This window comes from Hemitrygon akajei, chromosome 6 (genome assembly GCF_048418815.1).
Source record: "Hemitrygon akajei chromosome 6, sHemAka1.3, whole genome shotgun sequence".
In the NCBI taxonomy this organism is placed as follows: Eukaryota; Metazoa; Chordata; class Chondrichthyes; order Myliobatiformes; family Dasyatidae; genus Hemitrygon; species Hemitrygon akajei.
Window position 1 is genome coordinate 97,737,434 of NC_133129.1, and position 243,793 is coordinate 97,981,226.

At 47.7% G+C, this 243,793-nt stretch overlaps 4 protein-coding genes and 1 long non-coding RNA gene across 7 annotated transcripts; 4 read left to right on the forward strand and 1 right to left on the reverse strand.

The window, feature by feature from the left end:
• Nucleotides 1-19,577: 19,577 nt before the first annotated feature.
• On the forward strand, nucleotides 19,578-68,511 carry wrap53 (WD repeat containing, antisense to TP53). Its single transcript, XM_073048973.1, has 12 exons — nucleotides 19,578-19,641; nucleotides 21,689-21,883; nucleotides 24,380-24,978; nucleotides 41,750-41,848; nucleotides 47,517-47,625; nucleotides 49,926-50,014; nucleotides 51,863-51,953; nucleotides 55,680-55,812; nucleotides 57,167-57,375; nucleotides 59,287-59,390; nucleotides 62,617-62,751; nucleotides 67,186-68,511. Exons 3-12 carry the CDS (start codon nucleotides 24,560-24,562, stop codon nucleotides 67,391-67,393), a joined length of 1,596 nt encoding a protein of 531 aa, XP_072905074.1. The 5' UTR covers nucleotides 19,578-19,641; nucleotides 21,689-21,883; nucleotides 24,380-24,559; the 3' UTR covers nucleotides 67,394-68,511.
• Nucleotides 68,512-95,783: 27,272 nt separating this feature from the next.
• Nucleotides 95,784-126,078, forward strand: LOC140729331 (schwannomin-interacting protein 1-like). Of its 3 annotated transcripts, none has more exons than XR_012099305.1 (8): nucleotides 95,784-95,927; nucleotides 96,944-97,303; nucleotides 97,903-98,009; nucleotides 103,158-103,263; nucleotides 113,594-113,731; nucleotides 117,252-117,348; nucleotides 121,151-121,709; nucleotides 125,106-126,078. XR_012099305.1 is itself a non-coding variant. In XM_073048974.1 (8 exons), exons 2-7 carry the CDS (start codon nucleotides 96,959-96,961, stop codon nucleotides 121,695-121,697), a joined length of 891 nt encoding a protein of 296 aa, XP_072905075.1. In that variant the 5' UTR covers nucleotides 95,784-95,927; nucleotides 96,944-96,958; the 3' UTR covers nucleotides 121,698-121,709; nucleotides 125,106-126,078. The 3 variants fall into 3 exon arrangements, 1 of the variants encoding a protein (XP_072905075.1); XM_073048974.1 differs by having other exon boundaries at nucleotides 121,600-121,709; XR_012099306.1 differs by lacking the exon at nucleotides 95,784-95,927 and adding an exon at nucleotides 96,199-96,373.
• A 4,392-nt stretch (nucleotides 126,079-130,470) lies between these two features.
• Nucleotides 130,471-160,478, forward strand: LOC140729334 (P2Y purinoceptor 3-like). Its single transcript, XM_073048976.1, has 2 exons — nucleotides 130,471-130,577; nucleotides 159,244-160,478. The coding sequence occupies exon 2, from the start codon at nucleotides 159,307-159,309 to the stop codon at nucleotides 160,354-160,356; it is 1,050 nt and encodes a 349-aa protein (XP_072905077.1). The 5' UTR covers nucleotides 130,471-130,577; nucleotides 159,244-159,306; the 3' UTR covers nucleotides 160,357-160,478.
• A 4,713-nt stretch (nucleotides 160,479-165,191) lies between these two features.
• LOC140729335 (uncharacterized) lies at nucleotides 165,192-180,149 on the reverse strand. The gene is made up of 3 exons (XR_012099307.1): nucleotides 179,954-180,149; nucleotides 168,423-168,475; nucleotides 165,192-167,391 (listed from the first exon to the last, which is right to left on the reverse strand). It is a non-coding gene; the product is annotated as an uncharacterized lncRNA (long non-coding RNA).
• LOC140729332 (uncharacterized) lies at nucleotides 180,058-239,898 on the forward strand. Its single transcript, XM_073048975.1, has 10 exons — nucleotides 180,058-180,609; nucleotides 198,485-198,566; nucleotides 206,879-206,935; nucleotides 216,873-216,916; nucleotides 222,117-222,171; nucleotides 225,653-225,751; nucleotides 229,074-229,162; nucleotides 232,421-232,485; nucleotides 235,086-235,188; nucleotides 237,559-239,898. The coding sequence occupies exons 1-10, from the start codon at nucleotides 180,065-180,067 to the stop codon at nucleotides 237,689-237,691; spliced, it is 1,272 nt and encodes a 423-aa protein (XP_072905076.1). The 5' UTR covers nucleotides 180,058-180,064; the 3' UTR covers nucleotides 237,692-239,898.
• The last annotated feature ends 3,895 nt before the right edge of the window (nucleotides 239,899-243,793 follow it).

The following is a 243,793-nucleotide window of genomic DNA, read 5'->3' on the forward strand; positions in this document are numbered from 1 at the left end:
TTCCCAATGGTCCCAATTCCTCCTCTCCCAATTCCAACACTCTCACAATGAACCTCAAACACTCCCAATCATCCCCAATCACTCCACTCCCCATTATCCCCAATTCCTCCCACTGACCCCAATCCCTCCACTCCCAATCATCCCCAATCGCTGAGCTCCCAATAATCCTCAAACCTCCACTCCTAATGATCCACAATCCCTCCACTCCGAATTTTCTTCAATCCTCCATTCCCAGTGACCCAAATCCTTCCAGTCCCAATGATCCCCAATCACTCCACTCCCAGTCACTCATCACCCAATGATCCCCGATTCCTCCATTTCCAATGATTACCAATGCCCATCCCCAAAGATCCCCAATCCCTCCACTGCCAATAATCCCCATTCTCTCCACTCCCAATGATACCCCTCCACTCCCAAATATCCCCAACACTCCCACAGATTCTAAATCCCTCTACTCACAATGATCCCCAATTCCTTCACTCACAATGATCCCCAATCCCTCCTCACTCAATGATTCTCAACCCTGCCACTCCCAAAGATCCCCACCCCTCCCATGATTCCTCCACTCTCAATGATCCCCAACCCATCCCAATGGTCCCTAATCCCTCCACTACCAATGATCTTGTTCCACTCCACTCCCTGTGATCTCCAGTCCCTCAGCTCCCAATGATCACCAATCCACCCCAAAGATCCCCAATCCTTCCACTCCCAATAATCCACAATCCCTCCCAATGAACCTCTAACCCTTGACTCCCAATGATCCCCAATCACTCCTAATCAACCCCAATTCCTCAGCTCCCAATGTTCGCCAAACCCCTCCACTCCCAAAGATCACCAGTCCTTGACTTTCAATGATTCCCAATCCATCCACTATCAATGCTCCCTATTCTCTCCCAATCGCTCCCCTTCCAATGACCCCCAATCACTCCACGCCAAAGGATCCGCATTCTGTCCACTCCTAATGATCCCCAAACCCTCCCAATAAGCCCCAATCCCTCCACTCTCAGTCATTTTAAGTCAGTCTCTCAATGATCCCCTCTTTCTCCACTCCCAATAATTCCCCTACCATCCTAATGATATCCTCACCCCTGGGTTCTCAATGTTCTCTCCTCTGTCTCTCCTCCCACGCTAGGTTCCTCCTCCTCCTCGCCTCTGATATTCCCTCCGCTCCCCTCCGTGTTTTCTATCCCTCAATGTCATCCTCACTCTGTCCCCTACCCTTTTGCCTCGAACCCCACTTCCTCCATTTTCCTCAAAACTGCCTTTTCCTCTTCCGTCCCGGCATTCCCACCGTCCATCTTACCGGACAAGGCGCCGTCTGTCTCGCCGGCCCCCAGCTCTGTGATTTCACGCGTGTCTGCTGGCCGGGTCGCTATGGAGACCCGGACCCGTTCAGTTTCAATCTGCCGCTGGGCGCGGGAGCTTAGCGGATTCCAACTGTCATTCACCGTTCGCGGGGAAACTTTGTGAACTTCCCCCTGTTCTCGGACACACAACATTGAACGTATTATTCCAAACACCTCCTTTGCGTTTCAATTTTTTTTCCCTAATACGCAAAGTTTGCATTTAGAACTGGCCGAGAGTCTGTTCGACACTTTTTTTTTCATAAAACTCCTGGGATTTCTCTGCCTGCAGATTTTTGGGTAATTTAATTCCTGGACCATCTGTGCTTCAAAAGTGTTTACAAAATGTTTGAAGGACAAAAAACATGAAGTCTTTCTTTTATATCGTCTTTCTCTTGCTTTCTAGAGTAGCCAATCGAGTAGTTTTATACACTTCAAATACGAAAAATGTTTAAATTAATGAGAGGCATAGATAGGACGGAGATTCCTTAAGGCTGTCTTAGCCAGGGTTGGTCGTGAGCATAAGCTCCCACTATTTATCAAATACTCCCAATGACGTTCATCTCAAAGGGCCTCTGACAACCAGGTCCAGCTCCTGGCCTTCACCTGTGGCCTAGGTAGTAAGCCCAGTGGAACTGTTTCTACCAAAACACACAAAATACTGGTGGAACACAGCAGGCCAGGCAGCATCTATGGGAAGAAGCGCTGTCGACGTTTCGGGCCGAGACCCTTCGTCAGGACTAAATGAAAGAAGAGATAGTAGATTTGAAAGTTGAAGGGGGAGGGGGAGATCCAAACTGATAGGAGAAGACCGGAGGGGGAGGGATGAAGCTAAGAGCTGGGAAGTTGTTTGGCAAAAGGGATACAGAGCTGGAGAAGGGAAAGGATCATGGGACGGGAGGCCTAGGGAGAAAGAAAGGGGGAGGGGAGCACCAGAGGGAGATGGAGAATAGGCAAGGAGTGATTGTGAGAGGGGCAGAGAGAGAGAAAAGAGGAATAAATAATTAGATAAATAAGGGATGTGATGAAAAGGGGCATTAATGGAAGTTAGAGAAATCAATGTTCATGCCATCAGGTTGGAGGCTCCCTAGATGGAATATAAGGTGTTGTTCTTCCAACCTGAGTGTGGCTTCATCTTGACAGTAATAAATCGAAGCAAGAGGTTGAGAGTGGAAGACTGAAGGCATCGCGGAAAGAAGGTCATTTTTCTTTAACAGCTCGGGGAAAAGAGGCTAGACTGCCCAGGCGCGTGACGTAGCATGCCAAGGTTTAAAAGAAAGACCGCCATATATAGCGGCCATCGTTGGAGTGGACTGAGTCGGAGTGGGACGGCTTTGGCTCAATCAGGCTTCAGCGAGAAACAGGCAGAGGCGAGGGTAGGTTCCGGTAAGTTTCTGTTTTTCTTCTTTTTTTTTCATTCAGACTAGAGAATATGCCAGGCAGGATGTTGGAATGCTCCTCTTGCAGGATGTGGGAAGTCAGGGAGACCAGAGGTCTCCCTGACAACGATACCTACAAGAAGTGCAGACCATGTTAGGGAACTGGAGCAGGAACTGGATGACCTCTGGATCATTTGGGAGACTGAGCAGTTTATAGATAGTAGCTCCCAGGAGATAGTTACACCTAAAAAACAGGGCACAGGTAATTGGGTTACCGTCAGGCAAGGGAAGGGGAAAGGGCAGGTAGTGCAGGGTTCCCCTGTGGCCATTCCCCACCAAAACAGGTATACCGATTTGGATACTGTTGGGGGGGAATGGCTTACCTGGGACAAACTGTGACAGCCGGATCTCTGGCACTGAGTCTGGTTCTGCAGTGCTGAAGGGAGGGGGGAAGAAGAGGAGAGCGGTAATGATAGGAGACTCCATAGTCAGGAGTACAGACAGGAGATTCTGTGGTCGTGACAGAGACTCCCGGATGGTTTGTTGCCTCCTGGGTGCCAGGGTCAGGGATGTCTCTGATCACGTGCACAGCATTCTGAGGTGGGAGGGTGATCAGCCAGATGTCATGGTACACATCAGTACCAATGACATAGGTAGAAAGAGTCAGGAGGTCCTGAAGAGTGAGTACAGAGAGCTTGGTAGGAAGTTGAAAAACAGGACCGTGAGGGTAATAATCTCTGGATTGCTGCCTGTGCCACATGCCAGTGAGGGTAAAAGTAGGATGCTCTGGCAGATGAACACATGGCTGAGAAACTGGTGTTAGGGGGCAGGGTTTCAGATTTCTAGATCATTGGGACCTCTTCTGGGGCAGGTGGGACCTGTACAAGATAGACAGGTTACACCTGAACTACAAGGCGACCAATATACTTGCAGGGAGGTTTGCTAGTGTTATTGGGGAGGGTTTAAACTAGGTTTGCAGGGGGATGGGAACTAGAGTAGATAATGGAACGGGGTAAAAATAAATGATGTTAGTAGTTCATGCAAAGTCACAAATAGTAAGGTTCTGTGTGGTGGTAATAATCTTCTGAGGTGTGTATATTTCAATGCGAGGAGTATTGTAGGAAAGGCAGAAGAGCTGAGGGCCTGGATTGACACGTGGAATTATGACATATTAGCAATTACTGAAACTTGGCTACAGGAGGGGCAGGACTGGCAGCTCAATGTTCCAGGGTTCTGATGTTTCAGACGTGATAGAGGCAGAGGGATGAAGGGTGGGGGGGTGGCTTTGTTAGTCAGGGAAAATATTACAGCAGTGCTCCGGCAGGACAGATTAGAGGGCTTGTCTACTGAGGCCATATGGGTGGAGCTGAGAAACAGGAAAGGTATGACCACATTAATGGGGTTGTATTATAGACCACCCAATAGTCAGTGACAATTGGAGGAGCAAATCTGCAGAGAGATAACAGACAACGGCAGGAGACAGAAAGTTGTGATTGTAGGGGATTTTCATTTTCCACATATTGATTGGGACTCCCATACTGTTAAAGGTCTAGATGGGTTAGAGTTTGTAAAATGTGTTCAGGAAAGTTTTCTAAATCAACATATAGATGTACCAACTAGAGAGGATGCAATATTAGATCTCCTATTAGGAAATGAGTTAGGGCAGGTGACAGAAATGTGTGTAGGGGAACACTTTGGTTCCAGTGGTCATAACACCATTAGTTTCAACTTGATCATGGACAAAGATAGATCTGGTCCTTGGGTTGAAGTTCTAAACTGGTAAAAGGCCAAATTTGAAGAAATGAGAAAGGATCTAAAAAGCTTAGATTGGGACAGGTTGTTCTCTGGCAAGGATGTGATTGGTAAGTGGGAGGCCTTCAAAGAATAAATTTTGACAGTGCAGAGTTTGTATGTTCTTGTCAGGGTTAAAGGCAAAATGAAAAAGAATAAGGAACCTTGGTTCTTGAGGGATATTGGAACTCTGATGTTACGCCTGTGCCCCAACTCTGAGGGGCTGAAGGGTACAAAGTAGCCCCCTCCTTTGTGAGAATCGCAAGATCGCTATTAATTCAGGTCAGGAGACCCAGGAAATGAGAGAAAGACACGCAGAATCCACAAGGGGTTTGGAATGTCCTGGCCCCTCAGCGATACAAATCCACGGGAATTGTGGAATCTTGGAGACGGAATTGTGTATTGAGCACTGTGCTATTCATCAACGTCCTCAAGGAATGAGCAACGTGGGTTGGTTGGGGGATGGCATCCTCCCAACCTGATTGACATCTGAGACCCCCTGAGTAAGGCTAAAAGAGGGTCTGGGGAACAACCCCTTTAGACGCACCAGGAGAAACGCTAGAAATCCCGTGACAGCGTTTAATAGCGACAGCCGGTGGAAGGCCCATGTGTGTCCTTTCCCATTGCCTGGGATTGAGGCCTTACCACGGAAGACGGCTTAGCTAAAGAAGAGATCACCACCGACGACATTTCGAAGGATCGACATCATAAAAAGGAAAACAGGCAAGTTCTAAAGAAAATCCGTCTCTCTCTCCAACCAAAAGCTGCAGCCTTAATGAACTAGAGTGACTTTTATATTTCCATCAGACAATACATTATCCCCTAGACAACGATAGAGCTATTTCTTGTTGATTATTATTATACCCGCGCTTGTAGATTTAGTATTGACGACGTATATTATCTGTATGTTTGCATTGATATTATTTTTGTGTATTTTTATCAATAAATGCTGTTAAAAATAGTACCATCAGACTTCAATGGACCTCTCTATCTTTGCTGGTAAGTGACCCAGTTACGGGGTACGTAACACTGATAAAGAAGAAGAGAGAGATGTATAACATGTATAGGCAACAGGGGGGAAATAAGATGCTTGAGGAGTATAAAAAGAGTAAGAAAATACTTAAGAAAGAAATCAGGAGGGCTAAAAGAAGACATGAGGTTGCTTTGGCAGTCAGGGTGAAGGATAATCCCAAGAGCTTCTACAGGTATGTTAAGAGCAAAAGGATAGTAAGGGTTAAAATTGGACCTCTTGAAGATCAGAGAGGTCAACTATGTATGGAACCAAAGGAAATGGGAGAAATATTAAATGGGTTTTTTGCATCTGTATTTACTAAGGAAACTGGAATGGAGTCGATGGAAACAAGGTAAGCAAGTAGGGAGTTCATGGAACTTATACAGATTAAAGTGGAGGAGGTGCTTGCTGTCTTGAGGCAAATCAGAGTAGATAAATCCCCAGGACCTGACAGGGTATTCCCTCGGACCTTGAGGGAGACTAGTGTTGAAATTGCAGGAGCCCTGGCAGAAATATTTAAAATGTCAATATCCATGGGTCAGGTGCCGGAGGATTGGAGGATAGCTCATGTAGTTCCGTTGTTTAAAAAAGGCTCAAAAAGTAAGCCGGGAAATTATAGGCCGGTAAGTTTGACATCGATAGTAGGTAAATTATTGGAAGGAATACTAAGAGATAGAATCTACAAGTATTTGGATAGACAGGGACTTATTAGAAAAAGTCAGCATGGCTTTGTGCATGGTAGGTCATGTTTAACTAATCTATTAGTTTTTCAAGGAAGTTACCAGGAAAGTGGATGAAGGAAAGGCAGTGGATGTTGTATACATGGACTTCAGTAAGGCCTTTGACAAGGTCCCATATGGGAGGTTAGTTAGGAAGATTCAGTCGCTAGGTATACATGGAGAGGTAGTAAATTGGATTAGACATTGGCTCAATGGAAGAAGCCAGAGAGTGGTAGTGGAGGATTGCTACTCTGAGTGGAGGCCTATGACTAGTGGTGTGCCACAGGGGTCAGTGCTGGGTCCATTGTTATTTGTCATCTATATCAATGATCTGGATGATAATGTGGTCAATTGGATCAGCAAATTTGCTGATGATACTGTTATGTATCCCGTAACTGGATCACTTACCAGCAAAGATAGAGAGGTCCACTGAAGTCTGATGGTACCATTTTTAAACATTTTTATTTATAAAGGGGCACAAACGGAAGGTTAATACAAACATTTTTGATAACATACATCGTCAATACTCAATCTAAAGTGCAGGTAAAGTAATAATCAACCAGAAATAAGCTCTATCGTTGTCTAGGGGATAATATATTGTCCATTTGGAAATATAACAGGCATTCAAAAGTCGGCAGGCTTCAGCCTTTTGGGAACTGCTGGGTTTCCCGTGTTGGAGAGAGAGAGAGAGATTGGTGAGAAAATGAACACTTGCCCGGGTCCTTACGAAGCAAAGCCGTGGAATCAGGGGAGCAGGCTTCCCTGTTGTTAGTTAAAAGCGTTTTTCCGTGATTCCAGCCACAGACTCCCGATTCGGAATCTAATGCACGTGGCTTCCTTCCAAAATGGCTTCCAGCTACGACGGGATTGCTATCGTGTCTCCTTGGTGCGTCCAAAGGGGTCATCCCCCCCCCAGACCCTCCTTTATACTTCCTCACAGGATCGCAGGTGTCAATCTCTCTCTCAACCAGCCCACTTTGCCCGAGGGCTTTACACATGGTCTTCATGAGACAATAGTCAAGGTCGCCTTATTCTGCATCCCGGTGGAACGCGGTATTCAGCACGTCTCTCTCTTCTCTTGGGTCATTGACCCCCCCCCCTTCACTAGGGCTCTTGCGATTCTCACAAAGGAGGGGGCTGGTATCATAACACCTCCCCTCTTAAACGTTTTTTACCAGCGGTTAAAAACAGTGGTATAGAGTCTTACAGGATTTTTGAATCTACCACAATACACAAGCTTCTCTTTTCACAGAGTACTACTGTTATACATTCAAGTCAGTATCTAAACCGTTAATGATTACAGTGTCCCTTTCTTTAATATCTTAACATCGCGTACCGTACTAAAAATCTTGTAGCATCAGACTTCAATTCAATAACCACCTATTTATTTATTTTTTTTTCTTCAGCAACAAAACTAAGGAGGTGTGATCTTAGCTTAGGTGCATCTACAAAAGTTTATGTGAATACTAATCATTTCGGTTGTTTCACTTCACCGGCAGGTCTCCAAAGGGGCTGTCTTTATTATTCACAGGCTTTGGCGCAACTCCGTACAACCTGCTTTGCTGTTTAAAAATGGCATCCCCATTAACCGTCGCCTCTTTTTCGGTGAGTCCCCCCGTGGGGAACTTGAGTAATTTGGCGTGGTGAACTCCCACCCGTCTCATTCATCGGGGTCATCTTATCAACACCACTTAGACCATTTCCACCCAATTCTGTAATTTTACCCAGGTGACTAGCCCTTTTGTCAGGACCATGCAGGCTGATGGGTTTCAGTTCGAACCTTTCCCTCAGGCCGCATTTAAATTTCGGCTTTTTCACAGCGCGCTCTTGAATAACAACAGCGTGTGGGGCACCTTTATATTCCAAATCAACCTGTAACCGATGCGCAGGCACCGCGTTACCAAGCCCTCGTTTCTGTAGCTTGGTTGCTTCTTCTGACACCAATCTAAACTTTAAATTTTCTTCATTCGATTTGGGAACTACAAACTTCCCGTTCCCTTCAATAATAATGTTTATTCCCCCATGGTCGAGTTCCACTTTAAGGTTCACCACCCCTTCGAGTACCAACACCTGGGAACCCTCCCTTCCCCCAATTACCAGGGTTAACCCTGTCTTCACTGAACCCAGTCCATCTGACTCACAGGGACTGCATTCCTTTTCAACTGAATCAAATACCTCAGACTTTTTCTGAGCTCCATTACTAGGTTCAGTACCACGTGCATCCACATCTTGGACACACTCAAACAGGACATCTGCCTCTTCCAGGCTTTCAATACCCGTACCCTTTTCAAATTCTAAATTCCCCTGATCCTCCCAGTTCCTCTCTGGGCAACTCCCTTCCGGAGTAAACTCAACCCCGCGGGCTGAAACAACCTCGTATGCCAACCCAGCAGACCTCTCCAAGGTAATGGCATCCTTTTCATCTAGGACTGCCTTCATCTCATTGTTGGGAACACCTTGATAACTCTCAACTTCTTCAAACAAGGCTGCCACCCCCGACAGATCATCCATGTCCAACTCTGGACCTTTTAACAGCTTTTTCTGTTTCTCCTCTTTATTTCCTACCTCTAGGACCTTTCTCTTCGCAAAGGGAAGATCTCGCTCCTCTCCCTTAACCCCTTTCACTTTACTACTCTTCGGTTTACCACCCTCAGAACCCTCGTGGTACAGGGTCGGTAGGACCGTCTCGGCCAAATCAATACTGGCCAGATTTAAACTGCTCGCTTTCCCAGCTGCCTTTCTCGACATGCTGCGAATGCTCGCGCCTGTGGTACAGACTGGAGATGCGAGGGGCGGGGCTGCAATCCTCACAGGCTGTTTGAGCCGTGTCCAAACCTGCCCCCCGGCTAAATCATTTCCGAGGAGGATGTCCGCGTCAGTTCTCGGGAATTCTGCTGGCACACCTATTTCGACTGGTCCAGATACCAGCTCACAATCCATAATTGCCTGATGTAGGGGCACCATTTCTATTCTTGTACCTATCCCCTTCACGGCGACCATTCCCCTTCTCCGACCGAAATCTAGTATCTCACGGCGGATCAACGACAGCTCCGCCCCGGTGTCTCGCCAGATTCGGACGGGAATGGGTGGGTCTCCCCCCTTCACGGACACGGTTCCGGGTGACAGCCAAGTCTCTGACCCTTCTCGTACTCTGTCTACCCGGGGCTCTCTCGTCGATTTACTGATTACCACGGCACACCCGATACGGACCGCTGCTCTCCCTTTTTCTGGCTCCTTTCTCGGAGCAAAGCACCTAGAGGCAATATGTCCTCCCTTCCCACAATTAAAACAGGTCAAGCCCGGAAATCTCGGGCCGCCTGGCCTTTCCCCCTCAACCTTACCACTAGCTCCCGGCGGGACCTCTGCCTCAGCCGGCGGACTTTCCCTACCGTTCCGACGGTCTCTCGGGTAACCTTTTGGTGAGGAAAACTTTATCCTGTGGGTTAGGGCATATTCATCTGCGAACCTAGCAACTTCTGAGGACTTATTCACCTTCTCATTCAAATACATCCGGATCTCCTCCGGAACACACCCTTTTAATTCCTCAATCAGAAATAACTCCGATACGACCATAATCCCCGTCCACCTGTTCTGCGGTGCACCAACGGTCCAAGAGCACACCCTTTTCATAGGCTAGCTCGGTATACGTTTGATTCCACCCTTTCTGTAAATTTCTGAACCTTTGTTTATAAGCTTCAGGTACTAGCTCGTAACTCCAGAGAATGGCCTCCTTTACTTTGGCATAATTCTCCGCGTCCCCTTCCTCGACGGCCAAGGCCGCATATGCTCGTTGTGCCTTCCCCTTTAACACACTTTGTAACAACGCCACCCACTGCTCTTTGGGCCACTTTTGATTTACTGCCACCTTTTCAAAAAGCAAGAAATAACTATCAACATCCGACTCTTCGAATGGAGGTACTACCCTCAACTCCCGACTAACATTAAACCTCTCGTCTCGATCTAACCCTAGATCTCTTCGCTCTTTCTTTAACTTCTCCATCTCCAAGTCATGTTCCCTCTGTTCTCGTCTCTCCTCATACTCCCTTTGCTTTTCGGCTCGTTCTCTCTCGTTCTTGGCTCGTTCCCTCTCGTTCTCGGCTACTTCTAGCTCTTTTAGCTAAATTTCATGCTGTCTTTGCTTTTCAGCTTGGTCCTGCTCTTTTCCCACCTCTAACCCCTTTAGTTGGAGCTCCTGCTCCCGTTCTTTCTCTCTCTCAGCCCGTTCTTTCTCTCTCTCAGCCGCTTCCAGCTGCTTCATTTTAAATTCATGTTCCAACCTTAATTTCTCCAACTCTAGCTGATCCATCCCACTCGCTGGTACTTTTTCAGGGATATTTTCCAAGACCTCAGCTTCCAACACTTTCTTCCCAATGTAATACCGAGTTATGGCCCCTCGCACCTCCCGCTTTTTCATGGACGACCTCACTTCTGCGAGGTCCAATCCCTTCACCAAATTTAACAAGTCTGATTTGGTGGCCGCCTCTAGCGCCTCCACAGTCGGGTTTTTCATAAATTCATCCACGTCCATCTTTGCTGGTTTCCCGTCTGGCTACCCGCGTACCAGATCCAAATTTTATTTATTTTTTTTTACTTACAAACCCAATTCACTGCTCTCCCAATTTGGTTTCAAATCCCGGATGAGCCCCCACGTTGTTACGTATCCCGTAACTGGATCACTTACCAGCAAAGATAGAGAGGTCCACTGAAGTCTGATGGTACCATTTTTAAACGTTTTTATTTATAAAGGGGCACAAACGGAAGGTTAATACAAACATTTTTGATAACATACGTCATCAATACTCAATCTAAAGCGCAGGTATAGTAATAATCAACCAGAAATAAGCTCTATCGTTGTCTAGGGGATAATATATTGTCCATTTGGAAATATAACAGTCATTCAAAAGTCGGCAGGCTTCAGCCTTTTGGGAACTGCTGGGTTTCCTGTGTTGGAGAGAGAGAGAGAGAGAGAGATTGGTGAGAAAAGGAACACTTGCCCGGGTCCTTACGAAGCAAAGCCGTGGAATCAGGGGAGCAGGCTTCCCTGTTGTTAGTTAAAAGCGTTTTTCCGTGATTCCAGCCACAGACCCCCGATTCGGAATCTAACGCACGTGGCTTCCTTCCAAAATGGCTTCCCGCTACGACGGGATCGCTATCGTGTCTCCTTGGTGCGTCCAAAAGGGTCGTCCCCCCCAGACCCTCCTTTATACTTCCTCACAGGATCGCAGGTGTCAATCTCTCTCTCAACCAGCCCACTTTGCCCGAGGGCTTTACACGTGGTCTTCATGAGACAATAGTCAAGGTCACCTTATTCTGCATCCCGGTGGAACGCGGTATTCAGCACGTCTCTCTCTTCTCTTGGGTCATTGACCCCCCCCCCCCCCCTTCACTAGGGCTCTTGCGATTCTCACAAAGGAGGGGGCTGGTATCATAACAATACAAAGATTGGAAGTGTAGTGGACAGTGAGGAAGGTTTTCAAAGCTTGCAAAGGGATTTGGACCAGTTGGAGGACTGGGCTGAAAAATGGCAGATGGAGTTTAATGCGGACAAGTGTGAGGTATTGCACTTCGGAAGGTCAAACCAAGGTGGAACATACAAGGTAAATGGTAGGACACAGAGGAGTGCAGTAGAACAGAGGGATCTGGGAGTACAGATACATAATTCCCTAAAAGTGGTGTCACAAGTAGACAGGGTCATAAAGGGAGCTTTTGGTACATTGGCCTTTATAAATCAAAGTATCGAGTATAAGAGTTGGAATGTTATGGTGAGGTGTATAAGACATTGGTGAGGCTGAATTTGGAGTACTGTGTGCAGTTTTGGTCACCTAATTACAGGAAGGATATTAATAAGGTTGAAAGAGTGCAGAGAAGGTTTACAAGAATGTTGCTGGGACTTGAGAAACTGAGTTACAGAGAAAGGTTGAATAGGTTAGGACTTTATTCCCTGGAGCGTAGAAGAATGAGGGAAGACTTGATAGAGGTATATAAAGTTCTGATGGGTATAGAGAGAGTGAATGCAAGCAGGCTTTTTCCACTGAGGCTAGGGGAGAAAAAAAACAGAGGTCATGGGTTAAGGGCGAAGGGGAAAAGTTTAAAGGGAACATTAGCGGGGGTTTCTTCACACACAGAGTGGTGGGAGTGTGGAATGAGCTGCCAGATGAAGTGGTGAATGCGGGCTCACTTCTGACATTTAAGAAAATCTTGGACAGGTATGTGGATGAGAGGGGCTTGGAGGGATATGGCCCAGGTGCAGGTCAGTGGGACTAGGCAGAAAAATGATTCGGCACAGCCAAGAAGGGCCAAAAGGCCTGTTTCTGTGCTGTAATGTTCTTTGGTTCTAGAGGAGACTATGGATAGACATATCAGAATGGGAATGGGATGTGGAATTAAAACGTGTGGCCACTGGGAGATCCTGCTTTCTCTGGCGGACAGAGCATAGGTGTTCAGAGAAATGGTCAGGAAAAGGAACAAAGGCGGCTAACTGGCGTCTTAAAGCCGGTCACTTCGGGCAGATGGGGCTCATCAGCCGTGGTTGCAGGTCACCAAAAAGTTCTATTTTAACTTCATCAGCCCACAGGACCTGTTTCCAAAATGCATCAGCCTTGTTAAGATTTTAACTGATTAAGTTAAAATAGAACTTTTTGGCCTCAATGAGCAACGGTATGTTTGGAGAAAAAAGGGTGCAGAATTTCATGAAAAGAACACCCTCCAACTGTTAAGCATGGAGGTGGATCAATCATGCTTTGGGCTTGTGTTGCAGCCAGTGGCATGGGGAACATTTCACTGGTAGAGGGAAGAATGAATTCAATTAAATACAAGCAAATTCTGGAAGCAAACATCACACTGTCTGGAAAAAAGAAAGCTGAAGATGAAAAGAGGATGGCTTCTACAAAAGGATAATGATCCTAAACACACCTCAACATCCACAATGGACTACCTCAAGAGGCGCAAGCTGAAGGTTTTGCCATGGCCTTCACAGTCCCCCAACTTAAACATCATCGAAAATCTGGGGAAACACCTCAAAAGAGCAGTGCGTGCAAGACGGCCCAAGAATCTCACAGAACTAGAAGCCTCTTGCAAGGAAGAATGGGCGAAAATCCCCAAACAAGAATTGAAAGACTCTTAGCTGTCTACAAAAAGTGTTTACAAGCTGTGATTCTTGCCAAAGGGGGTGTTACTAAGTACTGACCATGCAGAGTGCCCAAACTTTTGCTTCGGGCCCTTTTCCTTTTTTGTTATTTTGAAACTGTAAAAAATGGAAATAAAAAAAGTTTTCTTGCTTAAAATATTAAAGAAATGTGTCATCTTTAACCTTATGCCTTTTGGAAACCAGGTCATCTTTTACTCATTTAGCTATTCACAGTAACAGAAATTTTGACCGGGGTGCCCAAACTTTTGCATGCCACTGTAGATAGATTCTTTGTGTCATTTCTGCTGTGGTGGAAATGTCAATAGTAGTGAGATTAATTTTAAGGAGGGGCAGGAAAAACTTCAAAGAGAGTTATGAACAAAGGTTTTTTTGTGTGTAATGGGTGGCAGGGAAGGTGGAAATAGATTCGATGTCAATATTTAGATACAACATGAACAGACAGGAAATGAAGTGATACAGACCATGTGCAGGCACATGGGATTAATTTCAGTTGGCAACATGGCCAGCACAGACATTGGGGGCCGAAGGGCTTGTTCCCATGCTCTGTTGTTCTACATTCCATGGACGGTGAGAGCAAAGCATCACAGTTACATCGGTTGCAGTGACAACGATGGGAGCATCCTTGGTTTTGCAATAATAACCGTGTGATCACCTGAAACAGAGTTACAATCAGATCCCTTATCGCTAACTTACACGTCATGAAACCTGTCACAAAAACTACTATCATTTACAATCATAAGTAAGTAGTGCAAAAGAGGATTAACGAGGTGGTGTTCATGGATTGTTCAGCAATCCGGCGGTGGAGGGGAAGGAGCTGTTCCTGAATCACTGCGTGTGTGCCTTCGGGCTCCTGTACTCCCTGGCTGATTAGAGGAATGAGAAGGGGGCACGACCCAGATGGGCGCTGATTTCAGCTTTCTTAAGGCAGCTCCTTTTTAAGGTGTCCTCAGTGAGTTTTGCTCATGATGGGGCTGGCTGAGTTTACAACCCTCTGCAGCTTCTTGTGACCTTGTGTACAGGAGGCTCCAAATCAGGCTGTGATGCACCCAGTCAGAAGGCTCCCCAACATACAAGTTTGTAAAAATTTGCAACACCCGTTGGCGACATAACAATTTTCCTCAAATTCCTAATGCAACATAGCCACAGGCAGGTGAAACCTACCCAGCAATGGAGACCACACTAAAATAAGGAAAGAGAATGCAGAGGAGAATTACCAGGACATTAAACACAAAGTACATTACAGATGCTGTGGTGAAATCAACACATACAAAAGCTGGATGAACTCAGCAGGTCGAGCAGCATCCGTTGAAATGAGCAGTCAACGTTTCGGGTCGAGACCCTTCATCAGGACTGAAGAAGGAGGGGCAGGGGCCCTATACAGAAGGTGGGGGGAGGGTGGAAGGTGCAGGTGAAAAACCAATCAGAGGAAAGATCAAGGGGTGGGGGAGGGGAAGCTGGGAGGGGATAGACAGGAGAGGTGAAGAAGGAATGTAAGGGGAAAGCACTATCTGTAGTAGAAGAAAGCAGAAACATGAGTGAGGTGATAGGCAGCTAGAAGAGGAGGCAGAGTGAAAGTGGCATGGGGGAAGGGAGATGGAGGGTTCCTCCAGCTTGTTTGTACATGTTGATTTGACCACAGCATCTGCAGTGTACTTTGTGTTTATGAGGTGGCCTCCTCTACTGCCATGATGAGGCCAAACTCAGGTTGGAAGAGCAACACCTCATATACTGTCTGGGTAGACTCCAGCCTCTTGGTATTAACATCGAATTCTCCAACTTCTGGTAATTCCCTCCCACTCCCTTCCCCCATCCCACCTTCACTCTGCCTCCTCCTCCAGCTGCCTATCACCTCTGTCATGGTTCTGCCTTCTTCTACTACACATAGTGCTTCCCCCTTACATTCCTTCTTCACCTCTCCGGTCTATCCTCTCCCTGCTTCCCCTCCCCCACCCCTTGATCTTTCCTCCGATTGGTTTTTCACCTGCACCTTCCACCCCACACCTTCTGTATAGGGCCCCAGCCCTCTCCTTCTTCAGTCCTGACAAAGGGTCTCGGCCTGAAATGTTGACTTACCAGGACATTACCTGTGATAGAGGAGAGCTTGGATACGCTGAGTTTGTTTCCTATGTGGAATGGTGGGTGCCTGACGGACTTTTAAATATCACAAGGGACACAGATAGGAGAGGTAGAATTGTTTCCCCTCAGCAGAAGTGCTCATAACTCAAGATCAGGGACAGAAGCTTTAGAGGGGACTCGAGGAAGAGCTTTCTTCATCTAGAGTGTGGTTGGACTGTGGAATTCACTATGTGAACGGATGGTGGAGGTGGAATTGCCAACATTTAAGGAATATTTGGAGGAGGCCTCAGAACACTAAGACATCAGAACTGACAAACTAAGAATGTCTAATGGGATTAATATAGATGGCTAGCAGGAACACATTAGGCTGAATGGCCTGCTTTCCTGTCGTACACCTCTTATAAGCATGCCTTGTTGATCTTTCCCCCTCTCTAACATTTTATGTGCATTATACAAGATTTCACCTGCAGCGCTTCATTGCCAGCTGGACTACATCTTCCCTGCTCCATGGCCAGGTAGATCACACCCATCCCTCTCCATCATTGGGAAGATCACACCCATCCCTCTCCATCGCTGGGTAGATCACACCCATCCCTCTCCATCGTTGGGAAGATCACACCTATCCCTCTCCATCGCTGGGTAGATCACACCCATCCCTCTCCATCGTTGGGAAGATCACACCCATCCCTCTCCGTCGCTAGGTAGATCACACCCATCCCTCTCTGTCGCTGGGTAGATCACACCCATCCCTCTCCATCGTTGTAGATCACACCCATCCCTCCCCGTCGACACCCATCCCTCCCCATCATTTGTTAGATCACACCCATCCCTCCCCGTCGCCGGGTAGATCACACCCATCCCTCCCCATCGCTGGGTAGATCACACCCATCCCTCCCCGTCGACACCCATCCCTCCCCATCATTTGTTAGATCACACCCATCCCTCCCCGTCGCCGGGTAGATCACACCCATCCCTCCCCGTCGCTGGGTAGATCACACCCATCCCTCTCCCTCGTTGTAGATCACACCCATCCCTCCCCGTCGCCGGATAGATCAGACCCATCCCTCCCCGTCGCCGGATAGATCAGACCCATCCCTCTCCGTCGCCGGGTAGATCAGACCCATCCCTTTCCGTCGCCGTGTAGATCAGACCCATCCCTCTCCGTCGCCGGGTAGATCACACCCATCCCTCTCCGTCGCCGGGTAGATCAGACCCATCCCTCTCCGTTGCCGTGTAGATCAGACCCATCCCTCTCCGTCGCCGGGTAGATCACAGCCATCCCTCTCCGTCGCCGGGTAGATCACACCCATCCCTCTCCGTCGCCGGGTAGATCACACCCATCCCTCTCCTCGTTGGGTAGATCACACCCATCCCTCTCCTCGTTGGGAAGATCACACCCATCCCTCTCCAACATTGGGTAGATCACACCCATCCCTCTCCTCGTTGGGAAGATCACACCCATCCCTCTCCATCGCTGTGTAGATCACACCCCTCCCTCTCCATCATTGGGTAGATCACACCCATCCCTCTCCATTGCTGTGTAGATCACACCCATCCCTCTCCATCGTTGGGTAGGTTACACCAATCCCACTCTGTTGCTGGGTAGATTACATCGGTCCCACTCCATTGCCAGGTAGATTACACCTGTCCCTCACCATTGCTGGGATAATTACACCTGTCCTGCTCTGTTTCTGGGTAGATTACACCTGTCCCTCTCCATTGCCAGATAGATTAAACCAATTCTGCTCTGTTGCCGAGTAGATTCTTGGGAAACTGAGTGGTCTGAAAGTAGGTGAGTCACCTGAACCAGGTGGTGTACACCTTACGGTTCTGAAAGAGGTGGTTGAAGAGATCGTGGAGGCATTAGTAATGATCTTCCAAGAATCACTAGATTCTGAAATTGTTCCAGAAGACTGGAAAATTGCAAATGTGACTGAGAGAGGCAGAAGAAAGGAAACTATAGGCCAGTTAGTCTGACCTCAGTGGTTGGGAAGATGTTGGAGTCGATTATGAAGAACGATGTCTCAGGATAGTTGGAGGAACATGATAAAACAGGCTATAGTCAGTGTAGCTTCCTCAAGGGAAAATCTTGCCTGACTAATCTGCTGGAATTCTTTGAAGAAATAACAAGCAGGATAGACAAAGGAGAATCGGTGGATGTTGTGTACTTGGATTTTCAGAAGGCCTTTTACAAGGTGCCACACATGAGGCTGCTTAATAAGCTACAAGCCCACGGTGGTACAGGAAAGATTTGAGCATGGATAAAGCAGTGGCTGATTGGCAGGAGGCAAAGAGTGGTAATAGAGAGAACCTTTTCTGGTTGGCTGCTGGTGACTGGACGTGTTCCACAGGGGTCTGTGTTGGGACCGATTATTTTTACGTTACATGTCAATGATTTGGATGATGCAATTGATGGCATTGTTGCAAAGTCTGCAGACTTCGAAGGTAGGTGGAAGGGCAGTTAGTTCTGAGAAAGAGGCCTCAGAAGAACTTAGACAGATTAGGAGAATCGGCAAAGAAATGGCAGATGGAATACAGTGTCAGAAAGTGTATGGTCATGCACTTTGAAAGGGTTGACTGTTTTCTAAAGAACATAAGAAACAGGAGCAGGAACAGTCAAACCTGCTCCGCCATTCAATAAGATCATGGCTGATCTGGCCATCACTCATCTCCACCTACCCGCCTTCTCCCCAAAACCTTTAATTCCCCTATTAAGTGAAAATTTATCCAACCTTGTCTTAAATATATTTACTGAGGTACTACTAAGGTAGCCTCCACTGCTTCATTGGGCAGAGAATTCCACAGATTCACCACTCTTTGGGAAAAGCAGTTCATCCTCTTCTCCATCCTAAGTTTGCTCAGCACTACCTATTTAGTGATAGCTATTGTATCAAGGTCCTCACCTCCATAACTTCTCTCTGTGGCATGTTAGACGTGTCCTCCACCGTGAAAACTGACACAAAATAGTCGTTCTAAGCTTTGGCCATTTCCTCATCACCCAGTAGCAACTCCCCCTTCTCTAAATGGAGAGAAAATACAAAAAAACTATAGTACAAAGGGACTTTGGAGTCCTTGTGCAGGATTCCCTAAAGGTTAATTTGCAGGTTGAGTCTGTGGTGAGGAAGGCAAATGCAATGTTAGCACTTATTTCAAGATACGCTTGCAGGAAACATGTTCCCAATATGGGGGAGTTCAGAACCAGAGGTCACAGTTTAAGAATAAGAGGTAGGTCATTTAGAATGGAGTTCAGGAAAAGCTTTTTCACCCAGAGAGTTGTGGATCTATGGAATGCTCTGCCTCAGAAGGCAGTGGAGGCCAGTTCTTTGGATGCTTTCAAGAAAGAGTTATAAGTCTTATAGCGGAGTCAAGAGATATGGGGAGAAGGCAGGAACGGGGTACTGATTGTGGATGATCAGCCATCGAATGGCATTGCTGGCTCAAAGGGCCGAATGGCCTACTCCTACACCTATTGTCTATTGTCTGGCCTGCTGAGTTCCTCCAGCATGTGGAGTGTCTTGTTTGAGTTCCAGCATCCGCAGATTTTCTCGTTTGTGAGCACACCTGTCCCTCTCCGTTGCCGGGTAGATTACACCTGTCCCGCTCAGTTGCCGGGTAGATTACACCTGTCCCGCTCCGTTGCCGGGTAGATTTCACCTGTCCCGCTCCGTTGCCGGGTAGATTACACCTGTCCCGCTCAGTTGCCAGGTAGATTACACCTGTCCCGCTCCGTTGCCGGGTAGATTTCACCTGTCCCTCTCCGTTGCCGGGTAGATTTCACCTGTCCCTCTCCGTTGCCGGGTAGATTACACCTGTCCCTCTCCGTTGCCGGGTAGATTACACCTGTCCCGCTCCGTTGCCGGGTAGATTTCACCTGTCCCTCTCCGTTGCCGGGTAGATTTCACCTGTCCCTCTCCGTTGCCGGGTAGATTTCACCTGTCCCGCTCCGTTGCCGGGTAGATTTCACCTGTCCCTCTCCGTTGCCGGGTAGATTTCACCTGTCCCTCTCCGTTGCCGGGTAGATTACACCTGACCCGGTGACGTGAGCGGGACGGAGATACGAGTTGGTGATTGGTGGAAGACCGGAGCCCTAGCGAGACATTCTCGCGAGAGCGCCGAGATCTCGTTGGCCTGGCGCTGCGGTATGGCGGCGGTCGTGTGAAGCGGGACAGAGAAAGTAAGCCTGCTCCGTCCCCGGTACCAGTAGAGAGAGGGAGGCAGCGAGGCGTGAGGAACTGCACTGGGAGATAACTTGTGAATTATAGCGGGTGCGCGGCCTGTGGGGCTGAGGCAGAGGGAGCCCGTCCCCGTATCCCAGGCATTGTAGAGGGAAAGGGAAGCGGCCTCTCCCTGTAACCTGGGATCAGAGGGAGATCCCTCCCTTTCCCAGCCTGGAGTACAACCCTTCACATTAACCTGGTGATTAAAGAGGGAGACTTGCCACTTTCAGTCTCTATCGGGGTTCAGAGGGAGGCATTATCACCTCTCCCCCTCGCCCATTCGGCGTCAATGGGAGGGAGAGCTTGCCCTCCTCCTGTGGAGGGATCTGAAGGGGAGGGAGCTTTCCTTCTGTAGAGGGGTGGGGGCTGGGGTCCTCCCCTAATCTGGGAATGGGAGGCAGTACTGGACTAGCTTTGATCTGAGAGAGAGACACCTACTCTCAGTCTGCCGGACCATATCTAAGCTCATTCACATTAGAAAGTTTACAGACTTCGTCCCTCACTGTTCTTCATTGATAGGAAGGAAAACGGCTGAGAAGTGGGAGATGGAGTTCAACCCAGATAAGTGTGAAGTGGTTCATTTTGGTAGTTCAAATATGATGGCAGAATTAATGGTAAGACTCTTGGCAGTGTGGAGGATCAGAGACATCTTGGGGTCTGAGTCTGTAGGACCCTCAAAGCAGCTGCACAGGTTGACTCTGTGGTTAAGAAGGCATATGGTGTATTAGCCTTCATCAATCGTGGAACTGAATTTAGGAGCCGAGAGGTATTGTTGCAGCTATATAGAACTCTGGTCAGACCCCACTTGTACTGTGCTCAGTTCTGGTCTTATCACTATAGGAAGGATGTGGAAACTATAGAAAGGGTGCAGAGGAGATTTACAAGGATGTTGCCTGGATTGGGGAGCATGCCATATGAGAATAGGTTGAATGAATTCGGCCTTTTCTCCTTGGAGCGACGGAGGATGAGAGGTGACCTGATAGAGGCGTACAAGATGATGAGAGGCATTGATTGCGTGTATAGTGAAAGGCTTTTTCCCAGGGCTGAAATGGCTGGCACGAGAGGGCACAGGTTTAGGGTGCTGGGAGTAGGTACAGAGGAGATGTCAGGGGTAAGTTTTTTACTCGGAGAGTGGTGAGTGCATGGAATGGGTTGCTGGCAAAGGTGGTGGAGGTGGATACGATAGGGTCTTTTAAGAGGCTTTGAGATAGGTACATGGAGCTTAGTAAAATAGAGGGCTATGGGTAAGCCTAGTAATTTCTAAGGTAGAGACATGTTCGGCACAACTTTGTGGGCCAAAGGGCCTGTATTGTGCTGTAGGTTTTCTGTGTTTCACAACAACTTGCTATTTTCTGGATTCTGCAATATTGTCCCACAGTTAATTACTTGACTTTTCTTGCCCTGATTCTGTGGTGGGATTCAAACTTGTGTCAGGCTCAATATTTAACCGGCATTCTGCCAGTGGAGAATTCAGAAGCTGAGCAGCCTTCTTTGATTGAAGAAGTTTCTTGGTCCTAAGTCCTCAAAGCTTCACTTCCTAGTTCTTCTCTCTACTAGCAAAGAAAAATTGCTGGAGGAACTCAGCAGGTTAGGCAACATCAGTTAACATTTTGGGTCAGGATCCTTCATCAGGACTGGAAAGGAAGGGAGAAGTCATCAGAATAAAAAGGTGTGGAGGTGGAGTACAAGCTGGCAGGTGATAGGTGGGGGAAGGGGATAATTTGAAAAGCTGAGAGGTGATGGGTGGAAGAGGTAACAGGATGAATCAGGCAATTGATTGAAGAAGAGGGTTGACCATGGAAGAAAGAGAAAGAGAGGACCAACGAGGGAGGGGATAGGCAAAGAGAAGGAGTGAGAGGGGAGCCAGAAGGCAGTAGCTGACACCATCTGTCCTTTGAAGGGTTGGACACATTGCCTCTCATTCTAAACCTTGTTTACATTCCTGTCCCAACTGTGGCTGCCATTGACAAAAAAAGTCTTAAGTTGAATCTCTTTCTTTTAAAGAGCAAAGATAAGAGGATATGAATGCGCTACTTTCTGGAGGATCCTGCCAACGTAAATGGCTGGTGGCAGCTGATCACTAGTATTAGATCATCGTTTCTCACTCTCTGTACATTTGCCTCGTTGTCTGACGAAAACAGAGGCTCCTTAGACTGAATCTCCTTGTTGCTGACATCGCACTTGTGCTCAGCACAGAGGGTAAGTACTTGTCTTGGCCTATGTTGTCGATATCAAGGTGAATTTATTTTCCAAGTATGTGAATGCCACTATATACATATCATCTTGAGATTTATTTGCAAGGATCAATTTTATTCTCTATACACATTCACATGTATTAAAATTTTCTGCCCGTGTTCAGCTTAAAGCCCTCCAAGCCCCTTCCCTCCACGTACCTATCCAAATGCCTCCTCAATATTGCAATTGTACCCACCTTGACCACTTTCTCCGGCAATACGCCATGCCCTCTGGAAAGAAGCCACCTCCCAGGTCTCTTTTAAATCTTTCCCACCTTGTATCTGTGCCCTCTAGAATTGGACTCAGCAACCGTAGAGTCATAGGACACTGCAGCACAGAATCATGCCCTTCAGCCCATCTTTAATCTGCTTAGCCCCATCGACCTGCACCCAGACCATAGCCCTCCCACCCGTGTACCTACCCAAATTTCTCTTAAATGTTGAAATCAAACATGCATCCACCACTTGTGCTGGCAGCTCGTCACACTCTCTCACCACCCTGAGTGAAGAAGTTTCCCCTTATACATTTCATCTTTCGTCCTTAACCTGTGATCTCTAGTTGTTGTCTCACCCAACCTAAGTGGAACAAGCCTACTTGCATCTACTCTATACTACTCAGTATTTTGTACACCTCTATCAAATCTCTCCTCAAATGTCTATGTTCTAGGGAATAAAGGGTCCTGACCTATTCAACCTTTAGCTACAGCTCTTGTCCTCAAGTCCTGGCAACATTCTTGTAAACTTTCTCCATACTCTCAGTCTTATTTACATCTTTCCTGTAGGTAGGTGACCAAAATTATACATAATACTCCAAATTAGGCCTCACCAACATCTTACACAATTTTACCATAACGTCCCACTCCTGTAGTCAATACATTGATTTATGAAGGCCAGTGTGACCCTGTCTACCTGTGACTTGACTTTCAAGGAACTATGGATCTGTACCTTCAGACCCCTCTGTTCTACAGCACTCCTCAGTGTCCTCCTGCTCACTGGAAGACCCACCCTGGTTGGTCCTACCGAAGTGCAGCACCTCACACTTGTCTGTATTAAATTCCATCTGCCATTTTTCCAGCTGGTCCAGATCCCTCTGCAAGCTTTGATAGTCTTCCTCACTGTCTCCTACAGCCCCAGTCTTGGTGTCATCCACAAATTTGTTCATCCAGTTAACCACAATGGTCAATAGATCATTGACATAGATGCTAAACAACAACGGACCCAGCACCAATCCCTGCGGCACACCACTCGTCACGGGCCTGCAGTCAGAGAGGCAAACAACTACAACAACTCTGGCTTCTTCCACAAAGCCAAGGCCTAGTCCAACTTACAACCTCTGGCTGCTCACCCTCACACTTAAGAATGCTACGGACTTCATCAAGATGTTCCTGACTTTGGCACCTGGGAGGCAACAAGCCATCCGGGAATCTCATTCTCATCCACAGAACCTCCTGTCTGTTATCCTAACCAATGACTCCCCTATCACTACAGTTCATCTCTTTGCTCCCCTTCCCCACTGGGCTCAGTGCCACAGACCTGACCACTGTGGCTTTCCTGTCCTAGGTTGTTTCCTTCAACAGTGTGGCCAGTTTGAGGTGTGCCACACTGTGGAACACATCTCTCAATGCACTAAAAGTAGGCTCTGGATCTCCAATTCTACCTAGTGGTGGCCCTTGCACTTTATTGACTACCTGCACTGTGCTTTCTACGCCTGATAAGAAGCTAGGTTGTTGGTTATTTACTCAACTTTTAAAATCTATTTCTTATTGTAAATAAAGCAATTTCAAATGTTTAATGTCTTCCACTGTACTGCCGTAAAGCAGGAAATTTTAAGGCATACATTCAGTGGCCACTTCATTAGGTACACCCGTGTATCTCGTTCATGCAAATATCTAATCAGCCAATCATGTTGCAACAACCCAGTGCATAAAAGCATGCAGACATGGTCAAGAGGTTCGGTTCAAACATCAGAATGTGGAAGAAGTATGATCTAAGTGACTTTGACTGTGGAATGATTGTTGGTGCCAAATTAGGGTGGTTTGAGTGTCTCTGAAACTACTGATCTCCTAGGATGTACACGCACAGCAGTCTCTGGAGTTTACAGAGAAGGGTGCAAAAAACAAAGAAAAAGCATGCAGCGAGCAGCAACTCTGAGGGCAAAAATGTCTTGTTAATGAGAGGGGTCAGAGGAGAATGGCCAGACTGCGTCAAGCTGACAGGAAGCCAACAGTAACTCAAATAACCGCATGTTACAGTAGTGGTGTGCAGAGTAGGATCTCTGTATGCACAACACGTTGCATCTTAAAGTGGATGCACTACAATAGCAGAAGACTGCATCAAGTTCTACTCCTACTCCTAATTAAGTGGCTACTGAGTGTACGTCATTGGTAATAAACCTGATTCTAATTGTATTTGAAAATTGTGGGTCTCGGGGGTACTCTGACTGAATGTGTATTGTCCCCAGCTGCCTGCTGCTTCAGTCCAGTGCCGAGACGGTTCAACCCCCATCGTCCGTTGTGATGAATACGGTGCCTCGGCACAAGGTCTCCACAGTCTATCAGCACACGGCCTCCAGAAAGCGATCCAAGAACTTTAAAAAGCGTTACCCTTGTAGCACTGAAGGGATCTGACCGCGGCGAGAACCATGAACGCGGATGGCACAGGGGAGCCCGAGGATGGGCATGACTCCAACCCGCTGGATGCGCCCAAAAGCCAGACCTGCGAGGAGGAGCCCCTGGCAAAGTCTGCGAAGCTGGAGAGCGGTGATGGATCCCCGCTTCTCGCTGAGGGTGGTGAACTCACTCTGACCTCTGACCCTGGGGAGTGGCCAGAAGTAGACAGCACCTTAGTGCCCTTGGACCTCCCAGCAGCCCCCAGCCCTGAAGTAACCTCTGAGCCGGGCCAACCCTTGGCAGGCGAAGACGTACAGCTGTTGGTGACAGAGGGTGGGGTGAACGAAGTCCAGGATCAGCCCCAGTGGTTGGACGGAAATGGCAAGGCTGAGGCCGAGACGATGTCAGCGGGTGACACAGAGCAGTGTGTGGAAGGGAACAGCGTTTACTAGTAAGTAACTCGTGGTGAAGAATCGCACCATCCTCCCCTTGACTACATGGGTCTTCCCCAGGTGATCCGGTCCCTCACACATCCCAACAACGTGTGGGGATTATGGGTTGTAAACTACCCCTCCGGTGTGTGGGTGAGGGGTAGATGACAGGAAGGTGGGGACAATAGAATGGGATGGGTAGGTAATGGTTGGCATGGAATCAATGGAAAGAGTCTATTACTGTGCTCCTGACTCTAATCTTGAGGTCGATGTCAGAGAGGGTGGATGTTCACACTCAACTTGTCTCTTTCCTTCAGTTCTCTGGGAATTTGCGTGTTCTCCAGGTCCCTGACCTGCTACGGTGGGGGTGAGGGTTGGAGTCTGGGGGGAGATGACAGGAAGGTAGAGAGAATGATATGCAGCAGGTGGTTTATGGTGCGCACAGACTCAATGGCGAAAGGGTCTGTTTGACTCTAATCCTGATGTTGACGGCAGAGAAGGTGAATGTTCACACGCAGTTTGTCCCTTCTGTTCAGTTCACTGGAATGTGCATGTTTTCCAGGATCCAGTATTTAGTGTGAGTGTGTATTAAAAAAATGTGCACATTCCCTTTGAGACCCATATCCCAGCAACATGAGTTGACTATTAGGTACACCTTTACATTAATACAAATACCTAATCAGCCAATAACGTAGCAGCAACTCAGTTGCATAAAAGCATGCAGACATGGTCAAGAGGTTCAGTTGTTATTCAGACCAACCGTCAAAACGATGAAGAAATGTGATCTAGGTGACTTTGAACAGAGAAGGATTGCTAGTGCCAGAAGGGGTGGTTTGAGTATCTCAGAAGCTACTGATCTCCTGGGCTTTTCATGCATAACAGTTGCTAGAGCAGGGGTGCTCAACCTGGGGTCCACCGGCCCTGTGGTTGCTGGTAGGGGTCCATGGCATAAAAAAGGTAGGGAACGCCTGCTCTAGAGTTCATAGAGAATGGTACGGAAATCAATAAACATCCAGTGGCGGCAGTTCTCTGGGTGAAAACACCTCGTTAACAGAAGAGGTCAGAGGAGAATGACCAGACTGGTTCAAACTGACAGGAAAGGGTCCGTAACTCAAATGACCGCCCATACCAACAGTGGTGTGCAGAAGAGCATCTCTGAATGCACAACATGTCAAAATTTGAAGTGGATGGGCTAAAGCAGCAGAAGACCATGAACGTATACTCAGTGGCCACTTCATTAAGTACAGGAGGCACCTTACAAAGTGGCCACTGGAGTGAGTGTGTGTGTATTATATGTACATGCAATGTATGTTCCAGAAATATTCTGGGTGTAATATAGGTGAAGATTGATAAATTCTTGATTAGTTAAGGGTTGCTGGAGAATTCTGGGGAAGAAATTGTCCAGTGGTGGAGCAGACTCAGTGGGCCGAATGGCTAACTTGTACTCCTGCATCTTACAATCTACATTCAGCTGTAGTGTTTCTGAGAAAACGCATTACACAGACCAATCACCATTTTCTTTATGGTTGGCATTGCTACCCCAGATTAAAGATCAGCTTTATGTGCCCTGTACATCCAGACAGTGAAATGCATCAATTGCGTGAACAACCAACACAGTCTGATGATTGTGCTGGGGGAGCCCACAAGTGTCTCCATGCTTCCAGTACCAACATAACATGGCCACATCTCACTACCCCTACCCTATGCTTCTTCGGAATGTGGGAGGAAACCAGAGCCCTTGGCAGAACATGGATGAATCTTCATGAATTCCCAGAGCTTCTGATGACCCTGTGATTTCAGACTCAGGCCAACATGAGGGCATCCTTTAGGAGGGTGAACCCATGGAAAACATCCAGCCCAGATGGGGTACCTGGTCAAGTACTGAAGACCAGTGCTGATCATCTGGTTGGAGTGTTCATTGATGTCTTTAATCTTTCACTTCAGCAGTCTGAGGTATCCACCTGCTTCAAGCAGGCTTCAGTTATACAGGTGCCTCAGAAGGCCATGGTAAGCTACCTCGATGACTTTCACCCAGTACACTTACATTCACAGTGATGAAGCGTAACAGCTTCTACCTGAGAAGTGACTTGGAGCCACTCCAATTTGCCTGCCGGCACAACGGATGCCATTTCGTTGGCTCATCACTCAACCCTGGAAAATATGGACAGCAAAGCTGCATACATCAGGATGCTTTTTATCAACTACAGCTTGGCGTTCAGTACTATCGTCCCTTCAGAACTAATCAATAGGCTCCATGACATTGGCCTCAATACCTCCTTATACAATTGGATCCTCGATTTCTTCGCTTGCAGACCCCAGTTGGCAACAACATCTCCACGATCTCCATCATCACAGGGGAACCACGAGGCTGTGTGCTCAGCCCCCTGCTCCACTCACTTTACACTTCTGACTGAGTGGCTAAGTCAGAATGCTCCAATGCCATATTTAAGTTTGCTGAAATCACCACTGTCGTTGGCAAAATCATACGAGATGATTCAGCATTTGAGAGGGAAATTGAAAATCTGACTGAGTGGTGACACAACCACCTCTACACTACGTCAGCAAAACCAAGCAGCTGATTATTGACCAGGAGGAGAAAGCTGGAGGTCCGTGAGCCAGTCCTCACTGGTGGAGAGGGTCAGTAACTTCAAATTCCTCGTAAATAAATTCTGTTATTTCCTAAATAATAATACAGATCTATTAATAATAAATTCTGTTATTTCAGAAGGTATATCCTCAGCCCAGTACACAAGTGTCATTGCGAAGAAAGCATGGCAGTGCCTCTGCTTAGAAGTTTGAAAAGATTTGGCATGACATAACTTTGGCGAACCTCTGTAGTGGAGAGTACATTGACTGCATCATGGCCTGGTATGGAAACACCAACACCCTGGAACAGAAATTGCTGCAAAAAGTAGTGGAACACAAGCACAAGAAAATCTGCAGATACTGGAAGTTCAACCAACACACACAAAATGCTGGAGGAACTCAGCAGGCCAGGCAGAATGATGGAAAAGAATAAACAGTTGACATTTTGGGCCGAGACACTTCTTCAGGACTGGATAAAAAGATTGAAGGTGGGGGTAAGGGAGGAAGTAGTGGATACGGCCCGTTCCTTCACAGGTAGAGGCCTCCCCATCATTGAGCACACCTGCACAGAGCATCACATGAATATAGAATGCATCATGAAGGACCCCAGCACCTAGGACATGCTCTCATCTCGTTGCTGTCATCAGGAAGAAGGTACAGGAGTCTGATGACTCACACCATCAAGCTCAGGAACAGTTATTAGCCCTCAACCATCAGGCTCTTAAGCCAGAGGGGATAACTTCACTCGCCCCATCACTGAACTTTTCCCACAACCAGTGGACTCACTTTCAAGGACTCTTCATCTCATATTTTTGATATTTATTGCTTATTTGTATATTATTGTTGTTGGCGCGTGGCCTAGTGGATAAGGCATCAGTCTAGTGATCTGAAGGTCAGTGGTTCGAGCCTCAGCTGAGGCAGCGTGTTGTGTCCTTGAGCAAGGCACTTAGCAACACATTGCTCTGCGACGTCACCGGTGCCAAGCTGTTTGGGTCCTAGTGCCCTTCCCTTGGACAACATCGGTGGCGTGGAGAGGGGAAGGCTTGCAGCTTGGGCAACTGTCAGTCTCCTATACAGGCCTGCGCCCTGGAAACCTTCCAAGGCGCAAATCCATGGTCTCAGGAGACTAACGGATGCCTATATTATTATTTCTTTCTTTTAAATTTGCACAGTTTGTTGTCTTTTCCACGTTGGTTGTTTGTCCATCCTGGTGGTGCGGTCTTTCACTGATTCTAACGTGTTTCTTGGATTTATTGAGTATGCCTGCAAGAAAATGAATCTCAGGGTTGTATACGGTGATGTGTATGTACTTAGATAATAATTCTACTTTGAACTATGAAACCCACACGGTGCCGGGAAGAATGTAAAAGGTCCTGACAGGTGGCAACCAAAAATTAAATCCTGATCGTAATAGCATTATGATCACCGCTATTCTACCATGCCTTGCAGCTTTCGATCCTGGTGTCTGTTGCTCTCTGCCTGGGGTTTCAAGTTCAAGTTTATTGTTATCTGACTACATATACTGTGTACTACCAAATGAAACAACGTCCCTCTGGACCACGTTGCACCTGCACAACATGTGTCATGCACAGCACATACGTCAAAATATTATACTATGAATATGTAAATAAAATATCATTAAAATTGCATGTATTAAAGCGCAGCACAGGTAAACCATAAACAGCTCGCTGTCTTAGTGATAAAATCTGGTGGTGACAGGGTATTCGTTGTCTCACAGCCTGAGGGAGGAAGCTGACAACTGTAGTCCTGATGCTTCTGTACCTCCTTCCTGGCGGCAGTGAGTCAAAGAGATTGTGGGATGGGTGGTAGAGATCCTCAACAATGCTTTGGGCCCTTCATCCCAGTAAATGTCACAAGTAGAGGGGTGGGATCCTCTCAGGGTAGGGTCTTGTGGTCCGAAGCCTTGCAGCTTCCGTACCACACAATGATGCAGCCAGACAGGACACTTTCGATGGTGCTCCTGTAGAAAGTTGTTAGAATGGGGCAGGGAGCCTTGCATACCTCAGTCTCCTCAGAAAGTGTAGACACTGCTGTGCCTTCTTGAGTAGTGAGGGGGTGTTGTGTCGTAGATTGTTTGTTAGGTGCACACCAAGGAACTTTGTGCCCTTCTCTTTCTCCATGTTGGAGCCATTGATGTGCAACGGAGAGTAGTCGACCTGCACCTTCCCAAAGTCCACAATTAACTCTTTTGTCTACGTTGAAACTTAAATTGTCGTTCTTGCACCATTTGACAAGTCTGTCTACCACCTCTCTGTATGTTCTCTCATCATTGTCGTATCATCATGGAACTTGATGAATCTGAGTCAGCAGTGTGAAAAGCAGCAGAGACTAAGCACACAACCCTCAGTGTGACAGAGCCTGAGATGTTGCTGCTAACTCAGACTGGCTGGGGTCTCTCCGTCAAGAAGTCCAAGTTACAGAGAGGGGTGTTAGGTCCCAAAGAAGGGTGATCATGTTAAACATCAAGCGGAAGTCGGTGCACAACATCCTGGCGTGTGAGGCACTGTTCTCTCGGTGGGTCAGGATGGAGAGGAGGGCCAAGGCTATGGCATCATCAGAGAATAGGTTTGAGTGGTCATCCTCACCTCAGCTGCAGCCAGACAGGGTGCCGGTTCCTCAGGAAGAGAGGAGGTTTTCCTCGATGTCCCATCATTCGATTAATCAAATCATGCATAGAAAGCATTCAGCCTATCAGAAAGATGTGTGACGCTGTAGTTGACATGCAGGGTGGACTTGTAATGGGTTATAGTTTGTACACCTTGCCACATGTGCCGAGTGTCCCCAGTGTCACAAAGGTGTCTGAATTTTCTGTGCGTACTTGTGCTTTGCCTTCCTGATAACACAGGAGAGTGCGGCTCTTGCTGACCTTGGAATCATCCTGAACCCCCCCCCCCCCCCACCAATTTAAAGGCAACGTGCAGAAACCTCTTCAGTCAGCCATGCTCTCTGGTTTTCCCTGGCACTGTAGTGTTTAATCACTTCAACGTCCTCAGTATACTTTCCTATGTAGCCAGTTACCAATTCCGTCTATTCATTAATGTTGATGAGTCAATGGTAGGTAATCACCTCCCTGAATATGCTCCAGTCTCTGCTTTCAAAGCAGTCCTGCAGCACCTTCCGGCCAGGTCCTGTTCTCCCTGTGAACTGATTTGACTCATTTAGCCAGTGCTCTGTACGCAGGGATTAGCAAAATGGGTATGTGGTCTGGGAATCCAGGGTGAGGGTGGGGGATAGTCTTGTAGGCTCCAAGAGCATTGGTATGTACTATATTCTGTCCTCTGTTTGTGAAGTTGACATGCTAGTAGAGCTGTGGCAGGACTGTTTTTAAGTTGGCATGGTTGAAGTCACCAGTAACAATGAAGGCAGGATCAGGGTGAGTGGTTTTGAGGTTGCAGATTGTGCTGCAGAGCTCCTGCAACGTTTCCCTGGCACTAGGACCGGGTGGGGGAGCTGGATGTGGATGTAAACAGCAAAAATGGCAATGACAGTGAACTCCCTCGATAAGTAGAATGGCCTACACTTCACCATTCAAAATTCTATCTGCGGTGAGCAGTGGGCCATTAATATCGCAGCGTTCACCCACCAGTTCTTATTGATCTCCTCGACGTGGTTTGCCGAAGGTTACGGCATTTCTGTCTGCTCAAAAGGGGATTAGGCCTTCTGGCTAGATGGCCGAGTCTGGAATGGTGTCTTGAAGCCAAGTGTGCAACAGTCCCTCATCTGGTTCAGATGCAGACCAATAATCCAGTTTATTTTCCAGAGATGAGAAGTTAGCAAGTAGAATTGACGGGAGCGCAGGCCTACAGAGATCGGCTTTGAGTCTCAATTTAATACTGGCATGCCATGCTTCTGCTTTCAAGCTCACTGCTTCTGATGACACTTCCCTGTGTAGCTGTAATACGCTGCGGTACCACTCCATGTGGTAATACGTAACTTGGCAGCACCTTCATTATTCCTTCATTATTTCACTTGCTAGCAAGGTAGACTTGCAGATTTTAGTGTTCTCAATGTTCAGTCGTGTTTTTCAGTCATAGAAAAGATGAACAGGACAAGTAATTTCACCACTGGTTGGAGCCAGAGTGGTAATTGTAACTGTGCACACCATCTTTTGACGTAATTTGTACATTCAACAATGACCCTATGGTTCTTCCTATACATGCTCCTCTTTCCTCCCAAGTTAGAGGTGGTAGGGTAATGGATGGTGTAAATCGTCCCTGGTATGTAGGAGACTGTTAGATCAGGGGGTGGGGGAGGGAGTGGATGGGAGAAGGTTTATATGGATATTTGACGATCAACATGGATTAGATGGGTTGAAGGGCCCAAGTTTCTGTGCTGCCTGGTTATAACGTAATAGGTTATCAGTCGTCCAGATGGAGCGTGGAGCCTGATCTCTGGAAAGTTCACTCAGTTTCCCAGCCAACCATCTCTGAGAGGGCCCTCCTGTAAGGCCTGCAAAGAGAGCACATTCTGTTCACCCCCTGGCCAGCGCCCAGGGTCACTCCACTGATGACGTGCAGGCTTCGTATGTGTGACAAGTTGATACTGCTCAACACTAGATCGTTGTTCCACTAAGCACTCGTAGCCCTGGCATTGGCAGATGGCTGCAGTAAACGCAAACAAGATGCAAGGCACAGGAAGAGGCAGTTTGGCCCATCACTCGAGTCTCTCTTTTCTTATGTGAAGGGCAAGAGGATAAGACGTGACAGAATAGGACCAATCAAGTGTGACAGTGGAAAAGTGTGTATGGAACCGGAGGAGATAGCAGAGGTACTTAATGAATACTTAGCTTCAGTATTCACTATGGAAAATGATCTTGGCAATTATAGGGATGACTTACAGCAGACTGAAAAGCTTGAGCATGTAGATATTAAAGATGAGGATGTGCTAGAGCTTTTGGAAAGCATCAAGTTGGATAAGTCACTGGGACCAGTCAGGATGTAACCCAGGCTACTGTGGGAAGTGAGGGAGGAGATTGCTGAGCCTCTGGCAATGATCTTTGCATCATCAATGAGGAAGGAGAGGTTCCAGAGGATTGGAAGATTGTGGATGTTGTTCCCCTATTCAAGAAAGGAGTAGGGATAGCCCAGGAAATTATCGACCAGTGAGTCTTACTCCAATGGTTGGTAAGTTGATGGAGAAGATCCTGAGAGGCAGGATTTATGAACATTTGGAGAGGCATGATATGATTAGGAATAGTCAGCATGACTTTGTCAAAGGCAGGCCGTGCCTTACGAGCCTGAGTGAATTTTTTGAGGATGTGACTAAACACACTGATGAAGGAAGAGCAGTAGATGTAGTGTATATGGATTTCAGTAAGGCATTTGATAAAGAACCCCATGCAAGGCTTATTGAGAAAGTAAGGAGGCACGGGATCCAAGGGGACATTGCTTTGTGGATCCAGAACTGCTTGCCCTCAGAAGGCAAAGAGTGTTTGTAAGTGGGTCATATTCTGCATGGAGGCTGGTGAGCAGTGGTGTGCCTCAGGGATCTGTTCTGGGACCCCTACTCTTTGTGATTTTTATAAATGACCTGGATGAGGAAGTGGAGGAATGTGTTAGTAAATTTGCTAATGACACAAAGGTTGGGGGTGTTGTGGACAGTGTGGAGGGCTGTCAGAGGTTAAAATGGGACATTGATAGGATGCAAAACTGGGCTGAGAGGTGGCAGATAGAGTTCAACCCAGATAAGTGTGAGGTGGTTAATTTTGGTCGGTCAAATATGATGGCAGAATATAGTATTAATGGTAAGACTCTTGGCAGCGTGGATGATCAGAGGGATCTTGGGGTCCGAGTCCATCAGACACTTAAAGCTGCTACGCAGGTTGACTCTGGTTAAGAAGGCATACGGTGCATTTGCCTTCATCAATCGTGGGATTGAGTTTAAGAGCCGAGAGGTAATGTTGCAGCTACATAGGACCCTGCTCAGACCCCACTTGGAGTACTGTGCTCAATTCTGGTTGCCTCACTACAGGAAGGATGTGGAAACCGTAGAAAGGGTGCAAGGGAGATTTACAGGAATGTTGCCTGGATCAGGGAGCATGCCTTATGAGAATAGCTTGAGTGAACTTGGCCTTTTTTCCATGGAGCAAGAGGATGAGAGGTGACCTGATAGAGGTGTGCAAGATAATGAGAGGCATTGATCACGTGGATAGTCAAAGGCTTTTTCCCAAGGCTGAAATGGCCAACACAAGAGGGCACAGTTTTAAGCTGCTTGGAAGAAGGTACAGAGGAGATGTCAGGGATAAGTTTTTTTACGCAGAGAGTGGTGAGTGCGTGGAAAGGGCTGCCGGTTACAGTGGTGGGGGTGGAAACGATAGGGTCTTTTAAGAGACTCCTTGGATGGCTACATGAAGCTTAGAAAAACAGAGGGCTATGGGTAAGTGTAGGTAGTTCTAAAATAAGGACATGTTCAGCACAGCTTTGTGGGCCAAAGGGCCTGTATTGTGCTGTAGGGTTTTAGTTTCTATGTCTGCTCACTCCTCATAATATAATCTTCTCACCCTTGGCTCCATCTTGAAGTACTCAGACAGTTCTCTACTCGAGACCCAGTGAATAATTGTTTGTAGAATGCTGCCGGTTGTCTCCTTCCCTTCCATTTAATGGCTCTATGTCTATACTTGCTGGAGTATGAGAGAGGATCTCATTGAAACCTACCGAATATTGAAAGGCTTCCTTAGGTAGATGGTTTAAGATGGTACTAGTGAAACACAGTGACGACTTGCTGGCAGAGAACACAACTATTACTTCATTAAGCACACTTTTTCCTCAAAAAAACAATCACTGCAAGCAATGGCCTGTAACTTACCTTTCGAGTTGAGTTTTAAATCGCCTGTATGACATGACATTTTTGCAGTGTGAATTGGAATCTGGAAGTGCAGAACATTTTCGTCGTGGTGTAGATGGGCCGAATCGAGGCAGCAGGGCCCAGGCTATTGCTAGAGCAGACCTGGAGACTTTGAAGTGGCAGAACTGAGGCAAGCCAGTTAGGCGGAAGGGCCCGGGATGGAGAGCGAGGAAGAACCCGCTGTTTGGTTGAATTAAGCGCCAGGTCAGATTGGAAAGGTCGAGAATGGGCTGGATCGAGCCAGCAGGACCCAGGTCCGAGAGCAAGGAATGATCAGAGGATTGGCCGATTTAAGTAGCAGACCAGATTTGAAAAGGTTAGGGTGTCGGGGCTGGAGGCGAAGGCCGGGCCGGTGTTCAGCTCACTGCTCCGGGAGGTGTACTCATCTCTGCACAGAACTAAGGCTGTGGCCTGCAACTAACGGATTGACTGTGACTGGCTTTGTGGCTGTGGACTCACTTCCGTGAACTTCAGTTCTGAATGTCACTTGCTTATTTATTGTTTGCACAATTTGGTTTTTTTCTGCAAATTGGGTGTTTGACAGTCTATTTTTCTTTGGTTTCTTTGTTTTGTGTTTGCCTGAAAGGAGACAAATCTCAGGGTTGTATATAGTATACCTACTTTGATAATAGATGTACTTTGAACTTTCAGTGGACATTCGGAGGATGTTTCCTTCTGTGAGGTGTCTCGGACCAGAGGGCACAGCCTCAGAATAGACGGACAGATGAGGAATTTCTGTAGACAGAGGGTGGTGAATCTATGGAATTCATTGCCTCAGGTGGCTGTGGAGGCCAAGTCAGTGGGTGTATTTAAAGCAGAGGTTGATAGGTTTGTAGCGATGTACTACAAACAGCTAGAGATGACACGCAGTCGGTAAGTCGTTTCGAGACTACTTTATTCAAACTTCGTGGCGCTGGCATTTAATCCCTAGCGCCCGCCCTCTCCAGGCGGAAATGACGTCAGAGGTACATTACCAAAGCCTCTCCCCGCGCGCTGGCTATTTGTGAGCTGGTTCGCCTGCGCAGAAAGTGGGTCGTCACATAACACCCCCCCCCCCCCCCCCCCCAGAACCGGCGATACACCCCCCAATGTCCACAGTCTGGATCAGCCTGTGTTTGGGAGGTCTGCCTCTGCGCCGCGGTGCCTGAACCTCGACCGGCTGCGCCAAGTCCACATGGGCTGGTTTGAGTCGGTCCACCGTGAAAACCTTCTCTCTCCCCCCCCCCCAATGTCCAGAACGTACGTGGACCCATTGTTCCTGATCACCTTGAATGGCCCCTCGTACGGCCACTGTAGCGGTGCCCGGTGTCTGCCCCTTCGTACAAACACAAACTTACAGTCCTGCAGGTCTTTGGGTACATGGGTCGGGGTCCGAACGTGCTGTGAAGTCGGCATGGGGGCCAGGTTGCTGAGCCTTTCGCGTAGTCTGTCCAGGACTGCTGCGGGTTCTTCCTCTTGCCCCCTTGGGGCTGGTATGAACTCTCCTGGGACGGCCAGGGGTGCGCTGTACACCTACTCGGCCGACGAGGCGTGCAGATCCTCTTTGGGCGCTGTGCGAATTCCAAACAGGACCCAAGGAAGCTCGTCCACCCAGTTAGGTCCTCTCAGGCGGGCCATGAGAGCCGACTTCAAGTGATGGTGGAAGCGTTCCACTAGAATGTTTGACTGTGGGTGGTAGGCAGTAGTGTGGTGTAGCTGCGTTCCCAACAGGCTGGCCACAGCCGACCACAGGCTGGAGGTGAACTGGGCACCTCTGTCGGAGGTAATGTGGGCCAGTACCCCGAAATGTGTTACCCAGGTTGCAGTCAGTGCTCGGGCGCAGGAATCGGCAGATGTATCGGTGAGCAGGACTGCCTCTGGCCACCTCGTGATCCGGTCTACCATAGTTAGGAGGTACCGCGCTCCTCGGGACACTGGTAGGGGGCCCACAATATCCACATGAATGTGGTCGAACCTCCGGTGGGTGGGTTCGAACTGCTGTGGCGGGGCTTTAGTGTGCCGCTGCACCTTGGCTGTTTGGCACTGCGCGCACGTTCTGGCCCATTCACTGACCTGCTTGTGAAGTCTGTGCCACGCGAACTTGCTGGAGACCAGCCGGACGGTTGTCTTAATAGATGGGTGCGCCAAACCATGTATTGAGTCGAAAACTCGCCGCCTCCAGGCTGCTGGGACGATGGGGCGAGATTGGCCCGTAGCCACGTCGCACAGGAGGGTCCTCTCACCTGGACCTACAAGAAAGTCCTGCAGATGCAAACCCGAGACTGTGGTCCTGTAGCTGGGCATCTCGTCGTCTGCCTGCTGCGCCTCCGCCAGTGCTGCATAGTCCACCCCCAGGGACAGGGCCTGGACAGCTGGTCTGGAGAGTGCGTCCACCACGATGTTGTCCTTTCCCGAGACATGCTAGATGTCTGTCGTGTACTCGGAGATGTAGGACAGATGTCGCTGCTGGCGAGCCAACCAGGAATCGGACACCTTCATGAACGCGAAGGTCAACGGTTTGTGGTTCGTGAATGCGGTGAATGGCCTGCCTTCTTCTAAGAATTATCTGAAATGCCGGATTGCCAGATACAGTGCCAACAGCTCCCGGTCAAAAGCACTGTACTTGAGTTTGGGTGGTCGTAGGTGCTTGCTGAAGAACGCCAGGGGTTGCCAGCGCCCCTCGATGAGCTGCTCCAGCACCCCACCGACTGCTGTGTCGGATGTGTCCACTGTGAGTGCAGTCGGAACGTCCGTTCTGGGGTGCACCAGCATCGCGACATCTGCCAAGGCTTCCTTGGCTTTAACGAAAGCGGCCGCAGCCTCCTCGTCCCAAGTAATGTCCTTGCCTTTACCCGACATCAGGGTGTACAAAGGGCGCATGATACGGGCTGCTGAGGGGAGGAAACGGTGGTAGAAGTTCACTATACCAACGAACTCCTGCAGGCCTTTGATCGTGTTGGGCCGGGCAAAGTGGTGGATCACGTCTACCTTGGCGGGCAGAGGTGTTGCCCCTTCTTTGGTAATCCTGTGGCCCAGGAAGTCGATGGTATCGAGACCGAACTGGCATTTGGCCGGGTTGATCGTGAGGCTGAAATCACTCAGGCGGGAGTAGAGCTGGCGGAGGTGGGACAGATGCTCCTGACGACTACTGCTGGCTATAAGGATGTCGTCCAAATAGATGAACGCAAAGTCCAGGTCGCGTCCCACCGCATCCATTAGCCGCTGGAACGTCTGTGCGGTATTCTTCAGGCGGAACAGCATTCGGAGGAACTCAAACAGGCCGAACGGGGTGATGAGTGCTGTTTTGGGGATGTCTTCAGGGTGCATCGGGATTTGATGGTATCCCCGGACGAGGTCGACTTTGGAAAATATTCTTGCCCCGTGCAGGTTTGCTGCAAAGTCCTGTAAAGTCACGAAGTAGCGGTCTGGAGTTGTAGCCTCGTTCAGTCTGCGGTAGTCGCCGCATGGTCTCCAACCCCCGGCTGCTTTGGGCACCATGTGCAGGGGGGAGGCCCATGGACTGTCGAACTTCAGTACGATCCCCAATTCCTCCATTCTCTTGAACTCCTCCTTCGCCAGGCGGAGCTTGTCTGGGGGGAGCCTTCGTGCGCGGGCGTGGAGGGGTGGTCCCTGGGTCGGAATGTGGTGCTGTACCCCATGTCTGGGCATGGCTGCCGTGAACTGCGGTGCCAGAATCGATGGAAAATCCACCAGGATTCTGGTGAATTCGTTGTCTGACAGCGTGAGTCCAGGTGTGGGGCTGGCAACTTGGCTTCACCCAGGGAGAATGTCTGGAAAGTCTCGGCATGTACCAGTCTTTTCCCTTGCAAGTCGACCAGCAGGCTGTGAGCTCACAAGTAGTCCGCCCCCAGGAGTAGTTGGGCCACCGCGGCCAGTGGGAAGTCCCACGTGAACCGGCTGACGCCGAACTGCAGCTGCACTGTGCGGGTGCCGTAGGTCCGTATCGTGCTGCCATTTGCGGCCCTCAGGGTGGGTCCTGGCTTCCTGTTGCGGGTGTCGTACCCCGTCGGGGGCAAGATGCTGATTTCCGCTCCGGTGTCGACCAAGAAGCGGCGTCCCGACTGTTTGTCCCAGACGTACAAGAGGCTGACCTGGTGGCCAGCCGCCATAGTCATCAGCGGCTGCTGGCCCTTGCAGGGCGGGCAACAACGGCGGGCTTCTGTGCCCCACCGCTGGTGGTAGAAACACCACTGTTCACTGGCCTCCTCACTCCTGCCTCTGTGTTGTGTGTGCTCCCCTGTCGGGCCTGGTCTGGTCCGCTGTTGGGCGTGTGGCCTGGTAATCTGACTGACGGATGCCACGCTCTCCCTCTTGGCTTTCCACAGCACGTCTGCCCGGGCCGCCACCTTCCGGGGGTCGCTGAAATCTGCGTCAGCCAGCAGCAGATGTATGTCCTCGGGCAGTTGCTCTAGGAACGCCTGCTCAAACATGAGGCAGGGCTTGTGTCCGTCAGCCAGGGCCAGCATCTCGTTCATCAATGCTGACGGCAGTCTGTCTCCCAAACCGTCCAGGTGAAGCAGGCGGGCACCCCGCTCACGCTGTGAGAGGCCAAAGGTCCCAATGAGCAGCACTTTGAATGCTTCATATTTGCCTTCTTCCGGGGGCGACTGTATGAAATCCGCAACCTGGGCGGCCATCTCCTGGTCAAGGACGCTCACCACGTGGTAGTAATGCGTGGAATCAGAGGATATCTGCTGAATCTGGAACTGGGCTTCTGCTTGGCTAAACCACACGCGTGGTCGCAGCGTCCAGAAAATCGGCAGTTTTAACGAAACTGCGTGAACAGATGAAGAGTCGGTCATCTTTGGTCCAAATCCCGTTTGGACCGTCGGGGTCACCAATGTAGCGATGTGCTACACATAGCGCTGAAATAACGACACGCAGTCGGTAAGTCGTTTCAAGACTAGTTTATTCAAACTTCGCGGCGCTGGCATTTAATCCCTAGTGCCCGCCCTCTCCGGGCGGAAATGACGTCAGAGGTACATTACCAAAGTCTCTCCCCGCGCGCTAGCTATTTGTGAGCCGGTTCGCCTACACAGAAAGTGGGTCGTCACAGGTTCTTGATTGATCATGGTGTCGAAGGTTACGGAGGGAAGGCAGGAGAATGGGGTTGAGAAGGATAATATATCAGCCATGATCAAATGACTGACTCGATGGGTCGAATGGCCTAATTCTGTTCCTACATGTGAGTGCTCTGGCAAAATTGGAAATGGTTAAGCTGGCAATTTTTATTTTTAGTTTAGCTAGCACCGTGAGCCTAAGAGAAAGTTTAGGAATGTAAATTGTTTTTGGTTACTTGCGTGGGGGGGGGGGGGGGAGAGGGAAACATTTGTTGAGGTAAACTCGGCACTTTATACTACCCTTTATTAACTTCAGAGTCCCAAAATGTTTTACAGTGAATTTTGATGCACACTTATCGAAATATTAGAGATTTGTGACCCTAAAATGTAGTCTTTGGGGCTTTGCATGTGTCTGCACATGGCAAACTCCCACAGGCACCACTTTAAGGATCAGGTCATGGGCTTCAGTTAACGAAGGGGTGAGATATTAGGGCGTCAGACAAGTACAGCATGTATACAGGCTGTTCGGTCCAACTTGTCCACACTGATCACAGTGTGATCCCAATTTCCTTTGTTCAGCCCATTTCCCTCCGAGATCACCCCCTACATGTACCCACCCAAGTGCTACTTAAGTGATAGTGTTGTACCTGCCAAAGCCACTTCCTTTGGGAGCTCACTCTGTGTACTCACCACCATGGTAGGGTAGAGGTTAGCACAGTGTCTTACAGTACCAGTGACCCGAGTTCAGTTCCTGCCGCTACCTGCAAGGAGTTTGTATGTTCTCCCTGTGACCACATGGGCTTCCTCCAGGTATTCCAGTTTCCTTCCGTAGTCCATGGTAGATCGTAAATTGTCCTGTAATCAGGCTTGGATTAAACCGGGGGTTGCTGGGTGGCATGGGTTGAAGAGGTGGAGCGGCCTATTCCGACTGTATCTCAAAAAAGAAAAATACATAAATAAATCTTGAGAAAACAGAACATAGAAACAATATAGATCTTTTGACCCACAGTGTTGTACCATCCTTTTAACCTACTCTAAGATCAATCTAACCCTTTCTTACTTCATAGCCCTCCATTTTTCTATGATCCATGTGCCTGTCTAAGAGTGTCTTAAATGTCCGCAATATATCTAGCCAATATTGACTGTCAGATTCCTTCCCCCACCACCCCCCCACACCAAATCTATGCCACCTTGTTTTGTTCACCCCTGCTCCGGGGGAGGGGCCGTTGTCCCTGGTTGGAGAGCTCCCCCGGCCTATCTTGGGGTCACATCAGCTGACAAATTCCCCTCCAAAAGAAGTGCCTCTGGAGGTACAGCATTCCACCAGGGGTATCGGCCTGGATTAATTCCAAAGCATAAACACTTCACGTGTGGGAGGTTCCCCCCGCTATCCAAAGGAAGAGTGTTCCTATGAAACCGTTTGTAAGTTGAAATGATGTAAAGCGAAGAAGCAATTGCCATTAATTTATATGGGAAAAATTTTTGAACATTTCCAGACCCAAAAAATAACCTACCAAATCATACCAAATAGCACATAAAACCTAAAATAACACCAACATATAGTAAAAGCAGGAATGATATGATAAATACACAGCCTATAGAAAGTAGAAATATTGTATATACTTAGTTTCACTTAACAGAATCGGGAAGATTGAGCCAAAACCGATTTGTAGAAAAAAATTGGCACGTACACACATCTGCACACACCTGCCCGCGCAATGTTTCACGGTCATGGTCGTCTTTCTCGGAGTAAACACAAGTTTAAAGCGGGCGTCTTTTTTCATAAAAGCGGAAGTCCTCTTTCGGTTAGCAAAAACAGGTACTAAGGTAAGTCTTTCATAAAAGCGAAGTTGCATAAAGTGAGCGTTCAGAAAGCGGGGGGCACCTGTATAAAATAATGCTCAGCACCTCAGGCAGTGTCTGTGGAGAGGAAACCAGAGGTCATCAGCTTGACACACTAACTGTGTTTCTCTCTCCATAGATGCTGCCTGACTTGGTGAGCATTTTCAGTACTCATGCCTTCCAGGCGCTGGGGTAGGCCTCGAACCCACAACCGTCTACCTTGGGTGAGTCTGCTGCCCACCAGTAATTCCCATAATGTTCTCCTCAGACACCGTCAGTTGGCAAAGCAACGTCATAGTTCTGGGTGATTTAATTGACTGTACTTCATACAGACAGCTCCATGGATAGCAGGGGCAGGTTGGGGAGTGGGGGTGTAGTTTACCGGAAGTATTCTCACCGAGTGGAGTGTGACTGAGTCCATTGTTTCTGCTGCATTCAGCCAGGTTGAATACGATTTTAGCGGTGAGCCCCGGTTCCTGGTGGGCGCCTGGGAAGAGTACACTGGCGTGGCGGAAAACTTCCTGAAAGGATGCAAGTGGTAAGCGGCTGAGAGGAAGCTCCACCCTATACGGTCATTCCCCCCCCCCCCCCCCCCCCCCCCAATCCAGTCCACCTCTCCAAACTACACTCTGTGGCCACTTCATTGGGTATACCTGCACAGCTGTCCGTTAATGCAGATATCTGATCAGCCAATCAATTCAGTGCATAAAAGCATGCGGACATGGTCAAGAGTTTCAGATGTTCAGACCGGACATCAGAATGGGGGAAGATGTGATCTAAGTGACTTCGACCAGAGATGCCAGACAGGGTGGTTTGGGTATCTCAGAAAGTGCTGATCTCCTGGGATTTTCACACACACCAGTGTCTAGAGTTTACAGAGAGTGGCACAAGAAACAAGAAATCATCCAGTGCGCAGCAGTTCTATGAGCAAAAGTCCCTTGTTAATGAAGGAGGTCAGAGGAGAATAGTCACGACTGCTTCAAGCTGACAGGAAGGCGACAGTAACTCAGACAACCACATGTAACAACACAACACGTTGACCCCTGAAGTGGATGGGCTACAGCGACAGAAGACCACACCAGGTTACACTCCTGTACAGTGGCATGCAACAGTTTGGGCACCCTTGGTCAAAATTTCTGTTACTGTGAATAGTTAAGTGAGTAGAAGATGAACTGATCTCCAAAAGTCATAAAGTTAAAGGTGAAGCATTCTTTTCAACATTTTACACGAGATTAGTGTATTTTTTTTTGTTTTGTACAATTTTAAAGTGGAAAAAAAGGAAAGGAGCACCATGCAAAAGTTTGAGCACCCCAAGAGATTTGAGCTCTCAGATAACTTTTACCAAGGTCTCAGACCTTAATTAGCTTACTAGGGTTATGGCTTGTTCAGTCATCGTTAGAAAAGGCCAGGTAATGCAAATTTCAAAGCTTTATAAATACCCTGACTCCTCAAACCTTGTCCCAACAATCAGCAGCCATGGGCTCCTCTAAGCAGCTGCCTAGCACTCTGAAAATTAAAATAAAATGATGCCCACAAAGCAGGAGAAGGCTGTAAGAAGATAGCAAAGTGTTTTCAGGTAGCCGTTTCCTCAGTTCATAATGTAATTAAGAAATGGCAGTAAACAGGAATGGTCTTTCTTGAAGACCAAGAAAACTTTCGGAGAGAACTGCTTGTAAGATTGCTAGAAAGGCAAATCAGAACCCCCGGTTGACTGCAAAAGACCTTCAGAAAGATTTAGCAGACTCTGGAGTGGTGGTAACTGTTCTACTGGGCAGCGACACCTGCACAAATATGACCTTCATGGAAGAGTCATCAGGAGAAAACCTTTCCTGCATCCTCACCACAAAATTCAGCATCAGAAGTTTGCAAAGGAACATCTAAACAAGCCTAATGCATTTTGGAAACAAGTCCTGTGGACTGATGAAGTTAAAATAGAACTTGTTGGTCGTAATGAGCAAGGTATGTTTGGAGAAAAAAGTGTGCAGAATTTCATGAAAAGAACACCTCTCCAACTGCTAAGCACAGCATCGATCATGCTTTGGGCTTGTGTTGCAGCCAGTGGCACAGGGAACATTTCACCAGTAGAGGGAAGAATGAATTCAATTAAATACCAGCAAATTCTGGAAGCAAACATCGCAACGTCTGTTAAAAAAAAAAGCGCTGAAGATGAAAAGAGGATGGCTTCTACAACAGGATAATGATCCTAAACACATCTCAAAATGTACAATGGACTACCTCAAGAGGCACAAGCTGAAGGTTTTACCATGGCCCTCACAGTCTCCCAACCTAAACATCATTGAAAATCTGTGGATAGCCTCAAAAGAGCAGTGCATGCAAGACGGCCCAAGAATCTCACAGAACTAGAAGCCTTTTGCAAAGAAGAATGGCCGAAAATCCCCCAAACAAGCTGTGATACTTGCCAAAGGGAGTGTTACTGACCATGCAGAGTGCCCAAACTTTTGCTTCGGGCCCTTTTCCCTTTTTTGGTATTTTGAAACTGTAAAAGATGGAAAGTAATCTTGCTTAAAATATTAAATGTGTCGTATTTAACTTTGTGTCTTTTGGAAATCAGGTCATCTTTTACTCGCTTAGCTATTCACAATATCAGAAATTTTGACCAGGGGTGCCCAAACCTTTGCATGCCACTGTACCTAATAAAGTGGTCACTGAGGTATGTACCCATATCTGAGTCCCCTCCTTACAATGGCCTCTGTGAAAGCTTGCTATGCACAGTAAGCTCCCACAGACTCCTTTTACCTCTTCCACGTATCCCCTTGCACCCACCTACCTTACCCCCCCCCCCCCCATTTTCCATTCTTCAATTCTTCATTCTGGTTCCCTTCTCACCCCTTATCTCCTCGTCTGTCCGTGTCCTCCTCTGGATGTCCTCCTCCTTCCCTTGCTTCCATGGTCAACTTTCTTCTCCTATCAGATTCCTCCTCCTTCAGCCCTTTACTCCTCCACTTATCACCTCCCAGCTTCTTGCTTCATCACCCCTCACCCACCCCATACCTGGTCTCACCTATCACCTGCCAACTTGTACTCCTTCCACCCTCCCAACACCCCCCCCCCCCCCACCCCACCATATTATTCTGGCTTCTTCCCCCTTCCTTTCCAGACCTTAGCACAAAACATCAACTGTTTATTCCTCTGCATACATGCTGCCTGACCTGCTGAGTTCCTGCAGCTCTTTGAGTGTGTTCATCAAGATTTCCAGCATCTGTAGATTCTGCTCTGTGTGTGTGTGTGTATGTGTTCCAGTGTTTCAGTAGTTGAGCATCGAAATTTGCTGTGAAACAGTTTGGAACTCCATAGTTTATCAAGAATGGTTAAAAGTGGCCAGTTTACCTCAGCAAATGTTTATCCAGTTAACCAGTAACGAATCCTATCTCTTGCCAGCTTGTACTCCTTCCCCCTCCACCCCCTGCCACATTATCGTGGCTTCTTCCCCCTTCCTTTCCAGTCCTGATGGAGGTTCTCAGCACGAAGCAAAGACTCTTCATTCCTCTGCATAGATGCTGTTTGACCTGCTGAGTTCCGACAGCAGATTTTAACAAATCTTAACAAATTTTAGTTCTAGGCTTTCCTTCAGGTCCACTTCACTGGTTAAACTAAAAATAATACTGAATTGGGGGAAGCATATTGGATGGAGTTCACAGGTAAGATGCCCAATCTGACCATCATTTGATCAGAATCAGGTTTATGATCACTGTTGCAGCAGTACAATATTTATTTACTTGGGTCCTTAGCTCCCAGTGGAGCATAGGCCATCGATGACCTCCATCTTCGTTGTCCTCTGAAGTCAATGGTCTGGTTGGAGTTCACCAATAGAGATGAGGAATTTTGTTATCCAGAGAGTGGTGCTGCCTGATCTGAACATCTCCATGTTTTCTGTTTCCTGTTCTAAGTGGTCATTGTTGGTAAAGCAGATTTCTCTCACAAGCAAGGATCTGTGGATGCTGGAGATCCAAGCAACACATACAAAATGCTGGAGGAACTCAGCAGGCAGGCGGTATCCATGGAAAAAAGTACAGTCAACATTTCAGGCCAAGACTCTTCGGCAGGACTGGAGAGAAAAAAGATGAGGAATAGATTTAAAAGAGAGGGAGGGACTGAAGTAAATAGCTGGGAAGGTTGCTTGGTTGAAAGAGATACAGGACTGGTGTAGTAGGTAGGGGTCTGATAGGTGGGGATAGAAGACCATGGAAGAAAGAAAACGGGGGAGGAGCACCAGAGGGAGGCGATGGGCAGGCAAGGAGATAAGGTGAGAGAGGGAAAGGGCGAACAGGGACTGGTGAATGAGAGGGTGGGGGGCCATTTCCGGAAGTTTGAGAAATCGATGTTCATGCCATCAGGCTGGAGGCTGCCCAGACAGAATATAAACTGTTGTTCCTCCAACCTGAGTGTAGCCTCAACCAAGGATTGACATATTGGAGTGGGAAGTGAAATTAAAATAGGTGGTCACTGGGAGTGCTCGGTGAAACGGTCTCACAGTCTACATCAGGTCTCACTGGAGTATGATACAATAAATAACCCCAACTGGCTCACAGGTGAAGTGTCACCTCACCTGGAAGGACTGTTTGGGACCCTGAATAGTAGTGAGAGAGGAGGTGTAGGGGCAGCTGTAGCACTTGTTCCGCTTGTAAGGAGAAGTGCCAGGAGGGAGATCAGTGAGGAGCGATGAATGGACAAGGGAGTCGCATAGGGAGTGATCCCTGTGGAAAGAAGATGGGAGGTGGGTGGAAGATGTGCTTGGTGGTGGGATCCCTTTGAGGTGGCGGAAGTTTCGGAGAATTATGTGCTGGTCTCGGAGGCTGGTAGTGTAGTAGGTGAGGACAAGAGGAAGCCCATCCCTGGTAGGGTGACGGGAGGATGGGGTAAGAGCAGATGTGCGTGAAATAGAAGTGATGCAGTTGAGGACAGTGTTGTTGGTGGAGGAAGGGAAGCTCTTTTCTTTGAAAAAGGAGGACATCTCTTTCATTCTGGAATGAAAAGCCTCATCCTGAGGGTGATGCAGCAGAAATGGAGGAATTGAGAGAAGGGTATGGAGTTTTTTACAAGTTACAGGGCGGGAGGAGGTATAGTGGAGGTAGCTGGGAGAGTCTGTGGGTTTATAATGGACATCAATAGATAGAGACAGATCGAGAAAGGGGAGGGAGATGTAGGAAATGGACCAGGTAAATTTGAGGGCAGGGTGGAATTTGGAGGCAAATTTGATGAGCTCAACGTGGGTTCAGGAAGCAGCACCAATGTAGTCGTCAATGTAGTGTAGGAAAAGTGAGGGACAGTCGCCAGTGTAGGCTTAGAACATGAACTGTTCCACGTAGCCAAGAAAAAGGCAGGCATGGCTGAGGCCAATGCAAGTGCCTGTGGCTACACCTTTAGTTTGAAGGAAGTGGAGGAGTCAAAGGAGAAATTATTTAGAGTGAGGACAAATTAAGCTGATGGAGGAGGGTGGTGGTAGAGGGGAGCTGGTTGGGTCTTGTGTCCAGAAAGGAACTGAGAGCTTTGAGGCCTTCCTGATGGGGGATGGAGGTGTATAGGGACTGGACATCCATAGTGAAAGTAAGATGATGGGAGCCAGGGAACTTGAAATCTTTGAAAAGATCCAGAGTGTGTGAAGTGTCACGGATGTAGGTAGTAAGGGACTGAACTATGGGGGATAAGACGGAGTTGAGGTACGCAGATATAAGTTCAGTGGGGCAGGAACAAGCTGAAATAATGGGTTTACCTGGATAAGCGGGTTTGGATCTTGGGTAGGTGGTAGAAATGGGAGGTGTGGGATGCGGGAACTATGAGTTTGGTGGCGGTGGATGGGATCCCCCCAGCTAATAGGTCAGTGATGGTGTGGGAAACAATGGCCTGGTGCCCTTTAGTGGGTTTCTGTTTGAGGGGTAAGTAAGAGGAGGTGTCTGAGTTGTCACTGGGCCTCAGCAAGGTAGAGGGCAGTCTGCCAGACTACTGTAGCACCCCCCCCCCCCCTTATCTGCGGTTTGATGGTGAGGTTAGGATTGGTGTAGAGGGAGTAGAGAGCAGAGCATTCGGAGGGGGTGAGGTTGGAATTGGAGAGAGGCGTGTTGATTTCTCTCAGCCCAGTTTTACCCCGAGTGGACCACACTTGAATTCCTGCAGCTTGTTGTGGGGCTGTTCTGCCTAACCGGGGTAAGTGGAAGCCTCTGTTACTGACCATGTTCTCTTGTCTTTAGGGCCCCGGATGGTTCTTGCATTCTGACCAACAGCGCTGACAACGTGCTGAGAATCTTCAACCTCCCCACTGAGCTGTACGAGATGAGGTGGAGCGTCCTGCCTGAAATGGTACGTTTCCCTTTCTCTCGCTTTCCCCTCCACTGAGTCACTCCATCATTGGTCAAAACCCCCGTGGGACACTCCCCGAGATCCACCTGTTTGACTGCACATAACTCCTCACTAGGTTAGTGGGGAATGTGGTCTGATTGCCCTCCTGTGCCTTGGGACATTTCACTCTGCAGGAACTGCTGCAGGATGCAAATCCAGCCCATTCAACTTGTGACTGTGATCAAAGTCACAGGAGAGACACTGAGGCTGGTGATATACATAAAAGTCTTTATTCATCACGGCAAGCAGTTATTCTTCTGGAAATCCTCAGCATTGAGTCTCAAAAACCCAAAAGTATATCACATTTTCATATTATTAAGATCAAAAGTAACATTAGATGATTCAATACAATTCAATAGCCGCAAGAATATTGTTTATTTTGGGGTGACATTCCTTTCTAAGAGTTCCATCTGCCTTTGAATGGAAAATCCGACAAAGGAGGGTGGATTTGACCCAGTCCACTATGGGTAAAGCTCTCCCAATCATTGAGCACATCTACATGAAGCACTGTCGTAGGAAAGTAGCATGCATCATGAAAGATCCTCGCCACCCAGGCCATGCTCTTTTCTCGCTGTTGCCATCAGGTAGAGGGTACAAGAGCCCCAGGACTCACACCACCAGGTTCAAGAACAGTTAATACCCCTCAACCATCAGGCTCTTGAACCAAAGAGGATAATTACTCTCACCTGTTGAGATGTTCCAAAAAACAATGATGTTACTTTAAGGACTTATTGTAGCGGTGTGCTACACGCAGCGCTAAAATAACGACACGGAGTCAGTAAACTGCAGTCAAAGTTAACTTTATTTCGAACTTCACAGCCTTGCTTTAAAGCCTCCCTCATCCCGCCCTCCCCGGGCGCGGATGCACCAAGTGACACGTACTCACAAACCCCCGCAGGCTTTTCTCCCTTTGTTGCGGACCTAGCCTTTGTGCCTGCACGCTGGCTAATTGTGAGCCGGTTCGAGTGTGCTAGGAGGTGGGTCGCCACATTATCTTGTTATTTCATGCTATCGTTACTTATTGCTATTTATTTATATTTGCAATTGTACTGTTTGTTGTCTTCAATACTCTACTTGATCTTTCCTGGATCCTGTTATAGTTGCTGTTCTATAGATTTGCTGAGTATGTCCACAGGAAAATGAATCCCAGGGTTATAGGTGGTGACATATGTATTCTGATAATAAAATTTACTTTGAACATGTCTACAGTTGAAGACACCTCTGAATGTTAAACAACTTTTCTGGACAAGTAATTCACACAGATGGTCTAAAAGGGGTGGCACGGTAGTGTAGTGGTTAGCACATTTTACCATATCAGCAACTTGATTTCAATTCCTGCTGCTGCCTTTAAGGAATTGTACACTCTCCCTGCGACTTTGTGGGTTTCTTCCCACAGTCCAAAAATGTACCAGTTGGTAGGTTAATTGTCCCGTGATTAGGCTAGGGTTCAATCAGGTGATTGCTGGGCCATGCAGATCAAAGGGCCAGGAAAGTCTATTCCATGCTGTATCTCAATCGATAAATTTTTTAAAATTGAAAACTTTAAAAAGCTTCTGGGGGCAGAGATCTCAGACTCCCAAAATTAATGTTGTCAGGACAAACTCTGAGTATACAACAATTCCACCAGATATACCTGTGACCATTTTAGATGAGCTAAGTGACAACATCTGTCTGGTCTCTGGCTTGAACTCAAGTCACAATGGTGTAAGTAACTCAGCCAGTGTTGCTTGGTTTGATTCAAGCCAGTTAACACGACCTCAATGTTTTACATTTCGCTGATGCATATGAGAATGTCTCATACATTCACTTTGTAAACCAATCTCTCTTAGCAGCCATCTTCCCAGCTGTGCTTTTGTAGACACCCCTCTTTGTAAAGCTGTCCCTTTAACTTCAGACTGCTTGCAATTTAGAAGAAGAACTGAAGTCTGGTTTTTATTTAAATTATTACCTGCTATATTCACATAACTCCAGAACACTCCCTAATGTGCCCAAGGATGTTTCATTCTGCAGAAACTGCTTCAAGATGCAAATCCAGCTCATTCAGCCCATAAGGCTTGTGATGGCTCTTTGAAGCATTATCTGATTGGTTCCATCAACCCCTACTCATTAGCCCAGCAAATTATTTTTGCAGATTACCTCTTCCCTCCCCCATTTCAGTCAGATTTCCGGGTGGCACCGACTTGGAGCTTTAAGAGCGAGGAAGAACCATATCCATCTCGTGTCTAATTCATGGTTTTTGCTGTTACTACCTGTGTTTGCAGAGTCCTGTACTGCGGATGTCCGAGGGAGATACCATATATGATTATTGTTGGTACCCGCTCATGTCCTCCATGGCTGCCGAAACGTGCTTGTAAGTTTTGAACCTGCCATGTTTATTGGTGGATTTATTCATGGTCTTGTTCTCTATTTTATTTAGAGATATAGCATGGTAACAGCACCCACCACACCACCCCCCCCCCCCCCGGACAAAGAAGCCCACGCTGCCCAATTACACCCATGTGACCAATTAAACTACCAAAACTACCAACACATTTGTCTTTGGAATGTGGGAGCAAACCGGACCAGCCAGAGAAAATGCACACAGTCACAGAGAGAACACACAAAACTCCTTATAGGCAGCAGTAGGAATGGACCATAATACCATAAAACATTGGAGCAGAATTAGGCTATTTGGCCCATCAAGTATTCTCCGCCATTTCATCATGGCTGATCGTTTCTCTCTAAACCCCATTCTCCTACCTTTTCCCATAACCTTTCAATGTCCTGACTAATCAAGAACCCATTGACCTCTGCGCCCAGTGCCGTGGCCTCCACAGCTGCCTGCGGCAATGAAATCCACAGATTCACCAGCCTCTGGTTGAAGAAATTTTCCTATCTCTTTCTAAATGGACGTCCCTCTGTATTGAGGCCGTGCCCCGTAATCCTAGACTCGCCCACCTGTTCTGGTCACACCCACTCCCCGGCTGCCTGTCCCTAACCCTGTTCTTCAGCTGCTGTTCGAGGTAGTATTTTAAATGTAACAAGTTCTTGACTACAGTCCTCTTTCAGGAAATGAGCTCTGCCGTGCCATTATAGAACAGTACGATGTTGTGCCGAACTTAGAAGATCAGTCTAACTCTTCCCTCCCACATCATCATGTGTCGTGTCATATGACGTGGGCCATCATGGCGACCATGATTGTTCTTGGAGAATTTTCCTGCAGAAGTGGTTTGCCATTACCACCTTCTGGGCAGCGTCTTTACAAGACGGGTGACCCCAGCCATTATCAATACTCTTCAGAGATTGTCTGCCTGTCGTCAGTGGTTGCATGACCAGGACTTGGGGTGTGCACCAACTGCTCATATGACCACCCACCACCTGCTCCCATGGTTTCGCGTGACCCTGATGAGGGCTAAGCAGGTGTCTTAGCTAAAATTTGCCAAGAACAATCCTGGTCATGGAAAGACCATGATCGCCCACGTCATACAATGTGGCACATAGTGAACGAGCGGTAAGTCCACCCTTCAATCTCCTACATTCCAGGGAATAAAGATCTAGCCTTGGTAACCTCTCCTTGTAACTCATGTACTTGAGTCCTGGCAACTTCCTCATAAGTCGTCTGTGCACTCTTTCCTGTAACGGGGGATCAAAACTGTTACATGAAACTCCAAGTGCCGTCTCACCCAGCCAGAAGTAAGATCCCAATAAACATCCTCATAAACCGCACATGATAGCGTGGTGGTTAGCATAACGCTTTCCGACGCCAGCTGTCTGTAAGGACTTTGTGCGTTCTCCCTGTGACCGCTTGGATTTTCACTGGAGTTTCCTTCCACGTTAAAGGCTTAGTGAGTTAGTGGGCAGGCTGTGTTGGCAGCGGAAGCATGCTGACACTTTGCCCCCAGCACCTCCCTCGGACTGTGTTGGGTGTTGACGGGAATAATACATTTCTCTGTATGTTTTGATGTACATGTCCACTGCCATGTCCTTCCTGTAGACTGGTGACCATAACTGCTGGTGTACGAACTGAGCAGGAAATGCCTGCTTCTTTCCACCTCGGTCAGTGGAAGAAAGTATTGCACACTTGCCTCCAACACTTCATCTGCCCATTTGATTGTGCGTTTCCGAGGTTGCTTATTCTCCGAACCTCCACCCACCAGTGTGTGTACTATGCTAATAAGGGTTCAGTCTTTAAACACTGGCACCGCCGTTCCCTTCACAGCCTGGCCAGCAGCAGCCGTGAGAATCCCATCCACATCTGGGACGCCTTCTATGGAGACCTGCGGGCCACCTTCCGGCCCTACAACCACTTGGTAAGTCCCCACCAGCCCGTGGGGTTTAACCCAGTGGGGCATCCAATCTGGGTTCCACTGGTGTGTGGTGTTAACATTTCTGGGACCATGCCTCTGTTCTGGGTATGTGGTACCTTGATGGCTTTGGGTTTTGAAGAATTGTGTGGGGGAGGGGAGAGATCTCAGTGAAATCTACCAAATATTGAAAGGCCTGGATAGAGTGGATGTGCTGAGGATGTTTCCAGTGGTGTGGAAGTCTAGGGCCAGAGGGCACAGCCTCAGAATAGAAGGATGCCCCTTTTGAACAGAGATGAGGGGGAATTTCTTTAGCCAGAGGCTGGTGAATCTGTGGAATTCATTGCCACAGAGAGCTGTGGAGGCCACATTATTGAGTCTACTTAAAGCTAACATTGATAGGTTCTTGATTGGTAGGGGGAATCAACACTTATGGGGAGAAGGCAGGAGAATGGGGTCAAAAGGAATAAAAAATCAGCCTTGATTAAATGGCGGAACAGATCGATGGGCGAAATGGCCTAACTCTGTTGCTGTGTCTTGTTAGATGATAAGTGTATAAGGCCAAGGAGCAGAATTAGCCCATTTGGCCCATAGAGTCTGCTGCGCCATTTGATTATGGCTGATTTACTGTTACCCTCAACCCCACCCTCCTGCCTTCCCTTCATGACCTTTACTTGGTCTTATTGTGGAGTGGGGAGTGCAGGCAAGCTGCCATTGCTGCTAGTCATTTGGCATTGGACTGTGCTGCAGAGAAATAGCAATTATTTACAGCACACCTCTGGTGGAGCAGCTGCCTTACCCTATGGGAGACTGGGTTGATCTCGACTTCAGGCACTGTCGGTGTAGAGTTTGCATGCTCATCCTGTGACTGCCTGGGTATACCCCGGGGTGCTCCATTCATCCCACCTTCCAAAACTGGCTGCAGTAATTCCACCTAGTCAGTGAGCGGTAGTTCTGTGGACAAGAGAGGGGGTGGAGAGGTGATGAGAATGTAGGGTAATTGGGTTTGCACAGACTGATGGGCTGAAGGGCTTGTCTCTGTGCTATCCATCTCTGACATTAGCCTCTCTGAGGGAGAGTGGGGAAGTTCTGCATGAGGAGGATGTCAGCCAGATCTCTGGCTGCTGTACTGTCACGCAAAACAGAGTGGTGTTAATTCATATAAGATCAGCAGGCTCAGCTCAGGGCTATGAGGATAGGGGAGGTTGCAGAAGTCAGGGGGGTGATCTCGGAGGGTGCACCAGGATACAAGGTTAGGGAGAATGGAGTTCTCAGGGTTGTAAGGACAGTGGAGATCTGGGAGGACATTCCAGGGGTAGGGAGGATGGTGATCCCCGAAGGTTCTGGAGTGGATTTTGATCTCAGACGGTTGTAGGGAGCATGAAGATTTCAGAGGATTTTAGAAGGTTACAGGGGTAATGATGTTGAAGATCTCAGGTTTGTAAGTATGGTGGAGATCTGGGAGTTGTTGTAGGGAGGGAGCTGATCTCAGGATTGTGGGAGAGTAAAGATCTCCGAGATGTATGGGGGGGAGTGATCTCAGGGTTGTGGGAGGGTGCAAATCTCAGAGGATTGTAGATAGGGAGGTGATCTCGGGGTTGGAGGGAGGGATGTGATCTCGGTTGTAGGGAGGGAGGTGATCTCAGGGTTGTGGGGAGGGTAGTGATCTCAGGGTTGTGGGGAGGGTAGTGATCTCAGGGTTGTGGGAAGGGAGGTGATCTTGGGGTTGGAGGGAGGGAGGTGATCGCAAGGTTGGAGGGAGGGAGATGATCTCGGGGTTGGAGGGAGGGAGGTGATCTCGGGGTTGTGGGGAAGAAGGTGATCTCGGGGTTGTAGGGAGGGAGGTGATCTCGGGGTTGTAGGGAGGGAGGTGATCTCGGGGTTGGAGGGAGGAAGGTGATTGCAAGGTTGGAGGGAGGGAGGTGATCTCGGTTGTGGGGAGGGAGGTGATCTCGGGGTTGGAGGGAGGAAGGTGATCGCAAGGTTGGAGGGAGGGAGGTGATCTCGGTTGTGGGGAGGGAGGTGATCTCGGGGTTGGAGGGAGGGAGGTGATCTCGGGGTTGTGGGGAAGGAGGTGATCTCGGGGTTGTAGGGAGGGAGGTGATCTCGGGGTTGTAGTGAGGGAGGTGATCTCGGGGTTGGAGGGAGGAAGGTGATCGCAAGGTTGGAGGGAGGGAGGTGATCTCGGGGTTGGAGGGAGGGAGGTGATCTCGGGGTTGGAGGGAGGGAGGTGATCTCGGGGTTGGAGGGAGGGAGGTGATCTCGGGGTTGGAGGGAGGGAGGTGATCGCAAGGTTGGAGGGAGGGAGGTGATCGCAAGGTTGGAGGGAGGGAGGTGATCTCGGGGTTGTGGGGAAGGAGGTGATCTCGGGGCTGGAGGGAGGGAGGTGATCTCGGGGTTGGAGGGAGGGAGGTGATCTCGGGGTTGTGGGGAAGAAGGTGATCTCGGGGTTGTAGGGAGGGAGGTGATCTCGGGGTTGGAGGGAGGAAGGTGATTGCAAGGTTGGAGGGAGGGAGGTGATCTCGGTTGTGGGGAGGGAGGTGATCTCGGGGTTGGAGGGAGGAAGGTGATCGCAAGGTTGGAGGGAGGGAGGTGATCTCGGGGTTGGAGGGAGGGAGGTGATCTCGGGGTTGTGGGGAAGGAGGTGATCTCGGGGTTGTAGGGAGGGAGGTGATCTCGGGGTTGTAGGGAGGGAGGTGATCTCGGGGTTGGAGGGAGGAAGGTGATCGCAAGGTTGGAGGGAGGGAGGTGATCTCGGGGTTGGAGGGAGGGAGGTGATCTCGGGGTTGGAGGGAGGGAGGTGATCTCGGGGTTGGAGGGAGGGAGGTGATCGCAAGGTTGGAGGGAGGGAGGTGATCGCAAGGTTGGAGGGAGGGAGGTGATCGCAAGGTTGGAGGGAGGGAGGTGATCTCGGGGTTGTGGGGAAGGAGGGATCTCGGGGCTGGAGGGAGGGAGGTGATCGCAAGGTTGGAGGGAGGGAGGTGATCTCGGGGTTGGAGGGAGGGAGGTGATCGCAAGGTTGGAGGGAGGGAGGTGATCGCAAGGTTGGAGGGAGGGAGGTGATCTCGGGGTTGTGGGGAAGGAGGTGATCTCGGGGCTGGAGGGAGGGAGGTGATCTCGGGGTTGGAGGGAGGAAGGTGATCGCAAGGTTGGAGGGAGGGAGGTGATCTCGGGGTTGGAGGGAGGGAGGTGATCTCGGGGTTGTAAGGAGGGAGGTGATCTTGGGGTTGGAGGGAGGGAGGTGATCGCAAGGTTGGAGGGAGGGAGGTGATCTCAGGGTTGTGGGGAGGGAGGTGATCTCGGGGTTGGAGGGAGGAAGGTGATCGCAAGGTTGGAGGGAGGGAGGTGATCTCGGGGTTGAAGGGAGGGAGGTGATCTCGGGGTTGGAGGGAGGGAGGTGATCTCGGGGTTGTAGGGAGGGAGGTGATCTCGGGGTTGGAGGGAGGAAGGTGATCGCAAGGTTGTGGGGAGGGAGGTGATCTCAGGGTTGTGGGGAGGGAGGTGATCGCGGGGTTGGAGGGAGGGAGGTGATCTCGGGGTTGTGGAGAGGGAGGTGATCTCGGGGGGTTGTAGGGATTGGGGTGATCTTGGGGTTGTAGGGAGGGAGGTGATCTCAGTGGGTTGTAGGGATTGGGGTGATCTCGGGGTTGTAGGACTGATAACTTGACTGCTGCAGAGTATCCATTCTCCCTCCTCTCCAGTGTACGTTCAGTGCCTGTTCCCTGTTTACAGGATGAGCTGACAGCCGCTCACTCCCTCTGCTTCACACCCGACGGCTCACAGCTCTACTGTGGCTTCGACAAGATGGTGCGGGTCTTTGAGACTTCTCGCCCAGGCCGGGAATGTGAGAAGAGGCCGACCATGAGTATGTTTTTGGGATCTCTACATTTATCGGATATAAAGGGAGTGCGGATGCGGTTTTATTTTATATAATGCTGTTCGTTCTTTGGCATCTTCCTGCCCCTCTGGTAGGAGGTTTAAAACCATATTGCTGCACAGTTCTACATGCCCGCCGTATGTAATACCCTCGGACCATTCCTCACAGTTGGAAGTTAGAAGTCACGTCCCTCTCTGGAGATGTAGAGTGAGACAGCATGGAAACAGCCCCACACCCACACCCCCTCCGGCCCAGATGGCCATGCTGACCGAGATGCCCACTTGTTCATATTTGACCCATATCCTTCTTAACCTTTCCTATCCGAACATCAAACATATCTTAAATGTGTTATTATACCTACCCTCAACCACTTCCTTTGGAAGCTCATTCCAGTTAGGGACCAGCCCCTGGCTGAAGAAATTGCTCCTTGAGTCGCTTTAAATCCTTCCCCCTCACCTCATATTTAATTGTTCTAGTTTTCTTTATTTCCTTTACTTGGTATTCACCATACTAATGCCCCTCTCATGATTTTCTACACCTCTGTAAGATCAACAAGCATAAAATCTGAAGGTGTTTCCTGTGCTGTGCTGTAGGAGGGGCTGAGATACAGCACGGAATGGGCCCTTCGAGCCACGCTGCCCTGATTTTAATCCTAGCCTAATCTCAGGACAACTTAGTCAATATAATTAACCTACCATCCGATATGTCTTTGCACTGTGGGAGGAAACAGGAGCAGCCAGAGGAAACCCATGTGTTCACGGGGAGAACGTACAATCTCCTTACAGGCAGTGGCAGGGGTCAGCTGTACTCTAAAGCATTGTGCTACCATGCCACCCTTTTGGATGTTTTGAATGTGTGAAACCAAATATAATAATTTTTGTGTTGCACTGTACAGCTGCCACAAAACAACAAATTTTGTGATACTCAGCAGTGATAATAAACTTGATTCTGATTCTGTGCCCGTGATGGGACTGGATGAGTACGGCCATTCTCTGTAGCCTTTGTACGTTGGAGTTGTTTAACTTCCCTGCATGACGTGGGCAGAAATCCCATTGACATAACAGTAAAACAGGATTAATTAAATACTTATTTTGATAATTATTACAGGATTGTTAACAATCCTGCTTTTATTCCCAAAGTAGTCCCTGCCTCTTGAGCCAGTCTCAGTTGCTCACTCTAACACTGCCCACTCCATCAATGGCTGCTCCACTTAAACCTCGCTTCATTTTATTGGCTCAAGTGAAGCTGGCTCACAGTGAGACCGAATAAAAACCGGATGATTCCTCCGGCAGAATGCAGTGAGCGTGACAGCGACCCTTACACCAGCACCTTTCCCTTGCAGCAAAGAAGCAAGGCCAAACGGGCATCATCTCGTGCATCGCCTTCAGCCCCGAGCAGGACCTGTACGCCTGTGCCTCCTACTCGAAGACGGTGGGGCTGTACGCCCGAGACGAGGGGACTGTGCTGAGCGTCCTGCAGGGCCACCAGGGAGGGGTGACGCACGTGGTGTTTTCACCCGACGGGAACCTGCTGTACTCCGGGGGCCGGAAGGTAAGCGCAATCTTCCTGAGGGGACACAAGTATGAGAATGTTAAACTGCAATAATGAATCGTGTCCAGTGGTACTTCCTCTTGCATATCAGTGATTTGAGATAGCACAAGATTCTGCTTCAGAGTTATCACATGTACAGCACAGTGAACTGAATTATTTGTGTCAATGACCAACACAACCTAACAACGTGCTGGATTGGTCCACATTAAAGCACTAAGATAGCACTAACAACAGCAAAACAAGCCCCTTTCACACCCTCCTACCCAACCACCCACATTCACACATACAGACAGGCCTCCAACCCACAGGACAGGTGACGTCTGGGCCTTCAGTCCTTGATTTCCAGACTCGCAGACGTCAGGCATCCAACTTCCATTGAAAGCTGTAAGAGGAGGCATAAGCAGCCTAATCAAGGATCCCTCCTTCCCCTCCCATCGGGCAGAAGATACAAAAACCTGAAAGCTCATATCACCAGGCTTTTATCCCACTGTTATCAGACTCTTGAAAGGACCTCTTATATGTCAAGAGAGGCTTTTGACCTCACATTCTACCTCATCGTGACTTTGCTTACCAGCACTGCACTTTTCAGTAGCTTTTACACTTTATTCTGCATTGCTATTTTACCACAATGCATCTAGTAATGATTTGGTCTGAATGAACTGAGGTAAGATATAGTGTGGAATAGGCCCTTCTGGCCCTTGAGCCACACTGCCCAGTAATCCCCCAATTTAATTCTAGCCTAATCACAGAACAATTTACAATGACCAATTAACCTACCATTCTTGGACTTCTGGGGGAAAACTGGAGCACCTGGATGCAGCGGGATGTAAGACAAAACGTTCAGTTCATATGACAACAATAGGCTAATACCAATATCTTGTTACAGTTGCATATGAAGTGCAGGATAGGCAGACAATAAGGTGCAAGGAGCACGATGGGTAGCGTAAGCAGGTAGAGTGAACTTAATTGGTAAAATCGTTGGGGGCGTAGTTGAGACCTGCTCTGTGGTGTCTAATCTACCTGAAAGGACAATAAAACAGGACAGTCCAGAAGCGAATGATGGCTTGAAAGGAAGAATCAGAGAGAGCCAAGAAGTGGAACAAGTTTCTCAAAGATCCAGCATTGAGACAATGGACGATGCTCCCTACGCTGTGAAGCAGAGGCGCCTGGGCAGCTTTAAGCTGCAGGTAGATTTCACTACTGTCCTATCACAGTTGGGTTGGGTGGCACCATATTGTAGTGGTTAGTGTAACCCTTTACAGCGCCAGCTGCATATATCAATCGGTTCAATTCCCGCCACTCTGTGTAGAACATTCTCCCTGTGACTGCATGCATTTCCTCTGGGTGCTCCGGTTTCCTCCTGTATTCCAAAGACGTACAGGTTAGGGTTAGTAAGTGGTAGGTATGCTACGTTGGCCAGACCGTGTGGGTCGTTGATTCAAACACCACATTTCACTGTGCGTTTCAATGTACGTGTGATGAATAAATATAATCTTATCTTGAGTAACACATACAAAATGCTGGAGGAACTCAGCAGGTCAAGCAGCATCAGTGGAAGGGAATAAAGAGTCGATGTTTCGGGGGGTGGGGAGAGAGACCCTTCTTCAGGCCAATCTTACCCTGATTGTAAGATCCACAATCTGGAGGGGAACGGGCAGTTGGTGTTTTGGGTCGAGGCACTTCATGTGAAGATAGGTTCCTGACCCGAACCATTGACTGTCCATTTCCCTCCACAGATGCTGCCCAACCCGCTGAGTTCATCCAGCGTTTTGTGTGTTGCTCCAGATTTCAGCGTGTGCAGTCTCCTGTGTCTCTCTTGCTCCCCAGCCCCCGGCTAATCGTAAACCTCAGGTGCCTCTCGTCTACCTTTTCCCATGGCTTGATTCTGTCTAATGGTGTGCTTTCTCCAAGGATCCAGAAATCCTGTGCTGGGACATCCGACAGCCTGGGAAAGTGCTGTTCTCCATGTTGCGCTCAGCAACCACTAACCAGCGAATGTACTTCGACGTGGAGCTGTGAGTATACCTTCGTCACTTCTCCACTGAGTGGCTCAGGCGTCGACAGCAGTTGACGCTGCAATGATCACGCGACATCTTCGTGAACATCAGCAAACAACCTCGTGTAAAAAGATCACAGAATCGCTGATAGTAGTGTAGCAGTTAGTGTAATACTATTACAGTGTGAGCAACAGGAATTTAATTCCCACTGCTGTCTGTACATTCTCCCCGTGACCGCTTAGGTTTCCAAAGACGTGCAGGTTGGCAGGTTAATTGGGTGTAAATGGGAGGTGGGGACTCATTGGACTGGAAGGGCCTGTTACTGAACTGTCTGTAAGGGGTCTGTATGTTCTCCCTGTTACCCCGTGGGTTTTCTCCCGCATTCCAAAGATGTACAGGTTATCAGGTCAATTGGGAGGTGGGGACTCATTGGACCAGAAAGGCTTGTTACCGAGCTGTCTCTCTAAACAGGTAAATAAATAAATAACCTTTGATGTAGCCACATTCGAGTGGTGTGACACCTGCCGCAGAAAATACACACAGCTATACCACAATTACTGGAAATTTCACTGAACAATTACATGAATAATGTTGATTATATAAAGATTATGAGCAAGCATAGGGAAGCTTATTTACTTACTCCTGGCGGGCGTTTAGGGCAACAATGAAGGTCCTCCACCTCCGGCAGTGTTCAGGGCTTCCTCTCAGCTTGCACTACTGTCAGTCACACAAGTCCTGGTTGAAGACTGGGGAATACCATTGCACTCAGATGTAGAAGACTTTTTCATTGCTGTTTCCGTACAAATTTTGTTTTACTAGTCAGGGTTGTTAGCCCTGAGCTGAACCCCCGAACCTGGAGGACAGGTGAACCACTCTTGGTCTGACCACTACCCTTTGACCTTTCCTTTACAAGGAAAATGATGACTCGACAGTCAAATTCAGGGCTTCACAACCCTTTTTTATGTCATGGACCCGCTACCATTAACTGAGGGTCTGTGGACCCCAGGTTGGGAACCCCTACAAATCCAACAGCCCTGACCGATGAAGACAAGTGTGTCACAACTCAGTTCCCTCGAGTTTCCCACTTCCTGGGAACTCTGCGCTTGTACCCCTAGGTCCCTGTCTTCTACAACAGTCCCCAGGGCCCTGCCATTAGCGGGTGGGGGGAGACATCTCCCAGCAGAAGAGAGGGAGTGGAGGACCATATCATAAAACAAATTCTGAATATAAAATTAGTCTTGCTTCATAGGAGGCCTTTCCGCCCCTCTGGTCTGTTCCGACACTGAGTAAGTTCCCAGCCGGTTTGTAACCAGGTGGCCATGTATGACTACAAAGGGATTACCTGGTCAGCCCCCTGACCAGAGGTAGTGTGGTCACTGTATGCTTCACTTCCACGCCTGCATTAAAGAGTTCAACACCTTCAGAGTTTGCTACAGCAAAACAAGGTTCCAGCCTCTGCCTAGTAGGTGGCATGGTAACTTTACGGTTAGTGCAATGCTTTCCAGCACCAACACACACAAAATGCTGGTGGAACACAGCAGGCCAGGCAGCATCTATAGGAAGAAGCACTGTTGACGTTTCGGGCCAAGACCCTTCGTCAGGACTAACTGAAAGGAAAGATACTAAGAGATTTGAAAGTAGGAAGGAGAGGGGGAAATGCGAAATGATAGGAGAAGACCGGAGGGGGTGGGATGAAGCTAAGAGCTGGAAAGGTGATTGGTGAAAGTGATACAGAGCTGGAGAAGGGAAAGGATCATGGGACGGGAGGCCTCGGGAGAAAGAAAGGGGGAGGGGAGCACCAGAGGGAGATGGAGAACAGGCAGAGTGATAGGCAGAAAGAGGAAAAAATGGGGGGGGGGGAACTAAATATATCAGGATGGGGTAAGAAGGGGAGGAGAGGCATTAACAGAAGTTAGAGAAGTCAATGTTCATGCCATCAGGTTGGAGGCTACCCAACAGGTGTATAAGGTGTTGTTCCTCCAACCTGAGTGTGGCTTCATCTTGACAGTCGAGACCATGGATAGACATATCAGAATGGGAATGGGACATGGAATTAAAATGTGTGGCCACTGGGAGATCCTGCTTTTTCTGGCGGACCGAGCGTAGGTGTTCAGCGAAACGGTCTCCCAGTCTGCGTCGGGTCTCACCAATATATTAAAGGCCACACCGGGAGCATCGGACGCAGTATACCACACCAGCCAATTCACAGGTGAAGTGTCGCCTCACCTGGAAGGACTGTCTGGGGCCCTGAATGGTGGTGAGGGAGGAAGTGTAAGGGCAGGTGTAGCACTTGTTCCGCTTACAAGAATAAGTGCCAGGAGGGAGATCGGTGGGAAGGGATGGGGGGGGACGAGTGGACATGGGAGTCATGTAGGGAGCGATCCCTGTGGGAAGCAGAAAGGGGGGGGAGGGAAAGATGTGCTTGGTAGTGGGATCCTGTTGGAGGTGGCAGAAGTTACGGAGAATTATACATTGGACCTGGAGGCTGGTGGACCTCAGAGGCTCCAGACCTCACCTGGAGGTAAGGACAAGGGGAACCCTATCCCGAGTGGGGTGACAGGCAGATGGGTTGAGGGCAGATGTGCGGGAAATGGGAGAGATGTGTTTGAGAGCAGAGTTGATGGTGGAAGAAGGGAAGCCCCTTTCTTTTAAAAAGGAAGACATCTCCTTCGTCCTGGAATGAAAAGCCTCATCCTGAGAGCAGATGCGGCGGAGACGCATCTACTATAAACCTACAGACTCTCACAGCTACCTGGACTATTCCTCTTCCCACCCTGTCTCTTGCAAAAATGCTATCCCCTTCTCACAATTCCTCTGTCTCTTAGTATCTTTCCTTTCAGTTAGTCCTGACGAAGGGTCTCGGCCCGAAAAGTCAACAGTGCTTCTCCCTATAGATGCTGCCTGGCCTGCTGTGTTCCACCAGCATTTTGTGTGTGTTGTTTGAATTTCCAACATCTGCAGATTTCCTCGTGTTTGACCAACAGTGTAGATTCAGTTTGCACTGCTGTCCATAAGGAGTTAGTACGTCCACCCTGTGACTCTGGCGTTACGGGTGAGGGTTAGGGATAGTAAGCTGAGGGCATGGAATGATGGAGCCAGAAGCGCAGTGACTCCTGTGGGCTGCCTCCAGCATATGTTCGGACTGAGTTGGTCGTTGACGCACACAATGCTTTTCACTGTTTGTCTTTGTGTACATGTGACGGAGAAAGCCACTCTAATCTGGAAAATCTTGGTCCCTCTGCAGTTACGGCCGCTACATCGTCAGTGGCAACACGGAGGGTTCGGTTTCCGTGTGGGACGCCACACAGGCACCAGACGGCTCTGTGCTCGACCCGGTCCTGCAGTTCCACACACAGCAAGACTGTGTGAACGGGGTTGGGTGAGTCCGACACTGACACCAGCACCAACCAGGGATGGGGGTGGCGTTGCAGTACTGAGGACAATGTACTGGGAAACAGGAAAAATGGGAGGGTTTATTGGGGAAATCGTCAGAGATCGTGTGTAGAGGAAAGATTGTAGATAGAGAGTCATTGAGGAATACAGTGAGGGGGGAGAGATTGGGGAGGGTGGAGAGGCTGAGAGAGAAAAGATTGGTGTGGACAGTGGGGATGGGGTAGATGGACAGGAGGTTGTTGGTGGAGGGAGAGGCACATTATCACAAACATGTGAAAGAAGCAGGAAAGGATATTTTCCAATGTGAGGTGGGTTCAGAGACCTGAGGGAGTTCACAGGTCGTTTTTGATCCCCAGTGAACCCCGGACACACTACCTCCATTCCTGAGGCATCGCACCACAAAACTTCACTCACTGCTCCTGGCACCTTCACCAACTGTCCTCACCCCCTACATCAAAACCCACCAGTACACAGATCCAACTCCTTGGCCATCTTATACCTTGCGCAAATGCCGACCCAGGACCCTCCTCCCGTCTCATCTGTTGCCATCTTCCCAGTCTCTGATGAGAAAAACTAATCTGGCATTTCAGACTACACCCTACATCCTTCCCTGTCTCTGTAACCCTCTCCGGCCTCTGCACCCCTCCCTGTCTCTGTAACTCTCTCCGGCCCCTACACCCCTCCCTGTCTCTGTAACCCTCTCCGGCCTCTGCACCCCTCCCTGTCTCTGTAACTCTCTCCGGCCCCTACACCCCTCCCTGTCTCTGTAACCCTCTCCGGCCCCTGCACCCCTCCCTGTCTCTGTAATCCCCACTGACCCCCTACACCCCTCCCTGTCTCTGTAACCCCCTTCATCCCCTACACCCTCCCTGTCTGTAATCCCCACTGACCCCTACACCCCTCCCTGTCTCTGTAACCCCCTTCATCCCCTACACCCTTCCCTGTCTCTGTAATCCCTACTGACCCCTACACCCCTCCCTATCTCTGTAACCCCCTTCATCCCCTACACCCTCCCCTCTCTGTAACCCCCTCCGGCCCCTACACCCCTCCCCATCTCTGTAACCCCCTCCATCCACTACACCCCTCCCTGTCTCAATAACCCCCTCCATCCCCTACACCCCTCCCTGTCTCAATAACCCCCTCCATGCCCTACACCCCTCCCTGTCTCTGTAACCCCTCCATCCCCTACACCCCTCCCTGTCTCTGTAACCCCCTCCGGCCCCTACACCCCTCCCCATCTCTGTAACCCCCTCCATCCCCTACACCCCTCCCTGTCTCTGTATCCCCCTCCATCTCCTACACCCCTCCCTGTCTCTGTAACCCCCTCCAGCCCCTACACCCCTCCCTGTCTCTGTAACCCCCTTCATCCCCTACGCCCTCCCCTCTCTGTAACCCCCTCCGGCCCCTACAACCCTCCCCATCTCTGTAACCCCCTCCATCCACTACACCCCTCCCTGTCTCAATAACCACCTCCATCCCCTACACCCCTCCCTGTCTCTGTAACCCCTCCAGTCCCTACACCCCTCCCTGTCTCTGTAACCCCCTCCGGCCCCTACACCCCTCCCCATCTCTGTAACCCCCTCCATCCCCTACACCCTTCCCTGTCTCTGTATCCCCCTCCATCCCCTACACCCCTCCCTGTCTCTGTAACCCCCTCCATCCCCTACACCCCTCCCTGTCTCTGTAACCCCCTCCATCTCCTACACCCCTCACTGTCTCTGTAACCCCCTCCAGCCCCTACACCCTTCCCTGTCTCTGTAACCCCCTCCATCCCCTACACCCCTCCCTGTCTCTGTATCCCCCTCCATCTCCTACACCCCTCACTGTCTCTGTAACCCCCTCCAGCCCCTACACCCCTCCCTGTCTCTGTAACCCCCTCCATCCCCTACACCCCTCCCTGTCTCTGTAACCCCTCCATCCCCTACACCCCTCCCTGTCTCTGTAACCCACTCCGGCCCCTACACCCCTCCCCATCTCTGTAACCCCCTCCATCCCCTACACCCCTCCCTGTCTCTGTATCCCACTCCATCTCCTACACCCCTCCCTGTCTCTGTAACCCCCTCCAGCCCCTACACCCCTCCCTGTCTCTGTAACCCCCTTCATCCCCTACACCCTCCCCTCTCTGTAACCCCCTCCGGCCCCTACAACCCTCCCCATCTCTGTAACCCCCTCCATCCACTACACCCCTCCCTGTCTCAATAACCCCCTCCATCCCCTACACCCCTCCCTGTCTCTGTAACCCCTCCAGTCCCTACACCCCTCCCTGTCTCTGTAACCCCCTCCGGCCCCTACACCCCTCCCCATCTCTGTAACCCCCTCCATCCCCTACACCCTTCCCTGTCTCTATATCCCCCTCCATCCCCTACACCCCTCCCTGTCTCTGTAACCCCCTACACCCCTCCTGTCTCTGTAACCCCCTCCATCTCCTACACCCCTCACTGTCTCTGTAACCCCCTCCAGCCCCTACAACCTTCCCTGTCTCTGTAACCCCCTCCATCCCCTACACCCCTCCCTGTCTCTGTATCCCCCTCCATCTCCTACACCCCTCACTGTCTCTGTAACCCCCTCCAGCCCCTACACCCCTCCCTGTCTCTGTAACCCCCTTCATCCCCTACACCCCTCCCCTCTCTGTAACCCCCTCCATCCACTACACCCCTCCCTGTCTCAATAACCCCCTCCATCCCCTACACCCCTCCCTGTCTCAATAACCCCCTCCATCCCCTACACCCCTCCCTGTCTCTGTAACCCCTCCATCCCCTACACCCCTCCCTGTCTCTGTAACCCCCTCCAGTCCCTACACCCCTCCCTGTCTCTGTAACCCCCTCCGGCCCCTACACCCCTCCCCATCTCTGTAACCCCTCCATCCCCTACACCCCTCCCTGTCTCTGTAACCCCCTTCAGTCCCTACACCCCTTCCTGTCTCAATAACCCCCTCCAGCCCCTACACCCCTCCCCATCTCTGTAACCCCCTCCATCCCCTACACCCCTCCCTGTCTCTGTAACCCCCTCCGGCCCCTACACCCCTCCCTGTCTCTGTAACCCCCTCCATCCCCTACACCCCTCCCTGTCTCTGTAACCTCCTCCATCCCCTACACCCCTCCCTGTCTCTGTAACCCCCTCCATCCCCTACACCCCTCCCTGTCTCTGTAACCCCCTCCATCCCCTACACCCCTCCCTGTCTCTGTAACCCCCTCCATCCCCTACACCCCGCCCTGTCTCTGTAACCCCCTCCATCCCCTACACCCCGCCCTGTCTCTGTAACCCCCTCCATCCCCTACACCCCTCCCTGTCTCTGTAACCCCCTCCATCCCCTACACCCCTCCCCGTCTCGGTAACCCCCTCCATCCACTACACCCCTCCCCGTCTCAATAACCCCCTCCATCCCCTACACCCCTCCCTGTCTCTGTAACCCCCTCCATCCCCTACACCCCGCCCTGTCTCTGTAACCCCCTCCATCCCCTACACCCCGCCCTGTCTCTGTAACCCCCTCCATCCCCTACACCCCTCCCTGTCTCTCTAACCCCCTCCATCCCCTACACCCTTCCCTGTCTCTGTAACCCCCTCCATCCCCTACACCCCTCCCTGTCTCTGTATCCCCCTCCATCTCCTACACCCCTCCCTGTCTCTGTAACCCCCTCCAGCCCCTACACCCCTCCCTGTCTCTGTAACCCCCTCCATCCCCTACACCCCTCCCTGTCTCTGTAACCCCCTCCATCCCCTACACCCCTCCCTGTCTCTGTAACCCCCTCCATCCCCTACACCCCGCCCTGTCTCTGTAACCCCCTCCATCCCCTACACCCCGCCCTGTCTCTGTAACCCCCTCCATCCCCTACACCCCTCCCTGTCTCTGTTACCCCCTCCATCCCCTACACCCCTCCCTGTCTCTGTTACCCCCTCCATCCCCTACACCCCTCCCTGTCTCTGTAACCCCCTCCATCCCCTACACACCTCCCAGTCTCTGTATCCCTCTCCATCCCCTACACCCCTCCCTGTCTCTGTTACCCCCTCCATCCCCTACACCCCTCCCTGTCTCTGTTACCCCTCCATCCCCTACACCCTTCCTTATTTCATAACCCCCTTCCCATCTCTTGTAATTCCCTCCAGCACCTACAGCTCTCCCTGTCTCTGTAAACCCTTCCCATCTATATACTCCCTCCAGCCCCTACACCCGCCCCCATTTCTGTAATCCCCTTGAGCCCTCTATATTTCTGTCCTGTCTGCAGTTTAACCTGCCTGAGCCCCGAGCTCTGGAATTCGCTTCACTCTGCCCGATCACCTGCCCCACTGTCGTGCTGCCAAAACATCAGTGATGCAGCTGGTGGTGTTCTGGGGATGATTTGGGCACCACATAAATGCACTTGGTAGTTGGTACATTAAGCTGACTGAAGCCCTCTGAATCCCCCCCCAACCCCCGCCACAGCTTTCACCCCTACCTGCCCATGTTGGCCACGGCCTCGGGCCAGCGCAAGTTCCCAGAGCCAACGGAAAGTGAAGATGAAGGCGACGGAGTCCTGATGACCCACCGCTACACCAGGGCCGAGAACTGCATCAAACTGTGGCTGTGCTCGGCTGCGGGAGGCAACGGGAGCGGCTTGCAGCCCGAGACTTCTGTGCTGGACATGCACTGACGGGAGGGAGCGATGACACCATGTCCCTTACTGCCCCTCCCTCCCCATCCTATCCTCCCCTCTCTCTCCCGTCCTACCCCCCTCCCTGGACAGGCAGCGTCTGTTGAGAGAAATGTGAACAGCCGGCATCTTGAGTTGCGACCCTTCATCTGGTCCAGAAACGTCTAACTGACCATTTCTCCCTGGCACGTTGAGTTAGTGGGATTTTGTGTGATGCTCCATGTACCAGTATCTGTATATTGTTATGTATCCTTAACCTTACCCTCACCCGCACACCATTTTTCCAGCCTCCCCGGTCATCTCACTGTGGGAGTTCCACATGCTTCCCCACTCGGATTGAATCAGGATCTATTCTAGTGAAAGGATCCCCTCCTCCCCCTTACCCCCCCCCCCACCCCAGCAAAACCTCTCCAAGCATTGAAAGGTTTCTACTTGTCCCCTCGCTTGTCCATGAGTGCATGGTTTATCTCACAAGTGACCCTTTCACCAAAGCACTGCCGGAACGTTTTAAGTAAACTTTGCAAAAACTTTCCTTCTGTTTACGTTTGCTTTAACAAGGTTGGCACCCTCATGGAACAAGGTGTCCCTCTAGCAGAAGGGGGTGTCCATAAGTCACCCGTTCTTCGCCAGACTGCACATCAATTCTTTTTATCTCTGTTGCTGAGTGGGGGCAGAACGAGAGCTGTTCAGCGGTCATTTAGTCCCGTTTATCCTTGCCCCAGTGTGGTTGCAAAGCCAGGTACTAATCGATCGCAGATGGGGGACTATTTCACGGGCCTACGTCTTACCAGCCCCAAATGGTCTTTCACCCCTGACAGTGGCTCTGGGTGGAGGGGCCTCACCTCGTGTAATAGAGCGATTGATCCGGGAGCACCTGCGGCATCTTTGTGGCAGATCTTTACTGCCAGGGAATGTTAAAACTCTTTTGTACAGTTTTGTATGTTGCCAATAAAAATATATATATGTATGTAAAATCATGGCCAGTTTGCCGTTTATTTTCCCCCTGACGAAAACCAGCCGTCCTTTCGACCCACTGTTACCACTTAAAGGTTGAAGATGATTTAGTAGATAGCCTGTCAATCAGCCTGGTTGAATTTTCATCCACTTCAGATGTTATATTGCCTGTATAATTCATGCACTGAGTAACATCGAGTCAGACCGCCACACCACACCCATTTTAATCTGACTTCCCATTCCAACATGTCAGTCCTTTGTTGCCACAATGTGGCTGCACTCTGGTTGGAGGAGGAACACCTCATATTCCATCTGGGTGGCCCATCGAGTTATCTAATTTCAGGTAACTTCTCCCACCTTACCCCTTTTCTCTTTTCCCATTCCCCATTCTGGCTCCCCTCTCACCTGCCATCACCTCCCTCTGGTTCCCCTCCTCTTCCCCTTTCTCCCATGGCCCACTGTCTCCTCCTATCAGATTCCTCCCTCAGCCCTTTACCCTTTCCACATATCACCTCCCAGCTTCTCAGCATGCAAACCTTCCCAGCTATCACCCCCACTGTGTACTCCTTCCCTTCCCCTCCCCTCCCCTTCTTACTCTGACTTCAGATTAAGGCCTTCAGCATGAACTGTCGACTGTTTATTCATTTCCACAGATGTTGCCTGATCTGCTGAGTTCCTCTAGCATTCTGTGTGCTGCGAATTTGTGCATGGTTCAGCCAAGACCACTAGCCTACATGAGACCTGTGTCCCTCCTTACCTCTCCAAGTGCCTAAACAATTAACACACACACAATGTTGGAGAAACGGGTCAGCCAGCATCTCTAGAGGGGAATAAACAGTCAGTGTTCCAGGCTATCAGGTTGGAAGCTCCTCCAACATCAATTTATTCAACTCATGGTAATTACCTCCCAAACCTCCTTCTCTCTTTTTTCATGCCCCAGTCCAGTTCCGGTTCCCCTCTCTCATCATCTCGCCTCACTTGCTCATCACCTCCCTCTGGTTCCTTTCCTTTCCTTTCTCCCATGGTTCACTCTCCTCTCCTATCAGATTCCTCCTCCTTCAACCCTTTACCTCTTCCACTTATCACCTCCCAGCTTCTTGCTTCATCTACCCTCCCCTGCCACTAATCTCTGCATTCCCCAGGGCTCACCTATCACTTGCCAGCTTGTACTCCCCCTCTTCCCAATATCTTATTCTGACTTCTCCCCTCTTCCGCTTCCATCCTGATGAATGATCTCAGCCCGAAATCTCAGTATTTCTTGAAATATCCTCGGAGTTCCTCAGGAAGGAACAGATGGCTCTGTCTATTGCCATCAATGCTGTGACCTACAACTGAATAAAAATTATGTCTTAAGGATATGCAGGAAACATTCGCAAAGACATTAACTTTAAAGTTGATAGAACAGGTTATCAAAGTACAGCCTTGAGATTCGGCTCCTTACAGGCAGCCAGAAAACAACAAACCCATTAAAAAACAGAAGACAGTCAAATACCCAATGTGCAGAGAACTGACAGATGCTTGGTCAAATGATGGGATTTAAGGAAAAATGAGGGCCAAGGTGGAAGAGCAATGGGAATTGAGTGACAGAGAATCTGGATTGGAGGGTGACGGAGATTGGGATTGATGAGATGTGGAAATTTGGATCTGAGGGTATGATTAGAGTCCAGTATGGGATGGCAGAGAGGGAATGGGATCCAGGGCAAGTATGGGACCTGAGGGAGGGGTTATGGGTGAAGATTTTGGAAGGAAGTGGACTAGGAGAGCAGCCAGACACGGAAAAGGGGGGCTGCGAGGCAGATGTGAAGGCTATGCAGAAAATGCTGGAGGAACTCAGCAGGTCAGGCAGCATATGTGGAAATGAATAAACAGGCTGAGACCCTTCTTCAGGACTGGAAAGGAAGGGGAGGAGACACCAGAATGAAACGGTAGGGGGAGGAGAAGGAGGATGACTACAAGGTGAAAGGTGAAGCCTTTGGAAAAGTAAAAGGCTGGAGAGGAGAGTGGACCATAGGAGGAGGAGATACAGCGGGAGGTGAGAAGAGGTAAGAGGATAGACTGAGGTGGAGGAATATTTTACCAGAAGAAATCAATAATCATGAAGATGTGAAGGCTGCAGCAGCAGATTTGGTAGAGAAGGGGATGATTAGATTTATTAATATTATGCACCCGGGTGCAATGAAAGTTGTGTGAAGCTCACAGACTGCAGATGATAAAACAACACAATGGTGTAGAGACCGTGTGGCAAGACAAAATAGTGAAGTGGCAATGAAGGAACTGAGAGATGTATAAATTAGGAGTCTGAGAACATGGCAGTCCCACCGGGAAGGGGATGTGAAAGAGGCGACAGGTTCAGGACATAGAACGGCACAGAGCCCTTCGATCCACAATGTTATGCTAACCCTTTAACTTATTCCAAGATAAATCTAATGCTTTCCTTCTGCATAGCTTTCCATTTTTTTCTATCGTCTATGTACCTATCTAAGAGTCTCCTGAACGTTCCTGATGTATCTGCCTCTTCCTCCACCCTGGCGAGGCATTCCATGCACCCACCACTATATAAAAACCTACCTCTGACATACCCCCCCACTTTCCTCCAATCATCTAAAAATTATACCCTCTCATAGGAAAGGTTCATAGCTGTCCACTTGATCTATGCCTCTTATCATCTTGTACACCTCTATCAGTTCATCTCTTACCCTCCTTCACTCCAAAGAGAAAAACCCTACCTCACTCAACCTTTCCTCATAAGACATGCTCTCCAATCCAGGCAGCAGCATCGCTATTCCCAGAGCCTCAGCAATCCCACATTATCCCTCATCTGGTTCCTGTGACTTATTTAACCTAATGCTTTTCAGAAAGCTTCCTTCTTAATGTCCATATGTTCAAGTGTTTCAGTCCACTGTAAGTCATCCCCACAATTGCCAAGGTCCTTTTCACTGGTGAATACTGAAGCAAAGTACTCATTAAGTACCTCCTCCGACTCCATGCACACATTTCCGCCATGGCGCCTGATTGGACCAATTCTCACACAGCTCATCCTCTTGCTCCACATACTTGTAGAATGCCTTGGGGTTTTCCTAAATCCTGCTCTCCAAGGCCTCCTTATGGCCCCTTCCAGCTCTCCTAATTTCATTCTTAAACTCCTTCCTGGCACCCTTGTCATTTTCTAGAGCTCTAAAGGTTTCTTGAACCTTTTGTAAGCTTTTCTTCTTAACTGGATTTTCTACATCCTTTGTACACAATGGTTCTTTTACCTTACCATCCTTTCCCTGCCTCAATGGAATATATCTATGCAGGACGCCATGCAAGAGTTCCCTGAACATTTGCCACATTTCTGTTGTGCATTTCCCTGAGAACATCTGCTCCCAATTTATGTTCCCAAGTTCCTGCCTAATAGAATCATATTTCTCCCCTACCCTAATTAACTGATCCTATTTCTCTCCAGTGCTGTGGTAAAGGAGATAGAGTTGTGATCACTACCTCCAAAATGCCCTCCCACCAAGAGATTTGACACCTGACCAGGTTCATTTCCCAATACCAGGTCAAGTACAGCCTCTCCTCCAGTTGGCTTATCTACATACTGCGTCAGGAAACCTTCCTGAACACACCTAACAAACTCCACCCCATCCCCTGCCTCTTCACTTCGATTCCCACCCCCGTGCAAATCCCCAATAGCATTAGCAAACCTCACCCCCCCCCCAGGATATTGGTTCCCCTCCACTTCAAGTGAAACCCACCCACTTGTACAGGTCACCCCTTCTCCAGTAAAGGTTCCAATGATCTAAGAACTTGAAACCCTGCCCCCTGCACCATCTCCTCAGCCACTCATTCATCTGTGCTATCTCCCGGTTCTGACCTTCACTAGCTCGTGGCACTGGGAGTAATCCGGAGATTACCAGCTTGGAAGTCCTACTCTTCGGCCTCCTTCCTGACCCCCTAAACTTACCGCGTAGGACCACCCTTACCTATGTCATTAGTACCAACATGTACCGCAACCTCTGGCTGCTCACCCTCTCCTTCCGCTCAGAGACTTCCTGGACCCTCACACCCAGGGGGCAACACACTACCTTGGTGTCTCTTTTGCTGCCGCAGAATCTCCTGTCTGTCCCCCTAACTATCGAGTCCCCTATGACAGTTGCTCCGCCTGACTTCACCCTTCCCTTCTGAGACTCAGAGCCGACACAATGCTATTGGTCTGGCTGCTGCTGCCCTGCCCAGATAGGTCACCCCCCTCAGCAGTATCCAAAGGGGTATATCTGTTGCTGAGGGGAGTGGCCACGGGGGGCCCTGCACTGACTTCCTTCTCCCTTTACCTCTCTCGGTGTTCACCCATCCACTCCCCGAATTCTGCACTCTGGGTGTAACCACCTGCTCAAAAGTCTTGTCTGTCAATTGCTCGGCCTCCCGGATGGTCCTGAGTTCATCCGACTCCAGCCCCAGCTGCATTTGGAGTTGGCTGTATTTCCCACAGGTGTTGTCAACAGGGAGAATTCTCACATCCCCAGGAGGAGCATTCCACTGTCAAACCTGCACTGTACAATGGGCAACCGACCAAATCAGCAATAACAAAAGGAAAAAACTAACCTGTTTCTTTGGCCTCAGCCTCGAGTCAAAGCCTGACGCTCCTACTCTCGACAATGGCCACCTTGCTAGTCTCTTCTGTACCCTTACGTGATTGGCAGTTCTCTGCTCCCTCCACTGGCGGGGTCTCTGGAATGTCCAGATGCCCACGAAACTTTAACCTTGTGAAATAATACTCCTACTACTTGAAGGTACAGTAGTAGGGTAATCCCTTCAAGTTCAACATTCCAATCAGATCTTCAAACTTTTCCCAATTGAACCTTATCAGGAGTCTTTTCGCAGTGGGAAAGAAGTTTTCTTAGTCTGGTCTTCCGGGCTTAAAAGGTCCTGTAACAGAATCAGGTTTAGTATCACTGGCAGATGTTGTGAGATCTGTTGTTCTGCAGCAGCAGTACATTACAGTGCTAAAATAATAATTACTAAAGTCACAATGAGAAACATAAGTATTATGGAGGTAGTGTTCATGGGTTCAGAGACCATCTGCTGGTGGAGGGGAAGAAGCTGATCCTAAAATGATGAGCATGTGCTTTTAGACTCCTGTACTCTCCCTGATGTGTTGTAGTAATGTGAAAAGAAGGGTAGTCATAGCCGAAGGGTGGTGGTGGGGACGAGCTCCCACTGCTAAACAAATGCTCTTCATGGCGTGTGTCTCAAACAGCCTCTGACAACCAAATCCAACTCCTGGCCTTCACGTGTGGCATAGTTCTTATGCCCGGCGGAGCTGTTCTCACTGACAGAAGGGGCAAAGGCGGGCCACTGGCACCTTAAAACCAGTTGCTCATTAACCACGGATGGTAGCTCATCTAGGAGAGGGAAAACTCCGATTTCAAACCTCCACTGCCTTGCGGGAAAGGCTTTGGGAGTAAACCCCGAGGAAAAATCCGGAGTCGGAGTCCCGAAGGCGGCTGACTGCTGTACCCAGCACTGGCACGGCAACTCCTGTGATGCTGCTGGCACCAAACTGTATCGACTTCCGTCGTTCCTTTGGACCTGTCATCAGCATGGTGGGGGGTGGGGGGGGTCCCACTGCATGGGCAACAGACGGATCTCCATATCAACTCTGTCCTGGCTTCCACCCTGGAGAAGCCACTCCCAGTGACTAACAGATTGGCACAGTACCCATGGTCGATCACGACCAATGGAGGCCCCACAATGTGAAGAGAGCACGTCTTCCATAATGCCTTCTTGAGCCATCATCTTTTGAAGATTTCCTCAATGGTGAGTGAGGTGGCTAGTGCCCATGATGGAGCTGGCTGAGTTTACAACCCTCTGCAGCTTTTTCCGATCCTGTGCGGTGCTCCCCCACGCCAGACGGTGATGCAACCAGACAGGATGCTCTCCTCCGTACGTCTGTTGAAGTACTGCACAGGACCAAAAGAAGCTGCAGAGGGTTGTAAATCTAGTCAACTCCATCTTGGACACTAGCCTACAAAGTACCCAGGACATCTTTAGGAAGCGATGTCTCAGAAAGGCAGCGTCAATTGTTAAAGACCTCCAGCACTCAGGGCATGCACTTTTCTCACTGTTACCATCAGGTAGGAGATACAGAAGCCTGAAGACACACACTCAGCGATTTAGGAACAGCTTCTTCCCCTCTGCCATCCAATTCCTAAATGGACATTGAAGCTTTGGACACTACCTCACTTTTTTTTATATACAGTTCTGTATTTCTGTGTTTGCACATTTTTAATAATCTATTTTGATTTACTGGTTTATTTATAATGTTTTATTTTATTTATTATTATTATTTTCTATCTCTCTCTCTCTCTGCTAGATTATGTATTGCATTGAACTTACAAATTTCACCTCACATGCTGGTGATAATAAACCTGATTCTGATTCTGATTAACTTGTCCCGTCAAATATTAGCTTGAAATGCCACCTGGTGGCCACAATGAGCAACTGCAGGTTACAGACAACCCCCAAAATATATTGCCTCTAATGCAATACTAAATACGTACAAAAGTCTTTGGACACACATATATTTAGCTAGGGTGCCAAAGACATTTGCGCAGTACTTTATTTGTCAATTTGGAGTGGAGAGCAAGATTGCAGATCTGATGGGAACGAAGGATGTTGGGAATGGTGAGGGTTAAGTGCCGTGGGAGGGGTGTGGGACAGGTGGCAGAGAAGGAGCACCAGGGGTGGGTGGTGGTGTGGGTGCAGACACACCCAGCACTGAGACACCAGGCAAGGTCATTTGATTCCAAATAGTTGGTTTAGTGATCATTACAGAATGCTTCTCTGCTGCTTCCCGCACCCTTCCCTCTCCCATTCCCTTTTCCCAACCATGATTCCCCTCTCCCTGTCCCCTTCCCACTCTCAGTCAACAGTAGGGACTCATATCAGAATCAGGCTTATTATCACTTACATAACTTATGGATTTATTTTGTGGTAGCAGTACAGTTCAATAAATAAAATTATACAGTGCTGTGCAGAAGTCTTAGGGGAGAGAGAGGTTAGTTTGTTATTGTCACACATAGCCAGATACAGTGAAGATCTTGTCCTGCACACTGTTCATACAGATCAGATTATTACACAGTGCACTGAGGTAGAACAATAACAATGCAGACTAAAGTGTAACAATTACAGAGAAAGTGCAAGTAGACAATAAGGTGCACGATTGTAACAAGGTAGATCGTGAGGTCAAGAATCTAACTTAGGGAACTATTTAATAACAGAGGGGTAGAAGCTGTCTTTGAGCCTGGTCCAATGTGCTTGTATCTTTTGCTCAAAGGAAGTGGGGAGGAGGGATCGCCCGGGTTGGGAGGGGTCTTTGATTGTGCTGGCTGCTTTACTGAGCCAGTGAGGGGTATAGGTAGACTTTATTTCATCTGCTTACAGACGTGTATGTACAGGCACAATGAAAAATTTACTTGCAGCAGCATCACAGGCTCATAACATCAGATAAGCGGCAATCACAAGAAATACCTAAACATAACAACACAATTTTTATAAGAAAGTGCCATGCCATAATGGAAAACAAGGACAGAGACAACCTTGGAGGAAAATACAAGGGGGAGGTCAGAGCTAGGTTTTTTACACAGGGAGTGGTAGATGCATAAAACACACTGCCAGGTGGTGATACATTAGGGACATTTAAGACACTCTTCAATAGGCACATTGATGATAGAAAAATGGAGGGAGGGTTGGAGTAGGTATAATGGCCAGTACAATATCGTGGGGTGAAGGGCCTGGACTGTGCTGAAGAACTGAGAAAATTAGTTGGGCGGACGGTGTGTTCCGAATATCCCTGTTCAATGCACAAACTCCAACTCACTTGCCCCCTTAATCTTCCACCCCACTCCCTCTCAGATTTTTCATTAATGTCTGTGAATCTCAAAGTTCATAGTAAATTTATTATCAAAGCACATCTATGTCACCAAGTACAACCCTGAGATTCATTTTATTGCAGGCATACTCAATAAGTCAAACGTGAGGAAATCTGCAGATGCTGGAAATTCAAACAACACTCACAAAATGCTGGTGAATCCTGACGAAGGGTCTCGGCTCAAAACGTCGACAGTGCTTCTCCTTATAGATGCTGCCTGGCCTGCTGTGTTCCACCAGCATTTCGTGTGTGTGTGTTGTTACTCAATAAGTCTCTAGAATAATAACTATAACAGAATCAATGTAAGACCACCCAACCTGGGTTCAACAAGTGTGCAAAAGACAGCAATCTTTGCAAAAACAAAAAGAAAGAAATAATAATAATAAATAAATAAGCAATAAATTTGAAGAACATGAGATGAAGAGTCCTTGAAAGTGAGTCCATGTGTTGTGTGAACATTTCAATGATGGAGTAAGTGAAGTTATCCCTTTGGTTCAAGATCCTGATGGCTGAGGAATAATAATTGTTCCTGGAGCTGGTGGTGCGAGTCATCAGGCTCCTGTACCTTCCTCCTGATGACAGCAGCAAGAGGGGAGCGTGTCCTGGGTGGTGGAGGTCCCTGATGATGGACGCTGCTTTCCCGTGACAGCACTTCATGTAGATGTGCTCGATGGTGAGGAGGAAGGGCCAGCGCCTCATCTTCACTCAGCATATCACAGCCCTCCCAGTTCAACAATGAGTTCAATAGATTTGGATAATAATCCCATTGTTCCCAATTCCCATTGTCGCATTATGAGGACGGCAAAGTAGCATAACACTTTAGAGAGTCAGCAATTGGGGTTCAAACTCTGCTGCCGGCTGTAAGTTTGTGTATTCTCCCCATGACCATGTGTGTTTCTTCCGGCTGTTCTGCTTTCCACCCACAGATCAAATACGTACAGGTTATGGTTAGTAACTTGTGGGTTTGTTGACACTGGAAGCATGGAAACGCCTGTGGGCTGCCCCCAGGACTGTCATGGTCCGGTCCGTGAAGTCCGCATTCCAGTTCACGGTCCAGTCCATGGACTCCAGACTCCGGGTCTTCTGGCTGTCCCTTGTTCCATTTGGGCTTAATCACAGGCACCTGATTCTCGTCTTGGGGCCGGGAATATAAGTGGCCCTGGGTTTGAGTGTAGGTGCTGGTTTGTCTCGTCAGTATCCTGTCCTTGCCTGTGTGGGGTAAGTCAAGCTGTCTCTGCTGTTACCCTGCGGTTGGATCTGTCCCTCCCTGTCCTTGCCTCTGTGGGGTAAGTCAGGCTGTCTTTGTTGTTACCCTGCGGTTGGATCTGTCCCTCCCTGTCCTTGCCTCTGTTGGGTCCCTTCCCCTTCCGCCTGCTACCCACGCCTGAAGCCTCGCCTGCATTGCTGTCAAGTTCAGCCGTCGGAGTGAGACCAAAGCCTTGCCACACCAACAGAAAGAACTATCTATCGTTGAGCTTGGAACAGTCTCTTTGTGTCCCTGTGTTTAGTGTCCGTGTATGAGTCCCGACCCCTCCTGTCCCCAAGGAGGGGTCCTGACTCTGTGTAAACCCCGGCCCTACGTCCTGTTCCCAAGGAGGGGTCCAAGGCTCAGTGTTCCTGTGCTCCAGTCCAAGTCTCCGAGGAGATTTCCAGTCCGTGTCCAAGTCTCCGAGGAGATTTCCAGTCCATGTCCAAGTCTCCGAGGAGATTCCCAGTCCGTGTCCAAGTCTCCGAGGAGCTTTCCAGTCCATGTCCAAGTCTCCGAGGAGGTTCCAGTCCGTGTCCAAGTCTCCGAGGAGCTTTCCAGTCCGTGTCCAAGTCTCCGAGGAGCTTTCCAGTCCATGTCCAAGTCTCCGAGGAGGTTCCAGTCCGTGTCCAAGTCTCCGAGGAGATTCCCAGTCCGTGTCCAAGTCTCCGAGGAGCTTTCCAGTCCATGTCCAAGTCTCCGAGGAGCTTTCCAGTCCGTGTCCAAGTCTCCGAGGAGCTTTCCAGTCCATGTCCAAGTCTCCGAGGAGGTTCCAGTCCGTGTCCAAGTCTCCGAGGAGCTTTCCAGTCCGTGTCCAAGTCTCCGAGGAGGTTCCAGTCCGTGTCCAAGTCTCCGAGGAGCTTTCCAGTCCGTGTCCAAGTCTCCGAGGAGGTTTCCAGTCCATGTCCAAGTCTCCGAGGAGATTTCCAGTCCGTGTCCAAGTCTCCGAGGAGGTTTCCAGTCCGTGTCCAAGTCTCCGAGGAGCTTTCCAGTCCGTGTCCAAGTCTCCGAGGAGCTTTCCGGTCCGTGTCCAAGTCTCCGAGGAGCTTTCCGGTCCGTGTCCAAGTCTCCGAGGAACTTTCCGGTCCGTGTCCAAGTCTCCGAGGAACTTTCCGGTCCGTGTCCAAGTCTCCGAGGAGGTTCCGGTCCGTGTCCAAGTCTCCGAGGAACTTTCCGGTCCGTGTCCAAGTCTCCGAGGAGGTTCCGGTCCGCGTCCAAGTCTCCGAGGAGAGTCCAGTCCGTGTCCAAGTCTCCGAGGAACTTTCCAGTCCATGTCCAAGTCTCCGAGGAGAGTCCAGTCCGTGTCCAAGTCTCCGAGGAGATTCCCAGTCCGTGTCCAAGTCTCCGAGGAGGTTCCAGTCCGTGTCCAAGTCTCCGAGGAGCTTTCCGGTCCGTGTCCAAGTCTCCGAGGAGAGTCCAGTCCGTGTCCAAGTCTCCGAGGAGAGTCCAGTCCGTGTCCAAGTCTCCGAGGAGCTTTCCGGTCCGTGTCCAAGTCTCCGAGGAGCTTTCCGGTCCGTGTCCAAGTCTCCGAGGAGCTTTCCGGTCCGTGTCCAAGTCTCCGAGGAGCTTTCCGGTCCGTGTCCAAGTCTCCGAGGAGAGTCCAGTCCGTGTCCAAGTCTCCGAGGAGAGTCCAGTCCGTGTCCAAGTCTCCGAGGAGGTTCCAGTCCGTGTCCAAGTCGTAGCCTGGGCCCTGAGTCCTGGTCTCATCCAGGGCCTGTGTCCGTGTCCAGCTACGCCTCTCCCCACTTCTGCTTTGCTCTCCCTCGACCAAGACCAAGTCTGAGCTTCATGTCCTTGTCCAGCCCCGGAGTCCTGCGTCCTGCGTCCTGCCCCCACGTCCATTCCTCACCTGGATCCAGAGTACCAGGCCCGAGTCAAGACCCAGGTTCCAGGTCCCTGTCCAGTCTCTGGCTCGGAGTCCTTGTCCAGGTTCCTCGTCCAGGTCCCACTTTCCCAAGTACTTCAGTGTCTGTGTCTTGCATTTGGGTCCGTTCCCAATGCCCACCTTTTGACAAGGACATCCTCGGACTGGGTTGGTTGTTGACACAAGGAATACATTTCACCGTATATTTTAAGCTCTAGGAATGTATACTTTACACAATTTGAGATTCATCTCCTTACAGGCAGCCACAACACGAGGAAGCCCAATAGAACCCACTAAAACAACAAATGTGCGGAGAAAAGAATCTCAAATCCTGCAAACAATACAACTAAGCAAATGGCATTCAAAACTGAAGTTCATGATTCAGAAGCCTGTTAATTGCAGGACGCAGCCTCAGTTCAGTGCAGAGACGAGTAAACCTCGCGGAGCAGTCAGCTGAACGGGCCCGTCCATCGCCTCTGGCCCCGACACGCTGACCTTTTCAATCTGGCCAGCACTTAAACCGTCCAGACCTTGATTTGTTCCTCGTTCTCGGGCCCGGCCTCCACCTCGGCTCGCCCTGCCTCTGTTCACCACGCTTCCGTTCTGCCACATTGAATCACCTCATCATCAGCAGCGGAAGGCAGGCGGAGCACCACCACACACAATGAGCTCTTCCGCCTTGCGTGGGGCTCTTTCTTCGAAGCAACAGCCAGTGGGAAGCGTCAGCAGAAGGCAGGCGGAGCACCAGCACACACAATGAGCTCTTCCGCCTTGCGTGGGGCTCTTTCTTTAAAGCAACGGCCAGTGAGAAGCGTCAGCGGAAGGCAGGCAGAGCACCACCCAACGCGGTGAGTTCTTTCTTATTGCCTGGGGCTTGTTATTATTTTTAAACCATCAAAGAGAGATAGGGTCTAGTGGAGTGGCCATCATTGGAACGGCCATCGTCGGATTGGGCGCTAGAGTCAGAGTGGGAACGGGGGCTTTGACTCAAGAGGTTTCGATAAGAAGAGGTTGACGCCAAACCAACGGGTCAGAAGGGTAGGCTTTTCCTTTTGTTATTACTGATTTGGTCTTGGTTGCCCGTTGTACAGTGCAGGCAGGGTGGCAGATATGGCAGTGGGATGCTCCTCCCGTAGGGATGTGGGAATTCATGGAACCTGATGGTCTCTCTGGTGACAACACCTGTGGGAAGTGCAGCCAACTCCAGCTCCTGAAAGACAGCATTAAGGAGCTGGGGCTGGAGTCGGATGAACTCAGGACCATCCGGGAGGCCGAGCAATTGACAGACAAGACTTTTGAGCAGGTGGTTACACCCAGAGTGCAGAATTCGGGGAGTGGATGGGTGAACACCGAGAGAGGTAAAGGGAGAAGGAAGTCAGTGCAGGGCCCCCCGTGGCCACTCCCCTCAGCAACAGATATACCCCTTTGGATACTGCTGAGGGGGGTGACCTATCTGGGCAGGGCAGCAGCAGCCAGACCAATAGCATTGTGTCGGCTCTGAACCTCAGAAGGGAAGGGTGAAGTCAGGCGGAGCAACTGTCATAGGGGACTCGATAGTTAGGGGGACAGACAGGAGATTCTGCGGCAGCAAAAGAGACACCAAGGTAGTGTGTTGCCCCCTGGGTGTGAGGGTCCAGGAAGTCTCTGAGCGGAAGGAGAGGGTGAGCAGCCAGAGGTTGCGGTACATGTTGGTACTAATGACATAGGTAAGGGTGGTCCTACGCGGTAAGTTTAGGGGGTTAGGAAGGAGGCCGAAGAGTAGGACTTCCAAGCTGGTAATCTCCGGATTACTCCCAGTGCCACGAGCTAGGGAAGGTCAGAACCGGGAGATAGCACAGATGAATGAGTGGCTGAGGAGATGGTGCAGGGGGCAGGGTTTCAAGTTCTTGGATCATTGGAACCTTTACTGGAGAAGGGGTGACCTGTTTAAGTGGAATGGGTTGTGCCTGCACTGGAGTGGAACCAATATTCTGGGAGGGAGGTTTGCTCATGCTATTGGGAAGGGTTTAGACTAGATATGCAGGGGGATGGGAACCAACGTGAAGAGGCAGAGGATGGGGCAGTTGGCGCACAATTAGAGACAGCTTGTAGGGAGTTTGTGATGAAGGATAGGCAGATGATAGAGGAAAGAGACGCGCAGCCTGATGGTTTGAGATGTGTCTATTTTAATGCAAGGAGTATCATAGACAAGGTGAATGAACTTAGAGCGTGGATCAATACGTGGAACTATGACGTTGTGGCCATTACAGAGACCTGGATATCTCAGGAGCAGGAATGGCTGCTGAATGTGCCAGGCTTCAGATGTTTCAAAAAGAACAGAGAGGGAGGCAAAAGAGAAGAGGGCATGGCATTGCTAATCAGGGATAGAATCACAGCTGCAGAAAAGGAGGAAGTCATAGAGGGATTGTCTACTGAGTCAGTGTGGGTGGAAATCAGAAACAGGAAGGAGGCAATAACTCTACTGGCTCTCTACTATAGAGCCCCTGATAGTAACAGGGACATCGAGGAACAGATGGGGAAGCAGATTCTGGAACGGTGCAACTGGTTGTTGTGATGGGTGATTTTAACTTTCCTAATATTGACTGGCATCTCCTTAGAGCAAGGGGTTTAGATGGGTGGAGTTTGTTAGATGTGTTCGGGAAGGTTTCCTGACGCAATATGTAAATAAGCCAACCAGAGGAGAGGCTGTACTTGACCTGGTATTGGGAAATGAACCTGGTCAGGCGTCCGATCTCTCGGTGGGAGAGCATTTTGGCAGTAGTGACCACAATTCTATCTCCTTTACCGTAGAGCTGTAGAGGGATAGGATCAGACAACTTGGGAAAACAATTAATTGGGGCAGGGGGAAATTTGATTCTATTAGGCAGACACTTGTGAGCATAAATTGGGAGCAGATGTTCTCAGAAATGCACGGCAGAAATGTGGCAAATGTTCAGCGAGCATTTGCATGGAGTTCTGTATCAGTGTGTTGTATTGAGGCAGGGAAAGGAAGGTAGGGTAAATGAACCATGGTGTACAAAGGATGTAGAAAATCCAGTTAAGAAGAAAAGAAAAGCTTACGTTTTCAAAAAACTGGTTACTGTTAGAGCTCTAGAAAATTACAAGGGTGCCAGGAAGCAGCTTAAGAATGGAATTACGAGAGCCAGAAGGGGCCTTGAGAAGGCCTCAGTGAGCAGGATTAAGGAAAACCCCAAGGCATTCTACAAGTATGTGAAAAGCAAGAGGATGAGCCATGTGAGAATAGGACCAATCAAGTGTGATAGTGGAAACATGTGTATGGAGTCGGAGGAGGTAGCAGAGGTATTTAATGAATACTTTGCTTCAGTATTCACCAGGGAAAAGTACCTTGGCAATTGTGGGGATGACTTACAGTGGACTGAAATGCTTGAGCATATAGATATTAAGAATGAGGGTTTGCTGGAGCTTTTGAAAAACATTAAGTTAGATAAGTCACTGGGTCCAGACGGGCTATACCCCAGGTTACTGTGGGAAGCATGGGAGAAGATCGTTGAGCCTTCTGCGATGACCTTTGCATCATCAATCGGGATGGGAGAAGTACTAGAGGATTGGAGGATTGTAAATGTTATTCCTTTGTTCAAGAAAGAGAGTAGAGATAACCAGAAAATTATAGACCAGTGAGTCTCACTTCAGTAAGAGGGCAAGTTGATGGAGAAGATCCTGAGGGACAGGATTTATGAGCATTGGGAGAGACATAATCTGATTAGGGATAGTCAGCATGACTTCGTCATGCTGGTAGTGATCGAGTCTGATCAAATTCTTTGAGGATGTAACAAAACACATTGATGACGGTAGAGCAATGGATAAAGTATATATAAGGCATCTGATAAGGTTCCCCATGCAAGGTTCATTCAGAAAGTTAGGAGTCATGGGATCCAAGGAGAACTTGCTTTGTGGATCCAGAATTGGCTTGCCCACAGAAGGCAAAGAGTAGTTGTAGATGCGTCATATTCTGCATGGAGGTCGGTGACCAGTGGTGTGCCTCAGGGATCTGTTCTGGGACCCCTTCTCTTTGTGATTTTTGTGACCTGGATGAAGAATTAGAAGGGTGGTTTAGGAAGTTTTCAGATTGACATAAAAGTTGGGTGTGTTGTGGATAGTGTAGAGGGCTGGCAGAGGCTACAGCGGGACATTGATCGGATGTAAAACTGGGCTGAGAAATGGCAGATGGAGTTCAACCCAGATAAGTGTGAAGTGGTTCATTTTGGTAGGTCAAATTTGAAGACAGAATATAACATTAATGCCAAGAATCTTGGCAGTGTGGAGGATCAGAAGGATCTTGGGATCCATGTCCACAGGACACTCAAAGCTGCTGTGCAGGTTAACAGTTTTGTTAAGAAAGCGTACGATGTGTTGACATTCATCAATGGTGGGATTGAGTTTAGGAGCCGAGGGGTAATGTTGCAGCTATATAGGACCCTGGTCAGACCCCACTCGGAGTACTATGTTCAGTTCTGGTTGCCTCACTACAGGAAGGATGTGGAAATAATAGAAAAGGTGCAGAGGAGATTTACAAGGATGTTGCCTGGATCGGGGAGCATGCCTTATGAGAATAGGTTGGGTGAACTTGGCCTTTTCTCCTTGGAACGAAGGAGGATGAGAGGTGACCTGATAGAGGTGCACAAGATGATGAGAGGCATTGATCGTGTGGATAGTCAGAGGCTTTTTCCCAGGCCTGAAATGGCTAACACAAGGGGGCACAGTTTTAAGGTGCTTGGAAGTAGGTACAGAGGAGATGTCAGGGGTAAGTTTTTTTCACTCAGAGAGTGGTGAGTGCGTGGAATGGGCTGCCAGCGACGGTGGTGGAGGCGGATACGATAGGGTCTTTTAAGAGACTCTTAGATAGGTACTTGGAGCTTAGAGGGATATGTGGTAGGGTAATTCTAGAGTAGGTTACATGGTCAGCACAACATTGTGGGCTGAAGGGCCTGTGATGTGCTGTAGATTTCTATGTACCTCCCCAGCAATGGCCACTCGTTGGCGCGTACCCTGCTCTCCGGCCTTGCCGCTAACGTCCTGCATCCTGAAGACTTCAGTTCACACTGCAAAATCGCCAGGTCATGCAGGTGTTTCGAAAGCTCATCTCTAACGAGGAGGTGACAGGCTATAGTTTGCAGTGATCATTTACCAGAAAAAGTGAGATTCACAATGTATTTAGTTGTTTTCTCTGCGTCAGCAACTAGTCAGTGAGCTTGTTAAACTGAAACACATAATGTGACAAGTGAAAAAAATACAGCTAATTTTAAAAAGTCTTAATCTACAGTAAAACTCCATTAATCTGCGTGCACAGGATTTTAGTGACGTGATATTGACGGATTTTCCAGATTACTCGATTACCACACCAACACACTTTCAATGGGCCCGACACTTCATGAAATCACGTAGCAGGCATGCCAGTGGCTCTACTTGATGAGGAGTTTGAGATCTGTTGTGCCGTCAAAGACCTTCTTACAGGTAACCATTGGTGTACATGGAGAGGATTCGGACTGGCTGTGTTGCTGGTTGTTACAGAGGCTCCAGTGCACGGGGTCAGGAAAAGCTGCAGAGGGCTGTCAACTCAGCCAGCTTCACCACAGGCACAACCCTCCCACTGAGGGCATCTCCAGAGGACAATGCCACAAGAAGGCATCACTGAGGACCCTCACCATCGTTAGAGAGGAGGTACAAGACCCACATTCAATGACTCAGGAACAGCTTCGTCCCCTCCACCATAAGATTTCTGAACAGTTGCAAGGACACTATAAGATTATTAAGGGATTGGACACACTAGAGGCAGGAAACATGTTCCTGATTTTGGGGGAGTCCAGAACCAGAGGCCATAGTTTAAGAATAAGCGGTAGGCCATTTAGAAAGGAGTTGAGGAAAAACTTTCTCACCCAGAGAGTTGTGGATCTGTGGAATGCTCTGCCTCAAAAGGCAGTGGAGGACAATTCCCTGGATGCTTTCAAGAAAGAGTTAGATAAAGCTCTTAGAGCGGAGTCAAGGGATATGGGGAGAAGGCAGGAACTGGGTACTGATTGTGGATGATCAGTCATGATCACATTGAATGGCGGTACTGGCTCAAAGGACCAAATGGCCTACTCCTGCACCTACTGTCTATTGGCCCTTCCCTCACTTTTGTTCCTTTTTACACAATGTGGAGCAGTACAGCAGAGGATCAGAGTTCCCTCTAAGGGAACACATCTTCAGCTACTGACGTTCAAATGAATTTAAACTGCGCACAAAAGGCTGTCATCAGCATGTTAAGTATATTTCACAATCGTACACAATCACATTTCATTTTCCGGTTTCTGTCATGTAGTGGACGAGAAATTAGACTCATCGATGTGTATTATTTTATTTATTTTGAACAACGAACAACAAACTGGTCTTGGCAGTCTGTTATCCTTCGAACAACGTCAGGTTTATTTCCACTTAAAAATTCAGTGTGTTCACATTGCTGTCACTGGGCAAAAATTGCACAGCGCAAGATTTTTGCACACACTGGTCATTACAAGTTAGAGAGATCCATGCACAGGAACAGGCCCTTCAGCCCACAATGTTATGCTGAACTGAATAAATTAGTAATCAAATGGCCAATCCCTTATGAACACAATGTCCACATCCTTCCATTTCCCTCACATTCATCTGCCTATCTATACATCTCTTAAATGGCCCTGACATATCTGCCTCCAACACCACCTCAGGCAGCGCACTCCAGGCACCCATCACTCTGTAGGGGTTAGGGGGAACTTGCCTCTCACACCTCCTTTAAAATTACCCCTGTTCACCTTAAATGCAAGCCCTCTGGTGTTAGACATTTTTACACAGGGAAAAAGATAGTCTGTCCACTCAATCTACTTCTCTCAAAATCTCGTAAACCTTTATCAGATCTCCCTTTAGCCTCAGTCGCTCCAGAGAAAACAACCCACGCTTCCCCAGCCTCTACTCAATGCGGCATCCTGGTAAACCTCTTCTGCACCCTCTCCAAAGCCTCAACATCCTTCCTATTGAGGGGTGGTACTCCGCATGTGGCCAAACTAGGGTTTTATAAAGTTACAACATAACCTCTTGACTTTTGAACTCAATGCCTTGACAAATAAATCAGGCATGCCATATGCCTTCTCAACCACCCTATCAATTTTCAGGAAGCTATAAACTTGGACCCCAAGATGCCTCTGCTCTTCAACACAGTTAAGGCTCTTGCCCATAACTGTCTCCTTGCATTCACCCCACTGAGGTGCAAAACTTCACATTTATCTGGGTTATTTGGGTCCATCTGCCATTTCTCTGCCCATAGCTCTAACTGATCTATATCCCATTGTGTTCTTTGCCTGTGAACTATCCTATCCACAACTCCACCAGTCTTGGTATCATCCGCAAATTTATCTACATTTTCATCCAGGTCATTTATATACATCACAAACAGCAGGGGTCCCTGTGGAACACCACATATCACAGATCTCCAGCTTGAATAAGTCCTTTCAACCGCTACCCTCTGTCTGCTATGGGCAAGCCAGTTCTGGATCCAAAAGGCCAATTCACCATGGATCCCATGCATCTTAATCTTCTGGATGAGCCTCCCATGAGGGACCTTGTCAAACACCTTACTAAAGTCCACGTGGACCACATCCACTATCCTACACTCGTCGATCACCCTTGTCACCTCATCAAAAAACTCAATCAAGCTGCTAAGACACGACTTGCCCCACAAAAAGCTATGTTGGTTCTCCCTAATTAGGCCATGGTTTTCCAAATGCTCATAACTTCCATCCCTAAGAATTCTCTCCAGTAACTTCCTTACCACTGACGTGAGACTCACCACTCTATAGTTTTCAGGATTATCCCTCGTTTCCTGCTTGAGTAATGGAACAACCATGGCTACTCACTGGTTTTAGCAATCTCTTCACTTGCCTCTCTCAGTAACCTGTGGTATATCACATCAGGCCTTGGAGACTTATCCATGTTAATTCTCTTCCTTTACCTCAAACCTCCAAACCCAATGACAAGGTTGTTGTGCTCTTGCAGTGTTTTTTAGCAAATGTCCCCCACCCCTTTATCCTTGAGTAGTCCCATCCTCTCCTATTTATCCTCTTGCTCCTGATGTATGTATAGAATGCCTTGAGATTCTCTTTAATCTTATTGCTAAGGTCTTCTAGGCCCCTCCTGGGTTTCCTAATTCCCTTCTTGAGTTCTTTTCTGATTTCTTTAAAATCTCTTACCCCTCTCAACCGAGTCTCTGTAATGGCTGCAACATCGTCGTTCCATGTACTGATCTATGCTCTAAGTTCATCACCTTTACCCTAAGTAATCCTAGCATTAAAATATACACATACTCTTCAAGCTGTCCATCCTATTGTATCTGTTACTTTGCTCCTGTCTGTTGTTTACTGGCTCTGACATCTACCTTCCCCTCCATGCCTCCACTTTCTGAGCAGTTTTTGTTTAATTTTTGTTACCTAAACCAATTATTGTTTACTCAGCAAACAGTATGTTGGTCTTCAGTGCGAGAGGGTTTAACTAATGATGATAATGATGGCTGGTTCTTCGCTTGTGAAGATCAAGAGGGAAGATCATTTTGCCTCTTCTCCTCACTGTAGGGCTTTTCTTCCAGCCTGCACCGTGTAGGTTTTTAGTGGGGATTGATGCGCGTGGACTGATTCCATACTTTAGGCTGGGAAACATCCCACAACGGCACAGCGAGCTGTAGGTTGAGGCTCTCCTAGACAGACTGCCTGGCAAGGCTAATGAGTCCCATCTATCCGGGCTTGGAATCCTTCTCCTAGGCTGGCTCCCAGCCACGGCTGATGAGCCCAACCTGCCCAGCCAGTTATACCGCCGGACACTTGGTCGCGCCATGGCATAGCAAACTCAGTAAGAACAGGGACGCCACGTGAAGGCGTTGCTATGGTCACAGTAGTGTAGGAGAGGCCATATGCGAGTGGCCTTCTGCGTGGCCAGCCAAACAGCGGTCCTGCGGTGATCACTGCACCCGGAAGGGATGTATGAGTCTTGGGCTGGACATCCTGTTCTCTCATGGAAGGTGAATCATCTTCCATAGCCTCTGCTAACTAATGATACTATATTGCTTTTGTCACATCGTAACGTTATCTACAAACTGGACTCTGTAGTTTACATTATGATGTGTTTCTCTTTTCTAGTTTCTCCTTTTTTGTTGCTAGTTTGTGCGCTTTTGATCGGGCCGGCCTGCAGATTGCAAACGGCACAATGCTAGACTGGACTGAACTGAATATGCCTGGACTGGTTCGATGATTTGTGGGTTGCTGTTTTACCTTCTGTGTCTTTCGCTCATTTTTTTTTTTTTGCATCTGCGCGATTTGTTTTTCTTACGCGGGGGGGGGCTGGGTTTTAATATTTTTCTTTGAACAGGTTCCATGGTGATTCTTTGTCTCAGCACTGCCTGTGGGAAGATGAACGTCAGGGTTGTATACTGCGTGTATACCTGATAGAAAATGTACTTTGAATCTTGTCTAGCGCCCTGATGAAATGGCACCCAGAATATATTACTCAAGTCTAGCCTCCCTACTGTTGGAAACCACTGTTTTTATAAAATAATTTTTTTATATCAGATTTGCAGTTTTTAACAAACTCATGTATTTTTCACACTCACTGGCAGAAAGCAATACAACAACTAAACTAACAGTTTATCACCTCATTTTTCATTGGCTAAGTATTAGTACGTGATGTAATTGTTTTAATTATGTTGCCTATTAACTAATTTATCACTGCCTAAGGAATTTTCCTCATCTTGTCTATAAAAGTGATGGATTTTTTAGAAGTGCCATCTTGGTTTCTTTTCCTCTGTCTTTGCATCCATACACCTCTTAGCATCATTTCTCAGCCCGTTATTTCATTTGCTTAGTATTTGTATGTTTGTTTGTACTCTAACGCAAACTGAAATGTTGGAATTAAGACGGCTGACCATTCCTGACTCCCAGAAGAACCCTGAGGATCAGAAATTAACCAGAGATCCCACACTGCCTAAGGACGGATATCTGTGCACTGGAAACGATACAGCAAGGATTGATTCCCGAGACCTGCAAGAGATTAAGCCAAGTGGGATGGAACTCTCCAGTGATCAGAAAGCTGCTAGTTGGTTGCTCAATGGCATCAGCGTTGGACTCCGGAGCGAAGGTTCCTGAGTTCGAATCCGAGTCGGGTTGAGCGTCGAGCTAGCCACTCGGCCTCGTAAAAAAAAAAAAAGGGGTTGAGTAAGGAAAGTTCAGATCGTGACCCGGTTAATCCGTGAGGAGACCAATCCTGACACCAAGAAACAGTGGCCTCAGGGTTTGACTGGCTGGATGCTGGGAAGATGCCTCCTCTTGGCTGGGGTGGGGGTGGGGGTGGTCTGGAAGTGGGTTGCAGTCTCAAATGTCGGGGTCAGCTGTTCAGGAGAGACCTACTTACCTACTGCCTATTATGCCACTGGTGTTTAGGGCAGCAGTGAAGGTCCTCCATCTCTGGTGGTGTTCAAGATTTGCTTCATCACGTCAGTAGTTTCCTCTCGGTTTTCACTACTGTCAGTCATGAAAGACCTGGTTGAAGATGCAGGAATCCCATCACAATTTTGTTTGACCAGTCAGGGTTGAGAACCCCCGAACCTGGAGGACCGGAAGGCCACTCTCAGTCTGGCCTCTACCCTTTGACCTGCTTGACATGGGTGACCCTACCAAGAGCCAAAGTATGAAGACCCGACTCCAGCCAACATAGCTCTCCAGGGTAAGGTTGTGGTCCTCTTGGAGGATTCAGGAGAGAGATGGGGAGAACATTTGCCACCTGGAGGGGCTGAATCTTTGGCATTCTCTCCCCCGAGGACCCAGTTACTGAATTTTCATGACTCAAGTTCACAGTAAATTTTTTATCTAAGTAAGTAAGCATGTATGTGTCACCCTGAGATTCATTTTCTTGCGGGCATTCACAGTAAAACAAAGAAGTAGAATAGAAACGACAAGAAACTACACACAAAGATGGACAAATGTGCAAAAGAAGACAAACTGTGCAAACACAAGCCCAAGTGAACACAGTTGTTACCTTTCAATGATAACATTAACCAGCTTCAATATTCCATCAGAACAAGCATACAAAGACACTATCATGGAACTGGCTCTTTCTGTGCAAAGTACTGTCTCTTAAATCATGTTAATGTGTCCACATGTGAACTCGGGCCAAACGCTTGCTCAAAGCCAAGAAACCACAACTGACCTGCGATGAGGCACTGTCTCTGGGCACCTCACAAGGCCACAACTAAGCGATGTACCATCATTGCTACTTTTACCTGATGTACAGACAAAGCTAATGGATGCAAGAACACAGGGTTAGTGATCACCAGCGTCACTATGTGCCGTGTCGTATGACGAGGGTGGTCATGGTCTTTCTATGACCACGATTGTTCTTGGCAAATTTTTCTACAGAAGTGGTTTGCCGTTGCCTTCTTCTGGACAGTGTCTTTAAAAGACGGGTGACCCCAGCCATTATCAATACTCTTCAGAGATTGTCTGCCTGGTGTCAGTGGTCGCATAACCAGGACTTGTGATCTGCACCGACTGCTCATACGACCATCCACCACCCGCTCCCACGACTTCACGTGACCCAGAATGGGGGACTAAGCAGGTGCTGCACCTTGCCCAAGGGTGACCTGCAGGCCAGCGGAGGGAAGGAGCACCTTACACCTCCTTTGGTAGAGATGTATCTCCACCCTCCACCCTGGTATCTTTGGAAATGAATAAACAGTTGACATTTCAGGCCAAGACCCTTCACCAGGACTGGAAAGGAAGGAGGAAGAAGGCAGAATAAGAGGTGGGGGGGAGGAGTACATAGAACCATAGAACATTACAGCACAGAAACAGGCCTTTTGTCCCTTCCTGGCTGTGCGGAACCATTTTTCTGCCTAGTCCCACTGACCTGCACCTGGACCATATCCCTCCAAACCCCTCTCATCCATATACCTGTCCAAGCTTTTCTTAAATGTTAAAAGTGAGCCCACATTTACCACTTCATCTGGCAGTTCATTCCACACTCCCACCACTCTCTGTGTGAAGAAGCCCCCCCCCCCCAATGTTCCCTTTAAACTTTTCCCCCTTCACCCTTAACCCATGTCCTCTGGTTTTTTTCTCCCCTAGCCTCAGTGGAAAAAGCCTGCTTGCATTCATTCTGTCTATACCCACCATAATTTTATATACCTCTATCAAATCTCCCCAATTCTTCTACACTCCAGGGAATAAAGTCCTAACCTGTTCAACCTTTCTCTGTAACTCAGTTTCTCAAGTCCTCTAGCCTCAGTGGAAAAAGCCTGCTTGCATTCACTCTGTCTATAGGTAAGAGGGTGATAGATGAAGACAGGTAAAGAAGAAGCAATCAAACAGGACAGGAGAGTGGACCATGGTGAAAAAGAGAAGGAGGGGCACCGGGGGAGGTGATAGGGAGGTAGGGAGATGGGAAGAGGTGAGTGGGGAATGACAGAAGAGGGAAGGTTGAGGGGGAGGGTGGGCCATAGATTGTGGGATTAATTCAGAGCTGAGGAAGGTGAAGTTATTCACACTGGTTCAGGAGCGCGGTCATTGTAGGGTAATAACTATTCCTGAACCTGGTGGTGTGGGACCTAAAGCTCCTGCACCTCCTTCGGCAGGCAGCAGTGAGAAGAGAGCACGGTCTGGATGCTGGGGTCCTCGATGATGGGTGCAGCGCCCCTGGCAGAGTCTTGTTTGTTCAGGGATATGAGAGATGTCCGTGAGTCCAAGACTCCAGGGACAAGGAGAGGAGACCTGGAGGGCTGTCTGTGTGGGATGGGAAAGTGGGCTCGTTTGGTTGTTATTGTTTAGAAGCATAGAGGCATAGAACATAGAAAACCCACAGCACAATACAGGCCCTTCAGCCCACAGAGCTGTGCCGAACATGTCCTTATCTGAGAAATTACCTAGGGTTACCCACAGCCCTCTATTTTTCTAAGCTCCATGTACCTATCCAGGAGTCTCTTAAAAGACCCTATCGTATCCAGCTCCACCACCATCACCAGCAGCCCATTCCACGCACTCAATACTCTCTGCATAAAAAACTTACCCCTGACATCTCCTCTGTACCTACTTCCAAGCACATTAAAACTGTGCCCTCTCATGCTAGCTATTTCAACCCTGGGAAAAAGCCTCTGACTATCCACAAAATCAATGCCTCTCATCGTCTTATATACCTCTATCAGGTCACCTCTCATCCTCCGTCGCTCCAAGGTAAAAAGACCGAGTTCACTCAACCTATTCTCATAAGGCATGCTCCCCAATCCAGGCAACATCCTTGTAAATCTCCTCTGCACCCTTTCTATGGTTTCTACATCCTTCCTGTAGTGAGATGACCAGAACTGAGCACAGTACTCCAAGTGGGGTCTGACCAGGGTTCTATATAGCTGCAACATTACCTCTCAGCTCCTAAATTCAATTCCACGATTAATGAGGACCAATGCACCATATGCTTTCTTAACCACAGAGTCAACCAGCACAGCAGCTCTGAATGTCCTATGGACTCCAATCCCAAGATCCCTCTCATCCCCCACACTGCCAAGAGCCATTAATACTATATTCTGCCATCATATTTGACCTACCAAAATGAACCACCTCACACTTATCTGGGTTGAACTCCATCTGCCACTTCTGAGCCCAGTTTTGCATCCTATCAATGTCAGAACTCCACGCAAATATCCCCTGAACATTTGCCACATTTCTTCCGTACATTTCCCTAAGTACATCTGTTCTCAATTTATGCTTCCAAGTTCCTGCCTGATAGCCTCATATTTCCCCTTACTCCAATTAAACACTTTCCTAACTTGTTTGTTTCTATCTCTCTCCAGCGCTATGGTAAAGGAGTTAGAATTGTGTTCACTATCTCAAAAATGCTCTCCCACTGAGAGATTTGACACCTGACCAGGTTTATTCCCCAATAGCAGACCAAGTACAGCCTCTCCTCTTATAGGCTTATCTACATATTGCGTCAAGAAACCTTCCTAAACACACCTAACAAACTCCACCCCATCTAAACCCCTCGCACTAAGGGCGATGCCAATCAATATTTGGGAAATTAAAATCACCCATCACGACAACCCTGTTATTATTACTCCTTTGCAGAATCTGTCTCCCTATCTGCTCCTCGATGTCCCGTTACTATTGGGTGACCTATAAAAAACACCAAGTAGAGTTATTGACCGCTTCCTCTTTCTAACATCCACCCACAGAGACTCCATAGACAATCCCTCTATGGCGTACTCAGTTTCTTCAGCCGTGACACTATATCTGATCATCAGTTCCTCGCCCCCACCTCTTTTGCCTCCCTCCCTGTCCTTTCTGAAATGTGGTGGGGCAGCCTGTGCTTGCTGCCCTCCTTCCTTCGCGTGCCCACAGCTTACGGACCCAAACACGTCACCTTTGGAATGTTTGTGGAAACCCACGCATTCACGGGGAGAGCGTACAAATCCATACAGACAGCAGCGGGGGTTGAACCCAGGTCTCTGGCACTGTATAACGACACACCAACTGCTACCCTACTGTACTGCTCATCTTGGTACATGTGACGATAATATACCAATTTAATGATTTACACTCAGAGGCCACTTTGTTAGGTACACCAATACACCCGCTCGTTAATGAAAATATCTAATCAGCCAATCACGTGGTAGCAATTCCATGCATAGAAGCATGCAGACGTGGTCAAGAGATTCAGATGTTGTTCAGACCAAACATCAGAATGGGGAAGAAATGTGATCTAAGTGAGTTTGACTATGGAATGATTGTTGGTGCCAGATGGGGTGGTTTGAGTATTTCAGAAACTGCTGATCTCCTGGGATTTTCACTCACGATAGTCTCTAGAGTAGGGGTTCCCTGTATTTTTAGGTCATGGACTAATACCATTAAGCAAGGGGTCTGTGGACCGCTGCTCTAGAGTTTACAGAGAAAGGTGTGAAAAACAAAAACATCCAGTGAGCGGCAGTTCTGTGGGCAAAAACGCCTTGTTAGTGAGAGAGGTCAGAGGAGAACGGCCAGACTGGTTCAAGCTGACAGTAACTGAAATAACCACACATTACAACAGTGGTGTGCAGAAGAGCATCTCTGAACACTCAACATGTTGAACTTTGAAGTGGATGGGCTACAGCAGCAGAAGACCACAAATATTCACAGAAGGGTCTCCACCCTAAACATCGACTGTTTACTCTTTTCCATAGATGCTTTAAGTTTCTCCAGCAGTTTGTGTTTTGGTTTGGATTTCCAACGTCTGCAGACTTGCTCAGGTACGTGGTCCCTGCTATGTCCAAGTGGCATATTTTTTACATACGGTGAACCTTCAGAATCAGATTCATTATCACTTAGCTGTATATAATGAAATTTGTTTTACAGGGCAAAAATCATAAAGTTACTGTAAATTACAAACTGGTTAAAAAATGCCAAAACCAACAGGATCTCAACAAGTCAGGCAGTCTCAATGGAAATGAATAGATAGTAGACGTTTTGGGCTGAGGAAGGGGGAAGATGGCAGAATAAGAAAGTGGGAAGAGGGGAAAGAGGATAACTAGAAGGTGACAGGTGAAGCCAGGTGGGTGGGAAAGGTCAAGGGCTGGAGAGGAAGGAATCCGACAGGAGAGGAGAGTGGGCATTAGGAAAAAGGGAAGGAGGAGGGGACCCAGGGGAGTTGATAGGCAGGTGGAAAGAGGTAAAAAGTCAGGGTGAGGAATAGAGGAAGGCTTGGGAGCGAGGAAGAACTTGCACCTTTAACAAAGTCATTTCCTGAGTGAACTAATAGCAAGTTACCAAAATGAAGGACTGTGCTGGGAAAGATCCCTGGTGAATAAACATATTAGAAAATCTAGAAGGTAGCTGGGTAGGAATGTTTAGAACAGGGGTTTCCAACTTGGGGTCTATGGCATAAAAAAAGGTTGAAACCCCAGGTCTGAAGGGATAAGGCCAGATGTGGGCATCTGGGATTAGATTAGGCCAGGGCTTCCCAACCTGGGGTCCATCGACCCCTTGGTTAATGGTAGGGGTCCACGACATGAAAAAAAGGTCGGGAACCCCTGCTTTAGACAGACATCTTGGTCAGCATGGATCAGTTGGGCCAAAGGGCTTGTTTCAACGCTGCGTAGCTCTACGTGGATTCTTGAGTGATTGAACGGGGGACGGGCCGAGCGGCCTCCCAGGATGTTTCGAACCACCCCTGCTGTCTTCTAACACACCGTTTTAATTTCTTCCCGTTTTTCGTGTTAAGAGGCTCCGTTACAAATCTGTAGCCCTCTCTCTCCACACACACACACACAGATGTGACTGCCTTCCAGCAGTTTCTGGTTTATATTGGTGTAACAGGGGAAAAAAAAGGGAAATTGACTATTCCCTGATCAGGGAGGTGGGAGGAGTCCAGACGTGGAGATTTGGAGAGGAGAACAGGCAAATCTGATTTCCTCGATTTCCAGAGGAAGGACTGGAGTTTGGGGCGAGTTTGGCTGGGTGTGGCCGGTCTGTGCTTAGAATTGAACGGCCGCTGACAGACAGGCTGGGACCCTCAAATGTCTGTGGTAAGACTTCAATCCGAAACTTTCCAGTGAAACTACGCACCCGGAAGTTAGACAGAGGCGGAGGAAATTCACTTTAAAACGCTGGCATAAGTAATTTTTTTAAAGAGAAAACAGTTCTTGGGTGTAGAGCTCCCACCGTGCGGGGCGAATTTTGAAGTTTGGCTTGTGACATTTATTGCAAGCCATTGGAAGCACGAAATAGATTTAAAGATTCTTCTAAAGTTGGGTGGTCGGCACTTTCTAATTCTCTCAGACTGGTTACATAGAGTGGGTCCTCACCTCCTTCCCTCCCTCTCTGGGTCTCTGTCCGCCCGCCCCAGTCAACACGCTGTGAGTTGGAGAGATTCCCGTGACTCAGATCCGGACTGACACTCCCCGGGAAAATTCCAAGAGCGGGGCGAAGGAGTGGCGGGACTTTGGAGAGGGAGCGCCGCGTTGTGAGGGAAGTGGGTCCAGAGAGAGAGGGAGCACTACGGGGGAAGGGGGGTGCATTGAGACTGAGGCTGGAACCCACCTTCTCCAGACCAGGAAGATTGCGGATTGTTAGGGGCTTGGGGTGGTTGGGGAATTAGGAGTTGGCGGTTAAGCCTAGGGGTCAGGGGTTAAGGTCAGGGTTAGGCATTAAGGGTCAGGGGTTAGTGGTTATGGTCAGGGATTAGTAGTTAAGGTTAGGGCTTGAGTTAGGGTTGGGGTTTCATGATTAAGGTCAAGGGTTAGTAATTAAGGTTAGGTGTTCAGTTAAGGTCCAGTTTGGTGGTTAAGGTTAGGTATTGGGTCAGGGATTAAGGTAAAGGTCAGGGGTGATCGAGGTGGGTATCATTGCAACATTTAAGGGGCACCTTGACAGGTATATGGAAAGGAAAGTCTGGGAGGTTATGGGCCCAATGTGAGAAATTGGATCCATTGTGAGCTTGTTAGGCTGAATGGCCTCTTCCATACTGTATCTGACAGTGACTGTAACGTTAGGCATGGTTCCACCCTCTGACCTGACAGCCTCCTCTCCCCGCTCCCCACAGCTCTAGGAGGATGGGATGGAAGCAGGGGCCGCTCGCCTCGTGAATCCCCCACCTCGCCCCGAGACCAACCCAGAGGCCGGGCACAGACCGGCACCCCTGAACGGGCAGCATCTCTCCGGCTGTGGAGCGACGACCACCCCGGACCGGGACGAACAGCCGGCACCGGACACCGAGAGCTCTGGCCGGGCAGCGGGCGGGACCACAGCTCTGGGGTGCTGGGGGCTGGAGGAGCCCGGCGGCCAGCTGCCCATCATGAACTGGGAAGCCCTGGAGAGCCACATAGCGGGCCTGCAGCTGCGAGAAACGGAGAGGAGAGCCCGCGAAGGACCCCGGCTCCGGCCGGTAGAGACACCACCCTCGGTGAGAGCCTGACTGGGGGATGCATCTATAAACAAGGCAACGTGTCTACCAGGCCGTGATGGGGCAGCCAGGGAGGGAGGACGTGGTGGAGGGTGGGGATAACCCTCCGGTCGGCCGGCATCTGTGGAGTGAGGGATGGACGGAAGGGTGGGGCAGGTCTGGGACCAGGAGGGGCTGAGGTAGGGGTAGATATAGGAGTCTGGGGAAAAGCATGGGGGAGGTGCTGGAGGGCAGCAAAGAGGGGACAGATAGGGCAAAGGAAAGGGAGGGAGGAGTACCTGGGTGGTGGATTGGGGAGGGGGAGGTGTCCAGACCAGAGGAGGGGCCAGTGCACCGGGGGAGAAGAGGGATGGGTATCTAGGGTGGGTGATGGGGTGGTGTGTCTAGGGAGGGGAAGTGGGGTGGGGGAGGGGGTACAGAGAGGGGTGAGATGTATCTGGGGAGAGGGTGTGAAGGAGGAGGAAAGTTATCTCGGGAGGGTGGGGAGGAGGAAAGGTGTCTGGGGTGGGAAATGCGGCGACGAGAAGGTGGGAAAGAGGGGAATAGCGGACGGAAAGAGATGCTGCCCATCTCCGAGACACTCGCCCTTTCGATTCCAGCCCACGGGCCGGAGGCGGTGGGACGGGACACAGCGCCTTGTCTCCTGGCACCGGGCAGACAGCACGGCCTGGAAGGCGTTGGGAGCCACCATCGGCTGCGAATCCAGGTGAGGAGGGGGCGCCGGTCCTCATCGTCGCCTGGGACCCAGCATTCGCGGCACCTTTAGTGGGACAGGGGGGTCACAGGGCAGTGTGTTGCCTCCTTAAGGAGAGAGCCCCGTGCTGTGTCAGGAGTGGAGACCAGGGAGGGGCAGTAGGGACAGAGTATTCCCCCCAACACCTGAGGCCAGTCACAGGAATGGACCTGTCTGACCAGTAATCACGTGGCCTCGGGAACTCCAGCAGAAACTGGGGAAACGATTGTGACATTGAACATAACACTGCAGCATGCTACAGGCCCTTCAGCCCACAGTGTTGTGCCAGCCCTTTAACCTACTCCAAGATCAATCTAACCCTTCCCTCCTCCCCCACCACGTCTATCCCCTTTTCGCCACCATCCATGTGTCTATCTACAAGTTTTTTAATGTCCCTAATGTATCTGCCTCTACTACCACCCTTACCAGACACTTACCACTCTATGTAAAAGATCAAACTTACCTCTGACACTTTCCTCCAATCACCTTAAAATTCTGCCCCTCATATTAACCATTTCCACCCTGGGAGAAAGTCTCTGGTTGGCCACTCCATCTGTGCCTCTTACCATCTTGTACACCTCTATCAAGTTACCTCTCATCCTCCTTCACTCCAAAGAGGAAAGCCCTAGCCCACACAACCTCTCCTCACAAGACACGCTCTCTAATCCAGGCAGCATCCTGGTGAATCTCCTCTGCACGCTCTCTAATCCAGGCAGCATCCTGGTAAATCTCCTCTGTACGCGCTCTAATCCAGGCAGCATCCTGGTGAATCTCCTCTGCACGCTCTCTAATCCAGGCAGCATCCTGGTGAATCTCCTCTGCACGCTCTCTAATCCAGGCAGCATCCTGGTAAATCTCCTCTGTACGCGCTCTAATCCAGGCAGCATCCTGGTGAATCTCCTCTGCACGCTCTCTAATCCAGGCAGCATCCTGGTAAATCTCCTCTGCACGCTCTCTAATCCAGGCAGCATCCTGGTAAATCTCCTCTGCACGCTCTCTAATCCAGGCAGCATCCTGGTAAATCTCCTCTGTACCCTCTCTAATCCAGGCAGCATCCTGGTGAATCTCCTCTGCACCCCCTCTAAAGCTTCCACATCCTTCCTACAATGAGCTGACCAGAACTGAACACCATACTCCAAGTGTTTAAATCATTTTTGTTTAATGGAGCTATGGTTAGGAGGGCAAAGGCGAGATCAAGTCCCATAGCACTTCATAAGTGTAATCAACCAATGAGATGGGACCAATTAGCAGCAGATCTTCCTGCCAGTAGATGGGAGAGAGGGGGATATTTAAAAGAGATGTACAGGTTAAATATTTTATTTCCACAGAGGGTGATGGGTGCCTGGAATGTACTGCCGGGGTGGTGTTGGAGACGGATGCCATAGTGGTGTTTACAAGTCTGTTGGATCAACCGACATGTGAGCAGCCAGAAGTCACGGTACACAGCGACACAAGTAGAAAGAGGGAGGCAGTCCTGAGGAAAGAATACAGGGACTTGGGAAGGAAGTTGAGAAGCAGGACTTAAAGGGTAGTAATCTCTGGATTGCCATGCACAGAATGAGGTAGTAGATAAATGCATGGCTGAAGAATTGGAGCAGGAGGCAGGGATTTAGATTTCTGGATAATTGGGACAGCTTCTGGGCAGGTGTGACCTGTACAAAAGTGACAGGTTGCACTTAAATCCAAGGGGAGCCAATGTTCTTGTAGGCAAGTTTACTAGAGCTGTTGGGAACGGTTTAAACTAATATGGCAGGAGGGTGGGAACGAGTATGAGAGAGCTGAGGATGAGCCTGCAGGTTTACAAGTAGATGATGGGTGTAATATGAATGTAAGGACGGACAAGCCAATGATTGGATACACATGCAGATAGAGCAAAGAGTTAAATTGTACCACAGAGGCAAAATTCAAAAGGGCAAAGAATGCAGGACTGAAGGTGCTGTATTTAAATGTAGGTAGCATTCAGAATAAGGTGGACAAACGTGTGGTACAATTAGAAATTGGTCAGTATGATGTTGTGGGCATCACTGTGTCATGGCTGAAAGAAGGCCATAGTTGGGAGCTTAACATCAAAGGATATGCTTTGTATCAAAAGGACAGGCAGGAAGGCATAGGCAGTGGTGTGGATCTGTTGGTAAGAGATGGAATTACATCTTTAGAAAGAGGGGGCATATGGTCAGAGAATGTTGAATCTTTGTGGGTTGAATTAAGAAATTATAAGGGTAAAAAAAAAACCAATATGGGAAACATACATAGGCCTCCAAATATTAACCAAGATGTGGGGTTGAGATTGCAAAGGAAGCTGGAAAAGGCATGTAATAAGGGTAATGATGCAACCATAATGGGGGACTTCAGTATGTAAGGGGAAAATCGGGTTGGTGTTGGATCGCAAGAGAGGGAATTTGTTGAATACCTTTGAGGTGGCTTTTTAGAGCAGCTTGTGCTTGAGCCTACTGGGAGAGGCCATCTTAGATTGGGTGTTGTGTATTAACCCAGGTGTTATTATGGAGCTTAGCATAAAGGAACCCTTGGGAAGCAGTGATCATAATATGATTGAATTCATACTGCAATTTGAGAGGTGTGAGAGAGGAGCTTGCCCAGGTGAATTGGAGGAGAATACTGCTGGGGATGATGACAGAGCAAAGATGGCTGAAGTTTCTGGAAATAGTTCACAAGGCGCAGGATAGATATGTCCCACGGAAGAAAAATGGCAGGGCTAGGCAACCGTGGCTGACAAAGTTGAGGATTGGATAAAGCCAAGGAAAGGTAGCAAAAGTGAGTGGGAAGTAGAATGATTGGGGAGCTTTTAAAATCCAACTAAAGGCAACTAAAAAAGCTATGAGAAGGGAAAAGATGAAATATGAGGGCAAACTAGCCAGTAATATGAAGCAGGATACCAAAAGTTTTTTCAGTTATATAAAGAATAGAAGGGAGATGAGAGTTGATATTGGACCACTGGAAAATGACGCTAGTGAGGTAGTAATGGGGGACAAGGAAATGACAGATGAACTTAATGGGTACTCTGCATCAATCTTCACTGTGGAAGGCACTAGCAGTGTGCCAGAGGTCTGTGGGTGTCAGGGAGCAGGAGTGAGTGCCATTGCTATTACAAAGGAAAAAGTGTTAGGCAAACTGAAAGGTCTTAAGATGGATACATCAGCTAGGCCAGATGGACTACATCCCAGAGTCCTGAGAGAGGTTGCTGAAGAGATAACAGATGCATTGGTCATGATCTTTCAAGAATCACTTGATTCTGACATGGTCCCAGAAGACTAGAAAATTGCAAATATCATTCCACTCTTTAAGAAGGGAGGAAGGCAAAAGAAGGGAAATTATAGGCCAGTTAGCCCAACCTCAGAGGTTGGGAAAGTGTTGGAGTCGATTATTAAGGATGAGGTTTCGGGGTACTTGGAGACTAATGATAAAATAAATCAAAGTCAGCATGGTTTCTGTAAAGGAAAATCTTGCCGGACAAATCTACGAGGAAGTAACAAGCAGGGTAGACAAAGGAGAGTCAGTGGATGTCATTTACTTGGAATTTCAGAAGGTGTTTGATAAGGCGCCACACATGAGGCTGCTTAGCGAGATAAATTCCTATGATGTTACAGGAAAGATTCTAGACAGAGGAATGGCTGACAGGCTGGAGGCAGCGAGTGGGGATAAAATGGGGCCTTTTCTGGTTGGCTGCCAGTGACCAGTGGTGCTCCTCAGGGGTCAGTATTGGGACCACTACTTTTCACATTGTTTGTCAATGATCTGGATAATGGAATTGATGGCTTTGTCGCAAAGTTTGCTGATGATATAAAGATAGGTGGAGGGGTAGGTAGTGCTGAGGAAGCAATGTGATTGCAGCAGGACTTAGACAAATTGGAAGAATGGGCAAAAAAGTGACAGATGGACTCCAGAGTTGGGAAATGTATGATAATACGTATTGATAAAAGGAACAATAGTGCAGACTGTTATCTAAATGGGAAGAAGGTTCAAACCTCAGAGGTGCAGAGGGACTCTTGCAGGACTCCCAGAAGGTTAATTTATAGTTGAGTCTGTGGTAAAGAAGGCAAATGTAGTGTTGGCATTTATTTCAAAGGGAACAGAATATAAAAACAAGGAGATAATGCTGAAGCTTTATAAGACACTAGTCAGACCACACTTGGAGTATTGTCAACAGTTTTGGGCCCCTTATCTCAGAAAGGATGTGTGGTCATTGGAGAGAGTCCAGAGGAGGTTCACAAGGATGATTCTGGGAATGAAGGGGTTAACATATGAGGAGCATTTGGCAGCTTTGGGCCTGTACTCACTGGAATTTAGAAGAATACGTGGGGATCTTGTTGAAACCTACTGAATGTTGAAAGGACTAGATAGGGAGAGGATGGTTCCTACGGTGGGGGTATCCAGAACGAGAGGGCATGGCCTCAACATTGAGGGACGACCCTGTAGAACAGAGGTAAGGAGGAATTGTTTCAGCCAGAGGGTAGTGAATCTGTGGAATGCTCTGCCACAGACAAGTCCGTGGGTACACTTAAGGCAGAAGTTGATCTTTTCCTGATCGGTCAGGGCATCGAAGGATATGGCGAGAAGGCAGGTGTATGGGGTTGAGTGGGATCCGGGATCAGCCATGATGGAATGGTGCAGCAGACTCAATGGGCTGAATGGCCTAATTCTGCTCCTATGCCTTATGAATATGTGGGAAATGGAGGGTTTTGGGGCAAACGCAAATGGCAGGGAGTTAGTTTAGCAAAAACATAGTGGACCAACTTCACACCCTGAAGTTCACGTTGGCCATGATTACTTTCTGTCTCACTTACAAATCCACACCAACACGACAGTTAACCATCTGCTTCTAGCTTTCTGCTACTTGTGATAGTGAAAGCATCCTTCCCTCATCAATACAAGGCCGAAGAGGGCTTGGTTTGACCCCCCCCCCCACCTGCACTCACTTGCCACTGGAGAAGGTGACAGTCCCTCTAACATGCACAACGGGGTGGGGTGGGGGGGTGCGGTCGTTGGCTGGGATTCTCGCTCCCCTGTCACTGGGAGTGGGACACTCTGTGGAAGGGCAGCTGTTGCCAGCTGAACTCTGGCCCGGGATCGATGTTCTGGGATAACCCCCGGCTTCCCCTACAGGTTCCACAGTCGGATGAACCTCCGGCTCTGTTTTACCAACGACAGCGACAGTGACAATGATACTGGGGATGCCAGTGAACCGTCTCCTGAAGACCCCGCACCTGAGGTACGAGTTTACTCTTTTATTTCTGGATTTATTTCGAGATACAGCATGGTATTAGGCCAATGAGACTGGATTGCCCAGTTACACCCATGTGATCAATTAATCATTGTTTACTTGTTTAAAAGTACAGAAGGGAGTTGGCCAGTGGTGAGGGTGACAGTGTCAGGCTTTGGCTCGAAAGAGGCATTGGCTCTTTTGTTAAATTTCCCCTTTTACATACTGTGTCAGGGGCACTTAGTGGAGTTTAGATGGCCGTTGTGGTTCTTCATGCTGGATGTTGGAGTCCTGGGAGACCCGGAGTCTCCAGGGAACTGCATCTGCGTGAAGAGCATCCGGCTGCAGCTCCTTGAGGACCGTGTTAGGGATCTGGAGCAGCAGCTGGATGACCTCCGACTTGTACGGGAGAGAGAGGCGATCATCGATCGGAGTTGCAAGACAGTAGTCACCCTGAAGTTGCAGGAGGCGGGTAGCTGGGTGACTGACGGGAAAAGAAATGCGAGTTCGAATAGGCAGTTAGCACAGGGCACTCCAGTGACCGTGCCCCTCAATAATAAGAACACTGTTCTGGATACTGTTGTGGGGGATGACCTCCCAGGGGAATGCCACAGAGACTGGGTTACTGGCACTGAGCGAGGGTCTGTGGTGCAGAGAGAAAGAGGGAGAAGAGGGGAGCAGTAGTGATGGGAACTCAATAGTGAGGCGGACAGGATGTTCTCTGGACGTGAGCAGGAAACCCGGATGGCATGTTGCCTCCCAGGTGCCAGGGTCAGGGACGTCTCGGATCGAATCCACAGCATTTTGGAAGGGGAGGGAGAGCAGGCAGATGTCTTGGTAAATATCGGTACAAATGACATAGGAAGGAAGAGCAAAGATCTCCTGAAGAGAGAATTTAGAGAGCTAGGCAGAAACTGAGAAGCAGGACCTCCCGGGTAGTGATTTCTGCATTGCTGCCCGTGCCACGTGCCAGTGAGGGTAGAAACAGGATGATTTGGCAGATAAGTGCGTGGCTGAGAAGCTGGTGCAGGGGTCAGAGCTTCAGGTTCCTGGATCATTGGAATCCCTTCTGGGGGCAGTATGACCTGTTCAAAAGTGACGGGTTGCACCTGAACCCGAGGGGGGCCAATATTCTCGCAGGCAGGTTTGTCAGAGTTGTTGGGGAGGGTTTAAACGAATTTGGCAGGGGGTGTGGGAACCGGAGTGAAGGACGGATGGTAAAAAAGCAAAGGCAACTTACAGTCAGAATGTCAGGAAGGGCAGGCAGATGATGGGAGAAGATTGCAGCCAGCAGGGTGAGTACCAGTGCATTAGGGATATAGGATCAAAAAGGGTAGCAAATACAGTACTCAAAGTGTTGTATCTCAATGCACAGAGTATACAAAATAAGACGGATGATCTTGTTGCACTACTACAGGTTGTCAGGTATGATGTTGTGACCATCACTGAATCATGGCTGAAGGATGGTTATAGTTGGGAGCTGAATGTTACACATTATATTGAAGGGACAGGAAGGTAGGCAGAGGGGGTGGCATGGCTCTACTGGTAAAGAATGGCATCAAATCAGTAGAAAGGTGTGATATAGGATCATAAGATGTTGAATCCTTGTGGGTTGAGTTAAGAAACTGCAAGGGTAAAAGGACCCTGATGGCAGTTATACACAGGCCTCCCAATAGAAGCTGGGATGTGGATCACAGATTACAACAGGAAATAGAAACGGCGAGTCAAAAGGGCAATGTTATGGTAGTCACGGGAGATTTCAACACGCAGGTCGATTGGGAAAATCTGGTTGGTAATGGATTTCAAGAGAGTGAGTTTGTTGAATGCCTATGAGAATGCTTTTTAAAGCAGTTTGTCATTGAGCCTACCAATGGATCAGCTATACCGGATTGGGTGTTATATAATGAACCAGAGGTGACTAGGGAGCTTAAAGTAAAAGAACTCTTAGGAGGCAGTAATCACAATATGATTGAGTTCAACTTGAAATCTGATAGGGAGAAAGTAAAGTCTGATGTAGCAGTATTTCAGTGGAGTAAAGAAAATTACAACGGTATGAGAGAGGAGTTGGCCAAAGTAAATCGGAAGGAGCTGCCGGCAGAGATGTCAGCAGAGCAGCAATGGCATGTGTTTCTGGGAAAATGGGGAAGGTGCAGGATAGATGTATTCCAAAAACAAAGAAATACTCAAATGGTAAAATAGTACAACCGTGGCTGACAAGGAAGTCAAAGCTATTGTAAAAGCAAAAGAAATGGCATACAAGGCAAAAATTAGTGGGAAGACAGAGGATTGGGAAGCTTTTAAAAACCTACAGAGAGCAACTAAAAGAATCATTAGCAGGGAAAAGATGAAATATGAAAGCAAGCTAGCAAACAATATCAAAGTGGAGAGTAAAAGCTTTTAAAATATGTTTAAAAAAAAAAAAGAGGGATGAGAGTGGATATAGGACTGGTAGAAAATGAGGCCAGAGAAATAACAGGCAACAAGGAGATGGCAGATGAACTAAATGAGTATTTTGTATCAGTCTTCACTGTGGAAGACACTAGCAGTGTGCCAGGTGTTGTAGTGTGTGAGGGAAGAGAAGTGCGTGCAGATACTGTTACAAGGGAGAAGGTGCACAAAAAGCTGAAAGACCTAAAGGTACATAAGTCACCCGGACCAGAGGAACTGCACCCTAGGGTTCTGAAAAAGGTAGCAGTAGAGATTGTGGTGGCATTAGAAATGATCTTTCAAAAATCATTGTATTCTAGCATGATGCCAGAGGACTGGTAAATTGCAAATGGTACTCCACTCTTTAAGACAGGAGGAAGACAGCAGAAAGGGAATTATAGACCAGTTATCCTGACCTCAGTGGCTGGGAAGATGTTGAAGTCAATTGTTAAGGATGAGGTTTTGGAGTACTTGGACAAGATAAGACAAAGTCAGCATAAAAACATAGAAACATAGAAAATAGGTGCAGGAGTAGGCCATTCGGCCCTTCGAGCCTGCAACACTATTCAGTATGATCATGGCAGATCATCCAACTCAAAACCCTGTATCTGCTTTCTCTCCATACTCCCGATCCCTTTAGCCACAAGGGCCACATCTAACTTCCTCTTAAATATAGCCAATGAACCAGCCTCAACTGTTTCCTGTGGCAGAGAATTCCATAGATTCACCACTCTCTGTGTGAAGAAGTTTTTCCTCATCTCGGTCCTAAAAGGCTTCCCCTTTATCCTTAAACCGTGACCCCTCGTTCTAGACTTCCCCAACATCAGAAACAATCTTCCTGCATCCAGCCTGTCCAATCCCTTTAGAATTTTATACGTTTCAATAAGATCCCCCCTCAATCTTCTAAATTCCAGTGAGTATAAGCCTAGTCGATCCAGGCTTTCTTCATATGAAAGTCCTGCCATCCCAGGAATCAATCTGGTGAACCTTCTTTGTACTCCCTCTGTGGCAAGAATGTCTTTCCTCAGATTAGGGGACCAAAACTGCACACAATACTCTAGGTGCGGTCTCACCAAGGCCTTGTACAACTGCAGTAGAACCTCCCTGCGCCTGTACTCAAATCCTTTTGCTATGAATGCCAACATACCATTTGCCTTTTTCACCGCCTGCTGTACCTGCATGCCCACCTTCAATGACTGGTGTACAATGACACCCAGGTCTCGTTGAACCTCCCCTTTTCCTAATCGGCCACCATTCAGATAATAGTCTGTTTTCCTGTTCTTACAACCAAAGTGGATAACCTCACATTTATCCACATTAAATTGCATCTGCCATGAATTTGCCCACTCACCTAACCTATCCAAGTCACCCTGCATCCTCATAGCGTCCTCCTCACAGCTAACACTGCCGCCCAGCTTCGTGTCATCCGCAAACTTGGAGATGCTGCATTTAATTCCCTCATCTAAATCATTAACATATATATTGTAAACAACTGGGGTCCCAGCACTGAACCTTGCGGTACCCCACTAGTCACTACCTGCCATTCTGAAAAGGTCCCGTTTACTCCCACTCTTTGCTTCCTGTCTGCAAACCAATTCTCTATCCACATCAATACCATACCCCCAATACCGTGTGCTTTAAGTTTACACACTAATCTCCTGTGTGGGACTTTGTCAAAAGCCTTTTGAACATCTAAATATACCACATCCACTGGCTCTCCCCTATCCACTCTACTAGTTACATCTTCAAAAAATTCTATAAGATTCGTCAGACATGATTTTCCATTCACAAATCCATGCTGACTTTGTCCGATGATTTCACCTCTTTCCAAATGTGCTGTTATCACATCTTTGATAACCGACTCTAGCATTTTCCCCACCACCGATGTCAGACTCACCAGTCTATAATTCCCCAGTTTCTCTCTCCCTCCTTTTTAAAAAAGTGGGGTTTCATTAGCCACCCTCCAATCCTCAGGAACTAATCCAGAATCTAAGGAGTTTTGAAAAATTATCACTAATCCATCCACTATTTCTTGGGCTACTTCCTTAAGCACTCTGGGATGCAGACCATCTGTCCCTGGGGATTTATCTGCCTTTAATCCCTTTAATTTACCTAACACCACTTCCCTACTAACATGTATTTCCTTCAGTTCCTCCATCTCACTAGACCCTCGATCCCTTACTATTTCCGGAAGATTATTTATGTCCTCCTTAGTGAAGACAGAACCAAAGTAGTTATTCAATTGGTCTGCCATGTCTTTGTTCCCTATGATCAATTCACCTGTTTCTGACTGTAAGGGACCTACATTTGTCTTGACCAATCTTTTTCTTTTCACATATCTATAAAAGCTTTTACAGTCAGTTTTTATGTTCCCTGCCAGCTTTCTCTCATAATCTTTTTTCCCTTTCCTAATTAAGCCCTTTGTCCTCCTCTGCTGGTCTCTGAATTCCTCCCAGTCCTCAGGTGTGCTGCTTTTTCTGGCTAATTTGTATGTTTCTTCTTTGGACTTGATACTATCCCTAATTTCCCTTGTCAGCCACGGGTGCACTACCTTCCCTGGTTTATTCTTTTGCCAAACTGGGTTGAACAATTGTTGTAGTTCATCCATGCGATCTTTAAATGCTTGCCATTGCATATCCACTGTCAACCCTTGAAGTATCATTTGCCAGTCTATCTTAGCTAATTCACGCCTCATACCTTCAAAGTTACCCTTCTTTAAGTTCAGAACCTTTGTTTCTGAATTAACTATGTCACTCTCCATCTTAATGAAGAATTCCACCATATTATGGTCACCCTTACCCAAGGGGCCTTGCACGACAAGATTGCTAACTAACCCTTCCTCATTGTTCAATACCCAATCTAGAATGGCCTGCTCTCTAGTTGGTTCCTCGACATGTTGGTTCAGAAAACCATCCCGCATACATTCCAAGAAATCCTCTTCCTCAGCACCCTTACCAATTTGGTTCACCCAATCTATATGTAGATTGAAGTCACCCATTATAGCTACTGTTCCTTTATTGCACACATTTCTAATTTCCTGTTTAATGCAATCCCCAACCTCACTACTACTGTTAGGTGGCCTGTACACAACTCCCACCAGCGGTTTCTGCCCCTTAGTGTTATGCAGCTCTACCCATATCGATTCCACATCCTCCAGGCTAATGTCCTTCCTTTCTATTGTGTTAATCTCCTCTCTAACCAGCAATGCTACCCCACCTCCTTTTCTTTCCTGTCTATCCCTCCTGAATATTGAATATCCCTGAATCCTTGGTCACCCTGGAGCCATGTCTCTGTGATCTCTGTGATAAAAGAGGAAATTACGACACATTTGGATAGCAGTAGAAGGATCAGTCCGAGTCAGCATGGATTTATGAAGGGAAAATCATGCTTGACTAATCTTCTGGAGTTTTTTGATGATGTAACTATGAAAATGGACAAGGGAGAGCCAGTGGATGTAGTGTACCTGGACTTCCAGAAAGCTTTTGATAAAGTCCCACATAGGAGATTAGTGGGCAAAATTAGGGCACATGGTATTGGGGACTGACATGGATTGAAAATTGGCTGGCTGACAGGAAACAAAGAGTAGTGATTAACGGGTCCCTTTCGGAATGGCAGGAACCAGTGGGGTACCGCAAGGTTCGGTGCTGGGACCACAGCTGTTTACAATATACATTAATGATTTAGATGAAGGGATTAAAAGTAACATTAGCAAATTTGCTGATGACACAAAGCTGGGTGGCAGTGTGAAATGTCAGGAGGATGTTATAAGAATGCAGGGTGACTTGGACAGGTTGGGTGAGTGGGCAAATGTATGGCAGATGCAGTTTAATGTGGATAAATGTGAGGTTATCCACTTTGGTGGCAAGAACAGGAAGGCAGATTACTATCTAAATGGAGTCAAGTCAGGAAAAGGGGAAGTACAACGACATCTCGGTGTTCTTGTACATCAGTCAATGAAAGCAAGCATGTAGGTACAGCAGGCAGTGAAGAAAGCTAATGGCATGCTGGCTTTTATAACAAGAGGAATTGAGTATAGGAGTAAAGAGGTCCTTCTGCAGCTGTGCAGGGCCCTGGTGAGACCCCACCTGGAGTATTGTGTGCAGTTTTGGTCTCCAAATTTGAGGAAGGACATTCTTGCTATTGAGGGAGTGCAACATAGGTTCACAAGGTTAATTCCCAGAATGACAGGACTGTCATATGTTGTAAGATTAGAGCGACTGGGCTTGTATACACTGGAATTTAGAAGGATGAGAGGGGATCTGATTGAAATATATAAGATTAAGGGATTGGACACGCTGGAGGCAGGAAACACGTTCCTGCTGATGGGTGAGTCAAGAACTAGAGGCCACAGTTTAAGAATAAGGGGTAGGCCATTTAGAACAGAGATGCAGAAAAACTTTTTCATCCAGAGAGTGGTGGATATGTGGAATGCTCTGCCCCAGAAGGCAATGGAGGCCAAGTCTCTGGATGCATTCAAGAGAGAGTTAGATAGAGCTCTTATAGATAGCGGGGTCAAGGGATATGGGGAGAGGGCAGGAACGGGGTACTGATTGTGTATGATCAGTCACGATCACAGTGAATGGCGGTGCTGGCTAGAAGGGCCGAATGGCCTACTCCTGCACCTATTGTCTATTGTCTATTATCCCAACTATATCATATTCATTCATAACTATCTGCACATTCAATTCATTCACCTTGTTACGAATGCTCCTTGCATTGACACACAAAGCCTTCAGGCTTGTTTTTACAACACTCTTACAACACGCTTGACTATCTACACAATCAACACAATTATGTTGAAAAGTGGCTCTTTTTGCTTTTTGTCCTGGATTTGCCTGCCTGCCACTTTTACTTTTCACCTTACTACTTTTTGCTTCTACCCTCATTTTACACCCCTCTGTCTCTCTGCACTTGTTCCCATCCCCCTGCCACATTAGTTTAAATCATCCTGAACAGCAGTAGCAAACGCTCCCCCTAGGACATTGGTTCCAATCCAGCCCAACCCAGGTGCAGACCGTCCTGTTTATACCAGTCCCACCTCCCCCAGAACTGGTTCCAATGCCCCAGAAATTTGAATCCCTCCCCCTTGCACCATTTTTCAAGCCACGTATTCAACTGAAATATCCTCCTATTTCTACTCTGACTAGTACATGGCACTGGTAGTAATCCAGAGATTATTACCTTTGTGGTCCTACTTATTAGTTTATCTCCTAACTCCCTATATGCACCTTGTAGGACCTCATCCCGTTTTTTTACCTATATCGTTGGTACCTATGTGCACCACAACCACTGGCTGTTCACCCTCCCATTCCAGAATGTCCTGCAGCCGCTCAGAGACATCCTTGACCCTTGCACCAGGGAGGCAACATACCATCCTGGAGTCTCGTTTGCGGACACAGAAACGCCTATCTATTCCCCTTACAATCGAATCCCCTATCACTATAGCTCTCCCACTCCTTTTCCTTCCCTCCTGTGCCACAGAGCCACCCATGGTGTCATGAAATCGGCTGCTGCTGCCTTCCCCTGATGAGACATCTCCCCCAACAGTATCCAAAGCGGTATATCTGTTTAGGCGGGAGATGACCCCAGGGGACTCCTGCACTACCTGCCTACTGCTACGCTGTCTAGTGGCCACCCCTTCCCTTTCTGCCTGTGTGGCCAACTCACTGAACGTAATATTCACGACTTTCTCAGCATCGCGGATGCTCCAGTATGAATCCAATCGCAGCTCCAGATGCTCAATGCGGTCTGCCAGAAGCTGCAGTTAGACACACTTCCTGCACACATAGTCGTCAGGGACACTGGAAGTATCCCTGATTTCCCACATGCTGCAGGATGAACAAACCACGATCTCAGCTGCCATGACCTACCCCATACTTGCCTCAACTTTTGAAACTTTCTCCTTTGAAAGGAACTTACCCGGCCTTACCTCACTTGGAGCGAAGCTCGTCCTCAGCCTCTGCTCGCCGAAGCCTCTCGAGACAAAGCCTTCCTACTCTGTCTCCCTCTACTCCGTCGCCCGCTCAGTCTACTGTTCTCTTTAAATACTCCCGCTGCCTCACGGTCCGACTTACACGCGCTTGTGCAGTCGTGCCCCCGTTAAAATGCCGAAGCATGGTTTCCTTCAAGGAAAATCCTGCCTGACGAACCTGTTGGAATTCCTTGGGGAGATTATATTAGGATAGATGAAGGGGATGCAATGGATGATATATTTTTGGACTTCCAAATGCCTTTGATAAGGTGCCACACATGAGGCTGCTTGCCAAGCTAAGAGCCCGTGGTATTACAAGAAAATTCCTGACATGGTTAGAGCATCGGCTGATTGGTAGGGGGCAGTGAGCAGGAATGAAATGATCCTTTTCTGGTTGGCTGCCAGTGGTATTCTGCAGTTATTTTTATGCTGTTGCCAAGTTTGCAGATGATACGTAGATTGGTGGAGGGGCAGGTAGTGTTGAGGAAACAGGAAGTCTGCAGAAGGACAGACAGATTAGGAGAATGGGCAAGAAAGTGGCAAATGAAATACAATGTTGGAAAATGTATGGTCATGGTAGAAGAAATAAATATGTAGACTATTTTCTAAGTGGGGAGAAAATCCAAAACTCTGAGATACAAAGGGACTTGGGGAGTCTTTGTGCAGAACACCTTAAAGGTTAACTTGCAGATAGAGTCGGTGGTGAGGAAGGCAAATGCAGTGTTAGCATTCATTTCAAGAGGTCTAGAATACAAGAGTAGTGATGTGGTGCTAAGGATTTATATGGCACCGGTGAGGCCTCACCTTGAGTATCGTGAACAGTTTTGTGCTCCTCAACTAAGAAAAGATGTGCTGGCATTGGAGAGGGTTCAGAGGAGGTTCACGAGCATGATTCTGGGAATGAAAGGGTTATCATATGAGGAACATTTGATGGCTCTAGGTCTGTACTCGCTGGAATTTAGAAGGATGAGGGGGAATCTCATTGAAATCTTTTGAATGTTAAAAGGCATAGACAGAGTACATGTGGAAGGGATATTTTCCATGGCACGGGAGTCTAGGACAAGAGGGGCAACTTCAGGATAGAGGGGCATCCATTTAGAACCGAGACACAGAGAAATGTCTTTAGCCAGAGGGTGGTGAATTTGTTACCACAGGCAGCTGTGGAAGCCAGGTCTTTGGGTGTATTTAAGGCAGAGCAAGCTGATATGTTCTTGATTGGACACGGTATTAGAGGTTACAGGGAGAAGGCCGGGGAGTGAGGCTGAGGAGGGAGAAAAGGATCAGCCATGATGGAATGGCAGAGCAGACTCGATGGGTCGAGTGGCCTAATTCTGCTCCTGTGTCTTACGGTCTAATACGGTGAGAAATGTTACCCATTCGGATTACCAGAACACTGAGACGGTGCAGAGTGAAAAGCAATAACATAATGTAGTATTTAAGTCGCAGAGAAGGTGAGGTGCATATTGATAATAAGGTGTAAGGGCCACGACAAGGTAGATTGTCAGATCAAGTCCATTTTATCGTTCTAGCGAACTGTTCAAGAATCTTATGACGGCAGGATAGAAAATGTCCCTCAGCCTTGTGGTCGGCGCTTTCAGACTGTAGTATCTCCTGCCCGATGGGTGAGGGGAGAAGAGAGGACGACAGAGGATGATAATGCCTTTGATTCCGCTGGCTGCTTCACCGGGGCGGTGAGAAATGTAGGCAGTTGTCCATGGAGGGGAAGCTGGTTTCTGTAATGTGCTGTAACTCCGTTCAGTGCTTTGCTGTCACGGACAGAGTGGTTCCCGCCCCCAGCCACGATGCGTCTGGTTGGGATACTCCGGATGAAGCAGGAGATGGATGAGGGAAGGTTGGGGTCGCGGGTGGGTGATGATATTTCGGAGGCGTTGGGCTGTGCGGCCTTGCTGACCGGGTGTGCCTGGTTTGTCTCCTTCGCAGCTGGTGGCTGGAGAAACCTCGGAGGCTGAGCGAGCTCTGCTCGCCCGCAAGAGGGAGCTGGAACGGGAGGCCAAGCGGAGCCTTGCCCTGGTCAAGAGGCAGCTCGACCTGGAGAGGCAGCGGCAACAAGAGCACGCGGTGAGTGGCAGCTGCAGGCAACCCCCAGGACACTCCGCTCCCCGATGCCCCACCAAGTCCGGCAACCTCTCTGTGATTTGGCCAGAAGCTACAGAGAGTTGTGGTCACAGTGCAGCACGCCTCAGGAACCATCCTCCCCTCCAGGGACTCTGTCCACACTGCACGCTGCCTGCAGAATCAAAGACACTCACCCACCCCAGACATTCTCTCTTCTCCCTCTCCCGTCGGGCAGAAGATACAAAAGCCTGAAAGTAGTCGGCCCTCCTTATCCGCGGATTCCGTGTGTGCGGACTCAACCAACCGCGGATCAGGAAAACCAAGAAGTTCTCTCTCCAGCACTCGTTGCTTGAGCATGTACAGACTACTTCTTCTTGTCATTTTCCCCCTAAACAATACAGTATAACAAATATTCACATAGCATTTACATTGTATTAGGTATTATAAGTAATCTAGAAATGACTTAAAAGTACAGGCAGTCCCCGGGTTATGAATGAGTTCCGTTCCTGAGTCCATCTTTAAGTCAGATTTGAAGCTGGAACAGGTACATCCGGTATTATTTAGCGTCAGTCAGATGTTTTTCTTAGTATATAGTACATATTTTACCTTTCTATGAATATAAAACACTTAAGAAACATAAGTATTTCAATAATTAATCCACTGTGTTGCTTAGTAATCATTGTACCTTTCATCAGGGCAGGGCTTTTCACATTCTCCATTAAAATTGTTCCGATCGTTGACGCTTTTCCAATGTCCGACGGCGTCTCACCTCTTTCCGATCGCTTTATTACTTCCACCTTATTTTCAATCGCGATCGTGATTATTTTTGTGAACAGAAACACTGCGGATTCAGAGCTACGCTGCCAGGTCCTAATGTCCACCGCATGGAGACATGTTAAATAAAGTCCGGGGTTCCGCTGGGTCCTAAAGACCACCGCACTGATAAATGTTAAATAAGGGACTTGAACATCCGCGAATTTTGGTAGCCGCAGGGGGTCCTGGAACCAATCCCCCACAGATAAGGAGGGCCAACTGTATGTACCACCAGGCTCAAGGACAGCGTCTATCCCTTTGTTACAAGTCTATTGAACGGTTCCCCAGTACAATACGATGCACTCTTGGCTTCCCAATCACCCCGTTGTGATCTTGCACCTTATTATCTGTATGCACTGCACTCTCTCTGTAGCTGTTACACTCTATTCTGCATTCTGTTATTGTTTTACCTCGATGCACCATGTAATGATCTGATCTGTATGAACAGTATTCAAGACAAGATTGTCACTGTATCTCGGTACATGTGACAATAATAAACCAATTCCAATTCCAATTTCTGCTCCCAGCCAGGAGCTTGCGAGTTCAAATCACAACTTGGAGAGTCAAGCCAGTCCTCGAGGGTGAGGGGGTTCTGTGCTGCGGAGGGGCGGCGAGGGGGGAGGTCTGTGCTGCGGAGGGGCGGCGAGGGGGGAGGTCTGTGCTGCGGAGGGGCGGCGAGGGGGGAGTTCTGTGCTGCGGAGGGGTGGCGAGGGGGGAGTTCTGTGCTGCGGAGGGGCGGCGAGGGGGAAGTTCTGTGCTGCGGAGGGGCGGCGAGGGGGGAGTTCTGTGCTGCGGAGGGGCGGCGAGGGGGGAGGTCTGTGCTGCGGAGGGGCGGCGAGGGGGGAGTTCTGTGCTGCGGAGGGGCGGCGAGGGGGGAGGTCTGTGCTGCGGAGGGGCAGCGAGGGGGGAGTTCTGTGCTGTGGAAGGTGTGTATGGTTTTAGGCAGAAATTTGTGCTCCCTAAGGCAAGTCCCTAAGAGCCGAACGTCGCTGTGATTATGTGTACAGTGAACAGCTTGTCTTGCACACAGTTCATACAGATCAGATCATTACACGGTGCATCGAGGTAGAACAATAACAGAATGCAGAATAAAATGTAACAGCTCCAGAGAAAGTGCAGTGCAGGTCAGCGATGAAGATCATAACGAGGTAGACTGCGAGGTGAAGAGTCAACTTTTCACACGAGGGAACCATTCAGTAACCGATACCAGCAGGGTAGAAGCTGTCTCTGAGCCTGGTAGTCTGTGCCTTCAGGCTTTTGTACTTCTGCCCGATGGGAGGGGGGAGAGTCTGGGGAGTGAGGGGTCTTTGATTGTGCTGGCTGCTTCTCTGGGGCAGCGAGACAGTCCCTGGAGGGGAGGCTGGTTTCTCTGAGCTGTGTCCACACCTCTGTGCAGTTTTCGGCAGTCACGAGCAGAGGAGCTGCCACCCGAGTTGTAATGCACCTGGAGAGGGTACTTTCTATGGTGCATCGATGAGAATTGGTGAGAGTCGATGGGGATTAGCCTCCTGGGGAAGTAAAGGCGCTGGCATATTGAAGAGAAGGGAAATTCTCCCCAACAGCCTGAGCTTAGTACGTATCTTTTGTACCAAACGTCATCAGGTCACTCTCCGAATCTGTGAGTTGGTAACTTTCTACCGACCTTTCCCAGAGGAAAAGTTTGGGACTTGAGCTGGTCCTCTGGCGGTACAGTGGCATAATGGCCCCAAACTGTCCTTCCAGGTGAAGCAACACTTCACCTGCAAATCTGCCGGGGTCCTCTATTGTGTCTGGTGCTCCTGAAGCAGCCTCCTCTACATCGGTGACACCCGTAGCAAACGGGGGGACCTCCAATCCATCTGCCAAAAGCAGAACTTCCTAGTGGCCAAATATTTTAATTCCCATTCCCATCCTGACATGGTCTCCTCTTGTGCCACAATGAGGCCACCCTTAGGGCGGAGGAACAACACCTTCTATTCCATCTGGATGGCCTCCAACCTGATGGCATGAACATTGATCTCAACTTCCGGTAAAAAAAAATTACCCAACCCCTCCGCTCTTCTATTCCCCAGCCGCTCCACTCTTACCTCTTCTCAACTGCCTATCACCTCCCCCTGGGTTCCCACCTCCTTCCCTTTCTCCTCTGGTCCACTCCCCTCTCCTGTCAGAATCCTTCGTCTCCAGCCCATTATCCTTCGAACTTACCTGGCTTCACCGATCACCTTCCAGCTATCCTCCTCCCTCCCCACCCAGCTTTTGATTCTGGAGTCTCCCCCTTCCTTACCAGTCCCGATGGAGGGTCTCGGCCTGAAATGACGACTGTTTATTCATTTCTGTAGTTGCTGCCTGGCCTGCTGAGTTCCTCCAGCATTTTGTGCGTGTGTTGATTTCGCAGTTAGTGCGATTTCTTTCCCATGTGAGCACTCACTGATCAGGGGCCCATTCCCACTGCAGCCTGTGAGGAGTTTGAACGTTCTCCTTGTCCGTGTAGGTTTCCTCCCACACCCCAGAACGACATACGGACTAGGGTTAGTAAATTGTGGCCGCGCTGTGGAAGTGTGGCAACCCTTTCAGGCTGCCCGTAGCACACCACAAACATCACATTTCACTGATGTTGGGATGTAAATGTGCCAAGCAAAGCTAATTTTTAAAAACCTTAGCAAGCGAGCTGCTTTGCGAGTGAAGGTTGCCCTTTCCCTTCACCGACGTTGTTCCGCTTCTGTGTCCTCAGTCCCTGGGGAGAGGGCCCCTGACTCCCAGCGACCTGTGGGAGATGTCTCTGCTCCAGCTTCAGGATCTACGGGCCAGTGTCTTCACTAAGATTCACCGTAAGTCCAGGGCTGTGGGGGGCAGGAGGGCCGACAGTGTACGGCGGGTGGGAGTGGGGACGGGGGACAAAGAGAGGAAAGTGACAGTGCGAGGGGCTGAGGAGGGGAGGGTGATGGTGCGAGGGGCCAAGGAGGGGGAGTGACAGCGCGAGGGGGCTGAGGAGGGGAGGGTGATGGTGCGAGGGGCCGAGGAGGGGGAGTGACAACGCGAGGGGCTGAGGAGGGGAGGGTGATGGTGCGAGGGGCCGAGGAGGGGGAGTGACAGCGCGAGGGGCTGAGGAGGGGAGGGTGATGGTGCGAGGGGCCGAGGAGGGGGAGTGACAGCGCGAGGGGCTGAGGAGGGGAGGGTGATGGTGCGAAGGGCCGAGGAGGGGGGAGTGACAGTGCGAGGGGCTGAGGAGGGGAGGGTGATGGTGCGAGGGGCCGAGGAGGGGGAGTGACAGCGCAAGGGGCTGAGGAGGGGAGGGTGATGGTGCGAGGGGCTGAGGAGGGGGAGTGACAGCGCGAGGGGCTGAGGAGGGGAGGGTGATGGTGCGAGGGGCCGAGGAGGGGGGAGTGACAGCGCGAGGGGCTGAGGAGGGGAGGGTGATGGTGCGAAGGGCCGAGGAGGGGGAGTGATAGTGCGAGGGGCTGAGGAGGGGAGGGTGATGGTGCGAGGGGCCGAGGAGGGGGAGTGACAGCGCGAGGGGCCAAGGAGGGGGAGTGACGGTGTGATAGGTTCCTAATGTATCAGAGTGGACTTGTGTCAGTTTTTCAATTTTGGGTTCCACAGGGCAACTTTGAGAAAATGTGGAGTGAGTTTTACTCTCTGCCTATCTCTGGGAGTGTGTGATAGGACAGTGTGGAGGGAACTACACACTGTGTCTGACCCTTTTTTTTAATTACAAAATCCTTTATTACAAATATCGGTGCTATACAATATATACAAAACAGTGGCAAACACAATTACTTCACTACAAATAGACAATAGACATTACACCAAATTGTTACCATCTCTATCCACGATGGCAGTTACACCCCATGGAGCCCAACGGTCTCGAAACTCCTCTAAGGTCGCTGTGGACTGCACGTGTTCTTTTTCAATATTTACCCCGGCACGAACATACCCTCTAAACCTGGGAGAGTGTGATGGGACAGTGTAGAGGGAGCTTCACTCTGTGTCTGACCCTGGGAGAGTGTGATGAGACAGTGTGGAGGGAGCTTCACTCTGTGTCTGACCCCGGGAGTGTGTGATGGGACAGTGTGGAGGGAGCTTCACTCTGTGTCTGACCCTGGGAGTGTGTGATGGGACAGTGTGGAGGGAGCTTCACTCTGTGTCTGACCCTGGGAGTGTGCGATGGGACAGTGTAGAGGGAGCTTCACTCTGTGTCTGACCCCGGGAGTGTGTGATGGGACAATGTAGAGGGAGCTTCACTCTGTGTCTGACCCCGGGAGTGTGTGATGGGACAGTGTAGAGGGAGCTTCACTCTGTGTCTGACCCCGGGAGAGTGTGATGGGACAGTGTAGAGGGAGCTTCACTCTGTGTCTGACCCTAGGAGTGTGTGATGGGACTGTGTGGAGGGAGCTTCACTCTGTGTCTGACCCTGGGAGTGTGTGATGGGACTGTGTGGAGGGAGATTCACTCTGTGTCTAACCCCGGGAGTGTGTGATGGGACGGTGTGGACGGAGATTCACTCTGTGTCTGACCCTGGGAGTGTGTGATGGGACAGTGGAGAGGGAGCTTCACTCTGTGTCTGACCCCGGGAGTGTGTGATGGGACAGTGTAGAGGGAGATTCACTCTGTGTCTGACCCTGGGAGTGTGTGATGGGACGGTGTGGAGGGAGATTCACTCTGTGTCTGACCCCGGGAGTGTGTGATGGGACGGTGTGGAGGGAGATTCACTCTGTGTCTGACCCCGGAGTGTGTGATGGGACGGTGTGGAGGGAGATTCACTCTGTGTCTGACCCCGGGAGTGTGTGATGGGACGGTGTAGAGGGAGCTTCACTCTGTGTCTGACCCCGGGAGTGTGTGATGGGACGGTGTGGAGGGAGATTCACTCTGTGTCTGACCCCGGGAGTGTGTGATGGGACGGTGTGGAGGGAGATTCACTCTGTGTCTGACCCCGGGAGTGTGTGATGGGACGGTGTGGAGGGAGGGTCACTCTGTGTCTGACCCCGGGAGTGTGTGATGGGACGGTGTGGAGGGAGATTCACTCTGTGTCTGACCCCGGGAGTGTGTGATGGGACGGTGTGGAGGGAGATTCACTCTGTGTCTGACCCCGGGAGTGTGTGATGGGACGGTATGGAGGGAGATTCACTCTGTGTCTGACCCTGGGAGTGTGTGATGGGACAGTGTAGGGGGAGATTCACTCTGTGTCTGACCCCGGGAGTGTGTGATGGGACAGTGTAGAGGGAGATTCACTCTGTGTCTGACCCCGGGAGTGTGTGATGGGACAGTGTAGAGGGAGATTCACTCTGTGTCTGACCCCGGGAGTGTGTGATGGGACAGTCGCTGCCTGTGAGAATATATTTGTCTGATGTGAGAATTTATTGATGTGGATGAGGAGTGGGCAGAATATGGAAAAGTTAGGGTGAATGATTACGGGAACGTTGGAGGGAGTCAGGATGGGATGAGAACGGGAGAGAGGGGTGGCAGCCGGTGTGACTCCGTTTGGGGAGTGTGCAGCTGCTGATGGGTTGACCACTAGAGGGCAGTCACACTTCATGCCTGCACTCTATGGTTTGGGATCTCTGTGGGGCCCCTCTGCTCCAGGTATTTTTGGGGTGTTCTATGTCAGGGTGGGTTTACAGATTGAGGGAAGGAGTCTAAAACTGAGTGGGTCTGGCATTGCTGGCGTCTCCCAGTCTCTTGCTGTGGTATGGAAGCCCTGCCCAGGGGAAAGGACTGAGGGAGTGCTGCCCTGACGGAGTCTTGCCTTGGTCAACGTCCAGACCCGGCCACGGAAAGAGGAGCCCTGGGACTGTTCAGACATAGAGCTGCAGTGAATTAGAATCAGATGTGAAAATTGTTGTTTTGTGTCAGCAGCATAGTGCAAAGATGGAAAATTACTATAAATTACAAAATAGATAAAGAGTGTAAACGCAAAGGAATAATCAGGTGAGGGTTAAGGGTTCACGGGCCATTCAGAAATCTGATGGCAGCAGGAAGAAGCTGTTGTTGAACTTTGAGGTGTGGGTCTACAGGCTCCTGGCCCTCCTGCATCGAGAAGTGGGCGCAGCCTGGATGGTCGGGTGTCTGATGATGGACATCAGCGTCCCAATATGGGAAACATCCTCTCCACGTCCACGCTATCTAAACCTCTCCATATTCCATGAGTTTCAGTAGGTCTTCTAAACTCTAGTAAGAACAGGCCATCAAATATTCTTCATATATTAACGATTTCATTCTCATAAGCCTCCTCTGAAATTGTAATTTAATCATCTGTGTTCTAAAAATAATCTGTAAATTCTGTTGGAGGTTTAGTTATCTGGTCCTGTATTCTCCTTGCATAGAAACATTCTCTCCATGTCCACTCTATCTAGGCCCTTCGATATTCGACAGGTTTCGGTAGGTCCTCCCTTGTTCTTCCAGACTCCAGAGAGTACAGGCCACCAAACACTTTCCATACATTAACCCTTTCATTCTCTCTGGACTCTCCAATGTCAGCACTTCTCTTCTTAGATACGGGGCCCAAAGCTGTTCGCAATACTCCCAGGTGTGGTCTGACCAATGCCTTTTAAAGCCTCAGTGTTACAGCTCTGATTTTGTATTCTAGTCTTCGCAAAGTAAATGCTAACGTTGCTTTTGCCTTCCTCTCCACAGACTCAACCTGCAAATTAATCTTGCACAAGGTCTCCCAAGTCCCCATTGCACTTCACATTTTTGAATTTTCTCTCCACTTGGAAAATATTCCGCACTTTTATTTCTTCTACCAAAGTGCATATCCATACACTTCCCAACACTTTAGTCCATCTGCCATTTCTTTGCCCATTCTCCCAATCTGTCCATGTCCTCCTGCAGGCTCTCTGCTTTCTCAACACTCCCTGCTCCTCCACCTATCTTCATATCATCCACAAACTTGGCCACAATGCCATCACTTCCGTCCGTCGTCCAGATCATGAACGTATAACTTGAAGGGTGGTGGACCCAGCACCTTCCTTTTCATGGGGGGGGCAGGGGTTGCTCTTGTGACAGAAGTCGATCTGTGGAGCTGGGGTCTCGTTGTGAGTGGTCAGCACTGACCTTTGACCCGGTCTGGCTCCAACCCCTAGGCCTGAACACCCAGCTGATGGAACTGCTGGAGGTGCGTGATGACCTGAAGACAGAGCAGGATGCCATGCTGGTGGAAATTGGGGACCTAACGCATTGAGTTCAACTCTGGGTGAGTGAACAGATCTCTGAAAGGAGTCAGACACCAGCAGTCACACCTTAAAATGGATACAGGTCACACCATAACTCTATACATCCATATTTCAACCCCTCTAAACCCTTCCTTGTCTTCTTAATCTGTTCTGGTTCACATACCCTTCCCTGTCCCCATGACCCCCTCTGGCCCATAATCGCTCCCTGTCTTTATAACCCCTTCTGGTCCCTATCCCCTCCCTGTCTCTGTATCCCCCTCCGGCCCCTACACCACTCCCTGTCTCTGTAACCCCCTCCATCCTCTACACCCCTCCCTGTCTCTGTAACCCCCTCCATCCCGTACACACCTCCCTGTCTCTGTAACCCCCTCCATCCCCTACACCCCTCCCTGTCTATGTAACCCTCTCCATCCCCTACACCCCCCCTGTCTCTCTAATCCCCTCCATCCCCTACACCCCTCCCTGTCTCTGAAACCCTCTCCATCCCCTACACCCCCCCTGTCTCTCTAACCCCCTCCATCCCCTACACCCCTCCCTGTCTCTGTGACCCCCTCCATCCCCTACACCCTCCCTGTCTCTGAATCCCCCCCATCCCCTACACCCCTCCCTGTCTCTGTAACCCCCTCCATCCCCTACACCCCTCCCTGTCTCTGTAACTCCCTCCATCCCCTACACCCCCCCGTCTCTCTAACCCCCTCCATCCCCTACACCCCTCCCTGTCTCTGTAACCCTCTCCATCCCCTACACCCCCCCGTCTCTCTAACCCCCTCCATCCCCTACACCCCTCCCAGCCTCTGTAACCCCCTCCATCCCCTACACCCCTCCCTGTATCTCTAACCCCCTCCATCCCCTACACCCCTCCCTGTCTCTGTAACCCCCTCCATCCCCTACACCCCTCTCTGTCACTCTAACTCCCTCCATCCCCTATACCCTCCCTGTCTCTGAATCCCCCCCATCCCCTACACCTCTCCCTGTCTCTGTAACCCCCTCCGGCCCCTACACCCCTCCCTGTATCTCTAACCCCCTCCATCCCCTACACACCCCCCTGTTTCCCTAACCCCCTCCATCCCCTACACCCCTCCCTGTCTCTGTAACCCCCTCCATCCCCTACACCCCTCCCAGTCTCTGTAACCCCCTCTGTCCCTACACCCCTCCCCATCTCTGTAACCCCCTCTGTCCCTACACCCCTCCCCATCTCTGTAACCCCCTCTGTCCCTACACCCCTCCCCGTCTCTGTAACCCCCTCTGTCCCTACACCCCTCCCCGTCTCTGTAACCCCCTCTGTCCCTACACCCCTCCCCGTCTCTGTAACTCCCTCCATCCCCTACACCCCTCCCTGTCTCTGTAATCCCCTCCATCCCCTACGCCCCTCCCTGTCTCTGTAACCCCCTCCATCCCCTACACCCCTCCCTGTGTCTGTAACCCCCTCCGGTCCCTACACCTCTCCCTGTCTCTGTAACCCCCTCCATCCCCTACACCCCTCCCTGTCTCTGTAACCCCCTCCATCCCCTACACCCCTCCCTGTCTCTCTAACCCCCTCCATCCCCTGCACCCCTCCCTGTCTCTGTAACCCCCTCCATCCCCTACACCCCTCCCTGTCTCTGTAACCCCCTCCATCCCCTGCACCCCTCCCTGTCTCTGTAACCCCCTCCATCCCCTACACCCCTCCCTGTCTCTGTAAACCCCTCCGGTCCCTACACCCCTCCCTGTCTCTGTAACCACCTCCATCCCCTATAGCCCTCCCTGTCTCTGTAACCCCCTCCGGTCCCTACAGCCCTCCCTGTCTCTGTAACCCCCTCCATCCCCTACACCCCTCCCTGTCTCTGTAACCCCCTCCATCCCCTACACCCCTCCCTGTCTCTGTAACCCCCTCCATCCCCTACACCCCTCCCTGTCTCTGTAACCCCCTCCATCCCCTACACCCCTCCCTGTCTCTCTAACCCCCTCCATCCCCTACACCCCTCCCTGTCTCTGTAACCCCCTCCATCCCCTACACCCCTCCCTGTCTCTGTAACCCCTCCATCCCCTATACCCCTCCCTGTCTCTGTAACCCCCTCCATCCCCTACACCCCTCCCTGTCTCTGTAACCACCTCCATCCCCTACACCACTCCCTGTCTCTGTAACCACCTCCGGTCCCTACAGCCCTCCCTGTCTCTGTAACCCCCTCCATCCCCTACACCCCTCCCTGTCTCTGTAACCCCCTCCATCCTCTACTCCCCTCCCTGTCTCTGTAACCCCCTCCATCCCCTCCACCCCTCCCTGTCTCTGTAACCCCCTCCATCCCCTCCACCCCTCCCTGTCTCTGTAACCCCCTCCATCCCCTACACCCCTCCCTGTCTCTGTAACCCCCTCCATCCCCAACACCCCTCCCTGTCTCTGTAACCCCCTCCATCCTCTATACCCCTCCCTGTCTCTGTAACCCCCTGCATCCTCTACACCCCTCCCTGTCTCTGTAACCCTCTCCGGCCCCTACACCCCTCCCTGTCTCTGTAACCCCCTCCATCCCCTGCACCCCTCCCTGTCTCTCTAACCCCCTCCATCCTCTACACCCCTCCCTGTCTCTCTAACCCCCTCCATCCCCTACACCCCTCCCTGTCTCTGTAACCCCCTCCATCCCCTACACCCCTCCCTGTCTCTCTAACCCCCTCCATCCCCTACACCCCTCCCTGTCTCTGTAACCCCCTCCATCCCCTACACCCCTCCCTGTCTCTGTAACCCCCTCCGGCCCCTACACCCCTCCCTGTCTCTCTAACCCCCTCCATCCCCTACACCCCTCCCTCTCTGTAACCCCCTCCATCCCCTACACCCCTCCCTGTCTCTGTAACCCCCTCTGGTCCCTACACCCCTCCCCGTCTCTGTAATCCCCTCCATCCCCTACACCCCTCCCTGTCTCTCTAACCCCCTCCATCCCCTACACCCCTCCCTGTGTCTCTGTGACCCCCTCCATCCTCTACACCCCTCCCTGTCTCTGTGACCCCCCCATCCCCTACACCCCTCCCTGTCTCTCTAACCCCCTCCATCCCCTACACCCCTCCCTGTCTCTGTAACCCCATCCATCCCCTACACCCCTCCCTGTCTCTGTAACCCCATCCATCCCCTACACCCCTCCCTGTCTCTGTAACCCCCTCCATCCCCGACACCCCTCCCTGTCTCTGTCACCCCCTCCATCCCCTACACCCCTCCCTGTCTCTCTAACCCCCTCCATCCCCTACACCCCTCCCTGTCTCTGTAACCCCTCCATCCCCTACACCCTGTCTCTTTAACCCCTCTGGTAGTGATCTTGTGCACTGGAGGACCATCCATCTTAATGGAGCGCGGTGCTGTGCGGTGGGAGGGCTGATGGGCTGTGCGTGCTCCACGGTGGGAGTGTTGGTGAGGCAGAGCAGTGCTAATAAATATCATTCTTTCTGCTCAGGTTCTTTGTTAGAGCGCCGAGGAAATTTGTCGGGTTTACGAGGGGGGCCGTTAACTGTGGCAAATTTGCTGCCAGACTGGGAACCGGATCAGATTCCTGACAGCAGATGAAACGGTGCTCGTTCCAGGACGTGCGTCAGAGGTTTCCCGGAATATGCACCTTCAGAGCTGTACGGTTGAATCTCTGCCCCCACTCCAAAGTTCGGAGCCTGCATACAGACCAAAGTAGGCCACTTGGCCCCTTGACTTTGCACTGCCCATCTCCCTGCTGTTTACAAACTTCAGACTCACCCAACTTCCTTCTCACCTTCTTGCCTTCCCTCATGGTGATCTGGGAACGTGCCGAGTTCGGGGCCTGTCCGGTGAAGTGGGAACTGGAGCTACACAATGATGAAGTGAGTTTTCTGTGAGTCAGCCCAGACAGAGGGTATCAGCCAGAAAACTCAACTGTCTATTTCCCTCCTTAGAGCTTCCAACCCACTGACATCTCCCCCTCCCCCTCTACCCTCCTCTACCCCTGGCCCCTCTACTCTCCTCCCCTTCCCCCTTTCCCCTTTCTCTCCCACCCTCACCCCCCTCTTCACCTCCTACCCCCCTTCCAATCTTGGCCCCTCTACCTCTAATATGAAGCCTGAGTATTGTCCCGGAAATGGAGGATTTACTCCAGAAAGCTATTGTGGACTGGAAAACCCGGGAGGATGTATTCCACGGATATGGGAAGCTGGGGCTGGATCAGAGGGAGGGAACAGAATTTGCCAGAATCCCAAGCGACGCCAACTCCCTACAGCCCTCTCAAACATCCCAGGGGATCCCAGATCGGGAAAACGAAGTGGATAAGGGGATGCGAGCATGTGTTCCATGCTGTTCATCTGTGATTTCTTTCTTAAAATGTGTATTTTTTTTTAAGTTACTGGCTCCTTCATGTTAACCCAGCTGGGCATGAAAGGCAGAAATAAACTGTTTACACCACAGAGAATACTTTTGTCTTTTATGATTAACTCTGGGAGTCCTGGTGTAGGATTCCCTAAAGATTAATTTGTAGTTTGCATCAGTGGTGGGGAAGGCAAATGCAACGTTCATTTGGAGAGGACTAGAATAGAAAAGCAAGGACGTAATGCTGAGGCTTTATAAGGCACTGGTGAGGCCTCACCTGAGATATTGTGAGCAGTTTTGGACCCCTTATCTAAGAAAGGATGTGCTGGAATTGGAAAGGGTCCAGAAAGAATTATCCCAGGAATGAAAGGGTTAAAATATGAGGGGTTTTTAATGCCTCTGGGCCTGCACAGAGGAATGAGAGGAGGATCTCATTGAAACATAAAAGCCTAGGTGGAGTGGACGTGCAGAGGACGTTTCCAACGGTGGGGGAGTGTCAGATCAGAGAGCACAGCCTCAGGGTAAATGCAAGTTGGATATATAACAGATGAGGAGGAATTTCTTCAGCCAGAGGGTGGTGAATCTGCAGAATTCATTGCCACAGATGGCTGTGGAGGCCAAGTCTTTGGGTAAATTTAAGACAGAGGTTGACAAGTTTGTGATCAGTAAGGGTATTATAGGTTATGGGGAGAAGTGAGGAGGATGGGGCTGAGAGGGATAATAAATCAGCCATGATGGAATGGCCGGGCAGACTCGATGGGCTGAATGGCTTCATTCTGCTCCTGTGGTCAGCAAATGCGGTGCAAATTGACTCGTGCGGAGCTGGAGTCGGGGCAGGAACTGGGGGAGAGTTTCAGTCTCAGAGACGCCACTGCAGTTCGCAGCAACACAGAATCTCCCTGTGCCTTTTATCATTATTCTGTCTCTAATATCCAAGCCAGATAGCTTAATTGACAACTGTTGTTCCTGCATCACTCGACAAGCAGGCCTAATGGGTTCGATTAGCCACCGCGCACTCACGCTCTGTGTAATCTGTGCTTGCCTGATTAAGTCGTGTTTGACCAGGACCATCTTCTGGGCATGTTTTTCTCTGCAGAACAAACAGCTTGGTGTCAGAGATGAGTTGATGAAGCGACAGTGGGCCAGCTGTCCCTCACTGAATTGCCCCCACCCCTCTGTGTTGGCGGGAAGGGGGTGAGGTTTATTCCGTGCGTAACCAGCACGCCCAGCTGCCCCCGGACTGACACCCTACCCCCCCCCACCACCCCCACAGCAGAGCAACAAGATGCCGTAAATGGCAGCTCCCCAGACTCTGTGACCCAGCCCCAGCTCTGTCGCGTTCCCAGTACCCCCAGCCGTCGTCCGAAGCTTAGCCAGGCCTGTCTGGGTCGGGTCGGGGTGGGCCTCCGACCCCACTTGCCAGACCTTCCATGATTCAGCAGGCACTGGAAGTCCAAAGCAACAAATGCAGAATTGCTGAAGGAGCTCAGCAGGACAGGCAGCGTCTACGGAGGGGAATAAATGGGCGGTGTTTCGGGCCAAGACCTTCCATCAGAACTGGAAAGGAAGGGGGCAGAATCCAGAATGTGAAGGTGTGGGGAGGGCCACGTAGGGCAGCATTTCCCGGCAGGTATCCACTTTAATCCCTATCCCCATTCCAGAATATCAGTCCATGGCCTCCTCTACTGCCATGATGAGGCCAAACTCAAGTTGGAGAAGCAACACCTTGTATGCTACAGCATTTCAAGCTAAGGGAGGAGGTAGTGCTGGGTCTCTTAAAGAGTATCAAGGTGGATAAGTCCCCAGGCCTGATGAGATAAACCCCAGATACTGCGAGAACCAAGTGAAGAGATTGTGGGGCCTTGACCAATACCTTTGTGTCCTTCCTTGGCACAGGCGAGGTCCTGGAGGACTGGCAAGCTGCCACAGTTGTTCCTTTGTTAAAGAAGTGAACCAGGAATAATCCTGGAATCTACAGATCAGTGAGTCTCACATCAGTGGTAGGGAAAGTTATTGAAGAGAATTCTTGCTGATAGGAATTGTCTAATTAGGGAGAGTCAGCATGGCTTTGTGTATGACCAATTTGGCTGAGTGTTTTTTTGACAAGATGACGAGGGTAGGGCAATGGAAGTGGTCTAGATGGATTTTAGTAAGGTGTTTGCATGGGAGGCTCATCCAGAAGATTAAGGTGCATGGGATCCATGGTGAATTGGCCTTTTGGACTCAGAACTGGTTTGTGCAGAGAAGACAGAAGGTCCTTCTTCTAGCTGGAAGTCTGTAATTAGTGTTTTTCTGCAGGGATCTGTGCTGGGACCTCTACTGTTTGTGGTGTATATAGATTACCAAGATAAAAATGTAGATTAGTAGGTTTGCAGATGATACAAAGATTGTTGCTGTTGTGGGCCGTGTAGAAGACTGTTGACAAAGAATACAACATGATGTAGATCAGTTGCAGATACGGGCAGAGGAAATGGCAGATGCAGTTTAACCTGGGCAACTGTGAAATGTTGCACCCTGGCAGGTCAAATGTAAAGAGACAATACAATGGCAAGACCCTTAATCTGGTGATGAGCAGAGGGATCTTGGGGTTCAAGTTCACAGTGGCTACACAGGTTGACAGGGTGGTTAAGGAGGCTTATGGCATAATTGCCTTTATTAATCAAGGTATTGAGTTCAAAAGTCAGGAGGTTATGTTGCAGCTTTATAAAACTCTAGATAGGCCACATCTGGAGTATTGCATACAGTTCTAGTCACCCCAGAACTATTGCATTCATTAGGAAGGATGTTGAGGGTGCAGAAGAGGTTCACAATGGTGCTGCCTGGTTCAGAGGGCATGTGCTGTCATGAGAGGCTGGAGAAACTTGGGCTGTTTTCTCTGCAGCGACAGAGGCTGAGGGGGAGATCTGATAGAGGTTTATATGAGAGGCATGGATAGAGTAGGCAGATTCAGGGAGTTCCCAGGGTTGAAATGTCTAATACCAGAGGGTGTACTTTTAAGGCGAGAGGGTGCAATTTCAAAAGAGAGGTGAGGGGTAGGATTTTTACAGAGAGAGAGAGAGATGGGTGCCTGGGTTCCACTGCCTGGGGTGGTGCCAGAGGCAGATACATTAGGGACTTTTCGATCAACACATGAATGTGAGAAAAGGGAAGGATATGAACATGGTGTAGGCAGAGGGGATGGTCATCTGGTTACTAATTAATTTAGTTCAGCACGGCAGTGTGGGCCAAAGGGTCTGTTCCTGATCTATCTTCTATTCTGATCACAAACAAGAGAAAATCTGCAGATGCTGGGAATCCAAGCAAACACAAAACAAAATGCTGGAGGAACTCAGCAGGCCAGGCAGTGTCTATGGAAAAGAGTACAGTCGACATTTCAGGCCGAGACCCTTCTATTCCACCTGGGTAACCTCCAACCTGATGGCACTAATGTTGTTTCCCAGCCCTGTCCTTGTAAATCCCCTCTGCCCCCTCGTTTCCAGAACAGGGAGACCAAGCCTAGAAGGGCTATGTAGGATCAGTCATTGTGTACCAGGACTGGCGAGATGTTTGAGCACAATTCAGATCGTTCTCGATTGTGATGGAATGACACAGACACATCGCAAGCACAAAAGGTTCTGCAAATGTGGGGACACGCTGGAGGAACTCAGCAGGCCAGGCAGCAACTATGGAGAAGATAAACAGTCGACGTTTCAGGCTGAGACCCTTCATCAGGACGTGGCAAGCTTGGCTTTATTAGTCGAGGCATTGAGTTCAAGAGTTGGGAAGTTAAGTCGTAGCTTTCTGAACCTCTGGTTGAGTTTCTTCTGGGGCATTGCGTTCAGATCTGGTTGCCCCATAGTGGAAGCTTTGTGGGGGGGGGGGGGGTTTGCAGAAGAGGTTCACCAGGACACTGCCTGAATTAGAGAGCATGAAACGTAAGCAGAGTTTGGACAAACTTGGGTTGTTGTTTCCTCTCCAGAGCATCAGAGGCTGAGAGGAGACCAGAGAGAAGTTTATAAAATCACGAGAGGCCTAGATCGTGTCAGATACATGGACAGGATCGACAGTCAGAATCTTTTCCCCAGGGTAAAAGTGTCCAATACTAGAGGACGTACATTTAAGATGAGAGAGGGAAAGTTTTACACAGAGAGTCGTGTGTGACTGAAGCGATAAGCCCCAATGAGGGATCTTGGCCCAAAAAACGTCGACTCCTTATTCCCCTCCATGGATGCTGCTTGACTTTCTGAGTTTGTCCTGTAGAGAGACGTCACGATGCTGGGAGGTTGGAGATAGATGGGCGGGGGGGGGGGGAGGAGGGATTGGTGACGGGAGACGATGCTCGGCAGGTTGGGAGCTGAAGCCTCTGGGTTACTGGTTGCCTGGAGACGCCGTTGGATGAGTTATTAACCACGGGTAACGAGGTGCATCAGCTGACACAGCTATCTTCGCCACAACAGCAAGTACACGGACCTGCGACCAGGAGCCGAAAATACAGCCGCTGGAAAAACAGGAGCACATTCTGGGAACGCCGTGAGGAGGAGCGGGGAGGGGGGGAGGAGAGAGAAACGAGGTGGCGGAAATCGCTGGAAGGCCCCGCGGGGGCAGCCCTCGCTTCTGACCGGTGAGTATGTTTCCAACTGCGTGGCGCTCGGTGTCTGGGAGACATCCGGCCCTGCTTCCCAGGGCTCGGCATCTCCGAGGATCGGTGGTTGAAGGGGGTGACTCCCCCCCCCCCCCCACTTCCTTTCCAGTCCTGATGGAGGATCTCGGCCCAAAACATCGACTCTTGATTCCCGCCCACGGATGCTGCCTCACCTGCTGAGTTCCTCCAACATTTTGTGTGCGTTTCTGTATTTCCAGCACCTGCAGAATCTCCTGTGTCAGTAGTTTAAGGCCCTGGCCTCCCTTACCTCCCCGATGTCCGCTGTCCAACCCCTCCCCTCTCTGCCAGCCTCCCCATCCCCCTCTCCTCTCTACTACCTGCCCAACTCTCCGGGGAATGTTGAGTCAGGGTGCGTGGCACAACCTACTCTACCCCTGACCCCTATCAAAGGGGGTGATTGGGGAGGGAATGGGAAGTGGGGCAATAATGCAGGAGGAGGGGTGAAATGGAGGAGCTGAGATAGCAATAGAGGAGGGGTAGGGGAGAAGGACTTGGTTCTGCTTCCTACGCAACACCCCCCCCCCCCACAGTTCTGGGATCATTGCACAGTGCAATCCCATCCATCTGTGGGTCACACAAATTTAATGTCCCAGGGTTTAGGAGCCCGAAAAGGAGGGCAAGACGTTTATTTGTGTGGTGACTCCCATTTGTGCTCAGCCATTCCCATCCCTACACACTCCCATCCCCGATACCACTGTAAACTCCCTCTGGCCCCGACACACTTCCATGTCGACCGAACACCCTCCCTGACCCTACACCCCTCCCTGTCACTGTAACCCCCTCCCCAGGCCCCTACACCCCTCCCTGTCTCTGTAACCCCCTCCAGTCCCTATCCCCTTCCCAGGCCCCTACACCCCTCCCTGTCTCTGTAACCCCCTCTGGCCCCGACACCCCTCCCTGTCTCTGTAACCCCCTCCATCCCCTACATCCCTCCCTGTCTCTGTAACCCCCTCCATCCCCTACACCCCTCCCTGTCTCTGTAACCCCCTCTGGCCCCGACACCCCTCCCTGTCTCTGTAACCCTCTCCCCAGAACCCTACAACCCCTCCCTGTCTCTGTAACCCCCTCCAGTCCCTGTCTCTGTAGTCCCCTTCCCAGGCCCCTACACCCCTCCCTGTCTCTGTAACCCCCTCTGGCCCCGACACCCCTCCCTGTCTCTGTAACCCCCTCCATCCCCTACACCCCTCCCTGTCTCTGTAACCCCCTCCATCCCCTACACCCCTCCCTCTCTGTAACCCCTCCATCCCCTACACCCCTCCCCGTCTCTGTAACCCCCTCCATCCCCTACACCCCTCCCTGTCTCTGTAACCCCTCCATCCCCTACACCCCTCCCTGTCTCTGTAACCCCCTCTGGCCCCGACACCCCTCCCTGTCTCTGTAACCCCCTCCATCCCCTACATCCCTCCCTGTCTCTGTAACCCCCTCCATCCCCTACACCCCTCCCTGTCTCTGTAACCCCCTCTGGCCCCGACACCCCTCCCTGTCTCTGTAACCCTCTCCCCAGAACCCTACAACCCCTCCCTGTCTCTGTAACCCCCTCCAGTCCCTGTCTCTGTAGTCCCCTTCCCAGGCCCCTACACCCCTCCCTGTCTCTGTAACCCCCTCTGGCCCCGACACCCCTCCCTGTCTCTGTAACCCCCTCCATCCCCTACATCCCTCCCTGTCACTGTAACCCCCTCCATCCCCTACACCCCTCCCTGTCTCTGTAACCCCCTCCATCCCCTACACCCCTCCCTGTCTCTGTAACCCCCTCTGGCCCCTACACCCCTCCCTGTCACTGTAATCCCTCCATCCCCTACACCCCTCCCTGTCTCTGTAACCCCCTCCATCCCCTACACCCCTCCCTGTCACTGTAATCCCTCCATCCCCTACACCCCTCCCTGTCTCCGTAATCCCTCCATCCCCTACACCCCTCCCTGTCACTGTAACCCCTCCATCCCCTACACCCCTCCCTGTCACTGTAATCCCTCCATCCCCTACACCCCTCCCTGTCTCTGTAATCCCTCCATCCCCTACACCCCTCCCTGTCTCTGTAACCCTCTCCCCAGGCCCCTACACCCCTCTTTGTCTCTGTAACCCCCCCATCCCCCACACCCCTCCCTGTCACTGTAGTCCCTCCAGCCCCTTCACCCCTCCCTGTCACTGTAATCCCTCCAGCCCCTACACCCCTCCCTGTCACTGTAATCCCTCCATCCCCTACACCCCTCCCTGTCACTGTAGTCCCTCCAGCCCCTACACCCCTCCCTGTCTCTGTAATCCCTCCATCCCCTACACCCCTCCCTGTCTCTGTAACCCCCTCCATCCCCTACACCCCTCCCTGTCTCTGTAACCCTCTCCCCAGGCCCCTTCACCCCTCTTTGTCTCTGTAACCCCCCCATCCCCCACACCCCTCCCTGTCTCTGTAACCCCCTCCAGTCCCTATCCCCTCCCTGTCTCTGTAGTCCCCTTCCCAGGCCCCTACACCCCGCCCTGTCTCTGTAACCCCCTGCAGCCACCCCATGTCCTTGTAACCCCCTCTGAGCTATACATCCCCCATTCTATATGTAATTCTGGATTTCCAGTACTGTACTTGCAGAATCTCTTGGGTTGGGGGGGAGAGTTGGAGCAGGAACTCCCCATCAACCAGGAACATTGACCACATGAATCTGAGTCTTTACCCCACCCCCCCCCCCCAGCCCGCTCCCCCACCGAGTAACTGAGCTGGAACTTTGACTGCCTGTGGGATTTTCCTGTGCACAGCAAGATCCCAGGAGCCTTCCGTACTGTTGGTAGGTGGGAAGGGTGGGGTGGGGATCAAGCCACCTTCTTCCCAAGCAGAACACCATTGGGAACTCTTCCACACAATGTGCTGGAGGAAATCAGCAGGCCAGGCAGCATCCGGTCAATGTTTCGGGCCAAGGCCCTTCATCAGGCCTGGAAAGGAAGGGGAGAAGTCAGATTCAGGAGGAGAGAGGGTTGCAGGTGGTAGGTGAAACTGGGAGAGGTGAGGTAAAGATCTGGGAAGTCGATTGGTGAAAGAGATACGGGCTGGAGAAGTGGGGATCTGATAGGAGAGGACGGAAGGCCACGGAAGAAAGGGAAGCGGGTGGAGCACCAGAGAGAGGTGGTGGGCGGGTGAGGAGATAAAGTGTGAGAGGGAAATGGGAATGGGGAAGAAGGGGGGGGCAATTACCTGAAGTTCAAGAAATCAATGTTTGTTCATCAGTTTGCCCCTACACCACTTCCCTCACTGCCATTCAAAGCACCAAACAGTCCTCCTAGGTGAGGCGACACTTCACCCATGAGTCTGTTGGGGTCATTTACTGTGTCCAGTGCTCCCAGTGTGGCCTCCTGAATATCGGTGAGACCACTTCACTGAGCATCTACAAAAAGCAGGATGTCCCAGTGGACATCCATTTCAATTCCACTTCCCGCTCCTATTCTGACATGTCGGGCCAAGGCCGCCTCTAGCGACAGTACGAGGCCACACTCAGGTTGGAGGAGCAACAACTTGTATTCCGTTTGGAAAGACTCCAAACTGATGGCATGAATATTGATTTCTTGAACTTCCGGTAATTTACTCTGTACCCCCACTATTCCCTATCCTGTTTCCCTCTCTCACCTTCCCTCCTTACCTGCCTATCACCTCCCTCTGGTCCTCCTCCTCCTTCCATTTCTTCCATGGCCTTCTGTCCTCTCCTATCAGACTCTCCCTTCTCCAGCCCTGTATCTCTTTCACCAATCAACTTCCCAAGCTCTTTACTTCACCCTTCTCCCTCTCCCAACTTCACCTATCACCTGCCACCTTGTACTTTTCCCTCCACCTTCATTTTCTCATCTCTTCCCCCTTCCTTTCCAATCCTGATGAAGGGTGTCAGCCCACCGCTCATTCCCATCCATCGCTGCTGCCTGACCTGCTGAGCTCCTCCAGCATATAGTCTGTATCTTTCAGCATCTGCAGTCCATCCTGTGTCTATGAACTTTTCCACATCCAGTCTTCCACTCTGTTGCCCCTTGGGAATCTCTAATCTCCAGTTCAACTTCTCACTTTTACCAAAAGCCAACCCATCCAATGAGTTGTGGGCATGGGAGTAGAGACCAAGAGATCGCGGTTGGATGTGTGTGTGTGTGTGTGTGTGTGTGTGTGTGTGTGTGTGTGTGTGTGTGTGTGTGTGTGTGTGTGTGTGTGTGTGTGTGTGTGTGTGTGTGTGTGTGTGAGTGTGAGTGTGAGTGTGAGTGTGAGTGTGAGTGTGAGTGTGAGTGTGAGTGTGAGTGTGAGTGTGAGTGTGAGTGTGTGTGTGCATGCGTGCAGAGTTTGCACATTCTCCCTGTGACCCCAGCTGCTCGAGTTCCCTCCCACATCCCAACAATGTGCAGGGTCGGTGGGTTAATCGGCCACTATGAATTGGCCCCTCATGTGTTGGTGAGGGGTTAGAATCTGGGGGGGAGCTGATGGAAACGTGGGGAGAATAAAATGGGACGGGTGTGTATGGGTGATGGTCGGCACAGACTGGATGGGCTGAAGGGTCCTTATTCCAGCTGAAGCCCCCCCCCCCGACTCTCCATCTCCTCACCACCTGACCTCTGTAAACAAGCGCACCCCCACCTCCCACTCTGTTCAGCACCAAGATCTCTTCCCCCAGTGCTTGCTGGGTTAGCCACCTATACCAGCTTCAATTGGAAATGAAAAATGTTCATCCTTTTTTCAAAATCCCTCTATCCCTCTCTATCCATCTGTCTCTCTCTCTATCTCTATCTCTGTCTCCCTATCTCTCTCCAGCTCTATCTGTACCTATCTATCTACTGTCTCTCCATCTCTCTCATCTCTCTCCATCTCTCACATCTCTCTATCTCTATCTCTCTCTATCTCTCCATCTCTATCTCTCTCTATCTCTCCATCTCTATCTCTCTCTATCTATCTATATATATATATCTGCCCCAGAATAGGACCACCAACAACCTGCTTTTGAGCCCCCTGATGTAATCACTTCACGATTAGCGGCTTTGGAATTCCCTCCCCCTTCCTTTATCATGCTCCCTGAAACCTCCTTTTTGACTGAGTTCTCCTAATGACTTTTTAAGTTATTTATGGTGTGGAACAGGCCCTTCGACCTGCGCCACACAGCAGTCCCCCGTTTTAACCCCAGCCTAATCACGGGACAATTTACGACGACCAATTAACCCCCCAAGCGTCTGTGGAGAAAGCTGGAGCACGGTCACGGTTAGAATGTACAATCTCCTTACAGGCTGCGGCGGGATTTGAATCTGTACTGCTGTGTGTTGAGCTCACCACTATGTGACCATGCCGCCCAGTCTCTCTTGGGATGTTACCTAACTGCAGCTTGTGGCTGTAACAGGTTTCAGGCGTGCTGTTGTGACACCGTGGGGGGGGGGGGGGGAGTTAAAGGGAGATTCCAAGGGCTCTTATCTGCACAATTTTTGCCCCAAATCAACGTTTGCGCTAACAACAAAGGAAATCGCAGATGACGAGAAGGTTGGTGGAGTTGTGGATAGTGTAGAAGGGTGTCACAGGTGACAACGGGACATTGAGCTGAGCTGAGAAGTGGCAGATGGGGTTCAATCTAGAGAAGTGAATCACTTTGGAGGGTCAAACAAAGGCAAAATACAAGGTTAACGACATAATTCTTAGCAGTGTGGGGGAACAGAGTGATCACGGGGCCCACGTCTACAGATCCCTCAAAGTTGCCGCACATGTTGTTAGGGTTGTTAAACTGGCCTGTGGTGCATTGGTGTTCGTTAGTCAGGGTTCAAGCTTAAGAGCCACGAGGTAATGTTGCAGCTCTATAAAACTCTGGTGAGACCACACTTGGAGTATGGTGTTCAGTTCTGGTCGCCTCACTACAGGAAGGATGTGGAAGCTTTAGAGAGGGTGCAGAGGAGATTCACCAGGATGCTGCCTGGATTGGAGAGTGTGTCTGATGAGGAGAGGTTGAGAGAGCCAGGGCTTTTCTCTTTGGAATGAAGGAGGATGACTGAATACAGACGTACCAGATGATAAGACACATAGATAGAGTGGACAGCCAGTGCTAATACGAGGGGACATGATTTTAAGGTGATTGGAGGAAAACACGGGGATGTCAGAGGTAGGTTTTTTGGTGTTGTGGGTGTGTGGAACACCCTGTCAGGGGTAGTAGTAGAGACTGATACATTAGCGATATTTAAGAAACTCTTAGATAGGCACATGGATGATAGAAAAATAGAGGGGTATGTGGGAGGGAAGGGTTAAATTGATCTTGGAGTAGGATAAAAGGTCAGCACAACATTAGGGCACAGGTATCCACGTCTAGACGTCTGGATCTCCCCCCACCCCCCCATCCTGCCACCAACTCAGCTGGAAGTTAAGTTGAATGTTCAAAATCGATAATGGTAGATTATTCCAAAATTCCAGAAAAACACCAGAATTACAAGAGGCCAGGAATTACTGGGAGCACACGGCCAGTGAGGGACGTTTCTGGCCTTGGCGTAAGATGTTGACCCTGTTTCTCTCCCCTGAAAAGCTGCCTGACACGGGGAGTGTTTCCAGCGCTTTCTGATTTTACCCTGCCTGCTGTCAGCTCTGACATCGTCCCTTTGCTTTTACTGGTCCACACAGCGTGTGTGTGGGGGGGGGGGGGGTCTCCGGTAAATCTCCCTGCGTATTCTTGAAGCCCCAGTGAGGTCTATCCCACAAGCCTGAGTCCTTCGCTGTGGGAAGGATCATATATTGAGCAGTCTGCTTGGGAATGACTGATTTCCTTCCTTAAGGGTCCTCTAGTCTTGTAGTGTAACAGTTTAAAGTGCCAGCAATCACCAATTGAGGTTCAATTCCCGCTGCTGTCTGTAAGGAATTTGCATGTTTTCCCTGTGAGTGTGTGGGTTTCATCCCACATTCCAAACATATACAGTTAGGGTTAGAGTTAGTAAGTTCTGGGGCAGGAGAAGCAATGAGACATTTGCGGGCTGCCTCCCGCACTGTGCTGGCTGTTGATCCAAACATTTGACAGTGCGTTTCTGTGTTTGGATGGGAACGTGACAATGCGTTTGTGCTTATCTTTACTGGTATTGCTTTATCATGCTCACACGTGCTGGGATACGGTGAACAGTGCGTCTTGTATACTGCTCAAACAGATCAGTGCCCTGAGCTAGAACAATAATTCAGAATAAAGTGTAACAGCTACTGAGAATGTACAGTGCAGGTAGACGATAAGGTGCCATATCATAACGAGGTAGATTGTGAGGGCAAGCGTCCATCTTATCATACAAGCGGAGTCTGATAACAGTGGGGTAGCAGCTGTCCTTGATTCTGGTGGTCAGACGATGGGGGAGGGGAGAAGAGAGGATGTCCGGGGTGGGTGGGGTCTTTGCTCTACCCAGGCAGGGAGGAGTATAGACAAAGACCATGGCGGGGAGGCTGTCATTGTGGGGACAACAGGAAGAGAATCAGTGGGATAAATGGCCCTTTTATACATCACAAGTGGGTGGCGGGGAGCAGATACATTTCTACCAAGGAGATGTAAGGAGTTCTTTCCATCTGCTAGCTTGCAGGTCACCCTTGGGCAAGGTGTAGCACCTGCTTAGCCCCCCTTCCCCCCCCCACCCGATCAGGGTCACGTGAAGCCACGGGAGCAGGTGGTGGATGGTCGTACGACAAGTCCTGGTTATGTGACCACTGACAGACAATCTCTGAAGAGTATTGATAATGGCTGGGGTCACCTGTCTTGTAAAGACACTGCCCAGAAGAAGGCAATGGCAAACCACTTCTGTAGAAAAATTTGCCAAGAACAATGATGGTCATGGAAAGACCACGATTGCCCACGTCATACGATGCGGCACATAGTGATGATAATGATGGTGTACAAGTACATCACAAGGAAATGCGGAAATGGTGGGACCGGTCTTTACATCTCCTAAGCAATAAACCGGATCTGTGACAGCCTCTTCAGCCCAGTGCCCCTGTGGTTATGGCTGTGAGAGAGGCTGGGGTCTGAACCTCAGGGCTCGCTCTGTGGGGGTTAATGTCACCCCAACATCATCCTCACCTTCCATCAGCGGCAGAGCACCCGGTTCGAGTCCCGCTCCAGATACGTGAGCGCAGAGTTGTTGCAAATTCTGTCTGAGATGCTGTCTTTTCAGGTGAAAAATCCCAACTGAGGCCCCAGTTAGTGACAGGAGAACCGGGAATAGGAGTTCACATAGATCATGAGTGATCTGGCAGTGGGCCCAGCTTCACCTACCTGCCTCTTCCCTATCACCCCTAATTCCCAGACTATGCAAAAATCTATCTCACCATCTCTTAAATATATTTTAGCTCTACTGCTTCCCTGGGCATAGAATTCTACATATTCACTACTCTGGAAAAAGCAAATATATATGTGTGTCTGTGTTTTATATATATTAGGTTGCTGAAGACTTTTACATAGTACTGCATTTGTCAATGTGGAGCGGAGAGCGAGTTTGTAAATCTGGCGAGAGCAAATGGTGTTGGGAATGGTGAGGGTGGAGCGCTATGGGAGGGGTGTGGGACGGGGGCAGAGGAGGAGTGCCGGGAGATGGTGCAGACACACCCAGCCCTGAGACACCAGGCAAGGTCATTTGATCCCAAACAATTGGTTTATTGACCATTACTGAATATCTCTCTGGTGCTTCCCTCTCCCTCCCCTCTTCACACCCACGATTCCCCTCTCCCTGCGCCCTTCCCACTCTCAATCCACAATAGACCCATATCAGAAAGAGGTTTATCATCACTCACATATGTCAGGAAATTTGTTTTTTGTTGTGGTAGCAGTACAGTATAATACATAAAATTACTACAGTACTGTGCAAAAGTCTTAGACACCCTAGCTATACAGTATATATGTGCCTAAGACTTTTGCACAGTACTGTGCTAATGGAAACAACTTTCCTGCCTCTTTCTTATCTAAATCCTTTTTAAATTTTATATCCTTATATAAGATCCCTTCTTGCTCTGGGCCGTTGAACCTCCGCTGCCAGTACATCTCTCCTCAAGCAAAGAGACCAGTCTGCACACACAACATATTCCAATAGCACGCTACAGTCCTTCATGTCCTGAGAGTTCTGTAATGTGGAGAGCACAGGTCAAAGTTCAAAGTAAAACTGCGTATCAAAGTAAGTATGTGTTATCACATACTACGAGGGGAATGAACTTACCAGTCACCCCTCGTAACAAGATTCACTTTCTTTCAAGCATTTACAGGAAAATAAAGAAATACAATAAAATCTATGAAAAACTATACACAAACAAAAACTGACAAACAGCCAATGTGTAAAAGAAGGCAAACTATGAAAATTTTAAAAAAAACGAGATCATGAGTTGTAGAGTCCTTGAAAGGGAGTTTGAGGTGAGTGAAGTTATCCATGCTGGTTCAGGGGCCTGATGGTTGTGGGGTAATAACTGTTCCTTAACCTGGTGGTGTGGGACCTAAGGCTCCTGTACCTCCTTCCTGATGGCAGCAGCAAGAAAAGATGATGCTGCTCTCTGGTGACGGTGCTCCCGGTAAGTGTGCTGAATGGTGGGGCTTGTGACGGCCTGGGCAGTATCCGCTGCTTCAGGTAGGCTTCCACACTTCCGTACCAGGTCGTGGGCATCTTGCTGTACATACAGTGGCCGCCTCGTTCCCCTACAGCCTGACACTCCATTGACCATGAAGCCTCCCAAGGAAAGGATGGGTGCTATGGAAACAGGAGTGACCTCTTCCCTGTTAAGAGCAGCACACACAAAATGCTGGGGGAACTCAGCAGGACAGGCAGCATCAATGGAGGGGAATAAGCAGTCGATGTTTCAGGCCGAGATCCTGTGCCTGACCTGCCGCGTTCCTCCTGTGCTTTGTGTGTTGCTCAAGATTTCCAGCATCTGCAGAATCTCTTGTGTCTATTTCTGTCCGAGCTGGGACCTCTGGTTGGCACAGACCGAGGCCATGCTCTCCTCAGGACATCGGTCAGTCCTGAGGCTGAAGCCTGGTTTCAAAAGAAATAACAGAAGGGTCACTTGTTTTACAATGGACTCTGAACGGAGCGGTGGCTCAGGGTCTTCTGGGAAAAGGTGCAGTGGTTAGAACCACTGCCTCCCAGCCCGACTGTGCGCGTGTGCGTGCCTGTGTGCATGCATGCGTGTGGAGTCTGCATGCTTTTCCTGTGACTGCGTGGGTTCCCTCCCACACCCCGACAGTCTGTAGGGTCAGTAAATTGCCACAGCAGGGGGGTGAAGAGGGAATGTCCGGGGGGGGGGGGATTCCCTGATTCTTTTGGCTGCTTTCCCGAGACATCAGGAAGTGGGAATCTGTATGATTCATTGCCACAAATGGCTGTAGAGGCCAAGTTATTGTGTATATTTAAAGCAGAGGTCGGTCGAATATTGATTAGTAAGAGCTTCAATGGTTATGGGGATATGGGGTTGAGAGGAAAAATAAATCAGCCACAATGGGGTGGCAGAGCAGACTCGATGGGCCGAATGGACTATTCTGCTCCATTGTCTTATGGACAGGGAATTATACATCTCTTAAGGGTATAATAGACTATTAGCCCCCCTCTTGCCTGGTCCAGCACCCAACAGATCACAATCTGGGCTTTAACCTCAGTGCCACTTTCCTGCACTGACCTCAGTCCCAAAATTCTGATATATTTCCTTTGAATGGCCTTCTAGGAAGGGAAACCTCTGTTTGTAAATCTTTGGAATTCCTTCCCCTGCTCAGAGAGCCGTGGGCGGCCAGCTCACTGGGTGTACTGAAGCAGAGTCTAATAGATTGTAGTGTGCCAGAGTGACATGGATGATTGGGCGAGAAAGACTCGAGGCTTTATAATCTTAATGAATGCAGAAATGGTCTCGAGGGGCCAAATAGCCTTCAACTGCTGTCTTCTTGCTTCTACCATTGGGATGGAGGTACAGGAGCCTTGGGTCCCACTCCACCAGGTTCAGGAAGTTATTACCCTGTAACCATCAGGCTCCTGAACCAGCGTGGACAACTTCACTCACCCCAACGGTGCACTGACTCCACAACCAACAGATTCACTTTCAAGGACTCATGTTCTCGGTATTAGTTATTTTTTAATGTTTTAATTTGAACTATTTGTCTTTTTATGCACATTGGTTGCTTTTCAGTCTTTATGTATAATTTTTTTGTAAATTCTATTGCATTTCTTTATTCTCTGTAAATGCCTGCAAGAAAATGAATCTCAAGGTAGCATACAGTAACATATACGAACTTTGATAGTAATTTTACTTTGAACTTTGACTTTTGCATTGACCAGTTCCACTCTACCTAGAAGAGGTGTAGAAAGGAGCACAGGGACCTTATCAGGATGTTTCCAAGGAAGAGGGGGCATTGCTTACTCATAAGCTTTGAAGAAGTTCAATGTGATTCTTGGTGCCCCGAAGGATGACTTTTCACCTATATCTGTGACACTTCACATGCTCTCCACCTCCTCAACAGCTTTCAATTCCCTAGCCCTGACCGCCTCCTTTTCACCATGGATGTCCAGTCCCTATACACTTCTATGCCCCAGCAAGAAAGCCTTAAAGCTCTCTGCTTCTTTTTCAACAAATTAATCAACCATTTCCGCACCATCACCACCCCCTCCGCCTGGCAGAACTGGTCCTCATCCTCAACACTTTCTCCTTTGGTTCCTCCCACATTCTCCACACTCAAGGGGCGGCCATGGGCACCCGCATGGGCCTGAGGTATGCCTGGCTTTCTTCAACTTCCACCCTGTCCTTAAATTTACCTGGTCTATTTCTGACATCTCCATTTCTGGAGACAAACCCTCTACCGACAACTTCTATAAGCCTACCGATTCCAACGACTATCTTGACGATACCTCTTCCCACCCAGTCTCCTGTAAAAGTGCCATTCCCTTTTCTCAGTTCCTTCATCGCCACCACATCTGCTCCTAGGGTGAGGCTTTCATTCTCAGGACATCAAAGAAAAGAGTTTCCCTTTCTCAATGATTGATGGTGCCCTCACCTGTATCACCTTCAATTCCCGTGCATCCATTCTCACCCGATCTTCCTGCCACCTTAGCAGGGATAAAGTTCCTCTTGTCCTTACCTACCACCCCATGAGCCTCCACATCCAACACGTCATCCTCCGCAACTTCCACAACCTCCAGTGGATCCTACCACCCATCAACTCTTCACCTCCCCACCCCCACTCTCTGCTTTCCTCAAAGATCGCTCCCTCATGACTCCCTTGTCCATTTGTCCCTCTGCACTAGTCTCCCTCCTGGCCCTTCTCCCTGCAAGTGGTCTAGGTGCTACACCTGCCCATCCGCCTCCAGTCAGGCCCACAAACTGTCCTTCCAGTTCAGGCAACTTCTCACCTGCAAATATGTTGGCGTTGTCCCTCCGTTATAGACCTAACAAAAGTTGGGGGTCCGTTTTATCAGGCACCTTCACTCCATCCACCAATTTAAATTCATCCATTTAATTTCATATCCCCATTTCAGTGCTGACGTGTCAGTCCATGACCTCCTCTCTTTGCCACAGTGAGGCTACTCTTGGGGCGGAGGAGCATCACCTCATATTCCATCTGGGCAGTCTCCAACCTGATGAACATTGATTTCCCCTCCAGTATTTTTCCCTCCCCCTCCTATTACCCACTCTGGCCTCTTACCTCTTCTCCTCTCCTGCCTATCACCACCCCCGGATCCCCTCCTCCTTCCCTTTCTCCAATGGTCCACTCTCCTCTCCGATCAGATCCCTCCTCCTCGTCTTTTAGCTTTCCAAACCACCTGGCTTCACACATCACCTTCTAGCTGTCCACCTTCCCCTCCCCTCACTTTTTTATCTGGCATCTTCCCCCTTCCTTTCCGGTCCTGAAGGAATGTTAACTGTTCATTTCTATAGAAGCTGCCTGACCTGCTGAGTTTCTCCAACATTTTGTGAGGGTTGCTCTGGATTTCCAGCATCTGCAGAATCTGTGTTTCATGAGAGATTGTTACAGCAAAAGATCAGAAACAGAATCAGGTTTATTATCACTGATTTACAGTACCATGCATAAGCCTTGGGCACATATACACAGCTACGGTGCATAAGACTTTTGCACAGTATTGTAAATGTCATGAAAGTTGTTTTGCAACAGCAGTACAATGCAAAGGTGTAAAATTATTATAAATGTCAAAAGTAAACAGTGCAAGGAGAGGAAAGAATAGTGAGATAGTGATCACGGGTTCATAGACTGTTCAGGAATCCGACGACGAATTAAGAAACTATCCCCAAAACATCTTCGGTCTCCTGTACCTCCTCCCTGACGGTAGTAACGAGAAGAGGGCATGTCCCGGAGGGTCCTTCGTGATGGACATTGCCTCCCTGAGGCCTTGCCACCTGAAGGTATCCTGGCTGGTGGGGAGGTTTGTGCTGGCAGCCTCTTTCGATCCCAGTGATGCAGCCAGTCAGAATGCTCTCTGCCAAGAAGGGATTTGTTACAGCCGACAGAGAGGCCAGTCAGCCCATCGAGTTGATGCTGGCCTCCACATTCCCTCACTCCGCAATGTGATACATTTCCCAAACCCCGGGGAACGTTCTCCCTCCTGAAGGTGCACATTAGCACCACTTCACAACCTCCCTCTGCCTTACGCACAATGCATTGTGGAGTTCCCTCCTCTTCCCAGAAATACTCACCCCATCACATCTGCCTCCATTTTCACACTAAACCTACCCTCACCTCTTGCACTCTCCCCGCGTTCCCATCAGCTCCCCCCCCCCCCCCATCAACAACAGACACCACACGTCGTTGGGATGTGGGAGGGAACATGAGCACCCCGGGAAAACCACACATTCACAGGGAGAACGTGCAAACTACACACACGAACAAATACAGACATACACACAAAGCACACGCATGTGCATGCACAACATATACACATGCACAAACACACGCATGTGCGTGCACACACAAATGAAGCACAATATATACACAAGCACACTCAGACGTTCTCCCATCGTAAGGCGGTACAGTAGCGTAGTGGTGGGTACAATGCTTTATAGTTCCAGCCTGTAAGGAGTCTGTACGTTCTCCCTGTGACCATACGAGTTTCCTCCAGGTGCTCTGGTTTCCTCCCACAGTCCAAACACATGCCGGTTAGGGTTAGCAAGTTCTGGACATGCTATGTTGGCACCAGGAGTGTGGTGATATTTGCAGATTGCTCCCAGCATATCCTCGCTGATTTGATTTGATGCAAACTATGTGTTACACTGTATGTTTTGATGTTTCAATATAAATGTGACAACTATAGCTAAACCTTTATTGTTACATACACAGGCACACACACTCATTATGCGTCTGGGCACAAGCACGCACACAAACACACAGATGTACACACATACACACACACAAAACATACTCGAGCGCACACATGCAGGCTCACACATACACACAGCGCTGGAGGTCAGGATTGATACAAGGAACCGTGGGGAGTGTCTGGGAAAGGAATCAGTTGAATTGGATTTTGCTGGGTAGTAAATGGGAAGGTGTTTTGTCTGCTGGGGTGTAAATAGGAAGGAGTTTTGGCTGTTGGGATTTTGTTGGGGGTAAATAGGAAGGAGTTTTGTCTATTGGGATTTTGTTGGGGGTAAATAGGATGGAGTTTTGTCTGTTGGGATTTTGTTGGGGGTAAATAGGATGGAGTTTTGTCTGTTGGGATTTTGTCTGTTATGGGACTACATGGACAATGAGTGATAGCTGAGCCTGTTCCATGGGCCTGGACTAATAAATAGTGAGTCTGATTTAAGATGGAGATGGAATTCTGGAGTAACTCACAAAGGAGCTGGGGGAACTCACTGGGTCGGGCAGCATCTGTGGAGGGAAATGTCCTGATGAAGGATCCAACCCAAACCACCGAATGTTAATTCCCTTCCAGAGATATTCCCTGACCCGCTGAATTCCTCCAGCATCTTGTGTGAGTTGCTATTGCCTTAAGATAAGTTATTGAAAGAGAGCTCAGAAACACAGTGACCCCATGTTCCAAGGATTTGTGCAAAGCCTCCCTCTCTATGTGAAAGCCAAGGCTGATCCCAGCACAGACCACCCTGTGCCCAGGAAATTCCCAAACCAACCACTTCATTGGGTATGGCCGGCATCTGACAAGGCGGAGGGGAGCTCACAGTCTTGTGCTCAGTGAAGCTCCCTTTGACCTCGAGCAAACAGATTTCACCTGCTTTGTTTTCACTGATGATCTGGGCCTCAGTAGGAATACCAGCATTTATTGCCCCTCCCTAGCCAGCCTGTAAGCCACCTCTTCAACCCATTGCTATCTTTCTGGTGAAGGTGCTGTCAGAGAGGTGAACGGTGAAAGACGAAAGATTCTAAATGTCCCCTGATGAGGTAACCTATTTATCACAGGCATATCCTATGGTGGAGGCCAGAGGACACAGCCTCAGGATAGATAGACATCCTGTTAGAACGGAGATGAGGAGGAATTTCTTTAGCCAGAGAGTGGTGAATCTGTGGAATTCATTGCCACAGGTGGCTGTGGGGGAGGCCAAGTCATTGGGTGTATTCAAGGCAGAGGTTGATAGATTCTTGATTGGTCAGGGCATGAATGGATATGAGGAGAAATCAGGAGATGGTGGCTGAGAGAGAAATGGATCAGTCAGGATGAAATGATGGAGCAGACTTGATGGGCCAAATGGCCTAATTCTGCTCCCATATCTTATGGTCTTAAGGAGTGGTGGTAGAGGCAAACACATTAGGGACATTTAAGAGACTCCTAGAAAGGCAGATGAATGATAGAAAAATGGGGCTATGTAGGGAGGAAGGGTTAAAAGGCCAGCACACCAAAGGGCCCGTACTGTGCCGTATTTCCCTGTGCCATTGCATTAATAACCAACACAGCCCGAGGATGTGCTGGTGGGCAGCCTGCAAGTGTCACCATACTTCCAGCTTCAACGTAGCACGCCCATAACTTTCTGACCCTAACCTGTACGTGCTGGGAACGTGGGAGTAAACGGAGCACCCAGAGGAAACCCACGCGGTCACAGGGAGAATGTCCGAGCCCCTTACGGACAGTGCTGGGAATTGAACCCCAGTCACCAGCACTATGAAGCTAGGCTACTGTGTGCCCCTAGAACCAAGATTCATGATAAAGGAGGAAGGGGGAATGAATCTTTGGAATTTTCGCCTTTCAAACCAGGGAGAACCATGTGTTCAAATCCACACCCACTACTCAGGCCATGTCCTCTTCTTGCTTCTACCATCCGGCAGAAGGTACAGAGGCCTCAGGTCCCACACCACTAGTTATTACCCTTCAACAATCAGGCTCTTGATCCAGTGTGGATAATTTCACTCACCTCAGCTCTGAACTTATTTCACTATGGAGTCACCAACTCATGCTCCCATTCTTTTGATATATATTAGCACAGTTTGTCTTCTTCTGCACGTTGGTTGTTTGTCAGTCTTTGCTTGTTTATGTGTACACTCTGCGGCCACTTTATTACATACCTCCTGCACACAGTAACATACTGAGTGTGTGCTTGTGTCTTCTGCTGCTGTAGCCCATCCGCTTCAAGGTTCGACTTGTTGTGTGTTCAGAGATGCTCTTCTGCACTCCACTGTTGTAATGCAAGGTTATTTGAGTTACTGTTGCCCTCCTGTCAGTTTGAACTAGTCTGGCCATTCTCCTCTGATCTCTTTCATTAACAAGGCATTTTCACCCACAGAACTGGATGTTTTTTTGTTTTTTGCACCTTTCTCTGTAAACTCTAAGACTGTTGTGCATGAACATCCTAGGAGATCGCTAATGTTACTCCACTTTTCAAGAAGGGAGAGAGACAGAAGGAAACGAAACTATAGGCCAGTTAGTCTGACTTCTGTATTGGAGTCGATTATTAAGGATGAGGTCTCAGGGTACTTGGAGGCACATGGTAAAATAGGCTGTAGTCAGCGTGGTTTCCCCAAGGGAAATCTTACCTGACAAATCTGTTGGAATTCTTTGAAGAAATAACAGGCAGGATAAACAAGGGAGAATCAGTGGATGTTGTTCCCTTGGACTTTCAGAAGGCCTTTGACAAGGTGCCACACATGAGGCTGCTTAACAAGTTAAGAACCCATGGTATTACAGGAAAGATACTAGCATGGATAAAGCAGTGGCTGATTGGCAGGAGGCAAAGGATGGGAATAAAGGGCTGCCAGTGACTAGTGCTGTTCCACAGGGGTCTGTGTTGGGCCCGATTATTTTTTATGTTATATGTCAATGACCTAGATGATGGAATTGATGACTTTATTGCTAAATTTGCAGACAATACGAAGATAGGTGGAGGGGCAGGTAGTTTTGAGGAAGTAAAGAGGCTACAGAAGGACTTAGACAGATGAGGAGAATGGCAAAGAAATGGCAGATGGAATACAGTGTTGGGAGGTGTATGCACTTTGGTAAAAAATGAAAGGGTTGACTATTCTCAAAATGCAGAGAAAATACAAAAAACTGAGGTGCAAAGGGGCTTGGGAGTCCTTGTGCAGGATTCCCCAAAGGTTAATTTGCAAGTTAAGTCCGTGGTGAGGAAGACAGATGCAATGTTAACATTCATTTCAAGAGAAGTAGGGTATAAAAGCAAGGATGTAATGTTGAGACTTTAAATAGCACTGGAGAGGCCTCACTTGGAGTATTGTGAACAGGTTTGGGCCCCTTATCTTAGAAAGGATGTGCTGAAACTGGAGAGGGTTCAAAGGATGTTCACAAAAATGACTCTGGGATAGAATTGCTTGTCATGTGAAGAGTATTTGGTGGCTCTGGGCCTGTATTCGCTGGATTTCAGAAGATGGGTGACCTTCTTGAAACCTGTCAAATGGTAAGAGACCTTGACAGAGTGGATGCGGAGAGGATTCAGATTCAGCTTATTGTCATAAACCACAAATGCAATGCAGTTAAAAAATGAGACAACGTTCCTCCAGAATGATATCACAAAAGCATATGACAAAACAGACTACACTAGAAAATCCACATAATGTTTGGCAAATCCCAATCCAGAGTCCGGAGAGGATGCTGCGTATTAATATCGCGCTACCATCTTAGCATGTTCCCCGGAAAGGAGCTCCAAATCCACCAGACAAAACAAGACCAAAAACTAAAGCTACAAGACCTGCACAAAACCACATAGTTACAACATATAGTTACAACAGTGCAAACAATAGCATAATTGATTAAAAAAACAGACTATGGGCACAGTAAAAATAGTCGAAAGATGTTAAAGGACTATAAGTTCAAAAGAAATCACCACACAGTTTCCACAAGTCCCCAGGGTCCCGACAGACTCGCCATCCCACGCCGGTGGTAGAAGGGAATACCCCCGCTATGGACTTCCACGGCGCTGCCCGACTCAGCCTCGCAGACGCAGCAGACAATGAAAGCTCCGTCGAACCCAACCTCACAGACGCAGCACACACCGAAAGCGACCTGACCGCAGTGGACTCCAAGTCCGTCGAACCTCCGAGCCGACGACCATCCTCTCCGGCACAGCTTCTCTGAGCACCATCCTCTGCCGAGTGTATTAAGACGGCCCCGTATTAAGATGCTTCCTATGCTGGGAGAGTCCAAGACTAGAGGACATAGCTTCAGAATAGAGGGCTGTCCTTTTAGAACAGGGATGAGGAGGAATTGCTTTAGCCAGAGAGTGATGAATCTGTGGAATTCTTTGCCACAGCAGCTGTGGAGCCCAAGTCTTCACGTGTATTTAAGTCAGGCTTTGATAGATTCTTGATAGGTCAGGGGTTAACAGGATACAGGGAGAAGACAGAAGGTTGAGGCTGGGAGCAAAGCTGGATCAGACATGATGAAATGGTGGAACAGACTTGATGGGCCAAATGGCCTAATTCTGCTCCTATATCTTATGGCTTTATGGAGATCACATGATAATCACAGTTTCTGAGATACTCAAACCACCCCATCTGGCACCCCAACAATCATTCCACGGTCAATCTTTTAGATCACATTTCTTCCCCATTTTGATGCAACACACATGATGCTGGAGGAACTCAGCAGGCCAGGAAAAGAGTATTTATGGAAAAGAGTACAATCGACATTTCAGACCCAGACCCTTCATCAGGACTGGAGAAAAAAAGATGAGGAGTCAGAGCTCATCTGGTGGGGGGGGGGAGGGGGGGGAGGCGAGGAAGAAACACAAGATGATAGGTGAAACCAGGAGGCGGGGAGGGGAATAAAAATGGGTGGCCAGTGGGAGATCTGATTTTTCTGGTGGACAGAACGTAAGTGCTCGGCGAAACGGTCTCCCAGTCTACGTCAGGTCTCCCCACGCTGGCAGCGCTGGATACAGTGCATGACCCCAACAGACTCACAAGTGGAGTGTTGCCTCACCTGGTAGGACTATTTGGGGCCCTGAATGGTAGTCCTTCCAGGTGAGGCGACACTCACCTGTGAGTCTGTTGGGGTCATCTAGTATCGAGCTCTGCCATTGTGGCCTCCTGTATATCGGTGAGACCTGACATAGATCGCTGAGCACCTACGCTCCATCCGCCAGAGAAAGTGGGATCTCCCACCAGCCACCCATTTTAATTCCATTTCCCATTCCCATTCCGACATGTCAATCCTTGGCCTCCTCTACTGTTGTGATGAGGCCACACTCAGGTCGAAGGAGCAACACCCTATATTCCATCTGGGTAGCCTCCAAACTGATGGCATGAACATCGATTTCTTGAACTTCCGGTAATAGTCTCCCCCCCACCATCCCATCCCCGTTTCCCTCTCTCACCTTATCTCCTTGCCTGCCCATCACCTCCCTCTGGAAGCTCCTCCCCTTCCCTTTCTTCCATGACTTTCTGTCCTCTCCTATCAGATTCCCCCTCTCCAGGTCTGTATCTCTTTCACCAGTCAACTTCCCAGTTCTTCATCTGTTCCTCTCCCAGTTTCACCTCTCACCCTATGTTTCTCCCCCCCTCCCCCCATCTTCTTCTCTCCAGACCTGCTGAAGGGTCTCGGCCTGAAATGTCCTCTATACGCTTTTCATTAAATGCTGCCTGGCCTGCTGGGTTCCTCCAGCATTTTGTGTGTGTTGCTCGGACTTCCAGCATCTGCAGATTTTCTCCTGTTCCCCATCCTGGTCTAAACAACAACTGAACCTCTTGATTATGTCTGCATGCTTTTATGCTTTGAGTTGCTGCCACATGATTGGCTGTTCAGATATTTGCATTAACGTACAGGGGTACCGAACAACGTGGTCACTGAGTGTAGCTTCTCATTAAATTCTATTGTATTTCTCCCGTGAATGCCGGCAAGAAAATGAATCTCGAGGAAGAGATACACAGAGTAGCACATGGAGACATATTCTTACTTTGATAATAAATTTACTTTGAGCTTTGAAATCCCACCAATACAGGCAGGGAAGCAAAATGTAATCAATTAAATAAATTCAGTGGAGAAGTCTCCAGGATTCACAACCCTCTGAGTAATGAAGGTGGAAATTTCTGACCCAGTGAGGAATCAAAAATTTTGAGGGATTGGGTAGGAGAGCAGAGCTAAGCTAAAGATCCAATCCGGCTTGGTCCATTGCGGAGGGACCGAAAGCATAGACTATTTTCTAAACGGGAAGCGAATTCAGAAACCTGAGGTGTGAAGTGACTCGGGAGACCGAGTGCTGCGTTCCCTAGAGGTTAACTTGCAGGTTCAGTTGGTAGTAAGGAAGGCCAATGCCACGTTAGCATTCATTTCGAGAGGACTAGAATGTAAAAGCAAGGATTTAATGCTGAGGCTTTGGTCAGACTGTACAGAGTATTATGAGCAGTTTTAAGCCCCATGTCTAAGAAAAGATATGCTGTCATTGTAGAGGGTCCAGAGGAAGTTTACAACAATGATCCTGGGAATGAAAGGGTTAATGTATGAGAAGTGTTTGATGGCTCTGGGCCTGTACTCGCTGGAATTTCAGAAGAATGAGGGAGGATTTCATTGAAACCAATCGAATATTGACAGGCCTACATGGAGAGGATGTGTCCTGTTGTGGGGGAGTCTAGGAGCAGAGGGCACAGCCTCAGAATAGAGGAGTGTCCATTTAGAACAGAGATGAGGAGGAATGTCTTTAGCCAGAGGGTGGTGAATCTATGGAATTCATTGCATAGACAGCTGAGGAGGCCAATTCAAAGTTCGAAGTAAATTTATTATCAAAGTATTTAAATGTCACTATTCATTTTTTTGCGGGCATTCACAGTAGAACAAAAAAATACAAAAGAATCAATGAGAAAACTGCGTACAAAGACTGACAAGCAGCCAATGTACAAACTGTGCAAATACAGTAACAGTAATAACAATAATTAATATGTAAATAAATAATACTGAGAACATGAGTAGTAGAGTCCTTGAAAGGGAGAAAGCCGGAGAAAGGAATTGAAAGGGAAAATAAATCAGCCATGATTGAATGGTGGAACAGACTCGATGGGCTGAATGGACTAATTATATTCCTGTCTTATGGTCTGATATCTCTTAATGTCGTTGTAGCTAGGACATTGGGGGGGGGGGGGAGAATTTGAAAGATGTGAGAAGAGGAAGGCTAATTGCTGGCTTCTTGCTGAAGGAACAGTGAGTGTTTTGTCCAAACAAGTGTTTTACATGTACTGAGGCGCTGGGCAGCCAGGCAGTTAAAGCAGTGGTTGAGACGTGGACCCTTGTTCCTTAGGGATGTTTTCCAAGTTACTGCCTAACCAGCAGAGGCCACAGATTCCCATTAGCCATTTACCCAGGAGCATTTCGACAACGTGGGGATCTGGCAGTCTTGCCAGAAGATTCACAACTCTCCCGTCACTTTAATCAGGAGGCGGGGACAGCAGTCCTAACTGTGCTTGAGCAATGTAAACATAAACTTAGCTTTGTAAAGTCAAGGTCATTTTTTTCCCCTGCTGTGGCTTTTGTAAACTGGAATCAACAGTTTTAGATTCCCAAGATGATTCTGTGGGATTGCTAATGCACAAGGAAAGGCCAAGATAAATAAGAAATGTATTTTTTGAAGGAACTCAGCTCAGCACATCAGGCGGCTTCTATAGAATGTACTAAACGGTCGCCATTTCAGGCCTGGATTGAGTCCATAAGATCATAAGATATAGGAGCAGAATTAGGCCATTTGGCCCATCGAGTCTGCTCCGCCATTTCATCATAGCTGATCCATTTTCCCTCTCAGCCCTAATCTCCTGCCTTCTCGTATCCCTTCATGCCCTGACCAATCAAGAATCTACATACCAAATGACTTGGCCTCCAGAGCTGCCTGTGGCAATTAATTCCACAGATTCACCACTCTCTGGCTAAATAAATCTGTCCTCATCTCCGTTCTAAAAAGGATGTCCCTCTATTTTGAGGCTGTGTCCTCTGGTCTTAGACTCCCCCACCATAGGAAACATCCTCTCCACATCCACTTTATCTAGGCCTTTCAACATTTGATAGGTTTCAGAGAGGTCACCCCTCATTCTTCTGAAATTCCAGTAAGTACAGGCCCAGAGCCATTAAAGAAAACTCTTCATATGATAAGCCTCTCAATCCCAGGATAATTTTTGTGAATCTCCTTTAAATCTCTCTGATGCACCATCAATAACTCACTCTGAGATGTAAGAAGCGAGATGTCAGCTTTTATTGACTGGAAGAATGAACAACACTACATCCTGGAGAATGAGGCCGGGCTCAGGCCTCAATCGCCTTTATACAGGGGTCAGTGGGAGGAGCCACAGGAGCAGTCCAGACAGGTATATGTAGTTCACCACACTCTCCAATGTCAGCATATCCTTTCTCAGATAAGGGACCCAAAACTGCTCACAATACTCCCAGTGAGGCCTCACCAGAGCTTTACATCTTTGCTTTTATATTCTAGTCCACTTGAAGCATATACAGACACTGCCTTTGTCTTCCTCATCACCGACTCACCCTGCAAATTAAACTTTAGGGCATCCTGCACAAGGATTCGCAAGCCTCTTTGCACCTCAGATTTTTGAACGTTCTCTCCATTTTGAAAATAGTCCAGGACTAATGAAGGGTCCTAGCCCAAATGTTGACTGTTCATCTCCCTCCGTAGACGCTGCCTGACCTGCTGAGTTCCTCCAGCATTTTCTGCGTGCTGCTCTGGGTTTCCAGCATCTGCAGAATCTCTCGTATCTCAAATGTTTTTGGACGCTTGGGTGAGGCTGTATCAGAGAGTGGGCAGCAAATCGTAAATTGTCCCCAGTGTGAGGGTGAGTGGGAAAATGTAGGGGCGAGGGTGACGGAGAGAATGTGGAGGGACTTGTGTAGGATAAATGGGTGTCTGACGTCCAGCATGGTTTCAGCAGGCTGATTCTGTGACCCTCTGTTCACTCTTTGCCACTGGGAGGGTGAGAATGGACTCACTGAGACAAGGGATGCTCATTCAAAATCAAAAGATATGAAGATTAGTTTTATTTGTCACATGTACATCGAAACATTGGGGGGCGGGGTGGAGATGCGTCTCTACCAAAGGGGGTGTAAGGCGTTCTTTCCCTCCACTAACCTGCAAATCACCTTGGGTGAGGTGTGGCATCTGCTTAGACTCCCCCTCCCCAGATCAGGGTCACGTGAATCCACGGGAGCGGGTGGTGGATGGTCGTACGAGCAGCCGGTGCAGATCACAAGTCCTGGTTATGTGACCCCTGACACCAGGCAGACAATCTCTGAAGAGTATTGATAATGGCTGGGGTCACCTGTCTGGTAAAGACACTGCCCAGAAGAAGCCAATGGCAAATCACTTCTGTAGGGAAAAAATTGCCAAGAACAGTCATGGTCGAGGAAAACCATGATTACATAATGAACGAGGAAACATACGGTGAAATGCGTTAACAACCAACACAGTCCGACGATGGGCCGGGGGCAGCCCGCAAGTGTGGCCAACATGTCACGCCCACAACCCACTAACCCTAACCCGCACGTCTGTGGAGTGTGGGAGGGAACCAGACGGTCACTGGGAGAATGTTCATGCAGCGGCAGGAATGGAACCCCGAAGGCTTGCTTTGTAAAGCATTGCACCGACTGCGGTGGTACCGTGCTGCCCAGCAACAGGGTGAGGCAGAGCCCCGGTTCCAGCCCTAGACTCTCCAGGAGGAAGTGACAGGTTTGAGGAGGGGCCTGGAGTCTTGCCAGAACCAAGAGCTATTTGAGAGGGTATAAAGGTGATCAGAGGGGAGGATGGGGGGTGTCAGGGGTAGTTTTTTTCACACAGAGTGGTGGCTACATGGAACGCAATGCAGGGCTGGTAGTAGAGACAGAAACATTGGGACATTTAAAAGACTCTTAGATAGGCAAATCCTCCAAAATGAGCACAATCTTTTTGTTGTTTGGAGGCTTGCATGCCTCAGTGAATCAGAGATCTACTCTATGCTGGCTGGAGTCAGGACTTTATGCTTTGGCTCTTGGTAGGGTCACCCGTGCCAAACAGGTCAAAGGGTAGAGGCCAGACTTTGAGTAGTTCACCAGTCCTCCAGGTTCGGGGGCTCCCCTGTCCCCCCAACAGCGTGACGCTTCCTCTTCGCCATCCCTCTTGAAGCACGATGCTCCCTCCTCACTGCCCTTCCCACAGCATGACACTCCCTCCTCACCGTCCCTCATTCCTCCGAATCCCAGCGGGTAGAGTATTGCATTCAGTTGGTCACCGGAGTGTAGGAAGATGTGATTAAACTGGGAATACAGTATAGATCCACGTGGATATTGCAGGGCTCGAGGGATCGACATACAGAATGTTTAGATAGGTTGTGTAGTTACTCCTTGGAGCTTGGGAAAAGCTAAGCTGAGGTGACCCCCACCCCCCACCCCCATGGAGGTGACCCTAAATCCATGAGGGGCATAGACAGAATGAGCGGTGCTTTATCCATGTTTGATAAATCAAAAATTGAGGACATAGTTGTAAGGTTAGAGGTGAAAAGTTTCATTCAAAACCTGAGCGACAACATTTTTACACAGCAGGTGGTAGGTATTAAAAGGCCTGAATAGAATGGATGTGGAGAGGATGATTCCACTAGTGGGAGAGTCTGGACCAGAGGGCACAGCCTCAGAATAGAAGGAAGTCCCTTTAGAACAGACATGAGGGGGAATTTCTTTAGCCAGAGGGCAGTGAAGCTGTGGAATTTATTGCCACAGATGTCCATGGAGGCCAAGTCATCGGGTACTGTATATTTAAAGTGGTGGTTGACAGGTTCTTGATTAGTAAGGGTGTCAAAGGTTATGGGGAGAAGGCAGGAGAATGGGGTCGAGCGGGAGAATGAATCAGCCATGAAGGAATAGGAGGAGGTTTGATGGGCCAAATGGCCTTATCAGTGCAACCAGCTGCCAGATGAACTGGTTGTGGCAGATACATTAGATAGACATGGACAGGTTTAAGGAGGACCAGAGTTTTGAAGGATATGGGCCAAATTCTGGGAAATGGGATTAGCTTGAATATACATTCTGATTGGTGTGGACATGTATGGGCTGATAGCCCATTGTTGCGCTGAGAAATTGAACATTGCATCTAAAAACTGGGAAGACGCTGCACTCAATAGATATTCCTGCAGGAAATCTGCCCCAGCGGGAGCTGCGCTACGTGAGAGCAACCTCCGCTGTGCCGCAGAGAGCAAGCGGCAGCTGTGAAAGGAGGCAAGAGCGACCAAAAGACCCAACACTAACCACAGCCTCCACTTCCTCGTGCCCACGCTGCACCAGAACGTGTGGATCCAGGATCGGCCTCTACACTCATCCAAGGACCCACCAGCAGACAACCCCCTCGGAGGACATCATACCGGTGATTGGACATCAATCAACTCTGCATTCAGTGAGGAGGCGATGAATACCAAGCTTCGTCCACAGAGTTTCACTGTTACTGATCCCACAAACCTTGAACCAACTTTCCCTGCGTACCGTGTATTGGTACAAAACAAAACTCTTTCTGAAGCAGGGTTGAGCAGTCATCTTGGTCACTCCCCACCGAGTTTGAAAGTTACTGGATTACATTTTAACAGTTTGTAGTTGCGGTGAAACTGAGTGAATTACATCTGTTATACATCACTGAATATTGTGTAATAGCAGAGCCAGGACAGGGTCTGTCCCTTCCTGCAGCCCAAGCAAGGAAATGAGCAAGGCAGAGGCTGGGAGAGAGGGAATGGGAAAGGAGTAAAGGGGAGACCAGGAGGAGGGAGGGAGAGAGAAGAGAGTGGGAATAGAGGAAGGACGACCGATAGAGGGGAGAGTGAAGGAGAAAGAGGAAGTAGAAAGGCTGAAAGAGCCAGGGTGAGAGAGCTGAGTCAGAGGAAGATCACGTGTGAGAGAGAAAGAGGAAAAAAAGGGAGGGGAATAGAGAGAAAAGGAGGGGAGGGGAGGAGGTGGAGAGAAGGGAGAGGGAGAAGAGGGGAGGAGGGGAGGGGGAAGAGAGAGGGGAGAGGGTGAGGAGGAGGGTAAGAGGGTGAGGGGGAAGGGAGAGGGAGGAGGGGGAGAAGGGGCGAGGGAGGGGTGAGAGAGGGGGTGAAAGTGGGGAGGGGGAGGGGGATGGTGGAGTAAAGGAGAGTTTTCCCCATCCGGGAACAAGCAGATTGCTTGGTCTGTTACAGTTAAATTGGGAAGTTCCATTTTAACTTGCAAGATTGAAGCAATGCTTTCCACCATTTGCGGAAGTGGAGACCAGTCAGCCCTTCGTCTTGGACCAAGGCTGCCAGTTAGTTACCCGTATTTACTCTTACTGTAGGGTCTATCCAATTGCCCTCTACGTGCTCCTGTTTAATTCGAGTTCACCCCGCTCTCAGCTCTTGGGCAATGGATTTGAATTCCAGGTCATTTCTCACTGCAGGAGTCAGAACCTTGTCTTTGCTTCACCCTGGTTGATGAAATTTCGATCAGCCTCTGCAGGAAGACAATTCGCCTTTGCAACCAGTGGGGACTGACTACCTTAACCATCTCATCTCTCCAAGCATCTGGATTTGGACCACATTAGAGACATTCAAACCCAAAAATCTAGAGTGAGGCATCATGCTGAGGGAGTGCTGCACTGTGGGAGGGGTGGTGAGGGGGGAGTACTGTGTTACAGGAGGGGCAGAGAGGAGAGAGTGCTGTACTGTGGGAGGGGCTCTTTTCTGCACTGCTCTCGGTTTAGAGCAGTTGCATCTTTCTCCTGATGACCTCGGGATTGACAGTTACCCCTCCCTCAATGTCCTCCTTGTCAGCTCAAAGTTGAATTAGATTAGACTTGATCATTATATACACACACGAGAGATTCTGTGGCCTCTGGAAAAACACACACAAAATGCTGGAGGAACGATACTGTAGCGTAGCAGTTAGCCTAATGTATTACAGCGCCAGTGATCAGCAGCCTGGGTTTAAATCCCGGCACTCTCTGTAAGGAGTTTCTCTGTCTCTCCATGACTGCATGGGTTTCCTCCAGGTGCTCCAGTTTCCGCCCACATTTCAAAGACGCGTGTGTAGCTGTGGGCATGCTATCTTGGCGCCGGAAGTGTGACAACACTTGCAGGCTGCATCCTCAGACTCTGTTAGTTGTTGAAGCAAACGACATATTTCACTGCGTGTTTTAATGTACATACGACAAATATAGCTAATCTTAATAACAATATTAGAATGGTTGAAGAAAGGTACCTGCTGAACTTGGTTGCTTGAAAGCAAAGTAAATTTATTATCAAAGTACAGCTATGTCACCATATACAACCCTGAGATTCATTTTCTTACAGGCATACTCAATAAACCATAGAATAATAACTATAATAGAATCAATGAAAGACGGCAACAACATGGGCATTCAACCAGTGTGCAAAAGATAACAAACTGTGCAAATACAAAAAGAAGAGATAATAAATAGATAGATAAACAAACAAAAAAGAAAGCAAGCAATAAATATCGAGAACATGAGGTGAAGGGTCCTTGAAAGTGAGTCCGTGGGCCGTGGAAACATTTCAATGATGGGGCAAGTGAAGTTATCCACTTTGGTTCAAGAGCCTGATGGTTGAGGGGTAGTAACTGTTCCTGAACCTGGTAATGTGGCCTTCTTCCTGCTGGCAGCAGTGAGAAGAGAGCATGTCCTGGGTGGTGGGGGTCCCGGAGAATGCATGCCGCTGTCCTGTGACAGTGTTTCATAGATGTGCTCAATGGCAGGGAGAGCTTTATCCATGATGAACTGGGCCATAACCACAAATTTCTGTAATATTTTCTGTTCAAGGGCATTGGTGTTTCCATACCAGGCTGTGATGCAGCCAGTCAATATACTCTCTGCCACACATCTATAGAAGTTGGTCAAAGTTTTAGATGTCATGCCAAATCTCCACAAGCTCTTAAGGAAGTAGAGCCCCTGCTGTGCTTTCTTCATGATTGCACTTACGTGCTAGGCCCAGGACAGGTCCTCTGAATTAATAACACACAGGAATTTAAAATGGCTAACCTTCACCTCTGATTCTCCAACGAGGATTGACTCACGGACCTCAGGTTTCCTTCTCCTGAAGCCCATAATCAGGTCCTTGGACTTGCTGACATTGAGTGAGAGGCACCACTCAGCCAGGTTTTCAATCTCCCTCCTACCTGCTGATTCATCACCGGTGATCCGGTCAGTGGTGCCTTGGTGTTTGCCAGCTTAACCCCATCGGTTGCTGAGTTCCCTCCTTTGCCACAGTGTCCTGGAAATGAGTAAATGGTGGAAACATCACCTCTGACCTCTCCCCTCTCTCCTCTCTCCCCACAGGTGCCATCGACACCCGCCATCACCCGCTGGGCGATGCTTACCACCAGCGGCCACACCTAGAAAATGTACGAGAATGTCACAAGCCCGCCGGTTGAAAATGGGTCGGGCCAAGACCCCCACCATGGCACCTCCAACTCCTGTAACAATGACGAGTCCTACAAGTACGTCTTCCTGCCCGTGTGCTACACCTACACGTGCGTCCTCAGCCTGGCCCTCAACTCCATCATCATATGCAGCATCCTGAAGAGGCGGAAGGAATGGAACTGCTCCCTGATCTACATGTTTAACCTGGCCTTGACGGACTTCATGTATGGCCTGTCACTGCCGTTTCTCATCGCCAGCTACATCATGCACGACGTCTGGGTTTTTGGCGCCTTCACCTGCCGCCTGGTCCGCTTCCTCTTTTACTTTAACCTCTATTGCAGCATCTTCTTTCTCACCTGCATCAGCTTCCACCGCTACCTGGGCATCTGCCACCCCATGAAGACCATCACCATGGAGACCAAGAAGACCGCCAGGGTGGTGTGCGTGCTGGTGTGGCTGGTGGTGCTGGCCCTCACCAGCCCCATCTTCCACTTTGCCAAGGCGGCCACCTCCAACAACGTCACCAACTGCTGGGACGATGCCCTAGACACCGAGTACCCGCACTACGTCCCCTATGGGATCATCCTGCACTCGGTGGGCTTCTTCCTGCCCTTCTCCATTATTGCCTGGTGCTACTCTCGCGTGATAAAGACCATCTTCAAGACCATCAACAACCAGCAGTTCAAGTCAGCGGTGCCAGCCCTGGACAAGAGGCGCAAGTCCATCAAGACCATTCTCACTATCACCCTGCTCTTCGCCCTCTGCTTCCTGCCCTTCCACGTCACCAAGACCATCTTCCTCATCAACAAGGCAGTGCCCGACGTGGCCTGCTCCACCAAGCGGGTGGTCACCATCTGCTACAAGGTCACCAGGCCGCTGGCCAGTTTCAATGCTTGGCTCAACGCCCTGCTCTACTTCCTCACCAAGGACAAGTGGCCCCAGAACTGTCTGAAGCCCAAGAAGGACGATGACTCCAAATCCTCGTGGAACATCTTCAAGCCCTTCAACCACATGACGTCGCCGGCCTGAACCCGGCCTTTTTGTGAGGGACGGCAGTGGGCGCCTGTTCCCCTCACCACCCCCCTCCCCGTCGCCTAACCCCTTCCCCTTCTGTGGACGGACAGCTCCATCCTGGGTGATTCCTGCCAGCTGCTCTTCTCACCACCATCCTCTGTCACCATCACCCTGTTCCTCGCCCTTCACTGCAATCCTTTACCTCGCCCCTCACTGCCATCCTGTCCTCACCCCTCACTGCCATCCTGTCCTCGCCCCTCACTGCCATCCTTTACCTCACCCCTCACTGCCATCCTTTACCTCACCCCTCACTGCCATCCTTTACCTCGCCCCTCACTGCCATCCTGTCCTCGCCCCTCACTGCCATCCTTTACCTCACCCCTTACTGCCATCCTGTCCTCGCCCCTCACTGCAATCCTTTACCTCACCCCTTACTGCCATCCTTTACCTCACCCCTCACTGTCATCCTGTCCTCGCCCCTCACTGTCATCCTGTCCTCACCCCTCACTGCCATCCTGTCCTCACCCCTCACTGCCATCCTTTACCTCACCCTCACTGCCATCCTTTACCTCACCCCTCACTGCCATCCTGTCCTCACCCCTCACTGCCATCCTTTACCTCACCCTCACTGCCATCCTTTACCTCACCCTCACTGCCATCCTGTCCTCGCCCCTCACTGCCATCCTGTCCTCACCCCTCACTGCCATCCTTTACCTCGCCCCTCACTGTCATCCTTTACCTCACCCCTCACTGCCATCCTGTCCTCACCCCTCACTGCCATCCTGTCCTCGCCCCTCACTGCCATCCTGTCCTCACCCCTCACTGCCATCCTGTCCTCGCCCCTCACTGCCATCCTTTACCTCACCCCTCACTGTCATCCTGTCCTCGCCCCTCACTGTCATCCTGTCCTCGCCCCTCACTGTCATCCTTTACCTCACCCCTCACTGCCATCCTGTCCTCACCCCTCACTGCCATCCTGTCCTCGCCCCTCACTGCCATCCTTTACCTCGCCCCTCACTGTCATCCTGTCCTCGCCCCTCACTGTCATCCTGTCCTCACCCCTCACTGCCATCCTGTCCTCGCCCCTCACTGCCATCCTGTCCTCGCCCTTCACTGCCATCCTTTACCTCACCCCTCACTGCCATCCTTTACCTCGCCCCTCACTGTCATCCTGTCCTCACCCCTCACTGCCATCCTGTCCTCGCCCCTCACTGCCATCCTGTCCTCGCCCCTCACTGCCATCCTTTACCTCACCCCTCACTGCCATCCTTTACCTCACCCCTCACTGCCATCCTTTACCTCGCCCCTCACTGCCATCCTGTCCTCACCCCTCACTGCCATCCTGTCCTCGCCCCTCACTGTCATCCTGTCCTCACCCCTCACTGCCATCCTGTCCTCGCCCCTCACTGCCATCCTTTACCTCGCCCCTCACTGCCATCCTGTCCTCGCCCCTCACTGCCATCCTGTCCTCGCCCTTCACTGCAATCCTGTCCTCGCCCCTCACTGCCATCCTGTCCTCGCCCCTCACTGCCATCCTTTACCTCGCCCCTCACTGCCATCCTGTCCTCGCCCCTCACTGCCATCCTGTCCTCGCCCCTCACTGCCATCCTTTACCTCACCCCTCACTGCCATCCTTTACCTCGCCCCTCACTGCCATCCTGTCCTCGCCCCTCACTGCCATCCTGTCCTCGCCCTTCACTGCAATCCTTTACCTCACCCCTTACTGCCATCCTGACCTCACCCCTCACTGCCATCCTTTACCTCGCCCCTCACTGTCATCCTTTACCTCGCCCCTCACTGCCGTCCTATTCCCCACCACTCAGCACCATTCCTCCACCTCTCGCTACTATCCCCATCCCCCACACCAATACTCCCATCTCCCACTCACCCCTGCCCGCACCACTCACGGCCCAGTACCTCCCTCGTCATAGCCCATGTGAAAATTTGACTCTTGTGGAACTGACCAACTCTGCCACTGTTTAACTGGTGCCCCACGTGGACTGCCAGTGTTGAGGAGGAAGCAGCCTCTCCAGTGGGGTTGGAGGTGTGACAGCCGATTTCCCCCCCCCACTCCACCCTACCCACACACTGCCCCCCCCCCCACTAACCCTACCCGATTCCACAACCAACGGCCTTCCAGAGCGTCGAGGAGCTTCTCACTGCCGGAGTGCGTCTCAGTGAAACGAAGCTATTATTTAAAGATTAGGAAACGTTCTGTTCGCTGCCGTTTCCTGGACAACCACACGAGCTGGTGGTGCTGGGGGATGGAGATGGGCTCCCACAAACGGCAAACAGTCGATCTGCCTTCTGCGGACCCCTACCCTCCATTCCTGCCCTGACTCGTTATCCCGAGAAGACAGCCTGTTCCCTCACTCCAAACGCCGCGTCTTCAGGCAGCGTCAACACCTCCTCGTGGACAAGGCTCTGAAGTGGGGGCTTGACCTCATCACTCGGATAAAGAGAGAGAAGGAGCATCAACATAGCCTCGGACTCTTGGCTCACGGACTGTCTCAGATTCAGCCAAGGGAAATGTGAAGCTTCAATGCTTATGTTTTATCGGCCTGAGGTTTTTTATCACCGAGTTGGTTGACTCACCCCTGAACCCACCTGCCCACAGACTGGGTCACCTTCAATAGAGGGTGGGGAGGGGGGGGGGTGTGACCAGTACCAGACTTGGGACATATGGTGTTCACCTAACCCTGAAGCAGATAGACCCCTGCTCAACAGGACTCTGTCGATTTTGATTTCTGAAATGCTTACCCTGTGGGAGATCTAATCATTAACCTTCTGAAGGGAAAATGTATTATAAAAGATAACCTTACACAATCTAAGTATTATATAAATAGAAGTATGAAATGTGGATTATTTGATGTATGCTATTCCGTCTCCTCAACCCCCGCTGGGTTTTCACCTTCCGCTTCCACAAGCACCCAAATCTGGGTGGAGTTCAGAAACATCCCAGATACTGAAAGTGGACCTGGAGAAGATGTTTTGTTCAGTAGGACAGCCCAGGATTCAAGGATGTAGAAAAATGTGATGGTCCCTTAGAACTGAGATGAGGAGGAATTTCTTCAGCCAGAGTGTGGTGAATCTGTGGGATACGTTGCCACGGACCGCTGTAGAGGCCAAATCGTTGGATATAGTTAAGGCAGAGAGGGATAGGTTCTTGACTGGTAAGGTGAGTGAAGGGTTACAGGGATGGGGTTAAGAACAAATCAGCTGTGATTGAATGGGGGAACAGACTCAATGGGCTGAATGGCTTAATTCTGCTCCCATGGTAAGACTCTGATGTGGAAGGTATTGCAGCCAAGGCTCGTCCCACCCGACCCAGCTCAGGGGTAACAACCCAGAACAGAGAAGAGGCTGGCACCATTTTCCCCAGGCAGGCAGGAGGCTGAGGCATGAACTTACTAAGGTTTATAAAATCACGAGGGGCCTTAATAATGTGGATTTTCCTGAGGGGGAGTCGGGAACCCCTGTGTAAAGAGGGATATGGGCTAAACACAAACAAGTGGAACCAGGTCAGGCAGACAACTTGGCTAGCATGGATGAGTTGGGCCAAAGGGTCTGTTTTCACACAGTTTGACTCTATGACTTCATGGCCTTCTCTGTTTGGGTTAGACCTCAAAACGTTCTCATACTGAGAAAACCATGCCCATTAAATGAGTGGGACATGAAGAGAACATTTCGATCAGTAGGAGAGACCAGGATCCGAGGACACGTAATAAAGATCTGACTTACTGCCCATTACGCTACTGATGTTTAGGGGCAGCAATGAAGGTCCTCTATCTCTGGCGGTGTTCAGGGCTTCCTTCATCATGTCAGAAGCTCGGTTTTCACTCCTGTCAGTCACACGTCCCGGGTGGAGACTCAGGAATACCATCACACTCAGATGTAGAAGGGTTCTTCATTGCTGTTTCCATAACAATTTTGTTTACCAGTCAGGGTTGTTAGCCCCAAGCTGAACCCCCAAACCTGGAGGACCGGTGGACCACTCTTCGTCAGACCTCTACCCTTTGACCTGTTTGCCATGGGTGACCCTACCAAGAGCCAAAGCACAAGACCCTGACTCCAGCCAACACAGCTCTCTGGGTCATTGAGGTTCTCAAGCCTCCAAACCCTACAAGGTTGCGTTCCTCTTGGAGGCTTTAGAGCTGAGATGAGGAGGACTTTCTTCAGCCAGAGGGTGGTGAATCTGAGGGATTTGTTGCAACAGACAATTGCAGAGGCCAAGTCATTGGGCGTATTTAAGGCAGAGAGTGATAGGTTCTTGATTGGTACGGAGGTTAAGGATTATGTGATACTGCCTTAAAATTATCTACCCGATTGATAAGTATTGTAAATATTGCCAATGTGTATATAAAAAAATGGAGTGTGGACCAACAGCTGAGTGAGGGATTTGTCTAAAGTCTAAGGACAGTCATAATGTGCACAATAGGCCTAAATTCATGAGAGGGCATGGATAAGGTGAGCAGTCGCAGTCTTTTCCCCAGCGCAGGGGAGTTTAAAACTGGAGGGCATGGTTTCAGGTGAGGGGGAATACCAGGACCTGAGGGTGGTGAGATACCACAAGAAGTGTTTGAGGCGCACACTGTACAGTTACACTGCTTCGAACCCATTTGGATGGGTCCGTGGATAAAATGTGGGCAAATGGGACTGGCTCAGGCGGGCACCTTGGGCCGCGTGGATGAGTTGGGCTGAAGAGCTTGTTGTATAGATCTGTGACTCACTGAACACATCGTCAAGCCTGTGACCAGCCCATTTTCTGCAGTGCTTATAGGGAGTAAGAGAAAGAATTCTCGCCAACCATTTTAAGTACATTGATTCCAAATATCATTAAATGCAGAACAGCGGGTGTAAATTGGTTTATTATGTCACAGGTACTTTGCTTTGCATGCCATCCATACAGTTAAGGGCAGCAAGGTCTACAGTACAGATGGCCCATAGTACAGGAGACCTGGGTTCATTTCCCGTCGCTGCCTATAAGGAGTTTGTACGTTCTCCCAATGACCACGTGGGTTTCCTCTGGGTGCTCTGGTTTCCTCCCACAGGCCAAAATCTTGGTAGGTTAATTGGTGATTGTAAGTTGCCCCGTGGTTAGGCTAGGATTGCTGGCCAGCATGGCTCGGAGGACCAGGAGGACCTGTTCCACACTGTATCTCAATAAAATAAAGATTAGCTCATCACATCAGTGTGTTGAGGTAGTACAAGGAGAAAAAAAATAAAGGAGTGCAGAATAAAGTGTAACAGCTACAGGGAAAGTGCAGTTATAAGGTGCAAGATCAGAACAAAGTAGATTGTGAGGTCGAGTCCATCCTATCTTACAGGGGGTCTGTTCTGGAAAGGAAGGGGGAAGACGCCAGAATAAAAAGGTGGAGGGAGGGGCACAGGAAGTTAGCTAGAAGGTGATCGGTGAAGCCAGGTTGGTGGGAAAGATTAAGGACTGGAGAGGAATGAATATTGGCTGCTTTACTGAGGCAATGGGGAAGTGCAAACAGAGTCCATGGAGGAGAGGCTGTTTAACAGGAGCAGTAGGTCACTTAGACTGACATTTAACAAGAACTGGACTAATCTGATTGTCACCTCGGCAACCTTTCCTTATCAAGAATCTATCAAACACTGCCTTGATCCAGCTTCCACCACTGAAGACTCCCCTGGGGATATTGGGTCACCGTGTTTATTCAAGGCACAGGGAGAGAGCTTTTTGGAGAATGGAGGATTTCAGAATATCATGAACGCCAGGGTAGCACAGCGGCTAACCCAATACTTTACAGTACAGGGGGCCCCGGGTTCAATTCCCACCCCTGACTTTTAAGTAGTTTGTATGTTCTCCCCACGGGTTTCCTCCGGGCGCTCCGGTTTCCTCCCACAGTCAAAAGATGTACCGGTTGGTAGGATAATTGGTCATTGTGAATTGTCCCATGATTAGACTAGGGTTAAATCGGGGAATTGCTGGGTAGCAGCCAGAAGGGACTGTTCTGCCTGTATCTCAATAAATAGATAAATAACACCCAACAGGCAGCAGGCTAACACCGCCTGCCTTGGCTCAAGAACGGCTACTTCCATGCATGCTCACAACTCACTAACCCTAACCTGTATGTCTTTGGAATGCGGGAGGAAACCGGAGCATCCAGAGAGAGCCAAGGGGGGAACGTACGAACACCTTATGGACAGTGGCGGCGGGAATCGAACCCCGAGCTTACAGCCATCAAATCAGTCAGCCGTATTGAATGGTGGTGCAGGCTTGAGGGGCTGAATGGCCTACTCCTGCTCCTGTTCTTACAGGGGCCAGCCTGAGTCAGGTCTGGAAGGAGGTCATGGGGAAGAGATGGTTATGGACCCAAAAACTCACCTAAGGGTCAAACTCGCAAACGCAGGTTCTTCTTGTCCACAGAAAGTGCTGAATCTCATCCCCACCCCCCCCCACTAATTTTTCTCATAACTAGGTCTCCCCCCGTGTTCCCATCAACGCCAGCAAATTCTACTGCTCACCCACAGCAAGGGCGATAACTGCGGCTAGTTGACCAGCCGAGACTGACTGAGCCTCCAGCTGGTACCTAGGATGGAGTGAAGGATATGGGGGGTTGGGGGGAACAGGTGGGGTGCAGAAGTTGTGGGGGACCAAAGAAGATGCTGTAGATGTTTCCCAGGATTTAGTCAAAGGAATCTTCCTTCCACCTAAGACTGGAGGTTGGACAGGTTGGGGACCATGGATTGAGATAGATCGTTGTGGGAACTGGCTGTGATTCCAAGGAGATGGGACCAGCATGAGTTCTTCAGGAGAGTGAACAACATCCTTTGCTTCTCTGAAGGAGCAGTGTCCTCCATTTCCCCCCCCAGCCATCAGGATTCCCTGAGAATCTGGTTCCTCTGCCCTCCAATGCACATCAAAGCACAGCTGCCGAGCAGCGCCAGTGGCCCCAGGTTCGATCCCGACCTCCGCTCCGCCTGTGAGTTCTTCCTGTGACTGCATGGGTGCTCCTGTTCTCCCACATCCGGGGCCGGTGGTTGAATCGTCACACGCTCTACTGTGTAGCTGAGGGGCAGGATCTGGTGTGGGGGTGGGGGGGGGGGGTCATAAAAATGTAATCAGGTGAAAGATAGGTCAAGTTCAGGAACAGAATCAGGTTTATTATCACTGACGTATGTCGTGAAAATGTATTGTTTTGTGGCTGCAGTTCAGTGCAGTACGTAAAAAGTTAATATAAATTACAAAGAGAAAGATAAAAAATGAATTACGTAGTGCAAAATGAAAGCAAAATAATGAGGTCGTGTTCATGACCTGTTCAGAAATCTGCTGGAGGGGTTGTTCCTACAACGTTGAGTGTGGGTCTCCAATGGCAGCAACACAAAGACGGCATGAGCCCAATGATGAGGTCCTTCCTGATCGATGCCACCTTCTTCAGGCCCTACCTCTTGAAGAGTTCTGTATTTATTTATTGAGATTCAGCGCGGAATAGGCTCTTCTGATCCTTCACGCTACGCTGCCCAAAACCCCCCAGTTTAATCTGAGCCTAACCATGGGACAATTTACAATGACCAATTAAGTTGCCAACCGGTACATCTTTGGACTGTGGGAGGAGCCGGAGGAAACCCACGCGATCACGGGGAGAACATACAAACTCCTCACAGACAGTGGCGGGAATTGAACTCCAGCCGCCTGTACTGTAAGGCGCTGTGCTAACCACCAGGTTACCAGACGTCCTCAGTGGTGGGAACGTAGACAAGTGTTTGACTGTCTTTAGTGTCTAAGTGGACCTTGGGCACTCTGCTGGGAAGGGCAGTGGAAGGAGAATTGATAGGAATTTTCTAGATAGGTTTGAACAAAGAAAGGTTTACAAGGAATTTGGGGAGAGTTGATTAAGGGAGGTCGAGCTGATTGGAGAGAGCCAGGAATCAGCATGTGGGAATGAGCGGCCTGTTTAATAGCTACATAGGTTAATAATATCCCCACACCAGCCTTTGCTGAGGATGTATATAAACATTACCCAAGATAAACAATAAAAATTGGTCATTGAAGTCCCACTAACCTTAAGATATTGCATTACAAAGTGAACATCAGCCAGCAAACAAGAACTTACTGGGTTGGATGGGATCCAAAGATCAAAGGAAGGCACGTTGCCATGGAAACCTCCTGCAAAAGAGAAAATAAGACCAATGGTAGAGAAGTAACTTTTTTTGGACCGGTCTTTCTGTGACCAAGCAAAAAATGTAGATGTGTCAACTGAACACTATGTAGCTAAGATTATTTAACACACTTAATGGAACGGGTCAAGGTCAGCTGGTCAACACTGATGTCATTTCCTGTTGCCACTCAGTACTCTATAAGTCTGACAAACTACACTAACTTGGCAATAGATCAGTTGTACCTTCATCGTGAATGGATTTTGGAACTTTCGGCCCAATATGTCTATGTATGAGTGTATTTGACAAAAAAACTTGATGTTGACTTTGATGCCATGAGCGTTTACAGGTTTGTATAAGAATCAAATGATAAATCTCTATAAGGTCATTACTCAGCCTCCTACACCCAGGGTAAAAAGTCCCTGTCTATGCAGCCTCTCCTTATAAGTCAAACCCTCCAGTTCCAGTAATCTCCTTGTAAATCTTTCCTGTGTCCACTAACAAAAGAAGAATGTTCTGGATGTCTGTACTCAAAGGCTTTTTGGACCAGACACCCACACAAAGTGCTAGAAGAACCCAAGCAGTCTGATGGACTTCCTCCCAACAGCAGGGCTACCAGAACTGTGCAAGATACTCCACACTTGGCCTTGCCAACGTCTTGAACAACTGTAAGGCCACGTGCCAGCTGAACGTCCAGTACTTGCATGTTATGAGGCAGAAGGAGGCCACTCAGCCCATTGTCAAATTGTAAGAGCACGGTCTTATTCTGAGGTTAAGGGAGTCCAAAGCTAGAGGTCATAATGCGAGAGGGCAAAGAATTTCTGAAGGCTGGGGGGCATGTGGAAGTTGCTGCTAGAGGAATTGGTAGGGATGACTACAGTAACATCATTTAAAAGACACTTAACCAGGTGAATGAAGAAGGAAAGATTTAGAGGGATAGGAGCCAAATGTAAGCAAATAGGAACTAGCTTAGTTAGGGAACTTGTGTTTATGTAGACTGGCAGGAGCATGGAACACACTGCCAGGGGTGACAGTAGAGGTAGATGCATTAGGGACATTTAAGGGACTCTTAGATAGGCACATGGATAAGAGGAAAATGGAGGGCTATGAGGGAGGGAAGGGTTAGCATGATATTAGAGTAGATTAAAAGGTTGGCACAAAATCGTGGGCTTAAGGGCCTGTTCTGTTCTACACACTGTGGCCACTTCATTAGGTGTACCTGCTCAATAATCCAAATATCTAATCAGCCAATCATGTGGCAGAAACACAAAGCATACGGACATGGTCAAGAGGTTCAGTTGTTCAGAGCAAACATCAGAATGGAGAAGAAATGTGATCTAAGTGACTTTGTCTGTGGAATGATTGTTAGTGCCAGATTGGAGTGGTTTGAGTATCTCAAAAAATGTTGATTTCCAGGGATTTTCATGCACGACAGTCTCTAGAATTTACAGAGAATGATGCAAAAAACTAAAATACATCCAGTGAGCAAAAATGCCTTGTTAATGAGAGAGGTCAGAGAATGGCCAGACTGGTTCAAGCTGACAGGAAGGTGACAGTAACTCAAACCCACATTGCAATAGTGGTGTGCAGAACACACATCACATCAAACCTTGAAGTGGACAGGCTACAGCAGCAGAAGACCACAAACATTCACTCAGTGGCCACTTCATTAGATACTGGAGGTATCTATTAAATTGGCCACTGAGTATATATTCTATATACAGTGTTCTTGACAAGAGCTGGACTGAAGTACATCGTTTCTGTGTTGTAGGACTCTGTGAATCTATGACACCGTGCCCCCAGAGATTTCCTTCAATTTCCCTACCGTCTCTTGTTGCTAGTTTGAAGGTGGATATCACTGCACAGCCTGCACTTGGGACATTGAACGTATTTCTGGTGCCCATATTTAAAAAATTGCAGAGAAAATCCACGGGAGCAAAGCCAGTGTATCGGTATTATTCAGGTCATTTCTAATATACATAACCAGTCAGGTTAGATATCAAAGATTTTTACAGCTCAAGGCCAAAGTCAGGCTTACTGTCATCTGCACAATTCCATGTACACACAGGTGCAATGAGAAACTTACTTGCAGCAGCGTTGCAGCCACATAGGATCATATAAGCTGCATTCACAAGAATGTCTGGGTAGCTTCCAACCTGATGGCATGAACATCAACTTCTAGAACTTCTGGTAATTGCTCTCCCCCACCCTCTTCTCCTTCACCACTCCCTGTTCCCGTTTCCCTCTCTCACCTTATCTCCTTACCTGCCCATCACCTCCCTCTGGTGCTTCTCCCCCTTTTCTTTCTTCCCTATGGCCGTCTGTCCTCTCCTATCAGATTACCCCTTCTCCAGACCTTTACCTCTTTCACCAGACATTTTCCCAGCTCTCCCGGTTTCACCTATCAACCTTGTACTTCTTCCTCCCCTCTCCCTACTTAGTCTGACTTCTCCCCTTCCTTTCCAGTCCCGATGAAGGGTCTCGGCCCAAATCATTGACTGTTTACTCTTTTCCATAGATGCTACCTGGCCTGCTGAGTTCCTGTAGGTAGGTAGGTAGGTAGGTAGGTGTGTGTGTGTGTGTGTGTGTGTGTGTGTGTGTGTGTGTGTGTGTGTGTGTGTGTGTGTGTGTGTGTGTGTGTGTGTGTGTGTGTGTGTGTGTGTGTGTGTGTGTGTGTGTGTGTGTGTGTGTGTGTGTGTGTGTGTTGCTTCACAATAAAAACATGCATCAAACAATAAATAAGACAATTAAAACAAAAAGAAAACAAAATCGATTGTAGTGCAAAGTGATGTTGTTGTAGAGAGGTAGTAATTAGGATTGCGTAGGATGGTCCAAGAATTGAATGGTTGAAGGGAAGTCGCAGTTTCTGAACCTGGTGGTGTGACACTTCAGGCTTCTGTTCTTCCTGCCCAATGGCGGCTGTGAGAAGACGGCGTGGCCTGGATGGTGTGGACTTCTGATGATGGATATTGCGTTCTTGAGGCAGCACCTCCTGTGGATACGACTGATGGTGGGGAGGGATGTGTTGGTGACGTACCGGGCACCACCCTCTGTAACTTCTCACGTTCTTGCACATTTGAACTGCCTGCACCAGACTGTACTGCAACCAGTCAGGACCCTTTGAAAAGTACCTAGAGATGTGGAGAAATATAGGAAGGATACAGGCCCTTTGGCCCAATGAGTTAAGGCCGACCACGATGCCTTGTGCCCAGCTAGTCCAGTTTCCAACATTCAATCCATATCTCTCCGAGCCCTGTCCCTCCATGTACCTATGCAAGCACTTCTTAAGTAATACTATTGTACTGCTTCAATCACTTCTCGTTCCACGTACTCACCACTCTCTGCAGGGAAAGGTTGCCCTTTAAATTCCTTCTAAATTTTCCTCCACCCAACCTAAATCTATGCCCCCTAGTTTCATTCTCCCCTACCCTGGGGAAGACTGTTAGCATCTAGTTATCTATGACTCTCATAATTTTAAGCATTTCCATAAGGTCATCACTCATACCCCTATGTTCCAAGGAATGTGGGCCTAGCCTGGCCAACCTCCCCCTATTACTCAGACCCTCTGGTCCTGGTACAATCTCTCCAGTTTAACCATGTTTCTCATAACAGGGTGACAGAAACTATATCATACTCCAAATGTATACAACTGTGACATAATGTCCCAACTCCTATACGCAGTCCCTGACTGATAAAGGCCAGGAAGCTAAACTCCTTTTCGCACCACCATCATCATTATGTGCCGTGTCATACGACATGGGCGATCAAGGTCTGTCTGTGACCGTGATTGTTCTCGGCAAATTCTACAGAAGTAGTTTTCCATTGTCCTCTGGGCATGACAGGTGACCCCAGCCATTATCAATACTCTTCAGAGATTGCCTGGCATCAGTGGTCACGTAACCTGGACTCGTGATATGCACGACCATCCACCACCTGCTCCCATAGCTTCACGCAGGATAGTAGAGAGAAGGAGGGCCTTACACCTCCTTTGGTTGTGATGTATCTCCACCTCGCCTCCACAGCTAGTTGTGATGCCAGTTTCAGAAAACGGTGCTCTTGTACCTCTCTGTCCCTCTGTTGCATTTGGCTCCCTGGTGCCCTAACATTCATAGCAAAAGCCCTACATTGGTAACGTCTTTCCAAGATTAGTTCACACATATCTGTAGGGAAATCTATTTGCCACTTCACGTCATCACAGAAACAAAAGTTTAACATGTTAGAGTGCCAAATCATCTAAGAAAAGCAAGTTGCCAGCGCAAAGATTGTATCAATGTGCTGTGCCCAGGACAGGTCCACTCAGATGAGTGTAGAATTAGTGGAACATGGAGATAACATGAGAAAGTCAGTCAGAAAATTGGAGAAAGGCAGGATTTCTCGACAGCCACCCATTCCCATTCCAACATATCATGGACAGGAAAGGAATGGAGGGTTATGGGCTGAGTGCGGGCCACTGGGACTAGGTGAGTATAAGCGTCGGCACAGACTAGAAGGGCCGAGATGGCCTGTTTCTGTGCTGTAATTGTTAAATGGTTATATTCTGTCTGGGTAGCCTCCGAGTTAACGGCATGAACAACCGTTTCTCCAACTTCTGGTAATTTCACCCCTCCCTCTATCTCTCTTTTCCCATTCCCTGTTCTGGCTCTCCTCTCTTCTCTTCACTTCTCCTCACCTGCCCATCATCACCCTCTAATGCCCCTCCTCCTTCCTTTTCTCCCATCAGAACCTCCTATGAGATTCCTCCTTCTTCAGCCCTTTACCTCTTCCTCCTATCACCTTTCATCTTATTACTTCATTCCCCTCACCTATCACCTGCCAACTTTAACACCTTCCCCATTCCCCACCTTCTTACTCTGGCTTCTGCCCCCTCCCTTTCAAGTCCTGATGAAGGGTCTTGGTCTGTAACATTGACTGTTTACTCCCCTCCATAGATGCTGCCTGATTTGCTGAGTTCCTCCAGTGCTTTGTGTGTGTTGCTCAGGAAATTAGGAGAAACCTCTTTTCCCAGAGGCCAGGTGGCACTCTGGAACACATTCCCCCAGAAAGGGGCCACCCTGATGGAGCACAAGAGAAGGCGTGGTGAAGGAGATGAGGTACAGGGAGATGGAGGGTGGAACATGGACCGGAAGCAACAACAAGGGCTAGTCAAAACCAATGGCCTGTTCCTAATCTTCATGCCATGGCAGGCTTAACTTCATTACTTAAGGCAAAGGTTTGTCACCCTATGAGGAGACATCAACAGTGTGCTGTTTGCTTGGATAGGCTGGGTTTGTTTTCTTTGAACCAGAGGAGGCTGACGCAGCTCCTAATAGAGTACAGCATAATTATACGACAAACAGATAGGCACATGAATGAATGAAAAATGGAGGGCTATCTGAGAGGGATAGGCTAGATAGGCTTGGAGTAGGTAAAAAAAAGTCAGCACAACATCGTGGGCCGAAGGGCCTGTACTGCGCAGTACTATTCTATGCTCTACGTTCCCAGCCCCTGGTCCATGGACCTCTTTCTTAATAGATGGCATGGTAGCGCAGTGGTTAGCAAAACACTTTACATACAGGAGACCTGGGTTCAATCCCCGCTGCTGCCTGTAAGGAGTTTGTATGTTCTCCCATGACTGCATGGGTTTCCTCCAAATGCTCTGGTTTCCTCCCACAGTCCGAAGATGTGCTGATTGGTAGGTTAAGTGGTCATTGTAAATTGTCCTGTGGTTAGGCTGGTGTTAAATATAAATATGAGAAAGTCTACATATGCCGGAAGTCCAAAGCAACACACACAAAATGCTGGAGGAACTCTATGGAAATGAATAATCAGTCGACGTTTCCAGCTGAGACTGAAAAAGGAAGGGAGAAGATGCCAGAATAAAAAGGTGGGCGAGCGGGAAGGAGGATCGGTAGGGAGGGAGAGGTGAAGCCAGGTGAGTGGGAAAGGTCAAGGGCTGGACAGGAAGGAATCTGACAGGAGAGAAGAGTGGACATTAGGAGAAAGGGAGGGAGGAGGGGATAGGTAGGTGAGAAGAGGTAAGAGGCCAGAGTGCAGAATTGAAGAAGAGGGGAGGGGTAGGGAAAATTAGGTGGGTTGATAGGTGGCCCAGCTCATTGGGCCAGAGTGGTTTGTTACCTGCTATATTTGTAAATAAAATAAAAATGTACTACATATAATTTGTTATTTTTTTAAAACTATTTACACAATTTGTCCTGTTTCACACACTGGATGTTTGCAGGTCTTTGTTGTGTGTAGTTTTTCATGAATTTTATTGTGTTGCTTTGATTTCTGGGTGCCTGCAAGAAGATGAATTTCCAGGTTGCATGTGGTATACACAAAGATCCGTAAACCTGACCATCCAAGTAGGCCCATTGTCTCTGCCTGCTCCTGCCCCACTGAACTCATGTCCACATACCTTGACTCCATTCTATCCCATTGGTTCAGTCCTTTCCCATCTACATCCACAACACTTTTCATACTCTCGATCTCCTCGGTAACTTTCAATTCCCTGTGTCTAACCACCTCATTTTCACCACAGATTTCCAGTCCCTATACACTTCTATTCCCCCATCAAGAAGCCCTTGTAGCTCTCCACTTCTTTCTCAACAAAAGATCAAACTAATTACCATCAACTACCACCCTCCTCCATTTAGCAGAAGTGGTCCTCACCTTCAACAATTTCTTCTGACTCAAGGGGTAGCCATAGGCACCCACATGGGTCCCAGCTATAACTGTTTTTCCATTGGCTATATAGAAGAGCCCATGTTCCAAGTCTTCAATGGCAATGGTCTCCAACTCTTCCTGCATTACATTCATAAATTGCATTGGTGCTAATTCGTGCACCCATGCGGAGTTCAATTTTATCAACTTTGTCTCCAACTTCCACTCTGTCCTCAAATTCACTTGGTCCATTTCTGACAACTCCCTCTTCTTTCTCAATCACTGATGACAATCTGTCTACCAGCGTCTTTTGTAAACCTACCGATTCTCACGTCCATCTTGACTATACTTCTTCCCACCCTGCTTCCTGTAAGAATGTTACTCCCTTTTCTCATTTTCTTCTTCTCCACCACATCTGTTCCCAGGATGAGGGTTTCATTTCCAGGACATCAGAGGTGTCCTGCTTCTTCAAAGAACAGGGTTTCCTTTCCTCTAACATTGATGCTGCCCTCAGCAGCATCTCCTCAATTTCCCTAACATCCAGGCTCATCCCATTTTCCCTCCACCTTAACAGGGATAGAGCTTGTCTTGTCCTCACGAGCCTCTGCATCCAACACATCATTCTCCGCCAGTTCTACCATCTTCAATGGAACCCTACCACCAAACACATCCTTACCATCCCACCCGCATGGCCAAGTGGTTAAGGCTTTGGGCTGGCGATCTGTAGATTGTTAGTTCGAGCCTCAGCTGAGGCGGCATGTGTGTCCTTGAGCAAGGCACTTAATCACACACTGTTCCTGCATGTTTATAGCCCAGCGGCAGCAGTTGGTGCAGTATGGACAAGACAAGACCCCAACCCCACCAATCTCTGCTTTCCGCAGGGATTGTTCCTTCCATGATTCCCTTATCCCTCCTGCACAAATCCCTGAAAGTGACAGAAATGTTACACCTGCCCCTCAGCTCCATTCAGGGCCCCGAACAGTCCTTCCAGCTGAAGCAACACTTCATCTGTCAATCTGCAAATTGGGATTGTCTACTGCATCCGGCATTCCTGATGCAGTCCCCTCTACCCTGGTGAGACCCGACGTAAATTGGGGATCCACTTTGTTGAGCACCTCCACTCCATCCGCCAGAAACGGACCTTTCTAGTGGCTGACTATTTTAATCCCACCCCAATTCCCATTCTGCCATGTGCTAAGATGAGGCCAATCTCAGGGTCAAGGAGCAACACCTTATTTTCTTTCTAAGTAGTCTGCAACCTAGCACAAACATCGATTTCTCTTTTGGCAATTTTGTTTCCCTTCCCCTTCCCTATTCTTCTATTTCCCGCTCTGCCATCTTACCTCTTCTGCTCAACTGCCTATCACTTCCCGCTGGGTCCCCTCCTTCCTCCCTTTCTCCCATGGTACATTCTCCTCTCCTCTCCTATCAGATTCCTTCTACACCAGCCCTTTACCTTTCCCACCCACTAGGCTTCACCTTCCAGCTTGTCCCCAACTTTTTATTCTGGTATCTTCCCCTTCCCTCTCAGTCCTGAAGAAGGGTCTCGGCCCGAAACGTCGACTGTCTATTCACTTCCATAGATGCTGGAGTTCCTCCAGCACTTCTGTGTGTGTGGTGCTCTAGAGTTCCAGCATGTGCTTATGGTATGCATACTTTGACAATAAATTTGAAAAGATGCATGGTGTCACACAATCTGACATAAGCAAACATACTTTATCTGTATTTGCGCTTTTATCAGGGGAGATGGGGAACTAAATCTTGTAATTATATTGATTGTGTTTATTGCCAACCCTTTGTGGTTTGACTGCTCAGTAAAGCTCTCAAGTACTTCATAACTCCAGCAGGGTTTGATAACAAATGTTTGATAAAGATTGGCTTTATTTGTCTCATGTACATCGAATCATTGAAACACACAGTGAAATGCATTATTTGCGTCAAATCAGATCTGCGAGAATCGTGCTGGGGGCAGCCCTCAGGTGTCGCCACGCTTGAAGAACCAACTTAGCATGTCCACAACTCTCTAACTCTAACCGTACATCTTCGGAATATAGGAGGAAACCTGTGTGATCATGTAATGTACAGTCGTACACATAACATACGATAACTTAGGAAAGTAGGATTTAAATAGGACCATACGATACAGCAGCAGAAACAGGCCATTCGGCCCATCACATCTGCTCTGCCATTCAATCATGGGCTGATCCAATTCTTCCAGTCATCCCTACTCCCCTGCTTTCACCCCATACCCTTTGATGCCCTAGCTAATCAAGAACCTATCTATCTCTGCCTTAAATGCACCCAATGACTTGGCACCCACAGCCACTCGTGGCAATAAATTCCACAGATTTACCACCGTCTCACTAAAGTAATTTCTCCGCATCTCTGTTCTAAATGGATGTCCTTCAATCTTGAAGTCATGCCCTCTTGTCCTAGACTCCCCAACCATTGGAAATAACTTTGCCATATCTAATCTGTTCAGGCCTTTTAACATTTGGAATGTTTTTACAAGGTCCCCCCTCATTCTCCTGAACTCCAGGGAATACAGCCCAAGAGCTGCCAGACATTCCTCATACAGTAACCTTTTCATTCCTGGAATCATTCTCGTGAATCTTCTCTGAACCCTCTCCAATGTCAGTATATCCTTTCTAAATTAAGGAGCCCAAAACTGCACACAATACTCCAAGTGTGGTTTCACGAGTGCCTTATACAGCCTCAGCATCACATCCCTGCTCTTATATTCTATACCTCTAGAAATGAATGCCAACATTGCATTTGCCTTCTTCACCACCGACTCAACCTGGAGGTTAACCTTTAGGGTATCCTGCACAAGGACTCCCAAGTCTATTTGCATCTCTGCATTTTGAATTCTCTCTCCATCTAAATAATACTCTGCCCGTTTATTTCTTCCACCAAAGTGCATGACCATGCACATTCCAACATTGCATTTCATTTGCCACTTCTTTGCCCATTCCCCTAAACTATCTAAGTCTCTGCAGGCTCTGTTTCCTCAACACTACCCGCTTCTCCACCTATCTCTGTATCATCAGCAAATTTAGCCACAAATCCATTAATCCCATAGTCCACTTCATTGACACACATCGTAAAAACCAGTGGTCCCAACACCAACCCCTGTGGAACTCCACTGGTAACCGGCAGCCAGCCAGAATAGGATTCCTTTATCCCCACTCTCTGCTCTCTGCCAATCAACCAGTGCTGCACCCATGCTAGTAAATTCCTTGTATTCCATGGGCTCTTGCTAAGCAGCTTCACAGGTGGCACCTTGTCAAAGGCCTTTGGAAAATCTACAAACGAATTACACATCGATAAACAAAGTGCATAAATTAAATATTCTAGGGTACCAAACAGATCAACCAGTGACACTTTGAATGTGATGCGACAGGGAGTTTAGAAGCCTAGTGTCCTCAGGGAAGAAGCTTTTTCCCATCCAGTCCGTTCTTGTTTTTATGCATCAGAGTCTCCTGTCTGGTGGTAGAAAGTGAAAGAGGATGCTGGATGGATGGGTGGGATCCTTGATAATATTAACGGCCCTGCATATGCAGTGCTCCTGATAAATGTCCCTGGTGGATGAAATCAAACCCTGATCAGTGATTATGGCATCGTAAAGCAACTGTGGAAACTGCTACACCACTGTGTTGTCTGTAAACAATCACTTTTGGATCCCCAGGCAGCTGCTGAGGGAGGGAGAAAACTGATTGAAGCAAAGGAGACTGCAAACAGCACTTTGTACCCCTCCTGGTGTTCAAAAAAAGGGAGACAAAGGTGACTTTTCTCTCCTGAGAAAACTGCAAGCTGCCATTTCATTGAAGGACCTTAGTTGGCGGTTCAAGGTCAGATTGTGAATTTTAGTTAAAAGATCAGAATCATGTTTATTATCACTGACCTATCTTGTGAAATTTGATGTTTTGTGGCAGCAGGACAGTGCAAGACACTACAAGTTACAATAACAAATAAATATTTATTTATCCAGTGGAATAGTGAGGCTCATAAATCTCACTGTTAATCAAAAATTTGATGGTGGAGGGGAAGAAGTTATTTCTGAATCGTTGACTGGGAGTCTTCAGACTGCTGTACCTTCTCCCCAATGGTAGTAATTGGAAGAGGCCATAGCCTGGATGGTGACGGCCGCTGATGACAGACTCCACCTTTGTGAGGCAGTGCTTTTTGAAGATATCCTCAATGATTGGGAGGGTTTGTGCCCATGTTGGAGCTGAGTCTACGACCCTCTGCAGCCTCTTTCACACCTGTGCAACCTACTTCCTACCCCTGGGCTCGAAATGGATGGGTGGTGGAGAGAGATTAATTTGCAGTGTAATGCTGAGATTGCAGAGTGAACCCGATGGGGCTGTTGTTCATCAGAAGGGTAGAGGATCAGAAACATTTCTCTCTACAGATGCTGCCTGACCCACTGAATCTTTTGAAGCAACACAAGGGTTGACGGAAGAACTCAGCAGGTCAGACAGCATCTATGGAGGGAAATCGATAGTGAACGTTTCAAGTCGAGACCCTTCAACTGAACTGGTGAGGATTTTTTTTAACTTTTATTTCAAACTTGGTGCATCTACAGATTTTTGAATTACTGTTTTAGGAAATGAGCTGTATAGTCAACTGTACTGCACTTATACCATGACGAAGGGCCTCGGCTCGAAACGTTATTTTCGTTCATGACCTAAGTTACTTCAACATTTTGTGTATGTTGTATTTCTGGAGTTTTGATGAAAAGAAAACTTCCTAGATTTCGTAAGTTTTTTCTGAAGCGTGAACTTATCTAGAGTTGCTTTAATTTTAAATATAATACCACCGACAATGAATGCACTGGGATACGAACCTGCGACTCTCAGCAAGCGCTCACCCGCTGACTTATGGAGGTGGGGGAGGGAGAAAAGCGAGGCCCCTTTGACGCCATTTTTCTTTTTCCGCCTTCAAGTGGACGAGAGTGATGCCAGACGCTGTCCCTAATAGGTTACGTCATGACGCAGACAGGCGCCGGCGTGGGTCAGGTGCCCTCCGCAGGAATGTCCTGGAACAGCAAGATGGAAACTTAGCAACCGGGTGGCCCGAGCTTGGCGCTTGCCGTGGCGGAGACGTAGGTCTGCCCCGCACCCGGCGCCCCCTCACATCGCACAGTGGCGAAGGACAGAGAAAGAGGAGCGGGGCTAAAGAAAAACATGACGGAAAACCTGAGACGCGACACTCTCGTCCTCTGAACGGCTCTTTTCTGTGTCCGTGGGCCCTCTGTCGAGGCTTCCGCCGGCCTAAAATTGGTGCTTGCGAAGGGGCGGGGGGAGTGGCCGACGCAGCGTCGGGGTTACGCGAGCCCGGGGCTTTGCGGCCTGGCGTCCACTCCCCCTCGATGGCGCAGGAGGAGCGGATGGAGGTGGACCAGTGCGGCTGCGCGGCGGCTGGCGGGGCGGTGCCGGCTGGCGGCGGGGGAGCGCCGGCATTACGCAGGTCCAATAGCGCCCCAATGATCAGCAACATCAGGTAATGGCTGCACTTTAGCCCTTGTACGTGTTAATGGTGGGGGATGTGCACTCTTATTTCTGATATGTCAACAAACAGAACGCTTGCAAGAATTCTGCGCGTTAGGGTATGTTTTGGAAGATGGAACTGGCCTATCGTTTGAGATCAGTGAGTAAATAAAATACCAGCATTTGGGTGAAAACTTTCTTTAAAGTAGTCATTTTATATAAAAACATGTTTATTACTATTGCCAAATATGACGAGAAATTGTTGTTTTGCAGCAGCATTACTGTAAATTACAAAATAATAGTGTAGAAGAAGGATGATATGCCACAGGCAGCTGTGGAGGCCAGGTCATTGGGTATATTTAAGATAGACTCTTGATTAGTCAGGGCATGAAGGAATATGGGGAGAAGGCAGGAATTTGAGGCTGAGAGGGAAAATGGATCAGCTGTGGGTAGACTCGATGGGCCAAATGGCCTAATTCTGCTCCTATATGGAGGAACCTCAGTGAGGGTAAGATTTACCAGAATTACATACGTATGTATGGTACGATGTAGACGATTGTGGTGATTGTTCTAGGCAAATTTTTCTACGGGGTGGTTTGCCATTGCCTTCTTCTGGGCAGTGTCTTTACAAGACTGGTGACCCCAGCCATTATCCACACTCTTCAGAGATTGTCTGCCTGGTGTCAGTGGCTGCATAACCAGGACAAGTGATATGCACGAGCTGCTCATACGACCATCCACCAGCTGCTCCCATAATTTCACGTGGAGGAGGGGGCTAAGTAGGTGTCACACCTTGCCCAAGGGTGACCTGCAGGCCAGCAGAGGGAAGGAGTGCCTTACACCTCCTTTGGCAGAGACACATTGGCATTCCGCCACCCAACAGTGCATATCATGTGAGGAGTGGTTGATGTTTCGGGCCAAGATCCTTCATCAGGACTGGAAAGGAAGGGAAAAGAAGTCAGACTAAGGTGGGAGGAAGGGGAAGTTGAAAAGGTGATAGGTGAAGCCAGGCGAGGGAGGAACGTAAGAAGCTGAGAAGGAACAGGTGAATGAGATGAAGGGCTGAAGAAGGTATCTGATAATAGAGGACAGTGGACCAAGGAATAAAGGGGAGATGGAGTGGGGACCAGAGGGAGGTGATGGGCAGGTAAGAAGAGAAGGGGTAACCAGAATGAGAAATGGAAAAAGAGAGAAGAAGGGTGGGAGGGGGAGAAGCTGCTGGAAATTAGAGAAATTGATGTTCATGCTATCAGATTGGAGGCTACCCAGACAGAATATGAGGTGTGGCTCCTTCAACCTGAGAGTGGTGAGGTGAGAGGATCCACTTTGATAAAGGGATGAAGAATTTTTTAAATAATGAGAAATTCAAGGATGTTGGCTTTGGTAGTATTGTGTTACAGGCCTGATCTTCCAAGCTATTGAAGGATGTCCTTGGGATAGAGAGGGTTCCACAATGATTCACTGAGTAGTGGGTTGGTTGTATGAGAAGAGAACAAAGAGACAGTGCCTATATTATAATTTTACAGACTGGGAGGTGGTTTAATTGGAACCTTGGCACAGATGAGGACGGCATGGAAGCGGTTAGTGTCATGCTTTACACCAGTGATTGGTGTCCAATTCCCGCCACTATCTGTGAAGAGTTTGACTGTGGGGTTTCCCCGTGACTGGGGTTTCTTCCGTGTGCTCCAGTTTCCTCCCATGTTCCAAAGATGTGCGGGTTCGGGTTAGTAAGTTGGGAGCTTGCTATATAGGTGCCAGAAGCCTGACGACACTTGTCGGCTGCCCCCCCCCCACCCGGACTGCGTTGGTTGTTGATGCAAGCGACGCATTTCACTGTATGTTTCAATGTACATGTGACAAGTAATGTGATGGGTTAGATGTGAGAATTGATATTTCCCCTTCCTTGACAAAACATAAGGGGTTATCCTTTCAGGGCCGAGATGAGAAGAAATTTAATCTCCTGCAGATATTGGACCAAAGAAACAAGGATGTGAGGGAAATTGTCATTGGCGGTGATAGGGCAGAGTTTTCCAACCATTTTTATGCCATGGAGTCTTGCCATTAACCGTGTAGCAGGGGAATCAAAATCAGGTTTATTATCACTGAGCTGTTGTGAAATTTGTTTTTTTTTGGCAGCAGTACAGTGAGATAGATGTCATGTCTTATGAGGCTATAATTGAGCGAGCTGGTGCTTTCCTCCTTGGGAGCAGGAGGATGAAAGATGACTTGATAAAGCCAGAGGCTTTTTTCCCAAAGTGGCTCATATGAGGATCATAACTTTTAAGGTGACTGAAGGCAAGTTTATTTTTTACACAGAATATGGTGGATGTGTGTAAAATGCAACAGGGGTGGTGGTAGAGGCAGAAATATTATGGACATAGAAGAGACTGACAATAGAAAAATGGAGTTCTATGTGGGAGGCAAGGGTTAAATTGATCTTAGAGTAGGTTAAATGGTCTGGTTAAAAGGCCTGTTGTGTTCCGAGTGCTAGAAGTTTACTTTAAGTTACAATAAAATATATATTTTAAAAGAAAGCCAAATAGTGCAGTGGTGCTCATGGACAGTTCAGAAGATGGCGGAGGAGTGGAAGTTGTTATTTAAATGTTGAGTGTGCTCCTGTACCCTCCTCCCTGAGGGCAGTAAGGAGAAGAGGGCGCGTCCTGGATGGTGAGGGTCCTTCGTGATGGATGACACCTTCCTGAGTACTGGAGGGGAGGTGAAGTCAGAGCCAGTGTGGGCTATCAGAGGGAAAGTATGTGATTAATTGAAAGAGCATATTTTGTAGGGCTGTAAGGTAATATAGTGTAGGAAAGTGTATTGTCATGCTCTTTGGTAGAAGGAATAAAAGTGTAGACTATTTGATAAATGGGGAGAAAATTCAGATGTGCAAAAGGATTTGGGAGTCCTTGAGCAAGATTCCCTAAAACTCAATTTACAGGTTGAGTCAGTGAGGAAGGCAAATGCAACTTGAGCATTCATTTTGAGAGGACTAGAATATAAAAAGCAAGGATGTATCTCTGAGTCTTTATAAGGCATTGGTCTGACCACACACACTTGGTGTAATGTGAGCAGTTTTAAGCCCTTTATCTGAGAAAGGATATGCTGACATCGCAGAGGATCCAGAGCATGAAGTGATCCCAGGAAAGAAAGAGTTAATGTCTGAGGTTCATTTGATGACTCTGGGCCTTTACTCACTGGAGTTTAGAAGAATGAGGGTAGATCTCATTGAAATCTGTCGAATATTGAAAGGCCTAGATAGGGTAGACATGCAGAATGTTTCCTATAGTGGGGGAGTCTAGGACCAGAGGGCACAGCCTCAGAAGGACGTCCCTTTAGGACAGAGATGAGAAGCAGTTTCTTAAGCCAGGTGGTGGTGAATCAGTGGAATTCATTGCTACGGACAGCTGTGGTGGCCAAGTCAGTGGGTGTATTTAAAGTGGTGGTTGATAAGTTCTTGATTAAACAGGGTGTCAAAGATTACAGGGAGAAGGCAGGAGAATGGGGTTGAGAGGGATAATAAATTAGATGGAATGGCTGTGCAGACTCGATGGGCCACAAGGCCTGATTCTGCTCCTATGCCTTATGGTCTTCTAAATTGTTCAATGTCTTCCTTTGCTCTAATGGTTGTATAATTTGTAGCAACCGTTGCCAAAAGAAAAAATATATACAAACCCATTTACAGTTGATATGTTCATCAGTCATACAATGAACTGTATTTTGAACAGTCAAAATAGGCTTTCTCCACTTATGCTGTGTTAGTTCCTGGGGTTGGGGGGGGGGGGGGTGGCATTACACAGTGCTGTAGCACTTCACCGCAGCAGCAGCTGAGAATTTAAATTCAGTCAATAAATTAAAATTAGCTGGCTTCCAAAAGTCCTTCAGTGACTTCTGTCCCAACTTCTTATCTGTTTCGTTACTTGTTGCTAACTGGGAGACAATGCTAGGCAGCCCTCTCAAAAAGCACAAGGGTGAACTGGTGATATGTCCAAAAGAGGCACATTGCAGAGACCTGAGGACAGAAATCATATTGAGGAATCTAATGCAACTGAAAGGCAGTTTGGTAGTTTAGTGGTTAGCATAACGCTATCACAGCGCTAGCAACCTGTGCTCAACTCCGCTGCTGTCTGTAAGCAGTTTGTACATTCTCATGTGACCACATAGGTTTCCTCCCACATCCCAAAGACGTGGTTAAGTTGGTTAATTGATCATGTTGGTGTAATTGGGCGGTGCCAGCTTATTGAACCGATATGGCCTGTTACCGTGCAGAATCTCTAAAATAATAAAAATTAAAATGAATGGTATTTGAGACCACATGTACTTTTGATCCCACAGCCACAACTTGGAACCCTTAGAAAAGATCCAGCTTGTTGCCCTGTTCAGGAGACTTTATGAGCATCAAATGCTGTGCCTTGCATGTGATCCTATGGCTCAGGAATTATGCAGCGAATGTGGGTGATTGAATGCCTTGCACTATGTCAATAGATTTCCTGTCTATGTTAATGGAAGTTTTGATGTTTGAGCAACACACACAAAATACTGGAGGAACTCGGCAGGCCAGGCAGTGTCAATGGGAAAAAAAAATACAGTTGACGTTTTAGGGTAAGACCCTTCGCAGGACTGGAGGGAAAAAAAGATGAGTAGATTTAAAAAGTTGGGGGGGAGTGAAAGAAACACAAGGTGATAGGTGAAACTGGGAGGGGGATAGATGAAGGAAAGAGCTGGGAAGTTGATTGGTGAAAGAGATAGAGGGCTGAAGAAGGGGGAGTCCTATAGGAGAGGAGAGACCATGGAAAAAAAGAATAGTGGGGTGGAGCACCAGAGGGAGGTGATGGGCTGGCAAAGAGATGAGGTGAGAGAGGGAAAAAGGGATGGGGAATGGAGTGGGGGGAGGACATTACCAGAAGCCCAAGACATCGATGTTCGTGCCATTAGCTTCTCAACTGGAATACAAGGTGGTGTTCCTCTAACCTGAGTGTGGCCTCATCACAACGGTAGAGGAGGCCATGGATTGACATACCTGATTGGAAATGGGAAGTGGATTTAAAATGGGTGGCCACTGGCATATCAGAATGGGAAATGCCAATCACCTGTGTTTCTCTCTCTCTCTCCCTCCTCCTCGTCTTTGTTTTCTCCAGTCCTGCCAAAGGATCTCGGCCCAAAATGTCAGCTGTACCTTTTTTCCATAGATGCTGCCTGGTCTGCTGAGTTCCTCCAGCATTTTGTGTGTGTTGCTTGGATTTCTAGCATCTTGGCCAAAAATAACCACCTGGAACCTAGTTCCTGGTCTCTAGTCTTGTTGTTTATCAGGCACCATCTGTGCAAACAGGTTGCTTTTAGTGTGTCGAGGGTTCGTGCTTCAATTAGACAAAGACTTCCAAACCTTGACTTCTATCTGTGTCTAAACATAGTCCTCTGCCCATTAGCTTAAAATTATAATATAAAGTTGTTTGTCAAAGAAAATGCGTCCTTCATATTCACTTCAGGCTTTTCATAATTCAATATACTTTTTAAACTCTCCTCTGATTTCCATTTCAAAGAAAATCTAGCTGAAGTGTCTACTCTCTACTCTATTGATCTACACTGCTGTACTGTCTCTCCATCCATGACTGTGTGACGAGGTGCAGCTCAAATCCCATCTATAAATTTGCTGATGACACAACTATGGTGACAAGGAGGCATGCAGGCGTAACAACATATTTCACGACATATGCCGGTGATGTTAAATCTGAATCCGATTCTTCACTGAAATTCTCTGGCTCCCTCTTAAACCTCCTCTGATGTTGTCAATTTTTTTCTGTAGTGTGAGACCCATACAGTTCTTTAGATGTGGCCTACATTGTCTTACTGTTTGAACAGGACCTCCCTGTCAATACTATATCCTCTTCATACCTGTACCAAGGCCACATACTCCTAGATCATTCTATTTCAATACGTTTCTTAGTCTCCTTCAGTGAGTTCAGTTTTATTCTTTCCTGCCATCTTGACACCTGGAGTCATCAACATTATGTGCTGTATTGTATGATGTGTGCATTTATGGTCTTTCCATGACCATGATTGTTCTTGGCAAATTTTTCTGGAGAAGTGGTTTGCCATTGTTTCTTCTGGGCAGTGTCTTCACAAGATGGGTGACCCCAGCCATTACCAATACTCTTCAGAGATTGTCTGCCTGGCATCAGTAGTCGTATAACCAGGACTTAGGATGTCCACCAGCTGCTCACCTGGAGTATTGCTTACAATTTTGGTCTCCGTATTTTAACATGCTTGCATTAGAGGTGATGTAAAGTAGGGTTTGTGAGCTTGACCCTGAGAACAAAGAGATAGATCTATGAGGAGAGCTTGGGCCAATACTCAGTTTTAAAGAAATGAATGATCTTACTAAGTTATATAGAGTGGATGCTAAGAGTATGTTTCCTTTCATGGGGTTATCTTGAAGTAGGACCATAGTTTCAGAATAAAAAAATCACCCATTTAAGGCAGAAGGGGAGCAATTTCTTCCAATAGAGAGCTGAGGCTGAATCAATGTATATATTCCAGAGGAAGGGAATGACAGATACTTGATTACCATACAATATAGGAGCAGAATTAGGCCATTCAGCCCATCGAGCCTGCTTTGAATATCATCCCCCTCAGCCCCATTCTCATGCCATCTTCCAGTAACCTTTTAAAATCCTTGCTGAACAAGAACCAATCCACTTTAAATGTATCCAATGACTTGGCCTCTGTGGCCATCTTTGGCAGTGAGTTCCCCAATTTCACCAACATCTGTGTTAAATTCCTCCTCATGTCTGTTCTAAAGGGACATCCTTCTGAGGCTATGCCCTCTGGCCCTAGACACTCTCACTGTTGGAAACATTCACTGCATGTCCAGTCTATTTAGCCCTCTCAATATTCGAGAGGTTTCAATGAGATCATGTCTCATTCTTCTAAACGCCAGTGATTAAAGACCCAGAGCCATCAGACCTTCCTCATTTCAATGCTTAAGAGAAGTTTGGGTGTGGAGGGCTGTTGTCCTAGTGTAGGTCAAAGGGAGTAGGCAGTTTAAGTAGTTTTGACATGGATTAGATGGACTGAAGGGCTGTTTCTATGCTGTACTTCTCTATGTGTCTTTGAGGCCCAAAACTGTTCACAATACTCCAGATACGGTCTGACCATTGCTTTGTATAGCCTCAACATTACATACTTGTATTTATGTTCTAGTCCTCTGGAAATGAATTGTAGGGAAATTGAGGGCTATGAAGGAGAGCAGGAAAGTAGAGTTGAGGCCACAATTATGTTAATATTGAATGGTGACACAGGTTTGGGGAAGATTAGCTGAGTCCTGTTTCTTGTGTTAGCTGTTGTATGTGATACCTTCTGTCAGTGAAAGGCTTCTTTAAGTGGTGACCGGGGCAGTTTGTAATGAAATGGAAAGATGGAGCAATACATGGCATTTTAAAACTTGTTTATAAAGTAAAGGCTTGTATAACTGTTCCAGACAAGGCTTTTGAACAGACTGGTCTTAGTTAAATGCCTACTGAAGAGTCATGCCAGGCTTGTGGATGAAATGATTTAAATTTCTTTTTTTAATTAAAGATTAGCTTTATTTGTTACATGGACATTGGAGCATACTGTGAAATGTATTGTTTATGTCAAATCAATTCAGCGAGGCTGTGGGTATACGTCGCTGAATTGATTTGACATAAACAATACATTTCACAGTATGCTCCAATGTCCATGTAACAAATAAAGCTAATCTCTAACCTGAACTTGCATCTTGGCTTTCTGTATGGTGGGGAGATGTAACGTTTAAATTAACATTACATTGACATAAAGTTTGGAAGTGCATTTTAGTATCCTGATTAGTCTTTGTCAATAGCACTAAGCCGACCTTTAGTCAGAGTGGCAACTATTGCCCTCATGAGTTGGTTCAAGTCAGGAATCAATCTCCTCAACTCCACATTCTGCACATTTCTGACTCAAAAGGGTTGCATTTTAAGAGTTTCTAAAAGTAAAGATTGTGAAAGGTATTACAAACAGAAGTCTGTGGTTTTTATATAAGAAAGGAGCATGAGACCCTTATTGGGTCTTTGAAGTTATTTCAAAATACAAAGAGTTCAAAGTAAATTCTGGTATCCAAGTGTGACCCTCAAGTTCGGCCAGCTCGTGTTCGTCTCGGGGTAAACAGCCTCTGGCCCCGTCAAGCTGAGAAATCTCGTTTGTGTGGATACTGTGTAATGTACCGTCCAGTTACAAACCCTCAATGCAAATTATCAGACAGTATACCATATGCATTTAATGGATTGAACTTTATGAATCTTAATCTGAATATAGGGTTAGTATTGAAAATAAAAAAGGGCCCAGTTCAAGGAAAAGTCAAAGTGCACGTTGAAGCTCACTCATTCGCCATTCTTCCACCATCGATCTCCTCTGAGTGTCGCTGACCTTCAGGCCTTCAGATCCCAGTCCACTCCATCCGGTGGTCTGCCAGCTCTCTCCACACGTGTCTTCCTTCTTCATCTCTCCTCGACCAAAGAACGCGAAAAATCTCCTTCCAGATTCGCAAGACAGAGCAACAATCTTTGATTGGCTAACATTCATACCACAGTCCTGTTATCTCCAGCCATAACCCAAACATTGCTGCTACAGAGAAACCGTTACCTCAGCAGTGAACATTACAGAGAAGCCATTTCATTAGCCTTTGCAGTGAAACATTACAAAGAAGCCATTACGTTAGCAGTGAATCCTTACAGTGCGTTACACAAATATTATGTCATCATATGCAACCCTAAGATTCATTTTCCTGCAGGCATACTCAGCAATTCTAAAGAATATTAACTATAACAGGATCAATGAAAGATCAACCAGAGTGCAGAAGAGTGCTTAAAGTGAGATCATTGGTTGTGGAAACATTTCAATGATGGGGTAAGTGAGTGTGGTTATCCCCTTTTGTTCAAGAGCTTGATGGTTGAGGGGTAGTAACTGTTCTTGAACCTGGTGGTGCGAGTCCTGAGGCTCCTGTACCACCTTCCCAATGGCAACGAAACCTGAGTGATGGGAACTGTTCTCCTACAACAATGTTTCAAGTAGGTGTGCTCAATGGTTAGGACAGCTTTACCCATGGTGCACTAGGCCAGATCCACCACCTTATTTATGCCTTCCATTGTGAAGACATCCACAGTTCTTTCATCTCTTTGAAGCTGTAGTTTGGTAGTGTACTGGGGAGTTCTATTGTGAAAACAGAACGAAAGTATTGTATGTGTTTCACCGTTCCTTTGTCCCCATTTAAAGCAAGCAATTTTCCTTGCTTTAAAGCACCAATGTTTATTTTCACTAATCTCTTTTAGTTTCCTCTTCAATTATTTATAGAAGCTTTAACGCAGTTCTCATGTTAAACTTATTTTCATATTCAATCTCATAATCCATCTGCTGAATTCTAAGCCACTCCCAATCCTCCGGCCTGCTTCACTTTTCACCATTGTTATATTTGTCCGTTTTTAAAAATTAATACCTGATCTCTAATTTCCTTCATAAGCTACAGGTTGATTTGTGCTAGATGACAACTGTTGTAAATAATGGAACACCATTCATATTTTGTGGGAAGATGTTTAAGTTTTCTGCTTTTGGGCTATAATATTTATAGAATTCTGGAAGTGTTCTCACTAGACATTTGCATGTAACAGTGAATGGGTGAAATTTTTATCACTTATTCCCATAAACAGCTAGACGTGCAAAGCTGGATGCTATGCACTCTAACTTGATTGACTGGAGGGTGTCTTTTAGGACATATGACTCTAAAATCAGTAGAAAACAACAGGTGCAAGGGGACATTAGTATCGGCACTCAGCTATTAGTAATGTTTGTACAATTTTGTTGGTCGCAGTTATTTAGAATTTATGGGTCCTTTCCCACAATGCAATTAAGATACAGATCTTAAACACAAGATTCTGCAGATGCTATAACACAGACAAAATGCTCAAGCGACTCAGCAAGTCAGGCAGCATTTATGATTGGGAATAAACAAAGTTTCAGGCTGAAACCCTTCTTCAGCAAGGACTTAGCCTGAAACGTTGACTTGTTTATTCCCCTCCATAGATAGTGCCTGACTTGCTGAATTCCTCCAGTATTTTTGAGTAAGATACAGATCTCCCTTAATCACATCTCTTGAAAAAAATGGGCTCAAAAGGCTGTTCGTCAGTTTGCAATTGGAGTAGTGCTGAAAGGACTTGAATTTACATATTGCAGCAGTGTTATTTGCTTTTTAATGTGATGCAAAGCGCAGGATGTTTAATGTCTAGCTTTCGTGTAACTCTGTTTCTGTTTTGGGTTTCTCACACCAACTGGAACTAACGAGTAGGCTGGGACCTTTGCTTCAATACTGAGCTGTATCAGTTAATTTTTTCCAGTGATTTTCAGCTAGGGGAATCTGAACAAGGATATATTGAACTTTCTACAGGTGCACTATTGAGAGCATCCTAGTGTGCTGCATCACTGTGTGGTACAGAAACTGCGCTCTGGCGGACAGGAGGGCTCTTCTGCGGAAGTTAAACTGCCTCGCGCATCACAAGCACCAGTCTACCTGCCATCAAGGGAATGTATACAGAAAGATGCCGGGAAAGGCCAGCAATATCTCTACCACTCTGCTTATTTTTCTGTTTCTCCCACTCCCATCAGAGAAGAGGCTATGCAGCGTTCACACCAGGACCTCCACCAAGCCATCAGGCTGATCAACACCTCCACCCACTAACCCAACCCCACTACCACTACATACACATCACCTAGCGTCACTTTATATTAGTGGTCGCCAACCCGTCAATCGCGATCGACTAGTTAATCTTTGAGACTTTCCCAGTAAATCCTGAAAAAAGAAAAAGAAATACGCAAATACTGTTGAGAGATTGTTTCTGGGTTGTGGGGTTTTAGTTCCGTTCTTTCTGCCCAGTGCACATGTGTGTAGCTCTCCCGCCATGCACTACAGTGTACTTTAGTGTCCCCAACCACCGGGCCGCGAGGAAACGATATGAGTCAGCTGCACCTTCCCTCATTCCCTGTCATGCCCACTGTTGAACTTGAATATACGCGAGGTCATTGCCCAAGTGCGTCAGGGATCACTGGTTGGCCTCGGGTAACCGGCCGCTTCGTGCGTCTGGCGAGAAGTGCCGTTGCTACTGGCCTGGAGCGCGGACAGATGGGCGCCGCCTCTAAACCTGTTTAGCACACCAAATGTTCGTGGGGAACCTGGTGCTAAAGTATTCACAGACAACCTAATTCGGACTCAGGGTTTCATAAGCAGCAGAGCAGCTACCTCGCTGCGATCTACTGAAACAAACTTTTGTCGGCTGATAGATCCTACAAGGGGGGAGCGGGCGTGCACCGTGTCGCACTCCTTGCTCGGTCGGTTGCTCTCTCCAGACTGCGACCACCGCAGCCCCGGCACAGGAACAGCCGCAGTTTGCCAAGGCAGCTGGCGGGTGGGAGGCTGGAGCTCGGGCCCGAAGGCTGTCTAATGAGGCAATGAAGCCCTCAAAACTGCTTTGGTACCTTGAGTCCAAGCACCCTGCACTTAAAGACAAACCCGTTGAGTTTTTTTTCCCAACGGAAAAAACGTGAGCAAGTGGGACAGCAGCTGAGAGCCACGTAAACTAAATTGCGGAATAGACTGGACATAAGGAACCTGCTTCGAGTATCGCTGTATTCCAGTTGCGTTTAATACCCACCCCACCCCCCCAGGTTGGCCGGTCAGTAAGGATATTGTCAATATTAAACCGGTCCGCAGTGCAAAAAAAAGGGCAGTGACCCCTGGTGTTCATACATTATTTCTACTTCCGGGTTGCGGGGTTTTACTTCCGGTCTTTTCTGCCCCGGTGCGCACGCGTGTAACTAATCGATTTGGAATCGATCTTGCCTTTCACTAAGGCTGAGGTAGGGAATCTTGGGCTTAAAAAGGTTGGTGACCACGACTTTATATAGTTACTTGTACGTTGTGTTTTATAAAAATAGGAGCAGGAGTAGGTTAACTGGCTGGTCGATCCTACTCCACCATTCAATAAGATCATGGCTGATCTGGCCATGGACTCATCTCCACCTACCCGCCTATTCCCCATAACCCTTAATTCCCCTACTATGCAAACATCTATCCAACCTTGTCTTAAATATATTTACTGAGGTAGCTTCCACTGCTTCATTGGTCAGAGAATTCCACAGATTCACCACTCTGGGAAAAGCAGTTCCTCCTCATCTCCATCCTAAATCTACTCATTAAATCTTGAGGCTATGTTCCCTAGTTCTAGTCTCACCTACCAGTGGAAACAACTTTCCTGCCTTTATCTATCCCTTTCATAATTTTATGTTTCTATAAGATCTCCTATCATTCTTTTGAATTCCAGTGAGTACAGTCCCAGGCGACTCAATCTGTCCTCATAGTCACGGTATTGGGGGTATGGTATTGATGTGGATAGAGAATTGGTGGCAGACAGGAAGTAAAGAGTGGGAGTAAACTGGACCTTTTCAGAATGGCAGGTAGTGACTAGTGGGGTACCGCAAGGCTCAGTGCTGGGACCCCAGTTGTTTATAATATATATTAATGATTTAGACGAGGGAATTAAATGCAGCATCTCCAAGTTTGCGGATGACACGAAGCTGGGCGGCGGTGTTAGCTGTGAGGAGGATGCTAAGAGGATGCAGGGTGACTTGGATAGGTTAGGTGAGTGGGCAAATTCATGGCAGATGCAATTTAATGTGGATAAATGTGAGGTTATCCACTTTGGTTGCAAGAACAGGAAAGCAGATTATTATCTGAACGGTGGCCGATTAGGAAAAGGGGAGGTGCAACGAGACCTGGGTGTCATTGTACACCAGTCATTGAAGGTGGGCGTACAGGTACAGCAGGCGGTGAAAAAGGCAAATGTTATGTTGGCATTCATAGCAAAAGGATTTGAGTACCGGAGCAGGAAGGTTCTACTGCAGTTGTACAAGGCCTTGGTGAGACTGCACCTAGAATATTGTGTGCAGTTTTGGTCCCCTAATCTGAGGAAAGACATTCTTGCCATAGAGGGAGTACAGAGAAGGTTCACCAGATTGATTCCTGGGATGGCAGGACCTTCATATGAAGAAAGCCTGGATCGACTAGGCTTATACTCACTGGAATTTAGAAGATTGAGGGGGGATCTTATTGAAACGTATAAAATTCTAAAGGGATTGGACAGGCTAAATGCAGGAAGATTGTTTCCGATGTTGGGGAAGTCCAGAACGAGGGGTCACAGTTTAAGGATAAAGGGGAAGCCTTTTAGGACCGAGATGAGGAAAAACTTCTTCACACAGAGAGTGGTGAATCTGTGGAATTCTCTGCCACAGGAAACAGTTGAGGCAGGTTCATTGGCTATATTTAAGAGGAAGTTAGATATGGCCCTTGTGGCTAAAAGGATCAGGGGGTATGGAGAGAAAGCAGATACAGGGTTTTGAGTTGGATGATCTGCCATGATCATACTGAATGGTGGTGCAGGCTCAAAGGGCCAAATGGCCTACTCCTGCACCTATTTTCTGTGTTTCTATGTTTCTAACCCCATCATCTCTGGAATCAACCTGGTGAACCTCCTCTGCACAATCTCCAAAGCCAGTATATCCTCCAAGTAAGGAGACCAGAACTGTACGCAGTACTCCAGGTCCGGCCTAACCAGTACCCTTGTACAGTTGCAGCATATCCTCCCTGCTCTTAAATTCAATCCCCCAAGCAATGAAGACCAACATTCCATTTGCCTTCTCGATATGCATATCTATTGTTTTTGATTGGTTTATTGCCTTTTGGGTGGTGTCAATGGAGATGCGTTTCTACCAAAGGAGGTGCAAGGTGCTCCTTCCCTCCACTACCCTGCAGGTCACCCTTGGACAAGGTGTAGCATCTGCTTAACCCCCCGTTCAGGGTCACATGAAGCATTGGGAACAGGTGGTGGATGGTCATATGAACAGCTGCTACATAGCACAAGCTCTAGTTATGTGATCACTGATGCCAGGGAGGCAAACTCTGAAGAGCATTGATAATGGCTGGGGGGTGGGGAACGTCACCCATCTTGTAAAGACACTGCCCAGAAGAAGTCATTGGCAAACTACTTATGAAGAAAAAATTGCCAAGAACAATCATGGTCACAGGACCATGATCGCCCACGTCGTATGACATGATTGTATTGTGTTTTTTGTACTTCATCAGATCTGGAGCAACCATCATTTTGTTCTCCTTTACACTCGCACTGATGATTGACAATAAACAATCTTGAATCTTAAAGTCAAAAGAGGGGTGCATGAGGGCAAAGACATTTTTAACAGAAGCTCATGGAGTCATAGGATGCAATATTGTTGGATAATGTTGATGTTCATTTTGGAATGTAGGTGATTGAAAGAAAGGGGGGGAAGAGGCAAGGTGGGAAAGTATATCACATCGGTGGGATATATCAGATCCCTTTTTCCTTCTCTTAAGATGTGGATTAGGCCTTCCCAGTTCTCCAGCTTGGGCGTGAGTTATTTTTCAACAACTGATTTAACAATCTCCAATTCTGCAGTCCACTTACACCTATGCGTTTCTCCAATTCTGTCTTCCTACTTTCACAGTTCATCGGAGGCTTGCCTTAATCTGTTTTGAAACTTTCCCTGACCCCTCTAATCACATTTTAACCACTTGTAATTATTCCTGCCATGGTTTGATGGCCAATTCAGTTCAGTAACCTCCTCTGAAACAACTTGGGTGTGCAGTTTTTGGGCTTGGGGTACAAATGTTTATGCAGTTTACAGCCCAGTCAATCTGGCGTCCACTGGAGCTCTGTGAAAATACAGTACAAGACCCCATTGTTTTCTCATCCTCATGAAGCACAGTCTATCAGGCAGCCCTGCTGGAGAATCGCCAGTGTCTCTGTGGGTGTGAGAACGAATAAGTGCTCATTCTCGATGGAGTCTCAGGATGTGTCTGGACTTGGTGGCACCACTCTCCCTGTCCCCTCCCCACAGGGGAAGATGACCAGCTGTTGGCAGGTGTGGGATTTTTGGTGAATAGTCTGATTAGAAATCGGGCTGATTGCCACCGCTTCCCAGACTTGGATTTTGATCCAGAGGCACCCATGTTTGGAACATTCAGTCTTGGCTGTACAGACAGCAGCTGTTAATTTCATTCCCTCCACCAAGGAGACACTGAACAGAAGCAATGTTGGACTTCTCCCTTGCAAGGCATTGTCTCTTTCTTGGAAGAAACTCTACTAACCCACAGCTGCCTGCCTGTTCCTCGTGCGTGAGCCTCAACTGTGAGCGTTAAAGGATAGTTTGACGGCAAGACAGCGCCACCACCAGTCATGGCCATATCCTGACCTTGTGTCGCCTCCAGTAATTCTGAGATGGAAATCCCAAGTAGTGATCTAGATGGTTTCCTGTTGCCACTTTCAGTGGAGCCTCGTGACCCTCTACTGAGCCCAGCATATACAACTCAGAGCAACCCTGTCATCTGGCTGGCCTGTGCCTTCTACCAAGTTCAGAATGATGAGTTATTGTAGTCCAGACCAGGAATATTCCTTGACTTGATACAAGTGTACAAGATGAAAGAGTCACAGATCCAGTTGACAGCCAGAGACTTTTTCCCAAGGCAGAAATGGTTCATACTAAGGGTGCATAACATTAAGGCAATTGGAGGAAAGTATAAGGGGACTGGCGAGGTAGGTGTTTTTTTACTCATAGTGGTGGGTCCATGGAATGCGCTGCCAGGATAGTGGTAGAGGCAGATACATTATGGACTTTTAAGATTAGCACATGGATGACAGAAAAATGGAGGGTTATGTGGGAAGGAAGGGTTAGATTGATCATGGGGTAGGCTGAAAGGTCAGCTGAAGGGTTTTACTATGTTGTATGACGTGCTATAAGTTCTCTGAGCAGCCTTGCTTTGGAAGTCACATGGGGCAGATGCTGAGGTTCGTTACGGATAATGTGACATTGAGGGATGGTGCCATCTCTGTTGACCCACTTCCTGGCTCTCTGATGCCTGACTAAGGGGGTCAGGGTGTAGTCCCAATACTGAACTCACTTGTTAGGTGGTAGTGTTCATTGAGACATGGTCAGGAATCTAATTTGAAGTTATTAATAATTATAATTTATTGAGATACAGTGCTTCCTTCAAGCCGTGCTGCCAGCAATCCCTCGATTTAACCCTAACCTATTCATAGGACAATTTGCAATGACGATTAACCTACCAACCAGTATGTCTTTGGACTGTGGGAGGAAACCGGAGCACCTGGAGGAAACCCACATGGTCACGGGTAGAATATACAAAAACTCCTTTCAGTCAGCGGGGGTTTGTGTGACATTGGCAATGGTGATGATATTTAGAAAGTTGCTACAAGTATAAATCCACCAGTTATTTTTTGTGAAGGAGATCAAAAGGTTTGTGGAGGTTCAGCATGGCTTCTGTTGATGTCTAATGGAGAGTATATTGAGAACATCTAAATGAAGCATTGTCTCTGGAAAGCAGCATCAATCATCGGGGACCCCATCACCCAGGACATACGCTCTCTTGCTGCTTCCATCGGGAAGAAGGTACAGGAGCATTAGGACTCACACCAGCAAGTTCAGGAACAGTTATTGCCCCTCAACCATCAGACTCTTGAACCAAAGGGGATAACTTCACTTGTCCCATCACTGAAATGTTCCCACAGCCTATGGACTCATTTTCAAGGACTCTTCGTCTCATGTTCTCTATATTTATTGCTTATTTATATTTTTGTTTCTCTTTTTTTGAATCTGTGCTGTTTGTGTGTTCTTCATTCTGTTTGGACACTGGAGATTGGCAGTTGTCCAGTTCTATTATGGTAACTATTGTGTAGGTTTGCTGAGTATGCCCACAAAAAAATTGAATCTCAAGGTTGTATATGGCAACGTGTATATACATTGATAATAACATTTACTTTGAACATAGAAGATAGTCGTAGCACAAAAACTGTCCCTTCAGTCCATCTAGTCTGTACTAAACTGATATTCTGTTGGTTCCCATCGACCCATACCTGGACCATAGCCCTGGGTACTGCTCCTATTCATCTACCTCTCCAGGTTTCTCTTCAGTGCTGCAGTTGAGCCACTTTCAGAATTTAGTCTGGGGTCCACGGACCCTTTGGTTAATGCTCGGAGTCCATGGCATGAAAAAGGTTGGGAACCCCTGCGCTAATCCCTACCTGTATAAGTAGCTTTGAGAATGCCATTTATTAAAATGTCTCTTTAGCGTAATGCTGTTACAGCGCCAGTGACCGGGGTTCAATTCCGACACTGTCTATAAGGAGTTTGTACCTTCTCCCCGTGGGTTTCCTCTGGGTGCTCCAGTTTCCTTCCACATTGCAAAGGTGTAACGGTTAGGAGGCTAATTGGGCAGTGTGAACTGATTGGGCTGGAAAGAGCTGTTACTGTACTGTATCTCTAAACAGAATAACTTAAACTTTGCTACAGTGTTGCATTGCTTTGTGTTTAATACTTCATACTGACTTACATAATGTATGTTTATTAGTGATTTTAAAATGTGCAAAATGATCCAAGACAACCAAAGGTGTGTTTTATTTATTGAGACATAGTGCGGAAAAGGACCTCCCTTTGAGCCACACCGCCCAGCGATCCCCCAATTTAATCTGAGCCTAATCACAGGACAATTTACAATGACCAATTAATCTACCAACCATTACACCTTTGGACTGTGGAGGAAACTGGAGCTCCTGGAGGAGACCCACATGGTCATGAGGAGAACGTACAAATTCCTTGCAGTCCCCAGCGAGAATTGAGCTGGGGTTGCTTGTACTGTAGAGTGTTGTGCTAACCACTATCCTACCGGGCCACCCCATTCTATTCTGTTTGTTCATTTTCTGACATTTTGAAGATGCTAAATTCCTTTTCTTTTTTTGCAGTGATTCTTCGCCAGTGTTTCAGCCGGCCCCTCTCCGATGCCGAAGAAGCAGTGCCTCAGTAAATCTTGGCTGCCCAAGCTTGGTAAGTGTTGCATCGTCATTCCTCCTCCCTGTCCTGCAACGTCTCAGCTATGCTTCCGCTTCCATTTTGGTCAGCAGACCTGAGTTGAAAATATTTCAGTTGGCATGAGGTCTGGAAATTCCCCTAACACAGAAAATGGTTGTTACTTTGCAGCTCAAAACAGGATGGGGACATGCCAGTTTAATGCTCCTGTGTAGCTTTGGGAGAAAAAAAAATAAGTTTGCTGTCCTTAATTAAATTTTATAATAACAGTGACTTGCATCTACGTGATATGGGTATTGTGGGAAAATTCCCTGTCCATAATTAGACAAAAAAATTGATGCCAATCCAAAAGAGGAGAGGTTAGGGCAGTGACTAAAAGCTTAACCAAATCTAAAGACTTAAGATTTTGAGCAGAAGAGAGTTAATTGAATTTCAGAATTTGTGGTAGATAGATGACTGAAGACGGCAGTGAGGAAAGGGAGTGGGCTTGAGGCCTTACTTAGAAGGACTGCAGTTTTGGGAGTGTTGTAGGTGTGTGGAGGCACAAGTTTGTGGCTCTTTGTACTACAGGAAGGGTTTCCACAGCTGCAATAATGCTTTAAAGCTCTTCTGTCCTGAGTTTGTTCTGTCATTCATAGCTTTTATTGCCTACATAAAGGTGACACAGCAGGGTAGCGATTAGCGCAGTAGCTTTACATAGCCAGCAATCGCTGTTTGGGCTTCCGTTCCCGCTGCTGTCTGTGAGGAGTTTTACGCTCTCCCTGGATGCTCTGATTTCCTCCTGCATTTGAAAGATACATGGTTATGGTTAGTAAATTGTGGGCACTGTACATTGGCAACACTTGAGAGCTATCCCTGGCATGACTCTCCCTGATCTGATGCAGAACGATGCCTTTCACTGTACATGAGACAAAGAAAGCTGCTATTTAATTTAAAACAAGCATATTGCGATAAACTGCAGTGGGCAATGGAAGTAGCTATCAGGGCAAATGGGAGTAAATACCCAAAGGGACAAAACTTATGGGCTTTAGGAGAGTGTTGATGTGTTAAAGGGAGTCACTACAGATGTGATGAGCCTATTGGTTACTTTTAGTGCTTCATTCTATCTGAAAGTACTGACTTTCGGCAGGGTCTAATTCTCTTCGCTCTCTGGTGCTTCACTTGTGCCTTAAGTTTGGTTCTATAAGCAAAGAGAGGGACAGGCATGCATCTCTTTCCACAGATCTCTGTGGCCCAGTTGCTGCATCTTTGATGCTAGTTTGGCCAGCTGGGTGTACCAGAGTGAGATTTAGTCTTACTCAGGGCCAGTGTTTCTGCTTTATACCAGCGCCATCAACTGCCACATTTCTTTTGGTAAAGACACTCCTGCAAAACTATTGGTTAGTGAATTCCTAAATTTAGACCCAATGAAGGCCAAAACACATGGGAGCTGAGCTAGGCCTTTTGGCTCATCTAGCTTGCTGTGTCATTCCATCATGACTAATTTATTATCCCTCTCAACCCCATTTTCTTGCCTTCTTCCCGTAACCCTTTGACATCTTTACTAATCAAGAACCTATCAACCTCTGCTTTAAATGTACCCAATGACTTGACCTCCACAGCCATATGTAGCAATAAGTTCCACAGTTTCACCACCCTCTGGATTATGAACTTCCTCCTCATCTCTGTTGTGAATGGATGTCCCTCTATTATGAGGCTGTGCCCTCTGCTCCTAGACTTCCCCACCATAAACATCCTCTCCACCTCCACTCTATCTAGGCCTTTCAATATTTGATAGGTTTCAATGAGATCTTCTCTCGTTCTCCTAAATACCAGCAAATATGGGCCTGTAGTCATCAACAGCTCCTCGTGCGTTAACCCTCTCATTCCCAGGAACAGTCTCATGAACCTCCTCCAGATCCTCTCCAATGGCAGCGCCATCAACTTAGTTAAGAAGCCCAGAACTGCAGTTTGATCAACTCCTTAGAAAGTCTCAGCGTGAAGATGTTTTATGAAGATGTAGGAAGGATGACATGTTGCTAAGTGAGGATTGTGTGTAGGTGGCCTTCTCCTGTGCTGCTGCCCTTGGCCTCAGTCATAGAGGTTGGGCATTGGAAGATACTGTTGGAGTAGTCTAGGCAAGTAACTGCATTGCATGTTGTCAATGATATGCTGTGGCTATGGTGGTGGGACATGGGGTATCAGTGTTTGCCATGACTGGTGCCAAAGATGTTGGTGCTGCTCTGCTACTTCCCTGAAAGTGATGAAATAGGTTGATAAAGTGCTGAAGAAGGCATAAGGCATGTTTACCTTCGTCAAGCAGTGTATTATGTACAAGAATTAGGAAGTCATGTTTCAGCTGTTGTAAGGGTGGGTGAGATCACACCTGGAATATTGTGCAGTTCTGGTCATCGGACTCTAGAAAAGATGAAATGAAGCTAGAGAAGGTGCAGAAAATAGGGTAGGTAGGGTCATAAAGAAAGCTTTTGGCATGTTGCCCTTAGAAAACTTCAACATAACGTCCCAACTACTGTACACAATACTTTGATTTTCTAAGACATTGACGAGGCCTAGTTTGGAGCATTGTGTACGGTTTTGATCACCTACCTGCAGGAAAGATGTAAGTAAGGTTGAAGGAGTACAGAGAAAATTTACAAAGAATGTTGCTGGGTCTGGAAGACCCGAGTTACAAGGAAAGATTGAATAGGTTAGGATTTTATTACTTAGAATGTAAAAGATTGAAGGGAGGTTTGATAGGTGTGCAAAATTATGAGGGGTATAGATAGTGTAAATGCAAGCAGGCTTTATCCACAGAGGGTGGGTGGGACTACAACCATGGGGTTAAGTGTGAAAGGTAAAAGGTTTAAGGGGAACATGAGCGGAAGCATCTTCACTCGGAGGGTCATGAGAGTGTGAAACGAGCTGCCAGCACAAATGATGCATGTGAGCTTGATTTCAATGTTTAAGAGAAGTTTGGATAGATACATACATGGATAGTAGGGATATGGTACTGGTGCAGGTAAATGGAAGTAGGGAATGGTTTGGCATGGATTAGATGGGTCGAAGGGCCTGTTTCTGTGTTGTACTATTTTATGACTCTAAAAGATTCATAAGAGTGTCGTAGGTACTGGAGAACTTGTTATAAGGAGACACTATTTAGGCAGGGACTGTTTTCCCTGGAGCTGAGGGGATGACTTTATAGATGTTTATACTATCATGAGGGATGAGGGCATAGAAAAATTGGATGACCACAGTCTTTTCTTCCCCAAGATAAGAGAGACTAAATCTAGAGGGAAAAGATCTAAAGGGGATCTGAGGGACAAGTTTTTCCACACAGAGAGTCGTAGTTAAACGGAGCACCAGAGAAAGTGCTTGCAGTGGTTCAGTTAGTTAAAAGGTAACATCTTTTATATAAATTAGAATTGATGTTACTGACCCTTCTATCAAAAGATAAAGGCCAGCAGTATCATGGAGGATCCCACTCACCCCGCTTGTGGACCGTTTGCCCCAGTCCCATCAGGAAGGAGGTGACATTGCATCCACGCCAGGACCACCAGGCTCAAAAATCCAAGCAGTAAGGCTGACCAATGCCTCCACCCACTAACCCACCCCTCCACTCCCGCTACTACTACCACTTCCTTATCATTTCCTGTCAATCAGCTTGTGTATAGACATGCCTGTGCCTCACACACTTTAAGGAAATACAGTCTGTTCATGAGTATACGCTGTCTTATGTATTTATTTTTATTGTGTACTTTATCTTGTTTTTTTGTGCTGCTTTGGATCCAGAGTAATAATTATTTCATTCTCCTTTACACTTGTATACTCTTTTTTTTAGAGCAATAGTTTGCACGGTTGGTAAAGCAGACAATATAATCAAACATCCCTCCACTCCAATGGATGTTTAGTAATGAGAAGTTGAAGTCCCAAAGATTCAATTTTATAGATTTGCAATTATGGCAAAAGCCTCCTCTCCATGGACTCCCTACACTTCTTGCAGCTTCAGTAAAGAAACCAGCATGATCAGAGAGCCCAGCCACCCCAGGTGTTCTCTCTTCTCCCCTCTTCCATTGGGCAGAAGACACAAAAGCCTGAAAGCGCATACCATCAGACTCAAGACAGCTTTTACCCTGCTGTTGTCAGACACTTAAACAGATCTCTTGTATGATAAGGTGGACTCTTGACCTCACAATCTTAAACATGAGGAAGTCTGCAGATGCTGGAAATCCAAAGCAACATTCAAAACGCTGGAGGAACTCATCAGGTCAGGCAGAATCTATGGAGCTGAATAAACAGTCAACGTTTTGGGCTGAGAAGTAGTCCTGAAGAAAGGTGTCTGCCTGAACCACCAACTGATTATTCATTTCCATAGATGCTCCCTGACCTGAGTTCCTCCTGCATTTTGTGATTGTAGTTTTGACCTCTCAATCTACCCCTTTATGATCTTGCACTTTATTGTTTACCTGCTTGGCACTTTCTGTCACTGTCACACTTTATTCTGTATTGTTACTGTTTTTTCTTGTTCTGTTGTTGTAAGACTATTGAATGGTCCCCTAGTTTGATTTGATGGACTATTCCCCTCACTGTCTACCTTGTTGTGACATTGTCTGCCTGCACTGTACTTTCTCTGTAACTGCAACGCTTTATTCTGCATTCTGTTATTGCTTTTTCCTTGTACTACCTCAGTGCTCCATTGTAACGAAATAACCAGTATGGAATAAACAAAAAATAATTTTTTCTCTATAGCTTGGTATATGTAACTTCTTCACTCAGAGGGTGGTGAGAGTATGGAACGAGCTGCTAGCACAAGTGGTGCATGCAATTCGATTTCAATGTTTAAGAAGTTGGATAGGTGCATGGAAGGGAGGGGTGTGGAGAGCACGTCTAGGTGCACGTTGATGGAGTAAGCAGTTTAAATGAATTAGCTCGGACTAGATTGTCCAAAAGGCCTGTTTCTGTGCTGTACTTTTCTATGACTGTATATGACAATAATAAGCCAGTTTACCAATCTAACAGATGCCTGAATTGTTGCTTCAACTCTGCCAGAAGGTGTATGCTAAATGCTTGATTACTGAAGGTCTCCTGTGTTTTAAAGGACACGATCCATTGTCATAATTTATTTGATTAGCTTCCTCTGGAGCCCTTTGGGATATTTTGTTGTTTTAATAGTGCTATAAAGATACAATATTGCTTCAGTGTCCACTGGTGACATACCAAATGCTGTCTGGAAGCATTCAGCACCAGCTCACCAACAAAGAGTTGCCTGCCTTCATCACCACTTAAAAATACCGTAGATTCCGGACTACAGAGCGCACCTGATTTTTAGCCGCTGGCACTAATTTTAGAAATAAAATCATTTTTTTAAATGTAAAGGCCGCACCGGATTTTAGGCCGCACCGGATTTTCGGCCGCAGGTGTCCCACGTTGTAATATGAGATATTTACACAGAAAGATATTACACGTGAGGATTTTTTTAACTTTTAATTAAATCCATATGGTAACAAAAACAAATACATATTGCAAATGCTTTTTTTCGAACCGTGCCCGTACGCGGCTACTTTTAAATATACGTTGCGTATACTTCTTTACTGAACAACATTCCAATATCTCCTAACGACTGGTAAAAAATATATATACTGCAGCCTACCAGGAAAAGTTATTGATACCTTTAACTTAAAAGCAGATTTCGCTCAGATCCAAAGCCGCTCGCGGAATCCGCTCCCCCCCTCCTTTCCGTTTCATCGCAAACGGCATTTTCCCACAAGACGCCGCGAAACCGGGTGTGTCGTCATAGCATCCCGCGATGTAGTACAGAAAACAAATATAGTTTAAACTAAGAGGGTAGGTAGCACAATGCTTCGAGTGTTTTCCATGTTGATGAGGGTGAGTACAAATGACTGATTTACAATAATTTAATTGTGAAAGTGCGCTTGATTTATCGTACAATTTCATTGGACCTCTGTGAACTACTCATCAATTTTATTGGTCTACTGTTATGAGGCAAAATGTTTACGAGGCGGCATGAAAAAAAACATGCATTAGCCGCATCGGATTATTGGCCGCAAAGTTCAAAGCTGTTCAAAATGTGGGAAAAAAGTAGCGGCTTAAAATCCGGAATCTACGGTAAACAGTTTACATCGCCACAAGTACATAGCTGTAATTGTATTAAGATCACCGTAGCTGCTTGCTTTTTGTCACCCTCAGAACCATGACAGGCCACATTTGACAAAACGCAGATCCCTGACCAGATTGCAGTTTTGTGACTGACCAGACCTGAGCCATACAGAAGCTGTAGCTGTGGAATATAAAAGTCTTTCTTCACAGCAAACCTTCTGGAGAGGGAGAGTCTGAACGAATCCAAGTGAATCTCTCTCTCTTAACACATTTTTATGTTTTTATTTGTTTTATACTTTTTCAACACAAAGGTAATAATAAATGGCTAGTTACAATTTTGATTGCTATGATCAGTGGCGTAGAGTAGTGATTTAGCTCAACACTTCACAGTACAGGTGACCCAGCTTCAATTCCCACCACTGCCTGTAGGAGTTTGTATGTTCTGCCCCGTGACCACGTGGGTTTCCTCCGGGTGCTCTGGTTTACTTTCACAGTCCAGACTTCCAAGTTGGTAGGTTGACTGGTCATTGTAAATTGCCTTATGATTAGAATAAAATCTAGGGATTGGTGGGCAGCTTGGTTCAAAGGTCAGGAAGGGCCTATTCCATGCTGTATCTCAGTACATAGATAAATATAATTATTTCATAATATCTACTTAACATTTGTAATAAGGTCGGGTAACTTTATAGAATGAAGTATTTACAACAGCAGCACATCCCAACTAGCAGAACCCCTTTGAATATTCATTACTGATATCTGTTCCGAAAGCTTTTTGAGTACAAACTCCAGACACACAAAATATGCCACTTTTACCATTTTGTTACAGTGCTGAAGATGGTTGCATGCTAAAACATTTTGTACTGAACTCTGCATTAAGTGGCAGGGATACACCTCTTCACAGTGCACTAACCATTCATCTGTTTCTTCCCCTATGTGGTTTCAATGAATCACTATCAGAATGTCCCATTAAATTGAATAGTCATTTACTTTGCTCACCTCAACACCGAACTGATTGCACAACCATAACTTTCTTTCAAGGAAGTATAGCTGCTGGTGTGCCTTATTTGTAATTGCATCAATATGTTGGACTCAGGATAGATCTTCAGGGACGTTGACACCTAGGAACTTGAAGCTGCTCACCCTTTCCACTGCTCATCCCATGTTGAGAACTGGTGTGTGCTCCCTTGACTTCCCCTTTCCTGAAGTCCACAGTCAGTCCCTTAGTCTTACTGACATTGAGCGCAAGAGTACCAGTCTCAACACAGACCACTGATGCAAAGCCGAATCAGAAAAGAGATTAGTGTGGTAGTGGTGGTGTTTTTTTAATGTTGAGACATTCCACTTTACAGAATTCTCAGCAAAACTGAGAACTTGCCCCACTATTGCTCTGCCTACCTGACTAGGGGAAGCTGCAGTTAACCAGTGGGTCATGGGCACATAGAATCCCAGGTTCGGGTTATAAAACCATAAAACTTGGGAATGGAATTGGGCTTTCTGGCCCATTGAGTGTGCTCAGCCATTCCATCATGGCTGATTTATTTTCCCTCAGAATGCCATTCTTCTGCCTTCTCCTATAACCTTTGACACCCTTACTAATCAAGAACCTACACTCATGACTTAAATTAATTAATAAACTTAAATAAACCCAATGACTTGGCCTCCACAGCTGTCTGTGACAGAGCATTCCACAGATTCACCACCCTCTGGCTAAAGAAATTCCTCCTCACCTCCATTCTAAAGGGACATCAAATTCTGAGGCTGTGCCCTCTGGCCTGAGACCCGCCCCCACGTGAGAAAATATCCTCTCATTTTCCACTCTAGGCTTTTCAATATTAGGTAGGCTTCAATGAGATTCTCCCCCCCCCCCCCCCCAAGTCTTCATTGTTTACACGCCCAGAACCATCAAATTCTCTCGTATGTTAACTCTTTCATTTCCAGAATCATTCTTGTGAACCTCCCCCTCCAGTACCAGCATGCTCTTTCTCAGATAACGGGCCCAAAACTGCTTGCACAGTACCTACAGAAAGGAAGTTCCCTTGTAATCCATGTTTGCCTGCTTTTGCTGTTTAAGCCCCAATTAACTACAGAGCTGTCAGCTGACCAGTGACTCCAAAGTTTGTGCACATTATGTAAGCTGAAAATATTCAGGTTAACTTCCATTTAATAATGCAGCAAGTAAGTTGAATGACAGGTTGTGTTGTTTGCTGTTTCTAAACCACCCCCCCCTTTCCTTCCAGTCTTTCCCGCTGTCACCATTCCGAACCGTCAACAGTCGGATTGACCAGATTCGGCAGGTAAGGCTTACGTCCTGGTGTGTGATGCTGTTAAACTCAATTGCAAATGTGTTCCCTAGCTGTGGGCAGTCATTTCCTCCACAGCTGGGTGAGTGTGATCGTTGCATTTCTGCATAGCCATGCATATATTGTCACCGGTATAGACAGTACTGCAGGGAATCAGTCCATTTGACCCCTCCCACACACGCAAAATGATGGAGGAACTCAGCAAGTCAGGCAGAATATGGAGGGGAATAATAGTTGATACTACAGGCCGAGACCCTTAATCAGGGCTGGCAAAAAGAGTTTCTTCAGCGTTTTGTGTGTGTTGCTCTGGATTTCCAGCATCTCCATAATCTCTGTGTTTACAATTTTCCCTCCCACTATCTCTTCTCCTTTTCCGTGTTTCTTCTTTCTTTCTCCTTCATCAAATTAATTAGGTACTTAAAGTGCACCATCTTCTCTGTGAGAGGAGACAGCGCTGGACAAGCCACCATGTGTCCTCTCTCATATCCCCATACCTTTCATAAAAACCACAAACTCTGCTAAACTCTTGCTTCCATTATTACTGCTGATAACCCATTCTGTAAGACAAAGAGCAGAATTAGACCATCCAGCTCATCGAGTTTGCTCTGCCATTCAATCATAGCTGATTTATTTTCCCTCTCAACCCCATTTTCTTGCCTTCCCACCATAACCTTTGACACTCTTACTAATCAAAGAACCTATCTTTGATTAATTAAAGAACCTTTAAATAAACCCAATGACTTAGCCTCCACAGCCATCTGTAGCAAGGAATTCCACAGGTTCACCATCCTCTGGCTAAAATACCAGGCAGCTGCTTCTCACTGTGTAAAGAAAAACGTGCTCCTCACATTACTTTTAAACAGGCCTCTTCCACACTCTCACTCACACACACACACACACACACTCACTCACTCACACTCTCTCTCACTCTCTCACACTCTCTCTCACGCACACTCTCTCTCACGCACACTCTCTCTCACGCACACTCTCTCTCACGCACACTCTCTCGCACACTCTCTCTCACACACACTCTCTCACGCGCACTCTCTCTCGCGCTCTCACACACACTCTCTCTCACACTCTCTCACTCTCTCTCTCTCACACTCTCACACGCTCTCTCACACTCTCTCACACGCTCTCTCACACTCTCTCACACGCTCTCTCTCTCACACGCTCTCTCACACACGCTCTCTCTCTCACACGCTCTCTCACACACGCTCTCTCTCTCACACGCTCTCTCACACGCTCTCTCACACGCTCTCTCACACGCTCTCTCACACACGCTCTCTCTCACACACGCTCTCTCTCACACACGCTCTCTCTCACACACGCTCTCTCTCACACACGCTCTCTCTCACACACGCTCTCTCTCACACACGCTCTCTCTCACACACGCTCTCTCTCACACACGCTCTCTCTCACACACTCTCTCTCTCACACACTCTCACACACTCTCTCACACACTCTCTCACGCTCTCTCTCACACGCTCTCTCTCTCACGCTCTCTCTCACGCGCTGTCTCTCACACGCTCTCTCTCACGCGCTCTCTCTCACACGCTCTCTCTCACGCGCTCTCTCTCACACGCTCTCTCTCACACGCTCTCTCTCACACGCTCTCTCACACACGCTCTCTCACACACGCTCTCTCTCTCACGCTCTCTCTCACACTCTCACGCGCACTCTCTCACGCGCACTCTCTCTCGCGCACTCTCTCTCGCGCACCCTCTCTCTCTCGCGCACCCTCTCTCTCTCGCGCACCCTCTCTCTCGCGCACCCTCTCTCTCGCGCACCCTCTCTCTCGCGCACCCTCTCTCTCGCGCACCCTCTCTCTCGCGCACCCTCTCTCTCGCGCACCCTCTCTCTCGCGCTCCCTCTCTCTCGCGCTCCCTCTCCCTCCCCCTCTCCCCCTCTCCCCCTCCCCCCCCCCCACACACAACTCTTCTCTCCCACCCCCCACCCCCCCAAACTGTAAAGGCATGTCCTTTGGTGCTTGACATTTCTATCCTGGGGTAAAGATTCTGACTTTCCACACTTCTCACAGTTTGAAAAAACCTCTATGACAGGTTTCCCAACCTCTGGTCCATGGACCCTTGCTTAAAGACATTGGTCTTCAGCGTAACAAAGGTTGGGAATCCCTTCTCTGTCATAACCTCTGATGCTGTAGGGAGTACAACCTAAATGTCTCCAGCCTTTCCTCATAGCCGATATCCTCTACTCCAGGCATCATATTTGCATGTACAGTCCCATCTCCTGATATGCCTTATGAAGATCAGTCTTTCCACTCAGATGCATGCCATAGCTGTTGACCTGATTTTGTTTTTTCTTCTTTTTTTTAAACATTTTTAAATTAGTTTTTCAAAACATTTTACAAATTAAAAACCCCAAATCCCAATGAGCATTAATACAGTGCAAAATTAAGCATACAATAACAATATGCTACAAAGGAAGAGAATTTAACAAAAAAGCACCTAAATTAAAGACCAGTAAGCTTAGTATCCTCCCCAAGCCCCACAACACAGGATAAAAAAACAACTCCAGACCGACCACAACACAGTATAAAGAGTATAGGTCAGGACAGTCAAACTCCCAGACTGTGAATACACTTAGCAACAGAGGATGATAATGCCTACTACCAGAAAAAAAAGGGAGCTGAAAGCAAGGGACCGAAAAGAAGAAAAAAAAAAGAAAAAAAACCCTAGTCAAGAGGAAGGTTATGAAAGTACTCGATAAAAGGTCCCCAGACCTTATGGAACTTTAGATCCGAATTAAGAACTGAATAATGAATTTTTTCGAGGTCCAAGCAGGCCATAATGTCGTTAAGCCATTGTGCATGAGTGGGCGGGGCAACATCTCTTCATCTAAGGAGGATCAAGCGTCTAGCCAGGAGAGAGGCAAAGGATAGTATTCGGCATTTGGTCGGACCCAGACATAAATCTGTCTCACCCCAAAAACCGAGAGCAATTAAAAAACCGAGAGCAAACCCAGAGCAATTAAGGGGTTTGGTTCTAGGTGCTGATTCAGAATACCCAATAATGTAGTGAAGACATCTTTCCAGAATTTCTCCAAGCTAGGACAGAGCCAGTACATATGGATGAGAGAGGCCACGCCCCTCTTGCATTTATCACAGAGCGGGCTAATGCCAGGGTAGAATCGAGATAGTTTAGATTTAGACATATGGGCTCTATGAACAATCTTAAACTGTAAAAGGCAATGGCGAGCACAAAGAGAGGTTGAGTTAACCGATTTGAGAACTGAGTCCCAGCTCTCCTCGGATAAGGAGATATTTAAATCCTGCTCCCAGGCCATTTTAACTTTATCCACAGGGGCCCGTCGTAAGGCTGCTAGTTTATCTCGGATTATTGATATTAAACCTTTACCTAGTGGATTAATGGAAAGAAATAGGTCCATAGCATTTTTCGCAGGCATTTCAGGAAAGTTAGGAATTAAAGGAGCAATAAAGTGTCAGATTTGGAGATATCTGAAAAAGTGAGCGTTAGGCAGGTTGAACTTAACAGAGAGCTGCTGAAAAGAAACGAAGCGATTATCAATGAAAAGATCTTCAAAATGTCTAATGCCCTTCCTATACCAAACATGGAATGCTGAATTGTACGTAGTAGGTAAAAAAAGGTGATTATGTGCGACAGGGCTAGAAAAGGAAAACCCCTGGAAACCATAGCATTTCCTAAACTGAGCCCATATACGCAAAGTGTGTCTAACAAGAGGATTAGCTATTGATCTGGGCAGACTGCTAGGGAGTGCAGAGCCAAGAAGTGCAGAGATAGATAATTCTTTAGTGGAGCTCAACTCCATTGCCACCCAGTTAGGGCACTTGGGTTGGCCGTGGAAGAAAGCCCAGAAGGTAGCACAACGTATATTAGCTGCCCAGTAATATAAGCGAAAGTTAGGTAAAGCCATGCCACCCTCTTTTTTAGATTTTTGGAGGTGGATTTTATTAATTCTAGAGCACTTATTCTGCCACAGATATGACAAAATAATAGAGTCTAAGGAATCAAAAAAAGATTTAGGAATAAAAATTGGGATAGATTGAAATAAGTATAAAAATTTGGGGAGAACATACATTTTAACAACATTAATACGACCTACCAAAGACATAGATAGAGGTGACCATTGTACCAGACTCTATTTTATAGCATATGAAAGGTTGACAAAGTTTTCTCGAAAGAGATCTTTAAACTTCCTTGTGACTGTAATTCCAAGATAAGTAAATTGATTATGGACTACTTTAAAAGGGAGATCACGAAATATTAGTTCTTGTGCTTCTTTATTAATTGGGAAAAGTTCACTCTTATGTAAATTAAGTTTATAGCCAGAGATCTGGCTAAACTGGTCAAGAAGTGAAAACATTAGAGGTAAGGATGTAGACGGATTTGAGAGAAAGAGTAATAAGTCATCAGCATAGAGAGAAACTTTATGCTCAACACCCCCTCTCCAAATCCCGGTCAATTCAGGACAGTTTCGAAATGCTATCGCCAGAGGTTCTATAGCCAAATCAAAGAGAAAGGGACTTAAGGGGCATCTCTGACGGGTGCCACGTTTGAGATTAAATACTTGGGATTTCTGAAAATTAGTTAAAACAGAAGCAGTAGGACACAGGTACAGCAATTGGATCCAAGAGATGAAACTTTGGCCGAGGTCAAATTTTTCTAAGACTGCAAAAAGGTAGTTCCACTCTATACGATCAAATGCTTTCTCCGCATCGAGGGAAATAACACATTCAGGAGTCCCAGTTGGAGCTGAGTATAAAATATTAAATAGACGCCGAATGTTAAAAAAAGGGAGACGGTTTTTAATAAAGCCTGTTTGGTCACCAGAGATAATGGAGGGAATAACGGTTTCTAATCTATGAGCCAACACTTTAGCTAGGATCTTTACATCAACATTGAGCAGAGAGATCGGCCTGTACGAGGAACACTCTGTTGGGTCTTTGCCCTTTTTTAAAAGAAGAATAATAGATGCCTCATTGAAAGAGGGTGGCAATTTGCCGTAATTAAACGAGTCAGATAATACTGAAAGTAACTGAGGAGAAAGAAGTGAAGAAAATGATTTATAAAATTCTACAGGGAACCCATCAGGTCCAGGAGATTTCCCTGAGGACAGTGCAGAAATTGGAAAAGATATTTCTTCTGATGATATAGGCGCATTGAGTTTGGCTTTGAAATCAGATGAGAGTGAGGGGATATTCAGATTCTGTAAAAATTGATCAACAGAGATACTGTCATTCAGAGATTCAGAGGAATAAAGCCGAGAATAAAAATTTTTAAATGCGTCATTAATTTCTAAATGATCCGATGTAAAGTCTCCGTTCTCCTTCCGGATCTTTGTAATATGTTGTTTGGCTTTGGAACGCCTCAGCTGATTGGCTAGGAATATACCAGGCTTATCCCCATGAATGTAAAAGCGACTCTTGCTTTCGAGAAGTTGGCGTTCGACAGGTTGAGTGGACAGAAGGTTAAATTTAGTTTGGAGTTCAACGCGCTTCTTGTATAATTCAGGGTTCTTAGTTTGGGCATATATTTGATCCAAATCTTTAATCTGGTTAATGAGGTCTGATCGATCTGCACGGGATCTTCTGTTGAGATTTGCTGTGTAAGAGATTATTTGACCCCTCAGATATGCTTTCATGGCATCCCAGACAATCTGGGATGGCACTTCAGGTGATGTATTAGTGTTAAAATAAAAGGTTATCTGATCCTTAATAAATTTTACAAAATCATCATCTGATAATAAAGTTGAATCAAACCGCCAGTGTTTATTCCTCTGAGGGAGACCAGGAAAGTTCAGAGAGAGGGTAATTGGGGCATGGTCAGAAATCAGTATACTCTGATAGTCACAAGAGTGGGCAAATGGGATAAGTTGGTTATCGAGTAAGAAATAGTCAATTCTAGTGAAGGTATGGTGAACATGTGAGAAAAAAGAATAATCTCTCTCCGTAGGATGGAGGAAACGCTATATATCAGAGATACCAAAATTAGAGAGAAACGATTGGATAGCTAAGGCAGATTTAGTAGGTGATCTGGTAACAGAGGATGATCGATCCAGTTTAGGATCCAACCAACAGTTGAAGTCACCACCCAGTATAAGAGAGTATGAGTTTAAGTCTGGTAGTGAGGAAAAAAACCGTTCAAAAAAGTTAACATCATCAAAGTTGGGAGCATACAGGTTTACTAGTGCAACTTTAGTGTTATATAGTTTACCAGAAACAATAATAAAATGGCCATTTGTATCAGATATTTTATTATGGAGTTCAAAAGGAATATTTGAGTTAATAAGAATGGAGACTCCCCTAGCTTTAGCGGCAAAGGATGAATGAAAATGCTGACCCGCCCACTTTGACAGAAGCCGGGAGTTATCAAAACAACGAATATGAGTTTCTTGAAGGAAAGCAATGTCAGCTTTGAGTTGTTTGATATGTGAGAATACCTTCCTCCTTTTAACAGGGTGATTCAATCCCTTTACATTCCAGCTCACGAATTTAAGTGCACTAGCCATTATCAATTACTAATGCATAAAAGGCAGCAGGCATATAAAAAGTCAAGCAGTACACTAGCAGTCTGGGAGCAGAGATGTAAACATAGATTCGTAAAATCAAAACATATACATGTCCTGAGCAATAAAGAGAAACAATAAATACAGTGAGTGATGTTGGAACTGGAAAACCCACCCCACCCACACAACCCAAAACTAGACGGCTACCAAAACAAGTAGCTAGCTCTACCAAAAAAATTAACCCAAATACAACTTCCAGATCTGTGTCATTGACAACAGTTCCATATAAATACTATAGCAAATAGTAACTAGTTTACGCACTAGAAAACATAACTACAGATTAGAACACCTTCTGCAGAAATATAAAACTTAATACAGAGAAAATCGGAAGAAAACCAAAACTAACCTACCCGCGAAAAATTATAGAAGAATAAAGAAAGAGAAAGGGGGAAAAAAAGGTAAAAAAAAAAGTAGAGGAAGGGGAAAATTATAAATTCAAGACGAGTATTTATCAACCATTTACAGAGAGGAGAGAAAAAAATTCAGAGATTAGAAAAAAGGGGTGAAGAAAGGAAAAAAAAGATAAAATAAATAAATATTTAAAAAAGGAAAAATAAATCAGCAATTAAACTGTGAACCAACAAACAGGGAGGCCTTCACTAAAGACTTCAAACCTCCAAAACAAGTTAGAGTCAGTTGTAAAACTCTGTAGATAAGGTTATACAAGAGTAAAAATAGATTACACACACACCAAATCCCGGGAGAGATTGTCAACAGCCCTTAGAATTTCAATGAATAATGTCTGAGTGATTCAAGTGAAGTCTGAGTCCAGAAAAAGTAATTTTACTACGAGGAGTACTTATCCACCATTTTAGGAGGTCTGATCAGATTCCGAAGATGACTGGATAGCCGGAAGACTTGCCACAAATGCTTCAGCTTCCTTCACCAACCTGAGCCACTTGTATTTTCCAGTATTAAGCTTGATTCGTAGATCAGCAGGATTGCGAAGAGAGGGTTTAAAACCACGATCAAACAGCACTTTCATTACGCCTTTAAACTCAGCGCACATCTTTAAGGTCTGGGGTGCAAAATCTTCCACAAAGCGAATGGTTGTATCCTGGAAAGGAAGAGACCCCCTGCGACGTGCCTCCACAATCAGATTGTGTTTTACCTGGTATTGATGGAAGCACAAGATTACTGGTTGCGGACGGGAGCCCAGAATTCCAGGGGGAACGTAAACTCTGTGTGCCCGTTCGAGTTCGGGCGGCTTCGGAAGCAAATCTTCCCCGAATATCCCACAGAGAAACTGGGCGAAAAACTTCACAGTTGATCCCTGTTCGGTCGCCTCTGGCAATCCAAGAATTCTAAGATTGCAGCGTCTGCTGCGATTTTCGAGATCCACCATTTTGGAAAGGAGTTTGTTAGATTTTTCCTCTAAGCTGGAACAGAGAGTCTCCAAGTATCGAACACGACTTTCTAAATCTTCAGAAGTCGAATCGATGCGAGATAAGTGTTCAGCATGCTTGTCCACTTTATCGTTGATCCGATCCAGTTTGTCTTCCAACTGTTTGAAAGCGGTTTTAAATTCCTTTAAAATTTCGTCTCGGAGCTTTCCAAGCGCAACCAAGGTCTCGTCCGAGGGCGCCATAGCTTCCTTTCTCCCGGATTTAGAACTCTTGCTAGACATTGTAAGTTAGATATGTTCACAGGCAAGTAAGAGATACCGAAAAAATTCCTAAGGTTTAAAAAATGGAGACATTTAGTGCAAAGATAGCGACATTAACGGAACAAAAGTTCGGAGCAGCTAAACAATCGCCATCTTACCGGAAGTCCCCTGATTTTTTTTCTGAAGTGTTTTCCTGCAAAATAAGTTGCAAGTCATTAAAGTTACCGCCTCCAGATTAGACCATAAGATATAGGAGCAGAATTAGGCCTTTTAGCCCATTGAGTCTGCTCTGCAGTGACACCTCAGAGTACAAATGTCTGTTGTTGCAACTGTCATTGTCATTATGTGCCATGTTGTACATATGACGTGGGTGTTTGTGATCTTTCCATGACCATGAGTGCTCTTGGCAAGCTTTTCTACAAAAGTAGTTGCCATTGCCGCCTCTGGGCAGTGTCTTTACAAGATGGGTAACTCTAGCCATTATCTCTGAAGAACACTCCTGACACGCCTGGTGTCAGTGGCTGCTTAAGCAGAACTTGTGATATGCACTGGTTGCTCTTACAGCCATCCACCAGCTCTTCCCATGGCTTCACGTAACCCTGATCGGGGGACTTGCCCAAGGGCGACCTTCAGGCTAGTGGAAGGAAAGAACTCTTCACACTTCCTTTGGTAGAGACTATCTCCACCCCGCCACCCTGTGGCAACTGACATAATGAGTTTTACATCAATATTACCACAATTTCAGAAGTAGTTTTTTTTCTGTTAAGGATAGTCTAGCTGGCTACATAATGGAAAGTATAGTTAGGCATGGCTAAATACCACACCCAATCCCAGTAGCAATCCAGGTTTGTGGTGTAGGCTGGATGTGCCTACAGAGGAAGATGTGTTTTCTTCATTTATTCACTGGTAATGCTGTTGTATTACTGTCTATTGCTGATTGTTCCTGGATGGTAGATGAAATACATTAAGGAACCAACCAGGTTGGTGCCCTGGAGTTGTTCAAAGTCCATCTGAGAATGGAAATTTTCCTTCTGTGGTGCTTTTTCACACCAATCATGTAGCTTCAGGTCCAAGTTTATTGTCATTCAACCATTACATGTATACAGTCAAACGAAACAATGTTCCTCCAGACCAAAGTGCACAACACAGTACATATAACTCACACATAGCATGGTGCATGTTGTAAGTTGTACACAGCACATAAAGTAATATTGCTACAAATAAACTGCATTTATTACAAATTTTAAAAAGTAAACAGTATAATTCGACTGGTGCTTCATACATGAGGAGGAGTGGGAGGTTGCAGGGAGTTCAGTTGTCTCACTGCCTGGGGGATGAAGCTCATCCTATCGGTCTTTGTCCTAGTGCTATGGTACCTTCTGCCTGATGGTGGGGGGGGGGGGGGGGGGGGAAGCTAAGAGATTGTTAGACAGATGGGAGGGATGATTGACAATGCTAAGGGCCCTGTGTGGGCAGTGCTCCTGATAAATACCTTGCATGGGTGGCAGAGAGACCCTATAAGCAAGAATCTTATTTTAATACCACATTTGATTTAATACCTGGAATTAAAATGTCCCTGGTTCAAGCCACTCAAGTCTGGTTCAGTGATTCAGATCTCTCATCACTCCAGTAGTTTGACCACCATGCTATTATGCCCATTAACTGTGTTTCACCCATTTATTGGGGATACTTGACACTCTACCAGCGGCTACCGCACACAGACACAAAGGAAGTTGCTTGTTTTATTTTGTGTTTCAGGAGGAGAGCATGGATGTGATGAATCGAGAGACTGCACATGAGAGGTGAGATTAGCCGCTGTCAACTCCGTCCGGCTCATTTATTCATGGAGGTGGCAATTTTGCCTGTGCCCAAACCATCCTTCCTGGCTGCACACACAAAATGCCGAAGGAACTCAGCACATCAGGCGGCATCTATGGAGGGATTAAACAATCAACTTTTGGGGCAGAGAAGTGGAAAGGAATGGGGCAGAATAATGTGGTGGGGGATTGGAGGAATACAAGCTGGCGGGGGAGGAATGAAGTGAACAGTTGGGTAGGTGGTAGAGGGAGAAATCTAATAAAAGAGGTCAGTGCCATGGAAAAAAGGGAAGGAGGAAGAGAACCAGAAGCAGTTGATAGCAGGAGAAGAGAGAGAGTGAGCAGTAACCAGAATTGGGAGGAAGGAGGCTGGAGAATTCGATGTTCTTGGAATCAGGTTGGAGGCCACCCAGATGGAACTCCTGACCACACTGAGTGGCAAGTTGATATGATGCATTGCATCCTTGCTTGTGCTGGTTCTTTGAATGATCTCCTTACGTGTCCTGCTCTCTACCATAGACCTGCACTTCCCTCCCTGTCAGATGTTCATTCACCTCCCCTATGAAAGTACCTTCCGTCGTCCTTTCAGGCTTCCCATGCCAGATCACAGCAATCTGATTGCACTTCAAAAAATAAAACAGCTGAAATGTTGTCACAGGACTGCAGATGCTGGAATTTGAAGCATACCACAAACTGCTGGAGGAATTCAGTGGGTCAGGCAGCATCTGTAGTGAGAAATTTCCTCCATCTTAAGGAAAGGAGGCTTCCCTGATTCCCACCACCACCACTGTGGTTGATGGAACGCTCACTCATATCTCCTTGGTTTCCACACACCTCCCCCAGCAAGCGAAACAGATAGGGTTCCCTTGGTCCAACAGACCATTCTTTGATGTGTACAACGTGATGCCATCGCCAGCCACATCCTGTCTTCCCCACCCTTTCTGTTCAGCAAGGTCCAGTCTTTCTGAATCCCTGGTTTGCTCATCTCTTGCCACCCAACTGCACCCCCCCCCCCCCCCCCGATATTTTTCTTTGCAGGCTTATGGAGCTAGGCTTTTCTTCCAGGTGTGGTGGAGATTCAAATGCACCTCATCCAACCTTGCCTGTTGTATTTGGTGCTCTCGATGTGGCCCTCCTGCGAGACCAAGCAGAGACTAGGTGACTTTTTTTTCACGTATCTGCACTCCATCCTCCAGGGCCTTGTGGAGCGCCCAGTTCCAAGCCATTTCAATTCCACTCCAGATTCCCACACCAACCTGTTGGTCCTCAGCCTAGTTTCTCTACTTAATTTCTTAAGATGTCCCAAGAATTTCACAGCCAATTTGTTGCTGTTGGAATTTGGGGAAACAGGAAGCACAAAGTGAGATCTCATCTCAATAGTAGTGTTGAAAAACTATTTATTAATGTTGATTAAGCAATAAATGTCAGGAGAGAACCCAACAACTCACTAAAGTAATGATGGCAGGGCTCAGTTGCAGCTACCTAAGAGAGTAGGGAGAAGCTCTGTTTGATGTGCAGACTGAAAGATGGTACCACTGATGTTGCATTCCTTCTGCACCACTTCAACATCACTGGGGCATTCAAGATTCAAATTTGTTTATCACGCATACATGGAAACATACAGTGAAATTCATTATTTGCGTCAACAACCATTCCACGCCATTGCAGGTCACAAGTGTCATCGCACATTGTATGCCCACAATGCTCTACAGAACAACGCAGAACAGAACAGCAACAGCAAAACAAGCTTTGTCCCTCCATCAGTTCTGTCCCTCCTGACTTGTCATCACTTCCTGAGTTGTGCACTGGAGGGGGGAGGGTGTCAGCTTAGGTTATTGTGTTCAAGGCCCAGTGGAGATCGATGGGCCAAATTACCTAATTCTGCTCCTATGTCTTATGGACAACTAATCTTTCTGAAACAAAAAACAAAATCTAGCCTGTTGTGCTGCTATCATCTGAAATTTCAAGAGATACAATGCAGATTTTAAAGTTGAGTGATATTTCTTGTTGTGGGAGGGGTCTAGAACCAGAGGGAATAGCCTCGGAATACAAGGACATACCTTTAGAACAGAGATGGGGAGGAATTTCTTTAGCCAAAGGTTGATGAACTTGTGGAATTAATTGCAACATACAGCTATGGAGGCCAAGTCATTGGGTATATTTAAAGTGGTGTTGATAGGTTCTTGATTAGTAAAGGTGTTAAAGGTTACAGGGTGAAGGCAGGTGAATGAGTTTGAGAGAAATAATTCTTCAACCATAATGGAATGATAGATCATATGTGATGGGCAGAATGGCCTAATTCTGCTCCTATTTCTTATGGTCTTATTATGTGTATGGCTGCTTTGTACATGAGTCCAAACCAGTGCCTTCATATCTGTTATGCCTCTTGTGCTCCCACACTACAGCACTTTAAAAGGCAGCTTCCACTCAGGCAGATGTATAGTCCTTCTGTTAGCCTGAAATTGGAAGGCTTCCAGCTGATAGATACGAGTCGAAATCCACGATTGTGGGAGAACTGCTATTTAGGTATCATAGTAACAAGTGAAACTGAGCAACGTAGCAATATGCCAAGTTAAGTGGGAGATGATTGGGAGGAAACCCTGCGTTTGGATGTAATTGTTTATTATTTTTCTGTCAGTGAAAGTGAAATCTATGTCTGTCGACATTGCATATCTACTTCGTATGGGCGTGGATTTGAAAAATAATATGTCCCTTACTAAATCTCATTAACTTCCTGCTGAGCATGCACTTTCCACTCAGCCCCAGTTAGAAAGTGTTTGTAAAGAAGAAGAAAAATACAGATGGTGGAATTAAAGAAAATGTTAGAGGTATTCAGCAGTTCAAGCAGCATCTGTGAAAAAGAGAATTAACTTCATCAGAACTAGGAAAATTTATAATACGAATGTTTTAAATGATGGGGCAGAGATTAAACATGTTCAAAGTACATTTAATATCAGTGTATGTATCCGGTACACAACCTGAAATTTGTCCTCTTCACAGACATTCATGAAAATGAAACCCCATAAACCGATAGAAACATCGAAGTCTCCCCCCATTTTGCACAACATCAACCACCCACCCCCACCTGCACCAGCAAACACATTGACCCCCCCCCCCCCGCCCATGTAAGCAACAGCAGAAGCACCAAGAGTCCGTTAATCCAGAGTCCATCAAACTGCAATCCACAAACCAGCACTTCAGTATCTGACAGGCTCTCTCTTCCAGCAAGGGAGGGAAGAGGTCGCTCCTGCAACAACAAGCACGGAGACCAGCAACTCACTGCTCTGATGTTACAATCTCCGGCATCACTTCTTCAAGCCCACTCCCCTTCCCCATCTTGAGGACCGAAGGGCTCGCACCCTTCATCGAGAGAGAGAGAGAGAGGGGGGGGGATCACTTGAGTACAGAGGCCTCCCTCCAACGGCAGCTGACAATTAGCAAACACACTGCCTGCTCTCTCGATGTTCCAGTCTCCCACAACGCTTCAGTCAATGAAATCACTGAGGAACTGGGTCGCTCATGTGCCTGCGACCTGACTTCTGGCCTCCTGGCCCTGAGGGTGTGAACCTCCAGGACGTTCCTGGAGATGGCGAAGTAGGTTTGGAAACCCACCACTTCCAAAGAATCGTAGCTTGAACTGCAGATGACAGATTGACAAATCACCTTGAAAAGATAAGAAACACAGAAGAGAAGAGAAATAAACTGTTTTGTGGACAAACTGGAAGTCCCTGGGTTTGCAAAATCCACAGGCATCATCTTTTTCCAGCCTTCACTTTCTCCTTTCCCTGTTTTCTGTATGTTCCCCAGTTATGATGCAGGGTCGTCAACATGAAATATTGTTTCCCTCTCCACAGATGCTGCTTGACTAGCTGAGTATTTACAGTATTTTCTGTTGTATCTGGAAATTAGTTGTGGACAGTGTCAGTTCAACACCTGTGTTATAGGAGACCCTTCTCTAACACAACATGTCCCCTTCATTATCTTCATTATGCTCATCATTCTACTTACAAAAGGTCACAACAAGCTAGAGACCACCATGCTGTGTCCACAGCAAAAGACAGAATCTCCTGGTGGCCACTCATTTCCATAAGACATAGGAGAAGAGCTATACTGTTTCCTATTCTGGCATGTCTGTCCGTGGCCTTCTCTACTGAGGCCATATTAAGACTGGAGAAGCAACACCTCATATTCCTTCTCGGTAGCCTCCAACCTCGTGGTATGACATCAATTTATGTAACTTCAGCTAATTTCTCTCCCTCCCCTCCCCAACCCCACTCCCTTTTTTCCATTTCTCATTCTGTTTACCCCTTCTCACCTGCTCATCACTTCCCTCTGGCTCCCTTCCTCCTTCTCTATCTTCCATGGTCCACTGTCTTCTTTTAGATTCCACATCCAGCCCTTTACCTCTCTGCTTCTCATATCACCCTCACCTGGTCTCGCCTATCACCTTCCAGCTTGTACTCCTTCCCCACCCCATCACTTTCTCATTTTGGCTTCTGTCCCCTGTCCTTCCAGTCCTAATAAAGAGTCTCAACCCAAGCAGTAGACTCTTTATTCCCCTCCATGGATGCTGCCTGCCCTGCTAAGTTCTTCCAGCATTTTATGTGTTGCCCGAGACCATGTTGTTGATGTTTCTGAACTGCAGTGGAATCCTCATGTTGATGCACTGCTGCATTAAATCTGTTGGCAACAACTGGGTTTAGGATGGTGGTGAATATTGGTAGCTTGGATTGAAGAGTTTAATGTTGTGGTGTTTGCCAAGCTTGGCAGTTAGCTTGCAGACACTTCATCACCAGTCAGGTGGCATCCTCAGTGCACAGTTGTTGGGTGTTTCTCTCTGGGAGTGTTTGCATTTATATCTACAACCCCCCACTCCACCCATTTGGTTGTCTTGGTCCTGATTGGCTACCCCTTCTGTTCACCTTTGAATTCTGTTGGCTCGCATTTCTCCGTAAACAGACATATCCAAATAAACGCTGTTGGTGACCCCCTAGGAGCCAAAGAAATAAGAGCCGATATAACTCAAACAATCAGGCAGCATCTGTGGAGAAAAATAAACAGTCATCATTTTGGGCTAAGACCCTTGTGCTTATTGCAGGTAGTTGGGTGAGGAGGGGGAACCCCTTGTAGATGGTATGTTTTATTCTGATGACTAATCTGTATTCTCTACTTTTCCTTTCTGAAGAGGGATACACGCAGCCATGCAGATGAGCTGCTCATGGGAGGATGGTTTTACACTGGTGAGTACTTAACCACTAACTGATAGAAAGGCTATGTAAATTTTTGAAGTAATTTTGTGACTTGACGCATAAACATTAGGTGAAAACTAAGAAAGTCAGACCTCATCTTTAATTTTGGACACTTCTTTTGCTTGAAAGATTGGGAAGGCCAAGTGCTGTCCAAAGGGGAGAACACTAGCATTGCCTAACACTTTGTGCCTGACTGGCGAGTAATGTAAAATAAAGCTGGATTCTTTACTTGTTCTATGAATTAGCAGGCATTCATGAGTTGTGATGAATAAAGCTGTATAAAGTTGACAAATTTTTTGACTACAAACAAGAGAACATTTGCAGATGCTGGAAATCCAAGCAACACACACACCAAATGCTGGAGGAACTCAGCAGGCCAGGCAGCGTCTATGGGTAAAAAAGTACCATTGACATTTCGGGCCAAGTCCCTTCGGCAGGACATGCCAAAGGTTTTCAGCCCAAAACGTCAGTTGTAAATTTTTTGATGTTTTATGTGTTTTCCCCTTTTATTTCATTTAATGGGATGTAGGCATTTGCTGCCCATCACTAATTTCCCTTGACAAGATGATGAGGTGCTGGAACCATTACAGTCCTTTTAGGAAATGTGATTTCATACTGCAGAATTTACACAGAGGAACTCTTAATGTTGTAGTTGTACAAGACATGCACGAGGCCGCACTTGGAGTATTGTATCAAGTATTGGGCACTCTGCTTTTGGAAAGATGCCATTCAGTTGGAGGAGTACATAAAAACAAATTCCAAGGTTGTTCCCAGTACTCAAGTGATTGGATTATAAGGGAGAGGTTGGGCATTGGGACTTTATTTAATGGAGTGTATCAGAATGAGGGGAGATTTTATAAAGTTGTATGAAATTACTAGGGGGTAGATACCTTCTAATAACCTTCCAGATTTTGGGAATCAAAAACTAGATCATAAGATCGTTGTCAGGATAAGATTTACTGAAGCTTGGCTGTGTTGGTTGTTAATGCAAACGCTATATTTCACTGCATGTTTTGATGTACACGTGATAAATCTGAATCTGAGGGGCAACCTTTTCACAAAGAGGGTGGTGCATATATGGGGCAAGCTGCCAGAGTGAGTGTTTGAGGCAGGTGCATTAACAACATTAACTTTCCACTTCCTGGAACTTTTGATAGTTGTTCCCCCTTTATTTCTCATTACCCCCCCCCCCCACCTCATTTGGGAGACAGTATAAAAACATGGGAGTTGGAGTAGGCTTTCTGCCCCTTTTGAGACCACTCCACCATTAGATGATCTTCGGGTACATGGATAGGAAAGGTTTAGAGCAGGGGTTCCCAACCTGGGATCTATGCATAAAAAAGGTTGGAACCTCTGGGGCAAGCACAGGCAAATGGAACTAGTTTAGATGGGCAACTTGATCAGCATAGACCATTTGGCCAAATGGTCTGTTCTCTAACTCCCTGGACAGTGAAGAAACTGCAGTATATAGATGGGAGCCTATAGCAGGTAATCTTTTCGTACATCTGGTGCCCAACCTTCTAGATAGGAATCTGTAGCAGGTAACCTTTCCATTGCCCGACCTTCTAGATGCTGGTTAGAGGTGAGCAAGTTTATTTCCTTTTGTGGCGTGTATACTGTAGCCATGATACATCAGTCAGTTACAGTAGCAGTGAATAGTGGGAGTTGAGTGGAGCTCAGTGAGGCAGAAATTCTTTTTCCTAGTATTGTGCCAGTGTTCTTGAGAACTGTTGGAATTACAGTCATTTAGGATAGTCCCAACTTGTGCCTCATAATAGAGGTCTTCCTGTTGGCTTCACGTTTCCTTGGGGACAATCCTATCGGGACTGAAGAGAGGCTATTTGTATTCTTGAGACTTCCTTGCTGTTCAGTGACTCCTTAGTTCTTGCTCCTGCCCTACTCAGTAAAAGTTTGGGTCTCAATTTGGAAGCAGGCAGTTGATTGACCCCAAATGCCAAAATTACTCTCTTGTGCAAGTGAGTTTCAGGTTCTACTTCCTGGATCTCTTGATGGTTGTTACCCCTTTATTTGTCATCACCCCCACCTTGCCTCAGGAGATAATTTCAAAAATCATGGTAGCTGGAGTAGACTTTCTGGCCCTTGGAGACCTCTCTGCCATTAGCATCACAGCTGATCTCCAGTCTCGGCATCATCACCTCGATGTTCCTCTAATGCCCAGATAGCTCAACTTTAAATGAACACAACAACTGAGCTTCCACAGCTGTCCGGGAAAGAACACTCTAAAATTTACCAGCCAGTGAGTCAAGAAAAGACTCATTGGGCTGAATGGCCTAATTCTGTTCCAGTGTCTTAGGGAAATATACCTCCTCAATCCCAAACAACCTAATCATTACACTGATGTGACCTATGGTCAAAGATTCCTCAACCTGTGCAAACATTTCCCCAAATCCCAGCCTTACAGGTATAAAGAATTGTGTGCCTTTGCAAGTTCAGGTTCATGTCACGCACAGTGCATATCCAGCACATACAGTCACAAAATAATATTAGTGCAAGTCTGAGTAGCACAAAGGTTGATGGGGCATGGGATATTGTCAGGCTTCTGCAATGACAAACATGCAGCAGTTCCTCATTGGGTGGGATAGGTTTCTATATGTTGTTGAGAGCTGCTCCAATTCCTGGATCCTTTTCAACAGTAACAGTACAGGAGCACGATGGTTGTAGAAGGCAACACAGTGCAATGTCGTCTCTATAATTTTAACGTTTTGTTAACCCAGTAGGGTTTGTAATGTAGCGGGTGTCTCGAAGATCACTGGGAGACTGGGTGGCTGTCAGCATGCTGTTTGGGTCTGCTCAGCTGTCCTGAATTCTCAATAGTTGTCTATATTCAAACCACGCCACCCAGCAGTTCCCCGATTTAATCTGAGCCCAATCACGGGACAATTTACAGTGACCAAATAACCTACTAGTTGGTACGTCTGGGCTGTGGGAGGAAACCAGAGCAGTCACAAGGAGAACATACAGGCAGCGGCAGGAATAGAACCTGGGTTGCTGGTACTGTAAAGTGTTGTGCTGCCCAATTTCCTGCATGCATTGTTTGAGGTAGTGACAGCAGCTAAGCGTGTCAAATGAATGGGGCGGCATGGTAGTGTAGTGGTTAGCACAACGCTTCACTGTGCCAGCCACCCAGGCGCAATTCCTGCTGCTGTTTGTTTGTCCTCCTTTTGACCGCTTGGGTTTCCTCCGGGTTCTCTAGTTGCCTTTTACAGTCCAAAAACGTGCTTGTTGATGGGTTAATTGGTCATTGTAAATTGTCCTGTGGTTAGGTTAGGGTTAGATTGGCAGGATTGTTGGGAGGCAGGGCTCGAAGGGCCAGAGTGGCCTATTCCAGCTGTATCTTGATAAATAAAATTTTTAAATTGCATAATAAGACTGATTTTGTTGTTAGTGTCAAGTGGGTTTATGCAAATAGATGTTCAAACTGCTTATCTGGAACTATTCTCTGTTTCTGCAGTGTGACCAGATGGTGACTGCTGAGCATGAAGACCGGGTCCTGACCCTGCAGAGGGACGATATTTTCCCGCTTGCCCCTTCTCCGACACGGGTCGGCAAGGTATGGAAAGATGCCTTTGTTCTTGGTGTGAAGTTTGTGCCCATTAAGCACTTTAAGCAGAAGACTCTGAGAGGATTGTGATGGTCTTGGGCTTACGTTTTGGGGGTGCTTCCTTCATCTGTAATGCTACCTGGTGAATGTATCTGAAGCAGCTGTATTATATGTCATGATCTCTGCACTGAGCCAGAAACTCCTGGATTACAGTCCCATTCGGCAGAATTTCATAAATCAGTGCATTGAGTACAGGAGTTGGGATTTAATGTTGAAGACGTTGGTGAGGCCAGCTGTAGAGTACTGTATGCAGTTCTGCTCACCTGCCTACTGGAAAGATGTCAATAAGATGGAAAGAGTTCAGTGAAAATTTACAAGGATGTTGCCAGGATTTGAGGTCCTGATTTCCACCCCCCCCCCCCCCCCCGCCCCTGAGCATAGGAGATTGAGGGAGATTTGATAAAGATAGACAAAATTATGAAGGGTATAAATGATGTAACTAAACCCAGGCTTTTTCTACTCGGATTTGGTGAGACTAGAACTAGAGGTCATAATTTTAGGGTGAGAGCTGAAATATTAAAGGGGAACTTCTTCACTCAGAGAGTGGTATGAGCTGCCAGAGGAAGTGGTGGATGCGAGTTTAATAGCAGCATTTAAGGAACGTTTGAAGTTCATGGAGGAGAGTGGTAGAGGGGGCAATATTAAAGGTGCGGGTCAATGGCACTAGACAGTTTAATAGTTTGGCATGAACTAGATGGGCTGAAGGGCTTGTTTCTGTAAGGTAGTGCTCTAAGACTCTATAACTCAGACTGATGTGGCAGTACTGAGGGACAGCAATGCTCCAATAATTTTCAGCTGAGCTGTGAAGCAGAAATCCTGTCTCACATTACAGTGCTATTGATCATCGATTGGGGTTCACATCCCATCACTTTCTGGAAGAAGTTTGTATGTTCTTCGTGACCGCATGGGTTTCATCCGGATATTCCAGTTTCCTCCCACATCCCAAGGGTGTATGGGTTAGGGTTAATGAATTATGGGCATGCTATATTGGTGCCGGAAGCGTGGCAACATTTGCATCTGACCCCAGCATAATCCTTTGACTGTGTTGGCGGTTGATGCAAAACAATACATTTCACTATATGGTTTTGTTTTGTTGTATCTGGAAAATAAAGCTAATCTTTAACCTTTAACGCCTTTATTAATCAAAAACCTATCAACCTTTGCTTTAAATATGCCCAATGACAGCTTCCACAGCCATCTCCCACCCTCTGCCCCACCCAACCTCTCTGTCCCCACAAAATATTGACTTTACAATACTGGTCATAATTATCTACCTTTGCAGAGCATAGCAAGGCAATGTTGGAAACAGTTTAATGTTTCATCTAACAGAGGTGCCCTCTGACTATAGAACATATCTTAGTGCTGACACTAGGATTGTGTAGTCTGCTGCTTGCCTTGAGACTCGGAAATCAGAAGCAGTGTTACCCTGTGAGCCTCTGCTGACCCTCAATTGTCCTTGCTTCAGATGCAGTCATTCTTTTTCCCCAAGTATACATGGTGTATTTTAGTTTATGTACCTATCACATCATAGATCTGGGAATGAATGATCATTTCATCTGATTGTATGCTAGAATTAAGATGGCCTAAACCTCAGTTAGTTCAAATCCTCTACTTTGGAATGTTATAATTCTCTGGTTGATGTGTGTTATATAATTCACAGAACTTTGCAAAAGTCTTAAGCACATGTATGTAGCTAGAGTGCCTAATACTTTTGCACAGTACTATATCTGTCAATGAGGAGCAGACAGCGAGTTTGTAAATCTAGCAGGAGCTAAGGATGTTAGGAATAGCAAGGGTGGAGCGCCACGGGAGGGGTGTGGGACAGGTGGTAGAGGAGGAGTGCTGGGGGGGGTGAGAGGGCACACACCCAGCCTTGAGCCACCAAGCAAAGTCATTTGATTCTAAATAAATGGTTTATTAATCATTGTAGGAGGGGTGATTGATAAGTTCATGGCCTAAGGTAGAATCAGAATCAGATTTTCATCGCCAAGTACCTATGCACATACAAGGAATTTACTTCTGGCAGATGTTGTCTCTCTGCTCATAACAATAATAATGATAAATATAAATGAAAATATAGATTATACATACAGGTAGTGCAATCCAAGTAATAGTTAGCCGACAGTTAACCGGCAGTTAACTGTTCAGCAAAGTGACCGCAGTAGGGAACCTAGGACATTTATTTTTCAACATAGTCCCCTCCTACATTTACACACTTAGTCCAGCAGTCATGGAGCATACGGATCTTGGACCTCCAGAAAGTGTCCACAGCGGGGTGATTGACAAGTTTGTGGCCTAAGGTAGAAGGAGATGAGTTATACAGCTGTCGTTACATGCACATGTATGTCCACTCTTTGAGTGATTATGCAGAAAGGTTGAAGTTAATAACATCTCCTTCTACCTTAGGCCACGAACTTATCAATCACCCCAATGAGTTATTAACTGATGAGTTATTCAAACTTTCTGCATGAAATCAGTTTTTTTTTGTGGCAGCAGTACAGTGCAATACATAAAATTACTACAGTACTGTGCAAAAGGCTTGGGCACCTAGCTAAAAATATGTGCCTAAACCTGTATGTGCACAGCACTGTCTTATTTTAAACTATCAGGAGCAGATGAGTGGAATGGTACATGGTGTGTATTATAGAACAGTACAGGCCCTTTGGCTCATGATGTTGTGCTGACCTTTTAGCTTACTGTAAGATCGATCTAGCCCTGCCCTCCCCTATAGCCCTCTATTTTTCTACCATCCATGCGCCTATAAATAATGTATCTGCCTGTACCATCATCCCTGGCAGTGTGTTCCTCACCCACCACTCTCTGTGTATATTTAAAAAAAGTTATCTCTGATATTCCCCCCCTCAATTCTTCCCTCCAGTCACCTTAAAATTATGCCCTTTTGTATTAAGCATTTCTGCACTGGGGAACAAAATCTCTGGCTGTCCACCTGATATGCGTCTTATCAACTTGTACACCTCTGTTGAGTCAATTCTCATTCTCTAAAGAGAAAAGTCATAGCTTGCTCAAGCTTTCCTCATAAGATGTGCTCTCTAATCCAGGCACAGGGTGGCAGGGCTTCCTCCTGAAATCTCATGTGCCATCTGGTGGCCAGAGATAGCTTTCCACCACATTCCCCAATCCCTGACTGCTTTCAAAATTGGGAAACATTCTGGAGTCACAGCATTGTTAGAAAGTCAGTTAAAAAGCCCTGGATCAACAGATGGCTAATGAATCCTCCCTCCTCTCACTCTTTTCAAAAATATTTTTTCAGCAGTACTTCTCATCATCCCAGCCGATCCTGATACCCAAAGGTGGCATCACACCAAATTCCTCTCCAAGTCCTACACGACGTTTTGGAAGGTAAGAGAAACTTGCACCTGACCTCTGCTTGTTCCTTCTGCACGCACGTGCACATCTGTCCCTGTGTGTGTAGCTGGGCATGTCACTGTGTACACCTGTGAATGTCTCTGCGCACATGCATGTGTGTCTATCTGTGCATCAGTCTGTGACAAAGGTACTTGGCTAAATCTATATAACCCTGTTGGATCTAGTGATACTGATCCAAGTTTCTCTGGAAGTCAAGAATGAGGCAAAAAAATTGGTCGTTATTTATTGAGTGTTACGAGAACGGAGAACAAACAGGAGAAAGAAGAAGAAAAAAGTCATGTTCGTCTCAGACTACAGATAGCAACATTCCACTGATGACAAGTAACCTATAAATGGACAGATTCAAGTGGCAGGACACCTGCAGAAAAAAGTTAACAAGCTTCTAGAAAAATACAGAATTAACTATTCTATAAGTACTGGAAAAATTACTGAACAATTGCACATATATAGGTTACTATTAAAAAATACTCTCCACAACCTTATTGTTGGGTTTGGAGGCTTGCGTGCCTCAGTGACCAGGAGAGCTGTGTTGGCTGGAGGGCTTTATGCTTGGCTCTTGGTCGGGTCACCCATGTCAAACAGATCAAAGAGTAGAGGACAGATTAAGAGTGGTCCACCAGATTTTTGGGGCTCAGCTCAGGGCTAACAACCCTGATTAGTCAAACAAAACTGTTAGGGAAACAACAATAAAGTATCTTCTTCATCTGTGTGCAACGGTATTTCCGAGTCTCCATCCAGGACTTTCATGACCGTCAGAAGTGAAAACCGAGCAACTGACACGATGAAGGAAGCCCTGAACGCCGCCAAGAGATGGAGGACCTTCATTGCTGCCCTAACCAGTGGCATAACGGGCGATGGAGAGAGAGATAAAAATACACACAAGCATAGGAAAGCTAAATTACAAGGAAAATAAAAGAAAAATAACAACTCTGCACGATAAATCCAACACTGATGATATTGCTATGGATTTTGCAACTAATTATTCCTCTCTGACCTAATCAACTAAATGGCAAAAATACATTTTCCTCCTGAAAGTTCCTGATTGGTTTTGATTTGTTGTTCCTCTCCTGAGGCTGAGGTGTCAGCTCATGATGTTTTAACATCTTATGCATTGACCCGTGGCCCTTACTGGTTTGGGTGGTAATGCAGCCTCTTTCATCCTCATAGACAAAGGCAGCTTTCAATACCTCTGTGTGCAGTGCATAGCTTTGACTTTGGTTAACACTGTGTCTTACCTTTAATTCTCCTCAGCTGTGAAAATATCAGTATGCCAGACAACAGTGGGAAACTTTGAAATGTTCTGTGCAAAAAAATCCCCAAACCACATTAATTATTTTTCCTTTGCCAAAACAGTTCTGTAGTACCTAGTATTAGATGCCGTGGCACCAAAGCTGGGTGCATTCTGGGGCCTGATGAATGTGAATACAATAGTAGGTGCCGGCAACTGATTCGCATCACCTTTCAGGTGTTACTGATCAGTAGCTCAGTTTTAAGTTTAAAGTGGTTACGGTCTAATACACAGAATTGCTGTTTTTGTTTTGCTGAATCTGACTTTAGAGATTATGCAGTGTACAGTAAGTTTACCAGTTTGATTCACATGATAGGAGAGATGTCTTGTGGACTGTCATTCCTTTCCAGTTCTGAAGAAGGGTCTTGGCCCGAAACATCAACTGATTATTCACTTCCGTAGATGCTGCCTGACCTGCTGAATCTGCAGGTGCTGGAAATCTAAAGCAAGACAAAATAATATTCAGTCATGAAGAAGGGTCACGATCTGAAACAACTGTTGTTTTCATTTCAATAGATACTGACTGACCTACTGAGTTCCTCTAGCATTTCATAAAACACAAGAAAATCTGCAGATTCTGGAAATCCAAAGCAACACACACAAAGTTCTGGAGGAACTCAGTATTTTAGAGCTATGGGGGCATGATCTTGGGTTAGGTGATAGAAGACTTGAGGTTGAGATGAGAAGAATTTCTTTCTTTTGCAATCTTCCACACTAAAGAGCCATGGAGGCCAAATCAACAAACCCATGTGTGAATGACAGTAAAGTCAGGGATAATGATAAACAGTAAAATTAAAGATCTGAAGATTAACTTTATTTGTCACAGATACATCAAAACAGACAGTAAATTGAATTGTTTTCCTGTTAATGACCAACACAATCCAAGGATGTGCTGGGGGCAGCCCACAAATGTTGCCACACTTCCATCACCAACTTAGCATGCCCACAACACACTAACCCTAACCCATATAGTACATCTTTGCAATATTGGAAGAAATCAGGGAACACAAAGGAAATGCATTCAGTCACAGGGAGAGTGTACAAACTCCTTACAGACACTGGTGAGCATTGAACCCCAATTGGTGATCACTGGTGCTAACTGCTACGCTACCATGCTGCCATAGATTAGATCAGACAATATTATTGTGTGATGGAATAGATTTGTGGGGAGGGTATCAACTCCTATTTCTTTTGTTTCATATTCCTACCCACACACTGCCATTCTGCATTCACTTATTAAAGATAATTTGATCCTTTTGAAGATCATTGTCAGCCCATAGTTGTAGGACTCTTAATAAGATGCTTGACAGATCTGAGAATTGGAAGGCCCTCTGATTTGCCCTTGTATGTTAGAACAGGCAGTGCTTCTGTGCAGAATTCAGGCCTTTGATGTTTCCATAAGGAGTTGGTGTGTTAAATGTTGGCAGTGAAAATTATGAACAAATATTATGACAGCAAAGAGTTGGATAGAAACATGCACAAGGTAAGATGAAGCACCAGGAAAAGGCTGTTCAGAGAGCAACCATGATTCAGGTGTTTCTGTGGCATCTTAGTGCTTTAAAGCTCTTATTGTTTCCCTGCTCATTTCCACTTCCATATGCCTTTTAATACCTATTACACAAAGTAAGATCGCACCATGCAGCTAGTCAGAATTGTTTATTGTTATATACAGAGGTGCAATGAAAAAAAACTTGATTAGAGCGGCATTACAGGCATCGCCTCTGCCACTGCCCAGTCTCCATGGCTCTCAGCTCCCTTTCTTGCTTCTGATTTCCTACCCAGTTGATTTTGCTTTTTTTCCTGTTATTTTGATTTGATTTTGCCCTACCCCACCCTCTACTCCTGTCATTGTTGTAGCAGGATGGTTAGGGTGATATAACAGAGCAGGACCATTGGTCATTTGAGAGATGCTTCCTCAGTGTTTCAACATGTTTCCTTCCCAGCAGGAGATGTGTCAGCCCAAGTGTTGCTATACGACCCAGTGCCTTGGGACCGCTGAAGAGGAAGGGTAAGAGTTCTTCAACACCTTCTCCAAGTGTACCTTCAAAATTAGATTGCTTTAAATCCAAGCCTTTGACTTCAATTACATGTTGAGTATTAGTGCATGCAGCACTCTTGCCTTTGTTTATGTTCCAGTACCAGATAGGACTCACATTTTTTGGTGGTGATATTTGGGCAGCAAGCCCTGCCCATCCCTTGTGTTCTAGTCACATAGAAGAGGAGCAGGAGTAATGCAGCCCCTTGAAATACTTTATTGATGTAAGCTCATGATCTAGAAGATTAAGTGGTTATAAGAGCTTTCTGCTAAATCTAGGCTTGTGGGACAGACACTTTCTCTTGAAAGTCAGCCCTGTGCATTTCTTCTCAAATCCTTCATGAAAAGAATGCCTTTCTTGGCGACCACAATGACACTGATACTCTTGAGCATAGTCTCATCAAAATCCTGAATGTTTCTGAAAGTCACACGCACCCTCTTGCCCGAAAGAAGGGTATGTCATTTGGTGCAATGCAGTGGATCAGGCAGCATCTATGGAGGGAACTGGACAGTTGATATTTCAGGTGGAGACCTTTCTGATTTCCCTCCTTAGATGTCCGCCTGTCTGAGTTCCTCCAGCTCCTTTGTGTGTTGTTACAGATTTCCAGCGTCTGCAGTTCTCTGTGTCTCCTCTCTGGTACACAGTTGCCTGGCTGGGTGTGAACTAGCTGCTGTGGTTACTTTAGATACAGCTGTACAGCTGCTCGCTAATGTAAATATCTAATCAGCCAATCATGTGGCAGCAACTCAATGCATAAAAGCATTCAGACATAATCAAGAGGTTCTGAGTTCCAGTAATTACAAATCTCCTATGTTCCACTTCATTTAAAAAAGCAGTAGTTTTCGCCAAGGTTCAAGCAGAACTCAGCTTTGCTCTCTACGTTTGTGGAATGGACGGGTTGTATGATCTCCCTAAAAAGAGAATAACTGATGAGGTGTTTATTATTCAGATATTAGAATAATCAGTTGGGAAAAATAAGGTAAAAGAACCCCTTGCCCGTTTGATGTTAAAACCTGAGATTACAGTTGGACGCAACATCAGTTTAATAACCCAAGAAATCCATGAAGAAAAGACTGCCCTGTGCATTGATAGCACAGAAACACAGTTAAACATGACATTGGTGTACAAGAAGCACTGGAGAGCAGGTGCTGTGGAAGTTAAAATCCTGCCAATACTACTTTCTGTTGAAAGTAGCACAACCTCCCCCCCCACCCCCCGCAAGCTCCACATACTTAACACAACAATGTACACCTACTTGTTTAGTAACACACAGAGTGATGGTCCAGCAGCATCTACAAAGAGGAATAAGCAGTCAATGTTTCAGGCCTTCATCAGGACTGGAAAGGAAGGGGTCAGAAGCCAGAATAAGAAGCTAGGGAGAGGGGGAGGTAGGCAGGTAATGGGTGAGGGGGGGAGTGGTTGGATGGGGATAAGGGGTGATTTACGAGTCTGGGAGGTGATAGGTAGAAGAGGTAAAGGGCTGAAGAAAGAGGAATCTAATAGGACAATGGAAGAAAGGGGAGCAGAAGGGGAACCAGAAGGAGGTGATGACCAGGTGAGGAGAAGAGAATGGAAAAGAGGGAAGACAGAATGGGGAATAGAAAAAGACGGGAAGGTGTGTGGGGGGGGTGGTGAAATTACTAGAAGTTGGAGAAATCAATGTTCATGCTGACAGCTTGGAGATTACTGAGACAGAATATGGGGAGCAAGATTTTCAGCATCTGCAGAACCTCTTGTGTTTATTACTTGTTCCCTGTCCCAAGGAGCTTGTATAACTCAGAAGTAATGAGTCAGAGGCCTAAAGGCTAGGGTTGTTACTGGTCCATAGTAGCTTGGCTGTAGCAGCGGTTTTCAAGTTTTAAGTTTATTGTTACCTGACTGTAGACACAGTACTGTGCAAAAGTCTTAAGCACACTAGTTATGTATATGCCTAAGACTTTTGTACAGTACTATATATACTGTACAACCAAATGAAACAACAGACCACGGTGCACCCACAAAAAATATATCACACACAGAACATGAAACAAAATATTACTACAAATAAGTTAATAAAATATATTTCCAAGTGCTAGTGTGTATCACAATTAAACAGTAAATAGCTCGCTATCCTAGTGATGTCCCATAGCCTGAGGGAGGAAACCATTACCCAGTCTGGCAGTCCTAGTCCTGATGGTGCTGATGGTAATGGCTGGGATCCTCAACAATGCTTCGGGCCTCAGTAAATAGGGGGAAGGAGACTCTGGTGATCTTCTCACAGTTTGTACTGTCCTCTCGGGGTAGGGTCTTGTGGTCCGAAGCCTTTCAGCTTCCGTACCATGCAATGATGCAGCCAGACAGGACACCTTTGATGGTGCTCGGTGGAATGGGGGCAGGGAGTCATGCATGCCTCAGTCTCCTCAGTTTTCTTAGTATGCAGTGCTAGGTACTAAAGCAAAGTCCCTGTGCCTCCCAACAATATATGCATGTGATGTCATTGTGATATTAATTTTCTCCTTCAGGAGCAGAATTGCATTCCTGCCTGCCATCTCCCTCGCCCGCCTTAATCAGTGGCTGTTGCTCCTCTCTACAGGTGACATGGAAGTGGATTCTCCTCCAAAGAAGTTATTTGTTAGCGGCGTCCCTGGACTTGGAACTGCTGAGACCACCCTGCTAAGACCATTACTCTCGCATAGGTGCGCAGTTCTTTCTACAGTATTCTATTGCTTTTGAAGGCTGTGGAGGTGCCTTGGACTGGGGTGAATGTGCTTCCATGGTACTGTTGGATTAGGAATTCCCATACTTTATTGATTGGATTGTTCTGGTTTGGGATTTGGACTGGATGGTGACAGTGCATACTCCCACTATTCTTCCAAATTGTTGATACAAGTTGTATTTCCCTTCAATGGATGATACAAACTGACCTAATATTTCTGCTTTGCTGCTCTCTACTGAATGTAAGAAAGCAGGAACAGAAGTAGGTTCCTTGTCCATGAAATTTGTCCCACTATTTAAAATGATCACAGTTGGGATATGGCCACACTTAGGTTGGAAGAACAACACTTTATATTCTGTTTGGGTAGCTTCCAACCTGATGAACATAAATTTCTCGAATTTCCACTAATGCCTCCACCCCCCCCCCCCCCCACTTCACCATTTCTCATCCCCTTGTCCCTCTCTCATGTTATCTCCTTGCCCGCCCATTACCTCCCTCTGGTGCTCCTCTCTCCCCCCCACTTCTTTCTTCCATGACCTTCTGTCTCTTTCACCAATCAACTTCCTAGTTCTTTGCTTCATCCCTCCCTCTCCAAGTTTCACCTATCGCCTGGCATTTCACTCTCCCCTCCCCCCACCTTTCAAATCTACTCCTCAGCCTTTTTTCTCCAGTCCTGCCAAAGGGTTTCGGCCTGAAGCATCGACTACTTTTTTCCATTGATGCTGCCTGGCCTGCTGAGTTCCTCCAGTATTTTGAGTGTGTTGCTCGGATTTCCAGCATCTGCAGATTTTCTCTTGTTTGACAGTTGATCTACCGCAGCTTTCATCTCCTCCTTGCCATTTCCATATAGCCCCAAATTGCCTGATCTACCCCATCTTTAAATACTTCCAAAGATTCATCCTCCAAAATTTGAAAGATTTACCACCCTCTTGGAAGCAATTTCTACCCACCTTGGACGTTATATAGTTCCTGATCCTGTAACAACTGTACATCCACTCAATCAAAGCACTCCCACTCATAGAAGCATCTCAACCTCTACCCTGTCAAGCTCCTTTAGGATTTTACACTTTTTACTAAAATCATCCCTTCTTCTGAACTCCAAAGAAAATGCAGGAGATCATAAGATAAAGAAGCAGATATAGCCCATTTGGCCCATCGAGTCTGCTCCTCCATTCATTCAAGGCTAATTTAATATCTTTCTCAACCCTGGTCTCCTGCCTTCTCCCTGTAACCTTTGACGCCTTTACTAATCAAATACCTATAACCTCCATTTTAAAGATACCCTGTGACTTGGCCGCAGCTGTCTGTGGCAGTGAATTCCACAGATACACCACTCTGTTCTAAAGAAATTCCTTCTCATCTCTGTTCTAAATACACCTCCCTCAATTCTGAGGCTGTGCTCTCTGGTCTTACGCTCCCCGACTATAGGAAACGTCCTCTTCACATCCACCCTGTCTAGTCCTTTCAATATTCATTAGGTTTCAATGAGATTCACCCCCCCACCATCATTCTTCTAAACTCCAATGAGAACATGCTCAAAGCGTCAAACACCATTATCATTCCAGAGCAATATTTTTAAAATTTTCTTTGGCTACTCAAGACAGGAAAGCCCTCTTGCTCTAGGAATTAGCCTAATACATCTCTTCTGGTCTACCTCCAAAGCTAGTAAATCCTTTCGTAAACAGGGGACCCAGACTTTGGAGAGTATTCCAAGTGTGGCCTCACCAGTAGCCCAACACAAAGTTCTGTAAAGAAGCTGGCTTAGGGTTTTGGGTAAGGTATGACACCAGGTTGAACCATTATTTCTAACATTCACCAATCTTCTCTCCCTAATCCTATCAGTCTCTCTTCCTGAAACTTTAGGTTGTCCATCCTACTACCTCTTCATGTATTTCATTTTGGCCAGTGACTGTCCTGCAAAGTGCCTTAGTTTATTTGCCAATCCAAGGCAAGACTAACGGCTCCATGTACTGGAGGGATTAGCCTAATGAATCTCTTCTGGACTACCACCAATACGAGTAAATTCTTTCTTAACCAAGGGGTTCAGACTTTTCGCCAATACCCAACACAAAATACTGTAAAGAAACCAGCTTAGAGTTTTGGATAAGGTATGCTTCATTTGTGTCAGAGGGGAATGCAAAAGGGAAGGGCGTGTCGCACTGATGATTAGGAGAGTATTATCGTGGTGCTCTGGGTAGTTATGCTGGAGTCTGTTATCATGAAAAGGAAGATGTTCTTATTATTGCCCAGGGGAGGAGGAAAGCCACACCTAACCTTTTTAAGCCACTGTGTCAAATATTGATATGCCCCCCCCCCCCCACCTCTCATAGATGTTGTGTTCTTCTTTCAGCCTGGAAAGTGTGAACAGCAGCCCCCCTCAGACCGTTCCTCCATCAGGGCCTGATGTTGCAGCCTCGCCGTCCGTCCCGGAGATCAGTTTCCCCTCACCGTTTGCCTCCGTGGCTCATCCACCTGGAATGTGAACCGAGAGGACAATCGTCCATATTCCAAGCGATGGGATTACATGAAGCACTTTGTTAGAGGACGTTGTATAATAGCATTCCTAATCAGTATTTTATAGTCAATTGTATAGTTCGTTAGTGAGAAAAGAAACGCCATTAAAGGTGGCCAGTGATTTGGGAGCAGAGCTCTCGCTGCTGCCTGCCCACGTGGGTTGGAGCACCACAGTCCATTGGTGGAACTGCCCTAACCAATTGACATGTTGGGTTTGGACCTCGTGCCTGCCCGTTGTATATACCACTGTATAGATTACTGGTGAAGACAAATTGAGTTGCTGTGAGGCTGTGAAGCTGCTCTGCCCTCTGTATATACGTGCCAATAGGGTTGAAGACCAGGTCGATCGACATTAATCATTGACAGAATGGAACAGTGTTCTGCGCATGTGCGTGCACGCGCACACACCTATATATACACATACACACACACAAAAACATCAGAAAGCTGCACGTTTGGGGCAGTCATTCCTCTGATACTGAATAAGCCTTACTGGTGACACTATAGTGCTCCATCCTTCAAGGACAGCCTGGTTGCTGTGGTGGCCCTGGGACATTCTGCGTGCATTGAAAGGATGTGCATAGAGTAACAAGACACACGAGAGGCATCCTTCACTTGCTTACAGAAACTGATGCAGCTTTCTGTTGCTTCTTTCTATGATGTTGATTTCCTGAATCATTTAACCAAAAACTTGCATATTATTTGGATCATCTTCTGTCTTGGCCTCATTTGTCCTGCTGAATTACAAGAGTCGGGCTGTTGGCTCCCATGACAGTGGTAATCATGTAATAATTTTGAGGTACAGTAAGGTTCCATGCCAGTTGTAACCTACGATAATTGTGCTCCACAAACAGTGTTAATTATCCTCATAATTTACAGTGGTTCCCTGTTGAAAAAATGTTTCAGACTTGTTCATTTCTTCCTACCTGGGAGCATGTTCTTCCACCCCCCCCCCCCCCCACAATGGAAACTCTTGTTCAGCTTGTGAGAAGCCATGCATTTCTGCTCTCCTGTTGTCCCACCCCCTATTACTGTGGTTATTGCTGTACCCAAACTTAAAATATTATTAATTGGTTAAGTTCTGGTAGTGAAAGCTATTGAAGGTCCACAAGGAGGGGACTGCATATAGGTGCACAAGCCACATTGCTCGAATGTAGTGGCCAAGGGCAGAAAAATTAGCTGTACGTGGATTTCTTGGAAGTGGTTGACAGAACCTGAAGTCCTATCCTTAAAGAAGGTGCTTGCAACTTGGCATCTTTCAATTAATTCAGTAAAATTTTTGATTGTGGAGGTCCATGTCAGGAAAGGTTGGAATTTGTTGACTAGTAATAGGAAAGCTGCCCTCTCAAGAACAGCTGGGGTCAGTGCCATCTCATGGTCAGTTGTAAAACTTCCACTTTTTAATAAATGCAGTACATTCACTTTGTGGAATCTTCAATTGTGGAGGCCCTCATCAGGAAAGGTTGGAATTTCTTGACCAGTCCTAGGAAGGCTGCTCTCTCTTAAGAGCAGGTGAGATCAGTGCCATCTCAAGGTCAGTTGTCATATGACGATCGTTGCAGTGTAGAAATACACACATCTGGACTACCATGGTATTTTCTCTGCTGCCTGTTTAGATTTTTTTTGTAGATCACTTTAGCGGGTGGTACTGTCACTTGTTGCTGAAGCCCTGAGTTGCTGGTCAGACTTCAGGATGTGGTCGATGATTAATCCTCTCAGCTGCATCTGCACCGTTTGCAGTTCTGTAGCAAGCCACTGGTATCTGCTTGATTAGAAGTGGATGGCTCCAGCTGAAGTGCTGAAAGTCTTGAGAGGTTGGTTCTCCAGCACCATCTGAGGCTGAGCAGGTGATTGGCAGATAGTTCCTGTAGATGCTAAATCTGAGGTACTGGCTCGTTGCCCCTATTTTATACCAAAGCCTCTTGGGAGAAGCATGGAGTAAATTCAAAAAGAAAGTAATCAGTGTTTTTTTTATTATCTTGATGCCTTTCTGTGCTTAGATTCCACTCACTTGCTGCTTAAGATTGTACAGCACCCAGGTGTTATCAGCTAGTACTGTGTCATGCCAGTTAATGTGCTGTACCTCAAAGGGTTAAAGAAAAGATTCTTTAGTTTAGAGAATCACTGAATATGGATGACACAATATATGAAGAAAATAAATCATCATTGGTGCCAATTTTATACTTTTATATAATATTTAATTATACACACACATGCACATACACACACTCACACTCACATTCACACACACACACACACACACTCACACACTCTCTCACACTCTCTGACTTCTGCCTAGCCAGAGAGATTGGATCTGTGTTGTCGCCACTCATAATGTCATTTAAAACAATAAATTTGTTAATTGCTGGATATGAGTGAGAATTTCAAAGGTCAAACAAGCATCTGTAATCCATTGGAAGAGGCAAGAACCTTGGTGGTAGGTTGCACTAGACATTGGTTCATTATCCACGTCTAGTACTGGATCCTCAAAACAAGTTCTTTGTTGAACAAGATGCTGTGGCAATTATTTTCCAAGAAAACAGAGAACATGCTTCATATATGTCCTGGAAAAGAAGCATTTGGGAAGGTGTTGGGTGCTTTGGAGACCAGTGGATGAAGTGTAGACCACCATAATTCACCCAGAGCACAGAGTCTATGGGTCTCACCATGCTCCTCGGGGCCACAGAGGTCCTAGAGTAAGCAATTCAGCATTCCTCTTACTGACTGTCACAGGTGACCTGATCTGGAAGTTGAAATGTAGGGTGGTAAACGGATAAGAGAAAACTGATGATTCTCATCAACACACCCAAAATGCTGGAGGAACTTAGCAAGCCAGGCAGCACCTAAGAAGCCTGGGCTACTGAGTTCCCCCAGCATTTTGTGTGTGTTGTCTGGACTTACAGCATTTGCAGATTTTCTCATTTGTGATCATCCTTATTGATGGGAGTCAAAGCTTTTGGAGGAATACCTGTCTGAAGTCATAGAGTGGTGACCCAATGAGATCATGCCAACTATCAAACACCCATTTACACTGAGCTACACACAAAGCATGCAGGAGGAAATCCTTCAGCATTTTGTGTATGTTACTTGGATGTCCAGCATCTTTGACCCATTTACACTGTCCCTCTCTCCTACCCCCACCCCCAACCTTTCCATTGGTCCTTCTAGGTCCTACCATTCATCCACACACTGGGCATAATGGATAGCAATTTTCTGCCCTGCATGTTGATGGAATGAGGGAGGAAACTGAGCAGTCGGGGTAAACCCATACATTCGTCTGGAGAACATGCAAACTCCACACACTGCACAGGAGGTCAGGATCAAACCTAGCTGCAAGTTACAGCAGCACTATGGTCCCCATCTTCAGCTAAAGTGATTAGAGATGAGTAATTTTGGTTGATTATGTCTCTCTGTTCCCAGATCTTTGATTCAATAACTGGAGGTGGACGTACATAATATTTTTTTTATGCTGTGACCCAAGGTTCTTCAGTTTTATTTATATGAAGATACAGCATGGTATCAGACCCTTCTAGCTCAACGAGCCCACGGTGTCCAATCTGACCAATCAACCTGCTAACCCGAACATCTTCAGAATACACGAGAGAACCAGAGCAAACCCGAGCAGTACAGGGAAAGTGTGCAAGCTCATGGACAGTGGCGTGATATGAACCAGCGTCACTGGCGCTGTAATAGTGTCATGCTAACCGCCATGCCACCTCTTTGTAAAAACCCTGCTACTGACACGATGAAGGAAGCCTTGAACACAGCTAGAGATGGAGGACCTTCACTGCTGCCCTAAACACCAGTGGTGTAACAAGCAATGACTAAGCAAACAGTGCGTTGGGCCACTTTGAAGGCAACCAATTTGATCTGACCTGATTTTGTCTTACAGGAAGTCCAAGAATTGTTACAGTGGCAAAATGCGGTTTCAGTCAGGAACCTGAGAACCAATTTTTTCATGTACTTGAAATATATGATTAACTTGCATTTTACAAACAATACTTTGGTAATATTGGCAAACATTTCTGCATTTCCTTTCTCCCACTGAGGCAATGCAAGATACTGGGTAATAACAGAACCAGGGTGCATAATGTTTATTTGTGCTTTTAAAGTCGGCTTCTATTTTCCACATCAACCAATCACATCACAGAAGAGATGTTATAGTGCCATCTCTTGTGGTAGGAGTGTGGTGTGGGATGCTCGGGGGTGGGGGTGTTTAGGAAGGTTTGCAGGTGGAATAAGTTGCACTTGGATTGGTCTCTGGAAGAAATGTTGAGCCTATTGGTCACATGGATGAGAAGGCGCTCTCATTAAAAGAAGTACTGTGCAAAGATCTGTGAGAAGGTATTTCCACTTGAGGTGAAGATCCGGAACTAGTGAGTAAGTCTCAGTTTCAAATGTACAGTGAAATCCATCATTTGCATTAACAACCAACACACCTAACGATGTACTGGGGCAGTCCACAAGTGTCACCACACATTCTGGTACCAACATAGCATGCCACAATGCATGGCGGAACAACACAACAAGCAACAAAACAACACCACCGAATCAAGCCCCTTTCCTCCTCCCACTCACCCATGCACATAAACAATCTTACAATTCCAGGACAGGCTTTCTGCCCTTATAGAGTCACTCCTTTATGACTGAAATGAGATATGTCTTAGAGGCACAAGAGACTGCAGATGCTGAAATGTTGAACAGTCTGCTGGAGGAATATAGTGGATCAAGCAACATCTGTGCGGTGGGGGGAGGAATTGAAATCAGGATTGACTGACTTGACCGACAGAGTTCCTCCAACAGACTTGGTTGCACAAGTAATTTTGACACTGTGAATTGTGAACTTTTGGCATTCCCTACCCTGGAGAGATGTGAAGACAGTCATTGAATGTACTTAAGGCCAAGATGGAGTTTTAGACATTGGGGAGTTGGTGAAGAAAGTAGAACTGAGGCTAACTTTAATCTTACTGAACAATGGAGCTGGTTTCTGGGGTTATATTGCCTAATTTTGAAAATTCTTATGGTTTTATAATGGTTGCTGAGAGAGGTTCTATATCTGGTTGTATAGTCATTGAGTGGAGAGTTGGAGTAGGGTTGACCGCGCTAGCTCAGTTAAGCATTAAGAGTTAGATTCAGGGATTTGGCATAATGCTTCAGAATTCAGTTGTTGCATCTCTGGGCACAAGGTTGGAGTCCAGTACAAAGAGGATCAGGTTTCATATCACTAGCATGTGCCATGGAAGTTGTTGTTTTGCAGCTGCAGTAATGTGCAATACATAAACTATAAATTACAATATAAAATATTCAGTATATATTAAAAAATATAAACAAGTTGTGCAAAAAGAGAGCCAAAAATGTTGAGGGTAGTGTTCATTGATTGGTTCATTATCCATTCAGAAATTTAATGACGGGTGGGGGAAAAATAAGCTCTTCCTAAAATGTTGAGTATGTGTCTTCAGGCTCCAATACCTCCTCCCTGATGGTAGAAATGAGAAGAGGGCATTTCCTGGGTGATGGGTGTTGTTAATGATGGACACAGCCTTTTCAAAGCATTGCCTTTTGAAGATGTACTTGATGCAGGGGAGCCTAGTGCCATGACGGAGCTAGCTGACTTTGCGACCCTCTGTGCTTTTTCCCTACCCTGCGCCGTTACCCCTCCCTTACCACTAGTACAATTGCATAGCTTGGTCCTGATCTAAAAAAATAATTTGGTCCCTTGCCAAAATTTCCAGTGTATGCAAGATGACAGATTGGATGTGGCATAGGGATATAATGGGAACCAAATCATTGTAAGATGTTGCAAGCCAGTATCCAGGAATTTCAGGTGCTATGTTTAAGTATTTTTCTAATATCCATAATTTCAGCTTTCATATCAGTGAAATACAGTTGACCCCTGTATTACAGGCTGTAGGGGAAGGAAATGCATTTCTAAAAAAATTGTTCTTGAAATTTTCGTCTCTCACTCACACTTAACCCTGTTAGAGTGAATTTTATTCCAAATCTCAATAGTGATTTGTGATTTCGGGAGAGTAGTTATCATTGAGGTACTAAAGAAGGAGTTCAGAGTACTT

Coding starts and splice junctions, on each gene's coding strand:
- LOC140729331 (XM_073048974.1), top strand. CDS start 96,959: ATGGAAGCAGGGGCCGCTCGCCTCGTGAATCCCCCACCTCGCCCCGAG. Junction 103,264..113,593: donor CTGAAGACCCCGCACCTGAG/GTACGAGTTTAC, acceptor TCTCCTTCGCAG/CTGGTGGCTGGAGAAACCTC. Junction 117,349..121,599: donor TGTCTTCACTAAGATTCACC/GTAAGTCCAGGG, acceptor TCCAACCCCTAG/GCCTGAACACCCAGCTGATG.
- LOC140729332 (XM_073048975.1), top strand. CDS start 180,065: ATGCCAGACGCTGTCCCTAATAGGTTACGTCATGACGCAGACAGGCGC. Junction 206,936..216,872: donor GGATTGACCAGATTCGGCAG/GTAAGGCTTACG, acceptor TTTGTGTTTCAG/GAGGAGAGCATGGATGTGAT. Junction 216,917..222,116: donor CGAGAGACTGCACATGAGAG/GTGAGATTAGCC, acceptor TCCTTTCTGAAG/AGGGATACACGCAGCCATGC.
- LOC140729334 (XM_073048976.1), top strand. CDS start 159,307: ATGTACGAGAATGTCACAAGCCCGCCGGTTGAAAATGGGTCGGGCCAA.
- wrap53 (XM_073048973.1), top strand. CDS start 24,560: ATGAACGCGGATGGCACAGGGGAGCCCGAGGATGGGCATGACTCCAAC. Junction 57,376..59,286: donor TGTACTCCGGGGGCCGGAAG/GTAAGCGCAATC, acceptor GCTTTCTCCAAG/GATCCAGAAATCCTGTGCTG. Junction 62,752..67,185: donor GACTGTGTGAACGGGGTTGG/GTGAGTCCGACA, acceptor CCCCCGCCACAG/CTTTCACCCCTACCTGCCCA.